At 38.4% G+C, this 278,941-nt stretch overlaps 1 long non-coding RNA gene across 1 annotated transcript; it reads left to right on the forward strand.

Annotated features, from left to right (window-relative positions):
* Positions 1-104,601: 104,601 nt before the first annotated feature.
* On the forward strand, positions 104,602-237,178 carry LOC115894028. The gene is made up of 4 exons (XR_004054084.1): positions 104,602-104,762; positions 106,699-106,781; positions 217,164-217,224; positions 235,977-237,178. It is a non-coding gene; the product is annotated as an uncharacterized LOC115894028 (long non-coding RNA).
* Positions 237,179-278,941: the final 41,763 nt, after the last annotated feature.

The raw sequence follows: 278,941 nt of genomic DNA on the forward strand, positions 1-278,941 counted from the left end.
ACAATTACATGGAAATTGAACAACCTGATCCTGAATGATTCCTGGGTAAATAATAAAATTAAGGCAGAAATAAAGAAGTTCTTTGAAACCGATGTGAACAAAGAGACAATGAACCAGAATCTCTGGGATAAGCTAAAGCCATGTTAAGAGGGAAATTTATAGCACTAAATGCGCACGTCAGAAAGCTATGAAGATCTCAAATCAATACCCTAACATCACAATTAAAAGAGCTAGAGAGGCAAGAGCAAACTGATCCAAAAACTAGCAGAAGAAAAGAAATAACTAAGATCAGAGCAGAATTGAAGGAGATAGAGACATGAAAAACCCTCTAAAAAATCAATGAATCCAGGAGCTGGTTTTTTGAAAACATTAACAAAATAGATAGGCCACTAGCTAGACCAATAAAGAAGAAAAGAGAAAAGAATCAAACAGACACAATAAAAAAATGATAAAGGGAATATCACCACTGATCCCACAGAAATACAAACTACCATCAGAGAATACTATAAATACCTCTATGCAAATAAACTAGAAAATCTAGAAGAAATGGATACATTTCTGGACACATACACCCTCCAAAGGCTAAACCAGGAAGAAGTTGTATCCCTGAATAGAGCAATAACAAGTTCTGAAATTGAGTGTGTAATTAATGGCCTACAAACCAAAAAAAAAAAAAAAAAAAAAAAAAAAAAAAAAAAAAAAAAAAAAAAAGCCCAGGACCACAGATTCACAGCCAAATTCTACCAGAGGTACAAAGAGGAGCATTTTTTTCTGAAACTATTCCAAACAATTGAAAAGGAAGGACTCCTCCCTAACTCATTTAATGAAACCAGCATCTTCCTGATAACAAAACCTGGCAGAGACACAACAGAAAAAGAAAACTTCAGGCCAATATCCCTGATGAATATTGATGTGAAAATCCTCAATAAAATACTGGCAAACCGAATCCAGCAGCACATCAAAAAAATTACCCACCATGATCAAGTCCGCTTCATCTCTGGGATGCAAGGCTGATTCAACATATGCAAATCAATAAACATAATCCATCACATGAACAGAGCCAAAGACAAAACCTACATGATTTTCTCAGTAGATGCAGAAAAGCCCTTTGATAAAATTCAACATCCCTTCATCCTAAAAACTCTCAATAAACTAGATATTGATGGAATGTACCTCAAAATAATGAGAGCTATTTATGACAAACCCACAGCCAATATCATATTAAATGGGCAAGAGCTGAAAGCATCCCTTTGAAAACCAGTACAAGACCAGGATGCCCTCTCTCACCACTCCTATTCAACACAGTATTGGAAATTCTGGCCAGAGTAATCAGGCAAGAGAAAGAAATAAAGGGTATTCAAATAGGAGGAGAGGATGTCAAATTGTCTCTGTTTGCAGATGACATTATTCTATGTTTAGGAAACCCCAAAAACTCCTTAAGCTGATAAACAACTTCAGCAAAGTCTCAGGATACAAAATCAATGTGCAAAAATTACAAGCATTCTTTTACACCAACAATAAACAAGCAGAGAGTCAAATCATGAACTCCCATTCACAATTGCTACAAAGAGAATAAAATACCTAGGAATACAGCTAACAGTGGATTTGAAGGACCTCTTCAAGTAGAACTACAAATCACTGCTTAAGGAAATAAGAGAGGACATGAAGAAATGGAAAAACATTCCACCCTCATGGATAGGAAGAATCAATATCATGAAAAGGCTATACTGCCCAAAGTACTTTATAGGTTCAATGCTATTCCCGTCAAACTACTATTGACATTCTTCACAGATTAGAAAAACCTACTTTAAATTTCATGTGGAATCAAAGAAGACCCTGTATAGCCAAGACAATCCTAAGCAAAAAGAACAAAGCTGGAGACATCATGCTAACTGACTTCAGAGTATACTACAAGGTTACAGTAACCAAAACAGAATGGTACTGGTACCAAAACAGATATATAGACCAATGGAGCAGAACAGAGACCGCAGAAATAACACCACACATCTAAAACCATCTGATTTTTAACAAACCTGACAAAAACAAGCAACGTGGAAAGGATTCCCTATTTAATAAATGGTGCTGGGAAAACTGACTAGCTATATGCAGAAAACTGAAACAGGACCCCTTTTTTATATCTTATATAAAAATTGACTCAAGATGGGGAAAGGATCTCCTATTCAATAAATGGTGCAGGGGAAATTGACTAGCCATCTGCAGAAAACTGGAACTGGACCTCTTCTTTACACCTTATATAAAAATTGACTCAAGAAGGATTAAAGACTTAAATGTAAAAACCAAAAGCATAAGCACCCTCGAAGAAAACCTAGGCAATACCATTTAGGACATAGGCATAGGCAAAGACTTCATGACAAAAATGCCAAAAGCAATTGCAACAAAATCCAAAACTGACAAATGGGATCATATTAAACTAAAGAGCTTCTGCATAGCAAAAGAAACTAGCATCAGAGTGAACAGGCAACCCACAAAATGGGAACACATTTTTGCAATTTACCTATCTGACAAAGGTCTAATATCAAGAATTTGCAAGGAACTTAAACAAATTTACAAGAAAAAAACAAACAACCCCATAAAAACATGGGCAAAGGATATGAACAGACAATTCTCAAAAGAAGACATTTATGGGGCCAAGAAACATGTGAAAAAAAGTTCAACATCATTGATCATTAGAGAAATGCAAATCAAAACCGCAATGAGATATCATCTCATGCCACTGAGCATGGTGATTATTAACAAGTTAAGAAACAACAGGTACTGGTGAGGCTATGGAGAAATAGGAGTGCTTTTACACCGTTGGTGGGAATGTAAATTAGTTCAACCATTGTGGAAGACAGTATAGTGATGCCTCAAGGATCCAGAACCGGAAATACCATTTGACCCAGCAATTCCATTACCGAGTGCATACCCAAAGGAATAGAAATCATTAGACTATAAAGACACATGCACACATACATTTATTGCAGCACTCTTTACAATAGCAAAGTCATGGAACCAACCCAAATGCCCATCAATGATAGAGTGGATAAAGAAAATGTGGTACATCTACACCACGAATTACTATGCAGCCATAAAAAGGAATGAGATCGTGTCTTTTGCAGTGACATGCATGAAGCTGGAAGCCATCATCCTCAACAAACTAACACAGGAACAGAAGACCAAACACCACATGTTCTCACTCATAAGTGGGAGTCTTACAATCTGAACATGTGGACACAAGGAGGGGAACAACACACACCAGGGCCAGTGGGGGTTGTGGGGTGAGGCGAAGGAACTTAGAGGGTGGGTCAATAGGCGCAGCAAAAAACCATGGCACATGTATACCTGTGTAACAAATCTGCATATTCTGTACATGTGTCCTGGAACTTGCTTGAGCCACCGCGCCCGGCCTAAAGTAAAATTAAAAAAAAAAAAAAAACTTAAAAAAATGTTGTGCCATATGAGATTATAAGAAGGGTAGAAAATGTCCATCAGAATAGACAACAAGTCCCAAAGCTTTTGACCTGGAAGAATGCAGCTTATTTGCTATACATCTTTTTTTGTTGTTGTTTCCTAGAGCTTCTTTCACTGAAGCCACTTTGGGACATTCTTGTCTTAGTGGATTCATCATTGTACTAGGTGGCATGAGTGGGTGGGTGGGGTACTTCTTGCCAGAGTACTATGTAAGAAGTATTGACTTTTTGTTTTATAAATATGAGGATATGGCCAGGTGCAGTGGCTCATGCCTTTAATCCCAACGCTTTGGGAGGTTGAAACAGGGGGATTGTTTGAGGCCAGGTGTTCAAGACCAGCCTGAGCAACATAGTGAGACCCCCATCTTTTTTTTTTGAGACGGAGTCTTGCTCTGTCGCCCAGCCTGGAGTGCAGTGGCCGGATCTCGGCTCACTGCAAGCTCCGCCTCCTGGGTTCATGCCATTCTCCTGCCTCAGTCTCCCGAGTAGCTGGGACTACAGGCGCCTGCCACCTCGCCTGGCTAGTTTTTCTGTATTTTTAGTAGAGACGGGGTTTCACCGTGTTAGCCAGGTTGGTCTCGATCTCCTGACCTCATGATCTGCCCGTCTCGGCCTCCCAAAGTGCTGGGATTACAGGCTTGAGCCACTGCGCCCGGCCAAGACCCCCATCAAGATGAGGATCGTTAGTACATGTTTTCCTAAAACAGTCATGAGCTCCGTAATAATGTTTTGGTCAATGACAGACTGCATATGTGATGTTGGTCTCGTAGATTATAATAATGGAGCTGAAAAATTCCTGCTGACATCATAGCTGTCTCAACTTCATAGTGCAATACATTACCCATATGTTTGTGGTGATGCTGGTGTAAACAAGCCTATTGTGCTGTGAGTCATATAACAGTACAGTACCTAAAATTATGCACAGTATATAATACTTGATAATGATAATAAATGACTATGTTACTGGTTTATGTATTTACTACACTGTACTTTTTATTGTCATCTTAGAGTGTAAAGTTAACAATAAAACAGCCACAGGCAGGTCCTTCAAAAAGTATTGCAGAAGAAGGCATTGTTACAATAGGAGGTGACAGCTCCATGTGTGTTATTGCACTTAAGACCTTCCAGTGGGACAAGATGTGGAGGTGGAAGACAGTAATATTGATGATCTTGACCTATGTAGGCCCAGGGTAATGTGTTTGTGTCTTATTTTTTAAGCAAAAATGCCTAACAAGTAAAGAATAAAATAAAAACAGAAGAAAGCTTGTAGAATAAGGCTATAAATAAAATATTTTTGTATAACTGTGCAATGTGTTTGTGTTTTAAGCTAAGTGTTATCACGAATGAGTCAAAAAGTTAAAAAAACTAAAAAGCTTATAAATTAAAAAAGTTACAGCAAGCTAAGACTAATTAATTATTAAAGGAAGAAAATAGCTTTTTATAAATTTAATGTAGCCTAAGTGTACAGTGTTTATAAAGTCTACAGTAGTGTGCAGTAATGTTCTAGGCCTTCACATTCACTCACCACTCACTCACTGACTCACCTAGAGTAACTTACAGTCCTGCAAGCTTAATTTGTGGTAAGTGCCCTGAACAAGTGTATCCTTTTAAATCTTTTATACCAGTACTTTTATTGTACCTTTTCTATGTTAAATAAGTTTAGATACACAAATACTTTTCATCATTTTAATTACCTACAGTATTCAGTACATTAACATGCTGTACAGGTTTGTAGTCTAGGAGCAATAGACTATGCTATAGCCTATGTATTAGTAGGCTATACCCTCTAGGTTTATGTAAGTTCGCTCTATGATGTTCGCACAACAACAAAATCACCTATAACGCATTTTTCAGAATGTATCCCCATCATTAACACATGACGGTACCACTCTGACATATGAATATCATGAATTATTAAATTCCATTAAATTATGACTAAGAAAATTAATGTATCTGCATGAAGAATCTATGTTCCATGAAAATATTTTTAACATTTATGTAAATAACGATGTCACTTAAAGTCAATTATGTCCTGATAGTAATAAGAGTTGGGAAAGGCCTAGCTTTATGATAAGTTTGGTTTTTAAGTCGACTTTAACGTATAATTAACATGCAGTAAAATGTATCTATTTAAAAGGTTCATTTTGATGACATTCTGCAAATGTATATGACTATGTGACCACTATCTCAATCAAGACCTTTCCATGACCCCAAGAAATTGCCTCATGCCTCTTTGTAGTCATCTCCCCCATTACCCCCATCCCTGGCCTCAGTCAACTGCTGCTCTGCTTTCTGTTACTATAGATTAGTTTTGCTTTTCTCTAGAATTTCATATAAATGGAATCATATAGTATGTACTCTTTTGTGTTTGGTTTCTTTATTTCAACATAACATTATGGATATTCATATATGTTACTGCATATATCAGTACTTCATTCCTTTTTATTGCTGAACGTATTCACTATGTGGATATACTGCAATTTGTGTATGTATTCTGTTACTAATGCACTTTTAGATTGTCTCCAGTATGGTGCTATTATGAATAAAGCTTTTATAAATGTGCTTGTACAAGTAGTTGTATGGACATGCATTTAACTTCTCGTGACTAAATAAAAGTAGAATTGCTGAGTAAAAGTTTTATTTAAAATTTCTCTTGTTTGCTTTATTTATTTTAGAATTAGGTCTATTTTAGCCTCAAATAAATACCTCCTTATTTGTAATACAAACATTTGATCAAATTTCTTCTGCAGAAAGGAGCCATAGTCTTTCTTTTTATCTTAATTGGTGTTTAACTTCTTACACTCTGGTCGTGGTGATATGGAGGGGGAGCAAGGAAGTGCTTGGAGGAGAAGGGCAGGGCCCCAGTGAGGGCTGCACCCCTCGGCCTGTGCCCATGGACCTAGGTGAGGACAGGCACTCCTGCCTTTATGCCCAAATGTTGCATTTTCCAACATCACCCTGGCCTGCCACGTCCCCATCTTGTGCCTATGAAAACCCCGAGACCCTAGCAGGCAGACACACAAAAAGCCCCAAGACCCTAGCAGGCAGACCCACAAGCAGCTGGACGTTGAGAGGAACACCTTGGTGGAAGGAGACACAAACGGCTGGACGTTGAGAGGATGTCGAGGGGAGCACACTGGTGGAAGAGCACATGACAGACACTGGCACACCAACAGGCCATCAGGCCATCGGCCAGCGGAATGAGGCAGAGTTTGGCAGGGGCAGTCGGAGGAGAGCCCAGGCCACTGAGCAGCCTGACTCCAGGGGAAAACCATCTCCCTTCTGGCTCTGTCATCTGCTAAGTGCTACTTGCATTCAATAAAACCTTGCACTTATTCTCGAAGCCCACGTGGGATCCGATTCTTCCGGTACACCAAGGCAAGAACCCCAGGATACAGAAAGCCCTCCATCCTTGCCATAAGGCATGGGTCTAATTGAGCTGACTAACACAAGCACCTAGGGACGGCTAAACTAAAAGAGCACCCTGTAACATGTGCCCACTGGAGCTTCAGTTGTAAACATTCACTCCTAGACACTGCTGTGGGGTCGAAACCCCATAGCCAGCCTGCCTGCCTGTGTGCTCCCCTAAAAGTTTGAGCAGTGGGGTACTGAAGAAGTGAGCCACATCCCCATCACACACCCTGTGAAGGGGACGAGGGAACTTTTCCTGTTTCAGTAGTCCAGATATGCTGCAATGTCTTTTGTAGTGTTGCCTATAGTTCTGGAAACAGGGAGCTTGTCTTAGTTTATATAAGGAAAAAGGGAAGTATTCTCTGTGGTAAACGTCATAAAGAACAGAGCTGGAGAAAGAGAGACAGTAAGTGTCAGGATCATCAGCCTGTGAATTGGTTAGGAAGGCGTGGTTAAGTATATGGAGTAAGATGAATACAGAAGAAGTAGACTGAAATGTCTTTTAAATAAATACCAAAGTGAAACGCTGAGAACAGAACCAATTTCAAAACCATCTGTCTTTAAGTCCTTTTCATCTTTTAGAATATGAACATGTCACTTTTCCTTGGGTTCTTTAGAAGCTCTAAAGGGTGAAAACTGTTAGGGATGTAGTACTTTTTCACAAGAAGAAAGCAGACATAGGGTTTTTCTTTGTTTTTTAAGAGCACACTACGTTGGGTGTTAGGTTAAAGAATCTTTCCGGGCGGGCACGGTGGCTCACACCTGTAATCCCAGCACTCTGGGAGGTCAAGGCAGGTGGATCACGAGGTCAGGAAATCGAGACCATCCTGGCTAACATGGTGAAACCCCATCTCTACTAAAAAAATATAAAAAATTAACTGTACATGGTGGCGGGCACCTGTAGTCCCAGCTACTCGGGAAGCTGAGGCAGGAGAATGGCATGAACCCAGGAGGCAGAGCTGGCTGTGAGCCAAGATCACGCCACTGCACTGCAGCCTGGGTGACTGAGCAAGACTCCGTCTCAGGAAAAAAAAAAAGAATCTTTCCATTTCAAGATGTCCAGAAATTGTTCCCCTTCTACAAAATACACTGTTTTTGTTCTTTTCTTCTCTTAAATACGGATACAAAGCAGTTGATCTATTGCTTTATTTTGAAGGCATCCTTGAACATGGTGTTTTAATCGGTTTGCTTAAAAGGAATAGCTATTCACATCAGTTGAAGTGAAAAACAGGTACGTGGAGAATAGGTAAGGTTATGTCATCAAAATGAGGGTAGGAAATAAGGCCAAGCTTCATGAGAAGTGCTTAGGAGATGGAATGCCATTGGGAACTCACAAGTTCTCTGTCTCTGATGTCATCATTCTCTGAATCTCTCTGTGGGTCTTTTTGTCTCCTTCTGTCTTTATTTCTCCTTCACTGTGTTTCCTTTGTCCAATATGTTCTTTCAACTCTGTCATTTCCTGCCAGACATATACTTTATCTTCTTTGCTGGATGGTTTTATCTGCTGATCCATAACCTTACTTCTTATCAATGTGGCTTGCCTCAGCTCTACAAGGCCTTTCAGCTTTTCCTGTCACAATCCATGTGGATAGAAGTTCAAATTCTCAAGACAGAGAATCCAATTGGTAATAGATAGTTGAACAGATGGACAGGCATATGAAGAGTTGTTCATCTTTTGTTAATATCTGTGGCCAGGATGGTGGCAGGGTCACATACTTCTAATCCAGTCTCTTAGCCCTTCACCTTTGAGTAGGGGTCAGGAGTAGGAAAGTTTAAGGAAAAATTGGGCATGACAGACAAACTGAATGACATGTCCACTATGAATGGACTTCTACTTACTGGAAGTGTTTAAAAAACCTTTCCTACTAGGCACCAATTGTCTAATGCTTCTCTGATGTTTAGTAGATGGACAGGCAGACAGGCAGACAGAATGGAGCTACCAAACTAAGCAGCCAGTTAAATTTGAAGCGTCCCAGTCGTTTTGAAAGAAACTTCTTTCCCGAAGTCTGATTAAGATGGGCTAGACTGCAAATGACCTGCTAACCGATTTGATTTTAAACAACTACTTTCTAATGAGTATTGGATGAAATGTAAAGAATAAGCAAACAAGTGAGTCAATCTAAAGGATAGTCTCTCAAGATCTGTAGTAGCATTGAGTGTATCTGAATTTGGCTGTGTCTGCTGAGCTACAATCACCCTATTTGACATTTTAGGATCTAAGCCATGAACCTGAAGCCTGTATTTTGACTAGTTGAGTATGTCATAGTACTTGGATTTAATGAAAGCCAGCTATCAGCTTTGAGTTACTTTGTCTTTAACTCATCAGGGTATAAATGGGCTTCAAGGTAATTTTTAATCTAAATGTAAATTAGCTATTTCCATAACAGCCCTAGTATGAATTTGAGTGTGTGCAGAAAAGGATTGGATGCAAGCAATATTTTGAAAATAATGTCAAGAAAGAGGCTGTACGAGTGATACATGACTTTCAATGAATTTGAATATATGTTATATTAAGATGCTTTCAATGAAATTGTTGTCATTGAAAATTTTCTGGGGCTGACAATGCATGATATAATATGTAGAACAGAGAATGAAAATGAGATTTCATTGTAGATGTTAAACTATGTTAAAGGTCACAGTTTTCTATTAGAGAGCTTCCATTTCGCAGATCTTATATAAAAGCTGATAGTATCTTTACTGAATTCATTTTCTACTTAGATAGTGAAGTTACTTAAATTTAAAGTGATTAAAACTTTTATTTTTTGATATAAAAATATGCTTTAATATTTATATCTGGATTTATGAGTAAATACACAGTCTTATATTTATAACTGGAGTGTGACATGCTAAAAAAATCATAAAACCCCAATTTTTTCCTAATTTTAATCAGAATGAAAGCTATGTTAATATAGTATCTAAATCTACCAATCAATTATTTTATTTTATTTTATTTATTTTATTTTTTTTGAGACGGAGTCTCGCTCTGTCGCCCAGGCTGGAGTGCAGTGGCCGGATCTCGGCACACTGCAAGCTCCGCCTCCCGGGTTTACGCCATTCTCCTGCCTCAGCCTCCCGAGTAGCTGGGACTACAGGCGCCCGCCACCACGCCCGGCTAGTTTTTTGTATTTTTTAGTAGAGACGGGGTTTCACTGTGTTAGCCAGGATGGTCTCGATCTCCTGACTTCGTGATCTGCCCGTCTCGGCCTCCCAAAGTGCTGGGATTACAGGCTTGAGCCACCGCACCCGGCCCAATTATTTTATTTTTAAGAAAAAGGTAGCACAGGGAAATGTTCCAGAGGATATTAATACAAATTATAGGTATTCGGAATCATTCTAAAGTTCAGTGAGTATTAGTCTCCAACAACAGTTGCCAATCACAATGGAAATGGAAAGCATAGAAAGATACAGAATGAGTTATTTTTGCTACTGTTTTCCATTTGCTAATACTTTAGCTTAATTTAGGAATGATGGCTATTCAAAAATTTAGTGGTAACTTCTAAATAAAACATAGGGCATACTACCTGAGCTCTTTCAGTGACAACTGTTTTTTTTTTTTTTTTTTTTTGAGACAGAGTTTCGCTCTTGTTGCCCAGGCTGGAGAGCAATGGTGCGATCTCGGCGCACCGCAACCTCTGCCTCCGAGGCTCAAGCAATTCTCCTGCCTCAGCCTCCTAAGTAGCTGGGATTACAGGCATGTGCCACCACGCCCAGCTAATTTTGTATTTTTAGTAGAGACGGAGTTTCTCCACATTGGTCAGACGGTCTCGAACTCCCAGCCTCAGGTGATCCACCTGTCTCGGCCTCCCAAAGTGCTGGGATTACAGGCTGAGTCACCGTGCCCAGCCAGACAACTGGCTTTAACTCAGTATGCTGTGAATTTATTTCCAGATGGAAATAAATACATTTTTTAAATTATTTGAATTATTGTCATTAGGATTGATTAAAATACAAATCACTATCATTAAGATCAATGTTAAATACCCTTAGAAATAAAGAATTTCTATACTTATCAATATATTAAACACCTTGGCCCTTTAAACATTAACTCACAGAATTAAAAAACTTCTGGGTTTTTTTGTATAAGCCCCTGGAGTTTAACGACTGTGCTGGATGGTTCTCACTATGAACAGACTCTCATGCAATTGTAAACTTGCTGGGAAATGATTTTATTGCATAAGAAAATGAATGAGCAGAGACCAGTGAGCTGTGTCTGCTGATAGACTATAATTTGCAGACCATGATGTCAAAGCAGATTTGAGATTTGTGACAACGGTTGGTGATTGCAGTACTCAACAATTCTGTCACAGCAATGAACCGTGTCATGCACAATCTTATTCCACCACACTGTGCGTATGTGTAAGTTCAGTTTATGTAAATATACATATATATAAATATATATATGTATATTTATATATAGACACATAGTCACAACAGCCTATATTCAAGACTATGTAATATTTGGTACAAATAAGAAAAGGATAGCTATTATTATTACTAAACCTATCCCCAATATTTTCTGATGACAGTAAAAAAAAATCGTAAGACAAATCTGTTTTCTGTTGACTTGTACAGCATTTTAAAGTACTCTGTGTCTGTCAGAGATCAAAAAAGTTTTGTATGAACTCAGTTGATTTTGTTCCTTTCTAAACAGAAAGGGACTTCTGCAGGGGGTTATCCTCACACTCACAACATTTGGAAGGTATTCTGGTGGTTTTAGCTGCTACATTCTTTAATAAAGTATTTGTGGGCCAGGTTCCCTGGGAAACAATGGTGCTGGTGGGAGGCAGGATTTAGGGCCCCATGAACTTTGCCCTCTGGTGGCACGTTGCTGTTATTTGACAAAAGGGACTTTGCAGATGTTATTAAGGTGAAGACTTTAAAATAGGGAGGTTATCCTGGCTTATCTGGGGGGGCCCAGTCAAATCACATGAGCCCCAAAAAGTGGAGAACTTTCTGGAGAACTTGTTGGAGTCAGAGAGATATGGGAAAAGTCAGAAACGTTTAAAGCAGGAAAGGGAATCCACTGCCATTGCTGAAGGGGGCCACATGGAAAGCATAAGAAAGGATGCAGGTCCAGAGTTCCCCACTGTAATATATCCATGTATCAAAACTGCACTGGATACCTGAAATTTATTTTTTAAAAAAAGAACGAGGGCAGCTGTAGGCACCAGAACTGCCTTCTGGCTTACAGTAGCAAGGACAGGGACCTTAGTCCCACAACCGCAAGGAACTGAATTTGCCCGACAACCTGAATGAACTTGAAGGCAGACTCTCCCCAGCACCTGGAATAAGGAATACACCCCTACCAAGACCTTGAATTTGGCATTGTGAGACGACCCTAAGCAGAGTATCTAGTCCAGCCACCCAGACTTTTGACCTTTAGAAACTGTTAGATCAAGCTTGTCCAATCTGTGGTGCTGGCTGCATGTGGCTCAGAAGGGCTTTGAATGCAGCTGAACACAAATTTGTAAACTTTGCTAAAGCATTCTGAGGTTTTTTTTTTTTTTTGTATTTTATTTTATTTTATTTTTTTTGCTCATCAGCTTTCACTACTGTCAGTGTATTTTATGTGTGACCCAAGACAGTTTTTCCCATGCGGCCCAGCATAGCCAAAAGTTTGGACACCCTTGTGTTAGATAACACATTTGCATTGTTTTAAGGCACTAAGCTTGTGGAAATTTGTTGCAGCAGAGTACGAAATTAATACCATGTCCATTTCTGAGACATCCCCAGATGTTGTCCTGCTGTTTCCACTGGTGAGAATACATCTACCTCCCTGGGTTTTATATTCCATCTATTTAAATTCAATTCTCCTAACTTTTGACCCATTCTATGACTTTCTATACCATCCTGTAACTTGTTGTAACATCCATAAACATCCTGTAACTTCCATAATACAGACAAGATTCCTAGAACATCCCATAGCCTATAACATTGATGATACACACAAAATAAGTCTACAGAGGTAGGAAGCAGGCTGGGGAAATTACTCATCTGGTCTAAGTAACCCATATCTCTGGAAAATAACTGATTATATTAAAATCTATTTTTAAAATATGCCAACCGTCTCCGTCCCATCTTCATTCTTTCTGTTGACAGCCTCTTTCTCCTTAAGCAATTGATTTTTAGGAGTCTGCAATTTAGATTTAGAAAACTGAAATTTATCATATGAGACCATAATGTTAGGCTACTTCAAGGTTGTCATTAACAAACTCCAACACTGCTTACTCAATAGAGAATTGCCTGTCTTCAGTCCACTTTAGCACAGAGAGCAAATTAACTCATTTTTTTACCCAGAAATTTGCTTCTGGAGTTAGATGGGAAGAATATGAGTTTACAGCTGAGTTAACTAGGGCTATGAGAGTCCTTTCCATTAATTGCAGGCTATTGCAAGGAGTGTGTTATGTCCATTATTTCTGTTTCCTTTGCCAATTTGTGAAAACACCAAGTTTAATAATTGTAACTTTGCATTCTGAAATAAGCAAGACAGCCAATTAAGGATACATGCATATAAATCAAAATTATTTTCCACATTTATGAAAAGAAAATGTGAATTAGAAAAAATATCTAGAGAACATTTGTAAGTTTTCCCCAAAATGGTTAGTGTTAGGAGGTTCACTAGAATTAAGAATTGCTGCCTACACATTTCCTCAGCTTTAGAGTCACAGATGTGGGCTTGAATCCCAATTCCATCACTTAGTGGCCTGTGTGATATCGAGTGAGTTACTAAGCTTCTCTAACTTTCCATTTTCTCATCTTTCCCATGGTGATAATAACATATATCTTGAATCTTTAAAGAAGCTGGCACTGTTCTCCCAGATGGCCATCAGTGGGGATGCTTTCATCAAGACAATTCAAAGTCCTAATTCATTTTCTTTGATAGTTTTCTGCACATAGCACATTCTATGTAAAGCATTAAGCTAATCAAAATCTCAGACCATTTCTCCCCCTAAGCATAGTTAAGGGTTTTCTCCACCTCTCAAAAAGAATAAGATGATAAAATAAAATGGGCAAGAAAGGGGAGACATGGAGATGGTAGAATGTATATGGAAGCTGTCCTATACACGCCCTTGGAATAGTTAGTGTACAGATGTCACGGACGTTTGTCTTCTACAGCCAAGCTATTTTGAAAGATCTTTAAATATAATTTTAAAATGTTTTGCTTTTTAGACACCATATATGAAATGTTAATAACACATCTTTCAAGTCAGTTCTTAGACTTGAATCTGACGTTATTTCTTGAGCAACTGAGAATAGAAATTGAACTTCTGTGTGCTGTGTTTATGATGGTAGAAGGGCATGTCAAGACAGGTTTGAACATAAAAGGAATTATTATTTCACATTTTCCAAGGATCACAGAGACAGAACTATTTTCTTAAATAGACTGCTAATATTTTTACTTTGATAGAAACTTAAATTGTAGGAAAATTCGGTTTGTTAAAACCTACCTTCTTTTTCTGTTTAGATATCGGTCTTGCCAGCGGCAATGTGGAAATTTGTTCTTCGTCTCAGTAGAGGACATTATACTGATCATTTTAGGTAAAACAAAAATGTTTTATTGTCTTCTAAATAATAGTTTGTCAGAGGGAAATGTATTATACTCTCTTTAAAATGTGAATAAACTCAGGTGAGTTTTTCTTAGCTGGCAATTAAGAAATGTTAAACTGTTTGCAACAAACAAAAGATGCTCCTTTATATAAGGTAGAAGAAGTTTTCATATTAGAAGTATTGAACTGAGAGTCAAAAGAAACCCAGAAATTACCCTGAATTCCCTATCTCCCTTACCCAAAACACCCAGCGTTCTAAGTTCTGCACCTTCTTTCCAATCTACCCTTATCTCTCCAAGTCACACCCGGAGTCTTACTTCAGGCCTCTATTTCCTCTTGCTTGCATGGACCTTGGAAGCCATCTAACTGCTCTCCCTGCTTCCACCACTATCACTTGGCACCACCACAACTCAACTCTACAATTCTGTTGATTGGCCTATCTGAAACGAATCCAGTTATGTTGCTCCCTGCTTCCTGGCTTCCACTGCTTGGAGAATGAAGTCCAAGCTTCTCACTTTGCCATATCAGGGCTCACGATCTGGCCTTTGGTCATTTCTATTTTTTCAACCTCACTTTCCATCTCTGCACCCTCACCCCATGCTTGAAACAGCTCAGTATTCCCAGAAGTCACCTGGGCTGTTTTATTGTATCTTTGCTCAATCTGCTTTGATTATCCTCCCTCATCCTCCTTTCCCTTACCATTCATCTTCTAGATAGAGCTCAATGCTAAATCTTTGACCCTACTGGTCTTACCCACACAGAACTGACTTCGCCCTTCTCCAGGTCTCCTCTATATTCTGTAGAAATTTTTGGATATAGCATTTGTCATTTCTTTTTAAAGACAGGGTCTCACTCTGTTGTCCAGGTTGGCATGCTGTGGCGTGATCATAGTCCCCTGCAGCCTCTATCTGCCACCTGGGGTCAAGCAATCCTTTTGCCTCCACCTTCTAAGTAGCTGGGACCACAGGCATGTGCCAACATGCCCGACTAATTTTTTAATTTTGTGTAGTGATGGGGTCTCACTATGTTGCCCAGGCTGGTCTTGATGGAGCTCGTAGTCTCAAGCGATCCTCCAGCCTAGGTCTCCAAAAGCACTGGAATTACAGGTGTGAGACACCATGCCCAGCCCTATGTTTATCAATTTTTGTTGCATTTGTTCACACAATCATTCTTCACCTCTAGACTTAATTTACTTGAGACTAAAGTCGTATCTTATCTAGCAAGTAGTAATGTGTTTGGCTTTTTTTTTTTTTTTTTTTTTGAGATGGAGTCTCACTCTGTTGCCAGGCTGGAGTGCAGTGGTGCAATCTCAGCTCACTGCAACCTCCACGTCCCAAGTTCAAGCGATTCTCCTACTTCGGCCTCCCGAGTAGCTGGAACTACAGGCACATACCACCACGCCCAGCTAATTTTTTTTGTTTTTTTAGTAGAGGCGGGGTTTTACCATGTTGGCCAGGCTGGTCTTGATCTTCTGTACTTCATACATATTTGTAGAAAGAAGGAGGGAATGGAAAGACTTGGGACAGAGATGTAACTTGCCAGATGTAAGAACTCTAAGAAATCATATAACTTCTCTGATTTTAAGTTTACTCACCTGTAAGACGACACTACCTCTTCCCACTGCACTAGAGTAAAACCCTCATCCATAGGCTGCTAGCAACTTCTGCTTTCCTCTGTGCCCTTATTTCAGGCCCCCATCCCCTTCCTCCTCAATTCTCCAGAAGAACATGCCTTCTGATAGTTTCCAGAATGTATCAAGCTGTTTTCACTCTCCCCTGACACCACCCACTCCCGTACACACCGCCCTCGCACTTGCTGATTGCTCTGATGGGAGGTGCTACCCCAAACTTTGCAAGGCTGCCTGCTTCTCATCAAACACCACCTCCTCAGACAGGCTTCCATTCATGCCTCTCTAAAGTAGGTCTCCTCACATTATGCCTGATTTGTAAAAATTTCATAGTATTCTTGTTTCCTTTTCTTTATAACTCCATACTGTGTACTTATTTATGTGTTTACTTTTTCTGGTTATCTTTCCCCCGTAATATCAACTCCAGGAGGACAAAGATCACATTGGTCTTGTTCACTGTTTCACTCTGAGGTCCTGACATGTGTCAGGCTCAGAGTGCAGTATGTGAATGTACAGGAGGTACAGTATGTGAATGAAACTTATAAACTGAAGACACTATAGAAATGTGAAGCACGACTATTATCATAACCAGAACAGGCATAATGGAACCTGGAAAAATAGGTGCCAACTTTCTTTCTCCTGGAAAATGAATATGCAGCTTGATAAGAAGTTATTCATTTTCTGACTGTAGAATCTCAGCCTGGGTGACCAGTCCAGCAAGAAATGGCTCCTCCATGCCAAGGGAGGTGTCATTTCTTAACATGTTTTCTAGCAAGGCTGACTAAAATAATTGTGATAAAGAGGGTAACGTTAGTACTTTTGATATAGAAGCTATTTAGGCAGATAGTGAGGGTAAGAGAGTTCTCAGTGGAATTTCCTTTAATAAAAAGCAGTCCCTAAATCATTTCTTTTCTAACAAAAAGCAGCCTGAAAAATCAAGCTGCAAACATAGATAAGCAAGCTGAAAGCTTGCATAGGTATATGCAGGCAGCTGCGCTAACAGAAAAGGGACACCTGGAAGTCAGGTATGTTCAATAAGGAGGCTGCATTTTCCCTTTTCTTTGTGTCACACGTGCAATAAAAAAGCATGCAACATGGTGCTAGCCAGGTAGAGAAGCCATCTACATAATGAAAGAGTAGGGTGGGGCGGCCAGATTCTTTGCACGCTGTGCAGACAGCACACCTGGCCCAAACTATCTCTTGTGCCCTATGTAAATCAGACACCTTCTCAAATTCACCTATAAAAACTCCTGCAGTTCGCCACCAACCAGAAGCCCCTCTCTCTACAGGAGAATTTATCTCTTTCTTTTGCCTCTTAAACCTCCATGCTTAACCTCACATTTTGTGTGTCTGCGTCCTTGATTTCCTTGGTGTGAGGCAATGAACTTAAGGTATTACCCCAGACAAGCAACGCTGCTTCAATTTCACTGATGGATGCGGGTAGTTTGGGCTCTGGGACACAGGAGCCAGCCATAGATCTTGCCTGAAACAATTTGTGGTATTTTAAGAGGTGATTTCATATTCCTAACATCTTCCTATGTTTCTTAATTGGAATTTATCTAAAGGAAGAACTATCTCTTCTCCCCTCTATTTATTTGCTCAATCATTTATTTATGAAAGTATAGATTCAGGAATATTTATTTACATTATTCTATGGGTTATGACACAATGCTATCATTATTGATTTTGTTGCTCAAATTGCTTCATTTTGGCCATTGTGAGCTCTTTCAGGTGGACTCCTGTGCCTTTCTGCATGTCCCCATCTTTTGTTGAGCACTTCTTTATTTTCCAGAATTACAACATATTCCAGACTCATCTTGTATTTTCCTTGCCCCAGCCTTGGAATCAACCACCAAGGTTTGAGCAATAGGTGTGCTTGTTGCTATTAGGGTACTATTTCTCTTTCCTGTTTCCTTACTTGTAATTTCTTTCCCAAGCATAAGAAACTTCGTCCTCATTGTCTACAATATGTTTCCTTATTTTGTTCAACCTTAGTATAAACATAAACTGGTTTTAGAATTTCTAACCATACCTTCATGAGAAGCAACTAATACTATAACTATAGTATTTTCTAAGTTCATGATACCCTTGTATTAAATCACACTATCTGGATGGTTATTATCATGATGATGATATTTGGCTTTTGAGGCAAGGAAAACCTTTGCAAAAGGTATTCCCATATACAAACTGGAAGGTGCTTCATCTTCTTTATTCCATTTTCTAAGAAGTACATATGTTTGGAAGGCAGAATCAGAAACACTGTACTAAATGCATAGTTTATTGTACAGGCATAGTTTGGAGATACTGAAGTTATATTCCAGATCACTGCAATAAAGTGAATATTGCAATAAAGTGAGTCTCACACACATTTTTTGATTTCCCAGTACACATGAAAGCTATGTTTATACTGTACTATACTTTATTAAGTGTGAAATAGCATTGTGTCAAAAAAAAGTACATCCCTTAATGAAAAATACTTTATTGCTAAAAAATGCAAACAATCATTTGAGCCTTCAATGAGTTGTAATCCTTTTGCTGGTGGAGCGTCTTGCCTTGCTGCTGATGACCGTTGACTGATCAGGGTGATGATTGCTGAAAATTGGGATGGCTGTGACAATTTCTTAAAATAATGAAATTTGCTGTTCTATTGACCTTTCCTTTCATAATATATTTCTTTGTACCATGTGATGCTATTTGATAGCAATTTATCCACAGTAGACCTTCTTCCAAAGTTGGAGTGAATCCTTTCAAATCCTGCCACTGCTTTAGCAACTAAGTTTGTGTAATAGTCCAAATACATTGCTGTCATTTCAACAATTTCATAGTATCTTCACAAGGATTAGATTCTGCCTTAAGAAACCACTTTCTTTGCTCATTCATAGGAAGTAGCTCCTCATCAATTAAGGTTTTTATCATGAAATTACAGCAGCAATTCAGTCACATCTTCAGGCTCTAGTAAATCATGAATGTTCCTAATGGCATCTAGAATGGTGACTCTTTTTCAGAAGGTTTTCAATTTACTTTGCCCAGATCCATCACAGAAATCACTCTCTATGGCAGCTATGGCCTTCTTACAAAATGTACTTCTCAAATAATATGACTTGAAAGTGAAAATTATTCCTAAACTCATGGGCTGCAGTATGGTTATTGTGTTACTAGGCATGAAAACATTAATGTTCCTGTACATCTCCATCAAAGCTCTTGGGTGACCAGGTGCATTGTCAATGAGCAGTAATATTCTGAAAAGAATCTTTCCTTTAATCAACAGATCTAAACAATGGACTTAAAATAGTAAATTGTGCTCTAAACAGATGTGCTGTCATCTAGGCTTTGTTCTTCCACTTATAGAACACAGGCAGGGTAGTTTAGCATAATATGTTTATTTGTTTTTGGAGATGGGGGTCTTGCTGTAATGTCCAGGCCAGACTCAAACTCCTGGGCTCAAGCAATCCTCTCACCTCAGACTCCCAACTATAGGTGTGCCACACCACCTCGCTCAAGATTTAGCATAATTCTTAAGGGCCCTAGAATTTTCAGAATAATCAATGAACATTGGCTTCAACCTAAAGTTACCAACTGCATTAGGCCCTAACAAGAGAGTCAACCTGTCCCTTAAAGCTTTGAAGCCAAGCATCGACTTCTCCTCTTTAGCTATGAAAGTCCTAGATGGTATCTTCTTCCAAAGTAAGGCTATTTCATCTATACTGAAATTTCATCTATCCTGAAATTCTGTTGTTTAGTGCAGCATCCTTCATCAGCTATCTTAGCTAGATCTTCTAGATAACTTCCTGCAGCTTCTACATCAGCACCTGCTCCTTCACCTTCATTTTTTTGTTATAGAGATGTCTTCTTTCCCTAAATTGTATGAGCCAACTTTGCTAGCTTCAAACTCTTCTTTTGCAGCTTCCTCACCTCTTTCAGATTTCATAGGCATTGAAGAGAGTTAGGGCGTTGCTCTGGATTAAGCTTTGGCTTAAAGGAATGTTGTAGCTGGTTTAATCTTCTATCCGGACCACTCAAACTTTCTACATATCAGAAATAAGGCTGTCTTGCATTTTTTACAAATTATTTGTATGTTCACTGATGTAGCACTTTTAATTTCCTTCAACAACTTTTCCCTTGTATTCACAACTTGGCTAACTGGCACAAGAGGCTTAGCTTTCAGTCTATCTTGGCTTTTGACATGTCTTCCTTACTCAGCTTACTCATTTCTAGCCTTTGGTTTAAAGTGAGAGACATGCAACTCTTACTTTCACTTGAAGACAAAGTCATTGTAGGGTTATTAATTGACCTAGTTTCAATATTGTTGTTTCTCAGGGAATAAGAAGGCCTGAGGAGAGGGAGAGAGTCAGGGAAAGTTTGTTTGGTGGAACAGTCAGAATGAGACGTGAAGCCAGCTGGACTTCCAGGGTCGAGTGGGGACTTGGAGAACTTTTCTGTCTAGCTAAAGGATTGTAAATGCACCAGTCAGAGCTCTGTGTCTAGCTAAAGGATTGTAAATGTGCCAATCAGCACTCTAAAAATGCACCATTCAGCGCTCTGCGTCTAGCTAAAGGATTGTAAATGGGCCAATCAGCACTCTGTAAAAACACACCAATCAGTGCTCTGTGTCTAGCTAAAGGATTGTAACCACACCAATCAGCACTCTATAAAAACGTGCCAATCAGCACTCTGCGTCTAGCTAAAGGATTGTAAACACACCAGTCAGCACTCTGTAAAATGGACCAATCAGCATGCTTTAAGAGCTGTAACACTCACTACAAAGGTCTGCGACTTCACTCTTGAAGTCAGCGAGACCACGAACCCACCGGAAGGAAGCAACTCCGGACACATCTGAATATCTGAGGGAACAAACTCCGAACACACCATCTTTAAGAGCTGTAACACTCACTGCAAAGGTCCATGGCTTCATTCTTGAAGTCAGTGAGACCAAGAACCCACTGGAAGGAATACATTCTGGACACAAGAACACACACAATATTTATCGATTAAATTTGTCCTTTAATACGGGTGTGTTTTGTGGTGTCCCAAAACAGTTACAATAATAACATCAAAGATCACTGATCACAGATCACCACAACAGGTTTAATAATAATTAAATAGTTTGAAATATTGCTAGAATTACCAAAATATGACACAGAGACATGAAGTGAGCACGTGGTGTCGAAAAAATGTCCCTGAATAGACTTTCTGGGTGCAAGGTTGCCACAAACCTTCAATTTATCAAAAATGCAATATTTGCAAAGTACAGTAAATAAAGCACAATAAAACAAGGTATCCTTGTATATGTAATTATGCTTTACTATTTTGGAGATAATATAATTGTAATTAAAAACAGAGCTTGTGACATCATTCCTTTAGTCTTTTTTTTTTTTTTTTTTTTTTTTTTTTTTTTTTTTTTTAGTTTAAGAAAATTATATCCCTCCTGGAATGCGAAGATATAAACATGTTCTAAGGAGGCATGACAGCTATGCTCAAGATTCAGGTGCTCAAATAATTAGAAAAGGTAAATAGCAGAGTTTTCAAAATGATGCCTGAACGAGGACAATTCCCATTTGTGCGTGGCATGCACACACACATGCACACACATGTGCAAACACACACATGGCCCAGGCCAATGGCTTACCTTTCCAATCAATTTTCTTACCTATTTAACAAAAGAAATGTATTCTTACATTTTCCTCTCTGTTTTAGCCATCTAACTATTGTGAAGAAGGAACTTTGTGAATTGATGTGTGCAGTTACCTAAAATATCTTGAGTACAGATACGAAAAATATTCTGGAATTTTCTTTTGCGATTGTCTTCAATGCTAGCTTACAAGTTATCCAAAATAATGGGTTACTTTACTTTATAGTCGCCTGTTATATTTATAGAAAATCGTATTCTGTTTGATCCCTCACTTTATCACCCTTGGCTCTGAATAACTTCTGGGTGTTTCAAATGTGCTTCTAAAGGGTAAAAATTTTCCATCCCTTAACGTATGAAAATTTGAGGATGTTAAGAATGCATTCTCGGGATGATGGCAATCCAAAGAGGACTCCCTTCGCCCTGGACTGCTCCTTTCCCCTACACAAGATTTTGAACAATTGCAACATTGTTAAAATAACTAGTTGTTAAAACTCATCTCAGCTGGATGCCATGGCTTATGCCCTTAATCCCAGCAAGGCAGAGAGTGGGGGACTGCCTGAAGCCAGGAGTTTGAGACGTAGGCAACATAGAGGGACCCCATGTAAAAATAAAAAGTTTATCTGTTGTTCAAGGATACACCATTCATTTGGTGGTTTATTTAGGTTACGTGGTTTATTCAAACCTTGAACATCAAGGATAACTCAGAGGGGTGAATGTACTTAAGAGTCTTGATAATGTTTTTGTGAGTTGATCAAGAATTCTGTATTCTTGCTTCAGTTTTATGTTAAGAGAAATGGGAGTCTCCAAAGAATAAAGATGTACACTTGTAGTAACAAGCCAGTGGTGTAACAGACCTAGATCTGGCTTTGCTGATTTCCTCTACTCCCATTCTCTAAAATCCCTCAGAGACTTCATGGCAAGGCAATGATAGAAAGTTGTAGTGTGAGAGAATGCATGCCAGATAGGAATCAGAATATTCCTGGCCAGGAATCTGGGTGTTGATCAAATGTGGCAGTGCCTTTGAAAGCACTTGCACAGTGTCTGGCACCCCACCGGCACTTCAATGCTGATTTTGAATTTGAAATTTAGAAGTTAAAGCTATAAAAGTGAAGGCCTACTGAATTTTATATACACAGCTTAATAATGGGATAAAAATGCATGCTCTAAGAGGTCAGGCTTTTAATAACCCAATACAGTGAATCTCTTAATTCTCAATAAAAAGAGTGTAAAAAAGATGAAAGAATCTAGCCTATAATTATTCTGCCAGGTCATGAGGCATAAGCAGGTAATTTTAGAATGTTCTATAACTGTACTTTAAACTATAGGTTGCATTAAGTCAGGGTAGTAATTTTTCAGGTTTCGTATGGCAGGGTTTATTTCTGAATATAGAAATGTTCAATTCATCATGCAAAAATTTTTATATAGGTAGACCTCTTCACTATCCTAGTTTCTTTTATTTCCATCTACCCACACTCATTCACAACATGCATGCAATGTACATATGCATGCATGCACACATGCACACACGCAGGCACACACACACACACACACCTCAGTACAGGAAAATTAAAGCTAACTAGTCATATTGGTCATCTTTTGCCTTATAATTTGGATTTTAGGAAAAATAACCCTCTCCTATTTTCCTCCTTTTGAGAAAATTATAGAGAAATATATTAGCATTGTCAAATGTATTGGCCTCATGTATTTTCTTTCTTCCCTTGTATGTAAATCTTGTAGTCTTGCCAACGTTTTCTAATATTTGCATGTCAAACACAGATTACAAGCCCCCTGGGCTGGATTCACACTGGCCTCTTGGCTTTTTACAGAACGTTACACAGCCTTGTCCCCAGCTTGATGTTAAAGCAAATAATGCTAGCATCCTTAGTAAGGGCTTTGCCCTGAAAACTGAGGAAATTCGACCACAATAAACATGCTGAGAATAAAATCGGGCTCTGCTGTAATTATTAGGTCAGAGGCAGGTAAGCGCAATTATTTCTGTACTGAAAAAAACAGGTGGGTAGTAGCTGGTTCTGCAGTGAGGGGGCAAAATGCGTGAGGTCCAGGGATGTTCAATCTGTAAGCCCATATGTGTCCAACACCCACTTATTCCCTCCTATACATTTTCCCCTCGATGCTATGCCTTCTCTTTGTTTTTAAAAGCAGTCTTAAATTGGTTACCATTTTTTCCCCTTCTCATACTTCTTTCTGTGCTTATAGGCAAGGGACAGTAAATTAAGCATATCTAAGGATTTAATGCTCAAAATCACCTTGGATAATTGGCTTACGGGGTTGAGGCATGCTTTTCCCTCAGTCTCCTAGTATTAATGCTATTTCTCCTCAGAGGGTATATCTGTCAATAATTGATGAAGTCTTCTTGGGTAAATGAGCTGTTTCTTGGGACATTATAAATCATATTTGGAATCAAGTTTAGTTTCAAGCTGCTTTTAAAGTCTCGATGCTGTGCTAACTGAACAGAAAACATTAAATGTTTGAGGGAGTAGTGCAAGCTCTCAAATGCTAATGACATGAGCTGGACTTGAGAAAACAAATGGAATTTATACCCTCTGAGGCAACAAGAACACATCTGGCTTGTCAACAAGGCATATGTAAGTTTGGCAAGGGTCTTCCAGAAGGAAATTGCCTGAGTACCTACTGCGTGCTGAGCACTGTGTTTCATGATTCACTTGGGGCATCTGAGTTGATCCTCAGAACAAACTCATCTGGCAGGTGTTACTATGATTTCTACAGATGAGGAAACTGAGGCTCAGAAATGTTGATAACCTCCTCACTGCACACAGTGAGGAAGTGGTAGAGTTCAAATTGGAATCAGTTGAATTGTAAAGTCTTTAGTATTCTCACTTCACCCCAAGCCAGACATGCTCTATGACACGGTCTTCATTCTATGTTCAGTGGTGTCCTGGTGATCTCTGTGTATTTGGTGTTAAGATTGAGGCCAACAGTCTCTTATGTTCAGTGGTGTCCTGGTGATCTCTTATGTATTTGGTATTGAGATCAAGGCCGACAGTCCCTTATCACTGAACTTTTTCCTGGTCTCTCAGCTTTGTTCCAATCAGTACAGATACACTTTTATCTGTTTTATATAGAGGGCTTTGGCATGATTATTTTTATTATTATACTTTAAGTTCCAGGGTACATGTGCACAACGTGCAGGTTTGTTACGTATGTATACATGTGCCATGTTGGTGTGCTGCACCCATTAACTCGTCATTTATATTAGGTATATCTCCCAATGCTATCCCCCCCGCCCCCCACACAACAGGCCCCAGTGTGTGATGTTCCGCTTCCTGTGTCCAAGTGATCTCATTGTTCAATTCCCACCTATGAGTGAGAACATGCAGTGTTCGGTTTTCTGTTCTTGAGATAGTTTGGTGAGAATGATGGTTTCCAGCTGCATGCATGTCCCTACAAAGGACACGAACTCATCCTTTTTTATGACTGCATAGTATTTTACGGCTGCATAGCCTTTTTTATGGCTGCATAATACTGCATAGTGTTAAGACAGCATCTCACTCTGTTGCCCAGGCTGGAGTGCAGTGATACAATCTCGGCTCACTGCAACCTCTGCCTCCTGAGTTCAAGCAATTCTCCTGCCTCAGCCTTTTGAGTAGTTGGGATTATAGCGGTGTGCCACCATGCCCGGATAATTTTTGTATTTTTAGTAGAGACAGGGTTTGACCATGTAGGCCAGGCTGGTCTTGAACTCCTGGCCTCAAGGGATCCACCTGCCTCGGCCTTCCAAAGTGCTGGGATTACAGGCGTGAGCCACTGCACCCGGCCTGGCATGAGATTTTGATAATAAAATTTTGCTGCTAAAAGAAACCTGTAAACCACAGCTGTGTGAGAATAATAATAATAAAAAAGCCTATCTTATAAAGTAAGGCTATTAGCATATGTAAGAACATGACTGATACGTTAAAAATTGGGAAATATTTTGCTCCTTTCTCTGATTCAAAAGACATACTCAAAGAACATCCTAGAATTACTCTAAGCATTGCTGTAGGGTGAGTGCTGAGCTCAGAGTCAGAGCCCTAGGTTTTCACTTTTGCTCAGACATTATCTTACTGTGTGCTGTTACTTCCTTTTCCTCACTTTGCACATCAATAGGCTGGAGATGAGAGTACTTGCTCTAACAACCTCAGATCCTTATTGTGATCACCAAAAGAGAGGAAAGATTTAAAAACTAGTTTGAAAAAGAAAGAACATGCCTAACATAGAAGATATCACTATGATTAATACTGCATTTTCTATTTTTTAGGAGGTTGAAAAATCACTAGTAATTTTTCTGAACATTATAGTTCAGATTTGAAAGGCAAAATGTTAAGAGTGGAGGGTATTTGGCATGGGACAGATGGGGACATAAAAGGCATAAAACCATTTTTAAAAGCTCATTCAGAATAATTATTTTAGAGATAATGGCTTATTAAGTTCATAATATCAGCCCTTGAGTTCTAGTTATTCACAATATTGGCTGCTGCTCATTTTTGAACTTTCTAATGAAAAGATAGAATATGAATCAATTTGCCTCATTTTTTTCCAATCTCTCTTAATTGTCAGGGCAAATATACACTAGATTTGAAAGAACAAAATTGCTGACATGAGACTAAAATTACTATTTGACTGAATGCCGATTGAGATAAGGAGGAATTGTTTCCTGGATGCCTCTCTGCCCATTATTCCTTCTTCGTTCCCCTCCTTTACACCTACTTTTCTTTCCTCCCTTCCAGCAGACATTTGTTAAACACTAATATGGGCACACATGAATTGAATATATTGTCTGCTTCAGAGGTTCTCAGTCCAGCATCTAAATAAATACGCACTTCACTGTGATGTGAACTATGCCAGAAGCCTATCTTCACCTTACTGACACCATCACAAACAGCATGGGAGCCCAGAGGATGGAATGCCCAGTTGTTGCTGGGGAAGTCCAGAAAAGTTTCATGGTGAATATTTAGCAACTAACAGCTTGAGCCATTTCCTCTCTGCATTCCAGCTTCTTTGTTTCTAATCAGTTCCATTTCAACCCACTTGAAACCTACTCATGCTCTTGAGCCTCGTGAGTACAAGGATGTTCCTCTGATGAAATTCTGAGAACTTTGTCTATCTCTTCCTCTCTTGGTCCCTCTTTCTAGCTACATATTTATTTTATTTTATTTTTTACCACACAAAGACCCCAAATCTGTAGATATCTACCTCCCTGATTCTTTCTTTCCTTTATTCCTCTATATTCTTCCTGCTCTATACCTCTTCTTCTTTCATCTGTTTCTCATGCACTCTCTCTCCCTGCCCTCCTTTGGAGAAGTTAGGGACAAGAAGGTTGGATTGGTTATGGGAGACCTGAGGAGAATGTTTGGGGAAAGTTGAAAAGAAAACAAAATTGAGAACCAATAGTTTAATATTTTAACTCCCCCCCGCCCCCGCCCCACTGCCACTTTACTGAATCCTCTCTAGATTTTCCATAATGTTCTCAAATTCGATTTTCAGTTACTTCTGGCACTGAGAGGAGGAGCAAATAGTTTCTAAGTAGTATCTAAGGGGGCAAGCCCTTCTTCCAGGTAAGAATGCAGCTGACAGTGCTAGTCTGGATTGTGTAATTAATGTCACTTGGCACAACCAGACCTATTTAAGAATTTTGTTTTTGGAGGCATTCTGTCTCTCTGTCATTTCAGGGCAATAGCTCCAACAAGCACTTTGACCTGAAGCAGAGGCCAGATCTGCGGCACACTTAAGTGTAAGGGCTGTTCACTATGAATTCAAATAAGAATTAAATTACAGAGAAAGATTGAAATGAAAATTGCAGGTGATTCTGTCAGCCTACTTTCTATCCAGCCAGCTACCTAATCATGTCCCCTTTTCCCTGCTGGGCTATTTTTTTTTTTCTTTTTTCTTTTTTCTTTTTTTTTTTTTTTGCCTTCTTGAATTCAGGTAGTGGGCTCACACTGTCATAGCAGGTCCAGATCAGCAGGAACATGTCTGAAGGTTTCAGAGTTATCTCCTGGCAGTCTACAGAGGCACACAAAGCATGCGGTCTTCGGAGCCAGGCTGCTTTGGCTCAAATTCTAGTTCTATTCCCTGTTTTCTGTGTGAGCTTGCGTAAGTTACTAAGGTCTCTAAATGTGTAAGACAGGACAAATAAAATTATCTTTATTCCAGGGTTGTGTGAGGATTAAGTAGAGTAACAATTAGCTCTGTCTAATTCATGATGACAATCCCTTGCATTTATTGAACACTAAACTTTTACTATGTATAAGACACCTACAGAAACAAGTAAGAACATTTATTACACTGAATGAGGATAAAACTTCCCCTGATTCTTCTACAGTTATATTACCGGAAGGAGGGCCTTGCATGTAATTGTATAGGTCCTTGGCATTTTGAACAAAGAATTGGACAAAACACACAAAGAAAGGAACAAAGGAACAAAACACAGGAAGGAAGCAGCAAAAGCAGGAATTTATTAAAGCAAGAAAGCACTTCACAGGGTGGAAGTGGGCCCGAGCAAGAGGCTAAAGGGCCTGGTTACAAAGTTTTCTGGGTTTTAAGTACTTCGTTTGAGGTCCCCGTTGGTTACCCCTTATCTGGAATGAAGGATTTGGTCTTTGGCTAATTAAAGGCTGCGGTGAATTGGCGCTCTATGCACATGAAGGGATGGTCCCTGCTTGGCCTGCGGCCAATCCAAGGCACTCTCCCTTTCCATCTGAGATGTGGTGGAACGGGGAGGGCTTTAGGGAGAGTAGCCTTTGATCCTTTGGGGATGGGGTTTTTCCTCTTGGTTTAGCTTTAGGATGTTTGCATTTAATTGGCCTTACATTTGCATTTAATTGGCCTTCCCTGCTCCTAGACCCAGGTGTTTTCCTTTTGATCCAGCTTTGGGAAGTCAGCAGGAATTGGCCTCAGATTCCCTGACCCCAGAACTTGGTGTTTTCTATTTTAGGAAGTCTCAGCACAAATTGGCCTCAGATTCCCTGCCCTAGGAAATCAAGATGTTTTTCCTGAATTCGGCACGAATTGGTCTTAAGTGCCCTACCTCCAGAATCTATTCTCCTGCCTCAGTTAGGCAACCCTACTTTGGTGTTTGTACAGGTGAATTGAAATAACGTTTTCTTGTATTTGTTTTTCTTAGAATATACTAGGTAATCACGCTAGCTGACAGTGAGTCAGACCCTGAGAGGACTGTTTTACCTTCAACAGCTCATTTAATTCTCCCCAAAATTTTGCAAGGTAGGTGAAAATAATTTCATAACAAAGATGGGACTAGTGAGGATTGAAACATTAGGTAGTTTGTGATTTATACTTAGGCCTGTCTGCTGCAAAACCTTTGCTTACCTACCACACTATGGTTTTGATCAGCCAGTTATTATCACTAGATAGATCATCTTTTCTGAAATTGCCTGGCACTTCCATAGTAGATTTTGAAATGCTCCTTTTCTAGCTCTTGGGTACTTATTCAAAATTCTGAATGTTCACTTATTTTTCTGCATACTCAGGGATTATATCCTCCTGGCTCTTTTGCCCATGGGAAGAGCCCTTTGCAGATCTAAACCTATTTAGTCTCTGAGATCTAGGTCAGAACCTATCTTGTTTAAGAAACATTTCTCTAGTTAATATGTATACTCTCCTTAGTGCCACAATGATCTCCCACTCTATGAATTCTTATTTTTGCATTTTGAAGCAATATAACATGATACAGCACTTGGTCATTTTTATATTGAACTAATCACAATAAGAACACTTATTGAACACTTGCTTGATGCTAAACTCTACAAAAATTCTTTCACTTAATCTCACGAGAACTCTGCTAGTTTAGTATAACTGTTATGCTCCTAATTTTGTAGAAGAGAAAATGAGATTTGGAGAAATTCAGTGATATGCCTAAAGCTACAAATATGATGAAGTCAGGATTCAAATGGTCTCACCATGGAGCCCAATCTCCTACTCATTATTTTTTTGCCATCCACTTTAGTCCTTTGTGCTCAAATGCAATGCAAGGTGGCCCCTAGAGTTAATCATGTGCTAATTATCAAGGCACTCAGTGAGGGAAGGTTCATGGATCAGTGGGTGTTTTTTGAGTCTCTATATGGTGTGTGGGATTGAGGATGGTATAAACAGAGGACAATTCTAATTCCCACCTAATGCTCTGGACACAGGCACACCAAACTACTTCAGTCCACATGCAGTACTTCTAGGAATCCTCACCTGTCGAATGTGTGATGAGGAGCTATTGACTTCTAATAAAGACAGGGAGAAAATCGATGGATGGGTGTCCAATATCTTGAATTGATGATATTAAGGGCTCCACTACTCCATTTCTGGCAGTCAGTTGGATCCATTGATCTCATTTACCTTAACTACTTTTGAGAAAAGAGGTTTTTAGTTTCTTCCATCCCCGCAGACATGCATGAAGAAAATGTAATTTTCTTGAAAATATGAAGTTGTGTATGAAAGAGAAGATCATTAGCTATGAGGACGAAAAGATAAGGGAAATTACGATGTAACGTGGTTCTCTGCATGCAAAGTCAACATAATCAAGCCATAACTTGAGTGTTTACTCTATGTCAGGCATTACTCTAAGAAGCTTTCATATATTTAGCTCATTTAATCCTCACAACAATCCTATGAGGTTGCAATAGTTGTCTTCAGATGATCATAGATGTATCAACAATCATGAGAGACTGAAGAATGTGTCTATGTTCTCACAGGGCCAAGAGTCACCATTTAGTTTTTCTGACACAAGAGGCCAAATTCTAACGCGTTTGCTGTTACTGTCTCTAGTGGGCTGGAGAAGATGGCAGATAACTTCTCCTCACAGATTTTGAAGGCAATAGGAAAGGAAGGAACAGAGAAATAAATTACCTACCTAACATGCACTGGGCTCCATACATTGTGAAGGCATTATATATATCTACAACTTTTAAGGTGATAATTATTTATTCATTTTACAGATGAGCTTCAGAGGTTAAGTGACTTTCTCAATGCCACTTTGTTGGCAAATGGAGGACTCAGCTTTGAATCATCTTTTGCTTTGTATGTTACCCTGAGAAGTTTAAATAGGAGACCCTTCCTGCTTTATAAGATGCCTATAATTCATGGCAACATTTAAATTCTGTGCTTATTTCCATGTGAAGAACAGCTTATATCCTAGCACCCTATTTTTGTAGGCTTAATGAATAAAGTGTATATGCTATAAAAAAGATTCAATGAAAATCTGTGTGATGTGGCAGAATAAGAGGTCACTTACTGGATCAAGTTTGAAGGGTGGTGCTTTTCAGATTTTTAACTTCTTTATTACCTTGCTATATGGAGAAGGGAGAAAGCTAGTTTTTCTTGCCAGAGTTTAGTCTCTTTAATGGAAGACTTGGATGAGATGGTGTCAATGTCCCTTACAATTCTACAATTCTGTGATTGTGTCAGGGCTGAATTGCATAAAGTCCGGGCTTTGGAAAGATCCTGGAGAGTATCAGTGCCATCTCCCAATCCTTCTACAGTTTTGCAGACCTATAACAGGCCTTTATGTCTCTTGCCTGGATTCTTACATCTGTCTCTTAGTTTGCTTTTAGATGTCCACTTGACTCAATACCCAAAACAAGCAGCACATTTGAAACATTCTTATATAACACAAGTTTAAGTAACCCATTGAAAAAATGTTGAACTCTCATGAAGTGCCTTACTTAACTAGTTTAATGACATCTCATGGGAACATGTAGAAATATCACAAATATAAGATCTGTGTCCAAACGTTTAGTAATGATGCATCCATACCTAAACCACTAAACACAGTTTTGACCAGGTCACTCCCCTGCCTAAAATCCTGTAATGGCTTCATTGAGTTTATAGGATAACATCTAAGCTCTCTCCTTGTTTTTTGTTTTTGTTTTTGTTTTCTGCCTTGTCCTTTGTGCCCAGAATTTCTTGAATACATCATGCTGTTTCTTGCCTTTGTGCCTTTTGTCTTCTGCCTAGCATAACTAGCCTAGTTCCTGGCTTGTTTCTTTTAATCTATTATATCTCAACTCTGTTCTTAGTAGATATCTGCCTTGTTTTCCAGGCAATACCATTGCCTCTGTTTACGCTGTCATTACTTATTGTACCTGTGTCTCCCACCAAAATTGGAGTCTATTAAAGGAGCAAGATCTGTGTCTCACTCATCTTTGTCTCCCCAGTAACTTGCGTGGTCTCTGGTGCACAGTGGATGCTTAATTAATGTTTGTTGAATGAATGAATATGTTGATTCCTCAGTGATGAAGAAACATTGGCATCTAATTTCTAAGACAACCTTCCTTACATGTAGCTGAAATTTCCTTCCCGATTGGCCCAAATTCTGGCCACTGAAATAATTCAGAATAATTTCTCTTCTTCTGGCACAATAGCATTTGAAGTAGTTGAATTTTGTTAAATCTTCCTTTTGCTAGGTCAAAGATCCCCAATTCTTCCACTTGTCTTCTTGTAAATACCCTATGTATCTCATTACTATCTTGGCTGGCCTCCTTTACTTGTGTTCTAGGTGACACCTGTGTTTCTTAAAAGAAGATGCCAACATCAGAACTAAAAGCTCCAGATACTGTTTTAAGTGGCAAGCAGCCCAGGGGAGCGGTCCTTTCTTTTGTCCTGTAAGCTAAACCTAAAAGTTATTTAAAAGTTAACATAAGGTAGCAACTTACTTTGGTAATATAATACATATGATGAAATATACATATAATAAAATATATTAATATTTTAAAATATAAAACATAATTATGACAAAAATAATGAAAATCTCTTATTAATCTTTTATAATAACATCAGAGGGCAAGTATTATTATCTTATTATCTTATTATCTCCCCTTTACAGATGAGGAAACTCAGAGTGGATAGAGGTTATCTTACTTTTTGAAAACTATAATAAGAAATTCTGAGTGGCAGAGACATGATGGGGTCCTTGATTGACTGTAGATTTGTTTAGCACAAGTCCCATATTTTAAACCATCGCACTATAAATGGATGCCCCACGAGACTTCCACGAGCTTTCTGAAACTAAGTGCAAAATGCTATGTAAAAATATGTGTTTCGAAGGTAAATGTACTCAATTTTTATCATGTTCCCAAAGGAATGTTTGCCCAAAGAGGTTAAGAATCACTGTATTAAAGGTAGACTGACATTGAGCTTGTAGCCAGTTCAAACAATGAGTTCATTTTCCTATACATTGCTCTTAAATTTCTTCCCTTAAGTTGCATAACTGGTTTTCTGAACCTACATTTGGCATAGTAATACACTTAGCTCTATTGCATTTAATCTTACCGGTTTCTTCTCCTTCAAGGCTATTTCTTTTTATCGCACCTCTGTTATTTAACATATTTGCTATTCCCTCAAATAATTTGGCTGGCATTCTCTCTTGATCTGTATCTAAATCATTGCTGAATGTGAGGGCTGACCCAGGGGAGGGCAATGGCTGTTGAAAATGGTTTGCAGAGCCTGTGTCTCCTCTGCATTTGTTTTTTCCCTCGGGTTGCTTGGGGTTTCTCTGGGAGTAGACAGAGGCAATCCTCCACATATTAACAACTAAATAATCTGCTGTTTTTAACCAGTGGCAGTCTTTCTGAGTCTCCGAGTCCCGATTTCCGAGAATCTACTCTTTGTGCCCTTTATGTGATGCTCTGTCTCACAGGATGGGATTTGATCTCAGCATTCGTGCAATCTTATCTCACAGCAGCCTCAAACTCCTGGGCTTAAGTAATCCTCCCACCTCAGCCTCCCAAGTAGTTGGGACTACAGGCATGTACCACCATACCACATCCTAGATGTGGTAAAATTTTTTTTTTTTTTTTTGTAGAAATGAGATCTTGCTATGTTTTGGCATTCTTTATTAAACATGTTAGAGTTCCATAGGTCCTTTCTTCCATCAAGGTCTTTTAGTTAATTGTTTTCTCCTTGTAACTCTTTTGAAGCACATCTCATCTCCTGACTTACCCTCTGGGCCACCCCTAGTGAGTGCTTTATTTTTATTTTTTGAGACAGGGTCTCGCTCTGTCACCCAGGCATTGGAGAGCAGGGGAACAATCACAGCTCGCTGGAACCTCCATCTCTCAGGCTCAAATGATTTTTCCACCTAAGCCTCCAGAGTAGCTGGAACTACAGGCATGCACTACCATGTCTGGCTAATTTTTTGTACTTTTTGTAGAGATGGGGTTTCACCATGTTGCCCAGGCTGACCATGAACTCCTGGGCTCAAGCATTCCTCCTGCCTCAGCCTCCCAAAATGCTGGGATTACAAGTGAGAGCCACCGCACCCAGTGAGTGCTTTCTGAGAAACCAGGCCCGTGTCTAGTATCAGATTATGAGACCTACCCCAATTTATTTATTCCTAGTCTTCAAGTTATTTCAAAGGCAAATAACTCTTATATTAAGTGTGGCACAGATATAAGTCTTTCTTCCTATTTTCCAACAAATTTGCAGTATGGGCTACATAGTGACATTAAGGACCTCTTCAAGAATACACATTTCCAATTCCTGAGGAAAAACCAATTATCAAACAGCTTTAGAGTTTTCTGCCAACTTTAGACTAATCTCTTATTGCCTCTGTGATCAGTAATAGTCTACATATTTGCATTATTTTAAAATCTTTTAGGTCTCCTACCTACATTTCATCATCTCTGACTTTTCTCTTTGGTAACAACAAATGGTATTTGATTCTATATTCATGATTTATAGCTTTTTATTTTACATAATTGTTTCAAAATGATTATTTCTCATCAAAGGATATATCTAGAGATTTATTCTGATTCCTCCATTGAATCTCTCCCTTTATCTAGTAGCATTTTAACCTATTTTTTCATGAGAATCGTGTCATATTTTTGTCATTACTTAGAAACGTACTAAGTATTGGCTCATGTTTCCCTTTAATAGCCCTCAGTGTCAACCCTAGCTTCAAAAAACTGAAGAGCTAAGGTGACTCCATAGCAACCACCAATTTGCTTATCCCTTTCTAAGTTCGATGACACCTGGCACCTTGGCCTTTATGCTGGAGAATTATAGGGAAGATGTTTTAAATGTTACTGTTTCCATTTTTTTAAAGTTTTTATTACACAGTGGGAAAAAAAAATTAGGCTTGGGTTTGAGTCTCGGTTGGATCACTTACTAGTTTTGTTGCTGTGGGCACCTCACTGTACTTCTAAAGTTCTCAATATTCCCACATTTAAAATGGGTTAGCGATGCCTACCATACCACTACACAGGGACTGTCGTCAGGAATGAGGGAGACGAATATGTAAACACTTTCTCAATCTCACAGTACTCTGTAAAGCAGAAGGTACTGTGTATTCGGGGGAAGTAGAGATAATTCTATACTCTTGTCATTCGCAATCATTCTTAATACTTCTTTTAATTTCTGTAATTAAAGGTTCTTGAATTCCTATTTTGGCTTATCTCAGTGCCATGTTCCATTTCATCTTCTCAGTCTCCCTCACTGAGCAGTCAGGAGCTTGTCCCTAATTTGAAGTTTCAGCTAGCATTTTGCTAGTGCCCAAGCCAGTGTGTACTCCAGCCCTGCCCAAGCCCTCTTGGTGGACAGAATCCTAGATGTGGTAAATAGCATGACTTAGCCTTGATTCTCACCTCTCCTTGCATCCACTCTTTGCCTTGACTCAGGCTTTAAGCCCTGTAACTTGCTTTGGCCTCTAGGATATTAATGGATGTGATAGAAGCAGAGCCTTGAAAACTGTGACAGGGCTTGCTCTATCACTCTCATCCTTTGTTAATGACAGTGTGAACATGCCCAGGCTAGACTGCTGGTCCCAGGATGAATAGTGACACATGGATCAAAGCAGAGTACTCCTGTCCCCCTAGTTGAGATCAATGTAGATTAGCCAACACCTAGCAGACCCCAGATACGTAAGCAACCCCTGCCAAGATCAGCAGAGCCACTTTGCTGACACCCAGCAGGTCCCCAACATGTAAGTATAATAATTTATTGTTGTATGGCTCTGAAATTGTAGGGTTGTTTGTTACACATTTTAATTGTAGCAATAAATACACTAGATGTCATAACCCCCTGAGTTCCTGGCTTTAAAAACAGTAGCCTCAGAGATTAAGATCCTGAAAAGTACTATAATGGGCCAAACAGAAGTATCATAATTCACAGAGGCCCAGAGAAATAAAAACTAAAATGCTATTAAATATATTTTAAAATCAGATTCTTCAGCTTGAAAAATCTCTCTGGTGGGTAACCCATCTCTTGAATCACCTTCAATGATTAAGGAGAAATGACTGTGGCATTGTGATTTGCTGAGACAGGTGCTCGTATAAGTGCTATGCTATTCAGAAGGCACCACTTTTTAAGGTTTTATACTGAGCTTCTTAGCCTAAAATTGAACATATTTTTTACTTCCATTTTCCTCCCTTTCTTTTTCAGCAAATGCCAGAAAAATGATTGTGTCATTGCTGGCCTCTTCACCAATTACCACAATACTTAAGTACACATTTTCCAGATATATTTTCTAGTCTGTATATGGATAAGTTACACATATTTGATTTCTCTGTCCAGCCCCAATTGACCCACTCATGCGGTATACAAAAGAGAAATACATTATTGATGGTGGAAAAAAATGTAAAGTATTGCTACTCACCTACTTCTACTGACTTTTCGTTGCATAACCCTGACCCATTATGTAGTGAGGATGACATTCCACATCGGGAGATTTGGGATGGAGTACATAGCACAGTGGAGCTTGACAAGAGGACAGAGAAATGAATGTCAAATTGCTGACCTTTAAAATTAAAAGTTTCTATTAATCTTTCCATAATCTCTCTTCTCTGTCCTTCCCTCTATAGATAAAGATGCTCCCAGCTGAAGAGAGGGAAAAAATATGGAAACGATTAAAGAAAAATAGACACTGGTTTTAGGGATGAGCCCCTTTTTGAGTCAATAAGTAATGAGCCAAGTGTTAGGCAAAGAAACTGTTAGACCCTCAGATAAGTGTAAGTATAGAGGAAACAGTGCTGTAGAAGATAGTGACATAGCACACTAACATTCAAGCTTTGCTTCTCTTCTGGGTATATGAGACATTGTACTTCTCCTTGAAGATAGTGACTTGCTTTGGCCACTAAATTGTGAATGAAAGTGACTTGAGTCATTTCTGTGTTCAAGCATGTAATCACTGGAGCTAGACTTTCCAAACTACTACTTCTTCTGACATCAAGACAGAGGTCATGGAGAGTTTTCTGGAATTGTAATGGATTTTATATGAGTGAGGAATAAAATTGTGTTGATCTTTTGGGTATTGTTTATTACTGTAGCATAACTTCCCCTATCTGTGTTCTGTTTCCCATCTGGGTGGCTGGAAGGGAGAGACACACAAAGATCTCAGGCCACTCAGCATGGGGCAGTAGAGCTGAAATGACTGCATTTGTGTCAAAGATAGAGAGGGCTTGTTCACAGATCCTAATTGTTCTATTGCCCCAAGACGAAGGGCAGCAACTACCACATGTCCCTAATAAAAGTGTACTTTTCAGCAGATGGAGAAATCTGAATTTCCAAAGTGTTCTCAAGGTCATGACAAGGGGATGAAACCATGAGTGGTGGCATGGACCATTCAATCTGAGACCCACATGAGTTCTGGGATTTGGCCACTTTCAGTGGAAGCCCATTTGGGGGTGGCAACACTAAGTATAAGATGTTATGATTGCATATATCAAGAGTTTTCCACCCTGGACAACCACAGAGATACTTTCTCATATATGCTACATAACTGTGTAAGCACTTGAGTTAGAATTAACTGCAGAGAGAAGGGAGAAAGGGGAAAGTTTGCAATCTGATTCAGTGTAATGCTGAAATAAGAAATTACTGAAGTGGTTGGGTTTACTTGGAAGTGACCAGATCAATTGTCTATCAGGAAATATGAAGGGCTTGAGGTAGAAATCAACTTCAGTTATAAAGAAAAAGCTCTAGTTTTGAACATCTGAGGTTGTGGTATGAAAATCAGGCATACTTCCTATTTTTGTAAGAGGATTGAACAGAAGACAATTTTAAAAGAGTGGGATCTAATGATTTAATATAGAAACACAAAGCCATGCTATTTCACAACTTGGTGTGGTTGATGAGGAATTGTTGTATGACTTCACTTGGTTAGAAGCCTGCTAGGCTTCTCGAGAACATAGACCTGACTATTGCCATTGGGCATGGGATTATACCTACCCAGCTGCTCTCATATGGTCTGCCTCTGTGGCTCAAACACTTCACCCCTGGATTATTGTGATGGGTGGGTCTCTAGCCAGGTGCTGGCTTCTTCACAGATAGACCACTTTGCCAAGTGATCAACCTGCCCAATGAATATTAGTGTTCAGTGACCCATAACACTGGGCACTAGTGTTGGGTGTGCCAGATTATTTTTTGTTGGTTAGTACTTCTTTGTTGACTTACCTTGAAAATAAAAGTATTTTAAAATATGCACATGAGATTAAGATATCCATAAAGGTACAGAACAATGCACTCATTTATATCATGCTACACATTTGATAAGCACTCATTAGAAAAATAAAATTAAGTTGCAAATGCTCTTAGATTAACTAGTTAAAATAATCCTTCCAATGCTGAGAATGTGGCAAAAGAGAAATATAGTATGCCTTGAGTGATGTAAGAATTTCAATAGAAATTGAAATGTGAGCAATTTCCTCAGTTTATTAATACAGGGCCTTCATGAAATCTATTTAACAGCTTCATGAAGAAGACTTATGCATACTTGGCAGATGATGAAACTGAGATACGAGAATAACTTCTCCAATGTCATGTAACCAGTAAAATAATAGAGCTGTTCTTTTGTTTCTAAAAATCATCAGATCTAGCTCTCTACTTTAGCACGTTTCTGTACAGACTTCATACCAATTTGTGTGGTGGTTTGGATTCCTTCTTCATTCTTACTGGTGTTCCTGATAGGTCAGATTTCTTTAGATAGACTTCCATGAGATGATCAAAGTTTTCATTCACTTTTTCTTGGGTCAACTGTTGTGATAGTGGCAGCTTTGGATGCTGAATTCAGAAAAACGAAATACCCATTTAGGTTTGTTTTAGTCAGTGGTTCTCAGACTTGGCTGTACATGACAATCAACTGCAGAGCTTTCCAACCATACTGATACCTGCTATCCACCTTGGTCCAATTACATTAGAATCCCTGGGGGTGGAGCCTTGTTCTTTTACAAAGGATCCTAGGCGATTTTATTGTGTAGCCAGGGCTGAGAACCACTGGCTTAAGCTGACTTTTCAACACACTGAAAATCAGATTCTAACAGGATAAAGCAATTAACACAGGTGCTAAGTCAATGCACTCAGCATCTTATCAAAACAAGTAATCATCAGTAAGAGGTAAAGACAAGAACTCTAATCAGTCATTAAGAAGGACCACTGTGATCTGTAACTCAGGATGTTATTCCGGAACTTGAGAAATGAATGAGCTCTCAGTTGTAGTATTGGCATTGAAATCTTATATTATTTCAGATTTTTAAAATGAGAAGAGGGAAAATAGATGATGAAACTGTTGGGACTGATGCTTTGGGATTTTCCCATGCTTTCGTATTTATGAAGCCAAGTGTTTGATCAGGAATGGGATGTCTGTGTATAATAAAACCGCAGTCAGAGAGGAAGCCTTGTGCTCAGTGCCAGGGACACAAGGAAGCCAATTCCTGGCTGAGAAAAATTTGGAAAGACAGGACATATCTCAGGAGCGACCTTAAAGTAATGTGACTGAATCTACAATACGTTTAAAACTCAACTCGTCATTTTAAAAAAGTAATATCTTGTGGTAAAAAGGTTGGCAAAATTAATCACAGTAGGACCTCCTAAATGCTAGATAAGTGTTACATCCCTCAAATCATATCCTATAATCTTGCCAAAATAAAAAAAGCTTAGCTTCCTCATAGACTATCATCTCCTGCCATGTCTCCCTTATCTGTGTCTGCATTGAACACCAAGTCATGTTAACTTTACCTTTTCAATATTATTAAATTCATTCTCTTCTCTTTATCGTCAGTGTCTTTAGTTTAGGAAACTGCCTTTTCTCTACTGGATCATAGAAATAGTCTTCTGCCTGTGTCTAGCTCTTTTCGAATTCTAGTTCCTCTCAGGCTAGAAAAGCCACAGGATGGTTCCCCATCGCTGGCTGGAAAGGTTCAAGATCCAAAATGTGGCATACAGCCTTCCTATTGTAAATTAAAAACAAAATCCTAAGCCCCCACTGACTAAATGAACACCTCTTGGCCCAGGTGACCCAATATACCCTTAAAAACTAAGTTACCGGCCGGGCGCAGTGGCTCAAGCCTGTAATCCCAGCACTTTGGGAGGCCGAGACAGGTGGATCACAAGGTCAGGAGATCGAGACTATCCTGGCTAACACGGTGAAACCCCGTCTCTACTAAAATACAAAAAATTAGCCGGGCATGGTGGCGGGTGCCTGTAGTCCCAGCTACTCTGGAGGCTGAGGCAGGAGAATGGCATAAACCCGGGAGGCCGGGCTTGCCATGAGCTGAGATCTGGCCACTGCACTCCAGCCTGGGCAACAGAGTGAGACTCCGTCTCAAAAAAAAAAAAAAAAAAAAAAAAAAAAAAAAAAAAAAAAAAAACTAAACTACCAACCATGATGGGAAAGGAGGTCAGACATGCCTGTTTATACCCCTTACCTTTTGGAGTTTAGACACAACTGATCAGCATTAAAGTGATTATAAGATTAACAAAACAGACTCTGTGTCAATAAAATGCCAAATTATAAACGGGACCTATGGCTATGCCAGCCAAGGGTTAGGTCTCCCTCCCCCTACACTTAAAGAAGAAACTATGTTCTAACTGCCACAAGGTTTTTCTTTTTCTCTAGCAGCTAAACCATCACTGGCCTCCAGATAAACAATATTAAAACAATTTGTCGCTTCACCAGACACTCCCAGCCCCTGTTCCACCAGCTATAACTACAGCTTTGACTGGACAAGAGACTGATTTCGGAAACTTCCTCCTCATAATGAGACGACTGACCAAGGACTGGTTCTGGCCAGATGACAGAGGCTGCACACTCAAGTGCCCTTGTGTTCCTGTTTCACCTTTTGAAGTATAGGGCCTAACTGTGTACATTTAAATGTTAAGTCTCCACCCCAAGATGAACATGGGTCATATGTTACATGTATGTTTGCTCAATATGCATGTGCCAGGACCACCTTCATTAATATTCATAGCTCCTCCTTTAACCTGTTGAACATGTATACTTGACCAAACTGTTCTGCTTAAATTCCTGTCATACCCCTTTCTCCCTCCAAGTGCCTGTTTCTTGTCTTTGCTGAAGACATGCTTACTAGCCTGTGGGGTGACCAGCCTGCAGGCTCTAACCCTTTATAAGAAATAAAGTCTCCTTTTCCAAATTTGAAGGTCTTGTGCTTTTTAAGTTAATACTACTCCAAGTTAGTTTTCAGACAGGAGGCATTTGCATCACCTGTTAGATGCAACTTATTAGATGTGCAGAATCTCAGAGGCTGTACCTGCAATGTATGGAACAGAACCTGCATTTTAATGAGATCCCCGGATTATTTGTGGGCAGTTTCAGCAGCCTTTGTGCATCTTAGGTTTCTTATGATCTGGTTTCAGCCCACTTCTCTTTCTCTCTTGTGTGTTCCAGAAATATCAAACACACCCCAAAGGGGCTGTCCTTCTCAACACTGTCCCCTTGGCAAACGCCGGCCTGTTCTTTAAGACTTCTCTCTGGGAAGCAATTTCCTTTGTGTAGTTTTCTTGTCACTTTCTAGACAGTTAATCCTGTGAGGATTTTCATTGTGTGTGGGAAACTCTAGTGTTGAAATTGCTTGTTTATCTTTTACTTTGGCCTGCCAGACTCCAAGTGCCTGAAAAGCAGGAGTAGTGTGATCTTCATCTCAGTTTCACTGGTTTTTTTGTTCAGGGCTAGGCACAGGGCATACAATCAGCATTTCAAATCTTTTGCTCAGAATTTGGTCTCATAATCCCCTCTACCTGCTTCATCTTTTGGGATAGTCATGTCTGAAGAAGAGGGTTTGTAAGCTCTTTCAGTCCTCATAAGTTGGAATTTAGCATTACTTTTCCGTATTAAATTCCAGTAGATATTCATATTTTCCCTATTTAATAGCTTTTCTAGCTTTTCATTCATGAATGTGCTTTAGGATCTCTCACAAACATGATTTTGGGCAACCGCACTTTTGGGAAAAGTTGAAGAGCAGAGCAGAGAGTTTAAGGTCATCAGTGCAGCCAAACACCTTGACGGGGTGACAGGGTGATTACTATGCAGGTCAGATATCCATGTGCTTTTTTTTTTTTTTTTTGAGAGAGTCTTGCTCTGCTGCCCAGCCTGGAGTTCAGTGGGAGTGATCATAACTTGCAGCATAGAACTCCTGAGCTCAAGCTATACTCCCGTTTCATCTTCCTTCAGCACTGAAATTACAGGTATGTGCCACTGTGCTTGGCCAAGATCCGTGTACTTTGACAATCAAGACAACATCAAGGTCCTGGGGAAGGGGGCAGCTGAAACTCTAAGAAATGCACCTGATTGTGTACTCATATCCTAGAGGGTTAGAAGTGAGCCTCAGAGCGGACAGATCATGAGGTCAGGAGTTTGAGACCAGCCTGACCAACATGGTGAAACCCCGTCTCTACTAAAAACACAAAAATTAGCTGGGCACATTGGCGTGTGCCTGTAATCCTGGCTACTCAGGAGGCTGAGGCCAAAGAATTGTTTGAACCCGGGAGGTGGAGGTTGCAGTGAGCCGAAATCCTACCACTGCACTCCAACCTGGGCAACAGAGCAAGACTCTGTCTCAAAAAAAAAAAAAAAAAAAAAAGGTGAGCCTCAAACACCTATATCAGTACAAGAATCTTAGAAAACTGCCCTGTGTCTGTTTTAACACAGAAGGTTAAATAGGTGATAAACTCCCAATATTTTACTTTATATTTCAGCATGATCATATTGTATTTATCTTAGATAAATTTCAAAATAGGTATTTTTATTTTTCCACCATGATTATAAACAAAAAGAAAACCCAATCATTTGTATGTCTAATTGAATAGTATATCTTGTTGAATCCTGAGGAAACAGAAGGATTACCTGTAAACAACTAATGTTTGTAAACCGTCTGAATGTGGGAGGAGATTTTTCTACCTGGAGAAATCTTAGAAATGATAGGGCCATGGATGACCCCGGAGAACATCGCCCTTATCCCCGGCTATATTTAAGGAGATTGAGAAGGAGTCATTGATATTCACTTTGGCCAAAACCCATACACCTATAGGGAAGTCATTACATGGTGGCATTGTGGTGAGTCTTACTGCCATCCTGAGGAACATCATGTCTGGTTATTGGACATCAGGTCCACTGCACTGGCTTATATATAACTGAGATACCTTCATCTAACCTCTGAAATGACTAACTAAATCCATAGGGCTTGGGGCCTATGTCTTAGAAACCCTCTAAGCCTTCTTGTTAGTCAAGGGCAGAGGCCAATGTGATTTTGACTAGAGAGAGCCTTGAGAACTGAAAGACCATTTACTGGATTCAGGCTGCCAGGAAGTTTAAGATAAGCTGGTAGAATTCACTGTTATAGTGATTATATGGATCTAGACAAGTGGGATGTTAAAAGTGGCAAATTCCATCCCAGGTCACCTTTAAGTAGACATTATAAATCTTTACGTACAAGTTACTTTTCTTCTCTGTAGGAGGCTGGTGAAGATTGCTAAGGTGACTCCTATTTATAAGGAACTGGTGTAAAAGATCCTGGCAGCTATTGTTCCTGGTAATCAGTTCCTTCTCCACTAGCCTGAAATTACTTTCAAGGTAGTTCATAAGCAGGTTTACAGTTATTTTATGGCTTGCTGTTTAATAGTGCTTTCCCAGTCTACATTTTGCTCAAGATATTTTACCTCACCAACAGGGCTTAATTTATTGGCTCTATTAGGCATGGACACAGAGTTAGAGAAAGGATTAAAGTAAGTGTTTTCTTATTGCACAAAGTAGATAGGTCCGACCAAATCTGCCAGATTTTAAAGCTTGACTCTGTTAGTTTGCATTTGACAGGAATCAATTCTATATTTTTCTGAGGAAAAAAATGTGAATTAATTCTAGTACTTAACCCAGTGCCTGGTACACAGTTAGCAACCAGTGCACATTTGCTTATTGACAATGCATTTTCAAATTTATTGGTTGCCGACCCCGTACCAGGCTCCATGTCCTGCATGTATGTGGTGGCCCATATTTTTATGATAAATGAATGACTCCACTCAAGGTTATTATTATCTATGGGGGAAACATCTATAAACAAAACAATTAATGGTAAAACCAAGTAGAATAAAGTGAACATTTGACAGCTAAAACAAAAATTTAGTTAAAACACTCATGGGAGAAAGATTCTCTCTTAAAGTAATAATGATAAGCCTCATGGAGAGGATTGTTTCTGGGTCCCCATAAAGTATGCTACCAACTATAGTGTGCTGCACTTGAGTGAAAATGTCATCTGTCAGCTCACTGTGACACCAGGACTAAAGGAACCATTTCATATTAGAGTTATCTATGTTTATTTTCCTCACATCAGGAAAGGTTGAACAGTTTTTGTGTTTCAATCACAAGTCTCCATAGTTTTGAGTCTAAGTTTCAGCTGAGCTGTCCCAGATGCTCACAATGGTGGTCACTTTCTCCATAGAATAATGTGAATTGTTAAAAGAAAGAAAAAGAAGAAGGGATGTGGGTGAGTTGGGAGGAGAGAGCTGATACTGCCAAAAACACTAAAATAACACAACAGTAGAACACTAGACACATATAGTAGAAAACAAATCAATTCAGAAAGATATTCTCATAAATCCCCTTTATAGTGACAACTGGGGTTCTTTAAATGGAGAAAAATTGTGGACTGTTATGCAGCATTTGAAAAGAAGGTACATATTAAGATTATGTGAATACATGATCAATTACTACTGATCTCATATCAAGTGAAATAAAGCCAGATTCTAAAAATATACGTGAAAAACAATAACAACTATGTTAAAACGTACGCAACTTCATGTAGTAACATAGTGGAGCAAAGAACATAAACTTAATAGTAACAATTGCTTTAAGATGAAAAGGCAATTGTTTTTTAAAAAACCATTTTGACAGTGATCATATTTTAACTATGAAAATCTAAACTTTATTTATTGAGTTGACATTTAGCAGAAAAGTCTTGCAGGGGAACAGATCCCCTTCAAGATTGCACCCGGGAGGTGGGAAAGGATTGTTTATTTAGCATTAAGGATTTTGTCATAGATTGCAGAGGAGTGCTTTAGCCCCTAACCATGCTGCTCTGCTCTGTTCCCATTTGATCTGCACTTGCGATACAGAAGTGTTTTCTGAGGGTGTTCTGAAACAGTTCTAGTCTGCTTAAGGTCACACAGATCAACCCTGGATCCATGTCTCAGTGGAGGAAAGTTGAGGGGAAGGCAGATAGAACTGACTGCTCATGGGGTCCCCACATGGTTAAGACCCAGAGAGAGCTTAATCAATGATGTGAACTGGCTGATGTGAGTTGCAGAGACACAAACTCAAAACCAGATTATCAATCAGCATTAGTGATCCTTAGGGACATGGTCTACTTAAAGTCAGCAATCTCAAAAGGCCAGACTAAGTTCTTACAATAGAAATGACATATGTGTAAAACTTTCCCTTTTTGCTTTCAGGTCTAAATTGGCCCTTTCATGTTACATGGCACAACTCTCTAGAATCGTAACTTATTTCTTGCCAAGACAGATTTCAAGTTACTTCTTTGGGCAAAATTTTGACCTTTACTTTGGATCCCTTGGAGACACATTTCTATATGGAAGTCTTAGTCACACTGGTTCCAACGAGACTGAATTTAGTGCTCGACACTTAATAGGTCCCCAGTAAATGTTTGTTAAATGGGATAAAAAAGATTCCCAATTTCTTTCCTCCTGTCTTTACAGCAGCAGCATACTGTGCTCCTCTATCTGGAATGTGTCTGAAGTGACTTGATGGCTTTATCATGGGTGGGGGCACTGTCATGCTTCAAAAGGCCCCCTTCCTCTCAGGGGAGTGCAGGCTTTACTCTTTGCTCATCCTCCTCACTCTGTGTTCTGAACTTTTCTTTTCACACTGGATTTCTGTTTACTGCAAGGCCTTTAGATATGATGCCATGGAGTGTCTCCGTGGTTTAGGCACCTAGCCTCCTTCTTTTCTTGGAGCGGACATTGGCACAATTTCATTTCTGAAGCAACTGGCATCTCAGATTATGCCTTAAGTCCCCTAACTCAATTTAAAGCTTTCTTTTTCTCATAGCTTTTATAGATCACTAGCATATATGTTGCCTAGCCATCAAATCTAATAAGAGCAGACAGTCTTGTCTCTCTGATGGTTCCTGTGCAATAATCCCACATCCATGTGTCATCTAACACAGACCCTTTGTCAGGTTAGGAAAGTGAAATTCATGAGCTTAGAAATAGAGGACATTCTCCGTGGAGTTGCAGCCATGCCAGAGTTCTACATCCTTAAAAAAGGGGCTATGCAAAAACTGCTTCACTGCACAAAAGCTAACACATCCCATGTTATTGACTCCCTCAGAAGCAATGTCTAAGACCACTGCTCCAGCTGGTAGTGACATCGGAGTCTTAACTGCCTTTTAGCACATTTCCTGGGTTGTATGTTGTCCTTTGGCTGAACTTTCCAAACGCTGCACTTGCTGAGGTTGCTTTAGACTCAAGAGTGTCATAGCAGCACTTTTTGTTATTATTGCATTAGCTTCCTTGGGTTCAGATGTCACAGTGTAGTACTGATAAGTGAAAATTTAAGGAAGAACTATCAAAAAAACAAATAAAGCACATGTTGGAAGTCACAGCATAGCATAATTACCATCAAGATATTAACTTTCTAAAAAGAGGACTATTCAAGCACTAAAAAGATGCTATGTTGGGATGTTGTATCACTTCTTACCAGTATCTAGCCAACTCTGAGTTAGGATAAAGTACGAAAGTTCTGTTCTCTAATGTATCTTCTAGAAGAACAGACCAGCAGTTAAAACTTCTCATTAATAAGTGCAACTTGCAACATATAATAGATTTAGAATACAGGCTTATTTGAATAGTAGGGATAGGGATGGTGATAAAGGTAATTACAATGTTACAAGCTAAGCATTTTACATCCATGTTCTCTTTCAACACATCCCTCAGAATATCTATCCTTCAGAGACCTCTATAAGATGGGAATGGTTATTCCCATTTTGTAGATGATGTAACTGAAGCATAGAGAAGTGACTTTTCTGAGGTCACATGGCTAGAAAGTACAGGAAACAGATGACCCTAATTGCAGATCTTTCATATATCAGTTGTTTCTCAGGGAAGCAGAATAACTATAAGTTACACAGAATAAACATTTATTATAAGGATTCGATATTTCACGATTATGGGAGCTGTTTAAAAAAAATCTAAGGGAGGCTGTTGCCTCTGTATTTCTAGTGGTGGGCTTGAAGTTTCTGTTGGTGAGCTAAGGGAATATATTATAAGGATATAGAGGTATCTTATTGGACATGGGCTCCCAACAAGTTCCTGCAATCAGCAACTGGCAAGTCATCAGGAACCAAGGTGTTGGTTTATTTTCTCTCTCTGTCACCCTCTCTCACTCTCGGTATCTGTTGCATGTTCTCTTTCTGGAGATTGACTTGGTTTTTGTATTTGTTTATTTGTTTGTTTGTTTTTGCTTCTTTGCGCATATATCAGAAGATGGACCCTTGTGTAGCTATCCAACCTGTAGATTCTATATTAAACAACAACAGCAAATGCCTTGAAACTATTAATTCTAATTCCGGATTCCAGGAAAACAGAATCTCATTAACCCAACTTGGATCAAGTGTGACTAGGGAGGAGTAAAATGAAGACAAGGAGGGTCATGGGTGGGCAGCCACTTCCCAAAGTATGTTACAACCAAGGTTGTTCTGGCACGGTATAAAGGGTGGATTTCAGGAGGTGATAATCAAACCTGGACATTTCTGAAAGTTAATTTGACAGGCTTTGCTGCTTGCTCTTGTAGCCGAGAGTTTCCTATAACAAATTGGGCAAGGGGGCTGAGATTTTGCTTTGGAAACCAATGTATTCATTTGCAACTGGATGTGAAAACTGCCCTGGAAGGATTATGTTCTATCTGGCTTCTCATGGTTTTTAGATAATTGTAGACTTGTTACAGAGATATAACCCAACTTCCACTTCCTCAATTCATTAAAAAGGAAACTGAAGATCAGAGAGATTAAAGGATTACTAAACTTCTCTTTTTAATTAAATTGTATTTTAAACCATAATCCCTCATCCAAATTGTACAGATCCTTTTTGGAGTGGTTTTAGAAAAGAACCTCAGTGATTAGAACTCTACTTGACAGATTGGGTTAATCCTCCGATCTTCAAGTGAATTGAGATTAAGCTAAATTATGTATTCTCACTATATCTTAAAATAACTAATTTTCTCCCCCAAAAGAACATGCATTTAAGCTGACAGTCTCTTGGTTCTGATTCTGCAGATGTCTCCAGTTTGAACGTATGGTGATTGTACTGACCACCTGTGCTGAAATTCTTGCAAACACTGGGGATTTGAGACCAAATGTCAGCCCCAAGTTTGATATTTATTGGCTGCAGTAACTCTTTCTCATAACCTTCTCTCAACCTTAGAATAGTTTGAGATTGTTATATTTCTCTGAATGTTAGTAAAAATGTGATTACCTTGTGGAGAACAGTATTTGAGCACTTGTGGTGACTTGTTTCAATTCTAGAATGTTATACTTTTCTTTGTCATTTTGGGTCTTTCTAAGTCACTAACTCCTTTTGTAATATATTGTAATAATTTTTTGTATTTTGTATTTTGTTATTTTCATTTTTATCATTTCATCATCTTATGTGAGTTTAAAGTCATTTGCAAATATAAAAAGAGTAAAAGATTCTCCTTAGGCTCCAACACATTTAACTTTTAGCGCTGAAATACTTTTATGCTGTTCTTATTTTATTGCACCTATTAATATTTATGTATAGTTAAATTCCCTTATAATATTTTCCAAGAGACCAAGCTTTAATAGTATAGGCAGAACAATGTGAAATGTATCATACAGTGAATACTGAGGCAATTTACAATAGTTTGCCTGCAAGTAAGACACTTCTTAGCATAATAAATCAGAACAAAATATATCTCATATTCCATAGACTTGAAATGGCCACTGAAGCAGGTTTGAAAAAAAAATGTTTATAAGCTTTAAAAAGGAGAGTGGAATGGAATTAATAGAATCAGGGGCTGAAATAGTGTACGTTGGCTTGATGTTTATAGGCTGATTTTGGCCAGATGTTAAAAATATTTATATCTGCTCAAAGTGGTATGTGTAGATACATTCCAATTAGTTGATTTTTGGTTCTTCTTTCATAAATGCTGAACATGAATTATAGACACATGGAGCAGCTTGAGCAAGGTCATTTAGCAGTGACCTGCCAAAAGAACTAATGGAAAGAACAAAGCATTACATCCTACTTCATAGCTCTGTCTTAAATATTTGTACCACTATAGGCAAATGACTTGCATTAGGTTGGCTCCTTCTAGAAACTCAGTAAACACTTGATCGACTGAAATACTCAGCCTCAATTTTCTCATCTCTAAAATTGGAATGATAAAATCTACCCATATAGTGGGGACAGGTTAGGACTTACATGAAGATACTTGAAAAAGTTTAATGAGACAGCAAATAGCCATTATTTAGAAATTTAGAATTCTGCTTCCAGAGCTCACCTCCCATATTGCTTAACAAACAGAACATAAAGCAAGAGAAGCTGTGCCCACTTGTGATTAGTCAATATGTGATTGTAGAAGAAGAATACTGAAAACATTAGAAAAATTATGGAAGAGGAAGAGAGACCATGTAGAAAAAGCCAACCTTGGGAAGAGCAGATGGGGATGTGAGCTAAGACTGACAAAATGCAAGGGTGATGCCCTCTCTACAGTGAAAGTCAGGAGATAACACTGCCCCTTTGCTTTTGATGCTCTGTGGCACTCTACTTTGCTTTCTGCCTTCAACTTGAACTAATTTATAAAGCAAGCCATCCATCATTCCAGTGAAGCTGTGGGTTCATTGGTCGGTTAGATTTCTGTCTTCATATCTCATTGCCAGCATATGGTCTATGGTGAGTAACCCTTCTATTATTTGCACAGCTGTTGAGTAATATTACATTAAAACATTACATGGACAATTATGTTCAATTATATAAAATGAATCTATTTTACCTAATGCTTATTCTCCAGGGTTTGTGCATCTTTAGTTACAGAAGTTTAGTACAGAGTGGCAGATGGCACAACACAATGTTTGTCAGCTAATAAATTTAAATGTCATAGCATTCTACATTTTTTAGCATGTATATATCTATATACAGTATTTCAGTCAAATGCCTAAGCTTACTTTTGAGGTAGAGGAACAATTGTGTTAAACTTCATTCATCTATAACCTTCTTTTGTGTGATGATGTGAGTTTTGGGCTGGAGGGCAAGTGGCATTAAGCCAAAACACTTTCTCCTTCCACTTTGGCCTGTTGCTGTTCCCCAGGGACAACATCTGTCAGAAGCACTTCTGTGACATTGTCCTCTGGCCTTTCTCTAATATTGCTTTTCCAGTCTCTGTTGTTGCCAGGTGATAGTGGCACTGCTGTCACATTTTCTCCCTTAGCCCAGTGATTCTAGCAAACTCTTCAGTGGAACACTAGTAGCATTGTATATTTAATTTGCATCTTGTCCCTTTTCAAATCTTCTTCTCATTCCGTTGGTTCAAGCTTTTGTTGGCGAGGCAGGTATTTATATTTGACTTGCAGACTAGGAGTCTGATACAGCTGTTCCCTCTCTCACTGAGAATGTAGGTTGCCTCTTTTCCAGTCCTTCCCTCTTGCCTTCTTCTTTGAAAGGAAATATCTCTCCATATAGGCTACCTTACTGGGAACTTGTTCTTCTTTGCTTTCAATCTCTTTTAAAACTGGCTGGCCAATGGGACTCATACTTTGTTTCTTTGAGACTAAGCGTTCACCTTTTACCTGGATCTGAAGACTTCCATGGGATCATCATGCTATAGAAATAATCCTGCTTCCTTCTTTCAGATTTGGCAAATTCCTTTCCATCCCTGACCACATGGCTGCGATCTTTATGAACTCGCGTTGCCTTTGAAGTGCACCAGAGGATCCCAGTAAAACTCAGGTTTTGCACTGTAATCAATAGTAACATGCGAAACCTCAGCAGTTTCCGGAAGTCTATACTGTCCTGAAAATCTATCTCTGTTCTCTCTCTACTTTTAAGATCCTCCACTGAGAAACTTATTGTGAAATCGCTTTATATGAAGAAGTTCACCCTATCTCTTTCTCTCTTTTAAGCAGCATTACCTGTTCTGTTTGATGGATTATAAACAGAGTTCCATTGACAGGAGGCAGGACAATGGAATGATTAAGAGCCCAGACCTTGGGGGCAGAGTATGGGTTTGAAGTCTAGTTCTGTCACATGTTAGTCTAAATTTGGTCAAATTTTTCCCCTTTCAGAGCCTCAGTTTTCTCATTTGTAGAACGGGGATAGTAAATTATACCTTAGAGAAACGTTGTGGAAATTAAATAAGATAAATCATAGGCTGGGCGCGGTGGCTCACGCCAGTAATCCCAGCACTTTAGGAGGCCGAGATGGACGGATCACAAGGTCAGGAGATCGAGACCACGGTGAAACCCCGTCTCTACTGAAAATACAAAAAATTAGCCAGGCGTGGTGGCGGGCGCCTGTAGTCCCAGCTACTCAGGAGGCTGAGGCAGGAGAAAGGCGTGAACCCAGGAGGCGGAGCTTGCAGTGAGCTGAGAATGTGCCACTGCACTCCAGCCTGGGCGACAGAGCGAGACTCCGTCTCAAAAAAAAAAAAAAAAAGATAAATCATTTACAGCACATACCACAGTGAGTGACACAGGGTAAACAATCAATGAAGAGTAGCTATTATGATGATTGGGATGGAATTAATTTTGAAATCAGAAATTATTCATTTAGTAAATCAGTATTAAGCTAATAATAACTAACATTTATTGAGCAAGGATGTGACCCTACTTTTTTTTTTTTTTTTGAGGCAGAGTCTCGCTCTGTCGCCCAGGCTGGAGTGCAGTGGCACTATCTCAGCTCACTGCAAGCTCCGCCTCCTGGGTTCACGCCATTCTCCTGCCTCAGCCTCCCGAGTAGCTGGGACTACAGGCGCCCGCCACCACGCCTGGCTAACTTTTTGTATTTTTAGTAGAGACGGGGTTTCACCGTGTTAGCCAGGATGGACTGGATCTCCTGACCTCGTAATCCATCTGCCTCGGCCTCCCAAAGTGCTGGGATTACAGGTGTGAGCCACTGCGTCTGGCCGTGACCCCATTCTTATATGTTTATGTTCGTCTCTGGAGTTTATGTTCTAGAATTTCTGCAGTTACCTTGGAGTTCATGGATTTCTTTTACATGCACCCAGCTCTGTGGGAAAGGGAGGACCACTGGCCCCAAATTAAAATGTGGCTCCATCACTAACTCTTGCGTGCGTTTAGACAACTCATTTATCTCTCTATGCTTTGGTTTCCTTATTTGCTAATGGTGACAATAACATCTCCCGTTTAGTGAGATAATAAAGGTGAAATTGAAATCGCACTCCAAAGAGATAAAGCAACCAATGTCTAGTAGAAATTCCTGAGCTTGCAGGATGGTAGATTACAAAAAACCAGAAACAACTTGATGAAACCCTGAAACTCCCTCTGCTTATAAGATAACAAAACTGGCTAAAATCAGTTGGAACCAATAAGACCAAATGAAGTCTGTGCAGACCAAGCATGCCAACTTCACAGCCCAAATTTCTGCTGCATATCTCATACTAACTCTTCCCAAGTCTGTACACGGAACTCATAAGGAGGCATGAAGAAATAATGGCAGATGCTTAGGGACTTTCCAGACCTCCCCTTTCTTTCAACCAATCACCTACTAATGCCAGAATCTACCCCTTAAACCTTTCTAATAAAATTACTGCCTTAAAGCCAGCACAGGGAGACAGATTTGAGCTGGACACCTGTTTCCTCATTAGTTGGCTTGCAATAAAAAGCTTTTCATTTTTCAAAAACCCAGTGTCATTTCCTTACTTCTGAATATATACTCAGGAGTGGAATTGCTGCATTGTAAAGTAGCTCTATTTTTAGTTTTTTGTTGTTGTTGTTGAGGAACCTGCAAACTATTCTCCATAGTGGCTGTATTAATCTACATTCCCACCAGTGTATGAGGGTTTCCTTTTTTCCACATCCTTGTCAGCATTTGTTTTTGTCTGACTTTTGCATAAAAGCCATTTTAACTGGAGTGAGATGATATTTCATTGTAGTTTTGATTTGCATTTCTCTGATGATCAATGATGTTGAACACCTTTTTGTATGCTTGTTTGCCATTCGTATGTCTTCTTTTGAGAAATATCTATTTAGATATTTTGCCAGTTTTGTAATCAAATTATTGGATTTTTTCTTATAGACTTATTTGAATTCCTTATATATTCTGGTCATTATTCTTTTGTCAGATGGGTAGTTTACAAACAGTTTTTCCCATTGCGGAGGTTGTCTCTTCATTTTATTGATTATTTCCTTTGCTGTGCAGAATCCTTTAAACTTGATGTGATCTCATTTGTCCATTTTTGCTTGGTTATCTGGGCTTGTGGGGTATTACTCAAGAAATATTTGCCTAGTCCAATATTCTGGAGAGTTTTACCAATGTTTTATTTTAGTAGTTTCACAGATTTAGGTCTTAGATGTAAGTCTTTAATCCATTTTTATTTAATTTTTGTATATGGTGAGAGATAGTGGACTAGTTTCATTCTTTTGCATGTGGCTATCCAGTTTTCCCAGCACCATTAATTGAAGAGAATGTCCTTTACACAATGTATGTTCTTGGCACCTTTAACAAAAATGAGTTCACTGTGGATGTATGGATTTATCTCTGGGTTCTCATTCTGTTCCACTGATTATGTGTCTGTTTTTATGCTGCTACCATGCTGTTTTGATTACTATAGTTCTGTAGTATGATTTAAAGTCAGGCAATGTGGTTCCTCCAGGTTTATTGTTTTTGCTCATGATAGCTTTGGTTATTCTGGATCTTTTGTGGTTCCATATAAATTTTAGGATTTTTTTTTCTATTTCTGTGAAGAACATCATTGGTATTTTGATTAAAATTGCATTAAATCTGTAGATTGTTTTGGGTAGTATGGACATTTTAGCAATATTTATTCTTCTAATCCTTGAACATGGACTATCTTTTTATTGTTTTCTGTCTTCTTAATTTTCTTGCATCAAAGTTTTTATCTTTTTTATGGTAGAGATCTTTCTTTCTTTGATTAATTCCTAGGTCTTTTATTTTATTTGTAGCTATTGTAAATGGAATTACTTTTTTGGTTTATTTTTAAGATTGTTTGCTGTTGGCATACAGAAATGCTCTGATTTTTGTATGTTGATTTTGTATGCTTCAACTTTACTGAATTTGCTTATAAGTTCTAATAGCTTTTTGGTGGAGTCCTTGGGATTTTCCAAATATAAGATTGCGTCATCTGCAAACAAGGGTAATTTGACTTCTTTCTTTCCAATGTGCATGGCCTTTATATCTTTCTCTTGTCTGATTGCCCTACCTAGGACTTTCAGTACTATGTCAAATAACAGTGGTGAAAGTGGACATCCTTGTCATGTTCCCGATATTAGAGGAAAGGCTTTCAGCTTTTCCCCATCCAGTAGGATGCTAGCTATGGGTCTGTTGTATATGGCTGTTATTATGTTGAGGTACATTTCTTCTGTACTCAGTTTTTGAGGGTTTTTTTTTTTTTTTTTTTACTCATAAAGGGATGTTGAATTTTGTGAAATGCTTTTTCAGCGTAAATTGAAATGATCATATGATTTGTGTCCTTCATTCTGTTGATATGATGTAATAAATGTATTTGCTTATATGTTAAACCATCCTTGCATCCCAGGGATAAATCCCACTTGGGCATGATTAATTATCTCTTTAATATGTTGTTGAATTCAATTTGCTAGTATTTTGTTGAGGATTTTAATATCAATATTCACCAGGCCTGTTGGCCTATACTTTTCTTTTTTAGATGTATCTTTGGTTTCAGTATCAGGGTAATACTAGCCTCACAGAATGAGTTTGGAAATATTCCGTCTTCCTCTATCTTATGAAAGAGTTTTAGTAGGATTGGTATTAGTTCTTTAGATGTTTGATATAATTCAGCATTGAGGCCATTGGCTCTCTGGTTTTTTATTGCTGGAAAATTTTTATTAAAGCTTCAATCTTGTTACTTGTTATTAGTCTGTTCAGGTTTTAGATTTTTTCATGGTTCAATCTTGGTAGGTTATATGTCTAGGAATTTACCCATTTCTTCTTGATTTTCCAATTTACTGGCATATAGTAGCCATTAATTATCATTTGAATTTCCACAGTATCAATTGTAGTATCTCCTTTTTCATCTCTGGTTTTGTTTAGTTGAGTCTTCTTTTTTATTAGTCTGGCTAAAGATTTGTCAATTTTGTTTATCTTTTCAAAAAAACAATTTTTCATTTCATCAATCTTTTGTATCATTTTCTTCATTCTATACCAAGGCTACATCCAACTGTATTGCATTTATTTTCTCGTATAGGATAGGTAAGGATTAGAAAAATAAAAATATAAACTTTTTGAGAGTGATGGAAATGTAGGTGGTTTTGTTGTTTATCTTTTTAATGTTTTTGGGTATAATGTCTTTGCAACCAGACCCTTGTTTTGGGCAATGATAAGAAGGAAGTGGTGATTGATTGTGTGAATAAAGGCTTTTAGTGTTTCTTATTTTCTGACTGGGGCAACTTAAATGAAATTTTGTTTATTCTGTTCAGTAACTTTTTGCTCTTTTCTTTTGCAGGAGGCTGGAGTCAGTTATTAGGGTGAATTGCAGAGATTTAGATTCAAAAATCTCTTAGAAAGCCAAGAAAATATTTCAGTTTCAATGCAGTTACAGCAAAAAGACACCAAATGTAGATCAATGGGCAAGGAAAATTGTCGTTTTCCTTGGAGATGACAATGAGAATAACAGGTGTGCTGACTGTCAGCTTTATCTGGGGATAGTGTCATGACTGATGACATGATGGTATGTGTCACCTTGAATATCCTCAGAATGCACTGAGAGTGAAGGTGTCACTGATTCGACATAAGTGGAAATTCTGGAGATTTTGCAAATTGTAATTATCCCAGTTAGTCAAGGGCCATGGTCAGATATGTCTCTGAACTAAAAGAATGTACCAGCTTAGGGACAAGAGGACTTGATTTTAATGAACCTTTCTAAGAATGGCAGGTTCCCAGTCCAACCAGGAAGTTGTCAAAAGTGGAAACAACTGGCAGGAGAGGAGGTAAGAGAAGCTGCCCTGGCGGCTGGAGGTCAGCACTGCTCACCTTTGCTTAAGCAGGTATGTGAATAGACGTGGTTGACCTATGATTTGGGTGTCATGGGTCTCAGGTCCCTCAGTGTGGGGTGAGGGAAAGCATGGAGGGAAGGAATGGTGGTGTTGCAGTTATTGTATTTTCTAATATGCTTGAGGCAGCACAGAACCTATAGAGAGCCCAGGGCCTAATGTCTTTGAGCTGTTCTTCCAGGGACCCCTGTGTCAGAAATTCTTACCTGTCTACAGTCTGCACTATACAGTGCTAAAAACAGAAATAGAAGGATACATTTATTTTAGTGGATTCCTTTCCCTTTATTTGCTTCACTGTGGCCATCAAGGAACAAAGAGGAGGGGAAATTTGAGACTATCTAGTTATAACACCTTCACTTTTTAACGAGAATTTCTCTCTCTTCACACCCTCTTTGTTTTTCATTTCTTCTTGTCTTTTTTTTAAAATCAGAAAATAAAGTCATTCTGATGAAAAAAGAAATAGCTCTTACAGTGTTGCTTTGTGAACAGAGAACGGTTCTTAGACAAACCAGTCCCTAACTCCTGGCCCAGCGGCTGCTTGCCTCTGGCCAGGCCTTGCTGCCAGCCTGACAGTCACCAGTAGGAACTGGCATCTCTAGTTATGTTTTCTGACTTAGATAGGCAGAGGTTTAATGTAGTAGAATATGATTCGGCCAGGGTTTTGGACAGAATGAGACTGTGGAGATCTGTATTATCTGAGGATGAAGGACAATAGGGGCATAAGAGACAGGAAATGGCCCAGGGAAAAGAAGGAGTGAGAGAGAATTGGGAGTGTGGTGAATGGGGGTGAGGGTGCCAAGACATTGGCCTCTACTGGGAGCATAAAAGACTGAAATATTGACAGCTCAGGTACTGGGAAAATGGAACTGGAAGTGATAAACAAATGTCCCTATCTCATGGTGCAGAAAGACGGTGGCCCAGGCAGTCTGGCTCATGATCCTGTAGACTTCCTCTCTTGATCTGTGGTCCTGGGAACTGGGGTTCCTTTAGGATGCTTGCTGATGTACACTAGTTTTCAAAGTAGGAGACATTTCGGAAATAGGACCAGGTCTCCTTTAAGGAAAATCAATCTCTCCTCTTTTTCCTTTCTTCTTTTCGATTCTTAACCTCTCCCCATTTGTTCTCCTGATAGAAACAATCACAGATGGGATGAAGATCAACTGTAGGCAGGAAGCCAGAGTGAATGCAGGGGAGAGGAGTGGACCTTCTGTGGGAAATGTGGAGCCAGGAAACATGGACGATATGTGTCTGGATTTCCATATCCTGAGTGAGGCCATTGAATCCTGAAAAGGATGAGAGCCCTGGAAAACCTGGGGGTGTGAAAGGAAGCCAAAGGGGAGGCTTTTTAAAGCAAAGGCGGGATGGAGATGGCTCTTGGCACAGTGTAGTGGTGGGCTCTGGGAAGCCAGTTTTGATAGTCGGTGAGAGAAAGCAGTGTGCATTCAGGAAATGAGAGCAGTTCATGGTGCTTTGCACAAAAGCCCTTGTATGTCCTGAGAAAGCACTTAGACTTTATCTGAGAGTCAGAGTGGACCCCTCTGGCATCAGTTAGCTCAACGAGGCAGGCAATGGATTGAGATGCTTAGGATAGAGGTATAGGAAAGCCAGAGTCAGAGAATGCTGTTAGGAGGATTAGCAGGAAACCAGGCAAGAAATACTAAGGCCATAATCTGAGGCAGAAACAGAATGAGGAGACAGGTGGTGAAGGGGATAGGAGGCTCAGGGTTTGTCCCAAGATGAAGAAAGGGAAACTTGGGTTTCGTGCTCCCTCTGGGATAAACATTTTCTCCAAAATAATTGATTCATAAGAGACCAAAAGGTATTAAATAAATAAATATTATCTCTCTTTCCAAACTAAAGTTCTAGACAAGCTGGAGAACAGACAAGGAAGAAGAGAAGAATCCAGAAGGAAGGGCTGTCATTTCTAAACAAATCCTGAGGGCAATAAAACCCTCCTTGGGCTATGGCCAGTGCCAGGAGAGGTTCGGGTCAGTGGTGTTTCACTAATGCCCCTTCCCTTAATCTCCTGGGTGAGATCTAAGACTGGAGCACTGAGATGAGTTTTCATGAAAGCTGGAGGGAAACAAAGGGGAAATAAACATATGGTAGCATGTAATCAGAGAGTCTGGCTTATAAGAGATGACTGCCTGCTAAGGACACAGAATCAGTCACTTCAACTCCACAATGTCCAGATTTGAGAAAGAAAGATCCCGAGGAAAAAAGTAGTCAGTCCTGAAGACAACAATGACCTGTCCTCTAGCAACCAGCTCATCTTAGTTCTTGACATGCAGAATAGCAACTTCCTGCTGGGGTGACTAGATGGATAGATAGATGCACGGGATCTACAGGATTTCCTTATTTTTAATTTTTTGGCCCTGTTGCAACTTACCTCAAATTCAGGGAAGCCTCAAATCCCAGGGAATGTGTCACCTCAGGAGGAGGGAGACAATTGGATGTGATATTTTCCAATGTTTCAGTGACTGGCATCAATTCTAGAGAGTAATTTCTAGAATCACTTTGATAGTTTAGTGTTTAGTGAGGCTAAACTAGAGATAAATGGCTAAAGGTGAGTAGAGGGAATTCCACTGGTACCGGTGGGGTAGGCCGTGATGTGATCCCATTTATACATAGGACAGATGGTACAGTGGGGATATGGATTTGGAACAGCAAAAGGTGAAACCCTGGTCCTGCCTCTCTCTGATTTATATCTGAACCCCTATCTCCCCAGAGCTCAGCTGGGATACACAGAGAAAATCTCTGACTTGCAGAGAAACAAACTCATTCCTGGCAAGGGCTGGGTTCTCTCCAGGATATAGACCTAGTACACCAAGGGAATGATGTTTATTTTCCCTTCTCACCAGCAGGGGCACAGAGGGAACAGCTTTAAATCCAGATGGCCAGGACTGTGCTGCAAAGAAGGGACCAATAGCAAGCCATAAAAAGTAATACAGAGCTTTTTTTTTTTTTTTATCTTAGTCCAGTCTGTCCTTTGGACACTTGTGTAGCACTAACAACAACAATAGCTTTTAATAATTATTCTCTTAATTTGTTCAATGCTTTTTATATGTAATATCTCATAAAATTTTTACAATAATCGATAAGAAAGGCATTACCATCCCAATTTCATGCATGATGAGTCAAGGTTAGAGAGGTTCAGTAAGTTGTTCAAGGTCACTCAGCTAATAACCACGAAAGTTGTTAGAATCTCCGGTCAGTCTGACAGTGGCATCCTTGTTATTTGACCCAGTGCATTGCTGTCCCTCTTTTAGCCATTTTTTTTGCTGTCTCTCTTGGTCATTTATGACTCTGAAGGACCTGAATGTCAGAAGGAGAGAAGTACAGAAACAGCTCAGGGACAGCAAAAGCCCCTCTGTGCACTCGGATGATCCTGCATCCACTTCTGTGACATCATCTGCAGATCTGCTCACATGTTTCTCAGGGGAGTCCGAGGCCCCAGAGAATGTCTCCAGCCTTGCAACTGGAATGGGAAGGGCATAGAAGTGCAGCTCTTCGTAAGGAATGAGTCAATCAACCATCAGATGTTGCTGCTGACTGTAAGGACAATCAAGAAGCCATCATGCACATATTTGACGAAATTTTGTGGGGCTTAGGGGTTTCTCTCTAGGCTAGACATCAGAAATACACTGACAGGGCAGATTTTGGTTTGCTATGGAAAAGTAATTTCTAAGACCTGGAGTTGTCTATGGAAAAAATGGGCTGTCTCCATTTCAATGTCTGTCAGGCATATTAGAAAGATGATTCCTGTTGTAAGAATTTGGGCAAATGGCTTCCAAGATCCCTCCTATCTAAAGCTCTTGAAAACTATATTTCAGGCCCTATCTGGCTAAATTTGTTGATGAATAAATGAATAGGAATTTATACTTGAAGGCAGATCTGTATTTTAGATACTCTACCAGATTTGTTGATTGAATAAATGAATGACAAGCTAGACCCTGAGGTTCTCCACATGTGTGTACACCACATTTTTCTCATCCTCCCCCATGTTCCGTGATCCCACTTCCAAAAGGCAGGGCTGAGACTCCCTTGCTCAGCACCACCCTGCAGGCCCTCAGGGCACAGATATCCTCAGGCATTCACACTGACTGTGAGGAGAAGATCAAAGTGAAAGGGCTAGGGAAGTCTGGCAGCTCTGGTGGGGTGCAGTTTTCATCTCCTTGGGGCAGAAGAGAGAGCAGCCTCTGGGTGACACAGCCTGACTGGTGCCTGGGAGGAATAGGTTTGGGGAAGAGCCATGTGCATGACAGGGAGACGTGGAGACTGGGGATGAGGTCAGGATCTTATTGTCCTTGGAGGTAATGTCTGTGGTTCTGGAAAGCTCTTTACAGAAACCTTTCTCTCCCCAGCTTCCCAGGGGCTCAAATTCTTTTCATGGAGAAAAAGCCTTTCATCGTAAGATGAAACTCAAGAGTGTCAGACGCAAATGACTCTTGATCGTCATCTAAGCTAGAGTGAAGTGGAACCTCTCTGGGGTAGCTTATTGAGGGGGGAAATGGGGGAAAAGGTGGGAAGATTCCGCACTAATGAAAGGAGGCACTGTGTGGGAGGGAAGGGGTTGCCAGAGGACCAGAGCCCCAAGGCATCTGAGGACTAATTTTTCTCTTACAGTTTTTCCTCAGCTAGAGGGAGAGAGTGATTGAGAAAGGTCCCATTGGTCTAATGATAGAAGGTTGAATTTAAATAATGCTTCAAACCTCAGGATTTACTCTAAACTTTTGACCCAGTCAACCATGCCTGGGATATTTTGGGCAACCCTGAAGCATCTCCTGAGGGATCTTTGAGAGCACAGTACCCAGAGGGTACCTTCAATGGTGTGGCAGATGACTATCTCTGCTCCTGCCTCTCCTCATCGGAGCTGCTTTGAGCGCTCAGCCAGAGGGACATTCCTCATGGGCACCTCTGGTGGACACAGAGCACCCACCATGTACTGACAGTGGCTTTGTGCCACCCCTCAAAGCAACTTTTAAAAGCTTTGTCTTGCCAGAAATTTTAATTTCCTTGGAAAATAGACATGTGTGGTAACAAGTGTTTTTCATAACAACTTTCTGCTTTTTACAGAGTGGAGTCACAATTTTGGTTTGTATAGATATGAAAACTCTAGGCATGTAGAAAACTTGATTATGCATTTAACCAAATGCATTCACTAGTTGTAATTTTGGTTCCCACATATATTTATCCCAGTTTAAGCCTATTACTTCTGGCCAAGGAACCTCTAAGGCTCCCTACTGCTTTCAGCTTGAGGCTATTAGCTTCTCTGATTAGTTGAAACTCTACATACTCCACTGATTCTCACCCCTATGAGTCAGAAGTTTGCACTCTCTCCTTCACACTGCACTTCTGCATTCTGGTCGGCTTTTTCCTTTTTCAGGAATATCATCCTTTCCTTTTTTTGCTATCCACATTATTCTCATTCCTCTCCTGCCAGAGGTGTCTCCCTGTCTCAGAAGTCTGCCCCGTTTGTATCATCCCTTCCCGTTGCTTCCTTCTCTTCCTAGAGCACTTGCAGTTTCACCACTCAATTGAGCTTCACTTTCCTGAAAATCCTGATTTGTGTGTCCTTATCTTAGCGGAACGAGAGTACTTCTTGCCTGGAGCTGGACTTAGTAGGCATATATGTTGTTTTCTTCAAGTGGGGGAAAATCCATTAATCTAACTCTTATCTACCCTCCCACCTCCTAATTCATAAAGATGTGAGTGAATATCCGAGTGGTAAATTTGAGAAGAGCAAATTGGGTGCAGGTAGCCCTGCTCTTTTGTTCCCTCTTCTCTTTGGAAGGCTGCAGAAAATATTAATTCTCCACTCTTCCTCCAAGAGGAAGTCTCCAGTTCTCTTGGGAGAAGTGTGCAAATCTGCCTGATGTGATGTCTGACTTTCAGGCATATATGTTCTTGCTCACTATGCTACATCTTTCAATCTAACCATAATCTGCCATTACTTTGTTTTATTTTTCAGTTTATTCAGTGTTTGCGTGAGGAAAAAAGGTGGTATTTGTTGGGGATGCTAAAACAAGGAAGTGACGGTCTTGGCAGAGGTCAGTTGATGCAGGAGGCAGCCATCACCCATAGTGCATGGCAATGGCCCTGTATGGCTGCTGCATCTCATTTTATTTTGAACAGGCTAAATCTCAGCATAAGACCACTCCAAAACAGACTCTTGACTCCCAGAGGGGGTCATCTGGTAGGCAGAGTTTTTGGTTTGCATCCATCTGGATGCTCAGTATTCCGACCAAAGAAGGTATCTTGGTTTTGGCACTGTAAACGTTTAGATTTCCTCCTGATGAAAAGTGTCCAAGAGATTCAGATGCTTGGAGATGCTGCTGCTGGAACCCAACATGGGCCTAGATCAGTGGGAGATGCTAGTTTTGTTGTTTACCACAGCTGCAGGCCCCATTGTCCAGCCCACTTGAACCCTATGGTCAACTTTGAGTGAGAAACAGAGACCAGGATCAGGTTTCACATAATTCAGAATATAAATTTTAGATTAAGTGTTCCCTCAGTCAACAGCCTTCCCTGACTATTTGTATTGTCACCAGCACATAGACTTGTAAAGTTATAAGAGAAGATCAAGAACTATGTACCAGAGTTGAGATATTGCCATTAGGCTGATAAAAGATTTACTGGGTTTGGAATTAGAGGCCAATAACAAAGCAACAACAACTCAAGACTTTTCATAAAGTCTTAATTTGTTCTCAAGAGATTTAGGTAATAGGTAGATCAAAGAGCAAAAATAGTTAAAGGACGCATTGTTAAACTTCCATTCCTCCTCTATCTCAGGCAGGGTATTCGATTGAATGATGCAGACCTGCAGATGACTGGGAAAACCTGCTACCCAGGTTCTGGCAGATTCTCAGCTGACAGGTGGGAGTGTAATATAGAGTATCAGACATGGTTCTTTTAAGAGTTTGCATGGACAGACCACATTTAGGTTTAGGCACACTTAGGATAGGGGACATGGGATTGTGCTCAAGAAGTGAAATAAAGTGACTTTCAGAGAAAGTTTTGCATTTACAATCTCACTTTATAGCTCCATATGTCTCCTGCACTCCAGGTTTGCATACCCAGATCTCTTCACAGGTTGCTTAGGATGACCAAGCCATCCCATTTGGCCTGGGATTTTCCCAGTTTTAGCACTGCAAGTCTGGCATCCTGGGAAACCTCTCAGTGCTGGGCAAGCTAGGATAGCTGGTGACTCTGTAATGTGACATATTAATGGGTGGTCATGAGATGTTTGTTGAGTGGATAGGGCATGTGGGTAAGTACTGCGACACCAGTGCAAGTGTCATGCAGAGGAAAAAACACATGCTTCAGCCTGAGGTAGACTTGGGTAAAAATTCTCATCCTGACTTCCTAACTGTGTAACCTTCAATAAGTTATTGATCTTCTCTGAAAGATAATGTGTATACAGTATCTGAGATAGAATATTAATATCAGCTGCTCAATTAATGATAGGTGTTATTATATGACTTGAGACACAACAGTGATAATAAGGAGAAGATTGTAATCAGTTGCTCCTGATTCATATGGAGGTACACAGAGACATAGAAAAGTCTTGTACGAGACTAAGGACCCTTTTGAGGTCTTGATGTCTAGTGTAGTTTTATGACCTGAGTCTTATGAGGGTATGTGGATTCAGAAATATCTCTATATTGCTTTTCATGACACTGTGGAGACACTTAGAAGAAAGCAGGATTCTTTCTACTCTTCCAATCTCATCCTTTCTGACATTTTGTTTTCTAGGGGTTCATGCCACCTGATGGTGAGCTAGCATTTGGTGCTGTGTGGAAGGAAGGTGATTGGCTTATGCTATGGAGGACATAGTTTCACAGGCTTGGAGACTATCAGAGACTGGAGGGGCCTCGGAGTGTATCTAGGTCAATCCTTTCATTTTATGTGTGAGCAAACTAGGTAGGACTCGGAAATAAAGTGACTTGTCCAATATTATTCAATGAATTAGTGGAGAGCTAGGGCCAGAATTGAGGTCTCTTGATAACTAGTGAGAATATTCCCCATCATATGGGCAGCCTTTCCTCAGCCACATCTTCCTTTACCTTCGCTCTTGTTCGTAGCAACTTATGGACTCAAACTGAAAGTCTGAGTTGAACTTCCTATATCTTTGCTTTGTTCATAGCAACTTATAGACTCAAACTGAAAGTCTGAGTTGAACGTCCTTTATCTTTGCTCTTGTTCATAGCAACTTTCAGTTTGCTTTCTATTTCTGCGTAACAACTTTCCACAAACTTAGTGGCTTAAAACATCACACATTTATTATCCTGGTTTTTGTGGATCAAGAATTTTTGCACAGATTAGCTTGATCTTCTGCTCAGGGTCTCCCAAGGCTGCAATCAAGATGTTGAATGGAATGATCAAATCAGGCAAATTAGCATATCTATCACTTCAAATATTTACCATTTCTTTTTGGTGAGAACATTTAAAACCCTCCTTTTCAGGTATTTGAAATATATAATACATTTTTATTAACTATTCAAAACATCACATTGTACCCCATAAATATATACAATTATTTGTTAATTAAAAATGAAATAAAATGTAAAAAATGATATAGGATGATGTGTGTTCCTTTCCGAAACTCAGGGCCCTCTTTCAACTTCATGTGCTGGTTAGCCGAGTTCCTTGTGATTAGAGGACTAAGGTCTTTCTCCTTCTTGTTGTCAGGTGGAAGCTTTTCTTAGCACGTAGAGGCCATTCACAGTTACTTACCATGTGGCCGTCTCACAACATGGCCACTTCTTCAAAGCCAGTGGGAGCATCTCTCCCTTTAGGAAGGGATCTATCCCTCTTTTTAAAGGCTTTCACCTGATTAAGTCAGGCCTGCCTAAGATGATCTCCATTTTGATTAATTCATTACGGTCAAATGATTTGAGAACTTATTTACATCTGCAAAATCTCTTCACCTTTGCCAAATAATATAACCTAATCATGATAATGATATTCTATCAAATCCACAAATTCTGTCCAAACTCAAGATGAGAATTACACACATAAGTTATATATACCAGTAGGTAGAAATCTTCAAGGCCATTTTAGAATTCTCCCTACCACAGATTTCCTAAGATATTATGGCTTAATACTCAAAGAATTAAGTGTTGCTGTTTTAATCATTTTCAGAATCCTTGAAGGAGAACTAGGATTATAGTTACTGTTCTTTAAGCTTGAAATGAGCTTCAATCAAGAGGAGGAAGGAAAATTGCTTAAGTCAGACTCGACAGCTAAAGGTAAAAAAATGCCTAGATTCTTTAAAACTTTAGTTTAAAAGCACTCTGGTGTTCAGCTCAGTTAAAGGAAAGGATGCTTTGTTACAGAATACAATGACAGCTCTGGAAAATAGCAGCCTCTATAGCTTCTGACACCAGGAACACAGATGTAGGAGGGGAAACAATTTTGTAAAAAGCTACCTTATTTGGAAAAAGTCTTGGTTTAAGTAAAAAAAAAAAAAGGGGTGGGGGTGGGGTAGGGGGCTGAGTTTTGTATGTTTGGAAATGAATAGAAGCAGATGTTCTTCAGCAGACCCACCTAGTGTATGTATGACCAGGGTAAGAGGATTGCATTGCACGTTTTTTTTTTTTTTTTTTTTTTTTTTTTTTTTTTTTTTTTTTTTTTTTTTTTCTAGATAGGGCTGAAAATATATAATTCTGATGGATTTTTAGTTTAACTGTTTACCTTCCTTTTCTTCCATTTCCTTTACTCCAAATTATCTGGTTTTTTTGCTTTTTTCTAGTAGCTGGTACAAAAATAAAATGATAATCTTGTACTTTATTAAAAACAGCAATAAACACACAACCACTACTGCAATCATTTAAGAATCTTTCCAAATATAGTGTCTTTGTTCTGTCTCTCTGTGTGTGTGTGTGTGTGTGTGTGTGTGTGTGTGTGTGTGTGTGTTTGTAAGTGCATTTAATGGTTATAAGATCAGCTATTTCTGCAATTTCATTGGCAAGATTTATCCCACAATAGGGTCACCCTGTCAAACTGAGGGATTATAGAATTTTTCTAGACCTAAAATTATAACTATTCAGCCTAAAAAACATAACCTATCGATTTCCTCTGCTCTTATGGGCTCAGTACAGTAGCTAGTGTTTATTATGCCAGTTTGAGAGACTAGGAAAAACGGAATTTCCCTTTAAATATCTGGGGCTCAGAGTTTCTGGAAGACCAAACATTCTTTTTTTTTCACACAATGTTTTTGAACCTTGAATATGCAAAAGGATCTCTTGAGTTTTTGTTGAAAATGTAGAATGAGTAGATCCCTCTGGTGCACAATAATCTACTTTTTAAATAAGCTTTCTGGAAATGCTTACTTAGGAAGTCCACACTTAGAGAAATATGATGAGTAACATAGTTTAAGGGTGCAGGGTAATTTTTTTTTTTTTAAGGACAAAAAGTTCAAGAAGGGCACTCGTACTTGTAAACTTTTTGTAAATGCCGTATTTCATTATGAGGACCCGGATACACATTATTATTGAATCAATGGTGGAATCAGCCACCATTGCCCATGCTGTTGTTTTTAGATATGTGCTCCTTTTTGCCCCATAAACTCCACACACAAATGCTGAATTTATATTCTCAGATTCCTTTGTGACACTCAGCTCTAAAGCCTTCCTCCAATAATGTTTGGCCTTCTGCATTTTCATCTTTCCCATACTTTCGCTTACCTTCTTTTTTTGTTGGTCAAAGAGAGCTGACTCTGGTGTTCTGGAAAGTCCACTTGTTTAAAGAACAAGGGACTTCCTTCTAGCATTCCAAACATTTTCTTTCTTTAGGTTAGGGTCAGAAGCAAGGGCACTGACTGATGTCTTTAGCTTCTGCTAAAGGGATTTTTTTTTTTTTTCCTTTCTGTAGAAGTGCTAAAGCATGCCCAGGGCCCTACTTTAAAAAATCTCTTTCTTTGTCCTTCTACTATTTTGATCAGATTGTCTGCATCCTGGAATCAAGTGCTCTAGGAATCCATGAACAAAAGTTAGACTGCGTGCCCATAAAGTGAAAGGAAACCCCCCAAAACTTATTCATGCCTTCTGCTGACAATCCTTTTTGAAAAGCATTAATTCTTCAAGTAAGGCAAATGGTGTGTTATGAAGTGTATTGACTTTTCAGTCTCTTCTTTGGAGGTCTTAACCACTCTGCCGACTTCAGCTGATTCATGTGGAAGCTTCCCAAACCTATAGCAGTGGCCCTGACTTATCTTCTCAGCTTCATCCCACATTTCTCTTTGACTATTGGCCATTTCCACTGGTCCAACATGCCTTAGTTGAGAACTTCAACAATAAGAAAACAAACTTATTATCTGCCAATATGCAAGTCAGTGGCAAATCAGCCTCCTTCTCTACTTCTGTTCCTCATTCTCAACTCCCAAGCTGGGAAAGGTGAAATCATATTTTATTCCTCATTCTTCCATAATTCTACAAATGGTCACTCTCAAGGTTCTATTTTCATTTCCAACAACTTTTATATACACCTCTTCTTTTCTATTTCAACTTCCTAACTCAAGCTCTTAGAATTTGAAATATTTAAAAAAGACCCTTAACATCAATTTATATTCATTAATAACTTGCTGACACAGATGTGCAAACTCATACACAATAGATAGAGAAAACTGGATATTATTTAGCACCTGGGAAAATAAATTTTCTTGAGATTTCGATAGATTAAAAAAATTCTGGATTTCAAGTTTTACACATAGGAATTACCTGTTTTACTGCTCATAACATAGTAAATATTTCCACATTTTGGGAAGTCTCCCCTGTTGGTAACCTAGGCTGAAGGTAGTTTAGCTCTCAGAGGACTCTAGTGAACAACAGTTTTCTGTTTCATACTTTACTGTTCTGTGCAAGCCAACCACAGTTGCTCCCAGTCCCCTAGAGGTCCCTACCCTGGATCAGAGCCTTCAGATCTCCATTCAGGAGGAAGAGCAAAGTGAGACTGTTTTTAGAATCTCCTGGGAAGGCTTACAGAGGCAGGTATCAACTGGCAATCAACCAGTGGCCACTGGGGGACAAGAGCGCAGAAAATCCGCACAAACTGCATCATCTTAAACATGTGAAATCAGATATTAGTTGGGGTCCTATAACTTTTCAGATTTGAATTAAATTGCCTTCAGTCTACCAACACCATAGACTGTGGAAGTCTGAAGGCATCATTTGAATTTCTGTTATATCTCAAGGCGTATCTGTTTTCCTGACCTCATGACTGTTTTCCCTTATGGTTCTGACTTCTTTGTACACTACTTCTGTCCTGTTCTGCCTGGGAACCCTGCTCCCCCTTCCAGTTTTACCACGTAAACTCATACAAGTGACAACAAATTGACTAGAATTGATGGAAAGTTTTGGTTGGTCTTGATGCATTATATAGCTTTCTGCCCTTATACTGAGTTCCTGTTTTCTTTACCTGGCCCACCTTTGCCCACCATAGCCTGCCTCCTAAATTGCTGTTAGGAGCTACAAACTCTTTCTTTTGTTTTACAGTTTTCTCCTTCCCTCTAAGCCTCAGTGCCAGCCAACCCTCAGTTCTTAGATTGCGTAGGGAGAGGTGGGAGGGTAGAGAGGGGGGCCAGGGTTTATTTCTAACCCCAAGCACTTAACAAAGTGTTTTTTTCAAGGCTTCTTCTTTCCTTGACATTAATTATAGAGTTAGCTATTAAGATTAAAACATTTTCGGAGTTGCTAAATGCAAATATCACATATACATCCGAATAGATATATACATGTATGTACAAAATACATACACATATGTAAAGGATATTCTAAATAGCAAATTTAAAAATTATATATTTCTCTCTTACACACACACACACACATACCCATCATGTAGGAAATACACCAAAATGTTAACAATGGTCATCTAAGTAATGGGATTATGGCTAATATTTACATTCGTACCGATCCTTTACTGTAATTTTAACATCTAGATATGTATTATTTAATAATATAAAAAGCCATACAATATAATGGTAAGGATACAGTGAGGTATCCCAAAGCCCACCTAGGGTCACAGAGAGTTCACTGCCCCAGTAGGCAGCAGAGGGGAGGCCTCATCCTTGCCTTGTGATTGTGGGACATCATTTCTATTCTCTGAGCTGTTGGGGACAGAGAACACATTATTGAATTTGTAAGGATGGAGGTCACTGGTGACCTTGAAAAAGCTATTGCAATGCAGTGGTGAGGACAAGTCTGATTTTCAAATGGGTTTATTTATATTGTCTTCAAGAAATACTTGACATAATCTTCTAAAGATTGAGAATGTAGACCATCTCTTTATTTTTCTGGATATGGAAATTATAATGCGATCCACTGAGAGGTATAGGGGGTAGAATGGGCTTCTGGCAGATTTTTGAGTTAATTGTAATTTTTTCTCTAGGGAAGGCATATTGTAAGTTCCTTTGTTGTTCCTGATATTTAATGTATTTCTGCACCCTGCCCCTATCATTGATAAAGAAGTCTTACCTAGGAACAGGCTCAGGGAGTTGTTTTGGCTTTTGAAATATCCTTCACTATTTCTTATGTGTGTCTTCTTGTGACGAGGGGACCTACATTCAAGAGCGTCAACTAGGCGTAAGAGTATATTTGTGGTATTGAGAACACAAGGTTTGACTTCAGACAGATGTGGAACTGAATTCCAAGATGATCATTTATTGGCATGTCATTTTGGGATATGTCACTGAGCTTTCCATAACATCACATGCAACTGCTATTCTGAGGCATTTTTGTCATAATGTTATGTTTATCAGGCAGCTTTCCTACAATTTAAGGGAAAGCAGACTCATCTATATCAGGTAAAAATCACATATGGCTGGGTGCGTTGGCTCACACCTGTAATCCTAGCACTTTGGGAGGCTGAGGTGGGCAGATCACCTGAGGTCAGGAGTTTGAGACCCGCCTGGCCAACATGGTGAAACCCCATCTCTACTAAAAATACATAAACTAGCCAGGTGTGGTGGCGGACACCAGTAATCTCAGCTACTTGGGAGGCTGAGGCAGGAGAACTGCTTGAACCCAGGAGGCAGAGGTTGCAGTAAGCCGAGACTGTGCCACTGCACTCCAGCCTGGGCAGCAGAGTGAGACTCCATCTCAAAAAATGAAATGAAACGAAACGAAACGAAACGAAACCAAACCAAACCAAACCAAACCAAACCAAACCAAACCAAACGAACAAACAAACAACAACAAAAACTACATATTGGGTCGTTGTCTTCCCCCTCTGATACAGGCAGAAGCTGACACATGACATGGTGTTCACTCTGCAAATGGGAGCCACCATGATGCATATCAACTTGAACAGGAATACCCACGGGGTCCTGCAGAAGATGCCATCAGGAGTCAACAAGAAAGTGTATATTTCCAATTTTGTCTTTCCCATTTCACACTGTCTCAAAACTCAGACCCTAAAGATAAAGAATCTCGTTAGGCAGAGTACTATAAAGAAAGTATATTAAAGATGGTCCAGTTGTTGATCCTCATGTAGAGAACAGAATCCCAAAGCGAGCAACTTCATTCTTGAATGCAAAAGCAGAGACCCAAAGACAACACTGCTGCAAACATTACCCAGTTACTAAGGGAAAACCAGTAGGTGGTGCTGCTGCTCCGTGTGTTCCTTCTGAGGTCTTCAAGTGTGCATGCAGAAGAAACTTGCTTTTCAAATGGCGAAGTGTTTTAATGATGCTGATGCAAAGGTCTGCTAAAAAAAAAGTAGCCCCGATGGTGTCAGTTAAAAGTAAGCTTTTCTTGGAAGGGGCTTAGCTCATTTGACCTCGGAAACTGAAGGCTTTGCTCCACCAAAGAGAACAAAAATCAGAGAGAGATTTGCAAAGAGCAGAGCTTTCAATTCCCCCATAGAGAAAATGAGGTTAGTGGTCTGGAGACAGCACGCAAAAACAGCACAACTAAAGACATTAGCCCCATAGAGCCCTGAGGTTAATGTGGATGATAAAAGCCCAACTACATACTAATTTGGTTTGTTAACTTATTACATCCTTGAGAGAATTTCCCCCCCTGGACAGGATGAAGAATTCCCTTGAGCAACAGAGGTTTTTGTACTAGGAGATTAAGTAGCATAGAAAATTAGAGCCCTGCATTTGTGCCATTTGAGTTAAGGTGGTGTCAGCATTCCTATTTTAAGCCATTATTTTCAAGGATGTGAGTTTGCCTGGCACATACAGATTCAGCCCCAGAATCACACATACAGAACATGTGTTGTCTGAGTGGGCTGACACAGACAATCAAAACCACTGCAGGAGAAATGGGTCATTGGAGTTGACTCACTCTCATTCTTAAACAAAAAAGACAATAGAAGTAAGCTTACAATTCACTGCCAAAATATGTAATGAGTTAAAAAAAAATGTTGCAAGAAGATTTGTAGCGTAAAGACTTAGTGCTCATGCATGACAACCAAACTGAAAAAACACGCTCTTAATAGCTTTTAATGATTACTTGGGCCAATGGTCTGTGAACCGAGATAGATCTCCATGAAACTGTAAGAGGCCCTAAAGAGTGTCTGGGTAATAAATACATATTATTTTCCAAATTGGTTAGCACATGGATATGAGCATTACTCTGAAAGGCCAGCAGGCTGGGTTGTGTAATAACTTAGCCAAAATGTCTGACTGTATATATAGCCTCCCATTTTCTCTATGTATGCCCACTGCAGTCATAAGGGAAGGAAGGTAATAAACACTTGGAGAGGTATTTTATGGTTCACACTCTATCTATATATTTGCTTACTTACTCCTACAATTATCCCTGTGTAGTAGGAATTACTGTTCCTATTTTAGAGGTGAGAAAACTGAGGCTTCATGAGATGAAGCAACTTTCCTTGGGGACTCAGATTGGTGAATGCCTGGGATTTGAGCTAAGGGTTATCCAGTCTGAAAACCATGACATTTCCATTACAATAGATTACATATTTGTTCCTTAGAAAATATTTCATTTCTTTTCAATTCGTATTTGCTTTTGACAAGGCTAATCTCAGTTTTCTTACCTGTAGAATAAGGATAACATTATCAGCCTCACAGGGTTGTGACAATGACTTAGTATAGGGCCTAACACACAGAAAACACTCTACTAATGCTGCCCAACATTACTGAGGGGGCATTCAGCCAAAAATGAAAAACAAGGGCATAGTAAACAATGAGCTTTGACTGTAACTACACCTTGTAGTATTTAAGGGAATTGTGCCACAGAAGTGTTAGTTTCCTCAATTTTCTCAGATTCATGATGCAAAGAGTAGAGTGCATACATTGATTTTCCAGCCAATATGTAGACAAAGACCAAGAAAGAAAACAGGCATGGAAAATTACATGTCAATACTTAGAGAAACAAGGTGATTGCAGTAATTGAGCAGAACCAGAAGAAGTCACATGTGTGATTACAAGCTGCCCTTAGGATATTGGTACTGGTCTTGTCTTCACAGTCATTGAATAGACTAGGTGGGACCGTGTAGATAGGACACCTTCGTCTCAAATCAATAGAGTCCATTTTAAATGGACATACACACACAGTGAAGTGGTTTTAGAGAAACAAAATCATACCAGGGGTTTTTACAGTAAGTGTATATGCAACAGTGGTTCAGCCTTCCACAAGGCCCAATATGGGTATCCTGATGCCAGGGGGCCCCTCAGGCTTTTGTGCTTTGGAGGTCACATAGATGTTTTGAGGACAAAGAGTTCCCTACTGGGGGAATTGGATTGGCTGTCTTGAAGGAAGTAGCATTTTGTGAGGCAAATAGCTAGGTAGAAGAGCAGAGAAGGTGGTGGGTGTGGGTTGGCGGTAGGGCCAGAGAGGGCAAAGGAAGAATACTGAAAAGAGGGAGAGGCACATGTATTGTTAAGTGGAAGTAGAGAATGAAAAAAAGCCCAAAGAAGAGTCTGATGAGGTCTTATGTTTTTAGATGAATCATGCATGAGAATTTTTTACCCAATGGTTTCAAACTCACATGTACTACAAACACACACATGCACATCACGAGCTTTAAAGAGAGAGATCATTGAGAAAGGAACTGCCTTTTGTTGCCTGATACTGTGCTAAATGCTTCTTCACTCATTCGCTAAACTAATCCTACTACATGCATGTTGCATTTTTCCATATTAAGCATGAGGAAACTGACTCTCAGCCTTAGGTTGCATAGCTTATAAGAGGCAGAATAAAGGTTTCAACTTGCCTTAAACTTTTGTTTTTCTAACTAGGTCAATGCTGAGTTTTTGTTGTGGTGCAAGATCTTGATAGGAGCACCTTTTTCTGAAGTTGGTTGTGAGAATAAAAATGGACAAGATTGCATAAAGCCCCTTGAACAAGGACTTGTACATAATAAATGCTTAGGAAGTGTGATTTTATCTTCACCATCTCATTGAACAGTCAGAATGTATGTAGCCTAATGCCTCTCAGTCAATTACTAAGCTGGGTTTGATTCAAACCCTTGTAGTATACTTTGGAAGAAAAAGTTTTTGTAGGAGAAAAACTTTAATTTTATGAAATAGCCTCTAAGAGACCCTGAGAGGTTGCTGAGAATTGAGTTCTCAGTTTCATTACAAATAAAAACAATAGAAGCTGCTTGACAAGGCAGGGTAATCAATTCCAGGTGACTGTCAGGAGTTGTATTTACTGGGCAGCAATCTAGAAGCACAGCAATATTGAAACACCATGTGAATTGCGTTGTTCCTTAATGGTTTTGGCCCTCTGGATATAGGCAGATGTGTGGGATGTGGGCTTCTTTAAATTACATTATTTTACCTCCTGGGGGATTTCAATTTATCTTCATGAGCTCATCTACAATACCACACAGGTTGTTGCTGGTAGAACGTGTGTCTTTGGAGGGGTTGGTGGTAAGATTTGGAATAAGGAAGCATCTCCTGTTTAATGCAAAGAAAACAGTGATACTAAGTAGAGAACTGTGCAAATTAACACCATCTAGGTTAATAAGGCTGTTGTTGACAGAGTTTAGAATTACTTCTGCAATTATAGAGCCCAAGGAAATCTATATGTTGTGGTCTCAATGAGGATACACCAAATAGTGATGAAGATTCTTTGCTTTTCTATAAAAAGGAGGGCTTTATTTTATACATTTTAAGATAAAGGAGTGGAGTGATATAACCTGAACCAAGTGGATACTTCATCTAGCTTCACTTGCAGAAGTCTATTTGTAGAATACCCAGGTAACACCATTGTTTTCACAGTAGATTCAACCAAATGTTGGCACATTCCTTGCCATGGAAGGAAGGCGACTCATTTTTTCCAAGGTTCTGTGCCTTGCATTCAATATTTGTTGTTCAATGGTCACTATAGCTGCATTTTACAGAGTAGAAAATCAAGGTAGAGAAAAATCAACATGCTCAGAGTCATGGCTCATGAGTGGAGGGGTGTGTATCAGGATGTACTTGGCTGCTCACCTTCAGGGGAGGTGTGCATAAGCTCTAGATTGTAAAATCAGGCATAGGGACACTTTTTGTTTTCTGTTGATTAGTGACTCTTGCAGGGTGGTCACGTAATATCTCAGTGCTGCACCAGTGTCCAGCCCCTGCTTATAGGCAATTCATATTACAGTCACAGCTAGTGCTGGCCTAGTTTCTTTTTTCCTCACTCCTAACAGTATATCTTAACAAAGAATTTATTTGAAATGACTTAACTTTTGGAAATAAACATCAAATCAATCACTTCATAAGGAAGCTGCATGCCCCATGCCACTAAAATTCCATGAAGTATTTTACTCATGAGATTGAAAAGGTTGGGCCTCTTTGGAGTCATCTTCCCCAGGTGATCTTACCTGAAAGCATCATCCACAGCATCTTCACCTTTTGTGACATGTTCTCAGAGGTGCTTAGATTCCTGGAGACTTTTTGAAGCTAGCTATTCATACCCTTCTTAGTGAAGGAAAGAGAAAAAAATGTAGTTCCTTTTTTCTGGGTGATGCATCTTTACTATACCTTGTCTGCTCTGTCTTGCTCCTCTGGGCCATGGCAAGAGCTCTTAAGCTGGGGTCCATGATGGGCTTCAAGGGTCCACAAATCCTCAGGAATGGCATGTAAATTTGTATGTGCGCACTTCCATATACTATGCACATTGATATGGTTTGGCTCTGTGTTCCCACCCAAATCTTATCTCAAATTTTAATCCCCACATGTCAAGGGAGGGACCTGGTGGGAGGTGATTGGATTATGGGGGCATTTCTCCCATGCTCTTCTTGTGATAGTGAGTTCTCATGAGATCTGATGCTTTAAAAGTGTTTGTCAGTTCCTCCCTTCTCTCTCTCTCTCCTGCTGCCATGTAAGCTGTGCCTTGTTTCCCCTTTGCCTTCCTCCATGATTGTAAGTTTCTTGAGGCCTCTCCAGCCATGCAGAACTGTGAGTCAATTAAACCTCCTTTCTTTACAAATTATCCAGTCTCAGGTAGTATTTTTATAGCAGTTCGAGAGTGGACTAATACACATGTGTTTCTGATAAAAAGGGTCTATGGTTTTAATCAGATTTTCAAAGAGTTCATATATTCCACGGCAAAGTTACGTTGCATGGCTCTATGAATTTCTTTTGGATAAACACGTAATTTTTTTTATGCTTTCGGTCTTTTCTTTTCCTAATATTTTATCTTTATTGTATATTCCATATCACTTTTTTAGATTTCTGTAACACAGTGGTATAATAAGGATGCCTGTCTGTCACTGTTTACTTATAAATTTTGGACTCTAAAGCTGTGGGAAACGTTTTGTATAGAGTAACTATATTTTTTATTACTTTCCTAAAGTAGAGATTGCATATTGATATCCATAGGTCAACTCATGAATGATGTTTGTAAAATGATTAGTTTTAGTTGGGTACTACAGTCAGAAACTAATAGCTCTCACATTAAGATTGTTGGCTTTTCTTTAACATTTGGAAGACCTACCAATGCTGGATTCATATTCCTACATGAAAACACAGGCCAGAGCTGAGTTTGCTCCCAAGTGAGTCAGCCTCTGTCCGATACCAAGGTCACATTTGAGTGTTATTATTGCATTTATTTGTTTCCCCTTAAAGTAGAGAAATAATTTTCCTTCCCTACAGTTATCTTATTCATTTGCATTCCTCTTCCTGTAGAAATTTAAGTATAGAATCATTGTTCTAAACCCTAAGATCAGAATATTAGAAGAAAGGGGAAAAGGGGAAGCTACCGTGGTCAAAGCCCCTGCTGTCCAGGCCAGATCCCCCTTTCCAGGCTGGTTCTCATCCTCCAGGTGCCTTGAGTGTTGGCTGCTAATAGCCCACAGCTCCCCTTCTCATTTCTTCCACTTTGCTAGGACAGTTACTGCCCCTCCTCACCCCCTGCCACACTCCACAGCCCACAGCCAATGACTGATGAACCCTGGATGCAAAAGTGAGAGGAACTTTGTTGTGCAGTTTTTCTTCCAGTTTCCAGTGGGGTTAGATTAAGCAAAGGCTCCAGCTGATATGACATCTTTGCTCAGTTGCTCTCCCCTCCCCTCCCCTGCTTCCCTGCTCCCTGTATCCTGTGGGCACTCTCCCTAATCAATCACTTGCATGAGAATTCCCACCTTGGGCCCTTTCAGGAAATCCATCCTGAGAAGATGCTGTTTGTTTAGAGGAGACCTTAGGAATGATTGCAATCTTTTAGTTATCAGCTTCCATTTCATGGTGGAACACATGGGAACCAGAATTGGAAACAGAATATTCTAAAATCTTTGGATCATTTCTTTAACAGAATAATTCCTATTTCAGAGATGGCAAGCAAATTTCAACTCTCATCTTAATACTATCTCATTAGTATCGCCTACTTAGAGCACAGTGTTGAGAATGACTCTCAGGTGTGTTTTGTGTCTGGGTCTTAATTTATAAGGGTGACTGAGTGACAGCATAGAAAGGTTGATGCCATTGAAAAAAAAAATTAATGTTACTCACAGTTCCTAGAAATGAAAGGTGCAGCTCACCATGGGAGGAACACCAAGTTTTGGTCAGAAAGCAGAAACAGGAGTGCTTAAATCATGGCCTTTACTGGGTTTTTTTCAGGAACGGGAGGCAAGGCAGGGTAAACAATTTAGAATTAGTATGAATAATTCTAGGGCCTTTGGGCTATTGGAGTGGTCTCTCTAGCTGTCTGGTGCTTGAATTATTTAGGTAAGGGAAATATTGGCTTAGTGTATGAGAGTTAGATAAGGAGGTAGTTGGAGGTAGCAGTGCAGGATAATTGGGTTTGTATATAAAAGGCATGCTCTTAGGCAAGTAGTCTTAGGCTCTTTAGGATTTAGCCATCTGTAGGAGTGGAGGTCTCTCCCAGGAGTTTGTAAAGCTCCCGATGTCAGAGCATCAAGAACACAGAAAATAAGGAAATATAGCTAATACAATTGGCCCTGTGATGAATGAATGCCAAATAAATATGAAATCTAAGAAAACACACAACAAGGTGACCTGTAAGTTCAAGGGGAGAGAATGCTATGAGTAGTGAAGAGGTCTGCTGGTACTCAGGATGGAACAGAGTGACATGTACATCCTTCCTATCCTGCCCTTTTCATCAAGGCTCGGCTTGGGTGCCACTTCTTTTGGGAACTCTCCCCTGACCTGTGAGTCAAGAGTAGATGCTCTTCCTCTGAGCTTCTACAGGAACCTGTAATTATCTATATTGTCATATTTTTCAAATTGCATTTTAACAGTTATTGAGGTATAACTGACGTACATATTTAAATTGGACAATCTGATATGTTCTGACTTGTGAATACACCCATAAAACCATTAACAATCATGATAATGAACATATCTATCTCCCCCAAAGTTTCCTTATGCTCTTTGTAATCCCTCTTGACAGTCCTTCCCTGATCTCTATCCAACCTTGGCTACCTCAAACCACTCATCTGCTTTCTGTCACTATAGACTTGTTTGAATTTTCAAGAGTTTCTTATAACCGAAGTTATTTATTTATTTTTTATTTGGCTTCTTTCACGCAGCATAATTATTTTGATATTTGTCTATATTGTTACATGTATCAATTGCTCATTCCTTTTTATTCCTGAGTAGCATCCTATTGTATGAATGTGCATGATTTGTTTATGTATGTATAGAAGTGACTGAGTGACATCATGGAAAGATTAATGTCATTGGGAAAAAAAGTTTAATGTTACTCATAGTTCCTAGAAATGAAAGGCATGGCTTGCCACAGGGCCACAGGAGGAACACCAAGTTTTGGACAGGAAGCAGAAGGAGTGAGTGGAGTGGATATTTGTATTGTTAAGGGACATTTGTATTGGCCATTCTTATTGTTTCCAGTTTTCAGCTATTACAAACAAAGCTGCTGTGAACATTCATGTACAAGTTATGAGAATGAAAAGTCAAGTCATAGATGAGAAAATAATTAATTGCAAAGCCTGTATCTGAAAAACAACTTGTATCCAGAATATATTAAGAGATGCTCATAGCTCAATAAGAGGAAAGCAAACCACCCAGTAAAAAAATGGGAAAAAGATTTGAACAGACACTTCACAAAAGAAGATATAAGGATAACAAGCACGTGAAAAATTGCTCAATAGGGAACTATCCATGGTCAATAGGGAAAACTAAAATCAAAATGAGATATCACTACACATTTATTATAAAACAGTTGTTACATAACTAAGGATCTACCACTGAACCACACCCAAGTAAGGCAAACATCTAGCTGTAGCCAGTTGGAAAGTTACTTAAGTTAAACACACACTTGCCATATGATTCAGTTCTACTTCAACATACTTACTCGAACTGAATTTTTATTTCTGATTATTTGGCTGTTTCTTTTATTAGAGTGTTAGTGTAAGCACCTTGCGTTTAGAAACATTGTTTTTTAAATTTTATTTTATCTTATCTCTTTATTTCATGTGCATATTTCTACTTTTAAAGCAAAATAGGTTGGGCACATTGGCTCACACCTGTAATCCCAGCACTTTGGGAGGCCCAGGTGGGCAGATCATCTGAGGTCAGGAGTTCGAAACCAGCCTGGCTAACATGGCAAAACCCTGTCAAAAACCCTGTCTCTATTAGAAAAATACGAAAATTAACCAGGCATAGTGGTGCACGACTATAATCCCAGCTACTTGGGAGTCTGAGACAGGAGAATCGCTTGAACACGGGAGGCAGAGTTTGTGGTGAGTCGAGATTGTGCCACTGCACTCCAGCCTGGGTGACACAGCAAGGCTCCATCTCAAAAAAAAAAAAAAAAAAAAAAAGCAAAGTAAGCAGAAGGCCATTAGCCTGGAGTTGTTTCTGATGAACCTTTATGCAAGCAAACTAAAACTTTATGTATTCTTTATAATTGACTAATTTTGAATTAAGTTTCAACCAATCACAGAAAGTCAATTAGCTGATATGTTATGATTGCTTTTGATATCTTCATCATGAAATCTTTGTTCATTCCTTAGGTCCAGGATGGTATTGCCTAGGTTGTCTTCTAGGGTTTTTATAGTTTTGGGTTTTATATTTCAGCCTTTAATTCATCTTGAGTTGATTTTTGTATATGATGTAAGGAAGGGGTCCAGCTTTAACTTTTTTGCATACGACTAGGCAGTCATCCCAGCACCATTTATTGAATAGGGAGTCTTTTCCCCATTGCTTGTTTTTGTCAGGTTTGTCAAAGATCAGATGTTCATAGATGTGCAGCCTTATTTCTGGGCTCTATTCTGTTCCATTGGTCTATGTGCCTGTTTTTGTACAAGTACCATGCTGTTTTAGTCACTGTAGCCTCGTAGCATAGATTGAAGTCAGGCAACATGATTCCTCCAGCCTTTTTCTTTTTTCTTAGAATTGCCTTGGCTATTCCTGCTCTTTTTTGGTTCCACATAAATGTTAAAATAATTTTTTCTAGTTCTATGAGAATGTCATTGGTAGTTTGATAGAAATAGCATTGAATCTGTAAATTGCTTTGGGCAGTATAGCCATTTTAATGATATTGATTGTTCCTTTCCATGAGCATGGGATATTTTTCCATTTGTGTCTTCTCTGATTTCTTTGACTAGTGTTTTGTAATTCTCATTGTAGAGATTTTTCAACTCTCTGGTTAGCTATATTCCTAGGTATTTTGTTTTTGTGTGTGTGGCAATTGTGAATGAATTTGCCATTCTGATTTGGCTCTCAGTTTGTTATTGGTATATAGGAATGCTAGTAACTTTTATACATTGATTTTGTATCTGCAACTTTACTGTAGTTGTTTATCAGCTGAAGAAGCTTTTGAGCTAAGACTATGGGCTTTTTAGATATTGAATCATGTCTGCAAACGAGATAGTTTGACTTCCTCTCTTCCTACTTGGAGATTATTTCTTTCTCTTGCCTGATTGCTCTTGTTAGGACTTCAAATATTATGTTGAATAGAAGTGGTGAGAGAGGGCATCCTTGTCTTGCTGGTTTTCAAGAGGAATGCTTCCAGCTTTTGCCCACTCAGTATAATGTTGGTTTTGGGTCTGTCATAAATGGCTCTTATTATTTTGAGGTATGTTCATTCAATACCTAGTTTATTGAGAGTTTTTAACCTAAAGGGAAGCCTTTATATATAGAGATTGAGAATATATATATATATAATATATATATTATATATAATATAATAATATATATATCTATTGAGAAAATCCCATATTTTTTGTCTTTAGTTCTGTTTATGTGATGAATCACATTTATTGATTTTCGTATGTTGAGCCAAACTTGCATCCTGGGGATGAAGTCTACTTGATCATGCTGGATTTGCTTTGTGATGTATTACTGGATTTGGTTTGCAAGTCTTTAGTTGAGGATTTTTGCATCAATGTTCCTCAAGGATATTGGTCTAAACTTTTCTTTTGTGTGTGTGTCTCTGCCAGGTTTTGGTATTAATATGATGATGGCCTCATAGAATGAATTGGGGAGAAGTCCCTCCTCCTCATTTTTTTGGGGAATAGTTTCTGTAGGAATGGTACCAACCTTTCTTTGTATATCTGGTAGAGTTTGGCTGTGAATCCATCAGGTCCTGGCCTTTTTTTGGTTGGTAGGCTATTTATTACACATTCAATTTCAGAGTCGTTACTGGTCTGTTTAGGGAATCAATTTTTTCTGGCTCAGTCTTCAGAGGGTGTATGTGTCCAGAAATTTATCCATCACTTCTAAGTTTTCTAGTTTGTGTGCATAGAGATGTTCATAGTAATTTCTGATGGTTGTTTTTATTTCTGTGGGGCCAGTAACATTCCCTTTGTCATTTCTATTTGTTTTTATTTGAATCTTCTGTCTTCTTAATTTGTCTAGCTAGTGGCCTATTTTATTTTTTCAAAAAAATAATTCCTGGACTTATTGATCTTTTGAATGTTTTTTTTTTATGCCTCAATTTCCTTAAATTCAGCTCTGATTTTTGTTATTTCTCTTCTGCTGCTAGCTTTAGGGTTGGTTTGTTTTGCTTTTCTAATTCTTCCAGTTGTGAAGTTAGGTTGTTAATTTGAGGTCTAACTTTTTGATGCGCCATTTAGTGCTATGAATTTCCCTCTGAACACTATCTTAGCTGTGTCCCAGAGATTCTGGCATGTTGTATCTTTGCTGTCATTATTTTCTAAGAACTTCTTGATTTCTGCCTCAATTTCATTGTTTACCCAAAAGTCATTTAGAACCATGTTGTTTAATTTCCATGTAATTGTATGATTTTGAATGATTTTCATTGTGTTGACTACTATGTTTATTGTGATGCAAGAGTGTGTTTGATATGACTTTGGTTCTTTCACATTTGTTGAGGATTGCTTTATGTCCAATTATGTGGTCAATTTTAGAGTATGTGCTATGTGGCAATGACAATGTATATTCTGTTGTTTTGTTTTGGGTAGAGAGTTCTGTAAAAGTCTGTCAGAATATCATTGGACCATTTGATCCAATGCTGAGTTTAGGTCTTCAATATCTGTTAATTTTCTGCCTTGATGATCTGTCTAATACTGCCACTGAAGTGTTGAAGTCTCCTACTATTATTGCATAGGAGTCTATGTCTCTATGTCTCTTGGTAGGTCTCTAAGAACTGGCTTTATGAATCTGGGTGCTCCTGTGTTGGGTGCATGTATATTTAGAATAGTTAGGTCTTGTTGTTGAATTGAACCCTTTACCATTAGGTAATGCCCTTCCTTGTCTTTGATTCTTATTAGTTTTAAATATGTTTTTTTCTGAAATTAGGATTGCAACACTTGCTTTTTTCTGTTTTCCATTTGCTTCATAGATTTTTCTCCATCCCTTTATTTTGAGTCTATGAGTGTCATTACATGTGAGATGGGCCTCTTGAAGACAGTATACCATTGGGTCTTGCTTTCTTATGCACCTTGCCACTCTGTGCCTTTGAAGTGGGGGCATTTAGCCCATTTGCCAAGGCATTTAGCTCATTTACCAGTTAGCTGTTAGTAACCAGCTAATAGCACAATGACAGGATCAAATCCATACATATCAATACTAACCTTGATACATGTGGATTTGATCCTGTCATTGTGCTGTTAGCTGGTTACTACGTTGGCTTGTTCATGGAGTTGCTTTACAGTGACACTAGTCTGTGTGTTTAAGTGTGTTTTTGTAGTAGCTGGTAGCAGTCTTTCCTTTCTATGTGTAGTACTCCTTTCAAGATCTCTTGTAAGACAGGTCTGGTGGTAATGAAGTCCCTCAACATTTGCTTATCTGAAAAGGATCTTATTTCTTCACTTAGGAAGCTTAGTTTGGTTGGATATGAAATTCTTGGTTGAAGATTTTTTTCTTTGATAATGTTGAATATAGGCCCCCAATCTCTTCTGTCATACAGGGTTTCAGCTGAGAGGTTCGCTGTTAGCCCGATGGAGATTCCTTTGTGGGTGACCTGCCCTTTCTCTCCAGCTGCCTTTTACATTCCTTCTATCATTTTGACTTTGGAAAATCAGACGATTATGTGTCTTGGGGAATGATCTTCTCATGTAGAATCTTGCAGGAGTTCTCTGTATTTCCTGAATTTGACTATTGGCTTCTCTAGCAAGGATGGGGAAATGTTCATGGATGATATTCTGAAATACGTTTTCCAAGTTGTTTGCTTTCTCCTCATCCCTTTCAGGGATGCCAATGATTCATAGATTTTTCCTTTTTACATAATTGCATACTTCTTGGAGGTTTCATTCATCCCTTTTTATTCTTTTTTCTTTATTTTTATTTCAGAGAGCTAGTTTTCAAGTTCTAAGATTCTTTCCCCAGCTTAGATATTTTCTGTTGTTAATACTTTTGATTGCATTGCAAAATTTTTGTGTTGTGTTATTCAGCTCTGTCAGACCCATTAAGTTATTTTTATATAGGCCATTTTGTCCTTCAGCTCCTGTATCACTTTATTGCGATTCTTGTATTCCTTGGATTGGGTTTTGTCATCCTCCTGAATCTCAATGATCTTTGTTTCTATCCATATTCTGAATTGTATTTCTGTCATTCCAGCCAGTTCAGCCTGGTTAAAAATTCTTGTTGGAGAACTGGTGCAGTAATTTGATGGACATATGACACTCTGGCCATTTGAGTTACTAGAGTTCTTGCATTGGTTCTTTCTCATCACTGTGTGTGGGTGTTCCTTTAACTGCAGCGTAGATTGAGCACAGTCAATAGACTTCTTTTTTGGATGTTTTCACTGGGCCGAGGCTTTGTATGGGGTCTTTATTTGAAGATAACTTATTGTCTCTGGTTTCAGAGGGGCGTATATTAGTGAGGTATTTTTGGTGTTGAAGCTTTGGGTATGATCCAGCAGGTGACACTTAGGCTTATTGGTCAGTTGGTTGACTCTTGCTTGGTTGTGTGGCTCCGCTATGTTTCCTTATAGTTGGAGCTGTGTTCCCTCTCAGTGCTCTGAAAGCGTGGGTTCCTTTTCCACTTTAATGCTGGCTATAGTTCACAACGTGGCATTCCTGGACTGTCCACTGCAGCTCTGGAATGATCTCAGGGTTTATGTTTTTCCCCAGTTTACAGGCAACAGAAAAAGGGATCTTAATAGTGGTTGTAGCCAAGGGTCATTTGCTTGACTCCTGGGGATTCTGCCCCCGAGAAATGCAGGTCAGCAATTGCTCAGTACAGTCAGACCAAGGTGGAAGGTTTGTGCTGTGGGCCCAAGTCAGGGGTTCCTTGTCTGGTGACGATGGGGTGATGGAGGGGTGTGGGACCCATGGAAGGTGGACTGGCCTCCTTTTCTTGGGTCGACTGCAGCTTGTTGGAGGTGTGGATAAGGCACTTAGGGTCTTTGCTCCTAAGTGCAAGGGTGGCAAGAGCAGTTCCACTGTAGAGGCAGTGGCCAAGAGACTTTCAGTTGCCTCTGGAGGCTCTGTCCAAGCAGTTGCTGAGGTAGTATTGGCTTGATAGCTCTGGTGGGGGGTGACTGGAGGCCCAAGTCTGGAGGACCGGCTTGGTGAGGGAATATGGGAATGGGCACCCATGTAACAGTCTGGCCACTTTTCTGTAGGACTGCTGTGGTATGCTTGGGGCCCTCTCCAATTCCTAGTCACCTCAGATTTTCCAGAACCTGGAGGTGTCACCAGTGACAGTTGCAAAACAGCAAAGATGGCAGCCTATCCCTCCCTCTGGGACAAAGCTCCTTCCTTCTCAGCTTTGTTCCAGGGAGGCACAGACCTGTTGCTGGCTCTATGGCACGTTTAGGGAGTGACTGGAGACCCCACTTGGGAGGTCCCACCCAGTGAGAAGGAATGGGATTGGGACCTGCTTAAAAAAGCAGTCTGGCCACGTTTTAGTATAACAGCCGTGCTGTGCTAGGGGTCCACTTCAGCTCCCTGTCACCTCAGACACTCCGAAGCCCAAAGGCTAGAATGGCTAAGTCACCTAATCAGCAAAGATGGCAGACCACCACTCCCTCTGGGAGCCCCGTCCCACGGTTTCAGATCTCTGTCAGCTAGAGAGCTTGTGTGGGATGGCTGGAGGCTCCAGTTGGGAGGTCCAGCCAAGTGACGAGGAACAGGATCGGGCACCCACTTAAAGCAGCAGTCTGACCACGTTTTGGTAGAGCAGTTGTGCTGTTCTGGGGGATCCCTTCTATCCCAGGCGGGCTCAGACTCTCCAAAGCCTGAAGGTTGGAATGCCTAAGGTGCCCAAACAGCAAAGATGTTTGCTGCCCCGCCCCCTGGGAGCTCCTTCTTAGGGGGGTGCAATGCCACTACTGGTAGCTGGTTGTGCATCTTACTTTGTGAGGTGCCATGGAAATGGGGCCTGCAGGCTGTTGCTGCTCGGAACCCTGGAATCAGCCTCTTTCCTAGAGGTATGTATAGGAGTCTAACCTCCCACTTAGCCAGAGCTGTAGCTACTTTTGCTGGAAGGGCCAGGTATCTAAGGCTCCAGGGTCTCCATGCATGCCTGAGTGGCTGCTCTGCCAAGACTACACATAGATCTGTCTGTCTCACTGAAGACTGAAGGCCCTGGTGGAGTGGGTCCACAAGGAGATCTCCTGACTGAAGGGTTGCAGAGATCTGTGGGAGAAGCGTGGTTTCCTGGGTTCACACATTCACTCACCATTCCCTGGGCAGGGGAGGATCCCCTGGCTCTATGTTGCTCCCAGGTGGGCCATTGTCCTGCCTTGCTTTTCTCCATTCTCTGTGGGTCCAGTTGTTTCCTTGATTAACCCCAATGCAAGTACCTGGATGTTTCAGTTTAAGGTGCTGTATTTACTTGCCCCTTCTATTCCTCCCTGTGAGAGCCACACACTAGCTGCTTCTAGTTGGCCATCTTGGCCACTCCCTCCTTGAAAGTTTTGAAGCAAAATATACTAGCTAGATTCTCTGGTATAAACATTATCTATGTACATTATGGAATATGCAAAAATATGGAAAATGCATGGCTAGTAGGAAAGTATATGTACATGTGGTACAACACCTTTTAGGAGGACAATTTGGTAATCTACCAAAATTTGCTTCCCTTTTTTATCTTGTATCTGTATTTCTACAAAATCATCCTGTGGAAAAGAAAAAAAAAGCCTTCCAGGTTTTCTCCCTTTCATTTTTAATCATGATTGTACAAGAGATACTATTTTCATCAGCTTTTTTTCACTTAACAGAAGATGGTTATAAGATAGTCATTTCCTTTTGTTGTTTTAAAGTCTATTACATTTCATTTTTAATGGCTGTATGTGTGTCTCATGGGATGGTTCCACAGTACTCTTATTGCTTATTATTTAGTTTCTTTTCATGGGATGGGAATGTGTTATCAATATTGCCTGGCAGATATCTTTGGAATAAAGCTTTTCTTTTATATCAGACTATTTCCTTATTTATGGATAGTGTTAATTGCTCTTTAGAAAAAATTCTAAAAAGGCTGTGTCATTTACTGTACCTGTCAAAAATGCATGACTGTTTTAAAGCAAATTTAATTGCTTTAAGAAATCCACTGCATTCTGAGTCAATTGCATGATTCTGTGAAGAGATAGGCTAGAATGGATGCTTATTTTTTCAATCCCTGACACCAGCTAAAGATCAGCTTCCTGCTATGTACATTTTATTTTCACTATTTGCTTATTAAATAAAGCAGAAGTTTAAATATAGCAGAAAACTAATGATTCTTTGCTATAGTTGATGTTCTGCAGAAGTTATAAGCACTGATTAAGGATCAAAAGAATCTTGCCATTCTGTGCTCTAATTTTTGCATCAAAGCTTTCATTTGGCACTCAAAACATTCTTAATGATATGAAAGTATGACAAGCAATATCCTGATTAATTTATTTCCTCTAGTTTATGCTTTTTCACTGCTTGTAATATTGCTACCAGAATATCCTGAAAAGCAAAATTGAAAGGATTTAATATCCATCTTACAGTTGAGCAAAAGCTCCAAATATCGAATTCAAGATTTGCCTTCATCCCAGTTACATGGCTTTTCAGGCCCATAATAAGAGAAGTCCGACTCTAATAGGGATAGGTAAAATGGCTATCATCAATATGGTTTAGGCTTCAAGCTCTGAATAGAAAAAAGAAAATTTAAAAATGCAGTTAATTACAATGTATTATATATTTCAAAATTGCTAAATGAGTGGATTTTAAATGTCTTTACCACAAAGAAATGATAAATATGTGAGGTGATATATTAATTAGTCTGATTTGCTCATTTCACAATATCCAAATATCATATCGTATCCCATAAATATAATTATTTGCTCTTTAAAATGAAAATAATGTTTAAAAAGACATAAAAAGAAATATAGGAGAAAGTGAAGATCAAGATTTTATCTTTTCATTTGAATATGCTATTGGTTTTTACTTTGTGAAGGGATTAATATTTTCTTTGTTTTTCTGGGGATATCTATCTATCTGGTATGTATCCATCCAGCTATGTATGTATCTATGTATCTATCTATCAATCATTGATAACAGTGCTAGACATCAACTGATTGTCTCTCACCTCTAAATCTACTGCTGTTTGCCCTGTTTTGTGATTTTGGGGCTGGGCCCTATAACATTTCACATTTGAGAGTTGGTTCAGTGTTCGGTTTTGTCACTAGAGAGCCTAGACAGACACTGCAGACATAGCAACAACAACAACAACAACAACAACAAAGAGGCTTTTATTGTGTGCTTTTCTCTTTCTCCTTCAGCTGCACATCTGGCAGTGATGAGTGGCCCTCAATCTCCACTGAGGGACACTGAGTGTCTCCGGCATCTCAGCAGGAAGCTTCCTGCAGACCAACTATAATCTATTGGCACCCAAGAGGGGAGCTTTCTATGGACCAGCTTCAACCCATGACACCCTAGTAAAAGTCACCAACATCCCAACATGTGACCTCCTGTAGACCAGCTCTGGCCCACAGGACCCAGTGAAGTTCTCTGCTATTCAGCAGGTAGCAGTTCTGCCCTCTCCAATGGGGTCAAAATCTCAGCCACTGGTATGAGCTGGTGCTTTCCAAACCTTTAGCTCCTTCTTTGGGTATTCTTTTTTACCTTAGGAGTATAATTGCCCCCAGCATTTGCTGTGAGTGCTTTTTAGTCTACTTAGTAGTTAATCACATTTTACCAGTTAATAATTTTTTTCTATAAAGTTTTCCCCATTCAAATTCCTGGTGTGGTTTCTTTTTCTTGACTGGATCATGACTGATTCAATAACAAGGAGCTATTGGGCTCCTGTTAGGTAGAAGACACTGTGTTAGGTACTAGAGACACAGCAGTAAAGAAGACAGACAGGGTTCCTATCCTCAACACCTCTACAGTTTCCATGTAATAAACAAGTAAAGTGTTAGATATGGTAGAGAAACATTTTTGGGATGAGAATCATGGGTAGGAACAGAAATGTTCTGTGTAAGAAAGTGACACTTCCACCAAAACTAAAGATCAGAAGAAACTGTTCGGATGAAGAAATAGAGAGAGCATCTCATCAAAGAGAATAGTTTGTTCAAGGACTGGAGTTGGGTCAGACTTGAGAGTGGTGGGTGGGAAGACCTGCAGCATGGAAAGCACACTGCTGCGGGCTGGGAAAAGGGGAGAAACAGGAGCAGGAGGTGGACCTCCAAAGGCACTGACAACTGTGCTCGGGATTCTGGATTTTCCCCAGCATTTGTAAGGGCTGTTGCATCATTGAAGGGTTGTTAGCAAAGGAGGAATATGATCATATGCTTATGTTCTCATAGTTTAGAATGGTGGTTCTTAATCCTGGGTTCACATTTGAAACACTTAGGATATATAAACAAAACCTTGTTGGTATGGTCTGAATATTGGTGTTCCCCCACCCCCAAATTCATATGTTGGAGCCCAATACCCATTGTGATAGTATTAAGAGGTGAGGGCTTTGGGAAGCAATTAGGCTGTGAGAGCTTTACCCTTATAAATGGGATTAGTGCTCTTACAAAAAGGATTCCAGGGGGAGCTTCCTTGTTTCTTCCACCATGTGAGGAGAAGGTAGAAGGTAGAAGGTAGAAGGTACCATCTTGAAAGCAGAGAGCATCTGCTGGTACCTTGATCTTGGACTTTATAGCCTCCAGAACTGCGAGCAATAAATCTCTATCATTTATAAATTACCCCATAGTATAAGTTACCATAGGTATTTTGTTATAGTAGCTAAGCAGACTAGGACCCCAAACTAGTTAAATCAGTCTCTCTGGGAGTGAATACTAGGCATCAGTATCTATTAAAGTTCTTTCTGTGATTTCAATATACTGGCAAGGTTGAGAACCACTGATCTTGAGAAGTAAAGACATAACAATATGGCATCATGAGGATTAAATGATCAATTTAAAGACAAGTGCATTTGTTAGCTGATGAAAGTTTTCTAGTGTATTACTTAAATTAACCCATAATGCTGCTTCATTATGCCAAAGCCATTTAGAATTTAAAGGCAGAGATTTGGCATTTTTGCTAATTAGATAGTGGTTAAGGGGAACAAATAATTTTTATCTACATTTCCTCAAATGTTCACTCAAGGCAAGGGTAATGTCATTGGGAAGTTAGACAAATGTCTAAAATTAGGAAAATAAGTGCAGCACAGAGCTTTCTATTGAGTTTTGCTTTAGTTAAAAAACTCAGCTTCATGTAGTTAAAAAAATTTGCTGAGTAAATGAATGAATGAATGACCTCGTTGTAATTAGATTCCAATTAAACAAAAATAAAGGCGGCATATCTGCTACCCCTTGACTTGATAAAATTAATTAAACATTAATTTCTCATCTGAGATTAACCTCAAGATAAACCATCTTTTAGAGCTGTGTTTGACTAGTTTATGAAAATCTATATTTAGCATAAGGGTGAGGAATACTGGTACCTTTGATTTCACTTTTTTTTTTCTGCCACTAAAAACCAAACTCAGTTTGAAAAGAATTTAAGCACTTTATTTGGCTGTACAGCTGTTTCTGTTGCTTTCTAGCCTGCTGTGCTGACCCCCAAACCACACTGTTTACCTTACTTTAGAGACCAAATCAGATGCATTATCTCTGGAGACCATGCAGGTTAGAGAAAAATCATTAGGTTTTGCATTATAGAAGCATTACAGGAAACAAGGATTAAAATCATAACGTAGCCACAGTAGACTGGCTAATCTCACTCAAATGGGACATAGTTCCTTTGTGCCAATTTTGTAGCGTAACAACGGATGCACAAATGGATTGCTGTCAAGAGAGAATAAATTAATTGATTATCGGGGGTATTTTAGTCAACCTGTAATGTGGCTGAAACATGAAAATTAATGTTGTTAAAATTCCTGTTCAATATTGAATCCCCTTCTGTGGCACTTATTGTCTATTCTACTTCTTTTGGTTCTCTGTTTCTCTAGCAGTTGGTTGCATACTTGTAAATCTTCATGAGAATAAAACCCCTTGAGATTACAGTAACATCATTATGGAATACTTTTCATTTACTCACGTGCCTGGTGAGAAACTAGGCCCAGAGTTGAGATGTTTAGTAAATGTTTTTTGAATTATATTGGAAAGAGGACTGGATTGATAGGTCTTTCCATAAAGTAAACATGTGACTAAATTCATGGTATCATAAATTATTGCAATATGCTATAAAACAAAAGGCCACATAATTCCCTGGAGTTTGACTCTATCTTGTTTCATACATACTCAGCTTCCTCATACATATTCTGTAGCTAAATTACTGTACCGTCGGAAGCTATGCTTGATGGTATCTGCATGTTTTTAAAAAGTAGCAATCAAATAAGACCAAATTGTAATGTATGCCATTTGGGTAGTACCTGAAATAAGGCCCAAGAACAATTCTAATAAGAACAAAAAAAGTAATTGGAGAACGTTATCTTAATGACTGCGAGAATGAGGAAATTTCCCAATTGCTTAATGTAGGCTAAGTCCTTTACAAAGTTTCACTGGGAATTACAGCTATTTACATATCATTGTCTATACTGAACATTATTCTACTGAAATACAATGCTGGGTTCCTCATTAATCATCCTGTCACTTACATCTGATATTAGTAATCATAATAGAGGAAGGAAGTAGAGGAAAAAACTGGGACATGTAGGTTCTAGCTTTGGCTGAGTTACTGTAACTGTGTGGCCTTGGGAAATTCATTGGCTCTATTTGAAGGAGACACATTCATTCTGATTTTTCAGCCAACACAAAGCATTCTCTTCGGTAAAACCCCTTGTGAATTCAGCTTCAATGTAGACACTTCCTTTACGAAAGAGAGAGCTCATTATTTTTCTGATATAGCTTATTCTTTTGCTGGACAACTGAAAAGATTAGCAAGATTTTAATTACACTGAACTGAAATCTTCTAACAGGTAACTTTCATCTATTGGTGCTAGTCCTTTGGAAGACATAGAAAACATACTCTATGAATGTTAGCCATCATTATCGTAACTGTCATTATAAACTCATACAATATCCTTTTCCCTGAAAAAAAAATTGTCCTTGAAAAGTTAATATAGCCATAGGGGGAAAAATGTGTGGAGTTAGAAGTCTTCAGTATGCATCCTACCTTCAGTGATTAATTAATCTGTATTGATTCTGAATCTCAATTTTTAAATTTCCCATGCAAGAATTTCTACCTCATAATGATATTATCTGTAAAATGCTACCATTGCCTTTTTTTCTTCAAATTTTTATTAATATTTTTGCTGTGACAATCCTCTCATCCATTACAACCTCTTCCCCCAATTTAAAGATCTGTAAGGTAAATTCTGAAATGACAGCCCATCACAGCCTACGTCATCCTCTGACCTGCACCTGTGTCCCATTCACCTCTCTATGAACATTTGTCACACCATGTTGATGTTTATGTCTGTCACTGTCTCTTTGATTAGAGTGTGAGCTTATTGAGTGAAGACTTTATATTACTGTTTCTTTGCATCAAATGGAATTAGTTTACCTATATTGGAGGATTTAATGTGAAGATCAAATGTGATAGTGCGTGTGAAAAGTAATTTGGAAAAGATGCTGTGTCATGCAAAGTTAAGGTTGAATTATTGCTGTTATAGTTTCCTCACTAAATAAAAAGAACTCTCTAACAGCTAAAAAACCATAATGAGGTGGTGAAGAGCAGAAGGATGTTATTTTCAACCGATGTAAGATGAATTTATAAATTTTGTGATTCTGAAGATAATTTATAGTTGACATAGGATATCACACAAGATTTTGCTAGTTCTTTTCAGTCTTAAAGAATGTAGAAGGATTGCAAGGATCCAGGGTTTCTCTAGAACCATGGAGTTCTGGAATGTTTCTCTTTCAATTCATTTACAGTCTTAATCTCCTCTAAATGTTTATAGAAATCATTATTTTTTGTCAAAGCCAGAGTTTGCCTCTTATTTACTGAAATTCACAATACAAGTTCCTTCAGCTCAACATAACACAATTTCTTCTTTTCTCTTAGCTTCAATAAAGGAGAAATATTTCGATCTCTATCCTAAAGGGACAGGTCAGACATTAAATGTATTTTAGGCTTTGTGAACCATAAAGTCTCTGTTGCAACTACTCAACTGGGTGCAAAAGTAGCCAGAGACAATATGTGAACAATTTGGCATGGCTGTGTTCCAATCATGCTTATTCACCAAAGAAGCAACTGGCAAAATTTGACCCACAGGCCATAGTGGGTCCACCTGTGACCTAGTACATTGCTACTTAAAGTGCAGTCTGCAGACCCTGAGTATTAGCATCAACTGGGAGCCTGTTAGAAATGCAGAATCTCAGGCTCCACCCCAGACCTACTGAATCAGTATCTGCATTTTAACAAGATTTCCAGGTGACTCACATGCATGTGCAAGATTGAGAACTGTGGTGGCAGATGAATAACACAAGGGAGACATCTGGGAGCCTATTGTATCATGCTCGCTGGGGTGGGCTGCCTTCTGGGAATGTAACTTGTGGGCCTTTTTCAGTCTCCTTTTCCTTTGCCAGTTTCCTTCTCCTGGTACATTCTCACCCACTAACTGCATGCTCTGTTCCTGCTGTCAGCTTGCCTTGCCACCTCCTTAGCCAAGCAGCTGCTCATTCCTCAGGTTCTGTGTCCTCAAGGGAGAGCTTTGGGAACTTGTCAGATGGAAAGGATTTGGCTCGATTAAAGCATTGCTGAATACATGACTGCACCTTATATATTTATACAATGCCCCTGTCTACCCACCTCTTTTCTGTACCTATCTCTCCTTTCCAGGGTCAATATAAATGGAAAAGAAAGCTCAAGGTGCACCTCTGCATCCTGCATGTTGTGACACTAAAGGGCCTACAATAATGTTGAACACTTTTCAATAATATAATAATGACAATGACAAAAAAAAAATTCTAAGATTGCTGGGGGGCAAAGCGATTGAGCTGTTCTTGCGTTTTCATAAATGGAAGCCAGGGGCCTTAATTATGATGTATTTTTCTTCAGGTAAGACTTTTAAGCAATTTGGAAAAGGCAATTATGTAATTTTCCTGCTGTTCTCCCTCCCCCTTCTCTTTTATCCTTCTTTATTAATAGGCATCTATCAGAATGAAGTGGCCCACACACAACTTTGGGTTGATTCAAGTGGGTGCAAATTGATTATTCAGCCTTGTAATCCTATTAAAACAATCTTAGAATGGCCCACTAGGCTGTATGAGGTTTTCTGTGGTAAAGGATGATCTGTGCTGACTCCTGCTCTCACCAAGTGGCTGCCTGGCCCGTACTTAAACACATTTATGTGGCAGACAACTTATCTACATGAAGCCTACTGCTTCGTATTTATTAGGTCCTCAATAAATATTTATTGAAGGCATGCCCTTTCTTCCAGGGCAGTACTTGATACTTGGTAAGAGACAACTTACTAAAATCTCTCTTTTTATAATTTCAACCGATTTATCTTTCTCTGATCTTGTGAAACCTTATCTTGGGCCCTATATAAAAAGGTAATTGAGAGAAATTGCTACAATTTTCCATGCCCGGCACTATACATTCATTTTCTTAATCTTCACTATGAGTAGTTGCTATTATTATTATTATTCCTATTTTAAAGATGAGGAAACAGAGCCTATGAAAGAGAGCAACTCATCTGAAGCTTCACAATTAGAAAGTGGAGGAATGGAGATGTGAATCCAAGCAGTATAATTGGAGGTAAATGCTCTAAACCATTAAATACTATAGGGTTTATAATAAAAATTTAGGGTGTAGAGGGTTCTCCAATGACTAGCATTTCCAGAAACTTGTAAGTATCAGCAGCACAGTGAGTCACGGACTCTTGAGGCCCATGCACAGGAAGCTATTATGCATGGGTCATCAGGAAGGGCATTGAAAGCTGATGCTGACATTCTATTAGTCCCACTCAAGTGCAGCAATGCAAAACTCCTCAATTTGTCAGGGGTCCCATTACAATCAGAAGCTCATCTCTGGTAAACACATAAATGGTGGTAGGTTCCCTGAAGAGTTAACTGGTAGAGTTCCAGTGATCACCTTTCACTTCCTCCTTTATAGTGAGGTCTCCAGGCTTTTCACCAAAACCTCTAATGCAACCCCACAGCAACTGGCTGTGCTCCCTGGTGAAGGCAATGCATTAGTAGTGTGAAAAAATTGCAACTCACAAGTCATTCCTTGAGCAACTTTGCTGACAGCAACAGGCCCCTTCTACTGCCATAGGGACAGGTCTTCTAGAAGAACATCCAACTCCTGAAAATTAGAATAGCCCAATTCACCTCAAATGCATGAAAATTGACATTCTGTTTGGATTTCTGTGGTCATAAGCCTGAATATTTGTCTGCAGGCTTGCTGTTTCAGGCAGTTACTGAGGCTAATAGAGCTGGGAGAGAAGACTGAATAGCATCTCAGCTACTCTGCAAAATGAAACCTGAAAGAGAGGTGAAAAACTACACAGAATTTTTTCTCTTCCTCTGGTTGATAATGACAACAAATCATTATTTATGGTGGATATCACAAAGTTGCCTTTCTGGATGGTGGGATAAAAGACATTAAATCATTTTATGAAGTTCAAGTGTCATACAAATGCGAGGTTGATGCTATTGTTATCCACCTTGGATTAGGATGGTTACCGCTGGATTGGCTTGTGACAGATAGTGTCTAAGCAAACAGAAATGTCAAAGAAAACACTGTTGGAGAGACCAGAATGTATATGTAAGCTGATAGCATGTTGTGCCTGTAATGTCATGTACGAGCATAATGTTAATGTATGATTTAAACCCAGTTCAAACCAAGCTACTATAACTTGCAGCGTCCTTCTTGGGAGACGTACACGTCACTGAAACGGTGTTTTAGTCAATTGATCTCCTATCGATAGTATCTAACTTACCTAATTTTCCCATATTTCCAGTGCTCTCCAACTACCCTTCTCTTAATACTTACAATTTCAGATGCATTTATTTTCTCAATCAATATTGACAACTACCATGTCCCAGGCACTGGTCTACACATTGGTATAAAGCCAAATGAGATAGGAGTCTCCCTTCAGCATCTAGCAGGATGAAATGGATAAACACATACAGGTAAAAAGGTGTTACAGGTACTTTGAAGTTCCCTGTACAATTTATAGTTGGAGAAAGAAGGAAGAAGAGACTAGTTCTATCAGAGAGGGAGTGAGACAGACACAGATTAGGAAAGTCTTCAAGCAAGACCTACTTTGGCCTGGAGGTGGTTATGGCACTATAAGGAAACTTTGAGTATTTCTGATCTGGTTCATTATATCCAACCCAGAGACAACCTTGTTTTCCTTATTTCCAAACATGTGCTGAGCACCCACTTTGTGCTAGAACTATGGATTTTGGAATTTGCAGTCTAACTGGAGGTAGACATATACTTAATTGTATCTGCAGAATAGAGGTCCACTCCAGGAAGAAATTGTGTGGCCTTCACACATGTTTTTTGCCTTAGTCTGGAATTCTTTTCCTGAGGCCCCTGGCCACTTCTCCCACTTATGGGACTCACTGCTACCCTGCCTTCATGATGCAGTGGAGTCAGTACTTGTGCAGGTCATAACCTAGTACCTGGAAGGATTGTATTTCCTAGCTGGGCGAGGCCACATAAGTAGTCCTGACCAGTGAGGTGTGAGTACAGCAGGGTGTACCACTTTTGGGTGGAGTATTTGAACATTAGTGCCAAATCCTCAGAGTCCTTTGAATCCCTCCGGGTTAGTAATTGGTGTCATTGGAGTTGATGGCTGTTCCATCAGCCTGGGTCCCTGAGTAACCATCACTAGCAGAAGCTCCTGCCAAACTGCAGTGGACATGTAGGTGAATAAAAAATAAGGCATAAGTCCCTGAGATTTTGGGTTCTTAGTTAACAGAAAAATTCAGAATATCCTGAGGATATGCAGTTTTGAGGGGAAGGCCTCCACAGTGCCCTAAATAATTTAGGCCTCTCATCTATATGTATGCATTGCTCCCAGTGCACACTCTTAAATTTTTTTAAAAAACCACATTTTAAACATGTTTAACAGGTTAAGCCATAAAAGGAGATGAATCATACTTGCTTTGTTTATTAACATATCCATGGGGCCTACCACAATGAGTGGGAGACAGAAAACAAATCTTGTTGAAAGAATAAATCAATGAATCAATGGAAAAATGAACCAGGAATTATTGCATGAAATCAAGTGTTTTTGAAAGGACTGAACTCTTCATGTAAATACTATGCTGCTTAAAGCCTAGGGAGTGTGTCAGAGACTTCAAAGCATTCCTCCTGCCCTTCCCTGACTGCTACCCCATAGTTTTAAACAAAATCAATGTCAAATAATCCTAATTTCCATAGGACAAGTTGTAGTTTCCAAAAGAATCAGTTATACCAAAACAGCATGGTACTAGTAACAACAACAACAAAAAAACAGACACATCGACCAATAGAACAAAATAAAGATCTCAGAAATAACACCACACATCTACAACCATCTGATCTTTAACAAACCCCAGACAAAAACAAGCAATGGGGAAAATTTTTTTAATTAATAAATGGTGCTGGGAAAACTGGCTAGCCACATGCAGAAAATTGAAACTGTACCCCTTCCTTACACCTTATACAAAAATTAACTCAAGATGGATTAAAGACTTAAATGTAAAACCCCAAACTATAAAAACCCTACAAGAAAATCTAGGCAATACAATTCAGGACATAGGCATGGGCAAAGATTTCATGATGAAAACGCCAAAAGCGGCCAGACATGGTGGCTCATGTCTGTAATCCTAACACTTTGGGAGGCTGAGGTTAGGAGTTTGAGACCAGCCTGACCAACATGGAGAAACCCTATCTCTATTAAAAATACAAAAAATTAGCTGGGCATGGTGGTACACGCCTGTAATCCTAGCTACTCAGGAGGCTGTGGCAGGAGAATCGCTTGAATCCAGCAGGTGGAGGTTGCAGTGAGCCAAGGTCGCACTATTGCACTCCAGCCTGGGCGACAAGAGCGAAACTCCGTCTCAAAAAAAAAAAAAAAAAAAAAAAAAAGAAAGAAAAAAGAAAAAGAAAAAGAAAAGAAAATGTCAAAAGCAATGGCAACAAAAGCAAAAATTGACAAACGGGATCTAATTAAACTAAAGAGCTTCTGCACAGCAAAATAAACTATCATCAGAGTGAACAGACAACTTCCAGAATGGGGAAAATTTTTACAATCTACCCATCTGGCAAAGGTCTAACATCCAGAATCTACAAGGAAGCTCAACAAATTTACAAGAAAAAAACAAGTGATCCCATTAAAAAGTGGGCAAAGGAGGCCAGGTGCACTGGCTCATGCCTGTAATCCCAGCACTTCGGGAGGCCGAGGCAGGTGGATCATGAGGTCAGGAGATCGAGACCATCCTGGTTAATACTGTGAAACCCCATCTCTACTAAAAATACAAACAATTAGCCAGACGTGGCGGCATGCGCCTGTAGTCCCAGCTGCTTGGGAGGCTGAGGCAGGAGAATGGCATGAACCCAGGAGGTGGAGCTTGCAGTGAGCCAAGATGGCACCACTGCACTCCAGCCTGGGGGACAGAGCAAGACTCTGTCTAAAAAAAAAAAAAAGTGGGCAAAGGATATGAACAGATCCTTCTCAAAAGAAGACATTCATGTGGCCAACAAACATGAAAAAAAGCTCAACATCACTGATCATTAGAGAAATGCAGATCAAAACCACAATGAGATACCATCTTATGCCAGTCAGAATGGCAAGTAATACAAAGTCAAGAAATAACAGATGCTAGCAAGGCTGTGGAGAAATAAGAATGCTTTTCCATTGTTGGTAGGAATGTAAATTAGTTCAACCATTGTGAAGACAGTGTGGTGATTCCTCAAAGTCCTAGAAACAGAAATACTATTTGACCCAGCAACCCCATTACTGGGTATATATCCAAAGGTATATAAATCATTCTATTGTAAAGATACATGCATGCATATGTTCATTGCAGCACTATTCACAATAGCAATGACATGGAATCAACCCAAATGCCCATCAATGATAGATTGAATAAAGAAAATGTGGGCCTATACAGCATGGACTACTATGCAGCCATACAAAGGAATGAGATCATGTCCTTTGCAGGAACATGGATGGTGCTGGAAGCTATTATCCTTAGCAAACTAACACAGGAACAGAAAACCAAACACCGCATGTTTTCACTTGTAAGTGGGAGCTGAACAATGAGAACACATGAACACAGGGAGGGGAACAACACACACTGGGCCTGTCCATGGGGGCAGGGGAAGGGAGAGTATCAGGATAAATAGCTAATGCATGCTGAGCTTAATACCTATGTGATAGGCTGATAGTTGCAGCAGACCACCAGGGCACATGTTTACCTGTATAACAAACGTGCATGTCCTGCATATATGTATCCCATAACTTAAAATAAAATAAAATTTAAAAAACCCATTACAAGATCCATTTAGCAGGAACAAAGGTTTTCCCTGAATTGACCTGGAATTTGCTCCACCTCCTTCATCACACTGGAGGAAATACTGCTCCTGGATGTTTGCTTGGACCCACAGTTAGACTGCATGCCTCCGATGTGGACAATAGTCCATAGACTATGGACTACCACATGTCTCTTGAAAACATGTCTTTGATAAAGCAGCTCCCTTCCCTACAAAAACGTAGCAATTAACTAAAGCAGGTAAGATTATGTCTTGGAAAGGTAATGAGGTTTATTTCCCTGCCTATATAATTTTTGCCTGTGTGTGTCTCGATCCCAGCTTGGATCTCATCCAGCTCACTCCAGGGAAAACATAGCTGCTATACTCCATAGTGCTTTAATGAAGTGCCTGCCTGTGTTAAGAAAACATCAAAGTTGCTCCAGCTTCAAAACCAGCTAAATTTTGGAGGCTGCAATTTGAGGGCAGTATGGGGAACTCCCTTCACCTCTCTGGCAAGTGAACTAATGACAAGAGAACAAGGATGACCACATTGTGTGTCCTGTGTATAACTAAGCTCTGAGTCTTCGCGCATCTATTTTACATGTGATCCCTTCATTTAGTCTAGAACATGGGAGGTGTAGGAGAGAGACAAGCCAGAAAGACCTTTCACACTGGCTCATGGTCAAATCTGTGTTCCTTGAGGAGGCTAGACAGGCTGGAATATTATGTAAGAAGTGTCATGTGGCCCTTGTCAATCACTTCCACCCTCCTCTCCCCCGTTCTTCTAATGGGCCTCAAGTTGACTTGACAGTCTGTTTTGCCTTGGGTATAAACTTATTTCCAGCTCCCGCACTGAAGCCTGCTGAGCATTTATGCACAGAGCCACTGGCTGTGCGGCTGGAGCAATGGCCCGTGCTCACCGTCACCTCTCTTTGTTATACTTGCTTTCAGTACATTCATCTTGCTGCTAGTTTTTTGTTTCCCTGATCATTTGTGATTGCCTGTGTTCTGCAACTGTATGGCTACTCATCCTTATTTTCCAGTGACAAGGACAGGACAGTCTCCTTTGGACAATTAGGGGCAAACAAATATAAATCACATGATTTATAGACCAAAGTGCCAAAGAGTGAAAAAACAAACACTGTATAACCTCCATAATGCTAATCTGGAAATACACTCACGAAGTCAGGAAATACAGAAGTTAAGTTGTCCATCTCAATGCTACACCTTAGAAGGAAAATTCTAGGTTGTTTTGGAGAAGATACAATAAAGCTGTGTCAACATGATAGCGAATCCATTTTGGCACATCTGCAGTATGTGGGGCCAGCTGGTAAAAGGATGATGCCAATGAAGGACATCGGTTCAAATCCTGTGTAGACCTATGTGTTTCTCTGATCAGGGATAGTAGGCTTCCTCCTGAACTTTACTGCTCAGAAAGGAGCTGGTCTTGGGGATGGGGATGGGAAGGAATAAATCAGCATCAGTATTATGATAGTGAACACAGGCATAGTTAAGAATTTCAAGCCATATTCCTGATCAATATCCTTTGGATATATCTCAAACCAGTTTTTTGTTTTTCTACTCAGTTGATTGGAGAATTCTGTTGAGAGTCAGTTTGTAGTTCTGAGCCTATGCTGTTGAACCACTCAGTCAACAATTCAATTCAAAGAACATTTACTGAGTGTTCTCTGTAAGCCATCAGAGAGCAAAGGACCAGAATGTCTTATATTTCCATTTATTCTCAACACTTAGAATAATGCTAGGGACACAGGTATTCCATAAATGTGTGATGAACGTAACTGAACTACTACATGAAAAAGGAGGACTAATACATAGTAAGCACCCACTGGGTACCAGGCATGCTAGGCACTGAGTAATCGGTGATGAATGGAACTGTCTCTGCCCTGAGGAGCCTATACTGAAGTCTTTCCTTGTGGACCTTACATGCAGATGATCTGGAAAATTAACTACTGAACTCAGACACTCTCAGGGCAGATTCAGAATTGCTCAAGTTCGTGATTAATTAATGGCTTTAAAAAAGCTTACACACCTTTTTTGACCATCCCTTTTTTTAGGGTGGCGGGGGAGGCATATTCTTAATCTTCTGAAAGAAAGAAGAGTATAGGCCTTCAGTATGGACCTAGATATGGCCTGGAAACCTGAAACCTGCGTCTCATGTTTTCTTTTCCCTTGATTGATAGTTGGTTTATGTTGGTTCACAGTGAAAAACTCATCAGTCAAGCTGGGTACCTCTTAGGAAGTACTGGCTCCCTGCATTGAGTTTGACTGCTGGGAGCATCTCACAAAACACCATAGGTCATGCATGTAGACAATAGCTCTCAGGTCTAATTCCCTATTATCTTATTGAAAACAGAGCTCTTGTAGAAGGCATCTGCGAAACTCTGACTAATACCTTCTTGGAGCTACCACTAGCATCTGTACATCCCTCTCCTATAGAAGCTATCATTGAACAGCAATAATTTATTGCTGTCTCCTTCACTTGGCTGTGAGCTCCTTGAGGATCTAGACTGCTGTTAGCATAGGTGGCCCAGAATCACCTGCAGGGGGAGCTCAGAGCCATAATGCTAGAAGCTGAAGTTTTCCTTGGGAGATAGCAAGTATGGAACTTTGATTTCCACTTTCTCTTTTGGGGTTGCTCCAAGTTTAAAGGAAATTTCTATTTTAATCACATCTTTTGTGCTGCTAATTTGCTGAGATATGCCCAGGAGTTCTCCCTACTCTATCCTTTAAGAAAGTCAAACAGGAACCAGAGTAGGTCCTGGGAAAATCATGTATGAAGAGAGGTTCATAGAAGGCCACCAGTTTTAGTGTCGGGGGCACCATTCACATAGAATATAATGTGAATTGTGTACCCTAGAGATGCTTCTGTGAACTCTTTCCTCCTCCGTGGTCACTTCTGTGCAAAGGAGCAGCCAATTCTGCAGGCTAAGAGAGGGCATGGGAATTTAGAACCACAGCCTGTGCTGTGTTTGCTCCTCCCTGCGGGGTCTTTGAGTGGTGACTATGCCTCAGGGCTTGGCAGTGGGGACAGTTAGCTGAAAGGATACAATCCAGCCACAATTTACCATCATTTAACTTACAATCATGTCTTAATCTCCTATTCATTTCAGCATCTGCAGCATCCAGCACCCTGAACTTGGTAGGTATTCAACAGATGGTGGTTGAAGGAAGCTGCTGAATGACTGCAGTTTCTCCTATATACCTCCTACACAGTGATGCATAAGGTGAATCATAAAAGAGATCAGAAGGCTTAAGGACTAAGGATATGTGAAGATATTTGATGCTCACTATTTGGCTTGATTTGATGATTTTGCTCTTAGGAATCCCATTTTGAGCACACTAGAAAGAAGATAAACTTTAGAGTCAGTTTCAGATTCTGGCTTTCCTACTTGTTAAATGTATGACCTTGGACAAGTTCTGAGCCACACTAGCCTCAAATGAAAAATGGGGATAATATTACCTACCATAGGTACAGTTATTATGCCTATTATTATCTCCCTTCCTCCCTTCAAAACCTGGATCTTTGTCTTCCTTTGTGACTGACACCTAGTTATCCTTTCCTATTGTGTTTGACTGCTTTTCCACACATTGTTGGCAGGACCACGGCATGTCACTGAATTCCTAGCTCTTGTCCTGACATCCTGGATTTGCACTGTCCAGTACAGTAGCCACTAACTAAATATAGCTGTTTAAATCTAAATTAAGTACACAAAATTAAAATTTCAGTTCTTCGATCACACTAGACCCACTTCAAGTGGTTAGTGGCTACCATATTGAACACAACAGCTATGAAATGTATCCATTTTGCAGAAAGTTCTATAGGCCTATGGTGCTCTAGATATTATTTATTTCTGACATCTGAACTGTCACAGATTAATTCCACTAGGAAATGAGATCTCAATCTGTGTACTGTGTTTTTCAATGGGTTTAAATCTTGGGGAGGGACGAGAGGTCTTCATATTGGGCTTTCTCAAACTCCAGCACATCTCTCTTATTTCCACATTTACTTCACATATTTTAGAAATGAACTTTTTAGGTGGGGAAAAAATTATCAGAAAGTGAGTGGTTATGACCCCCCAAAGCAGTGTTCTACACAACCATGACAGAGGTTATGTATTTGGAGTGAAATGATTGTTTTCATTAAATTGATCAAAAGATGGCTTTTAAGCCTGTAATTCTCATGGTGGTTGTCATGTTCTGTTGCTATGAATCTATACTCTTTTTAAACTGAATCTTCAGTTTAGAGCTGTTTATATGCCTCTTTAGGTGGAGCCCTGAGGATAATTTGGTTAAACAAGCTCTTGAATACATTTTCCCTAAAGGCCATGTGCTATTAGAAGTTTTGTTGGGCAGTTAAGCAAGAAGGAAAAGGAAAAGAGGGAAAAACAAAATATTATTACATGGGACATAGTTCAAGCCAACAACTGGTAGCCCTCAAGGCTATTTCAGACCATCAAATTATCTCTTACTCCGATTTTGATCCTCCATAATAAAATATGTGATCCAGCCTAAGCATCTTTTATACCTTTACTGGAGTTTAACTCATATTCTCTAGAAACTTAGAGCCAATTCAAAGCAGGTAACCCCTTAATAATTATTAAGGTCATGCAACCTATGTCACATAAAAGGCAGGATATCAATGATGAGCCACCCTGCTGAGAAATTAATCTTCAATCAACATGTGTATATGTGCACCCTGGAAATCACCATCAGTATTTCATGGTTTCTTTTATTGTAGAACTGTGGGTTATGTTACATGTCAAGATGAAATCAGTGGGCTAAGAGGAATTTGGTCTTAAGGGCTTTGGAATGGTGTAACAATAAAGTTTTTCTTTCCCCTGCCTTACTGAACTATTATATTTGCAGAGCAAATTCTCTACATAAAATTCTATGTATTCTTCCAACCTAGCTCCTTTTTTTCCAAGTCCTCTTAACTTAATCATTATATATATTTTTTATTACAACATGAATATATGCTCACTTTAGAATGCTGGAAAATAGAAAACAAGAAAGATGAAAAATTGTTTCTAATCTCACCACTGTAACGTTTTAGACTGTTTCCTACCAGCTTATTTAGACTTAAAAAATAAAACTGAGTTGATTCTGTATCCGTAATTCTTTCTACTATTTTTCCTGCTATTGTAGCAGACGTTCATCATGTTGTTATACCTATCCTTTATCATAATTTTCAATAATTGCTTAACCATTCTCCTCTTGCTAGGTATTTTATTTGGTTTCAATTTTTCATGTTTATAAAAGATTCCATAATTTATAGAATTGTATTCATGACACTAAATTTCTGTATTGCATGTTAAAATTATATGTGTGTATATATGTATTTTTTTCTGATTAATTCCCTGAAGTAGAATTACTGGGTCAATGCTTCTTCTTAAATTTTCACTTTTTTTGATTCAGGCCCAAAATGATTTGCTGGAAGCTTGAGAAAAATACACTCCCTTGGTCTGAGATTGCGCTGACAAATAGAAGTGTGTTCTCCTCATTTCAGGGAAGATGATCAAGTCCCTTTTTGCTTTAGAATGTTTTGAGATGCTCTTCTTTCCCTGCCCTCCACTCCCCAACACATACAAAAACGCACACTATTCAATCATGGAAAATGGAAAGTTTCTGCTTATCTTGTCCTGGCTGAGAAAGAAATCTCTTGGCAATTTTGAACAATACTGTTGAGAGTAAAGGAATTTTAAGTGATTTTAAGGTGTTTCTTTTTCCTTTTTTCTTTCCTCAGGCACGCTATACACATTTGCTACTAAAATCAGTGACCTCAAATGCCTGCGGTGTTCTAAACACATTGTGGGTCCTCATGGGATGGAAGAAAGTGCATTGGATTTGAAATGCGAATATTTGGCTCAGGCCCTGGTGGTCTGACACCTCTATGTCTATTTCACACCATGTGAGGTAATTTATTTGAAATTCATCACCTTGTTCAGTCCTTGTAGTGATTCTCTGAGCTAGCAATTACTCCGATTAGATAGCTGGGGAAGCCAAGGTTTAGCAGGGTAAAACAATGATGCATGACTGGCACATGGTAGACTTTAGGAAGCTCAGTTCTCCTGATCTCAGTAATTTGCTTTTCCTGTTGTCCCAGACTGTTCTTATTAGTCATGTTTCACTGGACAAGTACTTAACCTCCCTGAGTCTTAAATATATCTACCTTAGAGGGCTTTTGTGAGGGTCAGATGAAAATAATTTAAATTGAATATGTTATTTAAGGTGGAATATAAGTGTTAGGAATTAAGATGACTAATCAAATGTTTACTTAAATGGCTTATATTGACTTCTGAAAAGTTTGATACTTAATTGCTTAGCTCCTATTTTACAAATTTTCATTTTATCTGTTTTCCTTTTTTGCTTTCCTTTAATAAGCCCCACTGACATTAGATGCAAAATCTTTTAATAATTAAATGTTAAGGCATTGGATTCAAGCAACTAAAAACTTTTTAAGCTCCTTTAAGACAAGTTTCTCAACTTTGTCACCACTGACATTTTTGGGTAGAATAATTTTTTGTTGTAGAAGCCTGACTTGTACATTGTAGGGCACTTATCAGCATTCCTGGCCTCTACCCACTCATTGCCAGTAGCACCCTCCCCCTAATTGTGACAATGAAAAAATATCTTCAGTTATTGCCAACTGTCTTTTGGGGATGGGCCAGGAGATGCAAGGCTGCTTCCATTTCAGAACCACTGCTGTAACAGAATGTCTGTCTCGCAAGAGGCAAATTTTATTCACTAGCATCTTGGTTTGATGTTTTTATTATTTTTTCCTTAATATGTCAAAAGTAGAATGTAGAAGAGTTAGTTTTGCAAAGGAAAATATCTTTAGCATGTGTTGCCTCAGTCTATTCAAATTTTACAACCTTGTTACTAGTTGGACATTATTTTTTTCGTTACTGCCCAAGCAAATTTCACTGAAAGCCAGTATCAAGATCTGAACATAAGATTATAAAAAAAGCAAGAAATAAGAAAAATACAAATTCACACAATTACAATGAGAAACCTATTCTGAGAATAACAGCTTCTGTAAAATTTCCCAGTTTTATTAAAATGTTGGTTCCAAGAATGGATTTGTGCTGTGCCATTTTCAGTTCTTGTTACTCTCATTGTCATAATAGGGAATGAGCCAAATTGCAATGCTTTGGATAGTCTTGTCACTCGGAATAGAGTGGAGATCTGCTCTGACCTTCTGTTATTCCAGAGCAACAAGGAGGCACAGCCACTGACCAGAGAAGATGAAGCACTCTGGAGAGATCAAACGCCATCGGGCCTGAGTGGCTGTACAATTTCGCTCTGGGGGTTCTATTCAGCAGTCTAAATTGCAGTTGGTCTGTCTATCCAAAGCACAATATGACACACCATTATGTAGCATCACTCAGCTTAGCAAAAGGCAGTTCCCATCAAAGGAACAACAGAATAGGAAGAGACCTAATATTTCTTGAAGCCTACTGTGTGCTAACTACTTTATGTGTGGTTTTCATATACTCTTTGCACCAAACCTATGAGGTATTGTTCTATCCAGCTTTCACTAAAGGAAGCAAAGTAACTTGCCTAAGATTAGGTTGAGCTGGAAGATTCAGATCATGGCTTTAGAGACTCTTAGCACATCCAGCTACTATATTGACAATATGACCTAATAATCTCACAAAGTCATTACTGTGTTATGAACTCTATTCCAAGATTTAAAACTGAAAACATTATTTTAAAAAATGGTTTGTTACTTTTAGGGAGCAGAGAGTGAGTCCCAGTACCACTTCAAGAGTAGTCAGTAGGCAAAGAAGTGCTTGGGCTGGGGAGCTGCTCATGATAGTGACTGAAAGTTCTGTTCTTCCTCTTATAGGCGATTTGCTCCTCAAACAACTCTGAGTCTGTGTGGTGTTGCCTACGTAAGTCAGTGTTACCCTTCATTCTTCCTAAAGCAAGGTTTGTTTATTTATAATTATTCAACAAAAAATTGTGAAGCTTTGTTATGCAAAGGGAACTGAACTAGGTGCTAGGAATAGATATAAAACATAGGTCTTTCCTTCAAGGTGGCTTACAGTCTTGTAAAGGATATAAAAATGCTTATTAATTTTTATAAAACAAGAGAAAATTGAAAGGGACTAAGAAATGTTGAGATGAAAGAAATGGTATAGTTTAGAGAAGGGACACACTCTGACTTGGAGATCACAGCACAGGCTTTGAAAACAATTACAAGAGCAGGTGCTGAGCTGAGCAGAGCAGACTGAGAAAATAAATTTTGCGTAAAGGCAAAGGTCACTGATGAATATCGGTTGATGACTCATCCCTCTTTTCTAACCTCACACCTCTGAGAAACCTCAGTGTTCTTTCTTTAGCCATTGTAGGTTACAAACAAGCAGGAGCAGCTGCCTATCTTAACACATGCTGGCATTTCTTCCTGCAATTCTCTGGCCACACTTCTCTGTGACTGTCTACATCACATCCTCACCTCTTTCATAAATCATTTTAAACTTCTTCACTATCCACACACTTTTTCCTTTGGGCTTGCCCTTTCATCCCATTTCTACTGAAAAGATTGGCCTTAGACAACCCTATGTTCCATAGGATCTTCTCCTTGTCAGTTCATTGGACCAGAGGTTTATGTCTGTCCAAAGGGAAACCATTTGAGCCAAGCAGATTCTGTCTTTCAATAATGGAACTAAGTGACACAGAACATTTCAAATGGCAGGAGAGATGGATCTGCTATGAGATTGACAGTAATGTTGTTCCAAGCCAAGGAGTTGAGAAGTAGAGAAAATAAGAAAGCTGAGAGGCACAAACACAAGAGTGTGTGCAACTTCTTAGGAAACAACTGAAATTGTTGGCTTTCAGAGTTACTTCTGGGTTACTGGGGCTCAGTTGTTCTTAGGTCTCTGCTTTAAATTTTAAAAGTTTTATAACTTAACATCAAGTTTCTCTTTTTAATTAACCAAGGCTAATTCAAATGGGTTTCTCATCCTTTCCACCTAATGGGCTTGGATCAAGATACCTGGCTATACTGATATTCCAATTCTCTGAACTTCCATTCACTTAGTCTGCGCTATTCATTTTCTAAATCTATCAGGTATCACTGTAATAGCCAGTACAGCCTGGAGTATACTCCATTGTTAGACAGAATTTGCAGAGGCTTAGTATAGCAAAGGTGAGGTTTTTGCTCATGCTAAATGTCCCACACAGGCTGGCAGGAGGCCTATGACCATCAAGTTATGCAGAAACGGAGGTTGATGGAGTCTCCTTCCCCACACATACCTCAGTGATCACCAAACCAGGGCAAAGAGAACATAGTGAACAAAATGCTGGCTCTTCCAGATTCTACCTAGAGGTGATTCAGTGACTTACCTACATATTTCCTTGGTTAACACAAATCACAACACCAGGCTTAATTTCAAATGGGGTGGAAGTATAATTCTATCCTTGGAAGAGACCTGACGTATTTATTTTACAACTTTTAAGATTTTCATAATCTCCTATAGTGGTACAATGTGAGGCATATGACTTAGCCTTTTTCTGCTTCAGTTTCCCTTTCTTTAACATGAAGATAACAACAGTACTTACCTGTTATGGGGATTAAATCTGATGATATATGTAAAGTGCTTTGGCATAGTGCCTAACTCATTGTGAATGCTGTATAAGTATTAGCTGGTGTTACTTGTAAATACATAGAGTTATTTGCTTGGAGCCATCTTTTCATTCACATTCTTACTGTGAATCAAAACTCCCGAAGAAACCACAGCTGGCATGCTTCAGGGATGACATCTTAGTAGAATTTCTTACTAATCTTTCATCTCTTATTCATACAGGGACAGAGATTTCAGCTCCTGGTTGTTTGTGCTGTCCTCTGCCCTTATAGCTTGGCTTACTTCTGAAAAATCAATTGTACTGCAAATGCTCGGCCATCACTTTTTCACTGCAGTACCTACCCTGCCTTCTGCATAAAATGGCATTCTAAATAACTGTTGATAACTCAAAGGAATACACGTCTATTAGCTACTCACTGCGTCCATAATCCTACCAAGAAAATAAATACGATGACAAGTGTTACATTGAATGATTGCAGAGGTTTGGTTTAGGGATTTTTGTTCTTGTTTTCTGGGTGGACTCCCCTGAATAACTTATCACATTCATAATACTACAGGGAAGGAGTTTTCTCTTAGCTCAAATTGCTGTGCTCAGTATAGCTTCAGGGGGAAAGCATAGGATTACCAGCTGTAGAAGGCCTGACATTAATTTCAGAGTTTGTATTAGAAAACTTTCTACTCAGACTGAGCACTAGTTAGGAAAAAGAAAAGAAAAAAGAAAAACTCCTTTAGAAAAGCTGCTTAGAATAAAAAATGGCTTCTATTCTAATAGAGAATAAATGTGGTCTGGCATCAACAAGGGAATGGATAAAATGCAGTGTAATCAAAAAAATGGAGTTTCCAGTCTCATCCTGTGATCAAAGCAAAAGTCTGTTCTTTTGAACAGTTAGTTGCTCAGATATTTGCTTTAGCACACCCACCAGGGGCCTCAGTGATTTTTTTTTTTTCTTTCCAGGAAGGATGGTAACTAGCACTTTGTTCCCTTGGGAGAGTATATGTTTACATGGTGTCCCCAGCTGTCTCTCTAAATGCACAGAGCCTCCTTCTATTCTACCCGGAGCTGTGCCAACTCTAAGAGAACCAAGCCAATGATTGACCTAGTGGGGTTAGTGCCTGCTGTGCCCTGCCCTCAACTAGATTTCCACCAGGTTCAGCTGGTGGCTTTTTTAGAAAAGTCTTTATCTCTAATTCCTTGGGGATGCCACATTTCCCCTTTATTTTTCTTTCAGTGATCTTTTGTAACCTTTCTGCTCCCACCATTTCTCTTGATCTTGACGGGTCTTGCTTGGATTTCATATTTTGCTTGAGTGTCATCAGTCAGCAGGCTAGGTGTTATTTTGTACTCTTTCTTGATGGAGGAAAATAAGGTCAGACTAAACCAGAAGAAGGTGTGGTTGTCTTAGAGTAGCATTTGTTGGTAATGCTTCCCAAGTCCTCTAAAGATGTAGGAGATCTAAGTTGTAAGCTAACTAGTGGGCAGGTCATCCATTGACTAGGTGTGACAGTGAACCAGCTCGGGTGCTACCTGGTTTATGTGCAACATTTTAATTGGCCCAACAACCCTATGAAGTGCTTACCATAGTTATCCCTACTTTACTAATATTGCAATGAAAACTTGGAAATGTTAAGGCACTTGTCCAAGTTCTAAATCATTATACTACACATTACCCTCTCTGGTTCTCAGTGCCCTCCTATGTAAAATAAAAGGATTCATTTAAATTAGCTTCTCAACTTCAGCACCATTAATATTAGGGGCTAGATAAGTCTTTGGTGTTGGGAGCTGCCCTGTGCATTATATGATAGTTAGCAGCATTCTTCGTTTGTGATACTAACAGCACCTCCCTTCACCCACCTGGGACAAATAAAAATGTCACTAATCTTTGCCAAATGTCCCTTGGGGGACAAAATTACTTCTGATTTGAGAACCCTTGGCCTAAAAAAATTTCCATGATACTTTCTAGATTGAACTGTCTACCGTTCAATGTGTGCCTGCTTGGTTTCCCTCTCTCAGCTCTTCTTTCCTCTTACATTTTTATTCCTTTTCTTTAGTTTACCCATCCATAGATTTGGGATAACAAAAGAGCCCACCTTCTAGGAGTGTTAATTAGTTCAACCATTGTGGAAGACAGTGTGGCAATTCCTCAAGGATCCAGAACCAGAAATACCATTTGACCCAGCAATCCCATTACTGGGTAAATACCCAAAGGATTATAAATCATTCTGCTATAAAGACACATGTACACATATGTTTACTGCAGCACTGTTTGCAATAGCGAAGACTTGGAACCAACCCAAATGCTCATCAATGATAGATTGGATAAAGAAAATGTGGTACATATACACCATGGAATACTATGCAGCCATTACAAAAGAATGAGTTCATGTCCTTTGCAGGGACATGGATGAAGCTGGGAACCATGATTCTCAGCAAACTAACACAGGTACAGAAAACCAAACACCGCATGTTCTCATTCATAGGTGGGAGTTGAACAATAAGAACACATGGGCACAGGGAGGGGAACATTACACACTGGGGCCTGTTGGGGTTGGGGGAAAGGGGAGGGAGAGCATTAGGACAAATACCTAATGCATGCAAGGCTTAAAACCTAGATGATGTGTTGATAGGTACAGCAAAACACCATGGCACATGCATACCTATGTAACAAACCTGCACATTCGTGCACACGTATCCCAGAACTTAAAAGAAAAGTGCCCGCCTTCATATACAGTTGTTTTGAGGATGAAATGGGGCAATGGATACCAAATCCCAAGGACAATTTTTGGTGCTCAAAGATTACTTTAAGCTTAAGTTCTCAGCGAAAGCCACCTGTATTGTTTAAATTCCTGTCCCCACAAGCAGATTAATAACTACAATCCCACCTCGTCTGAAACAAGCTCTCTCTCAGCTCACTATGGAAGGAGAAAAGAATGGAGCACAGCTACTCTGAAGACCCTGAAGGAAGCCTTCATCTTTTCTCTCACCTGCAGCCCATTTATAGAGCAGGCTGGAGGTTCTTGTCATGTGGGGAAAATTAGAACAGACTTTAAACGTAGTCAATTAATTGATGCAAATCACCTTCCTTTCAGTCAGATTTAGGTAATAACATATCTCAAATGACAAACCCTGCTATTTGTCATTTTCACTAAGAAAATTCTTTAGCCGCTTTCCATCTGTAAATTCTGAGGAGAGGCTGATAGGTTCGCTCATTTAAATATAGCATAGATGCATTTTTAAAAACCCATTGCTTCCAAAGGGAGTGGGATTGACAGACCTGGACCTTGAATGCTCATTTGATATACTGATGCTCTGTGGAGCTTGGCAAGGCAGTTTTTCAACCCACCTGGGAGCATTTTCTGTTTCCTTCCTTGGTTCTATTTTAGACCCTTACTTTTCATACTACCTGCAACCAAGGCCATTGATTATCTTCCCAGAGAAAAAACTAAGAATTTTTTTTTTTCTGTAAAATTTTAAGATTCTTCTCCCTCTTCTAGCCCATAGCCAGACCTTTAGGTATATAAACATTGTATATAAACAATGTCCCCATCTTGTCTGAATGAATCTTTGCCTTCTACTCATCTTCCATGCTCTAACCAGTGGGCCTTTTAGCCAAAATCTTTTCGGTAAATAAGCTTTGTGAGCAGCTGGGCTGGGTCACAAGTCTGCCCTTTGATGTGATGGTTTCACTTGCATGTTTGCCTTTTGAGGCACCATTTTTGGCCTCCAGGAAACAGCACTATACTGGTTTTCTAGCTACTTTGTACTCTCTCTCCCCATTTGCATCCTGTCCAATTTCTGTTACATCCTTTTCTTTTAGCCTCTTTTCTTTCTCACTTTTCTATGGACTGCAGTCACCGTCTACAAGGTGAGGAGGAAAGAAAAAGCAGTGTTTCCCATCTCTGTGCTCAGACAGAATTCATAGATTCAGAAACTTCTACCAAAGATTTATTCCACAGATGCTAATTGGATTTTGTCATGGAATTAGGATTGGGTATTAGGAGGTGTATCAGATATGTTAGTTTAAACATTAGCAACTTTTAAAAATTGAAGCATTTCTCAAACTTTTAAACATGCTAATGTGAATTGTGAATATCTAAGAATAAAGATAACACATATGAATTTCTCAAACTCATCATGGCATATCCCTCCTTTTTGCAATGGATCATCTTATAGTGTTTAGTGCAGTGCATTTTGGGAAGCAATGTTTTAGGATATTCCACTTATCATATTCCAGATTCTCCTTAAAGTTCTATATTCTTGATATTTTCAAATAAAATCTCCTTCCTTTGGGCTCAAACCATGAGCCTTCTGATGGCTAACAAAAACATCAACTTACGAAAGGACAGAAAGCATAGCCTACACAGTAGGCTTGTTTGAAAATTATTAAAATACACAATGCTATATATATTGCTGATTTGATAAATGAGGTGTTCAAAGTTACTTTTTTGAGTCATCTTCTTATTCACATCCCTATCTGCATATCAGAATTCTAGAAAATACCAGAATTGGCAATGCTTCAGGATGACATCTTGATAGGATTACTTGTTAATCTTCTTTTATCTTTTATTCACATAGGAACACAATTTTCAACCAGCGGTTTGTTGTGTTGTTCTGTTGTCTTACAGCTCAGCTTTATCCTAAAATATCAATTTTATAGCCTCCCTATGTAAAGAGGGACATCATTCTGTGGGTATGTTTTTGAACCTCTCTCAACCAAATTGTGAGGGGAAGCACTCCCTCTTGTAGAAGCAACGAAAGGCAGGTTAATTGGAGAAAAGGCACACATATTTATTTAACATGTATCCACAGGAGTCTTCAGAATGAAGACCCAATTCCCAGTAGGGTGAAGAAACTTATATACCATCTTTAGGTTACAGAAAAAATGGGGGCTTGGATTCTGGCAAAACATGTTATGGGAGAAGGGAGAAGAGGAAATCTGTTGATGGGCAATAAATGATTACTAGGGAGAATTCAGTGGGCTTGAAGAACATACAATGGTCTTAGACAAAGTCTGCTGGGCCTGCAGAGCAGACAATGGTTTGTGACAAAAGTCTGTCCAGGTTTGTTAACAGAATTTAATTTTCTTTCCTGTGATATGGGTTCAGTTAATGAAAACTCATGGGAGGTAATTTCTTCTTTGGAAGGTCTGGACTTTAGGAAGATAAGGGAACTTCAGAGAACAACTTCAGCCTATGCTTTAGCAGAGATGGTAGGGAAGGGTGGGGAGAAGGTCCTTTTCTGGTTCAGCATGTACAAGGTGTCATATTTTGGGGTTCCCATTTCTGAGCCCCAACAGTCTTCTCCTCAAGGAGAAATGGGAAAAAGTCATTATATTTTCCACCTCAGAAAACACTCCTACCAATTCTCTTCTATCACCTTTTGGAATTTCTAGTTTTCCCTGACTGAGGCTGTTTTGTAAGTGATGGTGTCAGAGGCGTGTGAACCACAACAACTCCATCTTGAATAGGGGCTGGGTAAAATAAGGCTGAGATCTACTGGGCTGCATTCCCAGGAGATTAAGGCATTCTTAGTCACGGGATGAGATAGGAGGTCAGCACAAAATACAGGTTGTAAAGACCTTGCTGATAAAACAGGCTGTGGTAAAGAAGCCTGCTAAAACCCACCAAAACCAAGATGGAGATGAGAGTGACCTCCAGTTGTCCTCCCCGCTGCACTCCTACCAGCACCATCACAGTTTACAAATGCCATGGCAATGTCAGGAAGTAATCCTATATGCTCTAAAAAGGGGAGGCATGAATAGTCCACTCCTTGTTCAGCAGATAATCAAGAAATAATCACAAAAATCATGGGCAACCCACAGCCCTCGGGGCTGCTCTGCCTATGGAGTAGCCATTCTTTTATTCCTTTACTTTCCTAATAAACTTGCTTTCGCTTTATGGACTTGTCCTGAATTCTTTCTCGCACAAGATCCAAGAACCCTCTCTTGGGGTGTGGATCGGGACCCCTTTCCGGTAACAATGAAGTTAATAATCACTGGGACAGTTCTATTATTCTTAATATGGATGAAACCAACATTCTTCTTTAGAGTTATTTCCCATCTATTGATGTTCTGAAGACAGCAGGGAATGATTCAGTTAACATTGTGTAACACATAAAAATTAAGTCTTAAATGCAAATAATCTTAATAGTTTGTATATGTTTGTATTATATAATTTATAAAACAATTTCCATTATGTTGAAAATCTTTTGTCCTTACAGTTAATAATAGGAATACCTCCCTTCATTCATATGCTATTTTCTTGTGGTCTATTCTCAGGAGTGGCATGTGTAGGTTAAAGGGCATTAAAAATTGTCCAGCTCTTGCAATTTTACAGCTAAAGTCCATAGCAAATGGCTTCTAAGTTTCTAGAAGTGAGTTCATTAAACTTTTGAATAATACCATAGCACACATGCACAGAAATTAGAATAGTATGCCCTTAGTGGATTTTTGTATTCACTTTCAGTAAATGGAATTTACTGATTAGATAATTCTCAGATAACTATTTTTAATTTTATCTACCTAGAGAGCTGTATCCCATTACCAGTTCTATGAAGTGGCTGGGCTGGTTTCATATACATTCTTTCTCATTCACATTCTCTCTGTTTTCCTATGTAGTTGTTTGCTTAGTCACAAGTCTCCGATAGTGTCATTTCCTGCTGGGTTCTCCAGCTGTGAGACCCTCCCTGGATCTCCCCCTCCCCCCTTCTCCAGCTATCTCTATGGGCAACATCAAACTACTGATTTTAACACATTTGGCTAGCATTTAGCAGGGGCCAGGGACCCCTGTTAACTTCTAAAATGTGTTTATGATGCAAAAACACATTTTGCTCCTAATTAAGCCTTTCACTAAGGATAAGAATAAAAAGGTGTAGGAGGTTTGAGATTTTAAGCAGCCATCATTCCAGAAAAGGGCAGGGAAAAAAACATCAAATAAGTAATCCAATAGTTCAAAGGAACCTGAACCCCACAGTGCTGTGTCTCATGAGTTGAGGGCTCACATTTTCTTAGCTTCACTCAGGCTGGGCGGTCTACTGGGAAACTGCAGAAATACCTGTTAGGCAAGAATTCCTGAAGTAGGCAACACAAGCAGTTCCTTTCATGAGGGCGCCGGTTTTCATGTGTTCTAGTGTCCTGGAGGTATGTTACCAGTTTTGAAACATTCGCAACATGCAATAGCAAGAAAGAGACCCGTTGTTAGCTCCATTCAAGGAGGAAAATTGAGATGCAGCTGGGAGAAGCAGGAAACATCCAGTCAGCAAGACAGTAAGAAGAATTTATATCAGGTGACAGACTGTGAACATGTTAAAGACAGACACAGTGGTGTTATAAGCACCTTGCTATAAGGCAAGATGTAAATTATTTTTTAAAAGTAAGTGTCAGCCCTGATTTTGTCTCAAGTTGGTGTCCTGTGAACCTTGATACTCAGTAAAAGTACTCTGAATGAATGAGAAAGTCACCAAATGAGTGATACAGAGTAAGCCCTCAAAACATTTTTCCTGACTTTCTTGATTGCTACTTTATAGCATTTCTAACTTGGCATACAAGGAGGATAATAATATGCATAGTAATAGAACAGTTATGCCTTATCCTGGCTGTGATGCCATCTATAGCAGGATTACAGAAAATCCATTATTTCTGGTAAACTAGTTCATCCCCGATCATAACATGTCTATGAGAGCCAAAAGAAGACCTTGGAGTTCTGTGTTTCCTAGTAAAATCCACCACACTTTACCTCCAGTTCTACAGCCTCTCCTTCAGTCCACAAGTGTGTTAGTTCATGTTCTTTTGGAAGCAGATGCCAAGACAGAGTTAGAAGTGTAAGATGTTTATTATGGGAAGTACCTATGGAAGGTAATAGGGAAAGGAGGCAGCTATAGGTAAGAGAAACCACTGACCTAGAAATACTTTCAACATCTGTGAAAAGAGGGGGAGATGGAAAGAGGATTTGGTAGGAAGAGCCTCAGATTATAGGGCAGCCCTAAGAAAGTCTTGACTGGGCCAATAGGGAGGCCCGGAGCAAAGAGGAGTCTTACTTTGGGCAGGAATGGCCTGTTTTTAGTACTCTCCCATGCTCAGTCTGGCTGGGAGTAGACCAGGAAGAATGTGGCCTTGGAGTGAGCACAGTAGTGGATTTTGCTAAGGTGAGGCAGTGGGAGGCTGTCAGCTAAACACAACATTCTGTTTTGCAAGGATATCAACACAGAGCACTCCTATGCTACCACACCATGACCATCCATCACTTCACTACCAACTATGGCATACTGTTCCTAAGAAGAACACTACTGTATTGCTAGAACCAACTTTCCACTTTCCCCTTGGAGACCATCAGACCTAATCTTAACCATGCCTTACATTCCTGTTTACCTCATTCAACATCAAAAGGTCAAGACTCCCTGGTCATCTCTTATTTTCCAAAACATAAAACCCACATGGTATTCCAAATTTGCCAATGACACTCTACCTTATACCACTCCAAACTCACTGCAGCCCTTCCACTTGCTCTCTTGAACTCTTACATTGTCACAAGCAAAACTGTCCACATCCTCAACTCTTCTCTGAAGGTTCCCTTCATCTAATTCTAACTATAAACCTGGCTCACACTAAGGACTCTACTTGTTTCTCAAGGGATGGTTATTTTTTGTCCCATATGTATATAGTATGTATATAAATAATATAAAGGAGAATAAAGTGTCCTGTTTACCCCTATTCCTACTTCCAATACATTTCCCTGTCTTCCATTGTCAAAAAGCATCTCCTTTAAATAACCCATTAGAATATATACTCTGCAAATCTTCCTCATTGTAATCATCTTTCAACCTCTTCATCACTCCTCATTCATTGAAGATGTAGCACTATCTTCCTTATACCACTACTTCTGTTTTTTGTTTTGTTTTGTTTTTTGAGATGGAGTCTCGCTCTGTTGCCCAGGCTGGAGTGCAGTGGCATAATCTCGGCTCACTGCAAGCTCTACCTCCTGGGTTCATGCCATTCTCCTGCCTCAGCCTCCTGAGTAGCTGGGACAACAGGTGCCTGCCACCATGCCTGGCTAATTTTTTTTTTATTTTTAGTAGAGACGGGGTTTCACTGTGTTAGCCAGGATGGTCTCAATCCCTTGACTTCGTGATCCCGCCGCCTCGGCCTCCCAAAGTGCTGGGATTATAGGCTTGAACCACCGCACCCAGCCTCTGTTATTATTTTTGGCAACTTTATCATTTATGTAGCTTGTCTATCAAATACTCTGGCTTCTCCATTGGATGAATTGTTCCTGTTGCTAACAAAGGACAACATCTTCAGTTGCCACTGTATCATTTTCCCTCTCATCTACTCATGGAAATGACTCTTAAAATTGTTGCATGTCTTCAGTATTCCACATGTGCCCAATTACCACTGGATTATTCCAATCAGCTGTTATATTTCTCACCTTAATTACATAAGCAGTAATATTAAAATAAATATTTCCCATCCTAAGATAAAATCCCTGTCTTGACTCACATTTTTCCTTTCACCCTATTTCTCTGCTCCCCTTTAAAGCAAAATATCTCATTTATGTCTTTATGTCCTCACATCTTTTCATCTCCACAGCCCATCCAATTAAAATTTCATCTCCTGTGCTTCCCTACTCACTAATACTTACTTTTCAAGGTCACCAAGAGTCTCCATGTTGCCAGATTCATTGATGACTTCCTTATCTTGATGAGCTCCTTAGAAAAATTTTTCCCAGTTTACTATCCTCTTTTCTTTGCAATATTTTCTCCTCTCAGGTTCATAAGCACCATACTTATTGACTCTTCCTGCCTACTTGCCTTTGCTGGCTCCTTATCCTGCTTTTTGGTCTTTAAGTGTTTCTATGCCTTGGGGTTCAGCTCTTGGCTCTCATATTTCTAAGATCACACTGACATCGTGGCTGTTCTCATCTAGTTCCAAGACTTTTTTTTTTTTTTTTTTTTGAGATAGAGGGAGTCTCACTGTGTCATCCAGGCTGGAGTACAGTGGCACAATCTCAGCTCACTACAAGCTCCGCCTCCCGGGTTCAAGCAATTCTCCTGCCTCAGCCTCCTGAGTAGCTGGGATTACAGACACTCACCACCATGACCAGCTGACTTTTGTATTTTTAGTAGAGATAGGGTTTTACCATATTGGCCAGGCTGGTGTCGAACTCCTGATCTCAAGTGATTCGCCCGCCTCGGCCTTCCAAAGTGCTGGGATTACAGGCGTGAGCCACCATGCCCGCCTTAGTTCCAAGACTTTAATACCCTCTATATATCTTAAACTTGGACTCTCCACTGATTATCACACTCTACATACAACTGCCTAATGATAACTTCACTAAATGCAGCTGAAACTTACCATAGCCTAACAGCATCTTTGCTTTTTCTTCACTTTAACTTTTGTGCATACATGTGCCCATGCACACACAACACACAAACATGCATGCACAAACCCCACCCCACCCCCAACCCCACACACATGCTTCCTGCGTTTTTTCTCCACTTAGGAAATGGCTACATCTCTCCAGCTGCCTAGGTCCTAGACCTAGGAGTCATGCTTAATTCCCCTCTTTTCTTCACAAACCACATTCTCATACTCTGTTGGTAAATCCTGTTGGTTCAACTTTCAAATTATATCCTCAATCTGACCCTTTCTAGCTGTCACCAGTGCTAGCATCCAGCACTGCTGAGAGACACCATCAGTTGTCCCCTGGACTACTGCAAAAATCCTGTGTCCTCACATAGAATCTTCAATGTTCTTCCCCTTCTCACTTTTACCTTCATTACTGCTTATTCTCCACATAACAGAGAGTAATTTTGTAGAAATCATATCACTTTATGGCCCAACAGGGATCACTGTAATCATGCCAAATAAATATTTCAATCTAGTTGAAGGAGAACAATATTACATTTAACAAAAGTTTACATTGATCTTTTCATAATTCCTTTCTTCTCATATATTAGCACAATGCATATTCTGTCCTTGAAGCCCCAGAAGACTTTTTCCATTGCCAAACCCGTTCAACCTTCACCTGATTCTTCTTTCACCTCTCAGACTCCTGTCAAGAAATACCAACACTGTCATTTGTGTAAAAAAAGAAAAAGGGCTGTATGTATGTACACCCATGTGTGTTTATATGCTTATGTGTAGCTTTTTTGCTATACTCCTACCAGCCTTTGATGAGGGGAACTGGGAAGACATCAGAGAAGGGTTGAAGGAATCTTACTTTTCACTGTATGCCTTTTTAAAAAACCTTAAAAATATTTTCCTTGTCCCTATAACTCTTATTCATATAAGTAGGTTACTAAATCAATGATAGATAAATAGAAGACATTAAAACTAAAAAGGAAATACCTCCTTCTCTAAGTCTAATAAGATTCTCCCAAGCAATGTTAGTTTTGGGATCATTTGTACCTTATCGTACATAGTGTACATAGTTTTCACTTCTTTGTGGGTCTGCCAGTCTGTTTTCTAAATTATTTTTATGAGTAAGTTTTCTTCGATTGGACTTTTAGCTCTTATATCCTCATAGTGTAGCATGGTAACTGACACACGATAGGAGACAATATGCATGTAACGAATAATTAAATATATAGTTTGGCAAACAAATTTCTTCTATTGTAGAAAGAACATAATCAGTTAGCATGATATTGAATAGGTTCCAAAAAAACAAAAACAGTCCTAAGGGGAGCAAAGGTTGCCATCTTGTCAATAGTCAATTAAAAGAATTGATAAAGGAAAAGTACTCATGTCTAATCAAAGGTATTGTAGCCAGATCTACCTAATGAGAAAATCTAATGTTTCTCATATACACTTTGGCTAGAAAGAAACTACTGTAACATTTTTGTCCTTTGAAATTAAAATATATGAATCTGCTGACTTATAACAGTTATTTTCTTAAATTCTGTGGCTTCGTTGATAACGTCTATCTTGGTTTTGGGTAACAACAAACCAGAAAACAAAAACCATATGTTTGAAACAACCTTTCATTTCAAAATTATTGTTAAACTATAGACTCATTTTCCATTCATCTTTTAAAAACAGTGTCTGCCATGTGTAGTAAATAGTATTTTAATCTTTTCTGTAGAAGTGTGAGTTGTGTGCACACTAAGGGGTAATTCTGTAGGAATAGACTTTTAAATTCAATTCAGCACTTTTATCGAGAATGGAGAAGCTTAAAAATTAAGCCAGCAGGCATCCAAAGCCTGAGAGAACACTACTAGATGCATTCTTAATTAGAGCCAATAAAGTTTGTTTTTAGGGAGAGCTTTCCCACAGAAAGCTCAATGGCAAAACTCAGAAGAAGTAAACAAATTAAATTCTTTATATTAACTGCTTGGCACCCTGCTTCTTACAGAGTTATTTAGTCCAACATGATAGTTGACAAAATTTCACTTTGAAAACTCCAAATAACCCTAAGATAAAGTACTCACTACTTACATATTTTCCCCAAATATAAAACAATCCATACTAATTTCAAGTCTTTCTAAGATACTAGCAGAAAAGAAAATGTTGGAGCAAGAATGGTAAGTTGAATGATGTATGAAGGCTTAAGAATCTTGGATTTTGAGTTCATCACTAAGGTTTTTTTTAAAACTCATTAGGCATATTTATGTTATAACTTGGTATATTTAAATGTCATACTGTATGTGTTTGTGTAAGCATTAAAATAAGATCGGGAAGAATTAAAGAATAAATCCAGATTGTCAACAGTGAATTTATCTGGATGGTGGGTTTGCAAATAGGGAGAGGAAACATTTCTTTTTTTTTTTTCTTTAAATAAAAGGAAAAGCTAACTATAATTAGCTAATTATAGCTAATTGTTATCCATATTATTTTTTAAGCTTGTATAGAATACTTGATATTTTGATGGATATGTTAATTAGCTTGATTGTGGTTATCATTTTGCAATGCATACAGATATCAAAACATCACATTATATACCCTGAATGTATATAGTTTTTAATTGTTAATTTACATCAATAAATCTGAAAAAAAGATATTCATCTTTTTAAGGTCTCTAAATCTGCATTAAAAAAAAAAAAAAATCCCTTGGTTCCAGTAGAAAGAAGCTTGTCTTATGTTGCCAGAATGGAATCACAATCTCTCACTTGATTCTCAGGCCTGAGACTATTCACGGACCAATATTCTCAAATGATAAGGGCAGATACTCTTGAGAGTGGACTGCAAAGCTGCCACATACTTATGCTCTATATTTTCCTCCTAAGCTTACTGATATGATTTGGTTGTGTCCCCACCCAAATCTCATCTTGAATTGTAGCTCCCACAATTCCCACGTATCATGAGAGGTAATTGAATAATGGTGCAGGTCTTTCCCATACTGTTCTCGTGACAGTGAATAAGTCTTACGAGTTCTGAAGATTTTATAAAGGGGAGTTCCCCTGCACAAGCTCTCTCTTGCCTGCTACAATGTGAGATGTGCCTTGTGAGGCCTCCCCAAACATGTGGAACCGTGAGTCAATTAAACCTCTTTCCTTTATAAATTACCCAGTCTCTGCTATGTCTTTATTAGCAGTGTGAGAAAAGACTAATACACTTACCCAAAGGAAGTGATATGATTAATTTAGTTCAAATGTCTCTTGAGGGTCAAGTTTGCATATGCTTGCCCCGTTTCCTCTTCAGTGATGTTGCAATGGCAGCCTGATATTGGTCATGGAAAGTGTTTACATGAAAAAATTGGTGAATGCTACAAATAAACACTTTTCTATCTCTTTTTGTCCTATTATCTTTTTTGAAAATTCTATTTTACGTTCTGTGATACATGTGCAGAATGCGCAGGTTTGTTAAATAGGTATACATGTGCCATGGTGGTTTGCTGCACCTATCAACATGTCATCTACATTAGGTATGTCTCCTAATGCTCTCCCTCCCATAGCCCCCCACCCCCTGACAGGCCCCAGTGTATGATATTCCCCTCCCTGTATCCATGTGTTCTCATTGTTCAACTCCCACTTATGAGTGAGAACATGTGTTGCTTGGTTTTCTGTTCCTGTGTTAGTTTGCTGAGAATGATGGTTCCCAGCTTCATCCATGTCCCTGCAAAGGACATGAACTCATCCTTTTTTATGGCTGCATAGTATTCCGTGGTGTATATGTGCCACATTTTCTTTATCCAGTCTATCATTGATGGGCATTTGAATTGGTTCCAAGTCTTTGCTATTGTGAACAGTGTTGCAATAAACATACGTGTGCATGTGTCTTTATAGAATGATTTATAATCCTTTGGGTAGATATCCAGTAAAGGGATTGATGGGGCAAATGGTATTTCTGGTTCTAGATCCTTGAGGAATCACCACACTGTCTTCCACAATGGTTGAACTAATTTGCACTCTCACCAACAGTGTAAAAGCGTTCCTATTTCTCCACATTCTCTCCAGCATCTATTGTTTCCTGACTTTTTAATGATCGCCATTCTAACTGGCATGAGATGGTATCTCATTGTGGTTTTGATTTGCATTTCTCTAATGAACAGTGATGAGCTTTTTTTTTCATGTTTCTTGGTCACATAAATGTCTTCTTTCGAGAAGTGTTTGTTCATATCCTTTGCCCACTTTTTGGTGGGATTGTTTTTGTCTTGTAAATTTAAGTTCTTTATAGATTCTGGATATTAGCCCTTTGTCAGATGGATAGATTGCAAAACTTTTCTCCCATTCTGTAGGTTGCCCATTCACTCTGATGATAGTTTCTTTTGCTGTGCAGAAGCTCTTTAGTTTAATTAGATCCCATTTGTCAATTTGGGCTTTTGTTGCCATTGCTTTTGGTGTTTTAGTCATGAAGTCTTTGCCCATGCCTGTGTTCTGAATGGTACTGCCTATGTTTTCTTCCAGGTTTTTTATGGTTTTAGGTCTTATGTTTAAGTGTTTAATCCATCTTGAGTTAATCTTTGTATAAGGTGTAAGGAAGGGGTCCAGTTTTAGTTTTCTGCATATGGCTAGCCAGTTTTCCCAACACCATTTATTAAATAGGGAATTTTGTCCCCATTGTTTGTCAGGTTTGTAGAAGATCAGATGGTTGTGGATGTGTGGCATTGTTTCTGAGGCCTCTGTTCTCTTCCATTGGTCTATATATTTGTTTTGGTATCAGTGCCATGCTGTTTTGGTTACTGTAGCCTTGTAGTATAGTTTGAAGTCAGGTAGTGTGATGCCTCCAGCTTTTGTCTTTTTGCTTAGGATTTTCTTGGCTATATGTGCTCTTTTTTGGTTCCACATAAAATTTAAAGTAGTTTTTTCTAATTCTGTGAAGAAAGTCAATGGTAGCTTGATGGGGATAGCATTGAATCTGTAAATTACTTTGGGCAGTATAGCCATTTTCATGATATTGATTCTTCCTATCCATGAGCAAGGAATTTTTTTAGAAGGTTTTTTTGATTATTATACTTTAAGTTCTGGGGTACATGTGCAGAATGTACAGTTTTGTCACATAGGTATACACACGCCATACTGGTTTGCTGCACCCATCAACTCATCATCTACATTAGGTATTTCTCCTAATACTATCCCTCCCCTAGGCCCCCAACCCCCGACAGGCCCCAGTGTGATGTTCCCCTCCCTGTGTCCATGTGTTCTCATTGTTCAACTCCCACTTAGGAGTGAGAACATGCAGTGTTTGGTTTTCTTTTCTTGTGTTAGTTTGCTGAGAATGATGGTTTCCAGCTTCATCCATGTCCCTGCAAAGATCATGGACTCATCCTTTTTTATGGCGAGTATGGAATGTTTTTCCATGTGTTTGGGTCCTTTCTTATTCCCTTGCACAGTGGTTTGTAGTTCTACTTGAAGAGGTCCTTCACATCCTTTTAAGTTGAATTCCTAGGTATTTTACTCTCTTCGTAGCAATTGTGAATAGGAGTTCACCCATGATTTGGCTCTCTGTTTGTCTGTTATTGGTGTATAGGAATGCTTGTAATTTCTGCACAGTGATTTTGTATCCTGAGACTTTGCTGAAATTGCTTATGAGCTTGAGGAAATTTTGGGCTGAGATGATGGGGTTTTCTAAATATACAATCATATCATCTGCAAACAGAGACAATTTGACTTCCTGTCCTCCTATTTGAATACCATTTATTTCTTTCTCTTGCCTGATTGCCCTGGTCAGAACTTCCAATACTATGTTGAATAGGAGTGGTAAGAGAGGACATCCTTGTCTTGTGCCAGTTTTCAAAGGGAATGCTTCCAGCTTTTCCCCATTCAGTATGATATTGGTTGTGGGTTTGTCATAAATAGCTCTAATTATTTTGAGATACATTCCATCAATACCTAGCTTAATGAGAGTTTTTAGCATGAAGGGGTGTTGAATTTTATTGAAGGCCTTTTCTGCATCTATGGAGATAATTATGTGGTTTTTGTCAGTGGTTCTGTTTATGTGATGGATTACGTTTATTGATTTGTGTATGTTGAACCAGCTTTCACATCCCAGGGATGAAGCCGATTTGATCGTGGTGGAAAAGGTTTTTGATCTGCTGCTCGATTCAGTTTGCCAGTATTTTATTGAGGATTTTCGCATCGATGTTCATCAGGGATATTGGCCTGAAATTTTCTCTTTTTTTGTTGTGTCTCTGCCCGGTTTTGGTATCAGGATGATGCTGGCCTCAAAATGAGTTAGGGAGGATTCTCTCTTTTTCTATTAATTGGAATAGTTTCAGAAGGAATGGTACCAGCTCCTCTTTGCATCTCTGGTAGAATTCAGATGTGAATCATCTGGTCCTGCGCTTTTTTTTTTTTTTTTTTTTTTGGTTGGTAGGCTATATATTACTGCCTCAATTTCAGAACTTTTTAGTGGTCTATTCAGGGATTCAACTTCTTCCTAGTTTAGTCTTGGGAGGGTGTATGTATCTAGGAATTTATCAATTTTTTTTCTAGATTTTCTAGTTTATTTGTGTAGAGTTGTTTATAGTATTTTCTGATGGTAGTTTGTATTACTGTAGACTCAGTGGTGATCTCCCCTTTATCATTTTTTATGGTGTCTATTTGATTCTTCTCTCTTTTCCTGTTTATTAGTCTGGTTAGTGGTCTGTCTGGTTAATCCTTTCAAAAATCCAGCACTTAGATTCATTGATTTTTTTGAAAGGTTTTTTTTGTGCTGAAGCATAACTGAAGTTTCTTGTCTTCTGCTAGCTCTTGAATTTATTTGCTCTTGCTTCTCTAGTTCTTTTAATTGTGATGTTAGGGTGTTGATTTTAGATCTTTCCTGTTTTCTCCTGTGGGCATTAAATTAGCCAGTCTCAGGTATGTCTTTGTAGCAGTGTAAGAACAAACTAATACAGAAAATTGGTACCAGAGAAGGGAGCATTGTCAGAGATATCTAAAAAGGTGGAAGAAACTTTGGCAATGGGTAAAGAGCAGAAGCTGGAACAGTTTGGAGGTCTCAGGAGAAGACAGGAAGATGAGGGAAAGTGTGGAACTTCCTAGAGACTTGTTGAATGGTTGTAACCAAATGCTGATAGTTATATGGACAATGAAATCCAGGTTGAGGTGGTCTCAAATGGAGATAAGAAACTTTTGAGAACTGGAGTAAATGTCACTCTTGCTATGCCTTAGCAAAGAGACTGGAGGCATTCTGCCCCTACCCTAGATATGTGTGGAGCTTTGAGCCTGAGATAAATGATTTAGGGTATCTGGTGGGAGACATTTTTAAACAGAAAAGCATTCAAGATGTTACCTGGCTGCCTTTAACAGTGCCCTCTCGTATGCGTATGCAAAGAGACTACCTGAAATTGGAACTTATATTTAAAACAGAAGCAGAACATAGAAGTTTGGAAAATTTGAGCCTGACCATGTTGTAGAAAAGAAAACCTTATTTTCTGGGGAGGAATCGAGCCCATTGCAGAAATTGGCATAAGTAAATAGTAGCTGAAGAGTGATAGCCCAGACAATGGAAAAATTACTCCAAGGCATTTCAGAGACCTTTGTAACAACCATTTCCATCACAGGCTGGTGGCCTAGGAAGGAAAAATGGTTTGTGGGTCAGGCCCACAGTTCTGCTGCTCTGTGCAGCCTCAGGACATGGCCCTGCATCCCAGCTGCTTTAGCTCCAGCTGTGGCTAGAAGGGATTCAGATACATCTCAGGCTGCTGCTCCACAGGGTGTAAGCTGTAAGCCTTGGCAGCTTCCATGTGATGTTAAGCCTACAGGTGTGCAGAGGGCAAGAGCTGAGGCTTGGGAGCCTCCACCTAGAATTTAGAGGATGTATGCAACACCTGGATGTCCAGGCAGAAGTCTGCTGCAGAGGTGGAGCTCTCATGGAGAAGCTTTACAAGGGCAATGTGGAAAGGAAACACAGGGTTGGAGCCCCTACACAGAGTCCCCACTAGGACACTGCCTGGTGGAGTTGTGAGAAGAGGCCACCATCCTCCAGATCCCAGAATGGTAGATCCACTAACAGCTTGCACAATGTGCCTGGAAAAGCTGCAGGCACTCAGTGCCAGTTCATGAAAGCAGCCGCAGGGGCTGTACCCTGCAAAGCCAGTGGGGTAGAGCTGCCCAAGGACTTGGGAGCTACCCCTTGCATCAGTGTGTCCTGAATGTGAGTCATGGAGTCAAAGGAGATTATTTTGAAGCTTAAAAATTTAATGTCAGGGTTTTGGACTTTCATGGGGCCTGTAGCCCCTTTGTTTTGGTCAATGGAGCTCCTTTTGGGACAGGAACACTTATCCAATGCCTGTACTTCTATTGTATCTTGGAAGTAACTAACTTGTTTTTGATTTTACAGGCTTATAGGCAGAAGGGATTTGCCTTGTTTCAGATGATATTTTGGACTGTGAACTTTTAAGTTAATCCTGGAATAAGACTTTGAGGTACTGTTGTGAAGGCATGATTGTGTTTTGAAATGTGAGGGGGACTTGAGATTTGGAGGGACCAGGGGTGGAATGATATGATTTGGCTCTGTGTCCCCACCCAAATCTCATACTGAATTGTTATCCCTAGTGTTGGAGGCGGGGACTGGTGGGAGGTGACTGGATCATGGGGGCAGTTTCTAATTCTTAATCACCACTTCCCTATTGCTATCTCATGATAGAGTTCTCACAAAATCTGATTGTGTGAAAGTGTGTATCAACTCCACATTCACTCTCTTCCTCCTACCGGCCATGTAAGAGAAACTTGGTTCCCCTTTGCCCTTCTACCATGATTATAAGTTTCCTGAGGCCTCCCCAGAAGCAGAAACTTGTACAACCTGTGGAACTGTGAAATGATTAAACCTCTTTTCTTTATAAATTACCTAGTCTCAGATATGTTTTTATAGCAGTGTAAGAATGAACTAATAAGTGGAAAAGGTATTCAGAAATTTTTGAACTGACATTTCCTAGACTGTCAGTTTTTTGAGGGCATGTGCTATGTCTTATCCATCCAAATTTTCTTTCACTTATCCAGCCAACAAATAATCTTTTCATCTTATTTCTGAATTCTCAGCACCTTGCACAGAGTCTTGCACATACTAGGTGCTCTCCTGTGTTGTTCAATATATGAATGAATGAACAATTACTAGTCACTCAATGTGATGGTTAATATTAAACATCAACTTGATTGGATTGAAGGATGCAAAGTATTGTTCCTGGGTGTGTCTGTGAGGGTGCTGCCAAAGGAGATTAACATTTGAGTCACTGGCCGGGAGAGGCAGACCCACCGTCAATCTGGGTGGGTACCATCTAATCAACTGTCAGCATGGCTAGAATAAAGTAGGCAGAAGAAGATGGGAAAAGTCGACTTGCTGAGCCTTCTGGCCTTCATCTTTCTCCTATGCTGGATGCTTCCTGCCCTCAAACATCAGACTCAAAGTTTTTCAGCTTTTTGACTCTTGGACTTACACTAGTGGTTTGCCAGGGACTCTTGGGCCTTTGGCCACAAACCGAAGGCTACACTGTCAGCTTCCCCACTTTTGAGATTTTGCGACTCAAACTGGCTTCCTTGCCCCTCAACTTGCAGATGACCTCTTGTGGGACTTCACCTTGTGATCGTGTGAGTCAGTACTCCTTAATAAACTCCCCTTCATATATACATATATCGTATTAGTTCTGTCCCTCTGGAGTATGCTGACTAATACTCTCATCAAGACTTATTTTCCTCTATGGAGGCTTCCTCAAAGTTCTTTTTGTAGGAAGTATATTGAAAAATTATTTGAATATCTCTCTGCTCCAAACATAGTACTTTCCAATCCAGTGACACTTAAATATTTATTTGAGGAAAAACTTAAAACTATGTCAAATGGGTAATAGTTGGGGAGGAGAAAGCTTAGGTCTGATAGTCTGGAGGTCTTCAATTAACTAAAATATTGCATGTGGGAGAGTCTTATTTTATATTGTTGGAAGGGTTTTAGTGAAGGCCAGTTAAAAGCTTCCAGGAGATTTCAGATGATCTAAGGATGTCCTAAACTGCTTTGGGAGACAAACATTTCTACTCACTGGAAGCGACAGCTGGGTAACATGTTGAACAAGCTGAGGAGGGCATTTCAGCCTCAGATGGGTGATTAGAATAGATGACTCATAAGATCTCTTGTAATCTGAGAATTCTTTGGTTGAATGAAGGACAATACTGTCCCCCAACTAATACTTCACTTGAGTGTAAGCACTAGCCATTTTAAAAATGTAAGTCTTTCCACAGCCTTTTTGAAAAAAGTTTTCTGTCCATCTTCCCAAAGACTCAGGTAAATGAAAAACCAGGGAGAAATATTACTTGGAAAATACACCAATTTTCTCTGATTTCTTTCAATAATTTAAGAAAACACTTAAGTTTGTCCTGGTTTTAGCCAGTCTAGTATAAATTGTTAGTTGGTACTGCTCTTCCCAAAAGTGTATGTGTTTGTGTGTCTGTTAGGGGAGATAGGGATGGTCTTAGGGGTTGGAAAGTTCTTCAAAGGGGAAAAAGTCCATTTATATTGGTATTTATGGTTCTATAAATGAGAAGTTACATGAGGTTAAGAGCTGTTGCTTTCTCTCCTTGATGAAAGACTTTTTCTACCTGTATCTTTAAGCTCATGCATGTTAAATGGGCGATAAAGAAAAATAATTAGCTTCTATGTGAATCTTTTCAGCATATTAATAATCTATGTTCTGAAGAATGTCATGTGAGTTTTGAGTTAATTATTAACCAGCAATATATGTCAATTCTTAATATTTAAACTATTATTGGTTTGCAAATGATTATAAGCAAAAAAGTTAGTTATTATTGCCCAAAAGGCAATATTAAAAAGAAAGTAACATTATTATTTATAAAGTTCTATTCAAGCTCAATTTCTACATTAAATTGTCAGTGAAGAATTTAAATAGACTGCACTTACGTTTATTGCACAGCATAAACTATGTAAGCAGAATAATGTCATGTACTTCAAAATAAGTACCTACTAATGTAATAAGTACCTAAAGAAATACCTAATTATTTTTTATGAACTCATAATGGTACATGTGGTATTTCATTATTTTATTGCTTCAATAATCAATTATTCTTTTACTTGTAAACTGAAAAAAGACATTGATGCAATTTCAGTGAAAACCATTCAAGTTCAAACAAAATTATTCACGTAATGAAATCAGTGAATAAAGTATCACAAAATTAGAGAGATCTAAGGGAGCCAAGAAAAAGCAAATATAAAGAGTCTCATGGAATTATTCCAAAAGGTAGAAAATTAAGAAAATCCACACTTTTCAGTTGCAAAGACTAGTGCAATAGGAAGGAAAAACAGCTACCTGTGGCTTTGTGGTTCTGAGTAACAACTGTAATTGCTGACAGTTTTGATAAATACAACAAACAGAACTTGATATAACTTAGTAATCAAAAATACATATAAACAATATAAAAATTAATTGATAGAAGTCTTTTACATCTTATTTTTCATTATACATCATTTATTATTGGTTTAAAAATGTTTTAAACTCATATATTTTTCTTTGTAATGAATTAAAGATATAGTGGGAAAAATTCAAGAAAGGTTTCTGGTGGTAGTTTTGGTGCAGTAGCTTATTGCAGATCATTGCTATCACTGAGGATAATTTAAAATGCTAATTTAAAAATCTGTTTAAAGACACTAGAGAGCTATTAAAGTAACCAGGTCTACAAGGGCCAAGATTGTGGAGAAAGGGGAACTGCAGACAGGTGATCTAACCTTTTGCAGCCACATTTGCTTCTTGGGGACATTTGCTTATTGGGGGTACAGGGCAAGAGGCTGACAACCCATGATTTTCCTAGGTAGAGGGACTGTGTTGAGGGTTGAAGTAACCAGTAGAGTTTCAACAAATCTTGTGGGGCTGGAGAGGCAAAATTGGAGACTTTGGGGTCCAAGATCCCAAAGAGAAGGGAGGTGTGGAGAACTGAGCCTGATAAAGGCTCATTTCTGTTTTAATATATTGGTTGAATTTTGAAACTACAAGAGGCAGGAGGCCACGAAGCCAAGCAGAAATCCCCTGAAAAACAAAGCGAGTTACGTTAGCAGCTTCAAGGCATTGGCGTGGAAAGATTAGAGTTTAGGAACTACCAGGCGAAACAGCCCTGGTAAATGCACTAATCTCAAGCCTGAAACCTGGGAAGCTCACATCTTAAGAGCAGAGGTGAACTAAAGGAAAATGAAGCCTTATCAGAATTGCCAACCAGTTCTGATTCAACTCAGTCTCTAGTAGAGGAAAGGAAAATAATTCATGTAGACTGTCTCTCTCTCTCTTTTAAAAGATAATACCTAACATTTGATAAAATATTCCTAGGCATGCCAAGATACAGGACTACAGCCTAAAAGCTAAGATTAAAAAACAACAATAAAAATCAACACACAACAACAGAAAGAGATGCACAGGTGATTTAGTTATTGGAATTAGAAGAACTTTATCATATGCCGCCAAGATGGGGGAAAGATGGGCAAAATAGTTGAAGAGATGGAAGGGCCGGGCACGGTGGCTCACACCTGTAATCCCAGCACTTTGGGATACCAAGGTGGGCGGATCATGAGGTCAAGGGATCAAGACCATCCTGGCTAACATGGTGAAACCCCATCTCTACTAAAAAAACAAAAAAAATTAGCTGAGCGTGGTGGCACACACCTGTAGTCCCAACTACTTGGGAGGCTGAGGCAGGAGAATCACTTGAACCCAGGAGGCAGAGGTTGCAGTAAGCCAAAGTCATGCCATTGCACAGAGCAAGACCCTGTCTCCAAAAAAAAAAAAAAAAAAAAAAAAAAAGAGAGAGAGAGATGGAAGAACTCATTAAAGAATTGATATATATAAAAAAGAATCAAATAGATATTTTATGTAAAAAACTCTCAGTAAACTAGGTATTGATGGAACATATCTCAAAATGATAAGAGCTATTTGTGACAAACCTATAGCCAATATCATACTGAATGGGCAAAAGCTGGAAGCACTCCCTTTGAAAACTGGCACAAGACAAGGATTTCCTCTCTCACCCCTCCTATTCAACATACTGTTGGAAGTTCTGGCCAGGGCAATCAGTCAAGAGAAAGAAATAAAGCATATTCAAATAGAAAGAGAGCAAGTCAAATTGTCTCTGTTAGCAGATGACGTGATTCTATATTTAGAAAACCCCATCATCCGAGCCCCAAAACTCCTTAAGCTGATAAGCAACTTCAGGAAAGTCTCAGGATACAAAATCAATGTGCAAAAATCACAAGCATTCCTTTACACCAACAATAGACAAATAGCCAAATCATGAACGAACTCCCCTTCACAATTGCTACAAACAGAATAAAATACCTAGGAATACAACTTACAAGGGACATGAAACTACTGCTCAAGGAAATAAGAGAGAACACAAGCAAAGGGAAAAACATTTCATGCTCATGGATAGGAAGAATCAATATTGTGAAAATGGCCATACTGCCCAAAGTAATTTGTAGATTTAATGCTATTCCCATCAAGCTACCACTGGCTTTCTTCACAGAATTAGAAAAAACTACTGTGCCATGATGGTTTGCTGCACCTATCAACCCATCATCTAGGTTTTAAGCCCCACATGAATTTAGGTATTTGTTCTAATGCTCTTCCTCCCCTTGGCCTCCACTTCCTGACAGGCCCCGGTGTGTGTTATTCCCCTTCCTGTGTCCATATGTTCTTATTGCTTAATTCCCACTTACAAGTGAGAACATGCACTGTTTGGTTTTCTGTTCCTGTGTTAGTTTGCTGAGAATGATGGTTTCCAGCTTCATCCACGTCCCTACAAAGGACATTATCTCATTCTTGTTTGTGGCTGCATAGTATTCCATGGTGCATATGTGCCACATTTTCTTTATCCAGTCTATCATTGATGGACATTTGGGTCAGTTCCAAGTCTTTGCAATTGTTAATAGTGCTGCAATAAACATATGTGTGCATGTGTCTTTATAGTAGAATGGTTTATAGTCCTTTGGGTATATACCCAGTAATGGAATTGCTGGGTCAAATGGTATTTCTGGTTCCGGATCCTTGAGGAATTGCCATACTGTCTTCCACAATGGTTGAACTAATTCACACTCTCACCAACAGTATAAGAGTGTTCCTATTTCTCCACAGCCTTGTCAGCATCGATTATTTCCTGACTTTTTAATAATTGCCATTCTGACTGGTATCTCATCTCATTGTGGTTTTGATTTGCATTTCTCTAATGATCAGTGATGAGGAGCTTTTTTTCCTATGTTTGTTGGCTGCATAAATGTCTCCTTTTGAGAATTGTCTGTTCATATCCTTTGTCTACTTTTTGATAGGGTTCTTTTTTTCTTGTAAATTTGTTTAAGTTCCTTGTAGATTCTGGATATTAGACTTTCGTCAGATGGGTAGATTGCAAAACTTTTCTCCCATTCTGTAGGTTGCCTGTTCACTCTGATGATAGTTTCTTTGCTGTGCAGAAGCTCTTTAGTTTAATATGATCCCATTTGTCAATTTTGGCTTTTGTTGCCATTGCTTTTGGTATTTTAGCCATGAAGTCTTTGCCCATGTCTATGTTCTGAATGGTATTGCCTAAGTTTCCTTCTAGGGTTTTTATGGTTTTGGGTTTTACATTTAAGTCTTTAATTCATCTTGAGTTAATTTTTTTTTTTTTTTTTTTTTTTTTTTTGAGACAGAGTCTCGCTTTGTCGCCCGGGCTGGAGTGCAGTGGCCGGATCTCAGCTCACTGCAAGCTCCGCCTCCCGGGTTTACCGCCATTCTCCTGCCTCAGCCTCCGAGTAGCTGGGACTACAGGCTCCCGCCACCTCGCCCGGCTAGTTTTTTGTATTTTTTTAGTAGAGACGGGGTTTCACAGTGTTAGCCAGGATGGTCTCGATCTCCTGACCTCGTGATCCGCCCGTCTCGGCCTCCCAAAGTGCTGGGATTACAGGCTTGAGCCACCGCGCCCGGCCGAGTTAATTTTTGTATAAGGTGTAAGGGAGGGGTCCAGTTTTAGTTCTCTGCATATGGCTAGTCAGTTTTCCCACCACCATTTATTAAATAGGGATTTTTTTTTTTCCCATTGCTTGTTTTTGTCAGGTTTGTAGAAGATCAGATGGTTGTAGATAAGTGGTGTTATTTCTGAGGTCTCTTTTCTCTTCTGTTGGTCTCTATATCTGTTTTGGTATCAGTACTATGCTGTTTTGGTTACTGTAGTCTTGTAGTATAGTTTGAAGTCAGGTAGTGTGATGCCTCCAGCTTTCATCTTTTTTCTTAGGATTGTCTTGTCTATATGGGCTCTGTTTTAGTTCCATATTAAATTTAAAGTACTTTTTTCTAATCCTTTGAAAAAAGTCAATGACAACTTGATGGAGATAGCATTGAATCTATAAATTACTCTGGGCAGTATGGCCATAAAATATTTTTTAACTCAAAAACGCAAAAAATGGTGATATAATATCATGTATTCATTAATAAAAATGAAGATGATTACATTCATTTTTGTTGAAAATACTTTTCTAGAAAATATATCTTATGAAAACTATTGCTGTTACCTCAAGGGATGTGACCAATCTCTTCATCTTATTGGATATTTTTACTTCATGATACGTGTAATTTGGAGGCAGTTTTCCCTTGGTGGCAATAGCACATTTAGTTTTTCATCCATTGAAGCATATTTATTGATTTCCTCCTATATACCAGACACTATGCTAGATAATAAAAAATAAGGATAAACAAAACAAACATATTTGATGCCCTTATAGAATTTAGTGTAAAATGGGAATATAGACATTTAAACATAATTATAACAAAGATGTATTTTACAAAAGGAGCACTTCAGGGTGCTCCAGTAATGAATAGCAGAATGGAGTATAAAGAATGTTGATGATGATGTCCCCTAAAGAAGACGGAGTATGAGGGAAAGTTTCTACATGAATAGAGATGGGGGAAAGATTTGTATATGTTGAAAGAGATGACTGGATTCAACAAAGCCTATTTCACATGATCTTAAAGCCTCATGCCATAAAATTTCAAAAAAAAAAAAAAACAGTAAATTTTTTCTAGAAATTTAAGGTGCTAATATACATATGTTATCCTTCCATAGAAAGTTCATTGACTGTGTAAGCTAGTGAATGGTTCACATGTCATATAAATTCCATCCTGATAAACATACTCATTTTTTGAAAGGATTTTAGAAAATGTATTGACCAAAAGTCACAAGAATGTTACGTCTAAATTTAAAAAATTTTCCTCAAAATTTGATTTAAGACAGCCTGTGTTGAAAACACAGTTTGCAAATATCTCTTTATTTTAAAAAGCAGCATATCACAGGCTATGAAATCAAAGTGAGAAATGTGCAGGTACAAATGAAGGGAAATGTTCCACATACTACATTCTAGGGCACAGTGTGGGTGGATGTCACACCTGACCAAGCCCTCCGGGCTGCACAGTGTGAGGGTACTATATACTGTCACTGAGACCAAACAGTGCTGTCAGCTCACTCATAGTTCTGACAACAAGCTTCAGTAGATCTCAATGCAGCCAGAATTCACAGGACTAAGACCTAGTATAATAGCATGACAATACAACTCACATAACTACACAGTATCAAGCTTTTTTTTTTTTTTTTTTTTTTTTTTACTTTTTAGAGTCTTCAGATAGTTGCTTTTTATATTTTGTCAGGTAGTTTTTCTTATAATCAGAGAATAATATAGGCCACAGTGGGGTTTTCCTTCAATGCTGGGAGGTAATCTCTACTTCCTTTTGAAAAATATCTGGGGGCAAGCTGAAAAATACCTTTTTGTTGTCTGATTACCAAGAAAATGGAGAAGGCTTCCTGATTTGGAGAGGATGGAGGAGGAAAATAACTGTCATATGGGCTCTGGGAAGCCTTAGAGAAGGGGGAATATAAAAGATTCAGGCACAGCTTTGCCTTTGACTGCTTTTCCTATTTCTTTTCCCCCTGTCCAAAGAAATTTGCTGATTTTTGCCTGTGAAACTATTTGAAGAAACTCTGAGCCCTGCATTTTCACAAAGGATATAAATTTGTTCTTCCAAAAAGTCTATTACCCAAATTTGAAATTGTTCATTCAGTTGGTATATTGCCCCTGCAGGACTACTCTTTCATTCTTAGGGTGGGAATTGATTTTTCTTCTCTTATTTGTCATGTGAGAGTACTAACTATATTACAACATCAGAATTTTCACACATTATTTAAAAACCTGTTCTCAATGTGAGGAGGTCTTGCATAGGCTTGTCTATACCAGTGTGTAAAAACCTCAGGTTGCCTTTAAAATTGTGAAGGCAAGCTATGTTCCTCATTAAGTATACAGACTACTATCTGGAAAGTGACAATTTTCTACAGACATTTTCCAAAATTTGAACGTTTCTGTATTTCAAGTGATTTTACCCTAACACCTAAGTTTATGCACACAAATTAATGGATCTTTTAAATCTATAATTATGATATTTGGTTATAAAAATACAGTTAGGCATTTGAAATTATTGAGGATGTTGTTGAAATTTATTTATATAAGTAAATGCTTTTAAAATAAGCATGTCTAAATATTTATACTCACTTGTTTGCACATTAAAATTAGAATGACAATTTAAAAACTGTTTTTGGAATTGAAACACTAACTAATCTATACTTTTAGATTTATCTTTGCATATAAAAATCTATGTTCTATTCAGTTCCTTGTCTACCCCCTTCCTCCCCACTTCCTTTAATTTTCAGCTTTGAAAAGGTAGACAGTTCAAACTTTTATCTGTTAGTAAAAAAAAAAATGGAGATATCCAAAAAGGAAAATTAAAAAATAAAGTTTGAAGCCATTTCCATGGCAGTATTTTTTTGAAATGGCTTGTATGAGCATAGTACAGACTGGAATTCACAAAAAGAAGGGTCAGAACATGCACAGGTCTCCTGGCCTCTCAAAATAGTGTTACTGATCACAGCTGGACACATCCTGGGGATAGGATTGTATCTAGAAGGGGGTTCCCACCCCTTTGCTGTATATTTTTATGGCGCAAGTGTTAGAGTAGCCTCGCCACTGGAGACAAATGTTTTGAGATAGACTGCCAAATAGTCTGGGCTTGAGTGCCAGCTGCTTCTAGGAATTACTAGAGTCTTTGGGAGACATTGAAGTCAGGTGCAAACCTTCCTTCTGTGGGGAGGGCAGCCCCTAATCTCAGTTAACTGATGGCCAGTCAACCTAGAGAGAACTGTCAGGGGCTTTAGACAATCCTGCTTATCCTTCAATACCTATATTATTAACAAACTGTTATTTAAAAAAAATAATTTTAGACTTACAAAATCCAGTCAGGCGTATGCTGTGTTAACATCTCTTTAAAGGTTGGCTTACTCCCAGTGCTGGTTCTTGATCAGAATTATTTGAGGTCAGGGATTTACCATTATACTATCCACTGGACTTAGCACAGTGACTTGCACAATGGAGACATTCAGTACATATCATGAAGTTCAGGAGCAAATGAGTGTCACTGCCTGAAGCTTACTCATCATGACCTAGCCTAATGTCTCAGCATATCAGCACCGTTTTTAGAATTCAGATGGTGTGCTGACGAGTCTTTAGTTTCACAACAATATAAATTCATAGGCAAAAATGGAAAATAGTCCATCCTGTTTTTTTGAAAGTGAAATCCAGTAAGTAAAACTATAACTTGAGCCATTCTTCGTACATAATACAGATTCTGCTAGATATTGCCACCCCACTACCTCCTCCTCCTTTTTCTTTTTAAGGAAAAAGCTAACTTAGTGAGATTACAAGAAGTTAGATACTCAACAAATTTCACTTGGCCCCTCCACTTAAATGGATGAGATGTGGTTATAGATTTTTTCAATGATTCAAGTTACAAATGTGAAGAGATGATGGGTGAGCTAAGTTAGGATGATCAAAAATAGTGCTGAGATTTCTCTTTCTGATAATTGGGTATATACATTTGTAAATGGTGTTGCTGTCTCTGCCCAAGACACACACACTCTCTCTCTCTTAATCTCTCAAAATCAACAGCTCTGTCAAAAACATTTGGAAAGAAGCTACTTTGAAAGGAGTAAACAAGGCAGTGAACCCATTAGAAAATGTGTTCACAATATAGCGCTCACTAGCTACATATAACTAATTAAATTAAAACAAAATAAAGATCCAATTTCTTAGTCATACTAACCACATTTCAAATGTTCAATAGTCACATGTGGCTAGTAGCTACTATATTGCACAGCAAGAACATTTTCATTATCTTAGAATGTTCTATTAGACAGGGCTACATGTAAAGTTACTTCTGGGACATTTGATATCATTTGAAGACTAAACAAATGATTCTGAAATCAAGTTTTCTGAGATCAAGCAGATCTGGTTCATTTGGTTAAGTTTTAAAATTGTACTTTAATCCTGCTTACGTTCGTTCGGAGTAAATAGCCATAATGGGTGTGAACTACTCTAAAGAGTACTTTCAACTTGAATAATACCAACTTATCCATTTGCAAGGCCACTTGCAAATCGACAGATTTCCTATATAGGTCCAATATTCCATAAATAAATTTGTGTCTTTATACTCTAGTCTATTCCAATACTGTTGCATTCTTCTTGGTTCACTGTAGTTACATACTGTGCTTCAGTTTCACTTACAGCTCTACATTGCTGTATCTCTACAATTTTGTTTCTGGTTCATAAAGATTATTTTTCAAGCCCAGCTATCTTTTTTACTTTACCTTTTCATATTTTTATCTATCATTGCCATGTGTTTGGAAAAGGATGGTGGTAGTGGGCAGGAATATACATGAAAGCATTAACTCACTACACCATCTGTTCAGAGAATAGTTAACATAGCACTCCTGCAATAGCTATCTTTAGAGTCCTGCTTGTAAGGTGATTTTTGGCTGGCATCTGGGAACTTGGCTGTCAGAGCAGTGCCCATCAACAGTTAACTGATAAGGTTGGTGGACTGTGCCTAGACTATACTAACAATATGATTATGCTAAATACCTATGTTCCTTCTGGGAGACTAGAATTTTGGTATGTATTAGGCAGAGGGTGCCCATATGACAGCCCCCAATAAAAATCTTGGGCACTGAGTCTCTATGGGCTTGCTTGAGCGGACACGTAATGTGCATATTGCATTTTCATTGCTGGGCAAAGTACTCTGTATGACCCCTCACAGGAGGGAAGAACCTAAGCAAACCTGCTTATGGATTACTCTGAATGCATATATCCCCTTCTGATCTGACTGTTTATCCTTAGTACTTTGCTGTAATAAATCTTAGCAATGAGTACAACTATATCTGAGTCCATGAATCCTTTTAGTGAATCTCTAAACATGGGGACTCAACACATCCTCTTGAACAGAATTTTCATTTTTATTTGTAAAGGAATAGTAAAATGACTTTTATTATGGGCAGCTAATAATCCCAATGCTCAAACTGAGACAGACTTAAATTCCACCCAAACCTCGAATGTTATGGGAGGTTATATGAGGAGGTTACAGATAAGGAAGTAATATTTAAAATATATGTCAAGGTACCTGGCACATAGTAGGCATTCAAATAACATTACTTGTATTTTTTCCCTATTCCTTCCACTCCCAGCCCCATTAGAATGCAATGTTTTTTTAAGTTGGTGGGCATCATGACATATTTATGTTGCCTGTTTTCCTACTTCTGTTTTCTTTGCTAGAAAGAGCACAATATATTTAAAAGTTAGATCATTAACCAGTTTTGTTCTTTTGGCATCTGGTGTTTGAAGCCGTTTCAGTTTTCGTTCCAATTTTTTTTTTTTTCCATAATGCTCTTTCCAATTGAATCTCACTTGCTCTTTCTAAAAGGAGAACTATGAAACAGAGAGAGACATCGTTTCATGGTTTCAAAGCCAGCAGGGTCAAGCAGGAAAGCTCATAATTGAAGTCTAAAATGTGTGTTTTTTCTTCTTTACAAGCAAAAGGGAAGAGAAGAGGCCACGACCTGAACCACTAGCACTTCTGTTGATAGAGAATGGAAGATATTGAGCCAATTACTAGAGCTTAGATTTCAGGTCTGGGATGTGTAGAAAAGCACATTGCCACTTATGAGGGAAAGAAGTCCTCAAAGAAATCTCCTTTTCCTAACACTGGGCCCAGTGACTTAAGTTTTTAGCTGCCTATTTTATCATAAAATGTATATAATAAACATGGTCCATAGTCAGGTCACTGACCAACTGGTGACTGAAATGTAAGTGAGAAGGCTAAGGGCTTGCAGGGTGATTCTCAGTCCCCGGGAAAGGACATATGACCTCTAAGTGTACAGTTACCATTGGCTGTCTTCTGCTTCCATCCCTTCCCACTTGTATAAACCTGCTTCTCAGTTTTGAACTTGAGCCATATCTTCAGTATGATCCCACTGAATACTGACATCTCCATGTAACAGTCTCCTAGGCATCGCAACTTTGCAGAGAAGAAAACTGAAATGAATTCAGAGATTAAAGTTACCAATTTGTTGTGAATACTTATTACGCATCCCTTGCAATGCTGAGGATGTCTATGTATACAATCTTATTTGATTTCATTCCATGTCTGAGATATCTTGTTATGCCCCTGTAGAGGCACTGGTCCTGGCAGTAAATATTCATGGGGTAAGAAAACGCCTCAGTTAAGAATCTTGGGATGTCCCTTCAGTGGTACACTGCCTTTGTAGCGATTGCTTGGATCAAAATGGTGACTACTGGCCATCTTCCAGCTTTGTGAAGCAGTCCCGTGGAGGAAATAGGAGGCCTTCATCTCTGTCCCTATGCCATTGCTGGACAAATTGTAAATAACTTTCAGTCAGCAGACAAATCACTCAATCTAGCTCTCCATTTCCAGTGTGGCTTATTTGATGAACAACACAATTATAAAAGGGTCAGAATAGTAAAACTCATTACTTCGGGATTCCAGCCCAGCAAACACCTAGAGGCCATTTTCCAAGTCAGAGGCTGTTTGATAGTTTTTGCTCCTTATCTATTTCCCCAGAAGAAGCTGCTGTTTCTTCTGGCTCCCTCCTTAGCTATTCACATATTGACCGTTCTGATGCTAGACACTTCTAAGCCCTGTAGCTAACTTCAGATGTTATTATCCCTCCTCCGAATGCAAAATTGCCAAATGTTCTACTTCAAAGAACACTGGCCAGGAGCATGTTTGGTTATCTACCATTCTTCACACATGCAGCCTGCAGCACATCCATTCTTCCTCAGTAAAGATCTTTATTTTCACACATTATGACTCATTGGCTCAAAGAAAAGAAGAGGGCAGATTCAGGTACAGGAAATTTCTTTTTTTTAAAGATGGTTATGTGACTTGATGTAGCTCTAAGCATATTTAACATAAAATTAAAATTGTACATCTACAGCAGCTATAGAATGTTTACAAATCATAAGTGTCTTGGGATCCTACCCTGAAGGATAGGATACCACCCTGAAGACATCTTTGATATAGCTAAATTTAGATAGCTCTAGAAGGAATGGCACAGAGTAAGATTTGTTGAGTATCTACTATGGTTTCATTACCTCTCAGATGGTACCTGAGTACACATAAATGATGAGATTTGGTTATTCAATCTGAGACTATTACCTCAAGTGTCTATGAAAATAAATGTGTATGAGTAGAAGAAGATGATGCTCTAGATTAAGGTGTTTCTTTAGCAAGTGCTATACAAACATTTTAAAATCAGTGGGATCTTTTATCCTCAAATAAAATACTAGTAAGAATTATAAAACAAATACCACTGGACATGTTCTGGATAACCTCTAAATAAAGACAGAGCTGGACCTTAACTCTTATTCTGTCTTCTTGGAGGGCCCTGAAATAAGACTCCGGAACTCTGAGGCTTCGCGGAATATAGGAGACTGTATGATCTGGTAGAAAAAGGAAAAATGCTGAAGTCATGCAGTCTAGGAGTTTGAATCCCAGCTGTCCTGATAATACCTCTTGATTTCAGCAATTTATTTAATATCCCTGAAGATCAGTTTTTTCAACTTCAAAAAAAATAAAGGGAAATAGGATATATGTCAAGAAAAAGCTGTAATGAGTATTATATATAAGGGTGATGCGCAGTAGGTATTTAACAAATCTAAGTTTTCTTTCCCTCTTTCTTCAAGTAAGGTCCCTCCTTCAGGTTAGAATAAAAAGGAAGAGCTTTTGTGAACAGGTAATAATAACATTTGGTAAGGAGATTCTGAGTGCTGCCTTGGACCTCCTTCTGGGTCTAAAGATTGGTTTAGATAGAAGTAGAGAGCTGGCCCAGAAAACATAAGAATGAGAGCTGGTCAGGCTAGGCAAGGAATGGGAAGAGGAAAGCTAGAGATGGGAGGGGGAGCTAACATGAACCAACTGAAGTCAAGTCTAGTGAGGACTTCTTTAAGCACAGAGAACAGTGAAAAGAATCTGGACTAAAAACAGGAACATCACAGATTGATGTCTAATGGAGGGGATCCTAAGTAGATTGTAGGGCTGTTTCCAAGATAAATTTCACTAATCGAGATTGGATATTAAAAAGATAGACAAATTTTGTCATGGAATCACAGAACTTCCAAGCTGGAAGGGAATTTATCTTTCTTCTCATTCACTTCCCTTGGTTTGTAGATGAGGAAACTGAGGTTCAGAGAGGTTAGGTGACCAGTACAGAGTTTCTTAGCAAGTTAGTAATGGGACTACTTCTGGTATGTTTCCTATGTATATTGCCTACTCTTCTGGACTCTCCCCTTATTTCCAAGTCAGACTGCTTTTCATTTCAGTCTCCCTTAGCGACTGGTTATAACGTTCATGGCCTAGAATGTACATTCTCAAGAAATTCTGTTTCACATATACTAAACTCTCATCCACTAAACATATCTTCTGATCTTTTCTAAAAACCAGCACATACAATAAACCTAACTACTTTAAATAAATTAGTGGTTTGTTAAAAGCAATAACCTCTTACACATGAGTAGCAAATTTACATTAAAAAAAGGAGTTTTGACGAAGGATAGAATCACGTTACAAACTCCTTGTGAAAGAGGGACCATGACAGCCTGATCAGGAATAGGAACGTTAAAATACCTCCCCAAGTTTAGATCAAATTCAATTACAATCAAAAATAGATTCTGGCTAAATCAGAAAAAGTACAGAGGTTTGTTAGTTGTTAGGTTTTGAAGGGAAGGTGAGGATTAAAGACACACACACAGAAAGAGGGCGGCTCAACAGCAAATGCAGACTTTATGTCCAGCATAAAACCTACAGAAGTGGGGGACCAGCCTAATGCCAGAGCCCACCACTGCCTACAGGCTGTGGCAATATATAGGTATGGGTGGGAGGGGTCTGGGCAGTATGGCTTGCTGCCTGGCAGGATATTGATAAGACGTACCCATGACGAGGCAGTTCTGGCTCTTGTTCCAGAGGGATGTCATTGTGGTGTTCCATGGAACTTTGTCCAGCGAGATATGATAGGGATGTTTCTTTAGCTGGGCCTTTGTCCGCCTTGTGGTCATGTGGTTAAGAAGGATGTTTCTCATGGCCCAAACCCCTGTAAAATGTTTCACTTTGACCAAGGTCTGCAAAATAGCAGGGAGCTTACAACACAGTGCAGTTTGGACTAACATTCTTGCCTTTTACTTTAATATAAAAGGAAGAGAGGCATTGTGGATTGTCTGGCTGCTTCCTGAGTAGGGGCACTGTACTCAGGGTTTGGGTTTTGAAGTAGTGGGTGTTCGACTTCAGAGTTGTTTTCCTTGAGGCACTGATACTGAACTTGGTGGAGGAGGAGAATGGTATTAATGTGTTTCTGGGTGGTTGTCTGGATAAGGGAGTTTAGCCTTAGGGAGGTAAAGCAGGATATGAAGGTGAATACATATGGGCCAGTTGTTAGTATTCTGAGGAAGAAAATTAGGGGCCATAAGAAAGGGGCAACCTGCTATCCCGGTGCTAAGTGCACAGAGATGTTTAGTTCTGCTAATGAGAATGAAGTGTACAGCCTGCTTGGTGTGTGTGGAGGAGGAGGAAATAGGAATTACTGAAGGAATCTGAATAGTTTGGTTGTTAGGCAAAATGTTAATGTTTGGAGATTGAAACACCAGGGCTCATGTTCCTGACCAATTGACCGGTAGACAGAGTTAAGTGTTTGCACTGCAAAGGAAGAAGACACTGCAGGTGGACAGACAAAAGTTATCAGTTATGGTGGAAAGCCATGAGAAGGTGGGGGTTGACTCTTGAATGAAATTTTTGTCCCATCTTTTTTTTGTTTTTCCAAGTTGAATAGCTGCCAGCAAGGGTAGCCCCTGTAAGGGCCTGATAGGGAATGTTGGTGGGAGAGGAGGTGAAGGCTGTTTGGTTTTGGAGACAGAGAGAGAAATGGGTTTTCATAACTAAGCCACTGAGATCCTGATGGGGCAGAAGGATATAGGTTGCAGTTGAGGAAATTGTTTGCGCATTTTCTCCAGGGAGTGCCCTTAAGTTGACTACATGGAGAGGGGTGCCAGCAGAGAGGGGAAGGTTAGTAAGGGGTGTTTTATAGAATCCAGCTTAGGGGTCATGAGGCGAAGGAGGGTGACAGCCCTGTGTGATGATGTGAGTGGATTCAATAGATTGCAGGAAAGGTGTTTAGCCAAGCAAGATTATAAACAGGTTTTGGGAATGGATTGGCCGAGTACGTGAGATGCAGGTTTATTTGGACTGGGCTTATGTAGTCAGGTTAGCAGGATGGGCTGTGAACTGCTGGATTTGTGTGAACAACAAATTTAACAGTTGGAAGAAAGACGGGAGTATGACTGATTTAAGAGGTGATGTTTGAGGTTGACAAAGGGGACTCAATTGCCAGAGGTTAGGGGTGGGGACTTAGAGTATCCCATAGACAAAGAAGACAAAACAAGGACAAGGAGATTTGAGTAGAAGTGAAATTTTGGAAAGTCCTGCAGTCATAGCTCCTGGATTAATGTGAGAAATTGGAGTGGATTATCCAGGGACTTGGGGAGGGAATACCAGGAGAGATCGGAAACAAGCTATGAGATAAAATATTTGAAATTGGAGGCAGAGAGTGTTATGGACCACGGCCTCCTGGATTGGCAACTTCTGGAATTTTTGTTCAGTGAAGTGAGGTTGGTCCTGTGAGGAAGGGAGAGAAATTTGGCGGGGAGGACATTTCTGGATGTGGATCTGGTACTCTTTTAAGTTTGGAATGGTATATCCAGTGGGGAAAGGATATAATCTTTGCCCTTGTGGGAGTGGCTAGGATAACCTGGTGAGGACCCATCCACTTAGGTTGGAGAGGGGAGGAGGAGGAGTCTGTGATCCAGACCCAGTCTGGACTTTCTGGATGGGGCAAGTAAGCATTTGTGTACCGTCTTATACTGTCTTATTAGATGTTGAGTAAGGTGTAATGCCAGCCAACTATCTCATATAAAAGGGGAAGAAGATACAGGGAGATTCTGGAGGATAAAGAAGTGCTCGTACAAGAGTTTAAATGGCCTTAGGCTGAGGGGATTTTGGGGGAATGGCTTGCAAATGCATGAGGGCCAGTGGGAGAAGTGAAGTCCAGGCCATTTTAACCTCTGGAAAGAGTCTGGTTAGTTATTGTTTTAAAAAGGCATTGGTCCATTTAACTTTACCTGAAGATTGTGGGGGCAATAAGAAACATGGAAAGGTATTTAATGTTTAGAGCCTTTGCCAGCTGTTGGTTAACCTGTGAAACAAATGTTGGCCTGTTGTTTGACTGGATGGAAGAGGAGAGTTTGAACCAGGGATAATATGGGTGAGGAGAATAGAAGTGGCAGTGTGTGCCTTTTCAGTGGTGGTAGGAAAAGCTTCTACCCATCCAGAGAAAGGATCTACTATTGTCAGAAAGTATTGGACTCGTTTTATGGGGGCATGTTTGTGAAGTTGATTTGCCAGTCCTGTCCTGGCAGGTATACTTGGGCCTGGTGTGTCAGGGAAAGGAGGTAATTTGATAGCTTCTTAAGGGGAAGTTTGAGTGCAAAGGAAATATGCCTTAGTAATATCTTTGAGATTGGAAGCCATGGTGGAAGACTGTGTGTAAGTTTTTAAGAGCTGGAGTAGGGGTGGTATGCAAATGATTGTGAACATATAAAAGTACAGAAAGTTTTAAAAACATGGGCAAGGCAATTTTATCATTGAGGTAGAACCACTTTTTCCTGAATAGCATCAGCCTGGGCAAGTGAGGTTTGTTCCTCCTGGGTGTATATAGGGTGTAAGTTGGGAAAGGGGGGCAATAATGATGGAGTTTTAAGGGCTGCCTACTGGGTTGCCAAATTTACCAGAGTTTCCCTTGGTTATGGCATTTTGGTGGTCCTTGCAATGAATAATGATGGCCTGTAGTGGTAGTTTAGCCGCCTCCAGCAGTTTGTGTATGAGTTTGCCATTTCCTATCAGGGTTCCTTTTGTAGTTAGAGAATCCATTTCCTGACAGATTAAGACATGAGAGTGTAGGATGTGGTATGCACATTTGGAATTGGTGTAAATGTTACTTTTCCTTTGCTAGGGTGAGGGCCCTGGTTAGGACAACTAGCTCCACCTGTTGAGAGGTAGTTCTGCCTGTTGAGAGGTAGTATGGGGTGGGAGAGCATTGGATTTTAGGAGTTTATATCAGCAATGATGGCTGAACATGGCTCCCTAAAAAAGGTTCCATTAATGAACCACGTAGGGGTTTTTGAAATGTGTTGGAAGGTGGTAGAGGAGAGGGAGTCTAAGAGGTCCAGGCAGGAGTGAGACAGCTTAGAGTTGGAGGTATTTACAGGAAGGAGGGTGGCTGGATTGAGAACTTTATATCTCTGAAAGGTGATGAGAGGGTTTCCCATGAATAAGGCAGGTACCTGTTGTAAGTTGGATGGTGGGAGAGTTAGAAGAGATTGCTGACTTGTGAGGTTCTGCAGGCTATGGGAAGATGAAATAGGAATATGTTGGTAGAGAGTGAGTTTCTGTGCCTCTGAGGCCAGCAATTTGGCCACACCCATGGTTTTTAAGCAGGGTGGCCAGCTTTGAATGACAGTTCAGTTGTTTTGAGAGGTATGCAATGGCTTGTGGGGAGTTGCTGTATGTTTTGCAGAGTAGTCCAAGAGCAAGGCCTTAGTCAAAATGTACATATGGAGTAAAGGACTTGGTGGGGTTGGGAAGTTCCAGTGCCAGGGCTGTTACAAGGGTTTTTTAGATTTTTTTTTTTTTTTTTTTTTTTTTTGTTCCTACTGCTTCCCCACTGCAGCATTAGCTTTTCTTTTCTTTCTTTTTTTTTTTTTATTATACTTTAAGTTCTAGGGTACATGTGCATAACGTGGTTTGTTATATATGTATAATATGTATACTTGTGCCATATTGGTGTGCTGCACCCATCAACTCGTCAGCACCCATCAATTTCGTCATTTATATCAGGTATAACTCCCAATGCAATCCCTCCCCCCTCCCCCCTCCTCATGATAGGCCCGGGTGTGTGATGTTCCCCTTCCCAAGTCCAAGTGATCTCATTGTTCAGTTCCCACCTATGAGTGAGAACATGCGGTGTTTGGTTTTCTGTTCTTGTGATAGTTTGCTAAGAATGATGGTTTCCAGTTGCATCCATGTCCCTACAAAGGACGCAAACCCATCCTTTTTTATGGCTGCATAATATTCCATGGTGTATATGTGCCACATTTTCTTAATCCAGTCTGTCACAGATGGACATTTGGGTTGATTCCAAGTCTTTGCTATTGTGAATAGTGCCGCAATAAACATACGTGTGCATGTGTCTTTATAGCAGCATGATTTATAATCCTTTGGGTATATACCCAGTAGTGGGATGGCTGGGTCATATGGTACATCTAGATCTAGATCCTTGAGGAATCGCCATACTGTTTTCCATAATGGTTGAACTAGTTTACAATCCCAGCAACAGTGTAAAAGTGTTCCTATTTCTCCACATCCTCTCTAGCACCTGTTGTTTCCTGACTTTTTAATGATTGCCATTCTAATTGGTGTGAGATGGTATCTCATTGTGGTTTTGATTTGGATTTCTCTGATGGCCAGTGATGATGAGCATTTTTTCATGTGTCTGTTGGGTGTATGAATGTCTTCTTTTGAGAAATGTCTGTTCATATCCTTTGCCCACTTTTTGATGGGGTTGTTTTTTTTCTTGTAAATTTGTTTGAGTTCTTTGTAGATTCTGGATATTAGCCCTTTGTCAGATGAGTAGATTGCAAACAAGGGTTTTTTAGATTTTTAAAGTGTGAATTGATGGGGTAAGCTGGGTTTAGGGGTTCCAGAATGGGCCCATGTGAGGCCGTGTAGAGTGGCTTGGCCAGCAAGCTGAATTTGGGAATCTACAGCTAGAAGTATCCCACAAGGTCCAAGAAGAAGAGGAGGTCCTTTTTTTTTTTTTTCGGTTGGGGAAGGGACATGTCCCAAAGTAGCTTCTTTCTTTGGGTTGGGATGGCCCAAGAATTAGGGGTTACAACAAGTCCAAGGTAAGTGACCTGGGTTTGGGCTACCTGAGCATTTGTGGGGGAGACCTGCTATCCTTGACTATGGAGGAAGTTTAAACACTGAGTGGTGTGTGGGATGGACAGGTTAAGGGAGGAGCTACAGAGAAGGAGGTTATTGATGTGTTGGAGCATAGAGGTTAGTGACTTCCTGAAGAGTTTTAGAAGGTATTTGAAATCTTAAAAAGTCAAATGAAATAGAAATTTGGTATAAAAACCACAATGATTTAAAAGTCATGCCTGTTACAGTTTGAGGAAGCAAACAATTAGAGTCTCCAGAGGGAATGGTGTTTGGTAACACATGGGTGTGATTGCCACCTTGCAGAAGAGGTTATCATAGAGATCTTGGGAATGTACTCATAATAAAATTCATGAGTGATGGATGCACAAGTCAGATGTCATTTTATTAATTTTCATTAAAAATATAATTGTTTTAAGGACAAGAAAATTTAAGCTTGTATGACACATGCATATTCTCAATCTGGGATGTCTATAGTTTGTATGTAAAAGCTAAATAACTAAAAAGTGACTTAGAGAGTATAGTCAGCAAAATGAATGTTATTTAGATAATCTTAATGGCCAGTGTCATAAAGCTATGATAATCTCATGAATGCATCTTTCTGATATAGGAGTGGTCCTCCATTCTGACCTGATATTTATATTTATAGGTAGGAGGCCAGTTTTTCCAGCATGGTGCTGGAAACACAGTACTCATTGCTGTAAACTTTCAAACAGCAGAACACCCTATTTCTGATTGATGTATTCTTTTTTCATTCATTGGTTCAATAAATATTTAATGAATATGTATTTTCAGCACTACGCTAATGCTGTGCATAAAAGAGGGAGTAAGAGAGGCACAGCTCCTGCCCTCACATAGATTAACATCTAGTGATGACAGATATACAATTAAACAAGCTGTAATCACAATTGGTATGGTAGAGGAAGTACAGGGCAGCATAAAAGTGAATAAGAGGGCCACCTAACCCAGAAAAAGGGATCAGGGAAATCTTCCAGCAGGAAGTGATGTTTTACTGGGGACTTGAAAGTTGAGTACAAATTAGCAAGGTAAGGGAGAGATTGTCTCAGGCAGGGGACCAAGATGAGCAAAGATAAAAAAAAATGAACAAATAGAAAAACCTCATATACTTTTTTTTGACAAGTGTGCAGAGATATATTTTTTAAAAAAGATAACATACATTGTTGATGAGTGTATGGATAACCCCCTTTTCAATTTTTATTGTTATTTTACTCTAAATTCCAGGATATGCAAAATGTGCAGGTTTGTTACATAGGTATATATGTGCCATGGTGGTTTGCTGCACCTATCATCTCAGTTTTAAGCCCTGTAAATACATACACCTCTAGCTAGACTAATAAAGAAGAAAAGAGAGAAGACACAAATACCACAATAAAAAATGTACAGGGGATATCACCACCGACCCCACAGAAATACAAATTACCACCAGAGAATACTATAAACACCTCTCCACAATTAAACTAGAAAATCTGGAAGAAATGAATAAATTCCTGAGCACATACAGACTCCCAAGACTAAACTAGGAAGAAGTTGAATCCCTGAATAGGTTGATAACAAGTTCTAAAATTGGGACAGTAATTAATAGCCTATCAAACAAAAGAAACCCAGGACCAGATGGATTTACAGACGAATTCTACCAGAAGTACAAAGAGGAGCTGGTACTCCTTCCTTCTGAAACTACTCCAAACAGTTGAAAAGAAAGGACTGCTCCCTAACTCATTTTATGAGGCCAGCATCACCCTGATACCAAAACCTGGCAGAGATACAATAAGAAAAGAAAACTTCAGGCCAATATTCCTGATGAACACTGATGCAAAAAATAAATAAAATACTAGCAAACTGAATCCAGCAGCACATCAAAAAGTTTATCCACCATGATCAAATTGGCTTCATCCCTGGGATGCAAGGTTGGTTCAACATATGCAAATCAATAAATGTAATCCATTACATAAACAAAACTAGTGACAAAAAAACCACGATTATTTCAATAGATGCAGAAAAGGCCTTCAATAAAATTCAACATCTCTTCATGTTAAACACTCTCAATAAACTAGGTATTGATGGATCATATCTCAAAATAATAAGAGCTATTCATGACACACACATAGCCAATATCATACTGAATGGGGAAAAGCTGAGCATTCCCCTTAAAAATCAGCACAAGACAAGAATGCCCTCTCTTACCACTCCTAGTCAACATATTATTGGAAGTTCTGGCCAGGGCAATCAGGCAAGAGAAAGAAATAAAGTGTATTCAAATAGGAAAAGAGGAAGTCAAATTGTCTGTTTGCAGATGACATTATTGTATATTTAGAAAACCCCATTGTCTCAGCCCCAAAACTCCTTAAGCTGATAAGCAAATTCAGCAAAATCTCAGAATATAAAATCAATGTGCAAAAATCACAAGCATTCCTTTATACCAACAGTAGACAAGCAGAGAGCCAAATCATGAATGAATGCCCATTCACAATTGCTACACAAAGAATAAAATACCTAGGAATACAGCTAACAAGGGACTTGAAAAACCTCTTCAGGAGAGCTACCACTCCTGCTCAAGGAAATCAGAGAGGACACAAACAAATGCAAAAACATTCCATTCTCATGGATAGGAAGAAACAATATTATGAAAATGGTCATACTGCCCAAAGTAATTTCTAGATTCAATGCTATTTCCATCAAACTACCATTGACATTCTTCACAAAATTAGAAAAAACTACTTTAAATTTCATATGGAACCAAAAAGAAGCCTGTATAGCCAAGACAATCCTCAGCAAAAAGAACAAAACTGGAGGCATCACACTACCTGGCCTTAAACTATATCACAAGGCTACAGTAAGCAAAACAGCATGGTATTGTTACCAAAACAGATATATAGACCAATGGAACAGACAGAGACCTTAGAAATAACACAACACATCTACAACCACCTGATCTTTGACAAACCTGACAAAAACAAGCAATGGGGAAAGGATTCCTAATTTAATAAATGGTGCTAGGAAAACAGACTAGCCATATGCAGAAAACTGAAACTAGGTAACCCCTTTTGTCCACTGCTGATAGGAATGTAAATTGTTATACATATTTTAAAGGTTATTTCAGAAGTTTAAAGGTATAAACTCTGTAAACTTAACACTGTAATTTTAGATATTTGTTCTGAAGAAATAATTGTGGATGTATAAAATGATATAAAATATATGAGATCTTGACTTTATAAAGATAAAAATTGGAAACTGGAAAATGAGTTCAATAAATTCTTATATTTAATGAAAAACATATTATGTAGCTAATAAAAGTATTATTATCAAAACACTTAATGACCTAGATCTTGGGGATAGCAAACTATAGCCAAACTATGGCAAAATGGCCTGCAATCTGCTTTGTTTTTTAATTTTTTATTTTGAAGCAACTATAGATTCACAGGAAGTTGCAAAGAGTACAGAAAGGTACCATGTACCCCTCCCCTAGTTTCCTCTACTGGTTAAATCTTACTACAGTGCAATATCAAATCATAAAATTGACATTAGTACAATGTGTGTGTAGATTCTTGTAATCACAAGTGCAATCAAGATACTAACTCTTCCATCACCACACAAATCTCCCTTGTGCTATCCTTTTATAGTCATACCCACCTCTTCTTTTTTCCTTGGTTAGTCTAGCTAGCAGTTTATCAATTTTTAAAATCTATTCAAAGAACCAAGTTTTCACTTCATTGGTCCCTTATATAATTTTTTAGTCTCTATTTTGTTTAGTTCTGTTCTGATCTTTATTATTTCTTCTACTAATTTTGGGTTTGATTTGTTCTGGCTTTTCTAATTCCTTGAGGTGCAACTTTGGATGGTTTATTTGTAATCTTGCTACTTTTTTGATATAGGCATTTGGTACTATAAACTTTATTTTTCTTTTCTTTCTTTCTTTTTTTTTTTTGAGATGGTGTCTCACTCTGTCACCCAGGCTGGAGTGCAGTGGCACGATCTCAGCTCACTGCATCCTCTGCCTTTTGGGTTCGAGCAATTCTCCTGCCTCAGCCTCTTGAGTAGCTGGGACTACAGGCATGTGCCACCATGCCCAGCTAATTTTTATGTTACCCTGCTATCAAAACACACAAGTATTATCCTGCTTTATCCTGCTATCAAAACAGATAAGGATGCCACATCAAAAAGACAACTATAGGCCAATATCTCTGATGAACATAGATGTATAAATCTTCAACAAAATATTATCAAACAGAATCCAACAGCACATCAAAAACAAAACAAAACAACAAGAAAACCCACAACATGTTCAAGTGGGATTTATCCCAGGAATGTAACAATGGTTTAACAAGTCAATAAATGTGATCCATCACATTAACAGAATGAAGGACCAAAACCATTTGATCATCTCAATAAATTCAGAGAAAGCATTTGATAAAATTCAATATCCCTTCTTAATAAAAATTCTCAACAAATTAGGAATAGAAGGAATATACCATACAATGTAATAAAAGCTATATATGATAAACCCACAACTAACATCATACTAAATAAGGAAAAGTTGAAAGCCTTTTCTATAAGAATTGGAACAAAACACAGATGTACACTTTGACCACTCCTATTCAACATAGTACTGGAAGTCTTAGCCAGAGCATCAGGCAAGAGTAAGAAATAAAAGGCATCCAAGTTGGAAAAGAGAGAATAAAATTGTTCCTATTTGCAGATGATATAATCTTATATCTTGAAAAATCTAAAGACTCTACCAAACACTGTTAGAAATGATAAATGAATTTGGTAAAGTTTCAGTATACAAAATTAACATACAAAAATTAGTAGCATTTCTATATGCCAACAGAAAAAAATCTGAAAAAGAAACCAAGAAAGCAATCCCACTTACAATGCTAATGAAATAAAATAAAATGACACAGCTAGGAGTAAGTTTTCCTAAAGAAGTGAAAAATCTCTACAATGAAAACTGTAAAACACTGATTAAAAAAATTGAAGAGGATATGCCAAAGAGGAAAGATTGCCATGTTCATGGATAGGAAGAAGTAATATTGTCAACATTTTCATACTAACCAAAGGAATCAACAGAATCAATGTAATCCCTATCAAAATATCAATGACATACTTCACTGAAATAGAAAAAAACCCCTAAAATTTGTATGAACAACAAAAGACCCCCAGTAGCCAAAGCAATCCTGAGCATAGCAAAGCTGGTGGCATAACATTACCTGACTTCAAACTGTAATACAAAAACTGTAGAAACTAAAACAGCATTATACTGGCATAAAAATGAACACACAGACCAATGGAACAGAAGAGAAAACCCCAAAACAAAGCCATGCATGTGTGGCCAACTCATTTTTCACAAAGGTGCCAAGAGCGTACATTTGGGGAAGGACATCATCTTCAATAAATGATGCTGGGAAAATTTAATATTTATCGAAGAAGACTATAACTGGACCCCTATTTCTCATCAGTGACAAAAATAAACTCAAGATGGATTAAAAACTTAAATATAAGACTTTATAATGTATAAAACGACTAGATAAAAGCATAGAGAAAACACTTCAGGACATTGGTCTAGGCAGATATGTTATAGCTAAGACCTCAAAAGCGCAGGCAACAAAAACAGATATAGACAATTGGGAGTTATTCAACTAAGAAGTCTCTTCACAGCAAAGGAAACAATCAACAGAGTGAAGAGACAGACTGTTGAATGGGAGAAAATATTTGCAAACTAATCATTTGACAAGGACTATTATCCAGACTACAGAAGGAATTCAAATACCTGAATAGTAAAAAAATAAAATAAAATAAAGAAAAGAAACAAATAATCCCATTAAAAAGCTAGCAAAGGACATGAATAGACATTTCTCAAAGGAACACATTCAAATGGCCAATGCTATGTGAAATAATGCTCAAAATAATTAATCTTCCGGAAAAAGCAAATCAAAACTGCCATGAGATCTCATCTTACCCCAGTTAGAGTGGCTATTATTAAAAAGACAAAAAATAACAGATGCTGGTGAGGATGCAGAGAAAAGGGAACATATACACTCTTGCTGATAATGTACTAGTACAGCCAGCCTGGAAAAGAGTATGACAATTTCTCAAAAAACTCAAAATAGAACTACCATACAATCCAGCAATCCCACTACTGGATGTTTATCCAAAGAAAAAAAAATCCGTGTATGAAAGGAATACCTACACTCCCATGTTGCAGCACTTATTTACAAAGCAAAGGTATGGAATCAACCTAACTGCACAACAATGGATGAATAGATAAAGAAAATGTGGCACATATACACAACAGAACACTATTTGGCCATAAAAAAGAATGAAATGATGTCATTTGCAGCAACTTGGATGGAAGTAGAGGTTATTATATTAAGTGAAATAGGCCCCGCAGAAAGACAAATATCTTATGTTCTCACTCATATATAGAAGGTTAAAAAAGTTGATCTCATGGAGATAGAGAGTAGAATGATGGCTACCAGAGGCAGAGAAGAGTGTGTTGGGTGATGAGGGTAGGAAGATAAAGAGAAGTTGGTTAATGGGTGGAAACACACAGTTAGATAGAAGGAATAAAATATAATGTTCAGGCTGGGCGCGGTGGCTCACGCCTGTAATCCCAGGATCATGAGGTCGGGAGATTGAGACCATCCTGGCTAACACAGTGAAACCCCGTCTCTACTAAAAATACAAAAAATTAGCTGGTCGTGGTGGCGGGCGCCTGTAGTCCCAGCTACTTGGGAGGCTGAGGCAGGAGAATGGTGTGAACCTGGGAGGCGGAGCTTGCAGTGAGCCGAGATCGCGCCACTGCACTCCAGCCTGGGCGACAGAGCAAGACTCTGTCTCAAAAAAAAAAAAAAAAATATATATATATATATATATATATATATATATATATATATAAAATGTTCAATAGCAGAGTAGAATGAATGTAGTTAATGACAATGTATTGAATATTTCAAAATCACTAGAAGAAAGAACTTCAAATATTTTCAACACATGAAAATGACACACACTTGAAGTGATGGACACCTCAAATACCCTGACTTGAACATTATGCAGTCCATACATATAAAAAACTCACACATACCTTATAATTATGTACAAATATTTGTATCAGTAAAAAAAGACCACACAAACTTAATTACTATAGCTTTAAATATATCTTAACATTAGATACATTGATTCTTTCCTCTTTAGTTTTTATCTATAAAAATTGTTTTAGCTCTTCTAGTTCCTTTGCATTTCCATATCAATTTTAGGATAATCTTATCTGTATCTGCAAAAAATATTTTGCTGGGAATTAATATGAGTTATGTTAAGCCTATACATAAATTTGAGGAGAATTAGTATCTTTATTATGTTGAGACTTTCAATCCATGAACACAATATGTCTGCTACCTGTTTTTTTAAATAAATAAAGGGCTATTGGAACACAGCCATGTCTAATTATTTATATATTGTTTATATTGTATATATTTATGGTTGCTTTCCCATTATAATATCAGAGTTAAGTCGTTGTGACAAAGACTGTGTGACTTACAAAGCCTAAAATATTCACTACCGGGCCCTTTACAGAAAATTTGCCCACATCTGGATCAGATAAATATCTGTGCTATATTGTTAAGTGAAATAAAGCATATTACAAAACACTATAAATGGTATGTATCATTTTAATTTTAAACATAAGTTTTAATCACAATCATATGTATATGCATAATAAAATGACTGAAGTAATATAAAACCAAAATTTTAACTACTTTTTTTCAGGACAGCAGTATTAAGGGTGATTTTTAAAATTTTTTTTGGTTTTCTGCATTTTTCTTTTATTCTATCCTAAGTGGCTAAAAGGAATTTAACATGTTAAGAATAGATTTTCCTTTCAAATTTCTCTCTCAACAATCTTATGAGACTCGTTCCTTTTAGGTGAAAAAAAAGACTTTCAAATTACAGAAGATACAATAATCAATTATTTCTGTTCAAGATAGTTAATTATGCCTTTACAATATGTCTTTTCAAAACATGGATGAATTATTGCAGGTTCATAATTTAAGCCTATCTAGTCAATAAATACAGATAAGAAAATGCCATAGATATAAATAATCTTTTTTTTTTTAATTTTTATTTATTTATTTATTTTTTGAGATGGAGTCTCGCTATGTCGCCTAGGCTGGAGTGCAGTGGCGCCATCTCGGCTCACTACAAGCTCCGCCTCCCGGGTTCACGCCATTCTCCTGCCTCAGCCTCCCCAGTAGCTGGGACTACAGGCGCCCGCCACCACGCCCGGCTAATTTTTTGTATTTTTTTTTCAGTAGAGACGGGTTTCACTGTGTTAGCCAGGATGGTCTCGATCTCCTGACCTCCTGATCCGCCCGCCTCGGCCTCCCAAAGTGCTGGGATTACAGGCGTGAGCCACCGTGCCCGGCCATATATAAATAATCTTAATCCTTGGTTTATTCTTGAAGATTTACTGATTCATACCTGAGGTTTACTTACTGGTAACTGTAGGCAAATGTAACATGCTTAAGCCTGAATACTAAGATGAGCAAATTGGTTACTGCTAAATGACCATTTCAAATGATAAGTACTGGCAAAATAAAAAGTTACATTTTTTGCTATCCTCACCCTCTATTAACTATTACTTCAGAGTGACAGGTTTTTTTCAGTTCTATTGGTGGTTCGACATAGATATAGACAGCTCAAATAGCAAGTCACACCAGGAGTGTCACCTGCTATTTGAGAAACTGAGTGGATGGCATAAAACACAGTGATTATAGCTATGCTTTCATCTGGAAAGAACTCTGATAGGGTCATAAAAGACCAAAGGAGTGCTTGGAAGGGACATAGGTACCTGACAGGTTAATAACCCACTTCACGAAGTCAAAATGCATCTCCAGCAACTCCATTCTTTTCCTGAGGTGATTATTTCTTAAACCCTAATCTTGATTTTTAACCCTACTCTAAATCCACTCTGCAAGTGCTCCTTCACATGGTGCAATTTAATTATTTTAATAACTATTAACTATTTTAATAACTCTAGAAATTATACAGTAATAGTTCCCTCATCATAACCACTGAAGAAAGTTTGTATGGGGACAAGGTATGAAATTCTAAAAGGCTTTGATCTTGCTCAGAAACAGGCACCAATTTTCTCAAATGAAAACTTATTACATAAAGACTACAGGTGCTTGAAACAGCTTGTCATCCCTTTGCTTTTAGGTGATGCCCACACAGCACTAAGAATGGCAGAGATCTGGCAATTTTCTAATTAAATGTGATCAATATTGACAACTAAACGGCATCATTCCGGCCCAAGAGTAGATTTCTGGGCCACAATTATCCTATTTGTCTGCTTACATTGCTCACATTAACTGGGTAAACTGGCTGATCAAATCTCCACTTCTGTAATACCAGACTGAAGGAGAGAGGCTTAGGAATTCACGCAATAGTAGAGAATGAATAAAAGGTGTTCATTTGTTCATCCATTTTTTTTTTTTTTTAACAAATAAAGGTTGACAACTACCCACTTCTACTCTGCTCGGTATGTGGAATTTACAATAATGAATAAGGCCTTGATTCTTCCCCACAAGAAGCTTAGAACTACGGGGAAAAAAAAAAAAAAACCCAAATGTGCAATGATAAAGGTGTGATCTAAGGCTGAGATATCATAAGAAATATACAGATAAAGTACTGCAGAAATTCGTAAGATGAAGACATTACTTCCTGGAATCAGAAAGAGCTTTCTGGAGAAAGTTACCGTGGGCACAAACTTGAAGGCAGGCTGTGGGACGAGGCAAAGGCACAGAAAGCGATGCAGATTCATTAAGACTTGTTGGTAACCCAAAAAGAGTGTGCCTAAGAGAAGGGGAAATTACTGTTAGCATTTAGGGTGTTCGAGGGAAACTTACAGGCAGACATACAGCCAGCCCTTAGGAAGTAATTGGAAGCAAGACTGGTATACAATCAGGAACCTGGGTATCGTCCTTCTGCTTCAGCTTCATTCTTTCTCTCTGCAGACTTGCTTTCTCTGCTTTTCCATTCACATGGTTGACTACGATTACCCCAACTAATTGAAAGGCAGCAAGGAGAATCTGCTTGCCCCACATTATGTCAATTTTATGAACTATTGCCAGGAGAGTGAAGTCACAAATAAACACTGCTTCCAGGGGAAGAAGATCCAGAGGTTCCTAGATATGGGGAGATGACTTGTATGCTGGTCAGATGTACCTTGAAAAGTGTCTACTGTGCTGTGCAAGAATGGTGGCACAGTGCAACTAGAATACAAGTTTGGAAGGGCAGCTAAGAAAAGATAATGAAAGACTTTGGGGAGAATCATTGAGGATAGTAATGTAATCTGAACTATGCTTTGGACAAGTTAATCTGACAACATTAAGTATAATGAAATGAAATAATAGATTTCCTTTTGTCTCATTTTTTTGTATTCATTAATCTCACTGCATTATAAACACTATTATAAGCCACTTTAAATTCTTTTGGAGACAAGATACAAGATGATACAATAATTGTTATTTTTTTTAAAGAGAGTAAAGATGAGAGGTAATACAAATTCAACTTAGAATTGTGTTACTTATCACTTTTCTTTGTAAACATAGCATGAACCCAAATAACCACATTCTGAACCCTAATTTGAAAATGTGAGGATTCAACTAGAACAAACATAACAACTAGAACAAACAGGGCTCTTGTGTGCCCCTCGTCTCATTTACCCCATCCAGAAACGTTGCTAAACATTTTCAGATGTTTCCTGCTGAGCCTGGACTAAGCCACAGAATCTTTCTCCATCCTCCAGGCAGCTCATAAATATCAATTCACTGAAGGTGTTATTCAAGGTTCAAATATTTGCCGTCCCTAGACAACAATTCTAAATTGCTATGTCTACAATTCTAAATTGCTAAGGATAAAGATGAAGCCTTTAGTTCAACCTCCTTATTTTATAGATGAGAAAACTGAGGCCCAGAAAGAGTAAGTGATTGGCATGTCACACAAATAAGTAAGTTATATCCTGAGATTATATTCTTCTTTTAGTAATATTAATGGAAAAAATGTCTTCACTATTATAATCCTTCCTGTGTGATCATTGAGCAATGGTTTGAAATTGTTTTTCTTAATACATGCAATTGAACTTCCTGAATTTTAAATTTTTTAAAATTTTATACTTCTAACAAACTGATCGGACATTACTGCTTGAATTTACCTTTTCTAGTTAATAAAATTTGACTTTTAGTGGACCACTACTAACATGCTGGAATTTAGCAATTAGATGAAAGCTCATAGATATTTCCTTACTATTGTAAAATTGGAACATTGACCTATTTCTGAATAAATTTTTTTGATGGCATGTTAAAAAATTAACATTAACCTTTAGTGAACATTACCTGGTCTGCTTGGCAAAGCTGAGTACTGTATGTAATCTTCTGTCACTCATGTATTATTTTCCTCTTCTTGCCTGTAGAGAAAGATGTCCTGATTTCTCAGTTGCTAGGGGAGTGCGAAAACAGAATCCTAGAGCTTCAAAGTTCTTCAAGAGGTCACCTGATCTGCTCCTTGGAGTACAGAGAGATGAACGTTTTAATTAACCAAGGCAGAAAACTACTAAAATTATTTTGAGTGAACTCAATAGATGTAGACAGATTAGGATTTTACATCCTCCCTTGGTACAAACATTTGTTTAGTTTATAAGCCCCCTTTAGTATTCATTGCATTGTGTTGCAATTATTTGTTCAACTCTGGATTTACCCTTGGAGGCCCTTGAGGATAAGAATGTGTATCTATCATCTTTTAGAGCATCCAGTACATAGAGGGGGTTGATAAACACCCACTGTTTAATGCATAGTGCAGGTGCTCAATTGAATTCTATTTTGCTACAAAGTATGGCGGAATCCCGTGTCTCCCTTTGTTTTGCCCCTTTGGAGGGACCTACAACTCCAGTGACCCAACACAGAAACTATGCAAAATGGCCAATCAGGAAATGTTTGTTGAATGAATTTAAAAAAAATCTTCACAGCTTTTAAAAGTCTACTCCTACACTCATTCTTGCATTATCTCTCATTTTCCCGTCTTGTACTATGATATTTAAGATATTTTTCCCCCTATAAATCTGTTTATGCCCTGTGAAACTTTAAAATATTAGCCAAACTGGAAGATATAATCATCAAAGATCCCCAGTTACATAATTGCTTCTCATGTTGGGGCCTTTTCTTACATTGCCAATTAAATTTAATAAGCAGTCTTGAACATCTCTGTGTGCAAAGTGCAGAGGATGGGGCAGATACTTGAAGTTTTTCAGCAGAGGAATAACTTGATCAATCACCTATGCCCCATCGCCCATTCAATAGATCTGATCCTTGCTGACTCCTTTCCTCCCACGTCTGGGCTTCCTCTCATACGGTTCCTCCACCTAGGCAGTGTAGCATTACGCTGGCTGTATGGTCAAACACTTGGAGCTTCAATCCTGACTGCTACTATCTAGTTACATGACCTTGGAAAATTACTTAATCTCTCTGAGTCTCAGTTTTCTCATTTGTAAAAATGGGTAGAATTACACTTCCAAGGGTTGTTGGGAAGATTATATGAAATAATGCATGTAAAGTGCTTTCCACGGTGCCCAGCATGGAATGAATGCTAGTTGTTCTCATTATTAGTATAAAAATGCATCCACTCTTTGTTTCTTTATCTCCTACCCTGTCTTCAAGGCCCAGCTGAAATCTTACTGCCTCTATGAAGATTTCTCTGATGTCAGCCAAATTGATCTTTACCTTTTCATATCGTTTGTACTTACTAGCTCTTCCCCACAATCACTGTCTAGCTACATGGCACTGTTATTCTTCAATGTACACGTGTGTAAAGATGCTCAATGGCATACCACTTTGTTCATAAAATAATTATTCCCTGCATTTATCTTCTCACATGAGGCTTAAACAGCATGTGGGCAGGGACTATGTAAGGCAAAACATAGGATCTCAAAACATACCTTCTGACTTAATGATTGAAGGGGCGAGACCACAAATGATTTAGCTTCCCACCAGCCTCCACCCTCTCTCTACAGTATCCTCTATTGTTAACTTCTGCTTTCAGTTAGGCTTTTGATTTAAATGAGCCCCATTTTTCTTTGAAAAGACTGCTGCAGTCAATTTCTGGGCATAAAACATTGGCACAATCATTGGTTTGTGAAGGTTTTCTGTGCCAGATTCTCCTGTTTCCTATCAATCAAAACCCTAAACATTCTGCACAGCGGTGTGGAATTGGCATTTCTGTACTAGCCACATCATATTAGTTTGGAAGACAGCCAAGTCTGGGGTCTGTATTCATTAATTCCAATGGTCCAATTAATAGAACCATTAATTCCAACGGTTCATATTTTCCAAAGGAAAATAGTCTCAAGGTCTTGCCAGTCAATTGTAGGTCATGCATGACAGAGAGCTGCCTTTTCAGTTAGTGCAGTCTTCATCCCCCTCTTCATCAAGTTTCCTGGCCTTGATTAAAGGTATTCTGTTAAATTGTGACAGGAAGGATGCACACAAATTCCAGATAGTGGTTACCTTTTGGGGTGGAGGTTGAGAGAGAGAAGGGGGATATGAAGAGAAAGAGAAACAGACACAGTTTCAAATGCAATGCTAACATTCGGTTTTGTTAATTTGTTAAAGTTTACTTGGATGTTAGTTGTATTTTTTATACTCTACAGTATGTAAATGTATGCACTTTTGTATACATATATTTAAAGTATAAATACTGAGAATTGCAAGGCTATTGAATATTAGTCTTTTCCTTGCCATATTATTCCTGCATTCAAAATGTAGAGTCATCTAGGAATCTAAAACTTAGTATTGGAAAGGTCACCTAGTGATCTTCACTTAGTCAGCAGGATTTTCAAATACCAGTGCCTTGGATGCTGTGGGAGGTGCCTCAGGCATCACCACAAGGATCAAGGTGAAGAAAGCAGGTGGAGTGTTGGCCCATCATTCCTTTCAATCACATTTGATTTTGTTTTACATTATTATGATTCTGGGTAAGAAATGGTTAAAGAACCAGGAGGGATGCCAGAATAGCTATATTCTGATTTAAAAGAATCTCAAATGAAATTAGACTGATGGTTATAGCTCCAAAAGGAAGAATGAGGATAAGTGGGTGTAAGTTTCTGGGGGGAGGCTTTAGTTTGCTCCAAATAGAGTGCAGTTTGCTTGAGGCAATCCCAGTTTATTTATGCCTGTTGTTCCAGGGTAATTTAGTAATTACCCTACAGCACCTCCTTTCACACTCTAAGTGTACCGGTTTGGATGATAAATTGTTAAGGTCACCCTAGCTATAAGGAACACTCTTACGACAAATATATCGAAGATTACAAAAGACTGCTTCCTGAAGCAGAAGCAAGAAGTAAGGTAAATGCAGAAGACCAGTTAGGGAGCTCTGCTTGAACAGTTATTTTCAAACTTGAGATTTTTATTACGTGTCTCTAGGATGGAGCCTGGGAAGCTGAATTTCCAGTCTCCCCAGTGATTCTATTGCTTGGCCATTTTAGGACACATTAAGGGGCCTATTTGTTCTCAAACTGTGGACTCTGATTCCCAAGGGTAGGTGGGATACACAATTATATTAGTTATTCTAAATGCTGCCTTTTTTTCATGATTTTTAAAATATTTTTAATTTTTTCCATAAGTTATTGGGGTACAGGTGGTATCTGGCTGCATGAGTAAGTTCTTTTGGTGGTGATTGTGAGATTTTGGTGCACCCATCATCCAAGCAGTACACATTGCAACATATCTGTAGTCTTCTATCCCTTGTCCCCTCCCCGCCTCTTCCCCTCAAGTCCCCTGTCTTAAAAGCCAGTGAGAGAAACATGGGAATCTTTTAATGCTGCCTTCTTCCACTGCCTCAGTTATCCATAGCTTCCTCGAAAACAGGCTTCCTGACATGAAAGCCCCTATAGTCTGCCTGTGTTCCAGCCAGGCCATTTGATGATTGCCAATCATTTCACCTACAGCCCACTCACTGTTAGCCTTCTTATTCTAATTCTCAAGGCTTCCCTAGTCAAATCTTATTTCTTTCTGTGTTTATCTCCTCTTGCAGTGTAGTATGGTTACTGTACATTCACCTTTGGGGCTTCCTAGGAATTTATTCTCTCACTCAAGTTTGATTCTTAAACAGAGGCTACTTAGTTTGGAGAGTAAATGTTAAAACCTCCTTAATCCTTTGGTTCCCTTGTGACTTAGCTGTTCCTAGGAACTCCCAGTGGAACTGACGGGGAGACCATGGTTGGAGTTTTAAAATGAGTTTAAAATAAACTGTTTATTTTAAAAACAGTTTAAAATAAACTGTTGTATCCGGTACACCTCAGGCACTAGCTGAGATAAATGCCAAGGTGCTTTGCATAGGTTTAAATCCTTTCCATGTTTTCCCTGTCTGCCTTCTTATCCCAGATCTGATATTACAGTTGGCCATTTTATCTACAGTGTTTCTGCAGGCACGATGGTAGCTCAGTCAAAAAGGGCCTATACTTGTTATTTTCTTGAGACTCCTTTTAATTTTTACTGTACCCACTGCTCCTTGTTCATCTCCCTGATACTTTGATGTCTGATGCTGTGATTTAGTGTTCACTATTTATTTCAGGCTCCATGGTTTTTGACCCAGTTGGAATCTTCTCTAGCTTATGAACTTCTTAAGCTCTTTGCTTGGCATACTGTCTGACTTACATATTCCTTTAGATGAATAATGTTAATATCCGTCCTGACCCATGTAGAGCCCTGCAAGCTGGGGTGGGCTTCCTAGGAGGTGGTTTTGAAAGTTTATTTGCAACCGAAGGTCCTGGGTCCTTGACTCATCATCAGCCCAGGGACAGGACAATGATTGAGGCCATCAAGATACCATAGTATTGCAGGCTGTGTCATAGCCAGAGGCACTCATGGCTCAGCTAGTGGAGAAAAGTTTGGAGTTACTGAGAATTCATTTGTAGACACTCCTCTGCCTGATAGTTTGTTAGAACTGTACTTCTTTGGCAGCTTTACATGCAAACTCAGGGTTTCGGGGGCCTGGAAACACTGTAAGTAGTTTTGCTTTCTGTTTGTTGAGGTTAGGAGGTGCTGAGAAATACATGATTCCTACCAACAGCCTGAGATCATCCCTCTATGGTGTTATACCAAGTTCTAGCATGTCTTATGATTGACATGGGTGTTGACCTCTAATGAAATTGAAATGAAAATGTACTCACCTAGCTGAAGGGATAGAAGTTTGGCTTTTTTGCGACCCTTCATGTTCTTTTGTTGAGTTGTTCTTCTGCTTAATATATTTAAATCTTCATTTTAGGATAGGGCCATCTGCTGTCATTCTGCATTCCTTTTGGCTTGAAGAACTTTTTAGATCCCTTTGTGACTGAATTATAGATAATCACAATACCCCAGTGGTGTATATGTAAATCTGGAGCTCATCTTTTAGTGTATGGATACTGGGCAATGGGGAGGACATGTTTGCCTTTAAGTGACAGCCTTGGTGCTGAGACAGATGAAGCACCTGGGTCCATCTGGAAGTATTTAAATTGCTAATTGGCAGATGCTGTACATCACATCATAAAGAACTCAGGAGAAAATAAGAGGGAACCCTTATTTACAATCATCAAATACGCCTCCTGACTTCCTTAATAGGTTCTTTAAATTACAGGGTAATGAGAGAAGTGAAATAAGCTGAATTGAGAGTGGATGGCAAAGGACATTTTTTTAAATTGAAGTTTTTATTTATTGCGCTAATTCTAGGTTCACATGAAATTATAAAAAATAATACAGAAAGATCCCCTGTATATTTTGCCAAGCTTCCCCCAGTGGTAACATTTTACACAACTATAGTGTAATATCACAACTAAGATATGGACATTGATGTAATCTACTAATCTAATTTAGATTCCTTTTAGTTTCAACGATATATTGTATCTCTTTTTTTCTCTCTCTCTGTATGTGCAGGTGTGTGTTAAGTTCTATACAATTTTACCCACCTGCATAGGGTCCTGTCTCCATTGCCACAGTCTAGGTTCTGAACAAGTCCAACACTATAAGGATCTTTTGGGTTGCCCTTTCATAGCCACACTGACTTCCTCCTGTTTCCATTCCCCAACTCCCCAAGTCCAAAACCTTTGGCAACTACTAATATGTCTTTCATTTCTGAAATTTTGTTACTTCAAAAATTCATATAAATGGAATCTTATAGTACATAATATTTGGAATTGTCTTTTTCATTTAACTTATTCCCTGGAGATTCATCCAAGTTTTTGTGTGTATTAGTTTTTTTTTTTTTTTTTTAATTGCTGACTAGTTTCCACGCTGTGCACATACCATCGTTTATTTAACCATTCATCCCTTGAAGGCTATCTGGGCTGATTCCTGTTTTGGGCTATTACAAATAAAGTTGCCATAAATATTAATGGGCAGATTTTTTTGCATGAATATAAATTTTCACTTCTCTGAGGTAAATGCTCAAGAGTGCACTTACTAGGTCATACAGTAGTTGAATGTTTGGTTTACAAGAAATTGCCAAACCTTTTTCCAGTGACCATACCATTTTACATACCTACTGCATTCTTGATGGTGTTATTACAATTTTTTATTTTAGCCATTCTGATAGGTATGCAATGATACCTCCTCATTGTGGTTTTAATTTGCTTTTAAATAATGGCTGAGAATATTGAACATCTTTCCATATGCTTATTTGCCATCTGCATATCTTCCTCAGTGAATGTCTATGTCTTTTGCCTATTTTCTAATTGGATCTTTTTTTTCTTTTTTTGCATTAGTTTTGAGAGTTCTTTATATATTTTAATAGTAGTGCTTCGTCACTTGTGTGATTTGCAAATATTTTCTACTAGTCTATAACTTTTCATTTCATCACTTCATCCTCTTCATGAAGACTTTCACAGAACAAAAGCTTTTAATTTTGATGAAGGTCGACTTCCTGATACTTCCTTTTTTTTTTTTCTTCCTTCCTTCCTTCTGACCTCCCTCCCTCCTTCCCTCTCTTCCTTCCTTGCCTGGCAGGGAGTGCAGTGACATGATCATGACTCACTGTAGCCTTGACCTCCTGGGCTCAATCAAGCCTCCCTCAGCCTACAGGTTCACACCACCATGCCTTTAATTTTTTAATTTTTTAATTTTTAGTAGAGACAAGGTCGTGCTTTGCTGCCTATGCTGGACTCAAACTCCTGAGCTCAAGCAATTCTCCTGCCTTGGCCACCCTAGGTATTGGGATTACAGGAGTGAGCTACCAAACTTGGCCAATCTTTTCTTTTCTATGTAATACTTTTAAAAAACATTTTTATTTATTTTTTTTGAGATGGAGTCTCACTCTGTTACCGAGGCTGGAGGGCAATGGCACAATCTTGGCTCACTGCAACCTCCGCCTCCTGGGCTCTAGTGATTCTCCTGCCTCAGCCTCACAAGTAACTGGAATTACAGGCACGCGCCACTGTGTCCAGCTAATTTTTTTTGTATTTTTAGTAGAGATGGGGTTTCACCATGTTGTCCAGGCTGGTCTCGAACTCCTGACCTCAGGTGATTCATCCGTCTCAGCCTCCCAGAGTGCTGGGATTATAGGCATGAGCCACCATGCCCAGCCTCTTTTATAGGTAATACTTTTATTGTCAAGTCTAAGAACTCTTTGTGTAGCCCAATCCCAAAGACTTCCTACTAATTTTTAAAGTTTTGTAGTTTTCTATTGTATACTTAATTCTATGGTCTACTTTGAGGTAAGTTCTTATATAAGGTATAAAGTTTAGGTAGACATTGATTTTTTTTTTTGCCTATGAATATCCGATTGCTCCAGCACTACTTGTTGAAAAATAATTTGATATTAAAAAGACCTAAATTATGTTAGTGTTAGGAAAATATTATCCTTCATTCTGGACTTGAGAAGCTGCTATGCTGCTCCACAATTCTAGTGTTCCTCATGAGATTCATAAAGCTCTAGAAGATCCCGTAAAGAAAGATACTAATTTATGCTAGCACTTAATTGCAAGGGCTTCTAAGTGGCTTGAAGCTCAGACCAGGAGTGTCCTAGTAACTATCCACTATAGAATAAGATTGAGTGGAATAAGATGAATCCATAGGTGCAATTCCAGAGGGACAGAAAGGCCTCGAAGTCCACTGCATGATCAATAGCACAGGTGAGCAAGCCTCCAGCTTTAGGGCCTGTGGATCTGTAATCAGCCAGGTCACCCTCCAAGCAGTCTTTGTGCAGCCTCCATGTCACAGAGGCAACATAACAGTTGAAAACATGGCCTAGTCAACTGGCCAATAGAATGAAAAATTATTTCTAGCCTCTGCCTATGCTCTAGGTTTTCTTAAATATTAGCAAATAAATTTACCCTCGTTTCAATGATCTTGGCTTCTCTATTACCTCCCATTCAAAGGTCTTTCACTCAGCTTTCACAATAAAGGGTAGAGGAATGTATTTTTTCAACTCTAATGCTAAAAGTTTTCAGTAGCAGTCAAATAAAATACATACCATTACTGATCAAAACTCAAGAAATACCATTTCTTGGAAAGGTCTCAATTTAATTGCCTTTTAGACAATTGCAACCCAGCTAAAGTACCAGAGGAATAGTGAGCTGCATTGGAAACAGTACTAGATTACAGCTGACAGGTCAGGAAATCTAGTGTAGTCCTCATTAGCTGTGGGACTGCAGGGAAAGCCCTTGACCTCTTTGTATTTCCATTTTCCTTTCCTCAAAATGGCAATAAGATTTGTCTTATCTACTTCACTGTGTCATTGTGAAGCTCAAATAAGATCATATATGTGAAAGTGCTTTGAAACTCCCACAGTTATCCAGACTGAGAAGGTGCTCTTTACAACAGGCTGTTCAAGAACCCTGACTGCTGCCAACATCCTCCCCACCCTCCTACCCAACATTGTTTAATTTTTAATAATCTAATTTTGAGAGACTATAGGTAAAGTGCTGAGTACAGGGCCTGGAATCTAAGGGTTCAGTAAATCACAGCTGTCATAATTCTTCTGCTACGTGTCTTTATGCTTCACACTAACTGACTACGTGACAAAGTTTGGCATAGCCCATTGGCTGTGGCAGAGGGGGCTAACTGTCTACCAGATACCTGTACTACCTTTTTTCTAGCATACAGTTATCACTGAGAAGTGGCTGCTCATTCATTGACTACATTTCCAAAACCCTCCTGCAGTTAGTTGTGGCCATGTAACTGAGTTTTAGCAAAAGATTGTGAGCAAAAGTAATGTGTGCCACTTTAAAGCTTGGTCTTGAGAACTCTCAGGAAACTCTGAGCTCTTTGACCCTTCTCACTGCTTGGAATGGTGGATTCCCAAGGAGACTCTGGAAGGTATGTATTGAGGACTGCAGAGCCTCTGATTCCCTGACACTCCTAAATATCTACACAGAGAAGGACTGATCAGCTAACCTATTTAAATGCCCAGGAAAACTGTTGCTTGAACAAGAAATATACTTCTATTGTTTTTGATTTATTGTGCAACTGTATTTATACAGTTTGTTTGCTTTTTTTGTTTTTGTTTTTGTTTTTTACGGCAGTTAGCCTGTCCTAAGGAAGTAATGGCTCACTTTCTCATTTTCTTGTGAACATGTTGTATGTACGTATAACTATGTATCACCTTACTCAGACTGACCACACCAGCTTAGGAATCCTCTGTTTCTGAGGGGACAAGTACAGAGGCATCTGCCATCAGTCTCTACTCCATCTGTTCTGAGGACTCCAGATCCCACCCAAGTTACTCATTCTTGGGTGGCTTACTTGGATATTTCCCTTATTTAGAGATTATTATAGTCAGGAAGGGAAAATAGTGTAGCAACTGCACAGGCTTCCAGGGTCTATGATGATGGCTGAGGTTGACTGCACAGATGGGTCCCCAGTGTGTCCTTCTCCCTGTGGGGCACCTCTGTCTCTCTGTGTTGGCTGTGTGCTCTCACCTACTGCTCTGCCAAGCCTTTCCACCTTTAAAGTCTCAAAAGGAAAGATATTTTTTCTTGTGAAGGGAACTTTTACTACAAATCTTAAAAAGATCTTATCCCTAAGTGATTCTCCTTTTGGGACCCATAAAGTAGTTTGGCATCTTCAGAATCCCAGCAACATCTGTTGAGAAAATTATATTTCCAAAGTCTAAGCCTGAGGACTATTTGAGTGACACCATTCGATATCATGTGGCAGGCCTGATATGGTTTGGCTCTGTGTCCCTACCCAAATCTCATCTTGAATTGTAATCCCCACATATTGAGGGAGGGAGGCGATTGGATCATGGGGGCAGTTTCCTCAGTGCTGTTCTCAGGATAGTGAGTGAGTTCTCATGAGATCTTTTTTTTTTTTTTTTTTTTAATGGAGTCTTGCTCTGTCGCCCAGGCTGGAGTGCGGTGACACGATCTCGGCTCACTGCAAGCTCTGCCTCCCAGGTTCACACCATTCTCCTCTCTCAGCTTCCCAAGTAGCTGGGACTACAGGAGCCCACCACTATGCCCAGCTAATTTTTTTTTGTATTTTTAGTAGAGATGGGTTTTCACCGTGTTAGCCAGGATGGTCTCAATCTCCTGACCTCACCATCTGCCCGCCTCGGCCTCCCAAAGTGCTGGGATTATAGACATGAGTCACTGCGTCTAGCAAGATCTGATGGGTTTAGCAGCATTTCACAGTTCTTGCTTCTCATGCTCTGTCTTGCCTGCCGCCATGTAAGATGTACCTGCTTCCCCTTCCACCATGATTGTAAGTTTCTTGACGCCACCCTAGCCATGCAGAACTGTGAGTCAATTAAAACTCTTTCCTTTATAAATTACCCAGTCTCAGGCATTTATTTATAGTGGTGTGAAAATGGACTAATACAAAGCCTTTGCATTCAGTGATATGTGTCTTTCCTATCACCTTCCCTTATTTCAGAGTAGACTCCTTATATTAGTAGAGACACTTCTATCTCCTCTTCTTTTTATTTTATCTTATTTTAGGTTCCAGGATACATGTGCAGGACATGCAGGTTTGTTACTTATGTAAACATGTGCCATGGTGGTTTTCTGCACCTATCAACCCTTCACCTAGGTATTAAGCCCAGCATGCATTAGCTATTTTTCCTGATGCTCTCCCTCCCCCTGCCACCCCCCACAAGCCCCAATGTGTGTTGTTCCCCTCTATGTGTCCATGTGTTCTCAATGTTCAGCTCCTACTTACAAGTGAGAACATGTGGTGTTTGGTTTTCTGTTCCTGCGTTACTTTGCTGAGGATAGTGGCCTCCAGTTCCATCTCTGTCCCTGCAAAGGGGTGGGATGGCCACAGGAGGGTTTTGGAAATGTAGTCGGTGAATGAGCAGCTGCTTATCAGTGATAACTATATGCTAGAGAAAGGTAGGTAGCACAGATATCTGGTAGACAGCCCTCTCTGCCACAGCCCATTAACCAAACTTTGTCACGTAGTCAGTTAGCGTGAAGCATAAAGACATGTGACAGAAGAATTATGACAGCTGTGATTTATTGAACACTTAGATTCCAGGCACTGTACTCAGCACATTACCTATAGTCTCTCGAAATTAGATTTTTAAAAATTAATCCATGCTGGGTAGGAGGGTGGGGAGGATGTAGGCAGGAGTCAGGGTTTTTGAATAGCCAGCAAAGGCTGTTGTACTGAGCGCCTTCTCAGTCTGGATAACTGTGGGAGTTTCAAAGCACTATCACCCTCATTCATTTTTATGGCTGCATAGTATTCCATGATATATATGTACCACATTTTCTTTATTCAGTCTATCGTTGATGGGCATTTAGGTTGATTCCATGCATTTACTATTGGGAACAGTGCTGCAAGGAACATAAGTGTGCATGTATCCTTATAATAGAATGATTTATATTCCTTTGGGTATATACCCAGTAATGGGATTGCTGGGTCAAATGGTATTTCTGATTCTAAGTCTTTGAGAAATCACACACTGTCTTCCATAATGGTTGAACTAATGTTCCCACCAACAGTAAGAAAACTCCTATTTCTCCACAGCCTTGCCATCATCTGTTGTTTCTTGACTTTTTAATATTAATAATTTCCATTCTGACTGGTGTGAGATGGTATCTCATTGTGGTTTTGATTTGCATTTCTCTAATGATCAGTGATGTTAAGCCTTTTTTCATGTTTGTTTGCAATATGTCTTCATTTGAGAAGTGTCTGTTAATGTCCTTTGCCCACTTTTAATGGGGTTGTTTGTTATTTTCTTGTAAATTGTTGAAGTTCCTTGTAGATTCTGGATATTAGACTTTTGTCAAGTGGGTAGATTGCAAATAATTTTTCCAGTTCTGTAGGTTGTCTTTTCACTGTGGTGATAGTTTGTCTGTGCAGAAGCTCTTTAGTTTAATTAGATCCCATTTGTCAATTTTTGTTTTTGTTGCAATTGCTTTTGACATTTGTCATGAAATCTTTGCCTGTACTTATGTTCTGAATGATATTGCTTAGATTTTATTCTAGGGATTTTATAGTTTTGGGTTTTATGTTTAAGTTTTTAATCCACCTTGAGTTAATTTTTGTATAAGGTGTAAGGAAGGGATCCAGTTTCAATTTTCTGCATGTGGCTAGCCAGTTTCTCCAGAACCATTTATTAAATAGGAAATTTCCCCCCATTGCTTGTTTTTGTCAGGTTTGCTGAATATCAGATGGTTGCACATGTGTGGTCTTATTCCTGAGATCTCTACTCTGTTCCATTGGTTGATGTGTCTGTTTTTGTACCAGTACCATGCTATTTTGGTTACTGTAGCCTTGTAGTATAGATTGAAGTCAGGTAGCATGATGCCTCCAGCCTTGTTCTGTTTGCTTAGGATTGTCTTGGCTATATGGGCTCTTTTTTGATTCCATATGAAATTTAAAGTAGTTTTTTCTAATTATGTGAAGAATGTGAATGGTAGTTTAATGAGAATAGCATTGAATCTATAAATCACTTTGGGCATTATAGCCATTTTCACAATATTGATTCTTCCTATCCATGAGCATGGAATGTTTTTCCATCTGCTTGTGTCCTCCCTGATTTCTTTGAGCAGTGGTTTGTAGTTCTCCTTGAAGAGGTCCTTCACTTCCCTTGTTAGCTGTATTCCTAGGTATTTTATTCTTTTTGTAGCAATTGTGAATGGAGTTCATTCATGAATTGGATCTCTGCTTGTTTATTGTTGGTTTATAGGAATGCTTGTAATTTTTGCACTTTGATTTTGTATCCTGAGACTTTGCTGAAGTTGCTTATCAGCTTAAGAAGCTTTTAGGCTGAGACGATGGTATTCTATAGGAGTAGGATTACATCATTTATAAACAGAGACAGTATGACTTCCTTTCTTCCTATTTGGATACCTTTATGTCTTTCTCTTGCCTGATTGCCCTGGCCAGAACTTCCAATACTATGTTGAATAGGAGTGGCCAGAAAGGGCATACTTGCCTTGTGCTGGTTTTCAAGAGGAATGCTTTCAGCTTTTGCCCATTCAGTATGATACTGGCTGTGGGTCTGTCATAAATGGTTCTGATTATTTTGAGGTATGTTCCATCAATACCTAGTTTACGAGTGTTTTTAACATGAAGGGATGTTGAATTTTATCAAAGGCCTTTTCTGCGTCTATTGAGAAAATCATGTGGTTTTTGTCTTTAGTTCCGTTTATGTGATGAATTGTTTATTGATTTGCATATGTCAAGCCAGCCTTGCCTCTCAGGAATGAAGCTGACTTGATCGTGGTGGATAAGCTTTTTGATGTGCTACTGGATTCGGCTTGCCAGTATTTTATTGAGGACTTTGCATTTTTGTTCATCAGGGATTTTGACCTGAAGTTTTCTTTTTTGGTTGTATCTTTGCTAGGTTTTGTGTCAGGATGATGCTGGCCTCATAAAATGAGTTAGGGAGGAGTTCCTCCTTTTCAATTGTTTTGACTAGTTTCTGAAGAGATGGTACCAGCTTCTCTTTGTACTTCTGGTAGAATTTAGCTGCAAATTCGTCTGGTCCTGGGCTTTTTTTGGTTGGTAGGGTATTTGTTTTTGACTTAATTTTAGAACTTGTTATTAGTCTATTCAGTGATTCAACTTCTTCCTGGTTTAGTCTTGGGAGGGTGTATGTATCCAGGAATTAATCCATTTCTTCTGGATCTTCTAGTTTATTTGCACTGAAGTGTTTATAGTATTCTCTGATGGTTGTTTGTATTTCTGTGGGGTCAGTAGTAATATCCCCTTTATCAATTTTTATTGTGTCTATTTGATTCTTTTCTCTTTATTATTCCAGCCAGTGGACTATGTATTTTATTAATTTTTTTCCCCAAGAAACCAGCTCCTGGATTTTTTTGAAGGGTTTTTTGTGTTTCTATCTTCTTCAGTTTCACTTTGAGCTTGATTATTTCTTCTCTTCTGCTAGCTTTGGAGTTTATTTGCTCTTGGTTCACTAGTAGGTTTAGTTGTGATATTAGGATGTTGATTTGAGATCTTCCTAATTTTTTGACATGGGCATTTAGTTCTGTAAATTCCCCTCTTAACACTGCTTTAGCCGTGTCCCAGAGATTCTGGTACATTGTCTCTTGTTCTCATTGGTTTCAAAAAACTTAATGATTTCTGCCTTAATTTCATTATTTACCCAGGAGTCATTCAGGAGCAGGCTGTTCAATTTCCATGTAGTTGTGTGGTTTTGAGTGAGTTTCTTAGTCTTGAATTCTAATTTGATTATTTCTTTGCATTGGGTTAGAACATGCCCCTTTAGCTCAGCAAAGTTTGTTATTACTCATCTTCTGAAGCCTACTTCTGTCAGTTCATCCATCTCAGCCTCAGCCAAGTTCTGTACCTTTGCTGGAGAGGTGTTGCGATCATTTGGAGGAGAAGAAGCACTCTGGGTTTTTGAGTTTTCAGTGTTGTTTTCTTTCTTTTTTTTTTTTTTTTAAATCTTCAGTGAGTTTATCTACTTTTGATCTTTGAGGCTGCTGACCTTTGGATGAATTTTTTGTGGGGGCTTTTTTATTGATGCTGTTGTAGTTGTTGCTTTCTGTTTTTCTTTTAACAGACCCCTCTTCCATAGGGCTACTGTGGATTGCTGGGGGTTTACTCTAGACCCTATTCACCTGGGTCCCTCCTGCACCTGGAGGGTCACCAGTGGAAGCTGCAGAACAGCAAAGATGGCTGCCTACTCCTTCCTCTGGGAGCTCCATCCCAGAGAGGCACTGACCCAATGGCAGCAGGAATGCTGCTGTATAAGTTGTCTGGCAACCTCTGTTTGGGGGGTCTCACCCAGTCAGGAGGCATGGGATCAGGGACCCGCTTCACAAGATACTCTGGCTGCCCCTTGGTGGAGGGGCTGTGTTGGGCTGGGGGGGAATCCTGCTCGTTCGGATTGCCCAGATTCCTCAGAGACAGCAGGGGAAAGACTAAGTCTGCTGATCTGCATAGACCCCAGCCGCCCCTCCCCTCACGGACTCCATCCCAAGGAGATCAGAGTTCTGTCTGTAAACCCCTTGCTGGAGTTGCTAAAATTCCTGCAGAGAGGCCCTGCAGAGAGGCCCTGCAGTGAGGAAGGATGGGTCCAGGTTCAGCCTGTTCAGCCTAAAAAGGCAGTCTGCCCATGATGTGCCAAAGACACTGTGCTGCACTGTGAGAAATTCCTCCTGGGTCCAAACTGCCCAGTCTCCCTGGCACCGGCAGAAGAAAATGGCAGACTGGTGCCTCCTCTTCTTTCACCAAGTCTTAATGCCCCATCAACCATGTCTAAAGTTCCCTTTTCCTTTCTTCACAGAATCCTTGAGCCCTTCTAGCCAGGAGGACTCTGGGCCATCTGACTGAGCCCCCAAGAACCCCAGGGTGCATGTGCAGATAGAAACCTTGCAAGGCCCTTGTTGCTGAGCTATGACAGATGGGCGTTAATTTGTTTTCATGACTTAGATGCAGACATGAAATCCATTGGCTAGAGGGACTGATGAGCTGCTTGGGAATAAAATCATTCTCAGAGGAAGAGAGTGAGATCCCCAGGCTTGATTCAGCACAATACTCTCACTGCTGAGGGGCCAAGACCGTTCAATTCAGAATACAGTATGCGTAGTGTTAAATAGAGGCCAAGTTCAAGTGTAAAGTGGATGAAGATAAAAATGTAAAGCTATTTACACACAGGGAGTTCCTGAGGTTTGGAGCATAGGCCAGTATTGTTTGAGGTCAATTTTAAAAGAGAATACCATGAAGTTGGGTTGAGGGATTATTTTACTTTTATCCTTGGCCGCCCAGGTACTCAGATGTAGGGGCACCTGGGGTCAGTTAGTGGTGTTTGTTTTCAGAGACACTGGGTAAGTAAGCAGGGACTAAAACAGCTGAAGGCCAGGTACAATAAGTGGATAGAAGAAAGAAAAGATCAAGTCAAGAGGCCAAGGGGCAGGATGAGAATGAGAATATCAACAACAAAAGTAATTAGAATGAGGTGTCTGGAGAAAAGCGTAAGAAAAAATTGGAAAGTAGATTTAGACACAAATCCTGCCAGGGAGCTGAATAGCAGTGTTTCTCCCTTAGTCTGTGATAGGGATCAGATGAAAGTCTTCTAAAGTTAGTAAAAGAATGTTAGTAAAGTTCTTTAACTCTGTGCACATGATGGAGAAGTGGAATTAAGTTGAAAAAAGCATTCTAAGAGCATAACAGACAATCATGGGACTCTGAACATGTGACATACTATTTTTTTTTCTAATTTTTCCCTTATGACATGTAAAAATCAAATTACACAGAGCAGCAATGTCTGAGAATCTTTGGTTCAAATAAATCAATCAGAAATAAGCTTTTAAAGTATAGTCTATTTTTCAAGAGTTGGCTTTATTAAGTAAAATGAGAATGACCTACAGATATTTGCCATATCAATTTTTGTGACATGTTTGATAGAAGGCATTTTCTCTCCATGAGGAGTTTTATCTAATCAAATTTTCTTAATGCAGCCCACATTTGTTGCAGTCACAGAGACTCTAAACTCCATCTTTACTGCTTTTCCCCCTCTGAGATTGTTAAACACAGCACAGCCATCGGCCCTGTAGAAATCTTTATTTGAACAAATGAAAAAACAAAAACAAACAAACAAACAAACAAACAAAACCAAGGACTGGGAAACCCTAACATATCACATGGGCATTTTTGAGGGGGAGGTAGTTATCACCACAGTCTCTGGAGCCAAGGAGATCTAGCCTTAGCCCAGCTTAGCCCTCAGATCAGTCATGGACCTAATGAAAACTGACTTAAGACTCAAGTTTCCTCAATGCAAAGCAGAAATAATAAGAGTAACAAATGGAGTAATGCATGTACATTGCATAGAACCTTAAAATAAATTTAACAGAAGTTAGCTCTTATTTAATAACTGCATCTACAGCGATTTAAAACATTTCTGCCTCTTTGTTCAAATCAAGCTAGTGCAGTTATACCACCAGCCATAAAATCAACAAAAAATTCTACTGGAGAGACTCCTACCTGGGTGGTGACCAATGGTATATATAATTCTGTGTATGTACATGCTTGTGTGTGTGTGTGTGTGTGTGTGTGTGTGTGTGTGTGTGTGTGAGAGAGAGAGAGAGAGAGAGAGAGAGAGAGAGAGAGAGAGAGAATGCAAGTGAAAGACAATGACATCTTTAAAGTACTGAAAGAAAAAAAAAAACCCCGATCAACCCATAATTCTCTGCCCAAATGAATTTTTACTTAAAAAATTCAATTATAACTTTCTCAATTTCTTTGTGTAGATCCTGGCATCATAGTCCTGATACCTGAAGAATTTATCATTTATTGTAGTGCAGGTCTTCTGGCCATGAATTCTCTCAATGTTTTAATGTTTCATTGGGCTGACAAAGTCCTTATTTTGGCTTATAATTGCCCATGGTAACCACCTAGCATGCTCCCTTGTATAAGGGGAGGAAACCCCATCACTACAGGACAGGTGACAGTTGACTCAAGGCAGAGCACTATACATTTTACTCTCTGTTTCTTGTCTCTTAGAATGCCAGGCCCTTGAAAGCAGGAGCAGTCTTAGCACATAGCTCAAGTCACACTTTCCTCAGCAGCTACCACTTCGGCCACTTCTGACTTAGCAGCAGCCACATTCCCTATCACTGTCCGTTTGGCTGCCCCACTATTGCCTCTATATATCCCTGTGCCAGGTGTCACCATTGACCCACCCTACCACAGCCCTGTTGGTCAAAGGTTGAGGTGAAAGGGGTATACTATCACATCTGCCCTAGAGACAGCAAAGCAGCTAGCTGGGATTGAGAAGCCAACAGAAAGTGGGGGTGGAGATGAGATGATGGGGTGGAGATATGATAGAGGTGACCCAGGGCAGGAATGGTTGCTTCAGGGATGGACAGGATGGGGGAAATGAGTGAGTTGAGGACACCTATGACTCCCTGGAGGCAGAAAATGCCCTTCAGAAGGAAGAAATATGGGTGCAGATGTTGGTGGGGAGGGATGGGTGTAGGGACAGAGATGGGGAAGGCTGTGTGTTTGTGTGTTTAAGTTTAATATCACTTGTTGTGAACTGATAGGCTGGAAAAAGTCTTTTAAAATAACAACAAGCTATTTACCAGCAAAGGACAATTGCATCTAGACTAGTAAGAAACATGTTAGAAAAAACTTAGTTGGAGCCCTGGACCTGCCACTATGGAGCTTTCTAATCTCTAGTTAAATCTTATGTGACTATTAAATAAAATAATGTATATAATGTCCTAGAACATTGGAGCTACACAGCAAATACTATTACTATTAACCACATAAACTTGGAAATCATGCAGACTTCTGTCAAAATATTATTCACCTGCCTTTCTATTTAAAAAAGAGGTTTTTATATTCCCAACCCCCATGGTTCTTTTGGGGTTTATCTACTCTATGTGAATTCTGTGATATAATTCACCATGATTTTAAGCATGAGCCCCAATTTGCATGCCAGCCAGACATAGATAAATGCACTTATAGAAAAGGCTTGAATAGTCTTCAAAATATTCTAATTATTCTTCTTGGCAATTTTGTTTCATACACACACAAAATTCCTCCAAGGATTAAGCAACATTATCATCTGTCTAAATCAAGTAGACTCAGAATGTTTGGTGGGCTGCTTGCCACTGTAAATACAACTACTCTTGCAGAAATGTCAGAGAGAATAACTTAGTCTGTATTAAGTCACCTCCCTGCCTCAGATTTCTCCACTCTCAACATATGACTTTTACACCTTACCAAACTTATATTTCCAGAGCACAGATCTGTGCATGTCTTGTCTCTCACCCCGATCCTCCAGGGGCTCCCCATTGTCAAACAGCTCATCTGACAAGACTGGGACATATCTCTAGCCTCAACTCTTATGATGCCACCTCAGAGACCTTATGTTCCAGAAAAACTGAGATATATCTTATTTCTTGTCCCATGCTTTCCCAGTGGGAATGTTTAAATTCCACCCATGCATTGAAGCTCAGATAAAATGGCATGTCTTTTTGAAGCTTTTCCTAATTCCGGTGTTTAAATCCAAGGTGATAGTTTTTGTCTCTAAACTATCATGGAACTTTATTTTACCCATTTTGTACTGTACTGTGCCTACCTGTGTAATTGCTTGCTTTTCTCCCTCCTCTCCTTCCACCCCTTTCTTCCTCAAACACCATGTGCACCTATGTGTTTCACGGGCTGAGCATACAGTGATGAACAACGCAGAAAAGATCCACACTCTAGTGGATGTGACAGTGTCGTTAGGGCAAAGATAGCCATGAATCTCATAACCAAAAAGCAAATTTGTAATTACAAAATGAGTTGAGTACCGCCAGGGAAAGTATAGAGCACTATAAGTGATATGCTTTGGCTGTGTCCTCATCCAAATCTCACCTTGAATTGTAATAATCCCCACATGTCAAGGGCAGGGCCAGGTGAAGGTCATTGAATCATGGGGGCAGTTTCCGGCGTACTGTTCTCATGATGGTGAATCAGTCTCATGAGACCTGATGGTTTTATGAATGGGAGATCCCCTGCACAAGCTCTCTTGCCTGCTGACATGTAAGATGTGACTTTTCTCCTCATTCGCCTTCTGCTGTGACTCCCAGCCATGTGGAGCTGTGAGTCAATCAAACCTCTTTTCTTTATAAATTACCCAGTCTTGGGTATGTCTTTATTAGCAGCATGAGAACAGATTAATACAATAAGCTAGCATAACAGAAGATAGAATTTAGATTTTGAGATAGAGAAGAAAGAAATTTTGGACAGAGAAATGGTGCAGACCTGTCATAACCTATATAAAGGTGCTAACAAAGGACAAAAAACAGGCATCACATATTCAGGTAGCCTAGCCCGTAATTCACAGTGAAATGGTCAAGCTCTTCTGGAGAATTCATAAGAAACTAACAAGGTTTCCCTTGATGCTTACCCAGCTGTCTAAGAGCAGAACAACTTGATTAGCCTTTCTTCTAGTTAATTATCAGTTTGCTCATTTATCCAAATTATCAGTTTTCAAACTGTCTTTGGTTTTTTCTTCTCCTATCCTCTTTTTATATTCCTGGTTTTGTTAAATAAATTAACAATAAATAATTATTTATTGGTTTTCACTGCATATAATAAATAATATGCTAATAAATAACAATATGCCTGTCAGTTATTTTTGGCAGAAGTTAGCATTTACTGAGATTTTGTTATGTGCCAAACATGGTGCTAAGAGCTTTAAATTGTTTCATTTAATCCACATAATTCTAAGATCAATTATTATTCTTTTATCATCAAAATGGAAACTAAAGCACAAAAAGATAAGTCAAGAAAATACTAAATTTGATTCTAGTTCTTTTATTTCAAAACGTGTGCTTCTACTCACAAATCACCACTCCAAAGCCATACCACTTTTCAGGCTTCTTGAAGGGAAACATAATGTTTCATCCATAGTGAGTCTTGACTGGTGAGATGAAAAATCAGGTAGATCAAACACACCTGATGCCATGGTATTACAGAACTATAGGGGCTTATGCTGATCTTCTGAAAACATGACTCTCAATTTTGAGGACCCAAATTAGTCCAAAATTTAAATGCCAATTTTCCACAATAACATCATAAGTCCGGTTTACAAGTAATAATTCTATGTGATTCTCTAAGATAACTGTTAGATGACATTGTGAATATATTATGTTTTCTTTTTTTTTTTCTGGCTCACGTTTACCACATGCATTTTATTTTGTTGTATTTATTTTATAAGGATGTTTATTGCACAGATTTTAATCTATGTTTTCCCTTCCCTTCCCCTCTTCCTTCTTCCTTATTCTTCTTTCTCCCTTTTTATCTTTCTTTCCTTGTTGTTTCTTTTCTTCCTTTTGTATTTTCTTTTTTCCTTTCTTTCCCTTCCTTTCTTCATCCTTTCTATTTATCCATGCATCCATCCATCCATCCTACTTTCTCATTCTATAGTAGCAAAATAGTTGTAATTTCCAGAAATTGTAAACATCCTTCTAACAAGAATTGTTCTCCATGTGTTAGCATTCTCATAGCTGAGTTCAGAAACTGGCATGAGTTACCTTACTAGTGCAAGCATCTCTTGTTGAGGGCGATTTGTAACTTGATTTGAAAAGGATTTTCATTTTCTAAGCAATATTCAAAGGCACTGCTTGCTCCCCACCACAGAGAATTTCTAAAGCTTTCAGAAAGCATTCCACCTGAATAAAATATCAGGCTATATGATAAATAGGTAGAGCTTGAAACCTTGAACATTGAGATACTTACCTAATCCTAAACTATGCTTCAGTAGAATAACTTGATTAACTTCTAAGACTTGACACTGTTTCCAGTTCAGCCAGAATGTCTCTTAGGAACAACTACTTAGCTGTCATATTGGTGCTGTGCTTCAAAAAACCAAAATAGTACAGATGATAGAAAGTAATTTTTAAAATTTTGTAATGTACACTTGTGGGTTTACATTTAGATATATGCACTCAGGATTAACCTTAGATATGAGGACATGATGAGCAGGCTAATAATTTGGTATCTCCTTAAGCAATATTCTTTAAATGGTTGTTCCAAATTGATTTAGTGGTAAGGAGGAGGACCTAGTTTTCTATTAGTAAGAATTGTATTTTTCTACTATTCAGTCATAAAAAGGAACGAGATCATTCATTTGCAGGGACATAGATGGAGCTGGAGGCCATTATGTTTAGCAAAGTAAGGCAGGAACAGAAAACCAAATACTGCATGTTGTGGCTTGTAAGTGGGTGATAAATGATGAGAACACATGCTCACATGGAGGGGAACAACACACAATGGGGCCTTTAAGAGGGTGAAGGGTGGGAGGAGGGGAGGATTTGGAAAAACTAATGGGTACTTGGCTTAACACCTGGCTGATGAAATCATCTGTACAACAGCCCCCATGATGACACGAGTTTACCTGTGTAACAAACCTGCATTTCTCCCCCTGCAGTTAAAAGTTATGTTTTGTTTTTTTCTTTCTAGATTCACGTTGCCTAACATTTCTAAATGTATTGTGGCTCTAGTTCTTTCTCTAATTTTCTATTGTTGTTTGTTAATCTGAAACAATTTATTGGAATGTACTTAAAGGTTTTAAATTTAGATTAAATAGTAACATTTCACTACAGTATGCACTACATCATGTTTCTTTTTTTGTTTTTGTTTCAGATTTTTCTTTGATTTTATTTCCTTTCAATGGCCTACTCTCAGTGTTGGTGTCTGAGCTTGCTGTGTGTGGAACAGAAGATTTTTAAACCTGTAGATTTATAGCAAACAACGAATCTTTAAATAGTTCTTCAGATCTGGAAGTGTTCCCACTTATTAATTAATTTGAGAAGGTTTTGCCAGATCTGAGGGAAATTTTCATATTTTTTCTTCTCGCATGGCAAAGAAGTTCTCAGGCCTATGAATTTATAGAAAGGAAATGAAATCTGACAAGATCCTCAGAGACTGTTTAATTGGAATTTTTGTGCTTCAGATATAAAGAAAATCAAGCTCAGAAATGAAGTCAGGTATTCCAAACCTCCCAAAAGGAGTCTTCCTGTTCTATATTGAGGAAGGCATTAGTCACGTTGAGGTCCTTTTGGGATTCTCTAGTTTTCATGTTTCAGTGGTAGACAAAGGAGTGTTTGAAGCATCAAGAGCATTTTCGATGTCACTATTCTCTGTCTTAACTCTCCTGAAGCACCAATTATGATCAAGCTTGCAGTCTGAGAGTAAGATGTGGGAGGAGACAGAAATGAAATGCAATTACCCAAGAAAGTATTTAAATACAATTGTATTAAATACTATTATGGAGAGATACAGGCTATTGTGAGTGTGTACATAAAAACAGAGGGTTCTGATCTGGTCAGGTGGACTGGGGAAAGCCTCCAGGAGGAAGACAAATTTAAGCTGAGACCTGAAGGGTGATTAGAAATTGTGCAACTGAGGGAGACAATTCTATTAATAGTGCTATCATAAAAACATCCCCTAGTGACTGGAATGTAGGGTTTGAGACCTTGGGCTCAAAGACTGACTGCCTGAGCAAAATTCTCTCCTTTACCACACTTTCAGCTCTGTTTTCTGTGGGCAAGACACTGAGGTTTTCTGTTCCTCTCCAGTCTTTTCTGTGAAATTAGGAAGCAATACTATTAAGGTATTGTGCTCTTATAACCATTATCACACAATTTTGATAATCCCATGTGAAACTTAAATGCAATAATGCATATAAAGCATTTTAACACAGTGCCCAACACTCAGTAAACCATCAACAAATATTGGCTATTATTATTGCAGGATTCTGCAGCTTACAAAACATTTTCATAGGCATCATGCATTATCTCATCACCAGTGCTCTCCTATAGTACTAGTTCTCGGGGCACTTCCTCTGCTGATGGTACTATGATTCTATTTGGAGAAAATAAGCAAATGCTGTGAACCCCTTTTTAGCTTTATCAGCAGCTAGGAGTGTTCTATAGGGAGAATCGAGACAGAGCTTGGGTCTCAGAGTCCCCAAGAATATTCAGGAATCCTCCTATGTAGACTGGAAGTTTGCCAATACTTAAAATTCTAGCAGTGTCTTAGACGAATAGAAGCACACATTTAAAGGACTAGGTTACATTAAGAATTTTGACAACATGACATTTATGGTTTAACTGCTCCTCAGGAATCATGTCCTCAAACTGTTCAATAATGATGTAAGATGGGTGAGCAAACAATTTAAGCTTTACTCTAAAATAATCTCAGCGGGAGCACTATATTGTAAACAGTCATTGCTGCATCTCCATTCTGTGAAGCACCCTTTCATTGTTGTCCATTTATTCCTTTAAACTAAAAGTCTTTGACCAAGTTACTTAGCATCTTCTAACAATTCTTAAAAGTTCTTCTAAAGAAATTCAATATAAGGCAGTGTGAGCTATTACACTGACTATAAAGAATGTCATTTTTATTGAAAAGAGCAAACTTTCCACTCTACACATTTGACCTCTTTCTACCTGTTACTGTGGCTCATCTGAGAATAGGGATGGTGGCTGTATTAGTTCATTCTCATGCTGCTAATAAAGACGTACCTGAGACTGGGTAATTTATATAGGAAAAGGGTTTAATTGACTCACACAGTTCAGCATGGCTGGGGAGGCCTCAGGTAACTTACAATCATGGTGGAAGGGGAAGCAAACATGTCCTTCTTTGTATGGCAGCAGCCGGGAGAAGTGCAGAGTGAAGTGGGGTGAGTGGAAGTCCCTTATAAAACCATCAAATCTTGTGAGAGCTCACTGTTATCACAAGAACAGCAGCATGGGGGAAACTGCCTCCATGATTCAATTACCTCCCATGACATGTGGGGATTATGGAAACTACAATTCAAGATGAGATTTGGGTGGGGACACAGCCAGACCGTATCAGTGGCATTTATTATTGCAATTTGACAGCATTTAATGTTGGTAAATTATTTCACAGCTTGCAACATACTTTTCCACATTTGGTTCTCTCAGCAGCCTTTCTCAATTTTTAGTTAGTGAAATTGAGACCCAAAGTTAAATAGATTGCCCAGGTTCAGAGAGCTGGTCAGTGACACAGCCAGGACTTGAACCAAATGTTTCACTTCCAAATAGAAAGCTCTTGCCACCAAATTTTGATATTTGCTTCATTTTCAAAGCTTGCACATGAACACAAGAGCAAGTATTTTACAGTTCTAAGATTAGTAGAACACAGAAGAGGATCTTTTGCTAGTATGTCACTGAGGACCCCACTGAACTACATTCAGTTCCCAGGAAGTATTAGGACTTCGAAGACCAGGCAAGAGAATATTACTGTGTCACAGCCAAGCAACAGAGACAAGGTCACAGCAGCCACCTTGGGGAGAACTGTTGGGGATACAGAGTTACAGCAGGCCATTAGCCTCTGTGATACTTTCTATACCTGAGAATTCCCCAGAGGCCATGAGGGACTAATCCTCCCAAGGCCTCTGGGAATTTTCAACCCTGTGTGGAAAAGACAACCTCCAACCATTTAAGACAGCCAAGAAAAGTTGTTAATGATTCCCTTAGGGTCCCTCGCTTCAGGCAGTTTAAGAATTGTTTCATTTCAACCTAAATCAGGACATCTCTTTAAGAAAATCCAGCTTGCTATTTTACTGCCTCCTTTGGGATTAAGTTAAGGAAACTAAAGCCATTATCTGCTTGTGGCTTTGCTGAATCAATGAATTTTACTCACTGTAAACCCATGTGAAGTGATTCTTTTTCATGAAAAGATGGCATAGGCATTTTTTGAGCCTTGAGTTTTGAAGGATACACAGAAGGCTCTCTCAGTCTGATAATTAGAGCAGACATCATGGCAGTGCACATACACAGTGTCAGGGGCTTTTCCATATTGGACATGCTGAAAGACAGAGATACAGATTCTGTTTAAAGTAAAATAATAAAAACAGGAGCTAAGAAGGAATTTAAAATATTTGGAAATCATTAAAAAATGGTTTGTCTTTCTCTGGATGTTGCTATCTAAATTGTGCTTTCCCTTTAGACTTTTGAAACACCTTTTGTTAAAAGCAAATACAGGTACAACAATTTTGCTTCTTTGGTACAAACCTAATGGACTGGCACACGTGGCTTAGGGTCAGCAGTCACAGCTTGGCAAAGCTACCATGTTTTCTTAAATCTAGGACTGCATTGATTCAAAAATGCATCACATTATTTTTATGCACCACTAAGAAAAAACAAATGCCAACAGCTGGTCACACCAGCCTCTTATGGCTTTGTATCTTGTCTTTTCAATGGTACTGGTGATTTTTCTTCCCTTCATTTCATTGCCTGGCAAGTGAGAGGCACTGTCTTTTGCATGGGCCCAATAACAAAATGTAACACATTTTCATCTACATCTATAAATAACTTGATTGTTGTTTTGCAAGAAATTAGGGAGTTTCAATCATCACTTGGACAGTAAGTATTTATTTCCCTAGTAATACCAAGTTTACATGTAGTGGCTCATTTCAACAAAATGACTTTGTTTCCAAAATGAATCATAGTGCAGTCTTTTTGAAGACTGACAAGTTATAATGTTTGGTATGTCACCACTGCCACCCAGACAACAGCAATGGTAACAAGATACATTTAAATTTTGGAAAAGTTAAAAAGTGAAAAACAAGTGTGATTTAGAATTGATGAACTATGATAATTCATCAGCCTAAACAGCCAAGAGATGAGGAAACCGTCTAGATGTGGGAATTTCCTGTCCAATGATGAGGAATTTAAGAAGTAACCTAGTGATAAAGGACTTAATGTTCCCCTCAACATGACTAAGCTTTAGATAGGTTTCTTCCTGACCTCCCCCTTTCCTTAAAGCATTTACTTTAGGAAACTTTTACATTCTTTCTCTGCCCCTTTGAGGTGTAAATCTTCTATAACTGGGAAGTGTTATTTCTTACAGTTATACATTCTTTCTCTGCCCCTTTGAGGTGTAAATCTTCTGTAACTCAGAATTATCTTTCACAAGGTCCTGGGAACCACCCCCCTTTAAATGTAATAATCTAAAGAGAAGGGGCCCCTGTCTCCCAGTCTCTGTGGGAGGGTAGGAGCCTAACTTTGATGGGCTCTCATTAACAAACACAGATGGCTTCACACATTAAACAGCCTTCACTCCTAATATCCTCTAGTGGTTTCCTATTAACTCACTCCAGCATTTACAAATCCTCCCCTCTAGCCTTTTGTTTCAATGGAGTTGAATTTAATCTCTCTCCCCACTGCACGTCTGGAATAAAGTCCTCCTTGCTTGTTTACCTGGTCCAGCGCAACTTTTCTTTTACACTAGTAACCCAGTTCTAGAGAAATGGTCAGCGTTAACATGATACTGCTTACACACTTAGCATGTGTTATTTTGAATTGTGATTTTCTCTTTTTATGCATAAGTTTTGGTCTCCCAATTAGCTTATATAGTTTATTTATTTTCGGGGAGTAAAATCCCAGCAATATATATTCCCCTGTAGTATTTTCATGTTGTAAATGCTGAGTGAAAGTGAAGGTGTGTTGAAAATTATAATTTACTATTAGAACTGGTCATTTTTGGCCGGGTGCAGTGGCTCACGCCTGTAATCCCAGCACTTTGGGAGGCCAAGGTGGGCAGATCACAAGGTCAGGACATTGAGACCATCCTGGCTAACAGGGTGAAACCCTGTCTCTACTAAAAATACAAAAAAATTAGCCAGGCGTGGTGGCGGGTGCCTGTGGTCCTAGCTATTTGGGAGGCTGGGGCAGGAGAATGGCGTGAACCCGGGAGGCGGAGGTTGCAGTGAGCCGAGATTGCGCCACTGCACTCCAGCCTGGGCGACAGAGCGAGACTCCGTCTCAAGGAAAAAAAAAAAAAAAAAGAATTGGTCATTTTTATCGTTTAGAATCATAGGAGTGTAGAGGTGAAAGGAAATTCTAATCCAAATATCAAATTTTTCAGTATAATATTCTGTGACCTAGAGGGATTAATATCTTTTTCAAGATCACACAATTAGTTAATGGTTAGCCAAAAACAATCCAGTGCTGTTTTCACTAGACCAGTGATGCCCCACACTGAGCTACCAGTTGAAGAGACCTATGGAGCTTTAAAAAATGCTGACGCAATTTTTTCATCAAGATCAATTGATTAAAAGTCTCTGGTTGTGAGCCCTCACATTTGTGGTTTGTAAAAGCTCTCTAGGTGATTATAAAATGCAGTCAGGTCACGAAACTACTAGAATATGCTTTCTCCCTATGTGTAACCTAAAAAGAAACTAGTTCTTAGTTTGTGGTCCTGCGCAGAGTGGCAGAGGAATAAACTTTTAATGCTTTTAGCACTTCTGAGTGGATTCCCATTTTAACAGCACTCATCATTTATTATTTTTATTCCTTCTGTTGCTTTCATGACTAGAAGTTTATAAAGTTGCGTGTGTTACAACAGCCTTGCTGGTTATGGTAGCTCACAGAGCCTGGGAAGGTGGCCATTGTACTAAAGCAAACAGTACTTGATGTGCCTCTGGAGCTGGTCTATTTGCAGATTGGGCTGCTTGGCAGAGGGAAAAAAATTTCAATGAACATTTCTATAATGTTACCAGTCTATTAGACTGCTAGCCAACAAATCTGTACCAGTGATAGAATTTTTGTAGGTCAGTAAGATATATACTTCATAAGACTATGAACGCCAAGGAAGAAAGAAATTGGATAAATGCAAATGATTATTTTGGTTATACAAATAAGTGAGCCTAATATAGTAATAATTACAATTAAAAAGAAAGCCAGGTGCCATTGCACTGGAGAACACCACCTTCATAAAGAAATTTAGCAAAGAAATTATTACATGCCTTAGCTGTAAGCTTTGAATAAGAACCACATTTTTAAGGTTTTTTTTTTTTTAATTCATTAGACATAAATTAAACCAAATCAGGAGATTGAAGTGTCTCCTCCCTCACTCCCACACCACCGTGGGCCTAACCTTAATTTGCTGATGTTCGCAGTATTTGTATAGTACTGCTCTTCTAGAGCAACGGCAATGCTACTGTGATGATTCAGGGAAAGAATCAGAAACTATATAGTTTAAAAATTTCCCTTTTATGAGCAATTTAAATTGGCAGGGAAAACACAATTAAGCAATTTCAAAGGTATAATTTCATGGAGATTTAAACATCACATATCCAAACAGTGTTTTTTAAAAAAGAAATTGGTAATTAAATTTTTGTATTATTTATAGTTCTAATCTTTGGGAGATAATGGTGAAGAAAATTACCAAGAACGTGATTTTTACAAAGAACTATTTGAAAAGTCCCAGCCTAAAATGTTGAAACAGAAAAAGGTGAGTGACTGGTGGTTTTGGAGGCAGAAAACAGTGGAGCCGTCCATTTGGCATTGCTCTAAGGTCATTAACTAGGGGAGATCTGCAGGTTGCATTCCTCAGCTTAGAAGCCAGTGGCTCATGGAAAAAAGTCCTCCCAGCAAATAAGAGACTGCACCATAGATACTGCAGAAGGAGCAGGGAATTACCAGGCATCTTTAACCCTTCCATTTTTACATCCTATGTTTGTAATCTTCCAATGCAAGGTTTCATTTTACAGTTTTTTTTTTTTTTTTCCTGACAGCATCAAAATTTGCTTCTATTTACGTAGAGTCTTGGGAGCCCCTAGTTTTTGAGCAAGTCAGTTCCATTGCACAGCTTTACTTGTTTGAAAATTCTCCAGTGCATCAATAAAAATCTGATTCCAAATGTTTTTACCTGCTAGGCTGAAGCTGCCTGTCTTTCTAGGTCCACATTTGGTAATATCAGGTTGGGGCTTGAAATCACCCACAGTATGAGTATTTATACGGAAGAAATCTGCAAGTGATACGAATCAGGAAATCTTTGGAAAGAGTTGGTTGTTAAACTTTACCAGCACACCGATACTTCTGGAGCTGAGCAAAATAAGCCTACCCTCTCATCTTCACAACAGTCTTTTAAACATATGTAAGGTTCCTTTCCCACTCTCTCAGAAGTCCAGGCCATACAAGGTGGGAAGGACCCTGGGAGGGGCTCTTGCTGGGCAGTTCTAATTTTGAGCAAGTGGTATGTATATTTGCCAGTGTGTGTGTCCTCATCTAAGATATACTGCTTGCTTCGTTAAACTGTTTCAGAAATTAAAATAATATCTGCAAAGTGCTTAGCATGGGACCTAGCACATCATAAGACCTTGGACATTTTTAGCTCTTGTTATCTTTAGTGCAATGGTTTATTGAGCCAGAGAACAGCCTTTGCTTACTCTTTTCTCCTAGTCAAGGAGTTTAGGGGAAAGTGCATCCTAACAATAGTTTTTACTTTTTTCCAAATTGCTTTATTTGACCCAAATTTGTACAATTTTGATTAGGCACCAAGGCTTACAGATACATTTACTTTCAACTTCAAATTTAATGTTGCATCCTATTAGGACACTTGGATTGTCAGAGTGGCTTCCCAAAGCCTTCTTTTTGTCTTACAAAGAGAGCCGCAAACCATTTAAAATGTTTGCCTGAACAGGAGAATACCCTCGGGTTTGAGGAGAGGTTGTGGAGTGTGTGGTCATTTCCTATACTATCAACTCTTCTCTGGTTCATTATTCTGTCTCTCAGAGCCTAACACATTTGTCCCTTTGTGCATGATTACTTACTCTTCCTCTCCTAATGTCTTTAAGGCTCATGGTACTCTCCACACAAAAAGGGGAACCCAGCTGTTGTTGTGGCATGCTAAGGTGGTCACCAAGTTTCCCTCCTCCTCATGTACATGTCCTGTATAATCCTATCCTCTTGAGTGTGGTCATGAACTGCGAACATGATGGGATAGCACTCCCTTGATTAGGTTATTCTGTAAGGCACAGGTGATTTCAGAAAAGGAGATTATCCTTCTTGGGACCAGCTTAACCTTTAAAGGGATTGGATTTTTGCTGAAGTCAGAGATTTGAAGCATGAAACACATTCTGCGTGAAGGAGATTGTCTGTTTCTAGCTTTGAATTATGGAGGGGGCCAATTTGTAAGCACTTAAGAGCAGCTTCTAAGGCCCTCAGCCCACCAGAAATCAGAATTTCAAACACACAGCCTCAAAGAACTGAATTCTGCCAACAACCTGAGTGAGCTTTCCCCTATCCTATAAAAGAAAGTGAACCCACCTGACACCTTCATTGTGAGACTCTGGGTAAAAGACCCAGTTTAACTAGACTTGACTTCTGAACTACACAACTGTGTGATAATAAATGGCTATTGGTTTTGGCTGCTATTTTTGGTCTTTTTTTTTTTTTTTATGCAGCAACAGGAAACGCATGTACCAGCTATCATGTGCCCTCAGAATTTTCTTCTTCAGTCTAAACAGCTTTAATCTCATCACCATATTGCCAGACTCTCTCAGCAGCCATGGGTGCCTCCTTCTCGATTCTTTCTGGTTTCATCAAAGTTTCTTCTAAATATGGGCCGTCTTTTCTCTACCTCTGGCTCAATATTCACTCGAATCACAGGTAGAATGTCTTAAAATGATCCAAGAGATGTTCCACAATGAGGTAAATGAGCTAAGACATAACATTTTGAGGAGGCATGTGTATGTTATATCAACACAGAAAAATGTGAATCTGTTCTGAAACAAGGCAGAGAAATAATCGAAGAAAAAAGCCTCTGACCCATTCCTCTACTGAGGCGTTTTTCACACTGCCATGTGATTATTTCCATCTGGGTCTAGTCTGTGAACTCACTGGGGGTGAGAGACTGTACTATTTTCATCTCTAAACTCCAAGGATAGGTGTTCAGTGAATGTCTTCTACCTTTACCTGAAATAGAAGCACTTGCAAATGATAGGAAGTACAGCTTGCTTAGATTGATTGAAGATATTCTCCGAAGTTGAGAAGCAGCAGAGAGAACTATCCATTTGGAAAGATGTGAGTGACTGAGGAATGCACCATGAAGTAAATGCTTTTTCAGGAACTGAAAGCAATTTTAATGAAGCAGTTGTTGGCGAGCTCTTCCAGGGTGGGAGATGAAGAATTGAACAAAAATAAAAATGAGACACCTTAGAATTTGCCATAGAACAAACAAGACAGGATGTGATAACACTGGTAGTTTAGAGCCACTCTCAAAGTACATTTTCTCTAGTTCAGAAGGGCACTGTCTTTCTTTGAGAGAAACTGGGTTATACACACAGACATAACCAGGGGGATTTGTCCAGGGTAAAATAGCCGAACTAATATTAAGAGAAGAAAATCTACTCACAGTTGAAAGATAAATGGAATAAAGAGAAAGAAGCTGAAGAGCCTAGCCTTCTGTAGGGAAGTCTAGGCTCCCAACAGGGAACCTAATTAGTTCTCTCTCACTTAGGTTGCCAGTTCCTCAGAGCACAGTCTGGGGAACAATCATCCCAAGGAAGTAAGCAATTGAGAAATAACAGTAACCAAAACCTAAATTTATGTTGTTACTTGGAGTGCATATGCTGCATGAATACATGTGAGATCAGTAACAGTTTCACCGTTCCTTAGTTGGGGAAACAGGCCCAGAAGGTATGTGACCTGCTAAAGGTTGCACAGCTGATAACTGGTAGGGTCAGGTAAGGACTAGAACCTGGTCCAAGAATTTGATGCTAAATCCTGTGCTCTTTCAGGACATCAAATTATCTCTCCAAGGAAGAACAAAGACTAACAAAAAATTATGTATTTTGAGATCAACACCCAGGTTTTTTTTTTTTTTTTTTTTTTTTTTTTTTTTTTTTTTTTTTTTTTTTTTTTTTGCGAGATGTAGATGAGTTATGCTCCTGGGAAAGTCATTTAATTTTCTGGAAAAAAAATCCAATAACCCATTCAACTCTAACATCTTTGATTGCCCGATTCTAAGAATTTATTGAGCACCTAAAATGAATAAAATTCCAGGACTGAGACTTTATAGGAAATACAGAAAAACTATGACTCTCTGTTGTTGTATATTCATTTATTTAACAGACATTTATTTAAACATCCTTCTGCCAGGCAGGTACTAGGAAACAATTCTAGATACTAGTGTATTTTCCTCCATCAGCCAATTATACAAAGGTTTGCACTGAAAGTTGGCTCATAAATTCCCACCTACTTTGATATCAATCCTGCATCAGCGATGTTCCTACAAATGAATCAGATGATGTCTATTTTATGGATTTCTTTCTAAAAGCAGTTACTTTCTCACTCAATGTTAAAGTGTTCCATTTACCTTGAAGGTACAGATAATGTTTCTATTTGTTTTCAATAGTTGCTAGGTAACAGAACACTGCCCACCACTTTTCATCACAGAAACTATCAATTTAAGATATTTGTTTTTTATTTTATGTTATATTTTAGAAAGTGAGGAATGTATATAATTGAGGTCCACACCATTAAAATAAAAAGCTTTGCTAGGTAATTAACAGTGAATATCTGTGTGGTACAAAAAAAACTGTTATGGTTACTCACTATCTCATTACAAGGTATTGTATCATTTCTATCATTTGAAATAGAATTTGCAAATCCATTTAACAAGGCAGACATGAAGTATAAAACAACCCAACATGCTGAAAGTGAACAAGTGAACAAGGATGACACTCACTGTCACCCCCCCCCCTCTGGTGGAACTCTCAAGATAGTTGGTTGGCTGTAAGTGATCCTTATTTCTCTAACATAAGGATGAGAAATTATAAATAGAAGTTCTAATATTTTCTCTCGTCATTTTGTTCCATCTTATACTATACTACAGTCACCACTGCCCATCTGCCATTGTCCTCCCTCCTCCCAGGTGATTGCAGCTCATTTTGGAGGCACCATTTAGAAACACATGCTAATTACAAAAATATTTAATAACACACATATGTGTAAAGAGGAAATTAAACATAACCCATAATCTACCACCTCACGACGAATGCATATTACATAATTGGAAGTTTCCTATTTGTGGCAGTTAGTTGGTTGTGTGTGTGTGTGTGTGTATGTGTGCAGCCTTTACATTTTTAAATCTCAACACTAATAATGTTAATAACTGGAATATTATTTCTGTTGGCTTCTTGTTACTATAAAGAAAAGCTATTTTAAACATTTTATTTTATGTTGACATTTCATTAAATTTACTAAATTCTCTTGTTATTTATAGCAGGTTTTTCTTTTTTTTTGAGAAAGGATCTCTTTCTGTTGCCCAGGCTGGAATGCAGTGCCATGATAACTGCTCACTTTAGTCTCAACCTCCTGGCTCAAGTGATCCTCATGCCTCACCTCAGCCTCCCAAGTACCTGGGGCTACAGACACGTGCCACCAGGCCTGGCTAATTTTTGTATTTTTTGTAGAGATGAGGTTTCACCATGTTGCCAAGGCTGATCTCAAACTCCTGGCCTCAAGCAATCCTCCTGCCTCAGCTTCCCAAAGTACTGGAATGACAGGTGTGAGCCACCATGCCTGGCAGTAGTTTTTTTTGTTCGTTTGTTTTTCCACTGGAGTTTCTTGAATTAATTTTCTTGGTGTACAGTAGAATAATCAGCAAAATTTTTCTTTTCAATATTTAAACCAATGGAACAATTCTTTTGTTATATATTATTTAGTAGAAACTTCAAGATAAAAACAAATAATATAAATATATTTTGCAATTACAGTGTAATTGTATTACCAAACAGTCTGTTAGTATCTATTGAGTTTCACTCTCTGTCCTGGTTTCACTACTGACTGCTGTTCTGTCAGTTTTTCATCTTCCTCTGTCTTGAGATTCCTGTTCTGATACTTTTTTTGATTGGTCTTTTTTTTTCTTTTTTTTTCAAACTTTTCTTACAATGAGTAACCATTAGGTGTAATCGCTGAATCCGTAATGGTGATAGGTGAATCATACTTGTCTAGGAATAGGCCTTGAGTTCCACTCCTTTTCTCTCAGTAGTCCATAAATGTTATTCCGATTCCAAGTGTTGCAGATGAAAAGTGTGATTTCAGCCTGATTCTTTTGCCTATGTAAATAGATTGTTCTGTCTAAAAGCTTTTAAGATTTTTCACTTTATTTTTAGAAATCATGAATTTTAATGCTAAGTGTGTGTCTTCAATTATCAAACCTTTCTGGAACTTGGTTAGCCATTTCAATCTCAGACTCAAATATTTCTTCTGGAAATTTTATTATATTATTTGTTCAATATAGCCTCTCATTCATCTTTTTTTTCTTTTCTTTTTGAAACTCTTTTTTTTTTCTTTTTGGAACTCAAATGTTGGGTTTCCTAGATCTATGTACCAAGTATCTTTCTATTTTCCTCCTGATATAAATCATGTATTTTTGCTGTGTACTTCAGGAATTTTCTTCCACTTGGTCTCTCAGGCCTCTAATTAAGGCCTTAACAATGACTATATTCACCTTCGATGTATATGATAATTTTAAAATATTTTCTTTTTTTGAAATGGGGTTTTACTGTGTTACCCAGTCTGGTGTCCAACTTCCTTGCTCAAGTGATCCTCCTGCCTCAGCGTTCTGAGTAGCCCCGATTACAGACGTGTGCTACTACTGTGCCCAGCTTTCTTTTTTTTTTTTTAGTTCCAAAATATATTCTTGACTCTTAACTTGAACCCTTGACTCTTCCTAAATATCTTGCTCTTTCTCTTTCCTCTTCTCTTTCATCTTCTGCATCTCTTCCTCCTCTTCTATTGTATTTCTTAAGTAACCCATTTTGGCTAGAGTTGCCCAGATCAGAGTGTTTTACTTCTTCATCTTTTGCATGGCATGCTCATTAAATGCAGCATTTTCTTTCTTAACTGTAATCTCATGTCCACCTATCGGGGTTCCTTAATAGCCTCTTGTGTGGTCTGGCAGCATAGCAGCAGACAGGTTTTCAGTGCCACATCAAGGCCCTGAGAGAAAACCCCTGACTTTTATCTTCTCCAGAATTAGGGATAAGGAGTTCAGTGTTCCTGTTTAGCTTGGTCCTGGATCCCTGGAGAACAAGGTGATCAGGCACATTCATACTGGCTGAAGTCACCCTTTCCCTTGTGGTTCCACATCTGGCCCAAAAAAGAGAAAGTTCACCGGCTTTGTGGGGACTCTGGCAGACCCCTAATGCTCCTTTACACTTTAGTAGCCTGTCTGGCTTAAAAAACGTTAGAAAATGAAATGGAATTAGGAGTGGAGGGAAAGGAAATTCTACTTAAACCTTCATCTTCCAATAATTCTCTCCTAACTTTTTTGTTAGATAAAGCCTCCCTTATGAAACAAGAAAGAAAGGGTAGTGGAAGGACAAAGTTTAGTTGAGGAGGGGCAGGTCATTCAGAAGTCCAGCCCTTGTCTCCTGTGGTTTCTAGTGTGCCTGATGTTCTCTGATGTCAGCAGCTCACCCATAGCCCCAACACTTTTACTTGGATGCTAAAGAGTCTGTGTTTAAAAATACAGATTTGATTATTACTTAGGTGTGGCAAGGCCATTAGATCAGGTGACTGCCACTGGAAAGAGAATTTGTTCTTCTCACAGACCCCAAGAGAAGAGGGAACGCTACACCACAAGGAGCTACTAGGGGAAGCCTCCGGGTCAGTCAGGAGACCACGGGAGGCGGTGGGGGGTATGTGGGCAAGAACTTTTATTGTATGGGGAGGAACAGCAAGGCAAGGTAGGTATACTTAGGATTAGCTAGTTTGAATAATCTCAGGGGAGCTCTGGGGCATAGGACTGTCCTTAGTTGTCTGGTACCTGTCCCTTGGGTGATTAGGGCAGGGGATAGTGGCCTGAATGTGTGAGCTGATAAAGGACATTGGGAGTATGGGCACTGGTTGGGTTGCTTTGCATTGGAAAGACATGCTCTGCTCTCTAGCTAAGTTGTTTTTACCGCTAGGTATTGGCTAACCCTGGGAGGGCCAGTCCCTTCCACAGTCAGCAAGACCCAAGAGGTTGAAGTCTCAGGACACAGAAAATAAAAAACATAGTTAATTCAGTCTCCCTCCTAGAACTGCTGACCAGCTGTAGGCAAAACCTCCTTATCTTGATTTTTCTCAGCATGCAGTTTAAAACATCTAAACAACAGCATGACAAAATGCTTTTCTACGTATTAGAGGAGAGAAACAAAAACAGTACGATAAACCATAGAGAATACTGAGTAAAAGCAAAAATTTTGATCAGACATGGATTTGCATCCAAACTCAACTCTTAGTAACTCTGCTCTTGAGCAAAAATGGGAGAATATTACCCACTTTATAGAGTTGTCGTGAGGAAAAAATTATCCTACATGTAAATGATTGTGGTTGTTATTGTTAGAAAAATGAACAAATAGGATCAAACTAGGATATTATCCAAAATAGTTATTTTGGGTCTTATTATACCTAACTTTTGTCCTCACACAGTTGGTATAAATTCCTAGATGCCTGGCCTGGTGTCGTTCTTTCAGATACTGCCTTTGTCAGAGGCATTTGAACCAGAGCAACTCCATCTTGAGTGAGGACTAGGAAAATGAGGCTGAGACTTGCTGGGTTGCATTCTCAGAAAGTTGGGCATTCCTAGCCTCTAGATGTTTACAGTTAAGGGAATGAATTAATAACGCTTTCTAAATAGACCTAGACTTAGAAGTGTCCAGATATCTCAATATCTGGAGAACAAAGGCATTCCTATATTTGCTTGAAAGATAATACTGATTTCTGCAAAATATCGTAATTAAGAAAATTATTTATCACAAACCCTTGTAGCAGAACACATATCCCCATATATACAAGCATTGTACCTAGGGTGGATGTGTTCCTCCTCTTATTTTTGGAAATGTTCTACTCTATGGAGTAGCCATCCTTTTATTCCTTTGCTTTCTTAATAAACTAGCTTTCACTTTGCACTGCAGACTTGCTCTGAATTCTTTCCTGCACAAGATCCAAGAACCCTCTCTTGGGATCTGGATCAGCACCCCTTGCCTGTAACACCTTCAGTCCTGATCTTATCTCCAAGGTAGAGAAGGTACCTAGGGCTCCTGTCCTCTTCACTCATAATCTCAAAGGGGCAGATTCCAGAGCCTCGGACCCTTTGGATCTTTCTACCTAGTTCATTGAGAGCATTGCCTGTATCCTTGGTGAATGTCAGGACATAATGACATGAACCCCGTTTTCAAGAGAGATCTGATCTCTAGTTTTGTCTCTTAAAAACCCAATAACACAACCTTAACCCCTTAGTAAACATCACATACTATTTAGTGAAGATATAGAGTACTTTCATGTTTCTGTAGTTTCTATATGTTATGTGTTTATTTATAGATTTATTATGTATTAGTTCTTCCATTAGTTCATGTATTTATTCATGCAACCAATGTTTATTAACTTTCTACTATATTAAAGCACTGTTCCAAGCCCTGAGGGTATAGCAATTAAAAAATACTCTCTGTCCTCAGGGATATTCAGTTGGGACTTATAGCTAAATGACATTAAGTTATCACAAAAATTTAAAATGAAATTGCTACTGTAATAATATGTGCTATAAAGAAGAGGTAGGGTAATTGCATCTTCCCTAAAAAGGCTAAAAATTTACTGGAGATTTAAAAATGGAAAGAAGTCATGTAGGCAAAGGGGACTGGAGAGGAGAGAAGAGTAAGAGAGGAACAATAGCAGTGTTAATGCTTTGAGTAGTTGTATGGCTGTTAACATAGAAGTTTCTGGAAAGTGGTTGTGGGATTGTTTACTTAGTTGAGGAAGAAAATTTAACACAAATCTAGAGCTCATGTTTTTCCAGAATGATACCAATTAAATGAGATTATTTAATGTTTAAGAACAGAAAAAAACACAATTTATGATTTACAGATGGTCTTTGACAGAGTGGCTCCTTCTGGAGTAGTAAAAAAACCCATTGAGATGTACTATGTATATTGCTTTCTTTTTTCTTTTCTTTCTTTCTTTTTTTTTTAGACAGAGTGTCACTCTGTTGCCCAGGCCAGAGTGCAGTGGCACAATCTTGGCTCACTGCAACCTCCGCCTCCCAGGTTCAAGTGATTCTCCTGCCTCAGCCTCCTGAGTAGCTGGGACTACAGATGCTCGCCAACATGTCTGGCTAATTTTTGTATTTCATTAGAGACAGGGTTTCACCATATTGGCCAGGCTGTTCTCAAACTCCTGACCTCATGATCCTCCCCACCTCAGCCTCCCAAAGTGCTGGGATTACAGGTGTGAGCCACTGTGCCTGGCTGTATATTGCTTTCTTTAGGTATACTTTCACATGCAGCTTAGCTGACAACCGTCCTGCACCACTTCTTGAACTTAGCCTGAGTTACTGTAATACTCTGTCTTCAAACTTGGAAACACATAGTGAGAAGTTCTCTTTTAGGGCCTCCATGTGAGACTCTGTGGGCTTCCTTGGGTGCTGCCACACACTGATAAGTTTGGGTCTGGAGTTATATTGTCTATATTAAGAGAAAGAAGAAAATGACTGAGATGCAATCATGAACATATGTCACATAGAATGAATAGATACAAGGATGCACACATGTAAAATACTTATTAGTTTTAAACGAACCTACAGAATTAAGAAATGCAAATATGTTACAGAAAAATGAAAACATTTCGGAGGTTCTCAATAGAACTTTCAGGGGATTTTCAGAGGTTACTAGTATTGTTTGTTTGTTGTGTATATAAAATATATTGTAAATTTTCTATCATTAAAGCAATAAATATTCATCATAAAAGATTTTGGGGAAAAAAAAACTGGAAAAAAGAGAAAGAAAGCATTTCCACCACCCAAATATAACCACTATTAGTATTCTGATGTGTCTTTCAAAATTGTTTTTAATTATAGTTATGTTTGTGTAGTTGTAATCATATTCCCTACATAATTTTACATCCTGGTTTTCATGATCATTTATTATATGTTCCTGTATGATATGAAACTATTTATAAACTCATTTTAGCTGCTATATAATGTTCCCAAGTAGTGATAGCATGGTTTAAATTTTCCAAGTGATAGATTTCTTACCATTTTGAGTAACAATGCATTAAGTATCTTTGAACACTAGATTTTTTGTTTCACTTTTCAGATTACACACATAGCATAGATTTACAAGAAGCTAAAATAGTGAAAACAACAGTATAAACATTAATAATGAAAAAAGTATGCACATTTTAAGAACTTGAATTACACTGGGAAATTAATTTTGCAGAAATTTTACATCAAAAGATTCGTGTAAAGCTTAAAATATTGGAAGAGCATGATCTCTCTATCCTCAAAGTGATTCAGGATAAATAGTGGAAAGCCAATGTAAATATCAAGAGAGAGAAAAATTTTAAATCTGTGTTCCCAATTCTGCTTTTGTGTTCTATTCTGCTTTTGCCTTTGTCCAGTGAGACAATATTGAAATCTCACACACAAGTAAACTTTATCTCTGCCATAACTAAATGTCGCTGAGTTATTTCCTGACAGTTATTCATGGAACTTCTAGGGTGTTCTGTCCATCTAAGTCCATTCATCAATGCCAAGAGAAATGTAAAACTCAGGAATGTAAGTGAATACTTTGAGTCTCTCCATTCAGCAGATAATTCTTAAATTGTCTGAACTGAATCTGGTTCCTGGCCCAGTCTAGTTTTGTCCTGATTCTGATTTTTGCATAGTCACTCTACTCCCTTTGCTAGTAGTATTAATATAGAAAGTATTGTTTTGCTCTCGTCAATTGGTCTTTGTGATTAAGTGGTACAAACACAGGGAATCTGATATCTGCTAAGTGGCAATAGTCAGGAAACCCGGATGTCTCTTAATGCTTGGACTCCTGCATGTTTGCCTTGGTGATTCTGGTTCTCCTGACATCGGAGACACCCATCTCTTTGCACTAAACTTATTACATTTATTCAGGCCATTGGCTGGTGGTCTCAGTCACAGGGTTGGGAAGTCACTTGTGTCACTTCCTATACCACTGACCATTTGTTTTTCCATTGCTGTTATAGTTTTCTGTGTTGTCTGTCTGGTCTGTATGAATCCTGGAAGCCTAGATATGATATCCCAGCCATGTTATCACTGTTTATATATGAAAGTCTATGAAATTCTCAAAAGGTGAAACAAAATGATGGGCTCACAGGTGTCTGTATTTTCTTCTGATACAAATGTGAAACTAAAACTCTCAGTTTCCTCTGTCGGTCTATAAATGAAAAAAGCGTTTTTTCCCCTTAAAAGAAGCCATGTTCAATTGTCTGTTCATATTTATAGCCCTTTTTGTTTCTGTGGCCAGATTCTCTCTCTCTCTCTCTCTCTCTCTCTCTCTACCTTTCGGAAGTTAATCATAATAATATGTCATCATTTATTTGCACTGCAGGGATATCTTATTCAGACCAGATCAACTATTCAAAGAGAAGAAATGTACTGCATACAAAGATCAAAGGAATCAATTAATCAAATTAGTTTATATGGTTTGGAAAGCAAAGAGATCTGAATTCTGAGCTTGTTTTTTATAATCCTTATATAAAAGAGCGTGAATGTGTGTTAAAAAATGCAGACTGGCAATATTACTTCTGGCTTTTTTACAGTTTTGTGTCCCCTCATTAAGTTTGGGGAAATATGAAGTATTCTTAGTGCATGGCCTTTGCTCAACTCCCTTGAAAAAAACAGAACAGTTTTATAGAAATTCACCAAATGAGCTAAATCAAAATGTGAGAAAAACCTTTGAGTGGCTAGAACTAAGTATAAATAAACCTTGGAGTTACGCTTCTATATCGAGTTGTACAAGTGTTAGAGAAAACAGCTTCTCTGGAAGAGAAAGGAACAACCTGTATCTATAAACTTCTTATAGTGGAGTTAGAAAACTATTTCTGCACTAAGCTACCTACCCGAGAATCAACACCAGGGAAAACGGCTTCTATGCTATAGAGAATAACTACTCCCCAGTTTTCCTTCCTTGATCAAGGGATTGATAAGTTTCCTTTGCTGTGTAGTGTACATGGTTTTCTAGCAAATACATTGAAATACATTTACCTATTTTGAAAGATATTAATAAATCACATTATGAAGACTCTTAAATTCAAAGGAGCTCCTATTTGGACTGGCTTACAGAGTGTAATAAATATTTTTATAAACCAAGGATATGAAAACTCAAGAATTTTTGAATACAAAAAAAATTTAACTCTTTATGTTTTAAATGCCCTGGCTCTTTCAGAAAGCTTCATGCCCTTATAGAAGATGTAACTCAAGGGAAGAAAAACTTGGCTGTGAGTTAAATTAATGGATGGTGTTAGGTTATAGCAAGTGGTTCATATAAAACTTGAGGCCATTTATCATACTTTTCTGCCCTCTTTTCTCCGATTTCTTTCACTTAAATTCTTCAGACTCTCTAAATGCACCATTTTCAAACAATTGCAGTGGTTGACAGCAGTCTCACAACTGTTGGGTTTGATATTTGACCCTAGACTCCTCTGGTAAGAATCATATAGCTATAAGTACTGCCACATTCCTTTTTATAGTCAATAAGGAAACGTGGTTAACCATAACAATTAGCTGCTATTATTAGTATCTTACACAGCCTTAAAGAAATTCAGAAGACAGAGATAAAAATGGACATGAAATTAATGATGCAAGTTATGATCCAATTATTTTTTATGATACTACACAAAAATCATGACAAGGTTTATTAAATTTCACCCATTTGTTTGTCTTTCACTGTATTCAAACCCATTAAAGCCAGAGAGTGATGGACAGAGCAACTGATTATCATAAACAACACATTAGTGTCCCTTCAAGATGTACTCTCAGGCATGCATATGTGTGTATGACTGTATGTTCAGATGGTTCTCCTGTGCTTACAACATCAAAACCTAGCCTACACTTTTGATATGGCCATCTTCCCTTCTTATATGTTCAAAAGCAACTCCCCTCCCCAATTAATACTGCCTGACAATAATTTACCAGGATGCATCTGCAACACTGGATAGCACCCATTGTATGAGCATTTCTCCCCTGTTTAAGAAGTTCAAACGCTGGAATACGTATCCACAATTTGAGGCTGACTAAGGCCCAGGGAGCAAATAAAGCAGCTCAAGCTTTAGAGGCCCAATTGACCAGTAAAAATAGCCCTGGGTCATAGATTTTCTCTTGACTATTTACTGGCCAATCATGATTAAAGTGTGTACAATGACCAAAACACCTTGATACACCTGGGTATATACTTCAGGAAAAAAATGAAGTCATCACTAGCTTGGAGAAAAAGCTAAAGACGACTGCCATTATTCATGGATATTGGTCTCTTGGTTACATCTAGGCTGAAGAGTAAACTACATACAAATTGGGTTCTAAGTGTTTCTAATGAATTTTTGATTGCCAATAGATTTTTTGGCTTCCTCTTCTAGCTGATATTGTTATTTATATTTTACTATCATTAACTGGATATCCCTGTGGTTACTCAAGCACCTCATTTGGGATCTGAGGTGGACTTAAGTGGGGACCGAAAAACCATGAGAAAATGGTGCAGACCTAACTTAACTGCCATGGGTAGGTTACCAGCAGCCAGAACTGAGACAGAAGCATCATGCTCCTGAAATAGAAGTATTTTTTAGAAACCCATCAAATAATGGAAATTGCCTGCCTCCCTTACTCCATCTATTGCTTAAGAGCAAGCTGTCCTCTCCTTGGTAGATTTTAGCCAATTAGTTTTGCAAAAAAACTCTGTTCAAAAGAACTTCTGCAATGTTTGCTTTTAAAGCTTTGCCTTTGCCTTTGTTCAGTGAGACAATCTATGCATGCTTGGTCCCCCTTATATAGGAGTTAATTTTAGCTGTATTCTAAATTGGGGGGGCGGGGGCAGACTTTATTCTGTAACAGGCCAAATAGTACATATTTTAAGTTTTCCAGGTCATATGATTTCTATTGTAACTTCTCAACTCTACTGTTGTTGGCAAAAACGGGCACAGGATATGAAAATAAATAAGTATGGATGTTTTCTAATAAAAATCTATGTATGGATATTTGATTTTTATATAATAGTCTTCTCTCATATAATATTTATAAAGTCAAAAGGAGAAGAATATTTTATATCTTTATTTTTAACCATTTAAACATTGGTAAAATTGTTAGTTCATGGACCATACAAAACAGGTAAAAGCTGGATTTGGCTCATAGGCTGTGGTTTGCCAAGCCATGTTTCAATGGAATATTTCTGTGTTGTCCTTTGCCAGAGTGTGACATGTGGACAAAGATAGGGAAACAAGAAGAGCTTAAGGGGAAAATCTTTAAAATAACCTGATTGTGTGAAAAGAGAGTTTGCCTGCTGGGAAATGTTAACCCTGAGGTCATTCCTGGTAAAAAAAAAAAAAAAAAAAAAAAAAAAAAAAAAAAAAAAAAAACCCAGAAATTGCAAGGAAATGAAGTGCAAGACAGCTTAGATATTTTTCTCATGTCTTCTTTTCTTTTTTTTTGTTTGGTGGATTTCAAGCTTCACAATGGAAACCACTATTGCCTGCTTATTTCATAAATAGACTGCAAAGGAAGGAGTTAGAAATATTATTTTGAAGTCATTCAACTCCTCTGGTATACAAGCGCTATAACATATTTATATCTTCCTAATAGGTTTTTTACCTCCCACACTAATAGTGAATTGGCTTTTTGTCTCGAAGCATAGCTGCATAAACTTTTCGGAAAAATTGGAGAAAACAGGGCCAATGTCTTGTGAGTGATTTGTTCAGAGAACTTGAAGGAAGAGGAAGAAAGAAACGAACATTGTTGAGTAACTACCATAAACCAAGCATTATGCTAATATGTTCAGGACGCCTAGTATACTGTTTAGCAGAGAAGGCACTGTATAGAGTAGGCACTAAATACATTTTAATAACTGCTCTAAATACACTGTAGTAGTTGTAATTGCATAGTGTATTTTTTGATCTGAACAAGACAATCATGTGCATTAAGTACTCATGTCTGTTTTGCACTTAAGATAAAATAAAATTTATGAGATTAAGCATTTTTTTTATGTTACATAATTAGTGGGTGGTGGCAAGGGGTACCTAGTAGGCCCTCAATAAATATTTGCTAAATTTTTATATGAATGAGCCTACTGGATTTGAAGCCAATTTGCAGTTTGCTTTCTCCTGCCTGGCACAGAATATGGTCTATCCAGCTGACCATTTTAATGCTAAAGTGACTCCTTGATGTGCTGCTGAGATCATACCTGATGAATCCAAAAAAAGAAATTCATTAGCAGCTAAGGGAGCGTGAACTCCTGACCCAGAATAGATGATGCTGTTAAGGGATTAGCAGTGCCATGCATAGAGTTATGATTAGCTAAATAATTGGTGACACTTAACACAGGGCTTTCTCCAAGGGGGAAAAATAACACTATTTGTTGTTCGTATAATTAGATTTTTCACCTCAAGTGGAAAAGTAAATTGAGCACAAAATGCAAGCAGGTCTGAAGTGACTGCTCAAAGTTGATGTGGGTCTTTAATTATAGGACTCATCAGATGTAGTACTTTAAACTTACAAGACTGTGCTGATTTGAACTCAGAAATGTTAAAACCTCTGAGACAACAGATTACTGGACAGCTCTGCCACTGCTGTGGCCACCAGGAAATGTGAATCATTTATACTGGCACTTCATGACGATGTGCAATCAAACCCCACTTGAGGTGCCTTTAAATAATTCTACTGCTTTGCTCTGGAAACTCCTGTCAATCAGTAATCAGGGCTGCCATTTCTCCCCCCATTGCTCTCTCCGGCTTGGCAGCGGATGAACCTTTGTGGCCAGAGATTTGCTAATGTATCAGCTGAAAGGCACACATTTCATGTTTCCTGTGCCCTCTCATTTCCTGCCTCTCAAGGCACTCCCTCTCCAAGGATCCATTTCAGTGTTCCTAATAATTACCCTACTCTTGAGACAGTGACTGTAAGATTTCAGAGTGACTGGCCTCTCATTTTCCAAAATATGATCTTCTATTGCTTTGTCTGAGGGTCCTGGAAAATCATCTCTCTCCTGTGCTGTACAATATGACCCAAACTAAGAGGAGTGAAAGATTAGGAGAGAGCACAATTTTTGTACTTGGGGAGATGAAGTGCATTAAAGGAGTGTTTCATGTTTCTTTCAAATGTGACTTTAATAACAATTAGTCATAGACAGAGTTTCCTATAGCTTCTCAGTAAAAATCTATTTTCTGATGGAATAATCTAATTCTAACAAGCCACCTTTTCCAGGTCTCCCAGCTAACTAGAAACTAAAGAGTAATTCTTTTTGTTGACATTATGATATTCTTTTTGGCATTGTTCCTGAATTTCTACTTCTTAAATTTTATTATTTTATTATTTTTAAAAATTCAGGTAGAATTCTTTTGCTCCCTGTACTTCATGATATTTCTGAAGTTTAATTTATCTTGTGAATATATGTTCATATTTTAGTGTGAGCTGCCTCAAACATTTTTTGGAAGTGGGAATATGTAAACTGTACCTTGAAAATGGGTAAATGCCTCAGGCTAACAAAATAGGATATAAACATTCAAAATATATATAAGAAGCCTTTCTCTAGTTTGGACTTAATGCTATTTTTTATAGCAAGCTCTGACTAGTTCTTGAATAGTGGGTTTATATTTAACAGCAACTGGATAAACCACAATTTGGTTTACATAGTCCTAAGTTTTAGTCTAAGCAAGTCTACTTGCAGAAATTAATGTAAAGGGAAGCCTGGCACAGCAGGTCATGTTAGCAGGGAAGTGCCTGGGCCATGGGCTGAGAAGACACCTTAAAGGAAGTTGTTAGAGATAACCAGATGGAAGAGAGACTAGCATGGTCCCTTTCCCCAGAGCTCTGCTAGAGAGGGATGGGAGAAGTTGTCTGGGGAAGGAACTCCTCTAGGAAGTGTCCCTAATGGAAGAAGAACTTTTTGTTATGAAAACTGTTGCTGTAGCTATTTTAATGCTAATATTGCCATATACATGGAGACCCAAAAGGAAATGGTTTCTTTGGTGAGATTAGTTATACTATGATATAACAGATCTTAGGAGGAAAAGAAAATGAGGAATTTCTTTAAGTTTAATATCTTGTTTTTCTCTTGATTGCACGTCCCTTCAATCTGTCAGCCTTTGTTTAAATTCTGTTATAATCTACAAATTCTTCTGGGTTTGCCTGGGAGGGGTGTAGTTTATTCCTGTTATCCTGGTATGTTTATGAACAGCATCCCCTTTAACTCTCAAATTTGGATGATAAATTATATATGTACCTCAGTTACGAGGTAAAAGGAGTGGTTTGTAAGTCTCTCCCCACACAGAAAGATCTAAGACAGAGTGCATGTATATGGGAGCACTGTGTAGGAACCAGTCTGCTGTTCAGTGGATCATGGGATGAAGAAGCGGAAAGACAAGATGGAGGTACTTTGGTCCACAGAGCTGAATAAAAGCAGGAGGGCAGGAGCCCATCCCTAGCGGGAGCAAAAGCAGGCTGATTGAGGGATAGGTCCTGGCCAAGCAGAGCAGCAGGAGGGCCTGGCTGATGAGGTGAGGCCTCCTGGATGCTCTTTTGTCCACTGAGTTTTGTTTTTCCTTTTGTTCCTTTGATCCTTTGTTTTGGTGATTGACTTCCTTGCCATTACAGTAAGATGTAAACTCACAAAAATTACACATATCAGCAAGTTGTAAGGGTTTAAGAAATCTTACAGAATTGCCGTAGCTCTTAGACTTGCAGTTTTTTGTAGACCTGGATCCCTTGAAGTCCTCTTGAATTTTTGTTCTTATCTCTTATTTCTTAGGGTGGACCTCACCTGATTTCTCTCCTTCAGATCCCACCCTTTCTATGACACATTGATTCATTCCTCCTGATTAGCATACTCCCCTGCTACGATGACCTTAGAAGATAATTAGTCTTGAGTAATTGCCATGAACATTAATTAGTCCCATTAAGTGCCCACTTTTATCTTAGGGAACACCAGACATAGTGCACCCAATCCTAGTGAATCCTGGTATAGCTCTTCCTGATTTCCTACTTTGGTTGCAAAGGATAATGAATCACTCTACATGGGGCACTTTAAGCTGGAACATTGAGAAATGCCAAAGACCTTAAGGAAACTTGCAGGTATCGAATCACCTGCTTAACAGGGAAGATTAGGGAAAAGCAGACTTCAAGAGTTGCCTAGACATGTATTTATTTTGATACTCATCACATGCATTTATTCTTTTATCATGAATTCAACAGATTCATTGATCATTTATTATGTCCAGCACTATGTTGAGTGTTGGGGACACAAAGTTAGATACAGTTTTTAAACTTAAGTAGGTCACAGTCAAGACAGGGTAGTAGAAAAAAAAATGATTTGTTACAGTATCACATGATAAGTGTTTCAAATAAAGGTATACATAAAATTCTATCAAAAGGGAAAGGGGGTATTTAGATAAGTTTTGAATGCTTCGGAGAATGACTGTATGTGGAGATTTTTATCCCTATTATATTCATGAAAGACTCTGACTGAAGCCTTACCATATTTAATTGTTGTGTAATTTGTGTTTTGTAATACTGACAACCGACACTGGTCAAAGTCAAGGTTCTGGCAGGCTGTTATGACTCCCCAGATCTGATTCTGTAACTATGAAAAAGAAGTAGTATTATTCTATGCTGATCTGGTATGCTATTATTAAATATTAATACGGGTGTCCCATGAACACCTCCCTGTTTTTAAGACAAATTTATATAAGGAATAACTAGTCTACCTGGCTTGTAGATAAATTCACACAGAAACTTAAGGCAGAGGTTTTCTGACATTCAATATGAGCTCACCTTTCTGGTATTAAAGAGAGAAAGGAGATGTTGAGGGATGGAATCAATGGAATAGTACAGCAAGTCCAGTTATCGCTCAGAATTTACAACTGCACCTCAAGCAAATCTTAGAGTGTGCTTTCTGAATTTGCCCAATTGTGATACTTTGATTAAAACAAAATTGAGTTATTAGTTAGTTAAAATGGAGACCTAGTACTTCAGAGCAGTTGGCTGCATTACAGAAGGAAGGAGAGGAAGAACATATTCAGAGACATTTACCTGAGGAAAGTTGTGTGTATCTAAGAGTTTAGTTATTAATTGTTGGGAGCCCAAACTCTTTGGATCTAAGGGCATTTTTCACCTCATGAAATCACCAGAAATTTTAATAAAGATATTTAAGTATGTAGCATTTTGCCTGAGAGGATTGGTTGTTATCTGTGCCTAATTGGGAAAATTCCTAAACTGAAATTTAATAACCACAAATAAGGAAGTTTGTTTCAGATTTTACCTTCAAGACATCCTTGGAGATAGATGACCCAGGCATCCTTAAGCAGTAATAGTAAGTTGGTTAACATATTCACTAAACAAAGGGAGCCTCCTGTTATAGGCAGCACTCTTAGTGTGAAGTTCTTTTATATGGGAAAAGGAAAGGAGGACATTCATTCACATAACTGATGTTATTGAAACAAGCCATATGTGCCAGAATCTGCATTCAAAACACTGTAGTAAGACTGAATAGGTCATGATCTTTATCTAGAAAGATATTATGGCCTAGGGGGAAGTCAGAACTATAAACAAAATATACTGCAATGTCTTAAGTGCCCTGAAGAAGGCCAAAAAGAGTACAAAGAGGCTCAGAGGATTGAACTACTAATTTGAGGTTATAAAGTAAGTTCCCCAAGGAGCTGGCATTTAAAGGAGATAGAAGAGGATGGGAAGACTCTAAGGAGAGGAATCATCAGAGAGAGCCATAGCCTGGCCTGCTGAATTGCCTTATAATGGTGACAATAGCAGAGATGATGGTGGAGGGTAAGACAGTGGCAGCTCTTGTGTACCAAGCTAAGGAGTTGGGCCTTCATCCTGTATATATAACAAGTGCAATTTTTCCTTCTTTAAGTATAGTTATTGAATAGGAGGTCCTCTTTAGGGTACATTCAGGAAGCCGTTTAATTCCACCATGTCCTCAAAATTGCTCCATAAGCTGAGAAAATTTCATACCTTTTTGTCACTTTCAGTTGTAAATAAAACTTGTTAGAAAGGCCAATGTGCCATGGGTCAAAATTCCAAGTTCTCATTCTACTAAGGACATCTTCCCCTCACCACACCTAAAACCTGACCTGGGTGCAGAAGGAGGAGTGGGGAGCGGCATGATCTCTGAGCCGGTACTAGGATGAGTCCCCCGCCCCCTTAAATTTTGCTCCCTAGATGCCTCACTTGCTTCACCCTAATCTCTGCTCTACGAGTTGTTTTATTTTTTTCTCCCGTCTCCTGCACTCCCCTCTTCTCCTTTTCACTATGCCTGTTACTTCAGATTTTGAAGGAAATACAGGTAAAGAAGCGACAGAGAGGAGAAGTGCCTTTTCACTTCTCCTGGCTGGTGGTGGTGGTTCTCTTGATGGTTAATGCCTTATGTTGCAGCAGACATTCAAATGCTCTTCATGGCCTTTGGAGGCTTCTGATCTGGGAAACCGGCAATTCCCTTATGTGTGTTGTGCATTCTCCAGCTGACAACTTTGGGCTCCCCGCTCAGTCCTGTGCCAGTTGTATAGCCCACACACAGAAGTGGATTTACCCTGAAGCTAATGACGCTTCAACTTCAGGGCCCCTCACTTGCACAGGCTCCTACCAAGGTCCCAGGAAGACCCCTAGCAATGTGTCTGTGTGGTCATATACTTTTGTAAAATTTATCAGGATAAGCTATTTTAACACAGTTAAGACTGAAGTCTCTTTCCTTTCCAGTTTTTCCTTTGAAATAATTCTCCTTATGTTTGGTGAACTTAGAGTGCCACTGGGAATTTGTGGAAGGTGATCTGGGGATCCATTAAATTAGGATTTGGTGGGATCCATTTGTGTGGTTCCTAAGTCACAAGATTTTGCTATAGATTCCAGAAATATTCCTATCACTCACTATAATTAAAAGGTACAGGGGACAAAGCTTTGTTTTTGTTTTTGTTTGTTTGCTTTTGTTTCTGTATTTTTTTTTGAGATGTAATCTCACTCTGTCACCCAGGCTAGAGTGCAGTGGTACGATCATGACTCATGCAGCCTTGACCTCCCTACTCAGACCTCAGCCTCCTGAGTAGCTGGGACTACAGGCATGCGTCACCCTGACTGGCTAATTTTTTTTGTATTTTTGTAGAGACGGGGTTTCGGCATGTTGCCCAGGCTGGTCTTGAACTCCTGGGCTCATGTGATCTGCAATTACAGGCATGAGCCGCTGTGCCTGGCCTAGGGCAAAGGTTTTATTGACATGAAGTGTCCTATGGCATCTGCCCTCAGAAGTATGTGGGTAATGAAGAAGAAATAAAGTCTAAAACCTATGAGGCTCAGAGCTAGTCTGTGAAAAATTCTTTCAAATATTACAAATCAGACATGATAAACACTGGTCAGGGTTTCCTAAATTTGATAACAATCCAAAAAGTTTATATGACATTGCCAAAATAAGATTTGAAGAAAAAAACTTTCTAAACTATGAAAAACCAAAAAAATTGATTCAACCATACCCAATGAAAGACTAAATGATTTTAAAATTTTCTCTACTATCATTGTCACATGAAGCAGGTATAAAAAATATGGAGCCAAAATTAGGGGTAAAACTATTACGAACAAGTGTCAGACAATTAATTATTAAAAATGTTACATTATTGTGGGGATTTGGGTGTTTATGGCATTTGTCAGCTTTTAAAAATTTGTATTTTGTTATTTATTTTTTCATTCTAAAGCAATATTTGATTTTGTGATGTAAAAGTATCAGAAAATTTTGTATGTGTTGAAGAATCATATATGTTGAAGAATCAGGGCCACAAAACCTAGATTCATCCTTTTTAAAAAAAAAGTCAGCATTTATTTCAAGTTTAGGGAGTACACATGCATGTTTGTTACTCGGGTTTATTGTGTGATGCTGAGGTTTTGGAGTATGATTGATCCCGTCACTCAGGTACCCAGCACAGTACCCCATCATTGGTTTTTCAGCCCTTGCCTCCTCCCTTCCTTCCCCCTCTCGTAGTCCCTAGTTTCTATTGCTGCCATCTTTATGTTCATGAGTACCCAATGTTTAGCTCCCACTTATAAGTGAGAACATGTGGTATTTGGTTTTCTGTTCATGCATTAAATCACTTAGGATAATGGTCTGCAGCTGCATCCATGTTGCTGCAAAGGATGTATTTCATTCTTTGTTACGATTGCATAGTATTCCGTGAGGTATATGTACCACATTTTCTTTATCCAGTCCACTACTGATAGGCATCTAGGTTCACTCCATGTCTTTGCTATTAGAGTCATCCTTTTTGATGGGTGCATCTTTTCAGGTAGGCATCCTCTTGAACAGTAAGCTTTCAAGATGATTTGAGCTTGTTGACTTTCCATGATGTCAGCTGGGCCACAGATATGTTAGCATCCATGCCTTGCCAAACTCTGGAAAGATGAGTTGCTTCAAAGAGCACATTCTCACTTTCCTCAGAGAGCCAGGCCAATGGGTGTATGTGCTCTCTCAGCAAACCTCCAGCCAGTCGTGGGAAGAAAGCAGCATACTCTCTGGCAAGGACTCCTCTACCCTATTCCATCCCAATAAACACAGTGTTGCTTTTGAGGCTTCTTTCGCTTACCTTGAGGCAGAGAAGGGCAAAGGGTGGGAGATGCCTTAGACTCATCTTTGCAGGTGAATACCTAAATCCCTTCAATTAAATCTGCCCTGATTATTCTTCTCAATGATTCTCTGGCTTTCACTTATGTATATAGTGGATGTGCATGCTGAACAAAGGTCTCATAACTGGTTTCACTTTCTCTGGGCAAGTCCTCTAGGGCAGCAGTCCCGAACATTTTTGGCACTGGGGACTGTGGAAGACAATTTTTCCATGAACTGGGATGTGAGGGAGGTATGGTTTGGGGATGAAACTGTTCCACCTCAGATCAGGCATTAGTTTCCCCTAAGGAGCTCGCACCTGGATTGCTCATATACAGTTCACAATGGTGTTTGTGTTCCTATGACAAACAAATGTCGCTGCTGATCTGACAGGAGGCAGAACTCAAGTGGTGGTAATGCTGGCTCTCCTGCTATGCGGCCTGGTTCCTAACAGGCCACAAACTGGTACTGGTCTGCAGCCTGGAGGTTGGGGACCCATGCTCTAGGGTATCTAGCACCTCTTGTTAGAGAAAGAGGACAATTGTTATCTGTTGGCCTCAGCTGCAATTTCAAAAGAAGCACATTTTGGCATAACCACTTTTGTCCAAATATGTAGTCCCTTTTTTTTTTTTTATTTTTAGCTTTTGTGGGTACATAGTAGATATATACATTTATGGGTTACATGAGATATTTTGATATAGGTATGCAATGCATAATAATCACATCAGGGTAAATGGGGTACCCAACACCTCATTTATCATTTGTGTTACAGACAATCCAATTATAATAGCTCTTTTAGTTATTTTTAAATGTGCAATTAAATTATTTTTGACCATAGTCACTCTGTTCTGTTAGCAATGACTAGGTTTTACTCATTCTTTAACTATTTTTGTATCCATTGTAATTATTTCTTTGACTTTGATATTTTGCCAGCAATCAGGTCAGTGATCAAACAAAAGAAAGGAATTCCAGGCAAGTGAATTGACCCACGCAAAAGCATTAAGGATAGAAACAAAGTGGCTGTGGGATCCGTGGGATGTTAAGGCACCTGAAGCAGAGGACAATGTGAGATAAAACACAAAGAGATGTTGTTAGAAAAGGGTCATGTTGTGACTACCTTTTGTAGGATATTCAGTTGTTTCATCAAAGGTCCATGTTTAAATCTGAGGCATCTTTTAAGCCTTCAGGACATTTTAGCAACTATCTCTTTCTTTTATAATTTCCTTAAGTTTTTATTTATTAATCCCTGGAGTCTAATTTTCTACCTTCACAAAAATTTCAGGAATCTGCTGTTATCTCTTTGGGTAATTGATAGCTAGAACATGTTTCTTTGCCTTCCACATCACTTCCTCTCTGATTTTTTCACAGATTCTGACTGCAACAAACTCCAAACCTCTTTTTCTGTATGGAAGAATTCAATGGTAGAGAAATTAAGAGGCTTTTCATGTTTTTCTAGGAAAATGCTAAGAAGTGGATGAGGAAATTGGAATTCTAATGATTGTTTTCCGTGTTGTGGTAGGAATGTCACCCTCTAATGCTGCAATTTGTGTATACTTTTTGGTTAAAGTTCAGAGCAATATATATCAATATAGATGTTTTAAAGCTAAAAGATACTGGCGAAAAAGTGAGAGTAGTTGCACCTGGCACACCATTGTTTTCAGAATGCTATACTGAACCTCATTTTGTTGGATTTTCACAAGGATCACAGGAAGTGGGATTCCGACTACTACATATGGGGGAAAGCCAGACACAGACAGGTAGAGTAAATTGGCTACATAGTGACAATGTCAGGACTATAATTCTAACCTCTCAATTCTCTTTTATATGTGGTGTTCTTTCCCTGAACACACTGAGGCTGGACAAGGAAACAGAAGAGATCAGAGGGAACAGAGAAAAGGGAGAAAGTGAAGTGAGTCAAGGACAAGTGTAGCATGATGCCTGTCTTGCCTCACGCTACATGAATATCCTGGGTAGCTTAAGGCTGCAGGTGTCAGTTTTGGCCTAAAGGAAACTGTTTGGGGAAATAACACAGTGCATCAATCCACAGAAGGTCTTCCTCAACTGAGACAACAGAGATGTTTTCCTAAACAGATCAGACATGTTTAGGGATATAATCCTGCAGGAATTTGTGGGAGCGTTTCAGGGGACTTGATGTCCTGGTGTGTGTGTGTGTGTGTGTGTGTGTGTGTGTTCTACAAATGGTATTTTGTATCTTGAAATGAATTCTTTTTGTTTTGTAAATACTCCCAATATCATGGTTATGTAAAATGAATTTTTCTCAGTGTCATTAGATAGAATAAAATGCCTCCTATTGTATGTTGTTGAAGAAAATGACATCTGGCATGCGATTTTTGTCTTTACTTTTCCTTTCCTACCTGTATGTTGGGCTAAGTGAGCCATAGCAGAGAAGGTACAAAATGATGTAATTTGGCTATCTTTTTGAGACCAAAATATTTGAGGATAGCACAACATAAATGGAGTTTATATTTTGATGACTTAACATTTGAATTACTCTTTAGATACTTATTTCTCACTGCATTTAACAGTCTCAGGGACCATGCAGACTTAGCACCTCACTCCAAGATTATGTGAGTGCATATTCTTTTATATTTATTTTGTAATTATTAGAACGCATATGGCCTCAGCAAATTTAACAAATTATTTTTGTTGCTCCACTTATAAATGTCTGAAATCAAAAGTTTCATGAAGCTACTGTTCTATTAGCTCTTCTTAGTTATTATGCAAAGAAATGATATTTTATATACTGAGTGAGAATAAAAACTATTATAAAGCATTTTCAATATTTATGCCAAGCTTTTTTTTCATGAAAAACGATTATGTCATCAATTTGCATCATTTTAATAATTTTTATTGGCATATGATATAGTATCTTGGCTGAAATATAACAACAGATGGCTACAAATTTTTGAGTTATTGATTTATGCATATAGATATTTAAGAACAGGACGGGAAAAGGGTTCTAGGACACTCATTCAAATGAATGCTGACAAGAATGGAGTTTTAAAAGGAAGGGACTTTAATCTCTTGACTGTCAAATATTAAGACGAAACTAACGAACTCCTGACAGGTTTGAGTAAATTGAGCAAGTATCTTTGCGCACCTACAATCAGACAATGTTTTATTGGAACAATCATTAGTCCAGGATTCATGCAGTAGGTGGGAAAATTGGTGGAGAAACCTCTGCATAGGATAGAGCCTTATGATAAGGGCCTCAAACATATTGATATTATTCTAAAGGCAATGAAGAGCCACTGGAGCCATGCAAACAGGGAATTAGAGAAGAGAGAGACTGGAGGTAGAACCATCATTAGTATATCCATACACTATTAGTGTAATAGTACTATAGTCTAGAACTCTAGGGAAGAGAATCCAAGAATTAGAAGAAAGGCAGAAACGCTGCACATTTAAAAGATTGGGTGGGAGACACCAGAGTTGATAGGTACAGAATGTAGCAACTAATTAGTGGTAAATAGAAATATCAAAGTTAAATCTAAGTTTTCAAGTACCTGTAATTGGGAATATACTGATCATATTATAAAAGATAGAACTCAAAGGAGGAAGCATTTGGGAAATATGGTGAGGTATGGGGTATTCATGTAAGGTTATCTAATGGGGTCAAGTGTTATTTGTCTGGGACTTAATTAAGAAGATGAGGTATTAGGCATTATACATAATATATAGGATTAGGATATGTATTTGGGAATCATTTGGAGGCATTTGTGGTATTGTAAAAAAAAAAAAAAAAAAAAAAAAACAAACAAAAGAAAACCACTAGACTTAAATAGTAGGGTTAAGTTTACACACTTTGCCACTTTCCAGCTTTGAGGCCCTGGGCAGGTCACTGCACCTGAGTCTCAGTTTTCTCTTTTCTGAAATAACGATAGGTTGTTGCAAGTATTAAAGGAAAGGCTATGTACATTTTGTAAGTGTCTAGACAAATACAAGGTACAATTACGCAGGGAAAGCTGATGGTGAATTTGTGAGAGGAGAGCAAATGAGATTGCCAAGGGAGTGAGTAGAGGGAGATAGGAAAGACTCTTTGGGAATGCTTACACTGAAAGAGCTTGGGAAGGGGCTGCTGGCAGAAGAGACAGAAGGGAGTGTCAAGACTAAGCATGAGGTCAATAATGCCAAAAAGTATCCAGGAAGGATGGGAAGGGGTTTCCTGTTGAAAGGAACCCATCAAATTGGAAAATTTGCTGTTCACCAAATGCTGAACCCTCAGAAAAACAGTTTCAATGGCAGTGTGACAGCAGAAATCAAAGAGATAAATGAATGGGAGGGAACATGTCTCTCTGGTAGAACACCTTTGCCACTCAGCATCAGCATAGATCCTCAATGCATACAACAAGATCAAGATGTTCCTCTTTCTTGCTCTCTGGACTTTTATGTCTTGATACCGTCAGCAGTCAGATAAGAGGTTTCAGGAGAGATGCTGGCAGGAGCAACAGAACAAAACCTTCATAACTACTTTAAGGATGTGGTACCGTATTTTTACCAAATGAGTTTGCAGTACCATTTATTTTGCCTTTACTATTGTATCTGTAATTACATGAATGTTTCCTTTACTTCTCCATGTAAATAACCATACTAGTAAATTTATAGGAGGCCAAAAGCCAAGGATAGAGTGCACTGCAATTGCCATTTGTCTCATTCCGATTCTTCACCAAATTCCTCTTTCTGTTTTCTACATGGCAGTAGTTCTTCATATTCTGGAGAATAGTTTTTATAAACTGCCCAAGTACTAATAGCCTTCATTTTTATTCTTTATGCTCCTTAGTATATCTTTGAATACCTTGCAGTCTGTGTGTATGTGTGGTAGTAGTGGTGCGACTGCGACTGCATGTAGCTCTATTGGATTATCCACTCCACCTTCCTTATAATGTTTCTGATTCTTCTCATAGAATACTTTTCTTCTATAAAATCACAGTTTTAGTGAACTTGAAAGCAAAAAGTTACCTTCCTTTTTCCCAGCAAAATGTCCTCCAGTATTCTAATGGAGGAAAATAAATTCTAATTTTCAGAATTTCCATAAATGAAGATTAAAAAAAATTTCCACCTTAAAGTATGATTTTAGTAACACTTGTCATAAATACGGTTTAAACAGTCTGTGTTCTTCTGTTCATAATGTTTTATGAAATATTTGGGGGTCTGGGTGTTTCCCACACAATGGCTGGGTTTGATTTCTTGGTGGGTGACAGTCCAATAAGCACAAGTAAGGAGGATTTAACAAGGGAATTTTTATAACTTGCCACAAGTAAGGAAGACACTGGGAATAATTTCCCAAAGCAGTGCCTTTCTGAACAAAGGTGAAGACAGGGCTTTTATGAGGTCGGTTTGCTGAGTCATCCTATGCAGAGGCAGAATGAAGGCAGAGCAGGCACAATTGTCAGTGATGCTTCCACACCGTCGCATGTATAGAAAATGGAGAACAAGCTCCTCCCTGGGCAGGGTTTTTAGTACCATAAAGAGGAGAGTTTGCCAAAGTCCATCTCCAACTCAGGCATTCTGGATTCAACTGTTTTGTTTTGTTTTGTTTTTCCAGGGATGGGCTTCTTCCTGGACCTTTTTGAAATAACAAGAACTTCAAGATGCAGCGGTTACAAGTGGGTACATTTTCACAGTGTGTACTCCAAACCTCATGGACCCTGGCTTGGGAATCCCTCCTGAGACATTCTACTTCTCATTCCTGAGGGTTTAGAGACAGAGTTCATGCTTCTGTATCTATTTCATGCTGACCGAGTGTGTTGAGTACCCTAAAGTTAGAGGAGTGAAACTCTTTGGCTGCTGAGATCAAATAAGTTTTTGGGTCACCTGGAGTTGCTCGAAGGGGCTGATATTGTTGTAATAAAGCTGGAGATGAAACTGTTTGAGTCTTGAGAACACAAAGTTTACTACTGCATTGGCCTCCCAGAGACTCCTGGCAATCTAGATCTTCTAGTGTTGGAGGATGCAACCTAATGGGTTTTTCTGGAGGATTGAAGTCTGGTTTTCCCTACCCTCAGACACTACCCTCAGGATCTGATCCCAGCTTGCAAAAGATTTAAATATCAGGTTAATTGTTATGCAGATATATGATAATTGAGGTTTTCCTCTCAAAAAGCGTCTCAAAAAACTCTCTAAGGTGTAGATCCAAAGTAAGCCAATGTGTGAGGGTGACCCAGTGGTTCCCTAGTGTAGTCCCATGAACTTCCCCAAAACTCTGATTGCATCACTTGGTGAGCCTCCTGGGTGTCAGGTGAAGCAGCTGCTCCTTTTTTTAAAAGCTGATACTTGAGAAGAACTCACTCAGGTGGTCCAGGAGTGCATTGGTAAGAGCCTCTTCTGTTAAAATTTTCCCAGCCTAGCTGTCAAGACTGAGGGCTTCCAGATGTACCTGGGTCCTTTCCCACTTTGGAAAATGACCCCTGAATCTAAGGATCTTAAACCTGTGTCCTTGGAAAAGTTGATCCTCATGGTTAATCTGGCTAGGAACAGATTGCTGTTTACTGTGACAGGGATGCCTCCCAATCCTCCAGAGCACAGAGTGGCCAGGGATCAGGATTGCCAATTGCCATGATTGGAGTGTGCCTCAATCCTCCAGGGCACCAACTGGCAAAAGGTGGAAACTAAAACAAGAGGTACATTGTGGTTAGTCTGGAGACCCTGTTGCTAGATCCAAAGATTTTTCCCTTATAGTTAGTCCACAGGGTGAAGTCCACTTACCTCCCTGAAGGAGCACCAAACAAAAGGTCTGGACCACTGCTTCCACTCTTTTGGGCTAGATACAAGTGATGGCCTAGTGGGCTCTACCCCAAGATGAAGATCCTTAGGAATTGTACCCAACCCTCTCAGGCAACATGAGCAAGTTAGCTTGGCCAAGCTGCCGCTGTCCACTGCTTTGCCCCATAGCAAGCCTTTGTGAAGTTAGCGTTAGAACTGGAGTCTTTGTCTCATCTGGGTTGCCAGGGTTGTTACCCACACAATGAGTGTGTTTGATTGCTTGGTGGGTGATAGTCCAATGACCACAACAAAGAAAGATCTAACAAGGGGATTTTATTACTTGCAATAAATAAGGAGGGTACTGGGGATAATTCCCCAAAGTAGTGTCTTCCCAATTAAAGGTTCAAACAAAACTTTTATTAGGCTAGTTAGCCTCTACCTCCTATGTGGAGGTGGAATAAAGGCAGAGCAGGCATAGTCTCCAATCATGCCTCTAGATGGTTGCATGTATGGAAAATGGAGAATAAGCTCCTCCACGGGAAGGGTTTTTAGTATGGTAATTGGGAGAATTTGCCAAAGTTTACCTCCAACTCAGGCATGTCTGAATCCAATCAGTTTTTGTTTTGCCAGGGATGGGCTTCTTTCTGGAACTTTTCTTCAAGGATAAGAACTCAAGGTTTAATAGTTACAAGTGGATACTTTTTCACAGTGTGTACTCCAAAACCTGGAGAAACTGGGTTACATGTGCTTTGAGAACCACGAGAAGTCAAAATTTACCTTCATGTGGAGAAATTTGAATTTCTGTTGAATTTGTCTTTGGAATTTATGGGTGAATTCCAAAGGGAAATTTATCCTGGTAATGTTAAAATATCTTATGCTAGGAATTGGCCTGTGATCATGTCAACATCCTAATAATGTTTATTAAGATTCTACACATGTTGGTAATCTTTACTGTGGTTAAGTGCCTTATAGTGTTGATTTTTTAAAATGTCCATTTTGCAGCATAAGTCATATGCTGTTATAGTCTGTTAATATGCATGTTATAGTCTGTCCAATCACATGCATTATCACTAATTGATTTTTTTTTAGTTAAGACAGATAATGTAATGCTAAAGAGATAAGATGGACTAACGCATGTGTCATCTCTGATAGTATATTATCTCTCCTTATCAAGTTTTACCTTTACAGTTAGATGGATTTGTGGCACGAATTAAAATGAAAGTGTTTTGCACATAATATTAGACTAGAGGAGGTGACCTAAGGGTTTTCATTTCAGATCCATCATGAAACAACCATGTATGCAACTTTGGGTGAATCACTCCATCTCCTCTGGCCTTAGTTTTCTCAACTGTAGAAAGAAGGTTTGATTAGATTATCTCTAAGGGCCTTCTAAGTCTGTGATTCCAAGTTTTCTTTTCTTTAGAACACATGATTTTATGCATGCTTGTCTCTCTGAAAGAGTTCACAGTATGAGATTCAGGCCCTGTCACCTTGACACATTTGTGTTTGAGCTGGCTCCCTGGTGCTTGTGTCAGCTCTGGGCTTTTCTTCATAAAGAGTGCCTACAGGCTGAAGTACTCTCATCTCTCAAGTGTTTGAACATCCCCTGAATTTGTAATCAGTTTTTCTTTTTCTTAAGCACTAGTTCTCATTAAATGAATTAAGTCACCTGCAGTGGCTATGGACCCTTATGTTTCCTTATATACCCAGTGATCCTACAGGAGTCCCATTCAGATTGCTTCAATTCATGTAAACTTGCTCATTGTTCTACTGTGTCCATTTTTTAGTGTTATTTTCTTTGTCCAAAGAATATTGATATAGGAGGGTTGTGTTAATTAGGGTTCTCCAGAGAAACAGAGTCAATAGCATTTATATAGATAAATAAGAGAGGTTTTATTGTGGGAATTGACTCACATGATTATGGAGACTGAGAAGTCCCACAATAATGCTGTCTGCAAGCGGAAGAACCAGAAAAGCTGGTAATGTGATTCTAAAGAAGGCTTAAGTAAGCAAATTCTTAAGACTGGAAAGCCTGAGGACCGAGAACTTTGATGTCAGAGGGCAGGAGAAGATGGATGTCCCAGCTTCAAGAGAGAAAGAAAATTTGCCCTTAATTTGCCTTTTGTTCTATTTGGGTGCTCAGTGGATTGGGTGACACCCACCCATGTTGGTGAGGGTGAATCTTCTTTACTTAGTCTACTGAATCAAATGCTAATCTCTTCTTAAAACAGCCTCACAGGCACACCCAGAAATAAAGTTTTACCAGCTATCTGGGCATCCTTTAACCCAATAAAGCTGACACATAAACCACCACAAGGATGTTAATTCTTATGCAAAATGGCTTTATCCTTTGCCATCTCATCTTAATATTCTTTTGTTTAAAGGTTCATAGACCCTTCTACCCTCAGTCTTCCAAGGTCCTTCATCCTCTATTCATGACATTCAGGAGACTAATAAACTCACTGCTTTTCAAGGGATAGCTGTATTCCTTTCCCCACTTTTAGCTGGCTTTGTCACAGAGGCACACCAGAGCCCAAGACCTTTAGCATACTTGCTTCTGCTGTAAGTGACCCACTCTCTTAGAGCACCTTGGGCTCTGTTATAATTAAGAGTCAATGCAAAAAGATCAGGTCAAGCAAGGGATTTCTAAATCCTTTTTCCAATACCCTGCCTTCACCTTTTGGCATTTTCATTGTCAATACCCATTAATTTTTGTACTCGTTCAGACTACAGCTCTTTTCCTGCTTCCCAAAGAAGCTGCCTCCTTTTCTTATACTCTCTTTTGCCTTTCAAGCCTTAATTATTGGGAAGAAACCAAGAAAAGACAATACCCATTGGATGCAAAGGAGATAGCTGCCCTTAGTCCTGTCATGGATTCCTCAGACATTCCCAGAAAAAAATCCTGTAAGTTCTATAAATCTCATAGTAGGTTTTGCCTTCTAAGTAAGCTCATGGTGAAGGCAATCCCATGTTTTAGTTATACTCTTTGGAATTTATGATGGTTAATTTTATGTGGCAACTTGACTGAGACAAAGGGTCCCCATATTAAATATTAATTATGGGTGTGCTGTAAGGGTATTTACAGGTGATATTAACATTTGAATCAGTGGACTGAGTAAAGCAGATTGCCATCTCCAAGGCGGATGGGCACCATCCAATCTGTTGAAAGCTTGAATATGACAAAAGGAGGAGGAAGGGGGAATTGCTGTCTGCCATCTGCTTGATCTGGGACATCGGTCTTCTGCCCTCAACTGCGACTTACACCATCAGCCCTCTGGTATTGAGAACTACTACATCATTGCCTTTCCTGTGTCTCCAGCTTGCAGACAGCAGATCATGGGACTGCTCAACCTCCCCAATCACTTTGCCAATTCCTTACACTGTAATACATTTTTTCTCTCTCTCTATCCGTCCATCCTCTTGGTTCTGTTTCTTTGGAGAACCTTAAGTAATAGAGTAGTCTTATTTTTATCTGATAGTTTGTGTTTGCCTCTTCTCCAGTTTCATGGCCCAAACTTTGAACTGTTCTGGGCTTTAAGATTTATACTGGTATTTTCCCTTATGGAACTTTCCCCTACATCATAAACCAGAAGGCATCTGCTTATAGTTTTGGTAAAAATGTTGACGATTTATGCCTACCATCCCTTGATACCTTGCTTTGCCATAACGGGAATTGACATCTGTATTTGTTAATTGTAGGCAGGACATTAGCTGGGTCCCTGGGCTCATCTCTGTCTTAGGTGCCTTGCTGGCCAGATCTGTTTTGTGACAATGACAATGAGCTAAGAAAGGCAGCTGTTTGTAAGCTGGTGATAGATCCCTTAGGAACTTCCAAAAGGTACCACAAAGAAGGTAAAAAGTTCAGTGGAGGTTTTACCTTCAAGAGTAGCTCATTGTAAAGTCTTTTGTATGTCTAAATTACATGCTCAAAGAGAAAAGTTGGTAACTTTCCCTCCTTTGCTTGCAACATATTAGCTGAAATAACACTAACTTCTTTGTCAGACAGAATCTATCTTTTCTGTGTTTCTTTCTTTATCAGAACATGCATCTCTGATGGGCAAGGTAAATACATGCTATGCTAGTGTTCAGACACTACAAATGAAGAGCAAATATTTCTAAATGCGTGTTTAGACAATATGGTCTCTAATGTCACTTAAAATTTGTAATGTTTTCTTAGGCTTTAGAGAGAGAAAAGAAACATGTGCAAGTGATATGTTTTGGATTTGTGTCCCCACCCAAATCTCACGTCAAATTGTAACCCCCAGTGTTGGAGCAGGGAGGTAATTGGATCACAGAGGCAGATTTTCCCCTTGCTGTTCTTGTAATAGTGAGTGAGTTCTCACGAGATCTGCTTGTTTAAAAGTGTGTAGCACCTCCCCCTGCTCTTTCTTCCTCCTGCTCTGTTCATGTAAAATGTGCCTCCTTCATCTTGGTTTTCTGCCATGATTGTAAGTTTCCTGAGGCCTCCCCAGTCATACTTAATGTATAGCTTGTGGAATTGTGAGTCAATTAAACTTCTTTTCTTTAAAATTACCCAGTCTCAGGTAGTTCTTTATAGCAATGCAAGAATGAACTAATACAGAAGGTAATAGAACTAGCCCATAGGGCAATATCAAACCATTCATCTCCTTCATATTAGATGAGTCTAGGCTCCCAGGAAGCCCAATGGCAAACTCTAGAAAAATATATCTTCCTTAACTGTGTGAATCCAACCTCTACAGAGGATTTAGGAGTCTGAAAACAAACTGAATCCCCCCCTGGGCTCCACAAAACATTTTCCTTGGGACCCATGGAGAGTTAGAACTTTATAAGGCTGGTCAGTGAGATTTCCTAAATGTGAACCTCTGACTTGGCCAGACAGAACATGGAATTATCTTAAGTCTTATTACAAGTAGCCTAGAATTAGTATGCTTCTGTGACATATACTATACATAAACAGCTTAAATGGAGTGGTGCTCTGATCTGTTCCTCTTTTGATCACCTCCAAACTTGAGCCATGTGTGGACATATCTCAGATTGCAAAGAAAGCAGGCTTATTACATTCAGTACAAAGAACAACTAACAGAGAAAGAACCACTGTAAGATAGATGTGTACTGAATAATTCCCAGAACTTAGAAAGGATTGGGAGACATTTGAATCTGATCAGCCAGAGTAGAGAGACTTGGATGAACCTGGAAGTCTTAGTAAACACAACAGAAGGATTACCTTTACATTTTTTATTTATTTTTATTTATTTATTTATTTTTTGGTAGAAGGGCTAATTCCTACAGTGGTATCCTAGGTCCACCTTTAAAAACCTTAAAATAAGTCTTAAAAATATCAAGCTGAAATCTGTCTGCCAAAAAATAAATTAAAAAAAACAAAAAACACAAAAGAAAACCCAAATGCAGAGCAATAAACCAACACTTAATCCTCTTTAAAAGCAGATAACAAAATCCTGACACTCCATAACATGAAATGTATAATTTCTATTGTACAATACAAAGTTATTAGATATGCAAGAAGCAGGAAAATATGACCTTATCACGAGGAGAAAGCACATTAATAGAAACAGACCCAGGAATAACAGAGATTATGGAATTATCAAACAAGGACTTTAAAACAATATTATAAAAACATTTAAAGATTTAAAGGAAATTATGTATAGGAGAAAGAGAAGATATAAAAAATAACCAGTGGACCTTCTGAAGTGGAAAAACACAGTACTTGAAATAGAAAATTCATCGGCCTTGTGTAACAGTAGATGAGATACTGGAGAAAAATAGATAAATGAACTTAAAGAGCAATCAAAATAATTTAAATCAAAAGACACATACAAAGACACAAGCTGAAAAACAATGTGAAGAGTCTCAGTGACATTGTCAAACGATCTAACATACATGAAATCTGTGTTCCAGAAATAGAGAGTGGCAGAAAAATATTTAAAGAAATAATGAGCAAAATTACCCTTATTGATTAAAAGTATGTTCTGGAACTCTGTGAAGTTAAAAGATAAATACACACCCAAAACCCATACCAGGACACATCAGAATCAAATGGCTGAAATTCAGTGATAAAGAGAAAACATCAAAAGAAGTTAGAGAGGGGAGAAAGACTTTTTATAAAAAGAAGCAAAGATAGGAATTACCACTGACTTCTCATTAGAAACAATGCAAGCCAGAAAATAATGGAATAGTATTCAAACTAGAATTCCATATCGTGCACAAATATCCTTTATAAAAGAAGGCAAAAGAAAGGAGACATTTTAGAAAAGCAAATTATGAGAGAATTCATTGGTAGCAGACCTGTATTACAAGAAACATTTTAAAAAGTTCTTTTCATAAAAGAAAAATAATACCAGATGAAAACTTGGATCTACCAAAGAGTTGAAGAGTAACATCATAAATATGTGAATAAATGTAAAAAGACTTTTCTTCACAAGCTTTTGTTTTTTAAAATATAATGAATTGCTTAATTCAAAAATATGTATTGTGCAGTATATACAAAATGTGGAAATAAAATCTGTAACAACTGCACAAATGTTAGTGGAATGGTGTGATGGGGTTATGGAATATGCTGTTGCAAGATTCTTATATTCAGTATATATGAAGAGATATGATATTAATGAAGGAAGACTGTCATGAGTTCAAAATGAATCTTATAAATCCTAGAAAAATAAATACTGATGTAACAAACTAGTAATTTTTCCTCAAGAGGAAATTCTTTAGATGTAAAGTTGATGAAGCCACTTAAAAATAAGTTGTATAGCTAATATTAAATGTACTAAATTAACATGCTACTCGCCTCACAAACACTAACAAAGAAGAGTAGAAGGAATAAGAAACACGCAATGGCCTTTCTTTGCTCTATGAATTTGGAACTCTGCTGAGAGAGAGTTTATCTTCTGTGGACTTTTTAAGAAAGTTGTTAAAAAGAATGGGAAGGGAGAAGAAATATTTCTTCATATTATAAGGGTGCATCTGAAGATGGAGAGCATGTTTGTGGTTACATTAGTCCACATAGTTGTGCATTTTTCTCCAGCAGTGATTAGCCATTTGAAGGGTAGGGAAGTCAGGTGATTAAACTGATATAAGACTGGCATGTTGGATAGAAAGACTGTAATAAAGTTGTGGGAATATATGAGTTCAAATGATGGGTGAGATCTAAAAGGGTAGGGAAGTCAGGTGGTTAAACTGATATAAAACTGGCATGTTGGATAGAAAGACTGTAATAAAATTGTGGGAATATATGAGTTCAAATGATGAGTGAGATCTAATCCAAATGTGGGGGGAAATTATTTCACTATGGGGTTTATTGTTTGGAAGAATATAGTTCAATGGACTAGAGGTCTTAATGTCAAAGAATAGGTATAATTAGAGTGATAAAATGAGAGCAGTGAAGGCACAGAGATTTAGAGTAGAAAACTAGAATTAAAGATTTCAGAGGTAGGAAAGTTTTAGGTGACATCAAGAAGTGAAATGCAAGTGTTGATTGGTGGGGTCGGGGAGGCTGTTACTGACTTTGTGAAACTGGCATGGTTGGTGGGCTGTCCATAAAGATTTGTATCTTACTCAAGATAATGGTGAGATTTGAGATTCACAGACCCTGAGCCAGGCAACAATAGCCTGTGATCAACAGTATTTTCAGGCGATAAGAACCGTTTTTTACACCTAATGAGGTCCATGATTTTTGACTTCCACATGCTTTAATTTAGTCAGCTGAACTAACCCTGCGCAGTACTCAGTAAATGTTGAATATTTATGATGAGAAAACTAGGGGAATATTACCGGAAGTGTCCTTATGGATAAAATCCAGTAGCTACTAATGTTTGCTTATACTCTCTTTCCAATCATATGTTAAGAAATATAAAAAACAAGTGGAACACTTCTATGCATTATTTAGAAACTTTAAGGAAGGTAGGATTATAAATATCAGCATCTATATTCAGATATTATATTGCATAGGTTGGTATGTGATGCAGAGGAAAAGCTGGGCGAAGCACCAATATAAGCTGATATCTATCTGATGTACTTTCTGTAAATTTAGTGAGGTATGAACTCTTATAATTACTTTATAGATGAGGAAACTGAGGCTCAAAGAGATATCAGCTCTCTGAGTTGAAATTCATTTATAAATTAGGGTTCTCAGACTTTAATGTAAACAAGAGTCAACTGTGGTGTTTGATCAAATGCAGATTCCTAGACCTGACTCCAGACCTCCTGAATGAGAAACTATTGGGATGGGTCACTGATAGTGATGGTGTACATTGTATCTTTAAAAGACAAGAATCAAGGGGAAAAAAATGAAATGAAGGCATACCAGGTTAAAAAGGTAAAATTAATTTTCAGTTTCTTCATCAAATGTTGAATCAACTAATGGAACCACTGATGCCCTTCTGTTCAGGCTATGCTTGGGGCACTGACAGTTTTAGTGTGGTCTTGTGGTGAGTGAGATCAAGAAGTTCTGAGTGATCTTTCCACCATCAAAGCTGCATTAGACCACATGGCCACCTGGCTCCAGGCCTCTGCTGCCTCTCCTGGCGAAGTGCAGTACTGCGTACACCTTGACAGGTGACTGGAAGCTGTTGGTCCAACTCAGCTGTAGGAACTTGGAAGAACAGAACTAAGGTGATACAGTCAGGATAAACTTTCATTTTGTTTTGGAAAGAGAAGAAAAAGGGAGTAAACAAGAGGCTTGCTGTTTGGAGCTGGCAGTGTAATATAAACGTATGGTGAAATGGAAGCCATGTCCCTCAAATCCTAAACCTCTTATTCCCCCATTAAAAATGTGTTACAGATTATAGGCTGCAAAACTAATATTATTATAGAAGTAGAGTAGAACAGAGCCACCCCAAAGATTTTAGCTTTCCTGATCAATATTTAATAACTTAAGAGCACTGATGGAACTTTTACAGAGATTCCTGAACAATACTTTCAATCCAGAGAATATATATGAAAAACAGGAGAGGCATCAGAAGTAGAGATGGGACCATGTCTTCCTGGTTTTCCAAAAAAGAAACATACTCGATGTTGCAATATGACCCAGTAACATTGATTGGATCCCTAGAAAAAAATTTTAATGTGGTTTCTTCATTTAAATTGTTTCAAATCTACTTAAAAAGAAACAACAATCACAACACCATTATGTCAGGAATAAATGAAGTCAGATATAAGTTTACTTCCTTCTTTTGTAGGCCTACTAAATTGGTAGTTCCAGAGAAGCATAGATCTAGGGCATCTCATATGCACCACTGCATTTGAATTAAAGTCTCTAAAGCCGCAGGCCTCAAAAGTTTTCTTCCTGGTTTACTTAATTCCATAATCCTATATCCATCTTCAGTTAGCTCAGGAGTTGAAATGATGAGAAAAGTAGACTGTTCATAGGACAAGTGATCATTGCAACCTTTTTAGGATGCTTGTCTATCAAAACAGACAGAGAAGGGTCAATGGTTACATAAGTATAAAATCAATAGTTCTGACATCTTGGTCAGAGATGTGCATGAAGCTATACAACCTGAGAGGTTGTTGTTTTACAATATTTTTTCCACTGCTACATGCTTATCAACCATTGTTTCTATTCTTAAAAATAAAATTAATAAATATGCAAGCTTAAAACATTCACAAACTTCATAGAGCTATAAAAAGAGACAAAAATGTCACTGGGTCCAGTCTCTACCTCTTTTAAGAAATACCACTGTTAACAGTTTCTTTTTTTTTTTTTTTTCAGAAAAAAAGCATGTATTTCCCTATATACTTATACACACTGGATCATACTATATGTACTGTTTTACATCTTCCTTTTTAGTATTGAATAATATGCCTGGGCGATCTACACATATCTACACATGTAAAAAATTTATTTTATTCTGTTATTTAAATTTATGAAGTATTCCATACTTGTGGTCTTCAATACCTTAGCAACTAGTCACTAGCCGCTAGCTACTGGTTCGATACCTTAGTCACATTAAGTATTTGAAATGCAGCTACTGCCAATTAAGATATGCTATATGTGCATTTCACTTTGCAAATACGTTGTATTTGTTTTCTATTTGGTGGACATTTGGGTTGTTTGTAGCTTTTTTGTTGTCGTTCCTAGTAGTGCTACTATGAACATTCTTGAACATATTTCTTCATGTGTTTAAAAGTTTTTCTTGGATGGATATTTTCAATTTTTATTTTTTATCATAACTCAGTGCAAAACACATCTTACAATATACAGAACATGTGCACACATACAGATATGTCATCAACTCTCCTCTCCTCTTTTTACTTTATAGTGAGGCAAATTGCGTACTTCAAGAGTCTGATGGTAATTCTTCACCCTTTACTGTTCCATATAAATTTCATAATAGGCTTGCCAACTTCCACAAAGGGCCCTGTCAGCATTTTGATTAGATTCTAGTTGAGTCTATAGTTTGATTAGTAGGAAATTTATAAAAAACAAGACAAGGGTTTCTGGTCAAGAACATGATGTATCTTCCTATATTTTATATATTCATTTCGAGTTTGAATGACAGAGTTATGATCTTCTGTAAAGTCTACTCTTAAATTATCCCTTATCTTATTATTTTCTCTGTTTTTGGCGTAAATTGATATTTATATGTGCTTGATATTTAAATGTATCTTGTATACAGGAACCACAATAAAATTTTAATCATTTTCTTTCTTAAAATGTCAAATCCTGGCTGCATTGATATCACTCTGATGCTTTGAAATTTATCCAACTTTTCTAGTTTTTCAGGCTACAAGAGGTGGTCTGATGCAAAATAAAATGACTCAGTCAAAATAGAATAAACATATTTTTACATATATATTCATAATGTTTTTGTCTGGTATTGGTATAAAGGTTATAGCATACTCTTAAAATTATTGGGAACACTTCCTCTTTTCTCTTCCTTAACAAAGTTTGCCTTAGATTCGCTAGATGTTTCTGAATGTTTGGTAGAACTTGCTTGTAAAATCATGGTGGCCTTGTTTACTTTCATGAAAATAATTTGTAACTATTTTTAAATAGTATAGCAGTTATAGTATCAAATATTATATTTCTTTTGAGTCTGTTTTGGAATTTATACTTTTCTAGGAATTCCTTTTGTTTCATTTTTCATTTATTGGCATAAATTACTCATAGTATTTTCTTTTAAATCTCTACTTAATCTCCAGTTCCCTCCCTTTTAATCCATACTAATATCATTTCCATCTTCTCTTTTTCTTTTTCAATTTCCTTCAGAAATTTATCTATTCTATTAGTTTTTTTTTTTTCCCCTCAGATAATCAGTTGTTGACTTTGTTGATCATCTTAATTCTTTGACCTTTCATTAGTTTTCATTGTTGGCATTAATTTTTACTTTTCTTATTTTCTAACATGAGCATTTAAAGTTTTGCTGCATTTCGAGGCTGCCGATGGCTTGCCACAGCCCAACTACGTGATCTTCTTACCTGCATCTTACCTTCGTCTTCCAACAGACTGCCAGCCAGGCTGTTCCAACAAAAGCATGATTGAGTGTGTTCCTTAAACATAGGTGCTGACACAATCTTCTCCTTTTTCACCTTTCATCTTCCTCTCATCTCCTAGTTTTCATTTTAAGCTAAGAAATATTTCTCAATTACTTATAAGCTAGCTATATTAAATACACGTTAGCATCGTAATACAATGCCAAAGTTCTTCTAAAAATAATTGATGTATCTTTCAACATCAAATGCACATTCATATTAAAAAGAATAACATAACAACTGAAGTTTCTGGTTTACCTTGGCCTCAGAAGAAGTGTATATAGATATAAAAGTCTCAAAACTCTGAAGCTATGATGTGCTTTTGAAAGTTTGAATTGGCTAATGGTGAGATAGCTATTTTTAAGGTTAGAGTTGTTCAAATCTGAATGTTGCCACCAAGGGGAAAACAAGAGAGCCCGGCTCTGTGTATTATTTATGAAGAAGTATCTTGAAACTTATCTTCAGGTCCTTTGCAGGAATAACTTCTCTTAATATATATATAGTTTCAGAGCAGGCTGTTTCTCATTCATTTAAAATGGTTTAAAATTCTTTATCAGTTTGATTAAAGAAAAAAATTTAGTGCCCAGGTCGAACATTGAGTAAGTTGAGATTGAATGTCTGTTTCTTAAAAATGTATTTTTTCACTTGGTGTACAAAAGATAAGTTTTCAAACTAAATGCTGAAAAAGTCTGTGCTGACCAGTCTATGCTGAAGTCTGTGTGCCAAGTTTAGATGGCCTCAATTAAGTTTCTGGCCCTATAGCACCTGCTGCTCCTCTGCTCCCCAGGATCCTCCACGCCTTTGCTCAGGAGTCATTTGTCTGCTGCTCTCACTTTGTTTAGGGGCCTGGCCAGGATCTTCCTCAGAACTATTTCCTTCTCCCCACCCTTTCCTCAGTCAGCTCAGGGAGTTGGGAGTTGGTTAGGCCCATGGGGACTCAGGACCTGAACTAAATGCCTTATCCAGACTGGCTAGATAAAGTTTCTCTGGGCACCAAGACAACTTAAATGTATTTATCCATAGGTAAAGCTATACCTAGTTTGGAAATGTTAGCAGCTTATTTGTTAGAGGATTGATGATGTGGCCATCTTCTCATTTAGATAATTTCTATTATTAAATTATATTATTATAATCAAAAACATGTTTGTGGATATCCTGACAGGAAAAATCAACAGATGCTACTTAACTCTTGGTTCATCTCAGCAGTCAGAATAGGCTATTTATTCTGTGCAGCCACTTTTCCTTTTTGATTTATAGTCCAGGGGCAGGCACTGGGAAGGCCCTGAAGAAATAAAGAATAATTCTGCTTTACCTGATATGCAGCTATAGTGTGGGAAGAGGTTAAATTTTGGTCAGATGTCTGGAAATAATGGGGCTGAAGATCCTCTGCAGCCTGATTGAGTTGATTATGGTTTTGTTGAATGTGCTCATATCCCCAGGAAGCCAGGGAATCCTGTAAAGTCCTTAATGGGCATCTAGCTAAAATAGCACTTCAAGTTAACTCTGACATTTGCTGCTCAGTTCAATAAGAGTAGGGAATTCTCAAGCAGTTTTTGACAGATGTAGATAGATTATTACAACCACTTATTCAAGGCTTGAGAACACAATAGCATTAGGAAAAGTGAGACCCAAGTTTTAAGAGTTTTCAGGATCTAATGGATTTATGACCTGGAAGCAGAATAATAAAAACAACATCTGTGTTAATGTTGGAATCCATTTCTGGGAAAGAAAAGGTGATGGCCTGGGTGTAGCTGTCCCTGTGAAGGAGGCCATAGGGATAACCTGGAATGCACAATCAATCTCATGGTAGAGTTTGGAAGAGGTGGAAGAGGTAGAGGAAATAGTGCTATCATTTTCTTCCTAGATTATCTATATGTACCTGTATGCTGAAAGACCAGCAGATGTCCTGGTCTCTGCCTTTTGAGATGCTCTATTCCAAAGACACCTAAAGCCATTCAAAGCTTGGGCCTGGGAAACTTATTAAAGCCATTTATTTATCTTTGGTCATTTCCCATATTTGATTTACTGCATGTCATCACCAAGGGAGTAAATAATATAATTAAAGACTATATTGTCATCAAGTATTTTCCCAGTCCTCCTGTTTTTTTTTTTTTTTTTTTTTTTTAAAGGTAGGATTGAGGCTCAGAGAGCTTAAACTCTAAGGACCAGCAAGCAATACATTTATTGAAAGGCTTTTTTTTCTTTTTCTAATATGACCGTTTCGATGAGGAGATGGTGTAAAGCAAACCAAGCTATGTATCTCAGCAAAGCATCTCTTGGAGTTTAGTCAGTAAGTAGCTATAATTAGGTTCAAAGTCTCCAGAGGTCATGAAAAACTAAAATGTACTTCCTATTATAAGTGATATAAAAAACAGTGGAAGGGTAGTAATTGGAGACTAGTATCATCCACCATTCTCAATATATTGAAGACATGGGAAACTTGTGGGAAGTTCCTGTGGACTGTGTCCAGGACCAGCATTAACCCAGATATTGACATTTCTATTGTGAGTATGAAGGAAATGAAGAAAAATTCTTCATGAAATTTGCATAATTTGAGAGAATATTAAACATGTGATATTTAGAAATCTACTTAGTTAAGTAAGTCTTTACATGGAATTGGCCAGATTTCCTAGGAGCCATGCATAGCTTTGTGAGGAGGTGATCTATTTTCTTCCAACATTTTTTCTGCCCTACATCATTGATTCTTGAGAAGACATTTGAGACTCTCTTATTTAAACCAAAACAGAGGAGAGAAACATTTGCTCTTAAATTTCAATCTTTTTCAAAAGATCTTTTCTTTTTTTTTTTTGATAGCTAGGCAGGAAGACAAATTCCTCATCCTTGCAACTGCAATAAGCGAATAGAACCAAACCATGACTTTCCTTGCGCAGGTGTTAAAGTGAGACATGGCTGGTTTGCCGCAATATTAAACTGTCCCTGAGCTTTTTAGTGATAGGATTGAGAATTTCTGTGAATGAGATTTGGGAATTTTGTCACCAATGAGGGATTACATCTTTTTATGGTTCTTTTGCAGCTCTTGAGGTTTGAGGACAGTAGTGTTCTTGAGAAATCTACAGGAATGTGGGGCCACTCTTAGGGAGATGAGCCTGGAAGCTCAGCTAGAATTTTTACCAGTGTTCAGCACTCATGGGCGGACATTGGATCCCATAGGCTTAGCATTAGTCAGAATCTCAAAAAGGATGGAGATATATATATATATATATCCACTTCCCTTAAAAAAATCTTCAGTTGGCTGCAAAGAGAATTTCTACAAGTGAGAGGCTTAACCAGACTCTAAAACCAGGCTTTGTTTTCTTTTTTCTAGAATTTTTCTTGCAAATTTTCATTACCACCATCTTGGAGATGATGGCATGAGTATATGGCATTGCTCCCTTTGAAGTTTTTTGTCTGAGAGACAGTCCATTTTTCTATTAACAGTTAGGCAAAAATTGAGGTATTTACATTATTTGCATAAGTCTTATCTGAAAGTTGGGGAATAACAAAAGAGAAGTAACTGGAGAAGGACATGCAACTATGGTTTACAATGGATGACTGGCTTCTATGATAATATGTCAGATTGCCTAAATTTCAGAAGTAAGAGATGAAGACAGAAGAAAAAAGTCCTTGTCTCCTCCCCAGATAATCAATGACAATTTCTAGGAGTGACCATATCTATGCACAATATTAGAAAACCACAGTGTCCATCATTTCATGGAAGCCATTAAATCTCAGAGACTGTGACATCTTCCTGTATTACTTACATCTACTCTTGATTGTTAGAGAGAATAAGTTTTAGCGCTTTGGCTGTGCTATTTACAAAAGTCTCTGAGGCTGTTTCAATGTCCAAAAGAGAAATTCTACAATATCTTTGGCAGAAAATATTTGAGACTCCAGAATATTCCAAAATGAGGAAATAGGAGAAGCCAAGGCTCAAGCTGTAAAGGGTCTAAGAGCATCTCCATGCAGGAAAATTTGCTTAAGACCAGGATAAGGAGACTATGGAGGTTGGCATCCAGAAGATAAATAATTATTGTGGATTTGATCTTTATCTCTTGAATCTTATCCAGGCACAAACTTTGATGAGAGAGTTACAGGGCTCCTGGGTGAGGTCTAAGAAATATTCTGGTTCTTAAAGTTACATTCTAGCAATGAATGGGTTACCCCAATACTAAAAATGTATTTCCTCACAATAATATGGCTTTTCTTCGTTGCAGCAGAAAAACAGAGGGGAAATAAAGAAACAACACTTGGCAAACCATGACAGAGATCTTACCTAGATATGCTGTGTTGACATCTCTGTTTCTTCCCGGTGGGGTACCATGTAGTAGAAATCAAATAATGTGTAAATGAATCTTTAAATGAAGCTGTAGCTTCTGTTCTATCGTCTTCTGTGTTTCTAACAATAGAGTATTGGGCCCCAATTTCTCTGTGGACATTAAAGAAATTGGTGCATATCTAGCAAAAAAGACAAGTGTAGTAAAGGGCGGTATCAGATGAAAAATGTTTGGAAGTATTAGGAGTATTTAAGTTAGACAAATGAAGACTGGAACTCATGATGCAAACAGTGTAAGAATTTCCCAGTGAAAGAAAAGTTTGTTTTATGTGAAGCCAGAGGGTGTGTTCTATACTCATGCCTTCATGGTCAGATTGAAGCAATTACAGATAGCCCTGCACAAAAGAAACCCAAGTACTTTGCAGCTTATCTGAACTCATCCAACATACATAACAAGATCTAAGAATATAGAATTTTCCTTTATTTGTACACCCAATGTATCAAATTATTGACAACAAATAATTATTCAATAAATGATTTGTTGACAAGAAATGGTTATTTTGTGCCAAGGATGTGTCAGCTCCGTAGTGAACATAACAGCCATTATGTTTCCTCACCCCTTTGTCTGATAAAATCCAGAATGCCTTATAAATATTACTTCTAATATCTCCTCCTTCATAATCCTACTAATCTCTTTTAGTCACTCCTTTTTCCATTATATATGCCTTTATTAAAGATTTTTCACATCAATTTTTTATAATTACTGAAGTATGTAAAAATTAATTTTTCTTTAATTTTATAGTTTTAGCTCCTGGCAAATATCAGGTGCTTAATAAGTGCTGTTCACGAAAGAATGGAACTGTAAACATAGTTTTCATGTCCCTGGAAGCTAGGGTTACTTAAGGGGCATCTCTACTGCTTTATTCAAAAAGGAAATTTAAATGCTTCCTTTTCTCCACGCCTTTTGCAATCAACGTAGATTATTCCAGTATCTATATTGCCAATACCAGAGATAGAAGGATTATAGTGAAAGAGAGCCAATCAAGATTGCTCTTGCTTGGCTATTAAAATTAACTCTTGATCTATACTTGTTTACTTATACTTTCATTCTCCAATAAGTTAAATACAAGGTGTTTTCCAAGCCATGCCTTATGTAATTTAATTCTCATAGCAACCTATAATGTTGCCCATTATTAAAGTGTTAAACCAAATTCTCAGAAACTAAATTGATTGTTCCAATTTTTACTTTTGATATGGCTGCTAGAGTAGAAAATTATGTTGTACCACTGAACTGATGTATCTGAGTAGACAGCTTTAACTTGGACCATAAAGCTTTTAAATGGGACCATCAAATAATTATTTACCATCCCATACTTACTGCATTTTAGTTGGAGTGTGATAATGATTATTGTTGACCTACTTAGATTTTCCCTATAATCAAATTTATCTCAAAGTCTACCAGTTGTTCATATTTGACCAAATGCTTCTCTTATTGGTTAAGATGGCTGTTCTCTGTGGAGTTACCTGAAAGATATATCCATGTCGATTTCCAAGTCTGGCATTTGAGTCATCCAAAATGATTCTGTCAGTAAATGAGAGCTATTTCTAGCTCTTTAATCTCTTAATCTGCATCTTTATCAAGGTCATTATTTGTTGAGAATGCATGGGATGGATAGAACCTTTATTGTTTCCAGTTATTTACATATTTATGGTATTATTAAATGAAATAAAGACCAACATCAATTTTATTCCAATTTTTCAATTTTATAGATGTCTGAGAAATATTATTTACTGAAAAGTAGATGGGAATGGAAGGAGTTTTGTTATAGCAATGTCACTCACTTTGAAATTCTTCTGAGATACATGACAAAAACTGCATAATGATTAATCATCAAAAATATTTTTTATGAACAGCTGTCAACTGATAAGTTCTTCAATCAATCTCTTTGAAAGCAAATAATTGGATACCCCTTGACTGAGAAGAGGATTTTTAAAGATCCAGTCACTAAACTTCTTCATTTTCTCAACACCAACACCCATATTTAAATCATCCATTTGTTTGACATCCCAGAGACTGTTAAAAAAGAAGCAAGGAAACATGGTAAAATTGAGATGGATGAGAAGCAAGACTTTATCAACTTTTCTGAGCTTCAGTTTCTGTGTAAAATTGGAATAACAGTGTATCTATCTCTTATGTTTATTGTGAGATATTATAAATGAGTTATGTATCTATCATAGGGCACACAATGGCCAAATATAAAACAGGCAGCACAATCAAGATTTTGTTATACATTACATTTTGAGGTAGAATTTTATCCAGTGGTAACATCTAATCTCTTTGGGCAGGAGATTGGCTAAGGTTAGGTTAGGTGTCAGGACTCTAGAAACATGGGCTTAGGTGAACCGAAAACTCTAATTTCCAGCAGGAAGGCAGTGAAGGAGAATCTGTTCCAGACTTCCCTCCTATATCCTCAGGCATCTCTTGGGTTGTAGATGAGTTCTCCCTGTGTAGAAGTTCTCTCCTCTTCGTATTCCTTCTGTATGTATCTCTCTGTGTGTCCACATTTCTCCTTTTAATAAACACATTAGATACAGGCTTACCTTAGTGACCACACCTTAACTTGAACCCCTCATCTATGAAGCCCCTATTTCTAAATAAGGCCATATTACAGATCCTGGGAGTCAAGAGGTCAACATTTTTGCAGAGTACACAATTCAACCCATAACAGTGATATATCAAGTAAGAGATAGGCAGATCTTAGGGACATAAAAACACCCATGGATTTTCCTGGAGAGTAGAATACTGATTAGGAATTAGAAGCGTTTGTTGAAGCCCTGCATTTGTCACTTACTAGCTGTAGGTGACTTTCCTTCAAAAGTCTTAATCTCAGTTTTCTTATCTCTACAGTGGGAGTAAAGCTTCATAGTTTTGTCTAAAGTATTATAATAAAGGAGGACATATATGTAATAATGATTTGTAAACTGTGTTACAAAGATACTGTATGTGATTATAGTTGTTATTAATGCATTTATTTACTCAATTTCTGGAAAAATCTAGGAAACACAGGGCATAAAATAAAGTTGAAAGATCTGAAGTAGCTAAAAGCTAAGTAGAGGCAGGGACCATTATCCGTATGATCAATTTTTGAAATAGCAATGAGTGATTTCACTGTAAACATTAATGTGGTTTAATAACTGGCTATCACAAGCATAATTTAAAATATGTTACATGTTTCACAGTTTCCTATATGGAGTGATTTCTTTATTAGCCTATAGAATAGTGAGAGGCAAAATAACTTTAAAAATATTTGCTATTGTTTGGAAGAAAAGCACTGTGCTGAACGTCCATGAGGGGAGAAATATACCAAATTAAAGAGTATATATATTTCCTCTGTCAAAACAATGCTGATATAAGACTCTGCAGGGTCAAATTGGGTTCTAACTGCTATGAGTTAAACTTCTATCTTTGGCTAAATGAATTTCCTCAGCCTTTTATTCTGCATTCTTGGTCAAAGTTTTGAGGGCTGACAGATTGCTGTTATGACCACTTCAGACATTGAAAAATGACTTAGGAGAAACAGCCACGGCTTGGGAGAGACAAATAGCTTCCCAGAAGAGAGCGATTCATGCAGGGGTCATTACCACATATTCCACTACGTGAACCTCAAATATGTATAGACAGTTCAGTATTTGGCAGAATCAGTACAGAAGTTACCTTCTAATCCCTTCTATTAGGCAACAAACAGAAACCCAGAGAAAATGAGCACAGCCCTTTGAGTAGTCCATGTAGCATGTAACTTCATGAGCACATTCTCTGTTCTTCACATGGCTCAGATAATTATATGTAAGATTACAGAATATAAATGCAGATTATATAAACTAGTTGACATGCAGTAAATAATAAATAAACATGATGCCTGGCACCATTCTAACCCCAGAGACCAGAGCCAGAAATCAGATAAGTAGCCTTTAAAAGATTTACGATTTAGTGAACTAGTATAATAAGCAAATAACTATGACATGGTGTTAAAACTGCAAGGATTAGGAATCTACAGGATGCTGCTATAGGAGTATTCAGGAGAGCAACCTTACCTGGACTGGGTGATGGGTGTAATAATGGTAAAAAAGATTTCCTGAGGAAGAATGTTTCACTTTTACAGTGTGTTGAAGGTGTAAGCATGGCAAGATTTATTATCTACCTCATTATAAGAAAGGAGGTGAGGAACATTCCATTTTAAACCGCTACTGAGAAGAAATATTAGGTCTTAATTTAGTTATAAATTGAACACGTTCTTAAGGGAACAGAAACTCCTCGCTCTTTCAATTCATTTGCCTTAGAAGCCAAGTAGAGGTATAACTTATGTGCGAAATGCTGGTATTCTGAGCGGCTAGGACCTGGTGGTAGAGTTGTCATACTTCTGGAACAGACTTCCACCTGAGAAAAATCTCTCAGCAGAGTGTCAGATAAACCCACAGTAGCTCCATATGTCCAAAGCACACAGGACATAATGTAAGGCAGTTGGTTTATTTACATGTAAAACAACACTTTATTTTTTATTTTTTTTTTCTTTCTTTTTTTTTTTTTTTTGAGACGGAGTCTTGCTCTGCCGCCCAGGCTGGAGTGCAGTGGCTGGCTCTCAGCTCACTACAAGCTCCGCCTCCCGGGTTTACGCCATTCTCCTGCCTCAGCCTCCCGAGTAGCTGGGACTACAGGCGCCCGCCACCTCGCCCGGCTAGTTTTTTGTATTTTTTAGTAGAGACGGGGTTTCACCGTGTTAGCCAGGATGGTCTCGATCTCCTGACCTCATGATCCGCCCGTCTCGGCCTCCCAAAGTGCTGGGATTACAGGCTTGAGCCACCGCGCCCGGCCAAAAACAACACTTTAAATGTAGTAAATAATATTGACGCTTAGTAACTCAGGGTCCGTTGGAGTATCTGTACCTACATGGATTAAGGTCTAACGAGACTTGCCATCCCTGGATGAAAGATTGTATTCACAGCAGAGGTTTCTGCCAACAGGAATACCACAATGAAGCCAAGTGGACTCCTCTTTTCCTAGAAGGGTCCTTCCTCTGGAATTGTTGACACTGGGCCCTGCCTCTCTTCAGCCACAGCATCTGTATCATATATGTCAGAGCAATGTATGGGTTCCAAATGATACTTTTCCTTCCTATAGAACTCCTGTAATATTTATGCTATGCTGTTTGAGTGAGGTCAGCCTGAAGTGGTTTTCACTGCTATGAAGATTATTATTGGTAACTTCTCTTGTCTAGAGCCACATGGAGATATAGCAGGAAGTGACCTTGTTAAAAAGAAGTCACAGTAGCCAGGGTAAAATCACTCATCTTTTTCTCACTTATTCAGAATTCCACTTTTATTTTATTATACATTTTCCTAAAAACAGACATATGTGTCTTGTCTTTTAATTTTTATTAACTTACCCAGTCTTTAAACTAGTAACATGTTGTTTCAAATATTGTGTTTTAAAAATACTTTTTGGTAACTAGTAATAAAAGTCCCTCTTTATTACTCTTCTCTTTTATATTCTAAAGAATGTCAAACTATTAAAAAGTAGGAGGAACCATGTAATACCCATGATCTCACTGCCTAAATGTCTTAACATTTCTTTATATTTACATTAATTTTAAAATATAGGAAATAAAATATTATAAAACATTCTTTTTGACTACTATTCCCAGTTATCTGACCTCCCTACCTTTTCCCTAAGGCAAACACCATCATGAAATTCAAATGCAGTTTTCTAGGTCATTTAATTTTGTTTTATTCTTAGGCTTATTAATTTTCCTTAGAATAGTTGCTAAATCACTTTATTTTTCCATAAGTTACTGGGGTACAGGTGGTATTTGTGGTTACATGAGTAAGTTCCTTAGTGGTGATTTGTGACATTTTGGTACACCCATCACCCAAGCAGTATACACTGCACCATATTTGTAGTCTTTTATCCCTTGCCTCCCCTTCCCTCCTTCACCCCAAGTCCCCATAAGTTCACTGTATCATTTTTATGCCTTTGCGTCCTCCTCGCTTAGCTCCCACATATCAGTGAGAACATATGATGTTTGGTTTTTAATTCCTAAGTTACTTCACTTAGAATAGAATAATAGTCTCCAGTCTCATCCAGGTCACTGCAAATGCTGTTAATTCATTCCTTTTTATGGTTGAGTAGTACTCCATCGTATATATATACCATAGTTTCTTTATCCACTCATTGATTGATGGGCATTTAGGTTGGTTCTATGATTTTGCAATTGTGAATTGTGCTGCTTTAAACGTGCATGTGCAAGTGTCTTTTTCATATAATGACTTCTTTTTCTCTGGGTAGATACCCAGTAGTGAGATTGCTGGATTAAATGGTTCTACTTTTAGTTCTTTAAAGAATTCTCCACACTGTTTTCCATAGTGGCTGTACTAGTTTACATTCCCACCAGCAGTGTAGAAGTGTTTCCGGTTCACTGCATCCATGCCAATGTCTACTGTTTTTTGATTTTTTGATTATGACCATTCTTGCAGCAGTAAGGTGTTATTGCATTGTGGTTTTGATTTGCATTTCCCTGGTCATTAGTGATGTTGAGCATTTTTTTATACATTTGTTGGCCATTTGTAGATCTTCTTTTGAGAATTGTCTATTCATGTTCTTAGCCTACTTTTTGATGGGACTGTTTTATTCCTTACTGATTTGAATTCTTGTGGATTCTGGACATTAGTCCTTTGTCAGATGTATAGATTGTGAAGATTTTCTCCTACTCTGTGAGTTGTCTTTTTACTCTGCTGACTGTTCTTTTTTTCCATGCAAAAACTCTTTAGTTTAATTAAGTACAAACTATTTATCTTTATTTTTATTGCATTTTCTTTTGGGTTCTTGGTCATGAAACCCTTGCCTAAGCCAATGTCTAGAAGGGTTTTTCCAATGTTATCTTCTAGAATTTTTATAGTTTCCAATGTTACCTTCTAGAATTTTTATAGCCTTTTGTTTAGTAAGAACTCAAGGACAGAAAGCTGGACAAGACTGCATGATTCTATTCTAGCTGCTTTCTATAAAGAGGTGTGCTTGGAAAAGAGGTTTTTGGTCTTTTCTTCTGCTAACCAAAGCTTGATTTTCTGATTGGATAGGTCACATCTATAATCAATAAATTGGGGACTCCTTTTCCTTTTTGCAGAGCATAAAATCCATAAAGAAACAGGTCATTTATTTGTAGTAAAGGTAACCTTCAGCTGTAGGTTGTTTGTTCATAAGGACAAGTCTGTTGTTTATCACTGGCACAGTGATGACAAAGGCAGGAAGATTAGGCCAAGCCTACACTTTCAGGAGAGTCTATCATTGGATTGACTTCGGTGTTCAGAAGCAAACTTTCTCAAAAAGCAGGCAGGGAAGGAGCCAGTGATACTTCTGGGCTTGTTGAGGCATATATCTTCCTCTCTCAGGATGGTATTTATCCATTTTGATAAGTCTCACACGGTACTATTTATAACTTGTAAGATCATTTCAAGTTAGTATAGGTCAGTAAGTTCAATATTTAAGTTTATTTGTGCCACCCAAATCATGACTTCTATGACCTAGGAACATCCATTGTCCACATTTTTAATGGCATGAAATCTGTCCTGCAATTTGATCTTACAGCATACACTTGGAATAGATTTTTTAAAAACTGTAAGCTTGACAGTAGTGGCTATGCTTCTGAACTTGTACAGGTGATCAAATGATTTATTTCCTTGTGGGATTCTATGGTTTATCTGGACTTTTATTTTGATTCAAGTTGTATTTATCTATAAGCACAAGCAAATTGGACTACATCAAGGGGTATTTTCTGCTCCATTTGCTATGGCTTCTTCCAATAGTTCTTCCAGAGTGTCTTCAGCAGAACCAAGATTTTCTTGCTGCTGGAAATGCTTAACGGAGTCAAACTTCATAGAACAAAGTACACTGATTGTGTTGTCATCAAAAGTTGGTCTGTTAAGCATTTGGGCCATTTATATCAATTTTAAGATGAACTGGGAGCATGAAGAAAGAGAAGATGAGTTTCTCCTCTCACTAACACACAAGTTTTCCAAATGGAAAGAAGCAGGGAAAATATGGGGTAGAGGTTTAAAGAGAGGTTAGGAAAGAAAGTACGTTGCTCCAGACTTATTTTTCCCAATTCAGAATGGAGAAAGTGGAAAATAAGATCACAGAAAGAAGGAAGAGAACGAAGGAAGAGAAGGAAGGGAGGGAGGGAGGAAGGGAGGGAGGAAGGAAGGGAGGGAGCAAGGGAGGGAGGAAGGAAAGAAGGGAGGGAGGAAGGAAGGGAGGAAGGGAGGGAGGAAAGAAGGAAGGAAGGAAGGAAGGAAGGAAGGAAGGAAGGAAGGAAGGAAGGAAGGAAGGAAGGAAGGAAGGAAGGAAGGAAGAAAAGGGGCATTGAGAATGCAGTAAAGCATATGAATGTGTACAGACATTCAGTTATAGGATTGAAGTTCCAGCCTTGCTACTTTCTAGCTGTGTAACCTTGGGCAAGTTACTTAATGGTACTAAGCACCGGTTTCTTTATCTACAAAACGAAAATAACAGTAGCACCCTTCTTACAGTGTTGTTATAAGAATCAAACAAGATAATACATAAAGTGGGCTTAGTTCATGGTAAATACTAAATAAATAGTGGTCAGGATTTCAGTTATTACCAATGTTTTCTTTTTTCCACAACTGTTTTGAGATGCAGTGAAATCTTACATATTTGGCCTTTACTGATACATAATTACTCAGACAGAAATCAAGCTGAAGTTACCTTGCTGAACAACTTTTCCGGTGAAATTAGCATTACTCAATTAGTATAATTAATTAACATAGTTAATAGACTAGACAAAACTGAAGTAGATTTATTTGTTGAGAAATACTGACTCAACAAATATCTCTTTTGCTTACTTAGCTTAGTTAGCTAAGCTTCAATTAATAGGTACATCTGAAAATTAAAATACTTCTCCCAAACTGAATTTATTTAAAAAATCTATATTTTATACTGTTCAATGAATTAGACTTTCCTCTCCAATTAATTGAAAAGAGTAAAGTTGTAGAGTCTAACAAAATTTCCTTGCCTAAAATTAAAAAAAAAAAAAAATCCCTGGGCAGCTCTCTTTTCAGGACAGGGTCACTCTAGACCATGGATAATTGAATTCTGTTGAATTTGCACAATGATCTCTTTAGCCTCATTCATGATTTAAGCAGTCTGTGAGTGATTACCTAAAGACTCCTTGAGGACTCTTAAACCCTAATGAGGAATGAGAATTTTACCGAGAATGAAACAACTTCCTTAATACATCCTTCATAAAGTCCTTTGCACTCTCAGAGAGTCTATGTAAAAATACTAACTAGAACTCAACTGGACTTCAATAATGGCAATATGTAATTGAAATACATCCTCCTTCATAAAGTATGTAAAAATAACTAGAACTTAACTGAACTTCGTGCTGCCATAATATTTGTCATCAAAAGAACAGTAGATGAATGGCCTTTATTCTAGTCTTGGCTTTGGCCAAAATCAACAACAAGACCTTAGGAAAGTCATCAAACCAATCGAGGTCTCAGTTACATCATTGTAAAATGGGACATACCTCTAATTTCCTTTAGCTTTAACATTAATCAAAACATATCAAGCCACTCACAAACTTCTTGTTTGTAAAAGATGCTGTCCTGTACAGAGCAGTAATATACTCCCTCTTTGTGTCTGCAAAATTAGCACAAGGTTATTGTTCTTGGGATTATTACATCATTTTATATTTATCGTTGCTCTCTCTCTGTAGACTTTACTGGGACAGACGATTGTATTTTTTTAATCATTTTTAAATACTAGTCTTGTGAAGTTGGCCAGATAAGAACAACCTCACTCCATGAACCAGGGACAACCTATTAGCAGTCCTAAAATTGGAGCCATGCAGATAATCACACAAAGAACAAAATATTGTTATAAATGAAGTATTTGTGAAAGGAGAAAATGACAAATAGGGAAATTTTCTTGTGCTCCCAGAATAAAGCAAATGAGGCACGGTCTTAAGAGTTACATAAATTAAAATTCCCGTATTGATCAAAACAATTTCCATCATGAATAATGAGAATGGTACATACACCATTAGGCCAGAGATTGGGGACTGGGAGTCTGAGGAGGCAACTAGCTGAAACAGTCTTACAGTGCGATTCTTTAAGTCAGGGATAAGATCCTAGATTTCAGTCCAAGAAGTTCCCATAATGCATCTCTACAATGCTTAAAACATACTGGACATTAAATTAGTTAATTTTATGATTTGTACACCAAGAAGGGAAGGAACGGCATGCTTCATGTTTGCCTGAGTAAGGGGTGCTCGTTCACATAGAAGCAATGTGATATTCAATGTTGTCAGGTAGGAGGTGTTATTAACCTTCTCTCCTGGTGCAAAAGAATATTAGTTAGCTCAGGAATTCAGATGGATTTCCTTAATATTGCCCCAAGGGTTATGGAGATATATATATATATATATAGCATTACTCAATTAGTATGATTAATTAACATAGTTTATAGACTAGACAAAACTGAAGCAGATTTATATACTAAATAGAAATATATATATATATTTACTTAGGACTTTGTAAAGATAGCGAAACAATGTAGAAGGAATAGGACCTACAAAATAAACTAAATTCTGCATATTGAACCATTAATAAGTATTTTATAATGTTCAGTTATTCCTTCTCATTCGAGTTCAGGTGACCCTCTATTTTTATGCAAACTACAGTACAGTCACTTTTCTGGTCTGGTACTAGTCTTTATCACTTATATTCCATTGCAACCACATTCTGTGGTAGTCATCAATGCTTCTCACAGAATACATCCGGCTTTCCACTTTCCAGACAATGACAGACATTTAGTATTTGAATACCTTGTAGTATTAGAATTGTGGCCAATTCTAATGAAGGAGTTTTGAGTAGAAGGGACATGTGTTACTTCCAGGTGAATCAAACTACCTGTGGGAAATTGAACCAAGTATTCTTTTTTCTTAGGGATGACTATTGGATCACAGCAATACTCCAGAGAGTGACTTCAACAGATGGGGTCCCTGGATGATGACAGAGTCCCCCTGCAGTACAATAAAAATGTAGTGTGAATGAGGGATACATCTTTGTCTTTTGAGCCACTAAGATTTGAGACACAGTTACTGCAGCATAATCTAGTCTTTTTTGATTAATATCTATGCAGTGCTATATTTCACTCTGATAGACACCATTTCTTATCAGACAGGTCAAATATATTTACTAGTTATGAAGTGTTCCCAGTCTTTGCTGCTCTTATTTCAAGTTCCATCTTTAAAGTACAGAACCTTTCAGTTCAGACTATATAGCAACCTACTAAATGAATTTTATTCCCCAAGGATTTTGGTTACTACTTGTTATTCCACAAAAGTATACAAATACACAAAATGCTAGCAATATGTGTGAGATCATATATTGTCCTCTAAAATAATGCCCTCTGAATCCTAAGCAAAGAGGACAAAGCTCAAGGTACCATACTAACTGACTTCAAACTATACTATAGCGATCCGTAAGCAAAATAGCATAGTACCAGTACAAAAACAGACACATAGACAAATAGAACAAAATAGAGAGCTGAGAAATAAAGCCACCATCAGCAAGTATCTGACCTTTGACAAAGCTGACAAAAGCAATCAGGAAAGGATCCCTGTTCAATAAATGTTACTAGGATTACTGGCTAGGCATATGCAGAAGATTGAAACTGGACCCCTTCCTTACACCATCTACAAAAATCAACTAAGATAGATTAAAGACTTAAATGTAAAACCCCAAAGTATTAAAACCCTGGAAGACAACCTAGGCATGATCATTCTAGACATAGGAATGAGCAAAGCTTTCATGATGAAGATGCCAAAAGCAATTGCAACAAAAGCAGACATTGACCAATGGGATCTAATTAAACTAAAGAGCTTCTTTTGCACAGCACAAGAAACTCTCAGAGTAAACAGACAACCTGCAGAATGGGAGAAAAGTTTTGCAAACTATGTATCTGACAGGGGTCTAATATCCAGCACCTATAAGGAATTTAAACAAATTTGCAAGGAAAAAATCAAGCAAACCCATTATAGAGTGGGCAAAACCCATGAAGACACTTTTCAAAAGACATGCATGTGGCCAATAATCATATGAAAAAAAGCTCAACTTCACTGATCATTAGAGAAATGCAAATCAAAACCACAATAAGATACTATCTCACAACAGTCAGAATGGTTATTATTAAAAAGTCAAAAAAAAAAAAAAAAAAAAGAGATGCTGGTGAGGTTATGGAGAAAAAGGAACATTTATACACTGTTGGTGGCAGTGTAAATTAGTTCAACCATTGGAGAAAACAGTGTGTCAGTTCCTCAAAGGGCTAACAACAGAAATATCATTCAACCCAGCAATTCTATTATTGGGTATATACACAAAGGAATAGAAATTGTTTTATTATAAAGACACATGCACATGTATGTTCACTGCAGCACTCTTCAGAATAGCAAAGACATGGAATCAACATAAATGCCCATCAATGATAGACTGGATAAGGAAAATGTGGTACATATATACAATGAAATAGTAGGCAACCATAAAAAAGAATGAGATCATGTCCTTTGTGGGAACTTGGATGGAGCTGGAGGCCATTATCCTTAGTAAACTAATACAGAAACAGAAAACCAAATACCCGAAGTTCTCACTTGTTAGTGGGAGCTAAATGATGAGAAACATGGACATATAGAAGGAAACAGACACTGGGGTCTACTTGAGGGTGGAAGTTGGGAGGAGGGAAAGGATCAGGAAAAATAACTAATGGATACTGGGTTTAATATCTCGGGACAAAATAATCTGTACAACAAACTCCCATGACACAAGTTTACCTATCATATAACAAATCTGCATGTGTACCACTGAACTTAACATAACAATTAAAGAAATTAAAAATAAAATCAAATAATGCCCTATGTAATAATCCCATAGCTTTGACTGCATAGGTGTTTCATAGGCCATGATGATTTGTAGAGAAGTGAAAAATGTTTGGACTGAGTGCATTCTGGAAGACTGTCCCATTTCATATAAAACCTTTCACCTACTGTTGTTCTATCTCACACCAATAAATGAACCTTGACTATAACTACTGTTTGTGGCCATCCTGTAATAACAAAAAAGTAGATTAAATATATACATAGCATAATGTAAACAAGATTGAAAAAAATTTTAAGACCATCAGATCTTCTTTGCTTATGTACAATTTAGTAATGATCTTTTACTGTGCTGTTTTTTCTATTTTTGTAGACACCCTCAAAGCACTGGAAAATTACCATATGCATCAGGTAGCATATGTAATGATGAAATTATTAAGATACTGAAGTGACTGCCTCTCTTGAAAATATACCTACCACTTGCTGTTTCATGAGGCTAGTAGGCCTATATTTGGAAGAAAATGTCTTGCATTCGATAGTCAGATGCTTCCAACAGATACAATCTTGATAGAGAAAAACCAAGGGTGTAGTGAATATTTTCAAGGAATTAGGAATCGTCATAGTAAATAGAAAAAAAAGAGGCTAAGACTAATATGAGGAGGGAAAAAAGGCTAATGCTGACTACCTATAGTTTTCCATAGAATTTTTTTAAAAATAATAAAATGGAAGACTTTGGAGCAGTCATTGATATAACTACTAATTGAAAGTGAAACATGAATGCCATTCTTAATATCCTAATCATGAAAGTCATTCCTATGGAGCTGCCATTTTTTCTTCTCTTTGTATCATTAGTATCTTTTCCATTACCTCCTACAACCAAGGAACATATCTTTAGCTGCTTGCAGCCTTAATGAACTCCCCTCATGCTTTCCATACAAGAATGGGTCCGGGTGGTTTTTACACTTCCCAGCCAGAGTCCAGTGGATTTCTTCACAATATTGAGAAGTATGTCTATCATTTCTGGAGTATTTCTGTTTTACCCAATCCATTGGAAAATGAATGATTTTTACGTACTAGTATCTTCCTTTTTTTTTTTTTTTTTTTTTTTTTTTTTTTTTTTTTTTTTTTTTTTTGAGACGGAGTCTCGCTCTGTCACCCAGGCTGGAGTACAGTGGCGCGATCTCGGCTCACTGCAAGCTCCGCCTCCCGGGTTCACGCCATTCTCCTGCCTCAGCCTCCCGAGTAACTGGGACTACAGGCGCCCGCCACTTCGCCCGGCTAATTTTTTTGTATTTTTAGTAGATACGGGGTTTCACCGTGTCAGCCAGGATGGTCTCGATCTCCTGACCTCGTGATCCGCCCACCTCGGTCTTCCATTCTATTTTTGGTTGTTTATCATGAATCAAATGACACCCATTGGGCATACAACTGACTTTTATTGGTGACCCCATGTTTTTATAGGAGCAGACCTATGAACAAGAATTTGACAAATTCAACCAAATTATTGTTGTCTTATTATTATCATACAATCCACAACTACAGGATTTTGGGTACAATATTGTGTTTATCTAATTAATTTATTTAGAATAATTTATGTAACTTATTACATTAGAAGGTTAAAACTGATTTGGGCAAATAATGAAGTTAAACTTCTATTTTTTTAAGAGAAATTTTAGGTGCATCACAAAATTGAGTGGAAGATACAGATATTTCCAATGTAGCCTCTGCCTCTACACATACATAGCCTTCCCATTATCACTAAGCCCCCACCAGAGTGGGTGGCCTTTTTTTTTAATAATGGATGAAGCTACATTGACACATTATCCTTCAGAGTCCATAGTTAACACTAAGATTCATTTTTGTTGTGGATTTTATGGGTTAGGACAAATATATAATGACATATACCCAGAATTGTAGTGTTACAGAGAGTAGTTATACTTCCCTAAAAATCCTGTGCTCTGCTTATTCATCCCTCTCTCCCTCAGAACCTTTGGCAACCAGTGGTCTTTTTTTTTTTGAGACCAAGTCTTGCCCTGTCACCCAGGCTGGAGTGCAGTGGTGCGATTTCGACTCACTGCAACCTCCACCTCCCAGGTTCATATAATTGGAATCATATATCATGTAGCCTTTTCAGATTGGCTTTTACTTAGTAATACATATCCAAGTTTTCTCCATGTCTTTTCATGGCTCCATAGCTCATTTCTTTTTAGTGCTGGATAATATTCCTTGTCTGAATGTCACTTTTTTTTTTTATTCATTCATCTACTGAAAGACATCTTGGTTGCTTCCAAGTTTGGGTAATTATGAATAAAGTTGCTATAAATATCTGTATGTAGGTTTTATTGTGGACACTCATTTTCAACTTATTTGAGTAAACACCAAAGACTGTAATTGCTAGACCATATGGTAAAAGTTGGTTTTGTAAGAAACTGCCAAACTCCCTTCCTAAGCGGCAGGACCATTTTGCATTTCCACCAGCAATGAATGAGAGTTCCGGTTGCCTCTCATCCTAGACAGCATTTGGTGTTGTCAGTGCTCTGGATTTGGGCCATTCTAATAGGTGTGGTATCTCCTTGTTGCTCTAATTTGCATTTCTATGATGGCATATGATGTGGAACATACTTTCATATGTATTTTAGCCATCTGTATATTTTCTGTGATGAGGTGCCTGTTCAGGTCTTTGGCTCAGTTTTTAAATTGGGTTGTTTAGTTCTTGTTGTTGACTTCTAAGAGTTCTTTACATATTTTGTATAATAGTCCTATCCGATATATGTGTCCTGCAAACATTTTCTCCCAATCTGTGCTTACATTTTCATTATCTTGACGGTGTCCTTTCAAAGAAAGTTTTAATTTTAATGAAGTCCAGCTCATCAGTTCTTTCATGATTTATACCTTTGGTGTTGCATCTAAAATGTCATTATTAAACCCAAGGTTGTCTACATTTTCTCCTATGTTATCTTCTAAAAGCTTTTATAGTTTTGCATTTTACATTCAGGTCTCTGACTCATTTTGAGTTAATTTTTGTGAAGATTCACAAAAGCTTCACAAAAGATTTTTTTTTTTTTTTTTTTTTTTTTTTTTTTTTTTGCATGACGATGTTCATTAATTCTAGCCCCATTTTTGGAAAACAATTTTCTCTATTGTATTGCCTTTATTCCTTGGTCAAAGATCAGTTGACTGCATTTATATGAGTGTATCTCTATGCTCTTTATTCCGTTCCATTGAACTGTCTGTTCTTTTGCCAGTATCACACTATCTTGATTACTGTACCTTTATAGTAAATCTTGAAATCAGGTAGTGTCAGTTCTTCCTTCAACTTTATTGTTCGCCTTCAATATTGTGTTAGCTGTTCTGGGTCTTTTGCCTCTTCATAGAAACATTAGAATCACTTTGTCAATATCCACAAAATGACTTGCTGGAATTTTGTTTGGGATTGTGTTGAATCTGTAGATAAAGTTGGCATATTGACAATTGCTTTGATCTGAATGTTTGTGTTTCCCCAACATATATATTGAAAGATTTCCCTTATGGTGACAATATTAAGAGACAGGGCCTTTGGGACATGATTAAAAATAGAGCCCTCATGAGTGGGATTAGTGCCCTTACAAAAGGCAGCTTGTTTGCCCATTCCCCATGTGAGTACACAGAGAGAAGTTACCATTTATGAACCAGGAATTGGGCCATCACCAGACACTGAATCTTTAACCTCCAGAACTATGGAAAGTAATTTCTGTTGTTTAGAAGCCTCCTAGTTAACGGTATTTTGTTATAGTAGCCTGAAAGGACTATGATAACAGTATTGAAAATTCTTATTCGTGAACATACATAATCATGGCATCTGTGAACAAAGACAGTTTTGTTTCTTCCCTATCTGTACACACTTTCTTTTCCTTTCTTATCTTTTTGTATTATCTAGGACTTCTATAGTATGATGTTGAAAAGTAGTGGTGAGACGGATTTTCCTTGCCTTGTCCCTGATCTTAGTGGGAAAGCTTGGAGTTTCTCACCATTAAGTAATGTAAGCCATAAGGTTCTTTTTCTTTTCTTTTTTTAAACAGCCTTCCTTCCTCCTTCCTTCCCTCCCTCCCTCCCTCCGACAGCCCATTGGAGTGCAGTGGTATAATTGCAGCTCACTGCAACCTTTGCCTCAGGGTTTCAAATGATTCTTGTGCCTCAGCCTCCCAAGTAACTGGGATTACAGGTATGTACCACCACACCTAGCAAGTTTTTGTATTTGTAGTAGAAACAGGGTTTTTCCATGTTGACCAGGCTGGTCTCAAACTTCTGGCCTCAAGTGAAATGCCTGCCTTGGCCTCCCAAAGTACTGGGATTACAGGCCATCATTTTCTTTTCTTGTAATATGTTTGTCTGATTTTAGTACAATGCTAATGATAGTCTCATAGAATGAGTTAGGAAGTACTTCCTGTTTCTAGCTCCTAAAAGAGAATTGATATAATTTTTACTTAAATGTTTGGTAGAATTCACTGGTGAATCCATCTGGGCCTGATGTTCTCTGTTTCAGAGAGTTATTAAATATTGATTCAATTTCTTTAATAGATTTAGGCCTATTCACATTGTCTATTTCTCCTTGTGTGAGTATTGGCAGACTGTCTTTCAAGAAGCTTGTCCATTTTATCTATGTCATCTAATTTGTGGGCATAGAGTTATTCACAGAATTCTTTTATTATCCTTTTAATGTCCATGGGATCTGTAGTAATGGCCCCTTTGTCTCCCCTTGAGGAGGGCTTCTCTGTGAATAAAGCCAATAAAGGAATACAGAGTAAAGAGAGATAGTTTACTAATGTACCACTTAAGCACCTATATCCAACCTTTACTGAGGTTTACTCTCTGGAGTATGTGAGTAATAAATTCAATTTTTTGTTATCTAAAATATTTTGAATTAAGATTTTACACCTGCAGACAAAAAAGCCCTAAGTGATATACTTCATTTTTTATACAAAGAATCTAGGAGCCAGAAAAAGTAAGGTTTACAACTGTGGGTCAGAATCTAAATCTCAATCCATTTAGTCTACAACTCTTTCCATTTTACACCCTCCCTCTTTAGCAGGGGTCTCTTAAACTTGCAATTTGAATAGCTGACGTTTTCCATCTTGCTACATGTTCATTTTGCGTTCACTGACTTTATCAACTTCCTTGTGTCACATACAGAATGAAGTTCCCAATCATTCATGCTCCTGACACGGAGGTGATAGAATTGACAGATTCAGAAGGAATAAAAAGATATCCTTTATTTCTGGGTGTTTGTCTTGTTAGAAATAAATAAGGTTGAGCTTTGATAGAATACCCTGTAAATAATTCTTAGGTGGAATATTCAGAACACTCCATTTGCCAAGTCTATGACAGCAAATGGAGATCTTTTTTTCTAATATGAAGATTTAAAAATATTTCCCTTAGAAATTCTAAAGCAAGGGAATTCTATACAAGTTATTTTGATAAAAATCTGACCACTATGTTTAATTATACAATTCTGAATTTTAGAAAACACAAGCTACTATTCCATAAGTAAAAGGCATATGAAGCTTAAAACAGTCTTTGATTTCCCAGTATGTTCCTATTTTTATATGAATATTGATTTAGTAGTTTCAATCTCCCATCAGGCCAACTCAAGAAGAAAACCATTTGGCTGGTGGAACTCTGAAAAAGTTCGTCTTGACTTAGAGATAAGTATTGCTGAGGATTCTTGTTGCTACATTTTTGATCCAACATAACAACTTGGGGAGGGACTCTGAATATTAAAGTGAATTTGTCTTTTATAGTGCTTGTAAATGAAGCTTGTTCAGCCAACAGCAAAGGCAAATGCAGTTGCAGAATTTCCTGCTGGTTTTCTGCTTTTATAGCATCATAATCTTCAAGGTGGCTTCAAGATGGCACAAGTGTGAAAGGAGTCAATTGCCTGCCTGTGAATACAGCAAGAGTGCCCCAAGCAAAAAAAAAAAAAAAATTCAAACAATAACAAATCCAAGCAACATGAAACACAAAAGCAAAAAACAAAAAATTCTGATTTTAATTAAGAATTTCTATTTCCCATCCCATGTATGGTTGATGGAAGAAAAGAAATGACTTTTGTTCCAACATTTTTCCTTATACTTCCATGAATATAGCTTCTATTGTTTACTTCAAATGCCATTTAAATTCTTTTCGAGATTGATGATGTTTGGTGTACTCATCACTGTGTTTTTAAAATAGGGCTGAAGCTGTTCTGCTTTCAAATTGCATTTGTTTTTTATATGAATGGTTTCTTTTTGAACTAATATGTAAATCTTGCCTTCTGAATTGGATGTAACACTTGGGGGCTGGTACTTGGCTGGTAACAGTTAACTGGGGAAGGAGGAGTTCATCTGGCATTCGGATTACCCAAAGTTGCAGTCAATGGTTTGGCAGAGGCAGACCTAACCATACTGCAGATGTGGTAGTTTGTTGAGCAGAGGGGTGCTGGAGATCAAAGTGTGCTTTCAATTTACAGATGAAACTGAGTCCTCAAATGAAGTTTCCTGACACTACTCCTGTTTTTGTATTGCCATCATCCTCCGAGTAACATTTGGAATAAGAGTATGGTAGCTTTAAGATTGACCTGGGTCCCATTTCAGCTTCAGAATGAGGGAGTAAAGGCAGCCACATCTTAATGGTTCCATCAGTTTTACAGTTTGGGGAGTCATAGAAGCAGGTGCTCCTGGATTGCAATTGCCACCTTCTGTGAGCTCATTCAGTAGGAGGGGTGAAATTAGAAGAAATATTCCATGGCACTGAACCCAGTTACTTTGGTAGTGATTAAGAATTGCTGGAGTGTGTGTGGGTGTGTTTGTACATGTGTGTATGTGTTTTATGATAAATAGTTAAGAAATTTTGATGGACTGGAGAGAGAGAACCCCAGGAAGCCCCTCTCTCTATATATATATACACATACACACACATATATATACACACACACACACACCCCACCAACCTTAAAGCATATATGTATGTGTATATATATTATATGTGTGTATATATATAGCTCTAAAGATACCTTTTATTGAACGTTACCAGCTGGCTTTAATTATTACAATATATTCCTTTTTTCTCCAGAAGTTCATATTGGTTCTCTAAGACCTTAAAACATCCTAAAGGAGTATTGATATGCCTAATTAGAGAGGTAGAAGAACTAATATACAGAGAGGATGGAGACCTTCTTTGTCATTGATTGCTTTGATGCCTAGTAGCCAAATCAGAGGCTGCACTCATTTCAGAGATGACAAAATGCAAATTGTATGGAAGGAAGAACAATCTTTTGTATTTTGATCCTCTTGTGAAGTGCAGACCCTAAAACACACAACACCAACCTGAAACAGGACATACGAAAGGAAATATTTTATATGTGTCTGAGCGAGGAATAGCACAGACCGATTTTGCAAGATCTGAAGAGTAGGCTTGCTCACTTTGATGCATCACTTTTCCCAGAAAAGTGTTGATTCAGGAGATGCTTTGGAGAGTGCAGGAGGCAAAGTCTATGGCTTACAATGAAATCAGATGAACATTCAGGCTCGAAAGGTTTAATGAGATCTTTAGAATGCCTTTCTTTGCTTTGGGCATGATGTTGCTGAAAATTATCTTCAGCTGTTTGCTGATATATGCAGGTCTTTGTTAATTCTGGGTAGCTGGCATCATGGCAAATTGGGAAACTGAATTGCTCTAGTAATTTAACATTTTGGCCAACAGTTAGACACCTGTTTTCTCCCAACATTAGGATCACCTCACTCTGTCTCTGTCTCTTTCTGTATCTCTCTCTCTCCCTCCTCCTTCTCTTTCTGTCTTATCTTGCAGGTTTTCTTTTGGGATGTCCATAGGGAACAAGAACTTTGGAAGAACAAGGTTGCTTGACTGACAAGAAGGACACCTTAGCAAAAACGTATACTCTATATTTTGTAGATGTTTCACAGTCCAATTATAGACCAAAAGAAGAAAATAGATCAAGCAGAACTTCTTAGCAATCAGCAATGCAATAGGCTATCCTAGAAGACTGGGAGTTCTCCCATCACTGGAAGTTCAAGTCATCTACAAGACATTTTGTGGACATGTTATCTCACGTCCCTTTGGTGTATATATATGTTATATATATATGTATATGTAATTTATATATATATATGTAATTTATATGAGTTCTATTAATAGTTGCACACTCTCTTCAACAATTGGAACTGTTAGTCTTTTAAATTTTAGGCATTCTGGTGGGTATGGAGTGGTATCTTACTGTGGTTTTAATATGTATTTCTATAAAAAATGATTATGTTGAGCCCTTTTTTATGTGCTTATTGGTCATTTTAATTTTCTTCTCCAAAATGTCCATTTAAGATGTTTCTCTATTTTCTGAACTTTTTATTATTAAAGTATAGGAGTTTCTAATTTATCTTTGATACCAATTCTTTGTCAGATATATGTTATGTGAATATTTCTTTTCCAGTCTATCACTTATTTACTTAATGATGTATTTTAAAGGGAAATTTCTTATTTCGATGAAGTCTAATACATGATTATTTTCTCTCATGATTATTACTTTCTGTGTCCTGTGGAAGAAACATTTCTGACATCTAAGTGGTAGTCCTATCTCCTTTTAGAATATTTCTAATTTAATCATTAACATTCAGATTTATAATCCAGTTCAAATAAATTTATGAGTATGGTGTAAGGTAGGGGTCAAAGTTCATTTATTTCCTTTGTGCTAGTACTGGTTTTTGTCAAGACTGATTTTCTTATGGATTGCTTTGGTGTCTTTGTCAAAAATCAAATGATCATATAAATGTGGGTCTATTTCTAAATTCATTATTTTGTTCCATTTGCCATTGTGTTGATCATTATGCAATACCACACTGTCCTGTAACTTTACAGTAAAGCTTGGCATTGGACAATATTTGTCTTCAAACGTTATTCTTTTTGAAGATTGCTTTAGCTGTTCTAAGTCATTTTCATTTCTATTTCCATATAAATTTTAGAATTGGCTTGCCAATTTCTACAAATAGCCTATTGGAATTATGATTGGTATTATATTGATTCTATAGATCATTTGGGGAAGAACTGATATTGAAGCAATATTGAATCCTAAAATTCATAAATGTGGTTTATCTCCTTTTCTATTTAAGTTTTAATTAGTCACTCTCAGCAGTTTTGTAATCTTCAATGCAGAAGTCTTACAGGTATTTTGTTAAATGTATTCCTTAGTAAGTATGTTCTATTTTTTGTAATAGAAATTGTAAATGAAATTATTCTTTTAATTGAATTTTCCAGTTGAAGGTACTGATATACAACAATGTAATTTATTTTGAATATTGACCTTAAATCCTGCAACCTTGCTAAACTTAGGTATTAATTTTAGTAGTCATTTTATATATTTCTTAGGATTTTCTGCATAAGCAATTATGTCATCTGTGAGAGAAGTTTTACCTCTTTTTAATGGTCTATTTAATTTCATTTCTTTTAGCCTTATTGTACTACTAGGATCTCCAGTAAAATGTTGAATAAGTATGTTGAGATTGGACAGCCTAGCCTTGTGCTAAGTTTCAAGAAGAAAACTTTAAATCTTTCCCCATTAAGTATGATATGAGCTCCAGATTTGTTATAGATGGCTTATTTAGAGGAAATTCTCTTATTTTTGTAATAGTTTAGATGTTCTATTATGAATGGGTATTAAACGTTGTCAAATATTTTTTCTAGCATTTGAGATAATTATATAAAATTTCTCCCTTATTCTATTAATATGATTAATTATATTGATTGAGTTTTAAATGTTAAGCCTACCTAGCATTCCTGGGACAATTTTCCTTGTTGATGATGGAATACCATTTTTATATATTGCTAGATTTAAAAATATTTTTGGGCAGTTTTTGTGCCCATAAATTTGTTTTTCATTTTAAAAACTCCTTTAAAAAAGTGAACAGTTCTTTGACAAACCTGAGAAAAACAAGAAATGGGGAAAGGATTCCCTATTTAATAAATGGTGCTGGGAAAATTGGCTAGCCATAAGTAGAAAGCTGAAACTGGATCCTTTCCTTACTCCTTATACGAAATTTAATTCAAGATGGATTAGAGACTTAAATGTTAGACCTAATACCATAAAAACCCTCGAAGAAAACCTAGGTAATACCATTCAGTACATAGGCACGGGCAAGGACTTCATGTCTAAAACACCAAAAGCAATGGCAACAAAAACCAAAATTGACAAATGGGATCTAATTAAACTAAAGAGCTTCTGCACAGCAAAAGAAACTACCATCAGAGTGAACAGGCAACCTACAGAATGGGAGGACATTTTTGCAATCTACTCATCTGACAAAGGGCTGATATCCAGAACCTACAAAGAACTCAAACAAATTTACAAGAAAAAAACAAACAACCCCATCAAAAAGTGGGCAAAGGATATGAACAGATATTTCTCAAAAGAAGACATTCATACAGCCAACAGACACATGAAAAAATGCTCATCATCACTCGCCATCAGAGAAATGCAAATCAAAACCACAATGAGATACCATCTCACACCAGTTAGAATGGCAATCATTAAAAAGTCAGGAAACAACAGGTGCTGGAGAGGATGTGGAGAAATAGGAACACTTTTACACTGTTGGTGGGATTGTAAACTAGTTCAACCATTATGGAAAACAGTATGGCGATTCCTCAAGGATCTAGAACTAGAAGTACTATATGACCCAGCCGTCCCATTACTGGGTATATACCCAAAGGATTATAAATCAGGCTGCTATAAAGACACATGCACACGTATGTTCACTGTGGCACTATTCACAATAGCAAAGACTTGGAATCAACCCAAATGTCCATCAGTGACAGTCTGGATTAAGAAAATGTGGCACATATACACCATGGAATACTATGCAGCCATAAAAAAGGATGAGTTTGTGTCCTTTGTAGGGACATGGATGCAGCTGGAAACCATCATTCTCAGCAAACTATCGTAAGAACAGAAAACCAAACACCACATGTTCTCACTCATAGGTGAGAAATGAACAATGAGATCACTTGGACTCGGGAAGGGGAACATCACACACCCGGGCCTATTATGGGGAGGGGGGGAGGGGAGGGATTGCATTGGGAGTTATACCTGATGTAAATGACAAGTTGATGGGTGCTGATGAGTTGATGGGTGCAACACACTAACATGGCACAAGTATACATATGTAACAAACCTGCACGTTATACACATGTACCCTAGAACTTAAAGTATAATAATAATAAAATATTAAAAAAATAAATACAGTAAAAAAGGGAACAGTTAAAGCAATTATCTGTCATGGGATTTATGACATATATAAAAGTAAAATGTTTAATAACAATAGCTCACATAACGAGGTATAGATGGAACTATAAACCTGTAGAGATCATACCTTTTATATAACATATAGATTTAAAGTAAAATTGACACATAGTAAAGATGTATATTACAAAGCACAGCATAACAATTGAAACACAAAACAAAGAAGTAAAATCAATTAGTCAATAGTGGAGAACAAAAACAGAATCGTATTAAATACTTAACCCAAAAGAAGGCAGGAAAATAGGGAAAAGTAAAAATCACATAAGTGAAGTAGAAAACAAAAAACAAAATAGTATATTTAAGCCCAATGAAATTTATATTTATATTAAATACATATAATCAAAACATTTTAGTTAAAAGTGATTATCAGATTAGATAGAAAATACCAACAATATGTATTCCATAGGAAACCCATTTAATCCTTATGGTAGTATGTTGTAATTTTTACTTTACACAGTCATATATCTTTTAAAGAAAAAAAAATTCTATCTAGATAGATACCTAGATAGATAAGCTGAAGTTTCTACTTTTAGTGAAGTCTAATATGTCACTTTTTTCTTTTATGGTTATTGTGTCCTGTGTTCTGTTGAGGAAACATTTGTCTATCTCTAAGTGGCACCCATCTTTTAGGGGAGAAAACGTATTTTCTGATTTTAACTCCAGCCTTGTCACTATACCATGATGAAATTCTGCATATGGTAGTGCTGTGTTCATTGTCAAATGCCATCACATTACTTGACTTCAAATTATACTACAAAGCTACAGCAACAAAAACAGCATGGTACTTGTCTAAAAATCGACACATTGATCAGTGGAACAGAACAGAGAACCCAGAAATAAAGCCACAGACCTACTGAACTTTGAGAAAGTTGACAAAAATATACAACAGGGAAAGACATCTTATTTAATAAATGGTGTTGGGATAAGTGGAGAATCATATACAGAAGAATGAAACTGGACCCCTATTTTTCACCACAGACAAAAATGAACTCAAGATGGATTAAAGACTTAAATATAAGATCTAAAACTATATAAATCCCAGAGGAAAACTTAGGAAAACATTTTCTGGAGTTTGGTCTAGGCAACAAATTTATGATTAAATCCTCAAAAGGACATGCAGCAAAAATAAAATAGAAAAATGGGACTTAAACTAAAAAAATTTCTGCACAGAAAAAAAAAATTAGCAACAGAGTTAACAGACAACTTACAGAATGGGACAAAATATTTGCAAACCATGCATCTGACAAAGGGCTAATATCCAGAATATACAAAGAACTCAAACGAGAAGAAAACATAACTCCATTAAAAACTGAGCAAAGGACTAATCAGAGAAATGCAAATTAAAACTGCAATGAGATACCATCTTACACCAGTCGGGATGGCTATTATTTAAAAAAATCAAACAGTAAGAGATGCTGTTGAGGATGCAGAGGAGAAAAGGGAACTCTTATACTCTATTGGTGGGAATGTAAATTAGTACAACCTCTATGGCAAACAGTATGCAGATTTCTCAAAGAACTAAAAATAGAACTTCCCTTTGGTCCAGCAGTTCCACTACTGGGTATCTACCCAAAGGAAAAAAAATACTTTATTAAAAAAAAAAATACCTGCACTAGGCCAGGTACGGTGGCTCACGCCTGTAATCCCAGCACTTTGGGAGGCTGAGGCGGGTGGATCACCTGAGGTCGGGAGTTTGAGACCAGCCTGGCCAACATGGAGAAACCCCATCTCTACTAAAAACACAAAAAAATTAGCTGGGCGTGGTGGTGGAGCACCTGTAGTCCCAGCTACTCGGGAGGCTGAGGCAGGAGAATGGCGTGAACCCAGGAGGCGGAGCTTGCAGTGAGCCGAGATCACGCCACTGCACTTCAGCCTGGGCGACAGAGCAAGTCTGTCTGGGAAAAAAAAAAAAAAAAAAAACCTGCACTCATTTGTTGTTTGCAGCATTGTTCAAAATAGCAAAGTCATGAAATCAACCTAATTGTTCTTCAATGGATGATTGGATAAAAAAATGCGGTACATATATGCCACGGAATTCTACTCAACTATTAAAAAAAAGAAGACATGAAATCAAGTCTTTTGTAGCAATATGGATGGAACTGGAGGCCATTATCTTTAAATGACTCAAACAGAAACTGAAAAACTGGATGTTCTCATTTGTAAGTGGGAGCTAAACAATGGGTGGGTACACAAGGACATACAAAGTAGAATAATAGACACTGAAAACTCCAAATAGTAGGAGGGTGAGAGGCGGTGAAGAATGAAATATCACCTATTTGGGTCCAATTATTTGTGTATGGGTACACTGAAAGCTCAAATTTCACCACTATGCAATATATTCATGTAACACCACTGCACTTGTACACATAATTTCATAAAAATAAAAATTTCAAAAAAATTTAAAAAAGGAAATGTGACACCAGAGGCAGTGGCTCACACCTGTAATCCCAGCATTTCGGGAGTCTGAGGTGGGTGGATCACGAGGTCGGGAGGTAGAGACAACCCTGGCTAACATCGTGAAACACGTCTCTACTAAAAATACAAAAAGTTAGCTGGGCATGGTGACACGCACCTGTAGTCCCAGCTACTCGGGAGGCTGAGGCCGGAGAATCGCTTGAACCCGGGAGGTGGAGGTTGCAGTGAGCCAAGATTGAGCCACTGCACTCCAGCCTGGGAGACAGAGCGAGACTCTGTCTTAAGAAAAAAACAAAAACCAAAAAAACAAAAAACAAAAAAACCCCACAATAAAAGGAAATGTGTAGTTCTTTTATGGAATCTTACAGTCAGTGGTCACTAGGAGATTAGGAATCATATCGTCAGCAGCTGGGCATCCTTGCCATGAGAGATTTCCAGTTCAGGTGTCTGACTTCTATGAATGATGCCTGCAGCCATTTTCCTGTCAAGACTATTTGTCTCTCTCTCTATTCTAGGCCTATTCCCCACAGACACTACCATTTCACTAAACAATTCATAAAAATGTAGTATGTATATAAATGTTTACAGCACAAGTTTGAGTTGGTGTGCTCTCCTGCATCAGGGGAGTGAATATTAGCTGGACCACGATGTAGGAGACTGGGAGTAAGACAAGGTGATGGTAAATGGGAAAAAACCTTCCGTGAACAGCTCTTGTAAGTCAATTTGGCTTTAGAGTGAACTGGGGATGGCATCGTCCAGTTTTCTAAATCACAAGTTAATGGAAGTGAGTTTCATTTTTTCCCCTAATTTAGCAGCATTTTTTTTTTTTTTCCAAATGAATCTTACACAGAACCCTGTTATTAGAAGAGATCAAGTCTGACCTGCTCTGTAAAAGAAGGTAGATGACTTAGAAGCCACTTCTTATCCTCGGTGATAGCCTTGAACAGAGTCTAAAAGGATAGCAAAGATTCTTCTTTGACAAGGTATAGAAAGAAATCCAGTTAAATCTACATTGAGCTATGTTTAACCTAGCTGATGAGCCACAATAAAAACAGCAAGCAATATATCCCTAAGCCAAAACAGAAAAGATTGATAAAGTCACCTACATAAAGTTTCAAATTGTGTAATGGTAACAAAAAAAGCTAAAAGACTACAACACTCTAGTAAAACAAATTTTCAACATATAAGACAATGGACTAACTCCCTTACTTCACTAAGTGCTAATACAAATCAGTATTAAAAAGATGAGCAACCTTAAAAAACAGGAAAAAGCGGAGAAAAGGTAATTTACAGAAAAAAGAGATTCAAATACTTAAACATGAAATGAAGCTCAACTTCACTCATAATTAAGGATATGCACAAAGTAACAATGAGATATCGTTCTTCCTCTTCCCCATCAGGTGGGAAAATATTAAACTGTTTAATGATATCCAGAGCTGGTGGTAAAAGGGTTAATAAAAGGGTAAAAGGGTCAAACTTTGTTGCTGGGAGAAAATTGACACAGTCTTTCAGGGGGGCAATTTAGCAACATCTATGAAGATATAAATAATCCAGCATTCCATGTGCTAGGTATTTATTCTATACCTATGTTTGAAAAAAAAAAATTGCAAATACATGTCTTTCCAAAGAGCATGTGGATCCTTTCTTCTGTACTCCTCATGCTTTCTCCCATGTGAAGGGACCTCTGCCAAAATAAGACTCAGGCCTTTCCTTGTTCCCTCATTCACTCCTCCCCAGGGAAGATGGAACAATCTCTTTAATTTGTGAGCTTGGAAGCAGAAACAGACATGTGACTCTCTGCCCTTGCCTTTCTTCCTTTCTAAGGAAGTTGTCTACCTGAGGAGAACAGGCATGCCACTCTGCCTCCTCCATGTTGTAATATATGTTTGTGTATGTGTGTGTGCATGTGCTTGTGGGGGAACAAATCTTACTGGGTGGGTAAATCTGATTTGGGGTTGAATTATTAGGAAGCCCTTTGTAGATAGATTTAAGCCACATTCTCTAATATCAGCTTCACAGTATTGAAACAGCGTTTTGGCCTTTGTATGCCTTTGTCTTTTTATCTCTTTCTTATTTGACAGAGAACAGAGAACAAGGGAGGGACAAAAAGGTTAGTCCTTGAGAAATATAAAGGAATGAAATTTCAGGTGCAAAAGGAATCAAAGTTATTTGTCTTGGCAGATTAATGTGACCTTCTGTTGGATAATGAGCTGTTTTTCTAGGGTTCTGTCCTATCTTTAATTGCTACAACTGGAATTGATAGGGTTTAAGCCTATTTTTATGTGGTATTTTAACTTCACCAAGATGATCCAACTGGTGGCAATGGTTATTTTTATATGGGCCACACCAGCCTACTGCAAGCACTTACGGACTTTAGGGAACATGCAGGCATCAGCAAACATGCCAGCCTCAGCAAGCAGTCACCTCCCTATATCCACAGTCTTCCAGAGAGCTAGTTTTGCACAAGAGGGATCATCTTTGTAATAAACCTTGACCATTTTACAGCCAATATTAATTGAGCATCTACCTGGACATTGGTGATTTGGAAAGTGGTAGGAAAAGAATACAATAGCTTTGGTTAGGAAAGATAATTAACACATACCAGAAACCCTAGTTTACTCAGTTATTTATATGTCTGAAGTGGACTAGAAATGGAGCCTAGTCTCCAACATGCTTCATCTGTGATTAGGGTACTCCTTTTTCTTCCATTATGTATGCCTATGCCTTGTCAGAGCAAATAAGACAATGCTACCATAATTCTGTGTCAGTGACTTGCTCTGCATTTGTATCACTCTGCCTGAGCTGTCCTCTTCCACCTCTGCCTATCCAGATCTCTGGGATTCTTTAAGACCCAAGTCATATCCTGCCTCCTCCTTGATGCCATTCCTGATTGTTTACATTTGTTTCTTCTGTGAGCTCAGAAATTCATAACAAGGGTCTTATATTATTGCTTTAATTTATTATAGACCAAAAATGCCATGGAGGCAGGATTTTATTTTGTTTTTCTTACCCTTCTCTCCCTCCACCAACAAATCACTGTGCTTCGTAGCTCTGAGAGTACTCTATGATTATTGGGTATTTTATATCTTCATAATTGAACAGATTATGAATCAATATTTAAAATTTCAAACATAAAAATAAAATTTTAATTTTACTAGCCCTGACAAAGAACTATTTTTATTTTCCTATACTGTATGACTTACCATTCTTTGGTCCCTGGTCTCATTGCAGATCTACATTGTAGGTAGCATTCCAAGTTTTGCATTTTTCTCATTAATGTGTCATCATCAATGAGTGCATGCATCCATATAATCTTCAGAAGTATCATTACTATTAGTTGCATAATTTTCTAGCTTGCCAGTAGGTGATAGTCACTATTCCATTCCCGTATTATTGAGTGTAAAGGTTATTTTTAGTTTTTTACCACAGTGCTACAATTAACATCTTCAAATGTGTAGCTTTTTGGTTCTGTTACATTCTGAGGATAAATTCTTAGGGTCTTGTTGGATTCATAATAGATGCTCAATAAATAAATGCCATTGATTTTGTACCCAAACATTTTTGAGTAACTTCATAGATTGAGTCAGTATACAAAGTTCCTAGTTTTCCTTTGGTTGACAACGCCATCTACAAAGAACACTTATACTTACAAAGGAATTTTCTCCTCAGCTCTAATTTCCAACTTCTTTGGGAAATATGGAGGCACTAGAATCAAAGTCTGCCAAAATGTGAGTTTTTCCCCTTTGGAACCTTGAGGCACCAGATGCAATAGCAATAAAACCCACCCACATTTGACTTTGGCTTGAAAGGATAAAACTTTCATGCAGAAAATCCCATTACCCAAATGCAATTGTCTCTAGACACATGGACAACACAGCTGTGTGTCCAGGGAAATATGTATTGATCCCTCTCGTGTCTCTACCAGCAGTTCAGATTCTGCTGTATATTAAAAATGCAGAAGATTTTTCTGAAATTTATGATGGGCTTACCTAGCTATCTTTCTTTACAGAAATAATCACAAACTATAAAACATGCAAAGATTGAAACAGAGTGTATGACATTCATGTAAAGACAGCTGTGATTTAAGAGGCAGGAAATGTAATTATGTGCTGCTGATATTCTTGTCCTTGCTTATGAAAGGGCTTAGCAAACACAAAGTTCCCATACCCTGGGTGGTGCAAAGTGTTGCTATGGCTTGTTCGAGAGATCTCAAGAATCAACACTGAAAATCACCTCTCCTGACATAGTGCTTTGTGAATTGCCATAAGTAGATTTATATTTATTTTAGGTGTGTGTTGCTGAATTGATGAATAAATGAACCGGATGCCAGAACTGTCTATCTCTAGAACTCATCCAGAGGTAATGTGGTATCTCTCTTCTTTATATCCAGGATCTTTGGGTAATGTCTCTTTCCCCTTTTGTTCTGTCCTAAATTTACCTCAGTATTTGACACCATACAGACTAAAGGTGGAAAGTTCACCAGCATCAACATATCTAATATAAGCAGAGAGAGAAAACAATAGGGAAGAGAAGAAGTAAGGACACACAGGCATATGCATTAGCATGTTCCTACAGTATAAGTCAGGAGGCCATAACTAGCATTTACTATTTTCATGCCCTGTTATATTGGCCTCTCCACCTCTTCCTTTTCTCTATCCAGCATCTCAGATGGTCAAGATTCTTTCCTAGTATGGTAACAAATATTTATTTCTGAGAAGGCAAAGTTCATAGTAGTCCTGCCTACGTGTAGTTTGAGAGAGTCTGCTCTTAAGGTAAACAGAGTGAAGCAGGAGGTAGTTTAGGTTATCTTCTGGGTTCAAATTCCTCATGGCCAACAGCAACATTTTCTGCTATTGCGTCAATCATACAAAGTCAATCCCATTCCCCCCGTTTTTTATATAAGACATAAGGTTCTGAAATACCCATAGTGCAAGTCAACTATCATTTAGTGGAAATATTGTCTGTGCTGCGGTAGAAATGTCTCTCCCATGGGAGCTAAACCTGTGAAATAAAGAGGCAAACACTTTGAATATAGACTATTAAATGTAATCTCAAGAGGTACCTTCCACACCTCCACTGTTGAGTTCCCAGGTGTAGTATTTGGGTTGTCAGTGAAAAGAAATGTTTATACGTTATAAAACTAATAATTCAACTTTGTATTTTCTCCAAGCTGGGACTATATCCATTTCTAGTTACTCCTTATAATATTTGTCAATATAGCTGCTTGTAGATGATGAGGTAAATAATAAGACCAGTGATTATCTCTGGCTTCAGAGTTTAGAATGGTGAGCCTTGTTGTTACAGCAGCCTTCCCTAAAGAATTTACAACTGAGCTGAGAGTTAAGGCGTGAGAAGACATTTAATAGATGAAGGAGGAAGGAACAAGTGTGTTCCAAGCAGATGGAAGAGAGTATGTATAGACCTTGTGGTGGGAGAAATAATATGGAGAAACCTACCATGAATAAAAACATAGTGAAGCATAGAGATTAATGGGGAAGAAAAGTATGAAATGAGGGTAGAGATACAGGCAGAGTCCAGAGCATATAGGGCCTTATTGACCATGTCAGGTATTTTTGGTCTTTATCCTAAAAATGAGAAAGACCCAGGAGAGTGGTTTAAATATTGTGTGTGTGTGTGTGTGTGTGTGTGTGTGTGTGTGTGTGTGTGTGTGTTGGGGGGTGGGGTGGAGGGCAAAGGGAAATGTTTTGACCTTACCAGATTTGTTATACAAAATTTTCTCTACCTGTGGCATGGACAACACATTGTTAAGGGTGACAAATAAGATACAGAAGACTAGTTTAGGGGCTGCAGCAATAGTGCGAGAAGAAAAAGGTGGCAGCTTGGTGCCAATGAAGACAGGGAGGAGCATATAGAATTCAAGGGATTTTCAGAATGTAATTGAAGACATAGAAATAGATATATTTACCCAAGGAGGAGTATAGACTAAGAATCAAAGAAGGGTTAAGTTTGAGCCTTGAGGGAACTTAAACATTTAATACTGGAATGGAAAAGGATAAGCCTGTAAAGGGGGTCGATAAGGAGATCATAGAAAGGTAGAAGGAAACCACGAGAGACTTGTCATGGAAGCCAAGGGAAGAAAGTGTTTCTGGCATTGGGTGTTGTTAACAGCATAAAATGCTAGTGAGAGGTAAAATAAGAGCAGCACTGAAAAAAATGTCCCTTTGATTTTGTATTCAAGAGGCATTGGTGATCCTTAGCAAGAGCTGCTTTGGTGGATGAATGTGAATGAAAGAAAGACTGAAAAGTGAGCAACAGAGACAGAGACATGGTGACAAATTATTTGAAAAATTCTTCTGTTACAAAAAGGAGAGAGATTAGTTGCTGGGGAGGAATGTGGGTTAGTGGGTGGTCGTGGTGGTGTTTTAATGAGAGACTTTGTGAGAAGGAATACTGTATAGTGAAAATTTAATTAAATAAGAAAGGATAGGATTCAAATAGGTAGGGCGCTGCACAGCTCCTTTACTGTGATAAGAGGGAGGTGAATGTAAATGTGGGGTGTGGAGGTTTGGCAGGAAACTGAGGCCTTCCCATTTGATGGTGCCTAATTTCTCTGTAAAGTACAAGTTATCTGCTGAGAGGGAAGAGAAATAGGGGAAAAGACTGGGCATTGGAGAGGTGAAGTTTTGAAATCAGTGTTAGGGGAATGGAAGAATGAGATGATCATGAAAAGAAAGAAAAGAAACACTAGGACTGCTGGACAGTGAGGGTGACTATGCATTTACAGTATCTGAATAGGTAGGCTGAGGGGCAGGTTATGGAGAATTGAGAGCAAGTTCAAATGTGTTTATCTTGGCCAGTAACTCTTAGACTAGATCTAACAGGTTTTCAGTTAAATACCTATCAGTTAAATACCTAGGATATGAATAGATACTTAGCTAAAAAAGAATAGCATGGGGAAAAAGTCCTGTCTACCATCTCCCTCACTTGAAAATTCATGTTCTTCATTTTGCTGCATGGTCTGCAATAAGTGCTCAAATGAGTAAACTTGCTAAATTGTGTTCAAACCAACTGTCTCAAGAGAGGTCTTCATGATCTGGCTTCTGCTTGCTGATCCTGCCACTTGCTAATCTCCCAACCTACAGTTCCCCTTCCTACTCTCCTGAGGTATTTACAATTCTTGAAAATGCTCAACCCTTCTTTCCTCAAGTCCTTTGCACAGGTTATTCCTTTAGCCTGGAACATCTTTTCCCCATCCACTTTTCATATGACTGTCTCTGGATAGAAATCATTTATGCCAGAAATGCTTCCTTGCATGGCCCAAGCATTTTTTTTTTCCTTGAGACAGAGTCTTGCTCTGTCGCCCAGGCTGGAGTGCAGTGGAGCAATCTCGACTCACTGCAATCTCCGCCTCCCGGGTTCACACCATTCTCCTGCCTCAGCCTCCCGAGTAGCTGGGACTACAGGTGCCCGCTCCCACGCCTGGCTAATTTTTTTGTATTTTTTTAGTAGAGACGGAGTTCCACCGTGTTAGCCAGGATGGTCTCGATCTCCTGACCTCATGATCCACCTGCCTCGGCCTCCCAAAGTGCTGGGATTACAGGCGTGAGCAAGGGCGCCCGGGCATGGCCCAAGCTTTGAGTCAGGTTTCTATGTTTATCTGTTCTCCTATTCTGTGCTCAAAACACCTGAACTCCCTGTTTGCTTACCCTCTACCCCACTGCAACTTGAAACATGGAAATACGCCTTCTTCAGATCATCTAAAGTAGATACAATTATCCAAGGAGGACCATAGTGTAAGAACCAAAGAAGGGCTAAGTTTGAGCCTTGAGGAACTTAAACATTTAATAGCAGAATGGAAGAGGATAATCTTGCAAAGGAGGCTGATAAGGATATCATAGAAAGATGGAAGGAAACCAGGAGAGACATGTCATGGAAGTCAATTACTTAGCATAGGGTTGACACATAGTACACACTTTGTATGTGGCTAGAGAATGTGGCTGAGGAATGAATGATGAACGCCTCTTCCTTTTACCTGGGTAAGGGTGGAGGGAAAGAGGTGATTGCTAGAGATGCTGAATTAGATGAAGATGGCCCTGGGTGAACTTACTTAATCAGCAAATATCTGTGTTAATGCTGGTGTCTTACATTTCTATGTATGTGATCGTTACCCTGCACACAATTTGATATGTGCACGTGCTCACATATACATCCATGTGTGCACGCAGATGTCTATACATATATGTATGTACAGTTTGCACTTCCTATTTTCTCAGTTTTTACTTCCACCTCTTCCATCTGCCCCAGATTCCTATGGACTCGTGGTTGTTTTCACACTCTTCGTGCTTATCTTGATCTCTCTCCCTCCCCTTATAATATTTCCTGTATTCATTCCTCTGGGCCTTTTGGTCTTTCATTTTGTTTTTTATTTCTGCTGCTTCTTTCCAGGCTGCTTAAAGCACCTCCCAACAGATTTTCAATAGGAATACAGAGGCTCACTTTGGCAGTGCAGATGTTATACAATGGCAATGTTCAGTGTTTTTTTTTTTTTTGGTTCCTACAGGGACTGGATGCATACAGTGTTTCACTGCTGATTCTTTGTAATAGTACTGCACAGGCAAAATGTTAATAAATTATAGCAGCAGAACTAATTAAAAGGCATGCATTATACATCTTGTGGACACATTCTTCATTAGCATAAATTCTCAGGATTACACATTCATGGCAGAAGGAATTAAAAGGAAAAACTTAAAAATAAAAAGGCATACATACAGAGACCCAAATGCTTTGGTTTCCCCAAGGCTTTTGCTGAGCATATGCCCTTGTGGATTCAGTAGTTCTTTTAATTTTTGTGTGTTATTTTAAAGGAAATATACCATGTCCCATTTTTTATGTACTTTAAAAATCAAACCAGCTTTAAGATGATAAAGTTAATCCTGTCTATCCCCCTTGCAACAAAGTTTAAATAGTATTCAGTGAACAGGTTTCTAGAACTATAAATAAACTCTTAGTTTTTCCATATTTTCTAATAGGCATTTGATTGTAAGTAGCTCAATAACTAGTCTCATGTTAGCAATGCTGTTGTTTTCAACTCAGTTCTTATTTTAGAGCCCCGATTGGTAAGACAGACCAAGAGTCACAGGGAAAGGGGGCAGCCCATAGTTCCCTTATATTACCATTCAGTTATTCAACTTCTTCCTTAGGAAAATACATTGGTTCAGGCTTTTTGTACAGATCATGCTTAACAATACTGGACCATGCATTGTCTGTGCGGACAGAGTTCCCTTGTCCATTAGCAATCCTCATAACTTTGTCTACACATGGAAACCAATTTGATAGATAGTGGAAGTGATGATAAAGAGATGACCAGGCATCCTTTAGTCCCTGTGTCCCTGAGCCAGGGGATTCTCCTTTTAAACATTAGTATTCACATCACTTTTAATTTCTTGCCTCCTTCCAAAACAGGATTGAAGGGCTTGAAATAACTAGATGCCTATACTTTTACAAGAGTTTTCCAACTCATCTTCCTACTTCCACTCTTGGCCTAAAGGCTTTTCTTCTCATAACAGCCCAAAGGAGCTTTGGAAAATGTAAATCAGGCCACACTGCATTCCTTTTGAAAGCCCTTCAATGTCTCCCGTCACTTGGAAGACAATTCAAAGTCTGCTAAATAGCTTGCCAGACCCTACTTAATTTGACCCCTTCTTCAATTTTGTTGCTTACTGTCTTTCCACTTTACTCCAGTAATACTACTGGCATTCTTGCTGTTCTACGAACATGCCATGCTCACTTCTTTTCCAGGACCTCTGCACATTGCTTTTCCTTCTTTCACATGAAAGCATGGCTTGATCACTCAGTATCTGTTCAGGTGTTTCCTCAGAGGGGGCGTCTCTGAGTACCCTATCTAGAACAACAAGTAGCACTAATGGCTACCTGATATTGTATACATATTAGTCTGTTTTCACACCACTATAAAGAGTTGTCCAAGACTGGGTAATTTATAAAGGAAGGAGGTTCAGTTGACTCACAGTTCAGAATAGCTGGGGAGGCCTCAGGAAACTTACAAAAAGGTGAAGGGGAAGCAAGGCACCTTCTTTATAAGGCGGCTGGAAGAAGTGCAGAGTGAATGGGGAAGAGCCCCTTATAAAACCATCAGATATCATGAGAACTCACTCACTATTAGAAGAACAGCATGGGGGAAACCACTCCCATGATCTAATTACCTCCACCTGGTCTCTCCTTTGACATATGAGGATTATGGGGATTAAAATTCAAAATGAGATTTGGGTGGGGACAGAAAGCCTAACATATCAGTATATCTACTTGCAAATTTTCTTTCTTTTCTATCAAAATACAAGCTCTTCGTGGTTAGAGATTTTATCTATCTGGTTCAATGGTCTCGTATTAGAGTCTAGAAGAGTGCCTAGTGCATTGAAGATACTCAATATATGCTTATTGAGTAAATGAATAACGGAAACTTCTTGCCTACAGTTGAGTGAGTACTAGTATTTTTATTTTACCAGTTAATAAATTAGAAAAGACCTGTTAGGCACATGCCTCTTTAATGCAAGAACTTGAGAGTAAATTACATGACTGAAAAAAACCTTTGCAAACAAATGGTCCAGTATCATTGTAGGGCAATAAATTGGGGTCAGGTGGGATCAAAGTGTGCTTCATGTAAAAGGAAAGAATGACAACCTTTATTATAGATGCTGCTTTCATCAAAATCTAGAATAGTTTATGAGGGGTTAGGGAAGAGAGTCATCTTGTACCCTTCTGGTCAATTTGTAAATTGGTACCTCTCTGGAGGTTAATCTATCACTAAAAAGCCTCAAAAATTGCATTACTTTTTGACCCAGTAATTCTATTTCTAATAATTTAACTTAAGGAAGTAATTAGGAGCATGAATGAAGATTTATTTCCTAAGGTATTCAGTACATAGTAAGTTATTATCAGATAAAACATCTGAAACAACCAAAATATCCAATAGTAATATTTTGGTTAAATTACAGTATAATTAAAGAATGGAATTCTGTGAAAGAGATTCACAATAAAATGCTAAGCAAAAATAAAGTATGAGCCCACTAAAAATACATATATATACATATAAATAATAATATATACTTATGTTAATGTAACCATCTAAGTGTTAGCAATGTTATCTCTTCGTGTTAAAATGCTTAAAAATGTTAATTTTCCTGTTTTTAAAATCTGTTTTTTCTAGTGGTTCTAAAGTAAACATATATTGTATAATTAAAAATTAAAAATATATACCAAGAAACTCCACAAAAAGTGAACAGTTTATTAAAGAGATACATATAGATAAACTCTTACTCCTTGTCTGTGAATATGATTGGTCACCATGTGCCCTGTCTTTCTAGGTCATGCACCCATTAATCCAGCATACATTTATTGAACACATATTATATGCAGTGTTCTGTGTTAGGCTACTCTTCCGCCAAGGGGTTATTGACATCGAGAGCTGTTTACCACCATTGTAAATAGTTTTATAAGACAGAGGAAGGAATCTATTACATTATCACTTTATCTTCATTTTCCAGAAGGTATTTCTAAAATGGAAAGTGTCTGTATCAGCCCAATCCTAAAAGTTTTCATTTTGGACAGTCTCTAAAGAGACTTTTTGCCCAGCAGAGCTGCTCCTTGGTAGTAAAGCTGAACTTGTGACCAAGTGTTTGTGCCTAAGGTCTTTTCCTTGCTATTTCAAACGGGGCCATGTGCCTGGCCCACCTTCCCATGGCAGAACTGATACACCAACCTTGTTTTCCACCTTACAAAGGTGGCAGTGGCTTGAATAAAAGCCAGTCTGCTGAATGGCTTCCAGATAGAGCAGGGGCTGAAGAACAGGCAGTGACTTGTTGCCTCCTTTTCCACGTGTCTTGTTTAGTGCAGAAGCCTCAGTGCCTAGTGTGTTAGCTGACAGAGTAGGCACTGAGTAAATACTTGAGCAAATGATTTACAAGGAGGCCAGGTGTCAACCCACTTTCTAATCTCACTGAAAGCACCCAAGAATGGGCCCCTTTCTTTAGATTTTTCCATATACCAACTGGACATGTGAAAATATAAGGAATTTGGAAAAGGTACTTTGTGTGTAATAAGGCTGACAAATGAAAGCATGTGATGGTAAAATGACAGAGATGAGAAGGAACATCAATAATCCATGCTGCACTGTAGAGATTGCAAAAGCACACAAGGACAAGTGGCCTTGTCTCTGCTTAACAAGCAAGCATTTAATTGGAAACCTAAATAATATATTAAGCTTTCTGTGTTGGAATTCCTCTACGCCGTTCTGCTTATCTGTCTCTGAATGAGATGAATTTCCAGTGGCATGCTTGGGTTGCTTTATTCAACACCAGCAGGCAGACATTGTTAATGAGCTTTACTCTCCTGGTAGTTGGAAGGGAGTTTCTATTCTCCTGGGGAAGGCAGCTGTGGTGCTTGGGCCAGAGTTGCCACACCGTGTCCATCTGCACCATTAACCTCTGGAGCGAGAGTGGTCTCTCTCTCCTACCCCAATTAACAGAAATTCCCAGCCTTATTCAATACCCAGTCTTTTCTAATTGGGCAAACATGCTCCTTTGTTTCAGTTACTCTAAGATTTACCTCCCTTCTGTAGGAAACTGAAGTTCTGCAGAATGGACAGAGATGATTTCCTATTAGGAAAAAAAAAAAAAAAAAAAGCAGACATGGTTTTCTCTTCCTACGGGTGACAATCTAGTTTTGTCTTTTACTTCAATTCCAGGAAAATTCATTCCAATCATGAAAAATATGTCAGAAGAAAAGCAGACCGCTCTGTTGTATTTGGAATACATGACCAATTTTTCCAAGCTAGCTAATAAAAAGGGACTTTATTAACATGAAAGTAGAAGATTTTTGAAGGTGATGAGGACTGAATCTTTTTCCCTGTGTTAGCTGTGCAATCACAAGATGTTAATTTCAGGGGAAGAAAAATGACCCTTTGCCCTTTAAGACAGTCAATAGGCTTTTATAAGCAGGCAACCAAAGATTGCACTGTATTAGAATTTAATTTTTAATTAATACTAGATTACAATTGTATTTTCAGAGCATCCCTCCTTAGGCCCATATTAGCAGTAAGAGAGTTCACCTGGATGGATATTATTGCAGAGAACACCAGGGGAATGAATAAGAGATCCACAACTGCTGTCAGTGGAAAGCACAAAAAGGAAATGAATCTCCACTAACAGCAAAGGGAGCTCTGGAAGCTGCATTGCACGTGTACGGCACGATAATCAGAGGCCCCTCTGTGAAATGATTGCAAGGTTTTGTTCTACCTAGAAAAGTTTCGGAGTTGAGAGGCAGTATGGCAGAGTGGAAAGAGGATGGATTTTGGAATTAGACAGCTTGAGGTGAAAATCCTATAACACAGAAAAGATAGTGTGAATGTCTGGGGCTATGGGGAAGATGAACAAGCCAGCTTTTGTAAAGTGCCAGATACATAGGTGTCCGGTAATTGGTAGGTATTATTGCCTCTTGTTTGGATCTATAAATTTCAAAGAGAACTCTAAAGACTGGCCTGAGTAAATTGTGTTAAAGGAAATGAACTTTTAAGGATACAACTCACATCACGATCACTGTAGAGGATTTTCTCAGAACCCTTATCTGAGGTTCTGGATGAGAAAGTAGGCAAGTTATTTCTCTTCGGGGAGCGGAAGTTACTTTGTTGACATTTTACAAGAGGCATTGGAATGTTTAGTGGAAAGAAGGGGTAAGGAAAGGGGAAAGGGAAGAAGGAATAGAAGAAGCAGGAGGGAGGAGAAAAAGAAAGAGCAGAGGTAGGAAGGAGTTGTGGTGTGGTAGTGAAACATTTTAAATCTTGATTTTAAAGCCCATTTTATTACTTTGAAAAGACCAAAAGGCATTCTATTATAACAATGGCTGTGATTGCCTTCGAAAGATAGGACTATAAAATATTTTTTCTGACTTATTTTTTCCAAATTTTCTCATTGAGTAAGCACATATTACTTTCATAATCAGGAAAATCAAAATGGCACCCTTGTTAATTATTTCAGGATCACATGTCTTTTTATGGTCCTTTGAAAGAGTAATGTTTGAGAAGCTTCATTAACTAATGATGTATACAAATAGAACCCGAGAGGTTTAGGAATTCAAATTCCAGCCTTAGGAATTGCCATCACCAAGGTAGGCCAGGACCCTCAGCTCCTTTCACCTTCACAGAAGGCAAAAGGCAGAGTGTTTCATATGAGGGAGTCTAGCTTAGTAAACACAAATAAATCTCTGACAAAGTAAGGTTGTTTTACATGAGGACCCTAACGCTTTCTCCCTGACCTTTCCCCAGTTTCTGGAATTTTTTATTCTAGTGTGTGGGATAAGTCTCTGTGAACTTGTTTCCAACCTAGCATTTTTGTTCTCCGGGAACTTCAGGGAGCATGAGTGAATTCGACATATGCTGGCTTATCACACTGCGCCTGACACCTGGCTCTGTGCTATCTGCAAAACCAATAGAAATAGCTACAGGGGAACTTGTATGCATCTTGAACAACTTTTAATTTAGGCAGTTATCTTCTTCAAACAGACAGTTTGGGTCTCTACATTTCAATCATCAGGACTCTTCAGGACAAGCAAAAAGCCTCAGTAAACCAGTAAACACCACAGTGCTTATTTAGACATGAACACTTTGATTAACGTTTACATACTGAAATAACCATGGAGGACAAGTAAACAGCCCATCCCTTGACTCACATAGATGAGCCTATTTACATACTGAAAATGGTACAAACTGTCCAGGATAGTGAGTCTATGTGGACCACGAAGGGAATATCACCATGCTTTTTCCCTTGTATAGTGGTTGTTTTAGCATGTGTTGGGACATAATCAAAGGAGAACTTGATATGTTTGGGAGGAGCATCAGATGAGTGATAGGTATTCCAGAAAGAAGTTAGTTGACTAATGATACTGAGAAAGAGAAAAGAAAGAAAAGAATGTAAGTGGGAACATAGCCCTGGGGATATGTTGTGAGAAATCAGGACTTTAATGTTATAGAATGAAAAGTCATATGCCATTGCAGAAAATTAGCGACAAATTGGTCAGAGTCTTGAAGTATCAAGGAGTAATAAAATAAGTACAATAAAGAAGAATATTTACTAGTTGAAACCCTTTTCTGTTCCATATTTGCTTGTTTATATTGACTTTCTTAACTTGCCTTCCTTATAACATCCTTCCTAGTCATTATGATGTAGCGTTTTGATCAATGTGCAGAAACCAATGGCTATGAATTGAATTGTGTCACCCTCAGATCCATACACTGAAGCCCTAACTGCCAATGTTATTGTATTTTGAAATAGTGTTTTTAGGAGGTAATTATGATTAAATGAAGTCATAAAGGTAGGATGCTAATTTAATAGAATTGGTGGCCTTATAAAAAATGAAACTCTCTCTCTCTCTCTGTATGCACTGAAGAAAAACCCTGTGAGGACAAAAAGAGAAGGTGTCCATCTACAACCCAAGCAGAGAGCCCTTACTAGATACTAGATACTCTGCTGGCACCTTGACCTTAGATTTTCCAGCCTCCAGAAGGCTGAAAAACTTCTGTTGTTTAAGCCACCAAGTCTGTGGTATATTACTGTGGCAGTCAGAACTGACTAAGACACCAAGAATAAAGTTTCTCTAAATTAATATGACAAAATCTTGAACCAGAGCACTTAAAAAAATGAAGCTCAGTTATTTTCATTTCATTTCTTAGTTTCTTGACTGACAGAAATAATATCTTCTGGCCATTTCCCATCACGTATGGTGATATTTTCCATTGGAAGAGTAGGCCTTGGAGGTCCTATTTTTCACAGCCATCTATCTGTCTCAATGCCATTCCATGGTCAGCCTTACATTCAGATCCCTCAGCATGGGCTCTTCATGATTTGCTTCAATTCTACATATTGAATAACTTTATTTTACTGTTTCCCAAGTTTGTGTAGTAAAGGACTGAGCTATAATAATAGATGTAGGAGAAGGATAGGCTTCTATTATATGATTAATAATGCAACACGATTAATGAAATATTAAAAAGATGAGAGGCATAAATGCTGTTTTAGAACATTCAACAAAATACAATTTTTTAAGAAAGTATTTTATTTTTGTGTCTCAACAGATGAAATTCATAACCTTGTTTTATGATAAGACAATTCAAACATACAAATCAATTACAACAATGTGCTTATCAGCTCCCCCTCCCACCCCTATATTTTAAAGCAACTGACAGTTTTGAAGGACACCAAGACAATAGGGCTTAGCTAAACAATATGGCAATTAAAAATGGCCCTCTAAGAAAATAATTACAATAGTTGTTGAAAAGAATTTGTCCTTTGAGCAAAACAGACTGAAAAGAATTATCATGAAATGAGAATTATAGCTTCTCTTCCAATAAAGGAGAAAAGGGGATGTATGTTAAAACAATTATACAGAAAGCTGGGGAGTCAGACTAAAAACAGAAAGCCCCAGGCAATAAATGTCTCCAATAAAATGCATCCCCTTGAAGATATCCATTCAAACTCTTGTTTCATATTGAAATAAATAACTGTTCCCCCACACCCAGCACCTGGAAGTGAATCATTTTGTCCTCCTTTGTTAAAATTAATTTAATAATTTTTCCAATCCAGCATCTCTCTGAGAAAGAGGTGTTATGAATTTTGTAAAAGTCAATGACATTAAAGATAACCCAAGCCAATTGATGGCCAACACCATTTTAGATTCTAGCCATAAAGAGATTAGATATATTCTGGCAAACCTGGGGCTCCCAGGGAAAGCAGGGTTCATACTCAATGACATGTAGTTACTCTAATCCTGTAGCACCTTTCTACTAGGTCCCCAATTCTATATACCATTTCCTCATGCTTTTCACGGTAAGCCTCACAGCACCCTTGTGAGGTAGGTAGTGTTATGGTTATTTTGAGAGATGGGGATGCAGAGATGTTAAGTAGCTTGCCCATAAAGAAACATGAATCCAGTGACATAGCCCTAGGGACTCTCACTCCAGATCCTTGTCTTTTTAGTACTTAACTGTTCTGACTCCCTGAGAGTGGATCATTAAAGCAGGTAGGTCCTTAATGCCAGACTTGTGCCTGGCCAGGTGGACACTAAGGCCTATCTCTAAACCACATGATTTAGATGATAGAGTGAGACACGGGTTGCAATCAATATGGAAGCCAAAGGAATTAATGTGGAGAAACACAGGATTAATGTTTGAGCAACAGTTTGATAATGACTTCAGTGATGGGCAGCTTGATTACTATGATAGTGGATACTCAGTAGATGTTGCATAACTAAATGAGTAAATGAATGAAAGGAGATTGTGCTTGGATAAGTGGAAAATCAAATTTTCTGTATCTTTTAAAACCAAGCTAGAGAAATATGATTTTTAACTTCTAGTCAAGGATGAGAAGGAAAGAACTGAGTAGATTCCTGAATATTCTGAGGGCATTTATTTAAGCTAATTATTGGCATTTAAAAGATATAAAGACATTTAAAATCATTTTCAATATACAGCGTATTTACTTATCAGTTTGGAAACCAACTTAAGATCAATATTAGAGGAAGTGTGATATGCATAAACATCATCCATTTTCCTCTGCAATTAAATTCTCTTATATATGCTTATATGATCATTGCCATTTATTTGAAATGCTTGTGTTCTCCAATTCTTATTAAATGTTCTTTTGAAAATATATTCAACCACCAGAACAATGAACTACTACTCTTCCCTAGACTCACCAGCCAGGATACATTTTTCAGTTACTTTCAGTTTCTGTGAACCCCCTTTTTTTTCCCCCAGAAGACTCACAGCAGAAAACAGCTGTCCTGTATTGAAACCAGCCCTGCATTAAAGCCAGCAACTTTCTTACAGCAGTGCCGTGAAGAGCTCTTGAGACCACTGAAGCACAGACCACTGGATTCTCCAGGTGTTGCTAAACTAGAAGAGCTTATATAAATCAAGGTGGTGGAGCTGACTTGGTAATCTCTTTGCATTACACATTTGTTCTGTGCTCAGTGAATTAATTCCCTGTAGGATGTTTGTACTGATACAGTGTGAGGCTTAAAGAAACTCTGGATGCCACAGTATGGATTTGTGTGTGCGGGTTTGAAGAAGTGTTTAACTTTTGAGAGCCCTGCATGTATAGAATGGATGTAACCTATTAGTCTTTTGTACACCCAGCTAACAGCCCATGGCTAAAGGAATAGACTAGATGTAGTGAATT

This window comes from Rhinopithecus roxellana, chromosome 16 (assembly GCF_007565055.1).
Source record: "Rhinopithecus roxellana isolate Shanxi Qingling chromosome 16, ASM756505v1, whole genome shotgun sequence".
Taxonomy (NCBI): Eukaryota; Metazoa; Chordata; class Mammalia; order Primates; family Cercopithecidae; genus Rhinopithecus; species Rhinopithecus roxellana.